The sequence below is a fragment of the Sminthopsis crassicaudata genome, chromosome 5 (genome assembly GCF_048593235.1).
Source record: "Sminthopsis crassicaudata isolate SCR6 chromosome 5, ASM4859323v1, whole genome shotgun sequence".
Lineage (NCBI taxonomy): Eukaryota > Metazoa > Chordata > Mammalia > Dasyuromorphia > Dasyuridae > Sminthopsis > Sminthopsis crassicaudata.
Genome location: NC_133621.1, coordinates 273,719,166 through 274,007,523, shown reverse-complemented (window position 1 = coordinate 274,007,523; position 288,358 = coordinate 273,719,166). Strand labels below are relative to the sequence as shown.

The following is a 288,358-nucleotide window of genomic DNA, read 5'->3' as shown; positions in this document are numbered from 1 at the left end:
CATTGTACACAGCAACATCAGTATTATACGATGATCAATTCTGATGAATGTGCCTCTTTCCAACAGAGAGATGAATGATGCCAGTTCCAATGATCTTGTAATAAAGAGAGCCAAATATACCCAGAAAGAGGGCTGTGGGAACTGAGTGGATCACAATATAGCATTCTAACTCTTTTTGTTGTTGTTTGCTTGCATTTTTTTTTTCTTACTCATTTTCTTTCTTTTTGATCTGATTTTTCTTGTTTAGTAAGAGAATTGTATAAATATGTTTATACGTAATGGATTTAACACATTTTAATATGTATAACATATATTGGATTGCTTGCCATCTAGGGAAGAGGGTGGAGGGAAGGAGGGGAAAATCTGAAACACAAGGTTATGTAAGGGTCAACATTGAAAAATTATCCGTGCAAATGTTTTGAAAATAAAAAGCTTTAAAAAAAAGGAAAGAAAGAAAGAAGGAAAGAAAGAAAGAAAGAAAGAAAGAAAGAAAGAAAGAAAGAAAGAAAGAAAGAAAGAAAGAAAGAAAGAAAGAAAGAAAGAAAGAAAGAAAGAAAGAAAGAAAGAAAGAAGGAAGGAAGGAAGGAAGGAAGGAAGGAAGGAAGGAAGGAAGGAAGGAAGGAAGGAAGGAAGGAAGGAAGGAAGGAAGGAAGGAAGAAACAAAGAAAGAAAGAAACAAAGAAAGAAAGAAAAAAGGAGAGACCTTAGCTGTATTAATTTCTAAGAGAAAAATTACCACCAGAGATACTTTTCCCATTGGTTCTTAAATCCTACCTTCCTCAGAACTTTGTCAGGTCAGTCTTGCTGTCCTTGTCCTCCTATATGAATACATCAGGGTGTTAAGTGTTGGCAAAAAGATTTTTCAGGATGTTAAGTTGGATGTAATCCATTCACTGCTTCAGGGTATGCCTAAGGAGCCAGGAGGTGACAGGGCTGTGTGGGAGCTCCAGTATGGGGCCAGGCAAGGACAGTACTTTGGTCTAATTAATGGGGGTTGGAAGGAAAGGGTGACTTGAGGTGAGAGAACATCATGCTTTTGGTACCAGAGACCCAATGTCCAGGATATGCTGGCTAAGGATCCTGGAGCAAAGGCTATAGATATTTGGGCTGCTGCAACCAACAAAGCCTTAGGAATTTTAAGCCTTCTATAAATAATGTCACTCCTAATGTAGGCAAGATTAGAATGGAAGCATTAAACTGGGAAAACCTTTTTATATTCAAGGGTTCTGATAAAGGCCTCATTTCTAAAATATATAGAGAATTGACTCAAATTTATAAGAATTCAAACTATTCTCCAATTGATAGTCAAAGGGATATGAACAGCAGTTTTGAGATGAAGAGATTGAAACTATTTGTAGTCATATGAAAAGGTGCTCTAAATTACTATTGATCAGAGAAAAGAAAATTAAGACAACTCTGAGATACCATTACATACCTGTCAGATTAGCTAAACTGACAGGAAAAGATAATGATGAATGTTGGAGGGGATGTGGACAAACTGGGACACTAATACATTGTTGGTGGAATTGTGAATGAACCCAACCATTCTGGAAAGCAATTTGGAACTATGCCCAAAGAGTTATCAAATTGTGCATAGCCTTTGACCCAGTATGTTTGTACTGGGCTTGTATGCCAAAGAGATCTTAAAGGAGGGAAAGGAACCTTTTTGTAGTGGCAAAAAACTGGAAATTGGAAACTGAGTGAATGCCCATCAGTTGAAGAATGGCCAAATAAATTATGGTATAGGAATATCATGGAATATCATTGTTCTGTAAGAAATGACCAACAGGCTGATTTCAGAGAGGCCTGGAGAAACTTACATGAATTGACACTAAATGAAATGAGCAGAATCAGGAGATCACTGTATACAACAATAACAAGATTTATACACTGATCAGTTCTGATGGACATGGCTCTCTTCAACAATGAGATGATTCATATCAGTTCAAATGATCTTGTGATGAAAAGAGCCATCTACACCCAGAGAGAGGACTGTGGGAACTGAGTGTGATTCACATCATAGCATTTTCATTCTTTTTATTGTTGTTTGCTTACATTTTATTTCCTTTCTCATTTTTTTCTGGTCTGATTTTATTTTTCTTGTGCAGCAAAACAATTGTGTAAATATGTATGCATATATTGGATTTAACATATATTTCTACCGTGTTTAACATATATTGGATTATTTGCCATCTAGGGGAAAGGGTGGGGAAAGTGGGGAGAAAATTGGAACACAAGGTTTTGTAAGAGTTAACGTTGAAAAATTATCCATGCATATGTTTTGAAAATAAAAAGCTTTAATTTAAAAAAAATAATAATGTCATTCCTACCTGGACAAGTAAAGGCTGCCTTTTTTTCTCATAGGAACCAAAATGTGACTTTGGGGAGAGGAGGCAGCAAGCAAGTCCCTTTATATTGACCTGGAATTATGGTTGATAAAGTGGAGGAGAGGGAAAGAGAAGAGGAGAGCACTGTGTCTAGAACATAGTATCCAATTTCTAACCTATCCCTTCTTCTCTTTGATGCCTCCTATCTATTTTATCAATAAAAAGGTATCTAATAGCATGGTGGATAGAGTGTTGGACTTTCAGTGAGAAAGACTTGAGTCTGAATTTTACCTCAGATACTTACTAGCTTATATGATACTGAACAAGTCACTTAACCACTGTCTGCCTCAGTTTCCTCATCTATAAAATGAAGGTAATAATAAGTCCTACTTTGTGGGATTATTATAATGGTTGACTTAGATAAGATATATAAAGTACCTTATAAATGTTATTAAGTGGATCAGTTCTGTTTCTCCCTCTGTTTAGACACTTGGTTTCATGTGGTTTTTGAGGGAAACTGGAAAAGTTCAAGCAACTTCCTGGCTTCATTCTGCCATCTTGGCTCCTCAAATTCAAACTTTTTAATGTGGGCACTTAGCTCCACCTTATCTGCTCATTTTATTTCTGCCTTTCTGTTTACTCAAACCCTTTAATGCTTTCTCCCCCTCCTCTACTGCTTGTTGATCATGCCTTGTCATATCCATGCTCTTCAATTTTCTGTTCATGCTATTCACCTATCAAGACTGCTCTTATCTTATTTTTGTTAGTCATATTTCACTTTGGTTACCATAAATAGAAACAGAGTAGGGTACTGGCATAGCCAGGCATGCTCCCATATTCTGTGCTTGTCTGTATCTCTTACTATCCCAATTTGACTCAACTTTCCAAGAAACCCACTTTAATCAACTCAAAAATTTTCTAATGGAGAGGATCTGTTTCAGAGAAATTCTACAAAGATGAGCTCTGTTGTCTCTGGTCCCTCCACTTGACCTATATCAGGATGCTGAGTGCTTGAGGCCAAAAAAGGGAGGAGAAGGAAGAAACAGTTATATTGGAATAGTCTCTTTTTAAAAGCATCTGTTTCTTAACATATATTTGTACCATGTTTAACATCTATTGGACTACTTGCCATCTAGGGGAGGGCATAGAGTAAGGGGGGGTTGGAACACAAGGTTTTGCAAGGGCTAATGTTGAAGAATTGCTCATGCACATATTTTGAAAAATAAAAAGCTTTAATAAAAAAAGAATAAAGGACAAATAGCAACAACTAGTAGAGTGTCGTATACAATACATACATAATAAAGGAATAATAACTTGTAAAAAAAAAATCTGTGTCCTTCAAATGAAAGAATATTGTTGGGAATGGGGACAGAGGGAGGAAACATTGACTTTGAAGTCAGTAGACCTGGATTAAACCATACAATTTCTTAAGTAGGCTAGTTGCAGTTCAGTCATCTTAGCCCTATCCAACTGTTCATGGCCCATTTGGGGGCTTTTTTGGCAAACACACTGGAGTGATTTTCCATTTCCTATACCAGCTCATTTTATTGATGAAGAACTAAGGCAAATGGGGTTAAATGACTTGTCCAAGGTCATATAGTTAGTAAGTGTCTGAGGCCAAATTTAAACTGGGAAAAGTGACTTTTTGACTCCAATTTACTGCATCACCTAGCTTCCCCTCCCCAAATTACAAAATTCATCTACATTCCTGCCAAGTGGCTATTTGTCCTTAAAGACATCCAGTGACAAAACACTGTCCCATCAATAGAAGCAAGTAATCTTTTCTGTATTGGGGACAAGATGAAATATTGGAAAGTTTATTCTTATGCTTAGCCAAAATCTGACTTCCTCTAACTCCCACCTATGTTTGCCCTTGAGGGCCAAGCAGAACAAATCTGATCATTTTTCCACATGATTGCTTTTCATATATCTTGAAATGGCTATAATACACCCACTTCATCTTGTTCTTTCTCCAGGCTAATCATTACCAGTTTCTTAGGATAGTTCTCATAAGCACTTCCTTCTCTTTTTGCCTTCCCAAATCTCTAGTTTCCTTCAAAACTCAGCTCAAAAGCCCCCTCCTAGAACAGGCTTTTCATGATTGCCTCTCCCATTTTTATTTATTTTTGTCTCTTTGCTACCTGAAATGACTTTGTCTATAATTTGTATTTATAAATGCAAGCTGAGGACAAGAACTTTCATCTTTGGTTTTGTGGCATGAGAGTATATTGTTTGCCCTTTGACTTTGAAGAGGATCATTGACATCACAGGGTGATGTCTTTGCTCCTTGGTGAATTAGACTTAAGTAAGGCAGACTTAAATCTTAATTGGATGTAAATAAGGAAAACTTTTTTCCAGAGTCATTAAAGTCCATAAAAGTTCTGGGCATGGCCTGGGATGCAGTGAATGACCTTGACTTCTCCAATGTTTGACCAAACTCTAAGTGCTCCATGGTACCTACTTCAGTTACTTTCATGGTCATAAAAATAACTATCTCATCTACCCATCCAACTGGGGGAAGTCTTCACATGTTTGGGGTAGATGCCCTTCTAATTCACTAATTGGGTTTGTTACTCTAAACCATTCAGTTTAGCCCATCTACCGAGACGGTTTATTAGAGTGTGGCTATTTTCCATGCAATAGCTTTTTGGAGCTACAGGTGAGAGTTGAGTCCCAGGTGTATACCAAAGGCAGATCAACAGCCTTAAAAAAGGCTCGGCAAATACTTATACCAGACATGCTAGTCTTTCCTGAATACCCACACACCCCAATATGGGAGTATAATGTACTGCCTGTATACAATAGGGGCTTAATAAATGTTTCTGGAAAGGAATTGCAAAAGACAAGGTCCCAATCTTTCCCAGAAACCTAAGAGCTGCCATCTTTTGAAAATACAACAGTTTATCAATATCCTTTGTAAAATGTGGAACAAAAAACTGCACCAGAAGTATTCTGACCAAGATAAGAGTATTTTCAGAACACGGTACCTGGCACATAGTAGGCAGTTAATAAATACCAGCTGATTGATATCACCATCCTAACCATTGTACTTCTATTAGCGTAACCTACTATTGCTTTAGTTCTTTGAGAAAGAGAAGAGCACAGCTGATTTATTTTGACCAAAGGACCAAAATTGGAAAGAACCTGAGAAGTCATTCAGCACAACCTCCTCAATTAACAGATGAGAAAACTGAGATGAAGTGGATCATATCAGTATATTCCTCCTCAGCCTCACTTTCCTAATAATATCATTATTACCTCAGTCAGTCAACAAGTATTCATTAAGTGCCTACTATGGGTGGGCTAAGTGATAGGGTGGTGCTAAGTGATAGAGACACATAGACAAAAATATTAAATCAAACCTTTTTTGCTCTCAAGGAGCTCATGGTCTAATGGGAGATGATGATAGTATCTAGATTATTTATGTAAAATGCTTTGCAAATCTTAAAACATTATATCAATATATTACCCATATTTCATGCTTTGGTGAATAGATGTCTAGTCTTAGGAGTGTTCTGTCTTTCTTGTCAGTGATTTTTATTGTAGATTATGGAGTTCATTTATTACTATTCTTTGTATCTCAGAGTTGTCTTCTATGATACCTGATTCAACAGCTTTATCTGGATGCTTTTCTCCCTCCTTTTTCCCTTTTAGTTTAAAAACATTTTAATCAGATTAGCCAGTCTCCAGACAAGTACATTTTCCCCAGGCCTTATTACATACCCCCTCTCTCTTTTTCTGGAATATAGCCAAGGAAGAAGATCTCTGCCTTATTCTCAGGGAATTGAACTCTCTCTCTCTCTGTATATGCAAACACATAAAAAAGATAACCAAAATATAAGGCCATAAAGAGTATGATTATAAAGTAATGAAACTGGTTTTACAAGTTACAAAGAAATAGGAATCTTAATGTATGTCACACATGGTCACTGCAAGATGAAGAAAACAAACAAGAGTTATAAGAGTTCAAAGGAGAGAAAAAATGTCACTGTGGGATAGAGGAAGTTTCAAAGAGGAGATGAGACTGGAGGTTACTCTTGAAAAATGAGTGAGATTTATATAAAGTATAAGAGAACGATGTATGCTCATAGTCCCTACAGGAGAGGTTGAGAAGTGGATTGCTTGAACCATTGGGTGTCTATAAACCAGTACCAATATGGTGAAAAGAGAGGAAGAGGGAAGCCACCAGCTTACTTAAGGAAGAACAAACCAGCTCAGTCAGAAATGAGTCAGGAGAAAGTTTTCATACTTATCAGCAGAGGAATAGGGGCTCTGAGTGGGAGCACTGAATTTCTAGCATGAGAGAGGTAGGAAGACTCAATCTTTAAAGCAAACAAACAAATAAAACATGGATAACACTCTAAATGTAAAAATGGGAAGTCCATCTGAGTGAACGCAATGCATAAAAAGCAAGACTGTTCCCAGAAGATTCAGGAAACTCTTTGGTTATCAATCTGGGCTAGTGTAGCAGAACACTGCAAGATCTAGCTGTAAGGATTCTGGACCCAATTGGTTGGTGGTTTGGAGAGGCAGCCAAAGAAGCCTGGAACTTTTCCTGAAAACAATGAGAATTATTTAAAGCTTTAGAATAGGAGTATTTCAGAAAAGGGTTTAGAAAATTTATCTTGGATTAAGACATATTGGAAGGGGAGTAAAATGACAGCATGGAGACTGTTTAGCAGATTACTGTAAACACAATAATCTTGGACAGCATGAGCTATAAATGATCTGAACTATGTTGGTGGCAGGGAGATAAAAAGAAATGATACACAAGAGACAGTGTTGCAACTGACAACTTGACACTACTGGGTTATGTTGGAGGAAGGAGGAAAGAGCGAAGAAGACATATGACATTATGGTTAGTTACCATCTTGAATGGCTGTCACTTAGTGACAGAAATAGGGGGAGCCAGTTAGTAAAAAGAAATCAGCAAGTTCAGTTTTTGATTCATTGGATTTTTGACAATAATAAAACTGACAAATGGAGGTTTCCAGCAGATAATCAGAGATGTACAAATGTAACAGACAGGGAGTTATAAGTTTGTAAGCCAACTGTGTAGAGGTTACATAATAACAGAGTTTGAGAACCTTAAGGGACCTCAATGGCCATCAAATTCATCCATACACAAAAAGAATCTCTTTATGTTAGAACATAACATAATTAACAAATGGCCTTCCAACTTCTGCTTGAAGACCCACACCCAAGGAGAATCCTATTGCTTCTCAGGGAAATCTATTCCACTTTTGGAATACTCTTAAGGAGTTTTTTTCTAATATCAAGCTTAAATTTTGCCATTTTCTAACTTCCTCCCATTATTTATTCCTGGTTCTGTCTTCTGGACTAAAGTGAAAAAGTCAAATCCCTCCATGACATGACAGTGCTCTAAGTACCTGAACAAAGCTGTAATGACCCCCAAGTCTTCTCCATACTAAATATTCCCAGTTTCTTTGAATGATTCTTCTATCACCTTCATCATCCTGATTGTTTTTCTGTGGAGTTTAAAGTTTGTTAGATTTATTCTGCTTTTTAGAGTTATAATTAAACACATCCTTCTTTCCAGGGCAGCCTAAGTAACTCTTCTGGCTATCAGTAAGCACACATGACCTTCTGAGAAAGCCACTGGTCATTACCTCTGATCCCTTCGACCTAGCTTTTAAAGCCTCTTCTTTACTTGGAGACAGCTTTCTGGCCTCCATTCTAAACTCAGGACAGCTGCCTGTCTGCTTATCCATTTAAAGACAAGTCTCTAGCCTCCCATTTACACTGAGCGTAGCTCTCTGACCTTCAGCATTAGACAGATCTCTTAGCCTCCTGTCCACAGTTAAGAAACATGTCTGTCCTCCTAGTTTCTTGAGGATAAATTCCTGGCTTTCTTCCCTTGCTCACACTATTATGCAGACTATTTCTGCAAACTGATTCCTTTAGCGTCCATGAATCAGTTTCTTTCAGTTTAGTAACCACTACTTTTTTCTTCTTTTTTGAATCAAGCATGCTATTCCATGGGAGTAAGGAACTCTCAAGTAAGGACATTTTCTCTATTAAAGCAGATTAGCAACTTCTCTGCAATTTAATTTTAGAGAGATTTCCAGAATACTTCAAGGTCATTGCATCTATTTTCCCAAAGTCACCCTTTTTCCATACTAGTATATCAAAATAACTCTATGGTCACCTGGTAAGTACTGAGATTTGAATTTAGCTCTCCTTGACTTCAAGGCCTGAACTTTAGCCACTATACAATACTGCCTCTAAGTAACCATAATATATTTATCATTTCAGACCTTAGATCCATGAAATGAAGGTATTTGTTGTCAATTCACCTGATGTCCCCTTTTCCCCCTACACACATACACCACAGAATTACTGGGAAGATAATAGTGACCAGATGAAAGAATAAAAAAATGAAAGATGAAAGATGAAGGGAGTAAGGAAGAAGAAAAAAGAATGAATTTTGTCCCATGAAAGAGGGATTGGATTTAACAACTGCTGAATCAGTGATGACCCCTAAGAGATAAAATTTAGGAAAGTTACTCTTGGGTTAGATAAATTAGAAGAGAAAGAAATAGAAAGATTCTAGTTAAGGAATATTTGAAATAGTCTAAACAGAAGCTGTAAAAAGTCTGAAATAAGTTGGAGGCAGTGGGAATCCTGTCTTCCCAAAGAGAACAAAAACTTTTCAGGAGTAAAGGTGAGATTTCACCTACTTCTTTGAATTTTCCACAAAAAACTTGTAGGAGATGCTTAGTAGCAGAAGCAGCAGCAGGAGGAGGAGGAGAAGAAAGAGGAAGAATAGAAGGCAGCAGGAAATGGAGAAGAGGAAAAAGAAGAGCAGGAGAACAAGGAGGAATAGGTAGCATTTATATAGCCCTTTAAGGCTTATAATGCACTTCAATTCTACGGTCTCATACAATTCTCACAACAACCATAAGAAATGAGTACTATTGTTATTTCCATTTTACAGATAAGAAACTTGAGCCTCAGAGGTTAGTAACATTCCTGATTCCAGGTCCAGCCCTGTGCTACCTAGCTGCCTTAGCACCCAAAACTTGTTGAATTGGAATGAAATGGATTGTATTGAATTAAGGAGTTTTATGGAACAAATGCTATGGAGGTGGGAAATATAAACTTACTCAACAAAAAAGACAAATAGTTATACAATTACTTGCCAAATTTAACAAACTTTATCTCCTATACCCCAAAGTTTCCTTCAAGGTCAACTGGTTAGATTTAGCTGCTTTTACATAAAGTGCAGCTATAAGAAAGGATGTATTCATTACATATGAAGATGATCCTCTTGACCCAGGTGAATACAGAACTGGTAAACCTTCACTGAGTCACTAGGATGCAGTGACTTCTTGATGACTAATGCTTTGCATTTGTGAGAAAGTTGACGTTCAGTCATAATTAATTTAATAATTAATTAATAATTCAGTCATTTAATCTGACTCTATGACTCCTTTTTTGTTTGTTTGGTTTTTGTTTCGTTTTTGTTTTGTTTTGTTTTGTTTTGTTTTGGCAAAGATACTGGTTAGTTTGCCATTTAACCAGTAAGGGAACGAAGGCAAACATGATGAATTTACTTTGCCCAAGTTCACACAGCTAGTAAGTGTTTGAAGCCAGATTTGAACTCAAGAAAATGAGTCTTTCTAACTCCAGGTCCAGCATTCTGTGCATTATGGCACCCCCTAACTTCCTTGACCTAGATTAGAGTTGTTAGATTTTGCTTTGGAAGACTAGCATATTTTTTCTCCTCTTGGTGTGAAAGTAACAGTCTTACATAAGTGGAGTCTGATAATCTGGTCTTCATTATAAAAGCTCTGAGCAACTCAGCTAACCAATATGGATGTATATAGGTGCCATAAAAGTCTTAGTGCAGTCAACTATACTAAGACTTTTGAGACATTCCACATACAGAGAAAATAACATGAAGCAATTTAATTTATTCCTCTTCTCTACTGGTTATATTTTGGTTATATATCTATTTATTTTGTACCTTTTAAATGAAGCTTAGAAAGGAATCTAGAGGTTATGGGTTCAAATTTTATTTCTGGTGTTTATTGCCTTGGACATAATTTATTTTGTTTTCTTCAATTGTATAATGTGGGAGTGGGACTAGAATACCACTGTTGATTAAACTGCTAGACCTGCTATGGGTTTCTTGCAAAATGGAAGAATCAACTACACTGTTTTCTTTGTTATTGCCTATACAAACTTCCTATTCTCCATCTCCATACTTTTACATAAAGTTGTTCACCATGCTTAAGATATATTCTCATTTGACCTTTTCACCTTGGAATCTCTAGCTTCCTTCAAATGCTATTTCCTCACCAAGTTCAATTGTCTCCTCATCCCAGAAATCACTCTGACATTTTCTCTGTATATAACTTTATTTTATTTTATTTTTTATTAAAGCTTTTTATTTTTCAAAACATATGCATGGACAATTCTTCAACATTAGCTCTTGCAAAAATCCTGTGTTCCAATTTCCCCTCCTTCCCCCATGCCCTCTTCTAGATGGCAAGTAGTTCAATATATATTAAACATAGTAGAAATATATGCTAAATCCAATATATGTATACATATTTATACAATTATCATGCTGCACAAGAAAAAAAAAGAGGAACAAAATAAAATGCAAGCAAACAACAAGAAGAGCAAAAATGCTATGTTGTGAAACACACTCAGTTGCCACAGTCCCCTCTTCTGGCTCTCTTCATCACTGAACAATTGGAACTAGTTTGAATCATCTCATTGTTGAAGAGAGTCATGGCCATCAGAAGTTATCATCATATAATCCTCTTGTTGGCGTAATATAAGTTTATTTTTTTAAAAAATTGACTTTGTATCCTTAATGTCTGGCTTATACAGTAGCTGTTTAATCAGGGCTTGTTAACTGAAGGAAGGAATAAAAGCAATATGGCTCAGCATCTGCATTACATGTGAGAATGCAAATGTGGTTCTAGAAAGAAAGTTATGTAGGACTCTTTAACCTCCACAAGCTGCACTCGTTCACAGCAAAGAGATCCTATCTAACTCTTTTTCTGTCCCTCTTTCAAGTGCAGCTAATTTTGGGGGGAGCTAGGTGTCCATGGATAGAACAGATCTGGAGTCAGGAAGACCTGAGTTTAAATCCATCCTCAGATACATACTATGTGACTCCAGGCAAGTCACTTAACCTCAATTGCCTCAACAACAAAAAAGAAAAAAGAAAAAGAAAAGAAAAGAAAGCAAGAAAAAAGTGTAGCCAGTTCCACAACAGTCAACAAATTAAATACTTAGGATCAATCAATCAATAGGCATATTAATCATTTTCTATGTTCCAGGTACTATGCTAAGCACTACAGATACAAAAAGAGGCCAAAAACAAAACAAAACAAAACAAAACAAAACACAAAAAAACAAACAAACAAAAAACAGTCCCTGTCCCAGAAGAACTTACAATCTAATAGTGGAGACAAATATGAATAAATATAGACAAAACAACCCATATACAGGATAAATAATTAGCAGAGGGGAGAGAACTGGAATTAAGAGGATTTGAGAAAAGCTTTCTATAGGAGTGGGATTTTAGTATGTTCTAGGCATGTGCTAAGCATTGGAATAAGGAAGAAAAGGAAAGTGGTCTCTGACTTCAAGGAGCTTCCATTCTAATGATAAATAATATCTAAAGACAAGATCTATATAGAACCTATATAGGTCATCTCAGAGGGGAAAGTTCCAGCATGTATTTATATAACTCCTTAAGATTTGTGGGGTGCTTTATTTATCCTCATAGTAGTTAATTAAATAACAGAGGTACCACTAGACCTATTTCACTCATGAAAAAATGAAATAGCCAATCAAGCTGATGATATTGTATACCATACCCAGTTGGCTCATCTTAATCTAACCATCATCCTGTTTTTGTTTGTTTGTTTGCACCTAAGTTAGCATTGAGTTACAGATTGAGTAAAGACAGATGAATATAATGAGTGGACAGTCTTATCACCAGAAAAAAACTCATTTTCCCCCATTTTCTATATTGAGTTAACTCCAATATGGGAAAAATGTTGGTATCTTCAATTTTGATACTGATAATAAATAACTACTACCTCTCTGCCCTATCAGCTCAATTGTTTTGTTTTCCTGATCTGCTCAACAAGAGGAAGATGATATTTGTCACAGATTTGCCAAGGGTCCACAAAGAGCAAAAATTGGTCAAGAAACAGTTATTGAGTGCCTATTTTAGACAAAACACAATATTGGACTCTGAAAAGTATGCCAAGATGTGATACAGCCCCAATCATTAGAGGAGCTTAAAATTTACTGGAGAAAGTAGTCTTGAGGGGGTGGTTAGAGGGCAAGATAAAATGTGTATGTATGTAGATCATTCATATAAAGTACCCATACCTAACTTTATGGACATTTGTATTACTGATACTCATTTTGATGGATAAAGCAATTGCTGATTTATTTATTTATACCTGGTTCATACCTAATTCTAAGAGCTAAACAGCCATTGGTAAAGAAAGTAGAAATATTTTTTAAATATTTTAACAGTATTTTATTTTCCAATTAAATATAAAGACAATTTAAACATTCATTCTTTATAAAATTTTGAGTTTCAAATTTTCTCTCTCCTTCCCTAAGATAGTAAACAATTTAATATAGATTATACATGTGTAATCATGTAAAACATATTTCCATATTAATCATGTCGTAAAAGTAGATACAGTTGTAAAATGATTAGTTTGCAAAAGGAAAAAACTAAAAAACAAAAAAGTGAAAATAGTATATTTTCACATCCATTCAAACCTCCCAAATTCAAACAATTCACAATAACTTTTACACATCAGGACTGCTACAGACCTCAACCACAGTGTCCTCTGGCTTCACCCTGCCTAGGCATAATTCAGCATCTTTTGGGTCCTAATTATCCTCCTACAAAAATTCCTTCTACTGATTTTTGTCAGAAAGGACAGGGGAGAATTTTTTATTTCATTTTGTTTTGTTGTTTGGGGCTCCCCATATTGGTGCTGAACCTAGTGCAGACACCCTATCAGCTTTAGCCTTAGTGCAGCTTAGATCTCAAGAGCTCAAGAGATCCACCTTGACAGCAGGAATTATGGTATTCTGTCTTCTTATTTTATAGCTGAGGAAAATGTAGATTAGGAACTAGAAGTGATCAGCTCAAATTCTCAAAAGTAGTATGTATCAGAGATGAATTTTGAACTCAGATCCTCTGAATGCAGGATCTTCATTCTTTCCATTATGCTACATTTCCTGAACAAAAAACTCTGGAGTATGCATGTAGAAAATTGTATATAGGAAGTTAGAGTAAGACCAGCAATGTAGGTTGTAAACAGATTATAGAGAACCTTGAATCTTACCCCTACCATGAGTTGACAATTAGGATCACTATTTATTAACAATGAAACAAACAAATGCATGAAGAATACCCTTCTCCAAATAGTATGGTTCTCTCTGTATTACAAGAAAGAATTTAATGCCTCATTTTAGGGAGTAACCCATCTAGTCTCCTGCTGCATTATTAGAGTAGTTTCATTTTTCAGGTCAATCTTTTACCCATTAAATAGCTTCAGTTGGGAAGGTAGCAGCAGCAGCAGCAGCAGCAGTGGGAGCCCATTGAAACTCGGTTATATTTGTTGCTAACTATTCTCCAAAGGCATATCTCCTATAGGAACTTGTCTTTGAAATCTTTTTTTTTTTCTTGTTTGGGAGGGGGAAAAGAATTCCTGCACATTTCAGAAATCCTGCACACAAAAAAATATACAATACTTTAAATGAAAAAAAAAGTTAAAACATGAAAGATCAAAGTTACATCATTATATAGTGGTTGACCCTGGCTGTACCCCATCCTACTGCATTATTTTTAGCTCCCTCCATAATTGACACCAAGCATCAAAACAAGTAGGCCAGCCAGAATAAAAACCTAATATTAAAGATTTTTTTTAAATGGATCATCCAATTTATGAAGTGTTTTTTTGTTGTTCAGTCTAATCCAATTCTCCATGACCCCATTTGTCATTTTCTTGGTGAAGATAATAAAGTGGTTTGACATTTTCTTCTCCAGCTCATTTTGCAGATGAGGAAACTGAGGCAAACAAAATCATGTGACTTACCCAGGGACACACAGCTTTAGTAAGTGTCTAAGGTTGGATTTGACCTTAGGAAAATGAGTTTTCCACTGATAGCTGCCCCAAATAATCTATTAAATTTTTGTAAATAAGTGCAAATTAATTTTAATTTTGATTAGACAAAAATACTCTAGATCTTGTTACCAATAGCATTTTTTTACCAATAATTTACCGTACCTTTTTATACACTGTTTGATTTTGTCAATTTATTCGTAGGCTTTTTTTTTTAGATAAAAAGAAAAGAAAGCAAATGGTAAATATGTTCTCTTTTGTGTCCCATTTTCCTGTGCCATTCTTTTCCTTTTCCCCACTGATTAAAAAAAAAACCCTTTTTATTTCTTAGGAATATGTCTAAAAATTGAAATTATTGCACTTAACTTCCAAAAGAGAAATCAAAAGCAGGGAAGCAGAGACAAAAGCTGCCAAGGACCCCAACAATAAATCAAGAGCAGATTTAGAGGCCAGAATTAAGACTCTTAAATTTAATGTGACCCTAAAAAGGACAGGACTAACAACAGTAGACTAAAAGTTGGTTAACTAGCCCAGAATCAGGACATGATACTGAAAGGCAAAGAAAGGCATATCATAATAATAATTTTTAAAAAGTTCATTTAAGAATTGAGCAATCTATAGAAACTGAAGAAAGAAAGCAACAGATGGCAATTCCAGTCATGAAAAACTTAGTAAGCATCTTTGCTGGATGTTAATATCATAAAAATGAAACAAGACACAGTTCCTGTTCTCAAGGAGCTGACAGTCAAATAAATAGGAAGAGGCAAGTTATTTGTAAATTGAAGTGCTTGAATGAATGTGGTCACATCAAGATAGATGTTACTTTTGATGACAGAGATCCAGACTCACCTATGTCTGACCATCTTATGCAATTCTAATCCACATCTTTCCATAAAGTCACCATGCCATTAGTTGTGCATCCTGGGCCCACTTCTCTCTCTCTTTTTATCTGTTTGTCTTTGTTTCTCTCTCTCTCTGTCTCTGTCTCTGTGTGTGTCTCTCTCTCTTTTTCTCTTTTCAGTCTGCTTCTAACTCTCTTTGTTTTTCCCCCCATTCTTCCTCTCTTGCTCTCTCATCTCTCTTTCTTTCTCTGTCTCTACTTCCCTTGCTCTCTGACTCTCTGTTTTGGTGTCTGTCTCTCTGTCTAACTGCATTTGTGTCTGTATCTGTCTGTCTCTCTTTTCTCTCTAATTTCTAATTTCTATAAGCTCAATTGTAATTTCTATGCAGATGACTCTCAAGCTCTTTATCTAGCCCTATCATTTCATTTACATTACCAATTGTCTATTGAAATTGCCATATGAATGTCCTTTGAGTAATGTATCTCAAATTCACCTTGCCCAAAATAGAACTTGCCAATCTTTTCGCCAAAGTCCACTTCTCCTATGAAACTCACTATTGTGAATATATCACCCTCTTTCCAGTAACTAGGGTTCACAACCTTAGTGTCATTCTCGACTTCTCACTCTCCCTTGCCCCATAGGGTAAATCAATTTTCAGACCTTATCAACATTTCTGACAACTGCTTCTTTCCCTCCATTCACACAGCTGCTACAAGCCCCATTCCCTCTTTCATGACTCTTGCCTGGACTGTTTCAAAAATCTCTTAATTTGTCTTTCTTCCTGAAGTCTTTCTTCCTTTCTGTTCCTCTCCAATCCATCTACCATATATGTTCTAAATTTAAATTCCTAAGACTTTAGTCTAACCATATTACTCCCCTATTCAAAAAATTCTAATGGCTTGTTATTATCTCCAGAATAAAAAACAAATTATTTTGTTTGGCTTTTAAAAGTCTTTATAACTTACCCCAACCTCACTTTTTAGTCTTATAACAAATTATTTTACATAGTTTACAATTCAGCCAAACTGGTCTACTTTCTGTTACTTACTCATATGATTCTCTATTTTCCATCCTCCCTCATGCCTGGAATGAAATTTTACTTAGAGTTTTTCAAAACTATGATCCCTCTTGCTAATTAGTACCTCCCTTACCAAAATTTCTTGAGTATATTTTGCATATAGTTATTTTGTTTATATTTGCATATGTGTGTATTATCTACTCCTATAAAATATAAGCTCCTTGAGGGCAGGGACTGTTTCATTTTGTTTTTCTTAGTATCTCTTGAGCCTAGAAGTTTCATAAATATTCATTGACGTATTGGTTTCTAATTCTTTATTTTTGATGTATTTTTTTCATTTAATGTATTTCTACCATTGAACTGAAATTACTTGATATTGGAGTTAGTATATGCTGATATATTTTGGAAGACCTTACCAGTGTCTTCATAGAATTTTTCTTCAACTTCATTCTCTGTAACAGATGTTGGTACTTAAGCTGCAATTATTTTCATCATGACCTTTTGCAAATGCTCATCTTAAGCACTATGAGAAGAAATGATTCAATGTCCCATGAAATAATTGATGCTTTTTGTTACCATTGGGGAGGTATAAAAGCAACTACTCTCTTTCTTTATTTGACCCCTCCAAGGAGAACCTGTGAGTTAGCCTCCCATTGAACTCCAACTTCCATCCTTCTTCTGATTTCCTTTATAGCAAAAATGATAAGATCTATATTCTTTGGTTCCTTAGGGAGTGTGTTCACTTAACAGTTATTGGTCAATGGTCTCTCATTTAGAGTACCAATAGCCAAATTAAATTATACTGTAATTCTTTGTACCCTCTGTCTCCTTTTCCAAACTCTAGTATTCTAAGTAAAAAAATAGAATGTACTTCACAGAACTGAAGGCCATTTTGTATTTTTCTTTTTTCATGAATTCCCATGTTTAATGAATTCATCCCGAAATAGACAGTCCACTCATGATGAATATCGCTGTGGAATATTAAGATTAAAGCCCTTTTAGAATAAGGAGATGGGGAAAATTGGTTCCCATTCCTCCTCAGTTATTGTAGTCACAGAAATCTTTTTTTTAAAAAAGAAACAAAGGTAACAAGATATTAAAACACATTAAGATTCTTTTATAAAATTTGAATATATGTTTCTAGTAGAATTAAAGGGAATGATTTCACTGGATGAGCAAAAATTAGACATTAGATAAATTAGGGCTTTAAACAAACTGTCCTAGACAAGTTTGGTAGTTGAAGGAGGAGCTTGCTTGCTTTGTTTTTATTGTTCACTTGTGTAGGACTCTTTGTGATCCTCCCATTGACCATTACTAGCCATGGGTTTTGTTGGGGGGAGTGGGGATTGGTAAAGTTATTGGAGTGGTTTGCCATTTTCTTTTTCAATAGATTAAGGCAAATGAAGATTAATTTACTTACTTAGCAATTACTTAATTAGCAAGTGTCTGAAGGTATATTTAAATCCAGATCTTCCTGACTGCATACCTAGAATTCTATTTACATGGCTACCTCTTCAGAGCTTTCTTTGGAGGATATTCCTGAAGGAGCCAATAGGATTTTTCGCTCTTCACTTCCATGCTCCCTAGTATATTCCAATTCTACTTGAACAATAGAAGACACTGCATCCATTGGTGAGTGCGCCCACGTGCACACACACACACACACACACACACACACACACACACACACAAACACATACATATAGTTAGAGAGAAGTAGTCATTCAAAGGAGAAAGCAGCTTTCAAGAATAGGACTTTTGGCAACCAAGAAGGAACCCTATTGTGTAAGTATCCAAGATACAGTTAGCCTTTGTAATTGAGAATTGTACAAATGAGAGAAGTAGTCCCTGGGAGTCACCTAAGCAACCTTCCCCAGAGAGATGCTTCATGCCAAGGGAGAAGAAGCATGAGAAATCTAGGAGGAAAGAAAAGATTGAAGTTTTCCAGTCTATAGTTGTTTTATTTGCATTAGTCCCCTTCATGTATGCCCCCACTATCACTGTATTCTAAATTTGCTCCCATTTTCCCCAAATGTTCTGTGTGTATTTGTGGGAGAATGTATCTCAGATTTATAGGGGAAATGTTTGTAAGAGTCTGTAGTAAGGACTCACAATGATTTTGAGCAAAGACTAAGGTAATTAAATCATATGAGAAAACTATTTTGGCACCTTTGTGAAGGATGACTTAGAGGGAGGAAGAGATTGGAGGCAAAGAAAGCAGTCAGGAGACTCTTGGGATAATCCAAGAGACAGAAACAGACAGATGCAAGGCACAAGGAACAAAGAAAGACATTAATAATTGAGGTTGTTTTCCTGGCTCCACTCAGAGTTACAGGATATTTCTGAATCTTGTGAAGGTCATCCCATGCTGAGTAGGTAATTGGGAACACCTGGCTGAGGTGAAAGGTATATAAGCAGAGGGGACCACTAACCTTTGAACTTGAAGATCCATGAAAATTAAACTGTGATTTAAAACTTTCATAAGGACTCGAGATTACTGAATTTGAGATAAAAATTGTAATGTAGTGGAATGAAATAGAAACAATTGCATATCTACTTAACTGGAACTACTAGTTTGAATTAATTGTTGCTTGTTAAATTTGGTGATTGGGAACACCAATCACATGATGTTATGTGGAGAAGTAGTATTGTATGGTGTAGAGCATGAGCTCCAGAATTAGAGAAATGATTCCTGTGTAAGATCAGACAAGTAACTTCAACTCCCAGAGCCTCAGTTTCCTTATTGTAAAATGAAGGAATTACACCAGGTAAAGTCTGGGGTCCCTTCCAGCTCCCATAGAACATGAGAGAGCCAAGAACTTTGGCTTCTAATTAGTATTGCATTGGTCCTGCTAAAACTTTACCTACAAAATTAATTCCTATTACTTATCTCATGGGCAAAAATTAATCATAGGAAACAATTTTAAATCCTTATCACTGAAGAGATAACTCAGCATATTATAATTAATTATCTACAGTAAAATAGGTAGAATACCCTAGACTTCAGGTTAATTGGGGTCATAATACATGGAAATTTGTATTTTCTAATATTCTTGTATTGTATAGAAGTGATGCATTATTATTTTTATTTTGGATAGTGGTGGAGATCATTTCCTATATGGTACTATGCACTGCAAGCATAAAAGGATCTCTGTTGTCCAGAATTTGAGCTTTAGAATATGTTAGACAGTATATACATTGCAAATTATGTATACTTGGCCAGCCCATTTATAGATAATCATCACTATCTAAACATGAACAGATCTGCTCTGCCTAAACATAGCAAACAATTAAGAGGAATTTGAATTATTCTAAAATTTGATTATTTATTTCTTATGCATCTTCTAGCTACAAGGCATTATACTTGATATTAAGTTTGCAAAGTAAACAATTTGCAAGCATTTATGAAGCATTTACTATTAGACTTGCCCTGTGCTAAATGCTAATGATAGAGAAGGCAAAAAGACAAAAAAATCTCCCTGATTTCAGGAAGCTTACAATCGAAGTATACAGTTGAAAGCAAGGGTTGTCCAGAGATAGGTTTCTTTTTTTTTTTTTGTACATCTAAAGCTGATCCAAAGATTCTTTTTTTTTTTTTTTTTTAATTTATTTTTATTTTATTTTATAATTATAACATTTTTTGACAGTACATATGCATGGGTAATTTTTTACAACATTATCCCTTGCACTTACTTCTATTCAGATTTTTTCCCTTCCTCCCCCAAACCCCTCCCCCAGATGGCAAGCAGTCTTATATATGTTAAATATATTACAGTATAATTTAGATACAATATATGTGTGTAGAACCGAATTTTTTGTTGCACAGGAAGAATTGGATTCAGAAGGTAAAAATAACAGTTTACATTCATTTCCCATTGTTCCTTTTCTGGATGTAGCTGGTTCTTTCCATCATTAATCAATTGGAATTGGATTAGCTCTTCTCTATGTTGAAGAAATCCACTTCCATCAGCATACATCCTCGTACAGTATCATTGTTGAAGTGTATAATGATCTTCTGGTTCTGCTCGTTTCACTCAGCATCAGTTGATGTAAGTCTCTCCAAGCCTCTCTATATTTCTCCTGTTGGTCATTTCTTATAGAACAATAATATTCCATAACATTCATATACCATAGTTTACCCAACCATTCTCCAATTGATGGACATCCATTCATCTTCCAGCTTCTAGCCACTATGAAAAGGGCTGCCACAAACATTTTGGCACATACAGGACCCTTTCCCTTCTCTAGTAGTTCCTTGGGGTATAAGCCCAGTAGTAGTATGGCTGGGTCAAAGGGTATGCACATTTTGATAACTTTTTGGGCATAATTCCAGATTGCTCTCCAGAATGGTTGGATTCTTTCACAACTCCACCAACAATGCATCAGTGTCCCAGTTTTCCCACAGCCCCTCCAACATTCATCGTTATTTGTTCCTGTCATCTTAGCCAATCTGACAGGTGTGTAATGATACCTCAGAGTTGTCTTAATTTGCATTTCTCTGATCAATAGTGATTTGGAACACTCTTTCATATGAGTGGAAATAGTTTTAATTTCATCATCTGAAAATTGTCTGTTCATATCCTTTGACCATTTATCAATTGGAGAATGGCTTGATTTCTTATAGATTAAAGTCAATTCTCTGTATATTTTGGAGATGAGGCCTTTATCAGAACCTTTAACTGTAAAAATGTTTTCCCAATTTGTTACTTCCCTTCTAATCTTGTTTGCATTAGTTTTGTTTGTGCAGAAACTTTTTAATTTGGTGTAATCAAAATGTTCTATTTTGTGATCAATAATGGTCTCTAGTTCTCCCTTGGACACAAACTCCTTCCTCCTCCACAAGTCTGAGAGGTAAACCATCCCATGTTCCTCCAATTTATTTATGATTTCGTTCTTTATGCCTAAATCTTGGACCCATTTTGATCTAATCTTAGTATGTGGTGTTAAATGTGGGTCCATGCCTAGTTTCTGCCATACTAATTTCCAGTTTTCCCAGCAGTTTTTGTCAAATAATGAATTCTTATCCCAAAATTTGGGATCTTTGGGTTTGTCAAAGATTAGATTGCTATTTTTATTCACTATCTTGTCCTGTGAACCTAACCTATGCCACTGATCAACTAGTCTATTTCTTAGCCAATACCAAATGGTTTTGGTGACTGTTGCTTTATAATATAGCTTTAAATCAGGTACACTTAGACCACCTTCCTCTGACTTTTTTTTCATTAGTTCCCTTGCAATTCTCGACCTTTTATTCTTCCATATGAATTTTGTTGTTATTTTTTCTAGGTCATTAAAATAGTTTCTTGGGAGTCTGATTGGTATAGCACTAAATAAATAGATTAGTTTGGGGAGTATTGTCATCTTTATTATATTCGCTCGGCCTATCCAAGAACATTGAATGTCTTTCCAATTATTTAAATCTGACTTTATTTTTGTGGCAAGTGTTTTGTAATTTTGCTCATATAATTCCTGACTCTCCTTTGGTAGATATATTCCCAAATATTTGATACTATCGACTGTTATTTTGAATGGAATTTCTCTTTGTATCTCTTGCTGTTGGATTGTGTTGGTAATGTATAAAAACCCTGAGGATTTATGTGGATTTATTTTGTATCCTACGACTTTGCTAAAATTCTGAATTATTTCTAATAGCTTTTTAGCAGAGTCTTTGGGGTTCTCTAAGTATACCATCATGTCATCTGCGAAAAGTGACAATTTGATTTCTTCATTTCCTACTCTAATTCCTTGGATCTCTTTCTCAGCTCTTATTGCCAAGGCTAGAGTTTCTAGTACTATATTGAATAGTAATGGTGATAGTGGGCAACCTTGTTTCACTCCTGATCTAACAGGGAAAGGTTCTAGTTTATCACCATTACATATGATGTTTACTGAAGGTTTTAAATATATGCTCCTTATTATTTTAAGGAATAGTCCATTTATTCCTATACTCTCAAGCGTTTTTAGTAGGAATGGATGTTGGATTTTATCAAATGCCTTTTCTGCATCTATTGAGATGATCATATGGTTTTTATTAATTTGATTATTAATATGGTCAATTATACTAATAGTTTTCCTAATATTAAACCAGCCCTGCATTCCTGGTATAAATCCCACTTGGTCATAGTGTATTATCCTGGGGATGATTTTCTGAAGTCTATTTGCTAATATCTTATTTAAGATTTTAGCATCAATATTCATTAAGGAAATTGGTCTATAGTTTTCTTTCTCAGTTTTCGATCTGCCTGGTTTAAGTATCAGTACCATGTCTGTGTCATAGAAGGAATTTGGTAGGACTCCTTCAATCCCTATTTTTTCAAATAGTTTACATAGCATTGGAGTTAGTTGTTCTTTATATGTTTGGTAGAATTCACCTGTAAATCCATCTGGTCCTGGGGACTTTTTCTTAGGAAGTTGGTTAATAGCTTGGTCTATTTCTTTTTCTGAGATGGGACTATTTAGACTACTTACTTCTTCCTCTGTTAATCTGGGCAAGCTATATTTTTGAAGGTATTCTTCCATTTCATTTAAGTTATCGAATTTATCGGCATAAAGTTGAGCAAAGTAGCTCCTAACTATTGTTCTAATTTCCTCTTCCTTAGTGGTGAGTTCACCCTTTTCATTTTCAAGACTATCAATTTGCTTTTTCTCTTTCCTTTTTTTAATCAGGTTTACTAAGGGTTTGTCTATTTTGTTGGTTTTTTCATAAAACCAACTCTTAGTTTTATTAATTAATTCAATAGTTTTTTTACTTTCAATTTTATTAATCTCACCTTTTATTTTTTGAATTTCAAGTTTTGTGTTTGTCTGGGGGTTTTTAATTTGTTCCTTTTCTAGCAATTTTAGTTGTAAACCCAATTCGTTGGCCCTCTCTTTCTCTATTTTATGCAAGTAGGCCTGTAGAGATATAAAACTTCCCCTAATTACTGCTTTGGCTGTATCCCACACATTTTGGTATGATGTCTCATTATTGTCATTTTCTTGGGTGAAGTTATTAATTATGTCTATGATTTGCTGTTTTACCCAATCATTCTTTAGTATAATATTATTTAGTTTCCAATTATTTTTTGGTCTATTTTCCCCTGGCTTTTTATTAAATGTTATTTTGATTGCATTATGGTCTGAAAAGGATGCATTTACTATTTCTGCCTTACTGCATTTGATTTTGAGGTTTTTATGCCCTAGTATATGATCAATTTTTGTATAGGTTCCATGAACTGCTGAGAAGAAAGTATATTCCTTTCTGTCTCCATTTAGCTTTCGCCAAAGATCTATCATATCAAACTTTTCTAGTATTCTATTTACCTCTTTGACTTCTTTCTTATTTATTTTGTGGTTTGATTTATCTAATTCTGATAGTGCAAGGTTGAGATCTCCCGCTATTATAGTTTTGCTATCTATTTCCTCTTGCAGCTCTCTTAATTTCTCTTTTAAGAATTTAGATGCTGCACCACTTGGTGCATACATGTTTAATATTGATACGGCTTCACTATTGATGCTTCCCTTTAGCAGGATATAATGCCCTTCCTTATCTCTTTTAATTAGATCAATTTTTGTTTTTGCTTGATCTGAGATGAGGATGGCTACTCCTGCTTTTTTGGTTTTGCCTGAAGCATAATAGATTCTGCTCCACCCTTTTACTTTTAGTTTGAATGTCTCATCCTGTTTCAGGTGTGTTTCCTGTAAACAACATATAGTAGGATTCTGACTTTTAATCCAGTCTGCTAACTGCTTCCTCTTTATGAGGCAGTTTGCCCCATTCACATTTATGGTTAGAAGGACTAATTCTATATTGCTTGCCATCCTATTAACCCCTGCTTATGCTTTTCCCCTTTCCTTCCCTTTTACCCTCCTATCTAGTATTAAACTGGTAAACACCACTTGCTTTTCACAGTCCTCCCTTTTTAGGATCCCTCCCCCACCTTAAAGATCCTCCCCTTATTTTATCCCTTTTCCTCGAAATTACTGTATTCCCTTCCCCTTAGCTTACTCCTTCCCTTTCACTTTTCAATGAAGTGGAAGAAGTTTCACCATAAATCGAATTGATACACGCTATGTTCATCTCCCTCCTTTCTTTCTCTCAGATATAATAGGTTACCTTTGCCTCTTCATGAGATGTAGTACCACCACTTTATACTTTTTTATGATATAATCTCCTTTCCACCTCTAGTTTCTAAGACAAATTGTACATATGTTCTTTACATATTTTTTTGACAGAAGTATAGTTCTCAAGATTTCTTTTTACCTTTTTTAGAAGTCTCTTGAGTTCTGTATTTGAAGATCAAACCTTTTATGTAGGTCTGGTTTTTTCATCAAAAATAGATGGAATTCATTTATTTCGTTAAATATCCATCTTCTTCCCTGGAAAATGATGCTCATTCTTTCTGGGTAAGTTATTCTTGGCTGCATACCAAGTTCCTTAGCCTTTCGGAATATCATGTTCCAGGCCCTGCGTTCTTTTAATGTGGACGCTGCTAGATCCTGTGTTATCCTTATTGTGGATCCTCCATATCTGAATTGTTTTTTTCTAGCAGCTTCCAATATCTTTTCCTTTGTCTGATGGTTCTTGAACTTGGCCACTATATTTCTTGGCGTTTTGATTTTAGGGTCCCTTTCAGTAGGTGATCGATGAATTTTCTCAATGTCTATTTTACCCTCTGTTTCCAAAACGTCTGGGCAGTTCTCTTTGATAATTTCCTCGAAAATGGTGTCCAAGCTCTTTTTTTCCTCCCATTTTTCAGGGAGTCCGATTATTCTCAAATTGTCTCTCCTGGATCTGTTTTCCAGGTCTGTTGTCTTTCTGGTAAGGTACTTGACAGTCTTTTCAATTGTCTCATTTCTCTGGTTTTGCTTGACTCCCTCTTGGTTTCTCCTTGAGTCATTCATTTCTACTTGTTCCAGTCTAATTTTCAATGATGTATTTTCTTCACTCACTTTTTTTATATCTCTTTGTAATTGTCCAATTGAGTTTTTATCTTCTATGGAATTTTTTTCCATTGTATTTTTTAGAGAGCTGATTTCTTTTTCCAGCTCTCTAATCCTGTTTTCCTTGGAGTTGTTTACCTTTTCCAGCTCACTAATCCTGTTTCTCAATGATTTGATTTCTTTATCCATTCTGTCTTTGAATGCATGGGATGACTTCTCCAGGCTCTCTTGCCAAGCTTCCCTTTCCTTTTCCCATTTCTCTTCCAGCTCTCTTGTGAGAGCCTTTTTGATTTCCTCTATGAGGTTCTTTTGTATTGAGGAGCAGCTTATATCCCTCCCAGGGGATACATCTGGGGACATTCTGTTCCTAGTCTCTTCAGCATTTGAAGTCTGCTCCCTCTCCACACAGAAGCTGTCAATGGTTAGAGCCCTTTTGAATTTTTTGTTCATTTTGTCAGAGTAGGAATCAAAGAAAACAAACTGACAAGAGAAACAATTGGTCTGTTTTGCGGGGGATAGGGCTGGATGGTATTAATGGGCTTCCTCTACAGACTGGGGGTAGGGCAGCAGAGAGCCACTAACAGAACAGCAATGACTGTACTGAGTCTGCGCTCTGAGGCTCCGAGAACACACCGAGTCAGTCCAGGTGGGGGTTGGGGGTGGCCGGGCTCTGAGAGACGCTGGCTTTCTGGGGTTTTAATCTTCACCTCCAGTGTTTACACCCTCTCCACCGCTCCTGGCTTGCTGCCAAGACGGAGCATCCACACTGGGGCAAAAGCCCTTTCACAGAAACGGCAGAGATCACACCCCTCCCCCTCTGGTCTGAGCTGTGTGAGCTGCCTGTCTTGCTCTGGCTGTCTGCCCTCAGTCTGTGCCCAGTCTGATTGACCCTCCCCCGAACAAACACAGACCTTTTCTGGCGACTTTCAAGGATGTCTTCTCTTGGTGATAATTTGTGGATTTCTTTCTGGGTCAAGCATTAAGTCAGAGGCTTGTCATGAAGTAAGTTCTGAGAGAAAACGAGGAGCTCAAGCAGCTGTCTGCCTCCATGCCGCCATCTTGGCCGGAAGTCGATCCCCAGAGATAGGTTTCAAAGGATCAATGGGCAGAGGGCAAGGGTTCAGTGATAGGTTTCAGAGGATCAGTGAAGATGGATGATATATATATTTCTATCATGGTTAAGAACCTCCTGGTCTAGAGATATTGGCATAGAATATTTAGAATAAGAAAAAAAATCTGGCAAACCCCATAGTTAAGTAGATAGAATACAACTATTAGTTCTGACTTGAAATAAGCAGAATCAGTAAATCCTTCCAGCATAGAAAATTTTGCTTCTACTGCTTTTGGGGGATTTCATCACAAGGTTCTAACTCCAAAGATCTCCTAAAAGAAACATCATTTTTTTATTTATTCCCTTTATTCTGACAGAAATTGCTTTAACTTAAAATTTACATAGGATATAAATCTCTTTTGGAAGGTGTTTATGAGGATTTCTGAAATCTTCTGGTTCAACCCTAACTTAAGCAGGTGCCCTGTCTTCTACTATCTATTCATCTCTGACAAGAAACCACACAGCTTCTATTAGGTGATAAGAACCTTGATGGTAAGATGACCCATTCTATGTGGGAACAGCTTTGCCACTATGATGTATTGTGTTTAGGGCTCACATACATATAATTTATATGCAGATGTATGCCGGTATGTGCATATACATATGTGTGTGTGTGTGTGTGTGTGTGTGTGTGTGTGTGTGTATCCTCTAACCTTAGAAAAGTCACTTAATCCTGTTTGTTTCAGTTACAGAAGGGAATGGCAAACTATTCCAATGTCTTTGCCAAGAAAATGCTAAATGAGATGACAAAGAGTTAAGGATGACTGGAAATGACCAAATTATAACATCCACATATAGCCAGTAATAATAAAACATGGATATATAGTTCATATAATAATTGATACAGGTATATGTTACTAATAATAATGAACTTATTTATATAACTGATAATCATCCTAAACATTCATAGAGAGAGAGCTAATGGTAATAACTTACATTTATATAGTGCTTTATGGTCTGCAAAGTGATTTATAAATGTTATATCTCATTTGTTCCTCAAAATAACTTATGAAATAGGTATTACTACTACTACTACTACTACTACTACTACTACTACTACTACTACTATCCCTATTTTACAGAGAAGAAATCCAAAGCCTATAGAGTTTAAGTGACACAGTTAATAAGTGTCCAGGGAAAGTATTTGAACTCTGATCTTCCTGATTCCAAGACCAGGATGCTATTTACTGCATTGCCTATCTATCTGCATGCGTTCTTACCCAGAGTGCATGAAATTGAGTGGTGGAATTAAAATATTTTAACTATATTCCAATATGATTGTTTCCTTTGCAATTTTATTTTATTCCTTTAAAAATATAATTCTAAGGAGTTCCTGTGTACTTCTTAGGATTGATCCATCATCCCACATACCTTGAGACAAATACACTTATTTTTTTTCCTAAGTTACTTAGAGACATATTTAGGCATTCACTAATATTTAACATCTAGGTTAGTATTCTATGTCTAAGAAATGTTGCTTATTTTTATTTTTAAAAAGCCCAATTTGATGTTAAATAAAGTTTTACTTTAATTTTGAATTGTAATAGATCCAAATCTGATCTAAGATTTAATAACACCCTGCCTATAATAAAGACAAGAGAATGCTACACGAATATAAATTAAAATCAGTTTACTCATTTAATTTCATGGACATCAGGATTATATACCCAAAAGAATAAAAGAGAAAGAGACCTTAAAGGTTATTTAATTATTTTAAAGGTAAGGAAAATTTCAAGAGAGGAAATGACTTGCCCAACACCACACAGACAATAAATGGCAGAGATGAAACTAGAAACTATCTTGTATACTTTTCCTTCTCCGCCTTTTCCTCTCTCTCTCTCTCTCTCTCTCTCTCTCTCTCTCTCTCTCTCTCTCTCTCTCTCTCTCTCTCTCTCTCTCTCTCTCTCCCCCCCCCTCTCTCCCTCACCCTTGCTAATCAAGATTAAATGTATTTGCCCAGGGTCACATAGCCATACTTATTCTTAAATCACTGATTTTCTCAAATGTTTGCCAGAAAATCTCCCCATAAACACCTGAACATATACATAATAAGCTAAGACTTAGAGGCCAAAAATACTGAATTCTGTTGGTTTGCTGTGGAGGAATTCAGTACAACTCTAAAATTTCGGTTCCAGCAAAGAAAAATTAAAGTGATCCTTTACAATTAAAAAAAAATTCTTCCCAAGTGACCCTTAGTAGAGTGTATATTCACAGGACCAACTCTGAGAGCACCAGTCATAAATCAAATCTAATTGTAGCCAGAAGTGGTAATTCTTTTTTATAGAGAGCTGTGATTCATCTCCTGAGTGGTTAAATAAAATGGAGGATAATATATGTCAAGAACCTTTGTACACTGGACAGTAGGCCACAGACTGGGGTTAAGATAAGGAATAAGAAATTTCTGTGAAAGAGAGGATTACCACATAAAAGAGGAGTAAATACTTCAGAAGATTTTTTTAATGTCTAAATTTTCAATTCAGAAGCCTAAGGCACACAGCTGTTTCTCTCCCATTAAGAAACTAGTGAGCAATTTCATGTCTTGTACAAAGAAAAACATTCTGAAGATATTGACAAATAAGAAAACTTTGTAATTCTACTTAAATGTTAATTTAGAAACAATTTTTCTCAATTTTTTCTCTTCAATTATGATATAAATTATTCAAATTGTAAAATGGCAAAAACAAAAATAAAGACCCAATATAATTGTTGTCTTCATTCTTATATATAAAAGAACCTCATTTACAAGTTTTAATCAAGTTTTTAAAAGAATCAACTATATGGCATATTAAGAAAAATATACATTCTATTATTATTTACTTGACTGGCAAAAATATATTCATATCCATTCTTTTCTACTGGGGATAGAGGGTAGGGGTCCTGAGCCTATGATTTTATCAGTATGAGACTTTGTTGTTTATCCCTCTTTTTTTTTTTTTTTTTTTTTTTTTTTTTTTTAAAGAGGACCAATGACCTTACTGGTGATGTAGTGACTTGAGTGTGAATAGAGTTTAAATGAGGCAGAGTTACAGAGTTGTCAGCCCCTTTTCTTAAGTCATCTAAGTCCAGTGGCAGGACAAAAATCAAGATGACTGGCCAGAGCCTTGGATTCAGTGGATGACTATAGCATCTTTGATGTCTGACCAACTACAGGCACTGTGGAATATGAGGAACTTCCTCTACTACCTTTACTAAAGGACTGCAAGAATTGATTAGTAAATGATTGTTATAAAGAGATGCCTGAGACAGTGAGAGTTAAGCCTAGGTTTTCCTGTTTCTAAGGACAGCTTTCTCCATCACTACTATTGTTCAATCATATCTGACCCATGACCTAGTTTTCTTGGCAAAGATACTGGAGTGGTTTGCTATTTCCTTCCCCAGCTCATTTTACAGAAGAAAAAACTGGTATAAACAGGATGAAGTGACTTGCCCAGGATCATAAAGTTAGTAAATGTCTATATTTGAACTCGGGTTTTCCCAATTCCAGCCCCAGTGTTCTATTCACTGAGCAGTCTAGCTATCCTAGGCAAATAGTAGGAAGGGGCAAGATGGGGAAGCATTAATAAATGAAGAATGTGGAAAAGTGAATTGGAGTATCACCTTCTATGTAAAGTTTTTCCTGATTTTTTAAAATAGGTTTTTTTAATTTAAAGATAATTTTCATTATTCACCTTTGCAAAATCTTGTGTTATTATTTTTTTTCTCTCTCTCTTCCCCTCACCCTTCTACCCAAGATAGCAAGCAATTAGATATAGATTAAACAAATGTGAAAAGATTATACTTTGATCTATATTCAGTGTCTATGGTTTTCTCCTCCTCCTCCTCCTCCTCTTCTTTCTTCCCTCTTCCTCTTCCTCTTCCTCCTCTTCTTTCTTCCCCTCTTCCTCTTCCTCCTCTTCTTCCTCCTTTTCCTCCTCCTCCTCTTCATCGTCTTCCTTTTCCTCCGATGTTAGGTTCTTAACTAAGTGCTAATGAGATAATGAGATATTAGGTTCATACTAAGTGCTAAGTCGGTACTTGACAATTTCTAGTTCTGGCCTTTCCTGGGAGTTTGACTTGTGAATTCCTGGGGAAGAGCTTGCCTGCTTGGGAGGAGCAAGTTCATTGGTTGAAGTAGTTCTTCCCAGAAGGCCTTGCATTATTCCATGCCCATTCTCTGGGAGGAGAAAGAGGGCAGCTCTGGAAGAAAAAGTCAGTCTCTGCTCTACACCAGGCTTGACGCGGCTCTCTGCAGGAAGGGAAGTCACTTCTCTGGATGAGAGTTAAGGGCAACTGTCTGGAGACAACGGTTCTTTACAGGAAGAAGAATCTGTTGGAGAGATTTGAGTTGACACAGCAGATCTCCTCCCAGGCAGTTAACCTATCTAATTTCCTTCTCCTCCTCCTCCTCCTTCTCCTCTTCCTTTTCCTTCTCCTCTTCTTCTTCCTACTCCTCCTTCAGATGGCATTTTCTATCCCAAGTGTATTAGAATTGCGTTGAATGACTGCATTGTTGAGAAGAGCCAAGTCCATCACAGTTGATGATCACATAATCTTGTTATTACTGTGTGCAGTGTTTTCTTGGTTCTGCTCACCTCACTCGACATCAGGTCTTTCTAGGCTTTTCTGAAATCATCTTGCTCATCATTTCTTAGAGAACAATAATATTCCATTAAACTCATATACCATAACTTATTCAGTCATTCCACCTGATTCTTTCAACTGCTAATGTCATTCTCCCTAAAATATTGAATGAATAAATAAGTAAATAATAGAAAATGAATGGATAAATGAATAAATGACTAGCAGATAAGTAAATGGCTAGTAAATACATGTAAAATTACATAAAATTGATGTTTTGTTTTTATTAACTTTATACTATACATATATTTTATATGTACTCACATTAAATATAAGTTCCTTGAAGACAGGAACTGTTCTATCCTTTGTACTTGTATACTCAGCACCTAACAAAGTGTCTGGCACATAGTAGGCACTTAATGATTATTTGTCTATTAAATGATTATAGATTTAGATCTAGGAAGGACTTCATAAGCCAACTTGTTTGATGTCATTTTATTGATCAGCAAAATAAAGCCCTTAGAGAGTTAAATGAATTTTCCAGAGTCATACAGTACATCAGCAGCAAAAAAATTTGAACCAATGTCCAAGACATTTTTCATTCCAATGTCCCACAAGATCTCTTACTAATTGTCCACTATACTTTCATTCATATCATTTCTATATCAACAAAACTTTGGAATTGATTGGGAGACTGGGGAGACACACTGGCATAGGACCATCCAGCATGGAAGGCCCACATCAAAAAAAGAACTATTTCTATGAGTAAACCAGAGTTTCAGTAGCTCAAAAGAAATGTGAAATGCACAAAATTAGATACATCTTCACTTCAAATGTTCAGATGGATTATTTGTGCCCAACCATTGTCTGATCAGCCACAGTCGGATACATTGTATTTTTCTTGCTCCCAACATTGTGATATTATTTTAATTCTATTCAGTTACAAAGGACAACAACCAACCATCAACCAGTATCAAAGAATTCAGAATGTTGGAACTTACTTGCACAAATACCCCTTTTGATGAGTACCATACAGATAGATCATTTTCACTCCTAATGTACTATGATATTCTTTTTAGGAAAAGATGATTAAGAATTAATTTTAAATGATACAATATTCATAAATGCACAACACATTTCATTGCTCCCTGTGGTTTTTCTGAAAGTAAATTAGTACGAAAGACTGAGTTGTAATTTCATTGTTATAGCAGTTCAGGCAATGAAAATATTTTCTTTTCCTGAAGAGTGGGTTACTACCTAATGGCAGTTGAAAAGTAGTTTTCAGTGTCTTGCTGACAATGCCTTTTGCAAATTGCTGTTTTTTTGCTCTGTTTGTTTTAGTCTTGCATCTGAGACTATTGTGATAGATTAAAGGTTTGCACAATATTAATCTTGGCAGGAGTTGTTTAATTTTGGCAAAAATACATTTATCATCATTAGAGCCCATGTCACAGTATCAAGAGAATGAGAAGTATTCAGAAGAACAAAGGGACAGATTTCTTGATTTTCTGACTTTAAAATTCCATTTGTATTTTACCTGAGGAAATAAACTATCAGGAAAAGAAAAGAAAAAAGACCAATCACATAGATAGAACAAGGGACAGCAAATGGATAGAACAAGGTACACAATGGTACTCAAAAATTTTAAAAAAGATCTAAGGAAAGACCCCACAATATCAGACAAATTTTCTATAGAGGTTTTAGGGATAATATAAGCACAAATCACACAAGAAGAAGGCACAGATGGATCACAATCCACATCGGTATAAGGGTACTCACATTGGGGGAGATCATACATGAATAGAAATAATAAGACATTAAGCAAAGTTGGGGTATTTTAATGTCAGCTGGCTTTTCATGTTCTCTACTTGCCCATTTGTTCTTTTAACATATACTTATAACTTGGTTCATCTAAGGCTATATTAGAAAAAAATATGACCTGCTCCCAATTAGTCATGTTAACACACAGGAGTCCTGCCACAGATGATCTCAAGTGATGCATGACCCCAACTATCATTACATTTGACTTTAGAGAATATTGCAGAAATAGACCTTGTAATGTTGCTAATTGCTTCCATGAAAATATCATTCTAGGCAAAATGACATTTCAGTATCCATTAGCTCAACAGAAATAATGTTATATTTCAAACCATCGATGGATCTAAGCTCTCATGTGGATACTCCCTCTACTGGTACCCATTAAAACCACCCCTTGATTTTTTCATCCTCTAATTCTTGATAGTGTCTTCTTGTATATCATAGGATCACAGATTAACTGTGGGGGAGGGGATATCTGGGGACATCAAGTCTAACCCCTACTATTTACAAATGAGGTTAACTGAAGCCTAAGAAACATATGTTGCTTGTCTAAGGTTGTAGAAATCAGAAGTGGGATTTGAACCAAGGTCATTAGATTTTAAAGCTAGAACCCCCTCTTCTATATCACAATTGGTCTAAGACCCTGGAGTCAAATGCAATATTCCAGTTGTATTTTGGTTATTCCTTGTTCTTGCTACAGGACTGGACCATCTCCTTTTCCAGTTATAAATATTTCATCTTGGACAAGTCATTTCACCTATATAGCCCACAATTTTCTTATCAATAAAATAGAGAGGTCCCTTAGAGGTCCACAGCTAAGAATCAATGAACAAGATTTTGTTTTTTGACCTGAATTTGTGATTTTATTGGTATGACAATTTGAAGATAGAAGTCATAAATAAGTTATCTGGGGTTAAAGGTAATTTTCATTATTTGTAATTTCATTAGTAAAGAAAATTTTCAGGTCAGGAAACTTCTTCTACCAGTTCAGATCAGTATTTTCTCTACAATTCATAAGTAAAAGCCACATTATCCCACAGAAATAATCTTATATTTCAATCCTTCTTTGTGGCCTAGAGCATCGAGAAGTTGTGACTTGCACAAGTACACACAGAGTATGTCAAATGAGGGTTTTGAACTCATGTCTTTATGGCTTTTAGACTGACTCTTCATTCATGCTGCCATACTTTTACTTTAACAATTCTATTGTGAAATTCTATTGGCGGGGCAACTTTATAAAGGGATTATGCTTTTGTGATTTTTGTTTTTTTGATCAGAGCAGACCTTTCTTGATGATATTTCAACTAAGCAATGAGAGAAAATGTCCCTAAAATAAAGTTGAATATTCAAATCTACAATTAAAAGGGAATCATTCTTGGAATATTTTATGGGTCCAAGATGAAGGCTGCGTGTGTGTGTGTGTGTGTGTGTGTGTGTGTGTGTGTGTGTGTGTACTACAAAGGTCAACTGTGGGAATTGCTGCTATATCACTTCCATAGAGTAATAGTAGCAGATCTAGAGGTAAGTATCATGGACCAAAGAACAAAAATAGGGTTTCTTAAGGAATGCCTATTCTATTTGTACAGGCAATTGGAATGAAATATTCTAACCTTTCACTCACATGGAATCCATAAGACACTGTAATCCAACTTTCCCTCAAGACCAAAAACATTAATTGGCAAAAGCTTAGAATGATTCTAATCCTGCTAGAATATAAAGTTCTTAAAGGTAGGATTTGTCTTGCTTTTGTACTTGTTTCCTCAGTATTTAACACAATATTGGATATATAATAAATGCTTTGTAGATGTTCATTCATTAAGAGAGGAATACATCAACATACTATGGTGGAAGGAGAATTGATTCTAGATTTAAAGGATCTAGATTCAAATTATTCTGTTCCCTGTACATTTTAATGTATAGGGTGATCCTTGTAACATGGGACTCCCACTCTGGAGTGAAATATGAATCCTAGAGGAGCCTTACTTCAAAGAGAAAAGGTCAGGCTTTTTCATACTCTTGCTCATTTTTCCTGCTGGATTCTCTCAGACAATCTCTCCTTTATACATCTTGTATCTAGGATCTACTGAAAAGTGAGTTAACAAGATATACTCTACAAGTATATATAAGATATACTATACAAGAAAGCAAATAACAGATATAGGACAGCTATTTAGTTCTCTGCCACAAAAGAACTGTTTAACACACACACACACACACACACACACACACACACACACACACACACCCCAAATGCAAATACTAACACAGAAACTCATAAACATAAACACAAACTCATTAGTACATGATGACAAATACTTCAAATATTAAACTTCAAATCTACTATTTTGAGATACAAGAACCATATCTTGTGGACCTACTGAATAGATATTTCATTTTCCCCTCTGACTTATGTTATCTGCATATCTCACCAATCCATATTTCCAAGTAAGCCAGAGGCATGGGTTAGACTTTAGGTCTTCAACTGTAGAATCATCTTGCTGTGGTGCTTATCATTTCTGAGTAATTCTGCAGTTGCAGAAATCACCTCCTACTGGCAATAAGCACTTGATTGTGGAACTCCCAAACTCTCAAGCTCACAAAGCTGCCAAAACTAGAAACAACCATCTCAGGATCATTGCTTAGTCATTTGTGCTCAGTGAACACAAAATGGAAAGCAACAAAAACCACAGAATGAAGAAATAGTCACAGACTGGAGCTCTGGTCATTCTTAGGTTCCCTTGTTCTTGCTAACATAACTGAGGAATAAAGAGAGAGAAATTCCCTGATACTTTGCTGGAATTCCAAGAGAGAAGATATCTGAATCCCAAGCAATATATTCCAAAGAGTGCTGAGTAGAGACAAAATTATTTCTCTATGGAGTGGGCTCTTCTAAGCTTGTCTTCAATCTTCAGCATGATCCTACAATCATGGGAATAGAAAGGGGGGACCATCCCAAAATGCAAGCCTTTCAGGACTGCCCCAGAATGCATATTTCTACCCAGAGAGACATTGATGACAATCCCTGCTCCCTCAGAAATGCCCTAGTCAGCAAATTGGGGTCTGTTCAATCCTATTAGACTTGCTAGCTACAAACATTGAACAAATCACCTGTCCTGTGCCTTAGTTTCTTCATTTATAAAAGGAAGGGATTGGATTAGATGATACCTCCCCCCAGATCCTTTTCATCCTAAATCAATAATATTATGAATCTAATAAACCATCATGCAGATAATTATGAATTCAAAGCTTTGTTTTCACTTACCTTTACCCCATACCCTAAGTGAATAGAGGACAGAAGGGAGAAACAGGAAACACAAACTTGTGCTTTCCTTTGCTATGTGAGGTTTTGTTCCTTTCTGTTCAGGGAAACTGAATGACCCTTTGCCCCACTCTAGCCCATATCCTCCACCAACTCAAGCCTGCAATTGCTGAAAGACTATGAATCAGGATATTTTTTCAGAAACATGATTTATCTGAAAGCCTGGGTGAAACTAAGTCCTATCAGCTGCAATAAGCTCTGACCACTACTGGGAAGAAGGGGTTAGAGGAAAAGCTAGTTTATTAAACATAATACATTTTTAAAAAAAAAACTTTTTTATTTTAATAGACTATATATATGCAACCTCTTTTTTTTAATTTTGAAATTTTTAAAAAAAATTTTAAAAAGTATCCCTTTCCCATTCTACTTACAATTTTTTTTGTGTGTTGTCTTTCCCATTTTCCATTACAATATAAGCTTCTTGACATTAGGCACTATCTTGCTTGTATTTCTATCCCTGTACTTAGCATAGTATCTTCCATGGTGATGCTTAACAGTATCTCTGACTCTGTGTACCTCTTTCTGTGTTTCTCTATTTCTTTATCTTTCTCTCTGTTTCTTTGTCTCTGTGTGTGTGTGTCTCTGACTCTCTCCTTTTCTCTCTCTCACATCTGTCTATATTTATCTGTGTGTCTGTCTTTCTATCTGTTTTTCCCTCTCCCTGTCCTTCAAATTAAAAACAAATAGAAAAATAACAAAGCAGGAAGAATTTTTATTTTTAATGCATGAATTTATTTTACTGAATTACCAAAAGAACAATTTACACAAATATACTGGAGATATTGCCTGGGAATTCATGGCTTTTGGGTGTTTTGAAATAAAGTTGGAATAAGAAAAAAAATCTTGATCTAATGCATAACTTCTCCTTAAGAAATTTTCTTCCCTTTGAATTTATTTTTGTTTTTCCATGGAAAAACTGGGCCATTCTTGTCAATCCCTATCATTTAGTCAATAAATGAACCTCAAGAAGCTTATACCTTTTCTAGAAAAAAAAATTCATAGCATAGTATTTTCACTCTTTTTGTTGTTATTCGCTTGCATTTTGTTTTCTTTCCCATTTTTCCCCTGTTTGGTCTGATTTATCTTGTGCAGCAAGATAATTGTATAAATGTTTACATATATTGGATTTAACATATATTGGATTACTTGACATCTAGGGGAGAGGATAGGGGAAAGAAGGGGAAAATTTGGAACACAAGGTTTTATGAGTGTCAATGTTGAAAAATTATCCATGAATATGTTTTGAAAATAAAAAGCTTTAATAAATAAAAGAAGCATTCTTTTTCTATTCTCACTTTTCACCCAGTCCCCCACCCATTGCTTTTTCCACTTTTTTTCCTCTTCCTTTAATTTCTTCAGCCAAATGAGCTATCCACCATCTTTGGGTATTTTTAAGAATTCTTCATAAAAAGAGACTATTTTCCTCAATGGGGGATTTCCTTTTTTCTACTAGCAGTTCTCTCTCACAGTTAAGTTTCTCTTTTTGAGTTCCAGAACTCTCTCCTCCATTGAGTTTTCTTCTCTTCTAAAGTTCTCTTTTTAGCTCTCATTTTTGCTTCCCATGTTTTACCACCTTCTTTCTTACTAATCTAACAAAAAATTCTTAATCACAAGGTTTACAGTTCTATTTTCATTATGCCCCACTCTCTTCTCCTGTTGAGGAAAGGAATAAAAGAAAGATGGAAAGATTAGCCAAGAACAAAAAAGGTGAGGATGAGAGGGAGTATTGAGGAAGGAAAAAAAGCAGTCAGGGAAAAAGGTGATAAATTCTGAAATGAAATTTCCTCATTGGCCATTGTGGAGCCAGAAAAGTACTATAGATAATCAACTTCAGAAATCTTTCTGAGAACTGGACATCTGTCACAGCTGAAGCCATTGGGCCCCATGACATTGATATATCCTTCTCCCCTCCTCTTTTAAAGCTTCGTGGCTCTAGGGAATCAGGAAGATGGAAGAGGGAAGACCTAAACTGGGATTATTTCTCATGAGGGAAGGGAGTGGTTGGTGTGGTTACACAGAAACCCCTAATCTGAAAAAAAAAATGAGCCATTTTATTAGCATCAGAGAACTCACCAAAATTAGATTGTGTCATTCAAAATTCAAAGTTGAAACAACAACAGACAAAAGAATCATAGATTTAAGAATTGGAAGGGACCTCAGAGTCTCTTAATTTATCCAGGCACAATTCAGTCCCCCTCATTTTACAGATGAGAAGTTCAAGGTTTGTAGAGATTTGGTGATTTTTCCCCCAAGATCTTAACTAGAGGGACTTTAGATATTCCAACAGCCTCAATTTACAAAATGAATAAGTTGTTATAGATGGCCTAGATTTCAGCAGGAATCTCTGAAAGACAAGAAAGATGGATGAGTGAATGAATGAAGGTGTGTTTTTAAATTTGGCAAAAATTAAAGTGACTAGAATAACCCATGGAGTTTTTTTTTCTGATGCTTTAGTTTCTAAGGTATCTTATTAAGTCAAATGGCTCAAAGATGGAACAAAAAAGCAATCAAAGCTTTAGATGAATGTTAGATTTTCAATTTTGTGTTGAGGAATCAACATTACTAAGGAAGTGTTGGTTTTATATTTCTTCATCTAAAGAGAAATCTGGAGAAATGGGGCCAAAATAAAACACAGGATGCAGAGCAGGCATTATGTCCTAGGCAGAGATCCAGAATGACACAGCTCAGTGACCAAAGGATGAGATGATTTGAGCTTCTAAAAACTTTAGTTCTGTAGTTGGTCCATCAAGTTTGATGCACATATGTTTTAAGGCAAATATTTAGAATCACATCTAACTCCATTATTCAACTACCTGTGTAGTCATAGATGAGTCAGTTTTCTCAGTTTCCTCATACTACAAAGGAAAGTGGATAAGATAGATGATCTCTAAGAATTGTTCTAGTCCTGAATTCTATGGTCTACAAGATTTAATAAAGGTAAGTTTTTTACCTCATTTTCAGGTCTTGATATCTAGTCACCTTAGGCAGAGATTCCCTCAAATGGTACAATTTTTAGCTTATAGTGTTTTAATCATGGATACAAATTCTTTTCTTCAGAGAATATGAAGTCTTAAATTTCGTGGATTTTTAGATCTGAATATATCATATACTATAAATAGAACCTCGAATAGATTTAGAACTATAAGGAATCCCAGAAGTCAATGAATCCAACCCCCTCATTTTATAGATGATAAATGAAGAGAATTCAAGTGATTTGCCCATAGTCATACCAGTAGTACATAGTAGAGCTGTGATAGGTCAATTGATAAACATTAATTAGATGACTACTGTGTAACAAGTCACTCTGCTAATCATTGGAACTACAAAAAAAAAAAAAAGGCGAAAAATAGCTCTTGCATATGCTTTAACATGTTTAACATGTATGAGACTGCCTGCCATCTAGGGGAGAGGGTGGAGGGATGGAAGGGAAAAGTTGGAATAGAAGTGCTTACAAGGGTCAGTGTTGAAAAATTACCAATGCATATGTTCAGTCAGTAAAAAGCTATTTAAAAAAGAATAGTAAATATACATTCTATCACTTCAAGCATATTTTAATAAAAATTCATTAAGTAAAAAAAAGTTAGCTCTTGCCTTCAAGCAGCTTACAGTCTAATAGATTTAATTTCTAACTCCAAACCAATTACTCTTCCCAATGTACCACACAGTGAAATTTCAGCCTAGCTATTGTTAGACAATATTAATATTCACAAGTATAAGGGAGGTGCCTGGAGGATGCAGGAGAAGGAGAGAGAAAACCAGAGAGGCAAGAACTATCAGATATTTTAAGGTTCTTCAAAAACATTTCTGTTATCAAAGTCAATCTCCTTTGCATTGTGTCCTAAGCACTTAGCATATAGTAAATGTTTAATAAATGCTTGCTGGCTTTAATCATCTTGCTTTTAGGAATCTATTGAGGATACAATGTCATTGCAATTTTCATTGCATGGCCTTTTGTTTTGATAATCAATCAGTGTAATGTATTTGAAAGGAAAGACCTGTCCTTGAATCCCACTTCTTGCCACTATAAGATTTTAGACAAGTCAATTATGGGTCTTAGTTTCCTCATTTGGATAATAAGGTTGGAGTAGATAGTCTCTGAGGGCCCTACTGGATTTAAATCCATTTGTTAAGTGCTCCCTAGAGTCTAGGCTTTGCTTTAAGCCCTGAAAATACCAAGATTAAAAACAAAACAATCTTTACCATCCTTCTAAAGGAAGAGACATTATGTATACATATGAGAAAATGCTGAATAGCTACAAAATGAATACAGGGTAATTTGGAAAATGAGGTGTGCCCTGTCAGATTGGCTAAGATGACAGGAACAAATAATGATGAATGTTGGAGGGGATGTGGAAAAACTGGGACACTAATACATTGTTGGTGGAGTTGTGAAAGAATCCAACCATTCTGGAGAGCAATTTGGAACTATGCCCAAAAAGTTATCAAACTGTACATACTCTTTGATCCAGCATTGCTGCTATTTGGCTTATATCCCAAAGAAATGCTAAAGAGGGGAAAGGGACCTGTATGTGCCAAAATGTTTGTGGCAGCTCTTTTCGTAGTGGCTAGAAACTGGAAGATGAATGGATGTCCATCAATTGGAGAATGGTTGGGTAAATTATGGTATATGAAGGTTATGGAATATTATTGTTCTATAAGAAATGACCAGATGACATGATGGTATACTTAGAGAACCCCAAAGACTCTGCTAAAAAGCTATTAGAAATAATTCAGAGTTTTAGCAAAATTGCAGGATACAAAATAAATCCATATAAATCCTCAGCATTTTTATACATTACCAACACAATCCACCAGCAAGAGATACAAAGAGAAATTCCATTCAAAATAACGGTTGATAGTATAAAATATTTGGGAATGTATCTACCAAAGGAGAGTCAGGAATTATATGAGCAAAATTACAAAACACTTGCCACAAAAATAAAGTCAGATTTAAATAATTGGAAAGACATTCAGTGCTCTTGGATAGGCCGAGCGAATATAATTAAGATGACAATACTCCCTAAACTAATCTATTTATTTAGTGCTATACCAATCAGACTCCCAAGAAACTATTTTAATGACCTAGAAAAAATAACAACAGAATTCATATGGAAGAACAAAAGGTCAAGAATTTCAAGGGAAGTAATGAAAAAAAAATTAAATGAAGGTGGTCTAGCTGTAACTGATCTAGAACTGTATTATAAAGCAACAGTCACCAAAACCATTTGGTATTGGCTAAGAAATAGACTAGTTGATCAGTGGCATAGGTTAGGTTCACAGGGCAAGATAGTGAATAAAAATAGCAATCTAGTGTTTGATCAACCAAAAGATCCCAAATCTTGGGATAAGAATTCATTATTTGACAAAAACTGCTGGAAAAACTGGAAATTAGTATGGCAGAAACTAGGCATGGACCCACATTTAACACCACATACTAAGATTAGATCAAAATGGGTCCAAGATTTAGGCATAAAGAATGAAATCATAAATAAATTGGAGGAACATGGGATGGTTTACCTCTCGGACTTGTGGAGGAGTAAGGAGTTTGTGTGTCCAAGGGAGAACTAGAGACCATTATTGATCACAAAATAGAACATTTTGATTACGCCAAATTAAAAAAGTTTCTGCACAAACAAAACTAATGCAAACAAGATTAGAAGGGAAGTAACAAATTGGGAAAACATTTTTACAGTTAAAGGTTCTGATAAAGTCCTCATCTCCAAAATATACAGAGAATTGACTTTAATTTATAAGAAATCAAGCCATTCTCCAATTGATAAATGGTCAAAGGATATGAACAGACAATTTTCAAATGATGAAATTAAAACTATTTCCACTCATATGAAAGAGTGTTCCAAATCACTATTGATCAGAGAAATGCAAATTAAGACAACTCTGAGATATCATTACACACCTGTCAGATTGGCTAAGATGACAGGAACTAATAATGATGAATGTGGAGGGGCTGTGGGAAAACTGGGACACTGATGCATTGTTGGTGGAGTTGTGAAAGAATCCAACCATTCTGGAGAGCAATCTGGAATTATGCCCAAAAAGTTATCAAAATATGCATACCCTTCGACCTAGCAGTGCTACTACTGGGCTTATATCCCAAGGAAATACTAAAGAAGGGCCAAAATGTTTGTGGCAGCCCTTTTTTGTAGTGGCTAGAAACTAGAAAATAAATGGATGTCCATCAATTGAAGAATTGTTGGGCAAATTATGGTATATGAATGTTATGGAATATTATTGTTCTGTAAGAAATGACCAACTGGAGGAATACAGAGTAGCTTGGAGAGACTTATATCAACTGATGCTGAGTGAAATGAGTAGAACTAGGGGATCATTATACACTTCAACAATGATACTATATGAGGATGTATGCTGAATGAAGTGAATATCTTCAACATAGAGAAGAGCTAATCCAATTCCAATTGATCAGTGATGGACAGAATCAGCTACATCCAGAAAAGGAACACTGGGAAATGAGTGTAAACTGTGAGCATTGTTTTTTTTTTTTTTTTTTTTTTTTTTTTTTTTGTTTGTTTGTTTGTTTGTTTTGTTTTGTTTTGTTTCTCTTCCCAGATTATTTTTGTCTTGCGAATACAATCCTTCCTTTGCAACAACAACAACAACAAAATTCGGTTCTGCACACATATATTGTACCTAGGATATACTATAAGATATTTAATATGTATGGGAATGCCTGCCATCTAGGGGAGGGGGTGGAGGGAAAGAGGGGAAAAACTCGGAACAGAAGGGAGTACAAGGGATAATGTTGTAAAAAAAATTACCTATGCATATGTACTGTCAAAGAAAATGTTATAATTATAAAATTAATAAAAAAAAAGAAATGAAATGACCAGCAGGAGGAATACAGAGAGGCTTGGAGAGACTTACATCAACTGATGCTGAGTGAAATGAATAGAACCAGAAGATCGCTATACACTTCAATGCTGTATGAAGATGTATTCTGATGGAAGTGGATATCTTCAACATAAAGAAGATCCAACCCACTTCCAGTTGATCAATGATGGACAGAAACAACTACACCCAGAGAAGGAACACTGGGAAGTGAATGTAAATTGTTAGCACTACTGTCTATCTACCCAGGTTACTTATACCTTTAAAATCTAATACTTAACGTGCAACAAGAAAATGGGATTTGCACACATATATTGTATCTAGATTATATTGTAACACATGTAAAATGTATAGGATTGCCTGCCATCGGGGGGAGGGAGTGGAGGGAGGGAGGGGATAATTTGGAAAAATGAATACAAGGGATAATGTTATAAAAAAATTACTCATGCATATATACTGTCAAAAATTATAATTATAAAATAAAAAAAGGAAAATGAGGTGTGCTAGTGGCTGGAGTTGGGGAAGATATAGAAAAGACTTCATGAAGGTTACAATTGAGCTGAGCCCTGAAGGAGCTCTTGGGGAGTTATTGGGCAAATAGCTCTGACATTGATAATGACCAGATATATCCTGTAGTGTAGATTAAAATCAGAAAATACTAAGGAATGCTCACTATAGGTTAGATGGTGGGCCACTTAAGAAGACCCCAAGCCCAATGACATCTTGAAGAAAATATTAAACCTGAGAAGATTAGCTACCTGGTGGGATGCTTTCTCCTAAGGAGCTTGATACTTGAGGCAAACATTCTCTCACTGGACATAAACCCAGAACTATGTAAAATAATAGACGGGACACTCCAAAAAAGGAGGAAAAAAAGGCAAGAAATGTTTTTCTCTTTTCCCTTTACTCAAACTTATCACCCCATTTTAGCAAAGTCAAAGAAATAAGTTTTACTTTTCTCAAAAAGGCCATTTTCATAAGAAAAACTTAATTAACCTCTATTTTCTTCTTGCAACCACACTCTTTTTTATTTTTTCTCTTGTTAACAGACGACCTAATATACTGAATGAAAAGTTCTACTTTGAAAAAGGAAATAGGACACTGTCTTATCATGTGAGTGGCAGCGGGTATTGTGCCCAACATAGAAGTGTCATCAAACTGCAAGAAGGATCTTGTGAATGATAAGCAGGTCTGTGAGTTCTGATCTTAGCCTAATGCTCTTTCCATATTAATGACAGAATTTTCCATATCACTCCTCTTTAAATGAATTTTAGACAGTGACAAGCAGAGGCTGAATTGATGACATTTTGCTGTGAACTAGAAAAAAAGAAAGAAAGAAAGAAAGAAAGAAAGAAAGAAAGAAAGAAAGAAAGAAAGAAAGAAAGAAAGAAAGAAAGAAAGAAAGAAAGAAAGAAAGAAAGAAAGAAAGAAAGAAAGAAAGAAAGAAAGAAAGAAAGAAAGAAAGAAAGAAGAAGAAAGAAGAAGGAAGGAAGGAAGGAAGGAAGGAAGGAAGGAAGGAAGGAAGGAAGGAAGGAAGGAAGGAAGGAAGGAAGGAAGGAAGGAAGGAAGGAAGGAAGGAAGGAAGGAAGGAAGGAAGGAAGGAAGGAAGGAAGGAAGGAAGGAAGGAAGGAAGGAAGGAAGGAAAGGAAGGAAGGAAGGAAGGAAGGAAGGAAGGAAGGAAGGAAGGAAGGAAGGAAGGAAGGAAGGAAGGAAGGAAGGAAGGAAGGAAGGAAGGAAGGAAGGAAGGAAGGAAGGAAGGAAGGAAGGAAGGAAGGAAGGAAGGAAAGGAAGGAAGGAAGGAAGGAAGGAAAGGAAAGAAGGAAGGAAGGAAGGAAGGAAGGAAGGAAGGAAGGAAGGAAGGAAGGAAGGAAGGAAGGAAGGAAGGAAGGAAGGAAGGAAGGAAGGAAGGAAGGAAGGAAGGAAGGAAGGAAGAAAAGAAAGAAAGAAATTTGTTACAGTGTGGATATAACCAGATGTCCCCCTGAGGTCTCTGCCAACTCCAAGAGTATGCAAAGTTTGTCACATTTACAAAACATCTGAAAAGCAGTATGATATAATGGGGAAAATACTCAACTTGTTCCAACCCAGCTCTATTATTTGTTACATATGTGACTAAGGGTAAATAAATCCCCTGACCTCTCAGCCTCAGTTTCCTTGTCTAAAAAATTTAGGGAATTAGTTTAAATGACCACCTTGGAGCCTTCTAGCCATAAATCTCATAATCTCTGAGGATGGAAAAGAAAGAAAAAGCTTACTAACAGTAATATAGTACAGATCTTCAAATGCCTTTCTTTCTTTCTTTCTCCTTCCCTCCCTCTTTCCTTCCTTTCTTCCTTCTTTTTTCTCTTTCTTTTTCTTTCTTCCTTCCTTTCCTCCTTCCTTCCCTATTTCCTATTTCCTTCCCTCCTTCATTTCTTCCTTCCTTTCTGCCTTTCTTTTTGGAAAGCCTTTTTTCTAACAAGTGATTAGTAAACCACACCTGAGTGAGAATAGGCAGCTTGTGGATGGAGGTATTTGGTGCATTCATAATGTTTGCAATTATGTAGAAAATATGGGAAAATAAGCCTGCTGTTCTCAATCTTTTGTTTTGTTTAAGCTGGGCAGTCTGAGCTTTATTAGTCATTCTTCTTCTAAAGTCATTCTAGAAGTAAAGTAATCTAGAAGTCATTTTAAACTTCTGATTTGAAAGATGAAAACTCTAAAGATAAGAGAGGAACACTTATTTGTCCAAAGCTTATTTTCTGCATCCGCTGACCCACTATTACAAGCCCATTTTACCCCCTATCTCAGCTTCTCCATCTGTAAAATGGGAAGATTGGATTAGATAACGTTCAAGTCTTTTTCAGTCCTACATATGTGGTTCTAAGAGACTATGGATCCTTTTCATTCATTCATTGTGGCTCTCATTAAAAACCTATGGTCAAGCTGTGGTACTTGCTCTTTTTATCAATCACCTAGACTTAGATTATGGGGATATTGTTACCCTAACCTCTTGATAGAGACTACTAGAAGTAGACATTATAAAAAGGTATGTAAATAACAACAATAATGATAATAGTGCAATAGTACTAATAATAAGTAATAATATAATCTTTCTTGCTATTTCTTTCTCTGTCTAAATTCACAGACACATATGTACAATACTAAGGTTTTCTGTATGTGCCAAAATATTTGTGGCAGTCCTCTTTGTAGTGGCTAGAAACTGAAAATTGAATGGATGCCCATCAATTAGAAAATGGCTGAATAAATTGTGGTATATGAATGTTACAGAATATTATTGTTCTATGAGAAATGATCAGCAGGAAGACTTCAGAAAGGCCTGGAGAGACTTACATGAACTGATGCTGAGTGAAATGAGCAGGACCAAGAGATCATTATATACTTCAACAAAAATACTATATGATGATCACTTCTGATGGATGTGACTCTCTTCAACAATAAGTTGAACCAAATCAGTTCTATTTGTTCAATAATGAATAAAACCAGCTAGAACCAGCTACACCCAGCGAAAGAACTCTGGGAATTGAGTGTGAACCACAACATAGCATTTCCAATCCCTCTCTTTTTGTCTGCTTGCAGTTTTTATTTCCAGGTTAATTTTACATTATTTCAAAGTCTGATTCTTCTTGTGCAGCAAAATAACTGTATGGATATGTATACATATATTGTATTTAGCATATACTTTAATATATTTAACATGTATTGGTCTACCTGTCATCTGGGGGAGGGGGTGGGGAAAAGAGGGGAAAAGTTGGAACAGAAGGTTTTACAAGGGTCAATGCTGAAAAATTCCCCATGCATATATCTTGTAAATAAAAAGCTATAATTTAAAAAAAAAGATACTTAAAGTTTTTTTAAATTGAGGTTTTGCCCCAAATATGTTGCATTTAAAGATCAAAATTTTACACATGGAGGAAAAGACTTATATGGGGCAGAAGGATCTGGAATCAACCTTAAATTCTACTTCAGTGAAATGCCATGGAAAAAGTAGTAGTTTGGGAGTCAATTGGAAATTAGTTCAAAGCCTACCTCTGTTATTACCTGTGATTTTAAGTAAATTATTATAACTCTAGAGCCTCTCTATTCCTTTATCTGTATGTACCTCTGCTCTAAATTCACTCTCCCAGAAGGAGGCTGGGTACATTCTTCCCTCAGGATTCCAAGAGTACCTTGAATACCAAGATGACTTTCTCAAATTATATTGGCTCAAATCCCCATTCTTGTGTGCTCTCCTATTGTTAGCCCCCAGTGATTAGTGCCCCAATTCCAATTTAACCAATTAGCATGAATTCATTCTTTTAAAGGATATTTTTTTAAGATATAGTAAGAAGCATAAACATTTCCTCTTAGCACCCAAGAACACACTCTTTCTTATACTACCTTAGACTTTGGAAAAAGTAGACTCAAAATTAAAGTGGTTTCTAGATAATATTCTTCATGCTGTTCTAAATATGGCATAGCCACAAGCTGAGACCTCTTTTCAGCTTACCACTGGACTAGATACCTCAAGTTATTCTTTATTGTTGAGCCTTCTGAATATATGGACTCTCTGTCCTCTGTTATTCACCACTCTAACTTTTCAAAGCTCACAAAATCACACCTGTTTTACATACTCCATCTTAGACAGAAACATGAAACTCACACCATACGTCAGCCTCAAATGGGACAAGCACAAGGCTTCTCTCCAGCTAGAGGTTTACAACATGTCTATCTCCTCAAATACTTCCAGGGAGGAAAAGAACAAGAAACTTACTCTGACAAGTTTTTGCCTTTTGAATGCATCCCTATCTTAGTTCCATGGCCAATCAAAAAGACTCGTCTTCATCACATGGTTATCAAATTGTCATCAGCTATAGAATATCTATACATTTTCTAAGTCCTTTTGAGGACTGAACAATCTAGACATGTTTTTTAGGTTCATAAAGACTGGATTCTTTGGGGAAGCCCCTTGTTATGCGTAAAATGAGGGGTTAGACTACAGGTTCTCTGAGGACTCTTTCAGCTCTAAATCTGATGATCCTACACCTGAGCCTCAGCACAAATGGAAATGTTTCCTAACTGTCTTTCTCTGAAGCAAGCGTAGAAAAGGCAAGAATACCTTATCTTTACCCAAGTGGGAAGAACAGGAACATTTCAGGAGTCAAGGATCTGCAAAGATGCTTTTATTTTATTTTATTAAATATCTCTTTATCCTTCAGTACATTTTGACCATCACTGAATCAATGAAAATTCTCTATTAGTGCTATGTAAAAGTGAATGGGAAGCCTTGGAAGATAATTTTATTAAAATGAATATCTGACCGTCTCACTCCCCTATTCTGTAAACTCCTCTGACTCCTTACAATCTCCTAGGATCAAAAATCTTATTTTGCAATCAAATCCCTTCATAACCTAGTCCACCCCCACATCTATCCCCCAATCTTCTTATACCTTACAATGCTCACTCCTACCCCATGATTCAGTAACTGTGGTTTCCTTGTTCTTCACACAAGACACTTTCTCTTCTTACTGTAGGCATTTTCATTTCCCATATCTAAAATGTTCTCCCCACTCATCTTTATTTACTGACTTCCCTTACTTTTTTCAAGTCCCAACTAAAATCTCACTTATTACAAAAGCCTTGTTCAGTACCTCATATCTAGAGCCTTCCCTCTGTTAATTATTTCCTATTTACCCTATATGTTGTTTCTTTGTACATGGCTATTTACATGTTCTATACCCCATTAGATTGTGAGGTCCTCTGGACCAGGAATAGTCTTTCATTGTATCCCCAAACTTTAGTATGGTGCCTGGCACATAGTAGGTGCTTCATAAATATTTATAAACTGACTGAGTGAATATTTCCTTGTTGGGAATGTTCAAGCAGCAAGTGACAGACAACAGTTCCAAGATTCAGTAGACAAGATTCTTGTTTAGGTACACATTAGGCAAAAAAAAAAAAAAAAAAAAAAAAACACAACCACAAAAAACAATCAAAACAAAAATAACAAAACTCCACAAAAAATTGAAAATACCTCCTAATTCTGTGGTTCTAAAAATGGAAATATTTTAAAACCCATATTTCCTAAATATTCTTTCCATCTTTAATTTTTGTACACATATTATCATTTTTTTTGTTTGCACTGGATTCTTAAATGTTAAATATAAATTAACATTTACAAATTGCTTCTTTCCTATTACACATGTAAAAACATCCATTCCCAATTAAACCTAAATAGGGAATAGCAAAGAAATTTATTTTATTTTTCCATTAAGGCAAATTATGTGTAATATTCCAATAGGAATTAATATTTATAAAATTCTATTTAACCCAACTAATCATAATCTATTATGAACAAAATCATTTCATTGCAAAGGGCTGATGACAAATCTCTAGAGCTATACATTCCTGAGCATTCTGTTGCATATTGATCTTCGTGGGGAGTTCTCAATAACAAGAAAATCACCACTTAATATTTTTTAAAATCTCGGTCAACTCTTTGTGAAATAAACATGTATTCAAGACACTGAGGATATATATTTGTATGTATTTGTGTGAGAGACATAAACACAGAGAGAGAAGAGACAGAGAGAAGAGGGGAGACAGTTTATTAAGCATTTAATAGGCACTGTACCAAACTGGGCATACAAATACAAGTAATCTAAACAATCTGCTCTCAAGGATCTTACATTCTAATGGAGAAAGAAAGCATTAGTTTAAAGGGGCTGATATAAAAGGATGGAAGTGGCAGATCTGAACATAGGTCCTCTGAGACCAGAGCTGCTGTTCCAGTCTAATTTTGGCTGCTATTTAAGTATCTTGATGTCCCACAGGAATGTAGTTACTAAGCTGTGGGAACCTGAATGTTTTTTAATGCTCCCATGTATACAATCAGCAGCTGGCCCATGGAGAAGCAAATCAGCATACATCAATCAATACTGTTGGATGTGTCAGTTAAGCCTAGAGATGAAAGACATCTGCAGAGATATTTTCCCCTTTTAATAAATATGCATAATCAAGGGAGGAAAAATCCCACATTGGCTATATCCAAAAATGTATGGTTTATATTTTATCCTGAGTCTATTACTTCTCTATCATGCTTCATCTTCAGTCTCCTGGAATCCCAACTGGTCATTGGATTGATAAAAATGCTTGAGATTTCAAAGTTATTTTTATTTATATTGTTGTTATTTATAAATTGTCATGGCTTATGCTTCATTCTTTATTATATCAAAGAGATCTTCCCAGTATTCTTTCTAATAGCATCATTTTCATCATTTCTAGTAGCACAATAGTATTGCACTATGTTCATATTTCTTCAGCCACTTCCCAATTCTTTTGCTATTGTTCAGTCATTTTCCAGTCCTGTCTGACTCTTTGTGATCCCATTTGGGCTGACAGAGATACAGAAGTGATGTGTCATTTCCTTCTCCAGTTCATTTCATAGATGAGGAAACTGAAGCAAACAGGATTAAGTGACTTAGTAAATATTGGAGGTCAATTTGAAGGAAGGAAGATGTGCCCATTGCTCTATGCACTGTGCCATCTAGCTGCCCTGCTCCATGGTTGGGTACTGTTTAATTTCTAGTTCTTTGCTAATACAAAAGCACTGCTATAAATATTTGTGTTTATATGGATCATTTTCCTTTTCTTTTTCTTGGGGGTATAGAACAAGAGTGTTATCATCATGTCAAAGGGTAAGAACAGTTAATGACTTTGAGGGTATTATTCCAAACTGGTTTCCATCATGATTAGACATCACTGATAGTGTCATTGAGTATGATGTTGCATGGCAGTACAGTGAAAAGAATCATGCATTTTGAGTTAGAGAATTTAGATTTCATACCCAGTTCTGCTACTTTCAAGCTCTAACTTTCTGGCTCTCTAATCCATCTGAGCTCCTGTTTCTTCATCATCCTAAATGTTTTCAAAGTTTTCTTCCAATTCTAAATGTGATGTGATTAAATATCTTGCAAACCCTTATTCAAAATTCCACATGCTAATGGTCCTAAAACCCCAGTGTGAATTAATCTAAAATAAATCCATAGATCTATACAGATCTATAAAGATTGCCCCAGGAAGAACCATGGAATCCTACATTACAGGAAATTAAGAGAACTTCCAGGAATTTTCTTGCATTCACTTCATTTTCAGTAGGTTTGGGGACAGGCAATTAGTACCAAGTGTGAATTAAATCTTAACATTGTGATTTTTGCCAACATAGTTGCTGAATATTTCAGTCACAGGAAATAACTGAATTGACAAGCAGGTTTTCTGAATCTATTCAAATTCCTTAAGGGTCAAAAATTAAGTCCAGATTCTTGAATAATAGCACTAGCAAGGATCTTAGGGACTATTTCCCACAAATCTCTCATTTACACGTGAGGATATTGAGCCACAGGGAGAATAAATGTGCTGCTTTGAGCTCTCACAGGAAATGTGATCTCAAGTCCTTTTGATGTTTTTCCCACCCAGAACTCTTATCTCCCACCTTTGTCAAGCTTTTGTGCTGATTATATGCTGTTCCTGGAATGCATTCTCTCTTAGAATCCCTAGTTTTCTTTAAAACTCATATAAGGTATTATCTTCTGTAGGGAAACCTTTCCTTATGCTCCTGAAACCACTGTTTCTTAGGAAGTACTGCTTTCCCTTCAAAATCACTTTGTGTGTATTTTTTATATTTTTATATATTTGGTATATTGGTTATTATCATTCATTCTCAAAGAGGACTAAATGATATCATAATATTAGAGTCAACTTACAGCATGCCCAAATGTGGCTGATCAGAATGCTCTGCCACAGGTCAGACACAAATAGTCTCTATGAACATTTGGGTGTCTTCTCTAATTTTGCATATTTTGCATTTCCTTTGGGCTATTTTAATTCTACTTTGCTCATAAAGCACAGGTATGCTGGGAAGTCCTGTGCCAATGACTCCCATGTTATACAATCAGTTCTAAAGTTCTTAAGAGACACCTTGTGAGTGTCCTTCTAGCACTTTTTCTGACCACCTTATAAGCACTTGCCTTGTGTGAGTTCTTCATAAAATAATCTTTTTGACAAGTATACATTTGGCAATTAAACAGTGCAGCTAACCTAACAGAGTTTTACTCTCTGCAGTCCAGTTGAAATGCTTAGACGTTTAGTTCGAAAAATGACCTCAGTCTGTAGAATCTCATCCTTCCAGGGGATCTTCAGAATCTTTCTAAGACAATTCAAATGGAAGCAATTCAGTTTTCTGTCATGGTGCTAGTATACTGTCCAGGTTTCAAAGGCATACATATTTACATGTTATCTCTATTCCTCACACAGAATATGAATAAATAAAAGAACAAATAAAAATTATTAAGCACTATGTATCAAACACTGTGCATAGTAGTATAGGTGATATGTAATCAATAATTGTGGTCAATAACATTTATTAAGCATCTTCGATGTGCCAGCATTATGCTAAATACTGATGATACAAATAAGAAAAACATTTTAAATTGTTCTTGTCCTCAAGGAGCTTACAAATTAATAGGTGAAGAAAATACAAGGAAAAGGAAAAAAGGAGAGAAGATAGGAATGGAGGTTTGTTAGAGAATATCTGGCAAGCAGATTGTGGAGTAGAGATTATACAGAACTGCTGGTAGAAAATGAAGAGCTGGCTGGAAAGTTCTTAATCTTCTGTAAAGGAAGACTTTGGGAGGAGTTCTTTGTTCCATCCTCCAGCCCTCCAATCATAAGATATGGGGAAAGGCAAAGAAGAGTACTGAGGGGGTATTGAGTATAAAAGCTGAGTTAATCTGCATGTTTCAAAGAGTGAATACTCTGAGAATGAATACACATAAAGGAAAATTTTGTTGTTGTACAGTGTTTCTATGGTGACAGACTCTTCAAATCCATTTAGGGTTTTCTTGTCAAGATACTGGAATAGCTTGCCATTTTCTTCTCTATTTTACAAAAACTGAAGGGAAAGAAATTAAGTTATTCACTCAGGGTCACAAAGCTAGTAAATACATGAGGCTTCCTGACTCCAAGGATAGCACTCTATCCTCTGTGTCATTTAGCTTCTCCAAAGAAAAAATCTGGAAGTCCTAAAGATTCAGTGTTGGGGCAAATGGCAAAGCCAGGGGTCCTTAAGGGTCCTTAAGGGAATAGGGACTGAGCAGATGATAAAAACCAGAGAACCTGAGGAGACTGGGGCCAGACTAAGTTGAGAAAGCAAATAGAAAAGGGAAAACCCAGTTGTGTCGGTGTTGGTTCCAGTCTGCCCCTCCCTGGTTGTAGGATGGATTGGGAGTGGGAGAAAGATTGGAGGGAGAGGGATAGCCAAAAAAATCCCTCAGCCCTACCTTGATAGCAGGAACTGTTTTACTTCTGTTCTTGTAGTACAATGTCTGCAATAAAATAGGTGCCTGATAATTCATTGATGATTGAATATCACAGAAATTTTTAATCCTTAACCATCACCTGGTACACTCTATAAGAGGGAGTTGGGAGGGAGGAGCTCTTTTTTTTTTTGTTTGTTTGTTTAGGAGTCCTAGTCCCAAGGAGTTGAAATGACTTCCTAAAGATTACAGTTAGCTAATGTAAGAACTTTAAATCCAACTGAGATTTCATAACTCTTGGCGATCACTCTTCCCAAGATCCAGCTAGCTTACAATGCGGTTTGGCTTGACAGCTGGAAGATTTCAAGATTTACATTAAGATTTGGTACTAGTGACCAAGAATGAGGACAGATGGTGGTGATTTACAGTGCTTAGAAACAGATGTTGGTATCCCACAAATAAACCAACATTTATTGAACAAGTCTGTGTTTAAAAAAAATAAGAATACCAATGCAATTCTGAATGAAGTGGTACATAAAAAAATTAAAATGTTTTCTTTGGTAAACATAATTAAAAGTAACCAATCAAAGCAAATAAAAATTATTGAAATAAATATTTTATAGTTCTAGCAAATAGATGACATTTCAAAATAAAGAAATGGAATATGAATAATAAAGCTGGAGAAATAGCTGAGATGTAAGGTGCTTTGGGTACATTATTTCACTGGAGCCTCCCAACAATGTGCTGCAGATGTTTTTGTCCCTATACTACAGATTAGAAAGCTGAATGCAGAGAGGTTAAGATATTTGTTAATAATCACACAGTTAGTCCATACCCTTTGACCCAGCAGTGTTGCTACAGGGTTTGTATCCCAAAGAGATCTTAAAGAAGGGAAAGAGACCTGTATGTGCAAGAATGTTTGTGGCAGCCCTGTTTGTGGTGGCCAGAAACTAAAAACTACGTGGATGCCCATCAATTGGAGATTGGCTGAATCAGTTGTGGTATATGAATATTATGGAATATTATTGTTCTATAAGAAATGACCAATAGGATGATTTCAGAAAGGCCTGGAGAGACTTACATCAATTGATGCTGAGGGAAATGAGCAGGACCAGGAGATCATTGTATACATCAACAACAATACTGTATGATGATCAATTCTGATGGACGTGGCCCTCTCCAACAATGAAATGAACCAAATCAGTTCCAATAGAGCAGTAATGAACTGAACCAGCTACACCCAGGGAAGGAACTCTGAGAGATGACTATGAATCATTACATAGAATTCCCAATCCCTCTAATTTTGTCCGCCTGCAATTTGGATTTCATTCATAGGCTAAATGTACATTATTTCAAAGTCCGATTCTTTTTATACAGCAAAACATTTGTTTGGACATGTATACATTTATTGTATTTAATTTATACTTTAACATATTTAACATGTATTGGTCAACCTGCCATCTGGGGAGGGGGAGGAGGGGAAAAATTGGAACAAAAGTTTTGGCAATTGTCAACGTTGTAAAATTACCCATGCAAATATCTGGAAAATAAAAACTATTATTATTTAAAAAATAATAATCACACAGTTAAACTCAAGGTTCACACTGTCTCTTGGGGAATTTAACTTCTCCATTGTCTATGCTATGTTAGTCTTGCCAATAGTTTTCAAAAATCATTCAGATTGCTGAAATTATGTTCAACCATTAACTTTTTCTTCAATATCATTCCTTTCTTTCTCACTGCTTCCATACAGCAAGATGAAAAATTATGTCACTGTTTCCAAATAATAATAATAAGGTAAATAATGGCAAATATTTGTGTAACATTTTGAGATTTACAAAATACTTTTTACTCATCACCTTATTTGATCATTACAGTGATTTTTTGAGATAAGTACCATTATTTTTCCACCACCACCCTTTTATTTTAGTTTGTTCTTTGTTTTGTTTTGTTTTGGTTTGGTTTTTTGTTTCTTTTTTTTTTTTTTTTTTTTTTTTTTTGCTTTGTTTTGTTTTGTTTTAAACAGATCAGGATACTGAGGATGGGAGAGATTAAGGAAGTTACTTAAACTCACATAAATAGAAAGCATAAGAGATTGAATTTAAATCTCAGTGATTCAGCTTCCAACTGAGATTTTTTTTTAATCCACCTCTTGACAATAATGTCTCAAGCTATCTGGACACTCAAATGAAAATAAAATATCTAAAGTATCCTAGAACATCAGCTCTTCCTCCAGTCAAAGTCTTCCACTGCATCCAGGACCATCTCCAGTCATCCTGATCTATATCTGGCCACTGGACCCAGATGGCTCTGGAGGAGAAAGTGAGGTTGGTAATTTTGCATAGCTCTTCATCACTTAAATTCAATTCTCTTGCATCACCTCCTTGATGTCATGGTCTTCTTCCAAAAAGAAGGACAAACAACAACCACCTCATATTTTATCACCTTATTTGGGTTGTAATCTACTTACCTAGAGCTATAAAACATTAATTTCAATTTTTTTTACTAGTATCTAAGCTAAACTAAGCATCTATGGCTTCAAACTGCAAGATTTGATGTCAATATGACATCAGAACTCTTTGCATTTTGGGACTTCTTCCCCTTGAGCCCTTCTTTCCCCCTAATTGTTAGACAGACACTTCTTTCAGAACTTCTATTTAAAAAAGGAATCCAGGTCAGTCACTTCTTCACTTCCAGCCTGGCTGTATTCCTTTTATATTCATTATGCCCTGAATTTTTAATCTCCTTTTCTTATTTTTGTATATTGTCCTCCTGATTAGATAATAAACTCCTTGAGAGCAAGAACTGTTTTTCACTTTTCTTTATATTCCCACTGTTCATGATAAAACCTGGAACAAAATATTTATTGACCAACTGACTGACCTCAGAAGCCATGAATTTGATCCATTTGCCATCCTGATGTCAGAGTTCCTTATACTCAGAGTACCTTAATCCCTATTGATTTATATGTGAAAAGCCAAGATTTGAGTTCTGACCCTGCCATGTACCCACTATATGACTTATTCTAGCTCTTTAGCTTCCCACCCAGATAACCTCAGCAACTCATGACTCTTCTGAGTCTCCATTTTCTTATCTCTAAAATGAAGAGGTTAGCCTGGGTCAATTCTAAGGACCAATTTAACTTTAAATCTATGTATGATTCTATGTATTTGAATTACATGATACAGTCAATCTGAGCCTCAATTTCTTTCTCTGCAATATGAGGATAATCATATTTTTGCTTTTTTCTCAGGATGATTGTGAGGAAAATATTCTGAAAAAATATCAAGTCCTATATAAACAGGACAATTATCAGCCTTTTGTCATCCCAGTTACACTATGGAACTCTTCATCCTGAGTCATAACTCTACCTCAAAAATTTGAAAGTGGTTCCACTGTCTCTCTGAATCTTTCTCCATTCTTTGCAAAGGTAAGAATTATGGGTATTGTGTTTACAGTCAGGTCCAGTTAATGTACTGTCTGGTTTTATTGAAGTGTTTTTTTTTCCTATCTTTCTTCTTAATTTTTGTTGTTGTTGCTATAATAGATGGTTTTTTTAGATAAGAAAAGGAGAAACACATATTCAGAAATGTAGATAAGGTAAAAAGAAAGGCAGACAAGTAGGCGATGCAGTGAATAGAGTGCTAGACTTGGAGTCGGGAAAACCTGAGTTCAAATAGAGCCTCAAAAGCTTAATAACTGTGTGATCCTGGGTAAATCACTTAAACCTGAGTTGGAAAAAGTAATGGCAAACTATTTCTTGTCAAGAAAACCCCAAAAATAGAGTTATGAAAAGTTGAGCATGACCAAAACAATAGAACAACAATGACAAAAATGAAAACAATTAATAAAATTAGGAGGAATATTCTGGTGTAGAAAAGGATTTGGGAAAGTAATACTACTGTAAACAGAACTTCACTCAGCAAACATAGTGGATGTTCTTGCTAGAGAGAAAGATGTTCAACAAATATTTGGAAGTACTTTCATATAAACATGAATGTCTATTAAGTAGTTCCTGATCCAAATGATGAGGTAATAGAAAGAAAAATTTATCAATAACTAAGTCCTTCTAGATTAAATCTATTTTCTGATGAATACTCATTTAATGAAAAAGTCATAAATGTGGAGGAGAATGAAAAATATATTTGAAAGTGTGGCTCAGAATTAAGGGGGGGAAGTAGCCAAAAGTTTTTTGTATGTTACAAAAATGTCATGCCTTCACATCACAAATATTTTCTTCAAGATGATATGTAATGTGCTGTTGTCTCCAGAAACTGCCGATCACTCTATGGGAGAAGATCTGCTGTTTCAACTGCCGCCTACTCTGATCTCATGTAGAGACTCTTTCTCAATCTCTCTCGTGCCGCCCTCTTTTATCCTCCCAGAGAATGAGCATGGGATAACGCAAGGGCTTCTGTGAAGAAATACTTCAACCAATGAACTTGCTTCTCCTAAACATGTAAGCTCCTCTCCAGGAGTTCACAGGGATAAAACTCCCCTAAAGGCAGGAACTAGAGAATTGTTAAGTACCGACTTAGCACCTAATAAGAACCTAATATCTCATTATCAATTGGAATGGTCCGGTCTATCTCCTCTGAAGGGCTCAGAATAAGTCCTTTTCAGGATAAGCAAAAGTCCTTGCCCCACGTTGGGCGCCAATATGTAATGTGTTGTTGTCTCCAGAAACTGCTGATCACTCTCTGGGAGGAGATCTGCTGTCTCAATTGCTGACAACTCTGACCTGATGTAGAGACTCTTTCTTCCTCCAACTAGCTGCCCCAGACAAAACTTTCTGGCCCAGACAAGACTCTCAATATCTCAGATTATCAGATTGTATTGATTCACACTCTTGGAGTACAATTAGATATCAGAAACTCAAACTTTTATTTTAGGCTAAAGAATTCAGGGATATCATGGACTGAAGCTTTCATAGCTGAGTGTCCTTTTTTTGTTAACTGTATGAGTGGCAGACCACTGAAAAGGTATCAGTTCTTTTAAGAACTTCAAGAGTGAGTAAGAAAGCACTCATAAATATTATACCCTACATGTTTATTTTCAGAGTGGACCTTCAAATCATATCTTTTATAATCAGGGTGCTAGAGTCTTATATTTGCAAATTGTGATAACTAAAGAAGAAGCTAGGAGAATGGCAAAAGGCTATACAGGTTATCTTTCTTTTCACTCTCCAGGACAAAACCCTTATGGCTTGAAATTTAATATTTTAAGACCAATGGACATTATGGCTTACAAATATTTTGCTTTTAGATGTTTTTGCATTAAATTTGATTTTATCCATTCCATTGGCATTTCTAATAATACTACCAGTCAAGTCATTATTGGACAGACTATATCCCCAAGATCTCTAAACAAGAGAAGGGAATTTTGGGATATGCACAAGATGTGGCAATACATATATGTGATTGCTTGCAATTTTTGAATTTTGATTTTACATTTTTAAGGTATTTTGATTTTACAATACTAAGTTATTTTGGTTTTACATTTTTAAGTTATTTTGGTTTTACATTTTTAAATTATTTTGGTTTTACATTTTAAAATTATTTCAGTTTTACATTTTTAAATTCTTTGCATTTTCCCTTAGCAATACACTTCTGGCATACACAGAAAGTGCAACTAAGTGACAGACTGACTAACTTTTGTCTGACTTTTGTTAATCTTTTTGACAAGAACTTTCTTTCCACAGTGATATGGAAAGGCCAAGATGGCATTTGGAAAGGCCCAAGTTGGGCCAGGGTTTGGGGCCCAGGGTACATTCCTTTCATTCTAGATGCAGATTCAACAGCAGAGGAGTTGATCCCCACCAGAGACATTTGTGACCTGGGGATCCAAGAGAAGGACCAGACAACAGCCAGATGTCAGCAGCCCTCCAGACGCTGATGGTAGCAATGTCCCTCCTGACCATGATACCAGAGACAGCAGACACAGCTCCAGTGCAGTAGCTGAAATGGATTTTCGTGGGTGATAATACAATATAAAGACTGTAAATGGACAATGGGTCTGCTTGCTTTTCCCATGGCTACTTGCCATATGGTGGCCTGGGGAGAGGCTTTGCCCTATGCTTTCTATTGAAGAGGACTACACTTTTAAATTAGTGGGTGAAAAACCAACACACCACCTGCCATTGTTATTGAGACAATGTTATTGGACATGACTTTGCTTATGTGCACCTTTATCAGCAAAACTAGAATTGATCTAGAATTGTGAAAAGTGAAATAGAGAATTGTGAGAAACTAGAATTGATCTAGAATTGTGATAAAGTGTAATAGAGAATTGTGAGTAACTAGAATTGTGACACCCTACCTCACTGATATTTAATTGTTAACTAGAATTATGATGTTTTACCTTGTTCACTTCCCACCTCAGTATTGACATCCTACCTCATTGGCATCCAACCTCTTTGGCTTATTATCTCCTTGAATATGACTTTAATGAATGAGTTGAACACTTGGCCACTGTTGAGTCTAGTTCTCATTGTCATACTTCTGTTTACTGATCTGATGTCTATATAAAGTGCAATTAATAATCTTCAGTCTCATTTGTCCCTCACCCTAACCCCAGCTCTTTCCCCACTACTTACATTTATCATGAGCACTGCTTTTTGAGATTATTGTGTTTCCTGAAATGACATTTTCTGTTGCCTTTAGAGACATGATAAAACTATATTTTATCTTTTTTACTATGGAATTCATATTTCCAAAAGAAAGACATCTTTATTATTGTCTTCATAAGAATTTCATCATTCAGAAGATGAAGAGACCAGCAAAGACAATTTCTATGCTGGTGCTAATTCTTACTAACAGGGAAATACTGGTTCTTAAAAACTTAGAGAAGAAGTAATTATGCTCAAATCTGGACTCAGACACTTAAGAACTGTGTGATCATGGGCAAATAATTTAACCCCAGTTTATCTCAGTTTCCTCATCTGTAAAATAAACTGGAGAAATAACTCAGCAACAACAAGAAAAATCATTCCCACCAAAAGTTTGTGGTTGAGAAAGAAAAGAAAGCTGGATGTATCTGAAATCCACCCTAGACTGGGGTAGAACAGATTTTTAAGAACTTGTAGAAGAGATAGAAAGGATCCCATTCACTAAATTCAACAAGGGAAATCAATCCACAAGGGATAGAAATATCTCAAGGATAAAATATTGTCATCTATATTTGATTGCTTGCTGTCTTGGTGAGGTAAGGGAGGAAGGAAGAAAAAAATTTGAAAAACAAAATATAGCAAAAATGAATGTTCAAAATTATTTTTATATGTATTTGAAAAATAAAATACTATTGAAAGGAGGAAAAAAAGATTGAAAAGAGTGGGAGCAGACCAAGTTATGAGGACATTAAAAAAGGATTTTAGAGGATTTAAAAAAGAATGAATACAATACTTAAGATGCAAAAAGAAACAATTTTAATAAGAGGGAAAAATTCATCTTAAGAGACTGAAATGAAAGCACAAGATACAGAATGATTAAATGCTTAAAAAGTGTATATAGCAGACAGAAGAAAGAGCAAATGACAAGAGATGCTTATCATGGCATGAACTTATAAGCATATTGTCAGAAGTGGTAAAGCACAAGAAGAGATTAAGCTAACCAAAGATATAAAGGGAAGTGAGGGTATCAGCTATGCTAGAAAGAGGGGGATCTGAAAAAGGATGAGTAGGAGGATGATAACTGACAACATAGAGAATGCAGAACTGCTTTATTCTTTTTTCTTTCTATCATGTCTACCAAGGACAATGACCTCTGCTTTGGAAATGACCTAATTAATATGACTAATGGGGATAAGATAAAGTAATAAAAGAGTAAAAGAGCACCTACTTTCTCTTGGAAAATTCAGGTCAAATGGCCCAGAAGAATTATATTTTTGAGTGCTGAAAAAATTGGTATATGTGATTAGTGAGACATTCATTGATAGTGATATCTGAAAGATGATCAAAGAGGGAAAAGATTCCAAAGGACTAGAGAAGGACAGACATTATCTCAGTTTCCAAAGAAATAAGAAACATAGGATCTGCCAACTATAGGGCAGTGGATTTGACTCTGATAGCTAAAGAATCCTTAAAAATATCATTAAAGAAATGGTTATTGAACATCAAAAAAAGAGTGATGATCCTATAAAGTCAGCATAGCTTCATCAAGAAAATGACATTGTCCTATTATTCATATTTCCTTTTTCATAGAATTCCTAAATTTATAGCTCAGGGGAATGCTAAATATAACTTAGCTAGATTCTAGCAAAGTATTTTATTAAAAAGATATACTATTACAATGAAAAGTATGAATATATACGGCCTAGATCAGAAAACCCACATAAACAAAAATTCTTTTGACAGATCTTTCATTTTAAATAGTATAAAGATACCAAGAATTAATGTTTGACAACTATTGGCTTAAATGATAGAGGAAGGTAGGTGATGCAGTACATAGATTGCTAGATCTAAAGTCAGGAAGACACTGCTTACCTTAGTTTCCTCACCTATAAAATGAGCTGGAGAAGGAAATGGCAAATCATTTTAGTATATTTCCCATGAAAACTTCAAATGAGATCATGAAGAGTCAGACAACTTAACAGCAACAAGATATAATTGATGAATTTGATATTAATTGAAAACTGGTCTCAAAGAGTAGTTATTAATGGTTCAATGTCAACTTGGGAGGAGATCTCTACTGGATTTGAGTGAGACTGTTTTATTTAACATTTTTATTAATGACTTAAAGCCATAGTTTGTATACATCTCAGATATGAAGATGACATAAAACTGGAAAGTATAGACAACATGGTAGGCAATAATCAGTATTCTTAAAGATTTTGATATATTTGAACATCGAACTAAATTTCATATGATATATTCAATATGTAGTTTTTTTGTTGTTACAGTTATTGACTTCAGTCATGTCTAACACTGTAACTTTATTTGGGATTTTCTTGGCAAAGATATTGGAGTAGTTTGTCATTTCCTTCTCCAGCTCACTTTAAATAAGGAAGCTGAATCAAAACAAGGTTAAATGACTTTCCCGGGATCACACAGCTAGTGTCTGAGGCCAGATTTGGACTCACAAAGATGATTTTTCCTGACTCCAGGTCTGGCATTCTATCAACTGCGCTATCTAGCTGTCCCATATAGTCTTGTTACAAAAAAAATTAATTTCATCAGTAAAATATGGTGGGGAGGAGGTCATGATTAGACAGCAGTTTGGAAAAAGTCTGGGGGTTTTACTTGACAGCAAAATTAACATGCATCACTATTAAGATGGAGCAATCAAAAAAACAAAAACAAAAACAAAAACAAAAAAAAAAAAAAAAGGAAATGTGAATTTGGGGCCCCTTTACAGGAAGTGTTCCTTCTAGAAATTAGGAGGTAAGAATCTAAATCACTGATAAATCATACTTGGAATATTATATTCAATTCTATTCAACGCAATTCAAGAACAAAGGAAATTGAAAAGCTAGAGAATGTTCCAAAGACAGCAAATAGTTTGGTAAAAAGTCTTGAATCTCTGTCATTATTATTGATTGAAGGAACTAGGCATGTTTGAAATGGAGAGGAGGAGACTGAGGAAAGGGGATGGGGCACATGATAATCATCTTCAAGTATTTTGAAGAGATTAAATTTTTAGCATTTGACCTAGCGCATGAATGGAGCAATGAATGCAAGTTACAAAGAACCCAATTAGGTTTGATGTCAGGGAAAAAATGGCTTCTTAACAATTAAAGATGACCCAAAGTGAAAAAGGCTGCTTCAAGAGGTGATGAATTACTACTCCTTGCCAGTCTTCAAGAATATTCAGGACCACCATTTGTTTGATATGTTATAGAAGTGAAACCTTCCTAGATTGGATTTCAGCAGATAGAGGTCCCTTCCACCTGTAGAACTGTGCTTTACCTCAACAAAGAACTTGTGAACTATCCTTCCTTGAGCTATAATTTCTTTGTAAACTGTTGTTGTTGCTGCTTTTTAGTCATGTCTCACTCTTCATGACCTCATTTGAAGTCTTCCTGGAAGATATATTGGAGTGGTTTTTCCATTTCCTTTTCCAGCTCATTTTACAGGTGAGAAAATGGAATTAAATAGTTAAATGAACTGATCAGGGTTATATAGCTAGTAAGAGAATGAGACTGGATTTGAACTTGTATTTTTCTGATTCCAGCCCTCTGTGATAGCTAGCTGCCTATTCTTTATAGTTTAAGGTTCTGTAGCTGGTTGTGTCATTGCTCATTTCTGTATCTCTATAATCTATCAGGCACTTCATAAATGTTTGCTGAATTTAGCTGAATTAATATGTCTATCACTGTATTTATCTCTGAGTAGACCAATTTGCTTTTCTCCAGTGACAATCTATTTCTCTTTCCTGTCAGCCATCTTATCAACGTACACAAGCTGGAAGAAAGAGTCTAAATTACACACACACACACACACACACACACACACACACACACACTCCTTGAATAATAACAAAAACATGTTCCCTAGTGAGTTTCTGTCAAACACACAATTTTCAAAAATTAGGACTAGCTATAAATGAACATAATAGATCATTCAGGAATTAAAAAAAAAAAGGAGGTGACCCTTGAAAAGGTAAGCAACTTTCAACCTAGAAATTAACCTCCAGTCTTCTAAGGGACATGATAAATGATGACTGAGTAAAGTCAAATGACTATGACTTTGCTCTTCTATTAACTGTTTTCAATCCCAAAATGCAACAGAAAAAGGAATTCCTCTCTAGGGCTCATGACTGTTTACTTTATCACCCACAAAGGACAGTGCAATATAGAGAATTTTTTAAAAAGCCACTAGTGTACTTTTTTTTTAAAACCTGAAGTCTGTAGACTTTTTAAAAAGACATTTAAAAAAATTTAATATTTTATTGTTCCAATTACATGTTAACATTCATTTTGTAAGTTCCAATTTTTTTCCTCCCTACCTCCCATGTCTCACCCCTCTCCAAGACATCAAGCAATCTGATGAAATTTATACATGTAAAATAATTTTTTAAAAAATTCCATATTAATACTTTTGTGAAAGAAAAATAAGAATAAAGGTGGAAAACAATAAGAAAGGGAAAAAAGGTAAATATATTATGCTTCCATCTGTATTCAGTCTCCATACTTCTCTCTCTCTATGTGTATAGCATTTTCCATCCCAAGCCTATTAGAATTGTCTTAGATCACTTATATTACTCAGAAGAGATAAGTCTGTCATAGGTGATCATCTCACAATCTTACTGTCACTATGCACAGTGTTCTCCAGGTTCTGTTCACTTCACTTAGCATCAGTTTATATAAGTCTTTTGAGGCTTAGAAAAAATATAATGACATTTTAAAAATATTTTTTTCAAAAATGCCATTTCAATTACTTCCTTTATGATTTCATGCATTTTATTTTCACTTTAAAAACATTTTTGGAGAAGTCCATAGGCTTCAATAGGTTGCCAAAAAATTTAGAATCCTTTTTCTAGAATCAAGGGGCCTGAGTTCAAAATCTGCCTTTTACATAATATTAATGAAAAGAAGCTTGAATTTTGAGTCTGACCTAGGTGTCACACCCTGACACTTTCTAGTACTGTGATCTTAAGCAAGCCCCTTTACTTTCTTGGGCCTCAGCTTCTACATCTGTAAAATGAGAGTTAGATAAAGGGCCTCTAAGATCTATTTCATCTCTAGATCTATAAGTGGCCATAAGATCTCATTTAAGAAAGTATTATTCTAAGTGATGTCAAAGGGTATCTTGTTGCTCAAAGTTCCTAAGCAACACACACACACACACAGACAGAGAGGGGGGGAGAGAGAGACAGAGAGAAGGAGAGAGAGAGAGAGAGAGAGAGAGAGAGAGAGAGAGAGAGAGAGAGAGAGAGAGAGAGAGAGAGAGAGAAGAGAGAAAGAGAGAGATAAAGAGAGAGAGAGAGAAAGAGAGAGAGAGAGAGAGAGAGAGAGAGAGAGAGAAAGAGAGAGATAAAGAGAGAGAGAGAGAAAGAGAGAGAGAGAGAGAGAGAGAGAGAGAGAGAGAGAGAGAGAGAGAGAGAGAGAGAGAGTCTTAGAACCCAAAGTTCCACAGGTTCATGTATCCATTTGCTTAAAACTTAACTCAAACAGAAAAATTATCAGTATCTTTTTTCACTACTGGATCAGGGTCAGTCAAGAGCATGTGGGGTTTTTTCTTTGACCATTTATAGCTATGAAATATTTGGTAACTTTGTATGAGAGTAATGTGCTGTCCTTCTTATATAAAGATGCTGCTGCTGACCAATGATCAACAAAATACAGATAATGCTGCTGAAAGAAATTTTGTTTCACTTGTATGAAGAAAGAAAATAGTTTGCTCTCTTGCTCTCGCTTGGTGCAGAGATCATGCAGCAAACCACTTGGTCCCCTGCTTTTCTACTACTTATTCTACCACTAATGCAGTGGGCAACTTTGAGCAAGTGCCTTGATTTCTCTGCACCTCAAGTTTCCTTATCTTAAAGAAGGAAGGAGTTAGACCAGACAATATCTTGAGTCCTTTCTACCTATAAAATTAAAAAAAATCAGTCTGAACAATGTGTGGATTTTCTGCTTATCAGAAAGTGTGTGTACCTTTGATCAACTACCCTTTTATACAGAACTTTTTAGATTCACAAATACATTTTGGTCATCACGCCCAACAAATCTCCATTTCACAGAACCTGGGAACAGAAGCTCAAAGAAACAAAAAAATCAATTTTGCAGGTTCACACACTCAGAAGTATCAGTAGGGTCACACTGTTAATGTCATAGGAGACATTTGAACTGAAGTCACCCCTGACTCTAAAATCAATTCTCTTTTGACTTAAATTCCATTGCTTACAGACATTGATTTATCTTATCTAAAAGTTCTTATCATTAAAGCCATTACTTCTCTTGAACAAATTCTGGCTGTGTGTCCTAGGACAACTTAGTTAGCCTCTCAGTGCCTGCCCAGGCAGTTCTTTAAGAATAAAAGATATTTTCTGTTATTGTTTGGTAGCACTTTTGTTTTCTTTCTCAATTTTTTTTTCTTTATTGATCCAATTTTTCTTGTGGAGCAAGATAACTTTATAAACATGTATAAATATATTGGAGTTAACATGTATTTTAACATATTTAACATGTTTTGGACTCCTGCCATCAAGGGGAAGGGGTGGGGGAAAGGAGGGAAAAATTTGAAACAGAAGGTTTTGCAAGGACCAGTGTTGAAAAATTACCCATATATATGTTTTGTAAATAAAAAGGTATAATAAAAAATTAAATTTTTTTTTAATAGAAGGTACAAAACACTTGCTGGTCTGCATTGGTAGTAGTCTCTTTATTAAAATTTCCTATACTATTTAAATCCAAATCCAATCCAATATATGAGCATATATTGTTGTTTTTGTTTGTCTCTCATTTTCAAATAGGATTAATGATATCATAGATGATGTATTGAGTTGAGTGTGAGTTGGATTTAAATGAGGCTAAGCTGAACAGTCATCAATCTCACTGTCTTACTGAGTCATCAAAAGTCCAGTAGCAAGAAAAAAAGTCAAGACACTAAGCAATGATATCTTCAATGTCTGTCCAAGCTTTAAGTGCTTCCCAGCACCTTTTCATTGGAACAAATTGTTCTTATCTGCCTATTCTGCTAGGAGAAGTCTGCACATGCCCCTAAATATGTTCCAGCTTTTTTAGAGCCACAGGAGAGAGTTGAGTGAATTAGGTGGACACCAAATATGGATGAGCAGCCCTGAAAAGGGCTTGTCAGGTTCTCACATCAGAAGTTAGCCCTCCTGAATGCTCTATACATCCCATGTGTATATGTAGTCTTGGTCTTAAGACTAGTTATGTGCTTTGGGGAAAATTATTTAACCTCTGGTATCTTCAAGCAACTCTGAAATTTAAAAAAAAGTCCAAAAAATGCCAGCCTACACTAGTAAAGTTAGTTCCCTATTCCAGTGAAATCTAAGGTCTCATAAAACATACACATAAATTTGTCCTCTCTCTTTTCAAAAGCTTCCTTTTGTGTGTTGCCTTCTCCTATTAAACTGTAAGTTTCTTGAGGGAGGGACTCTCTCTGTTACTCTGTATTTGTATATTCAGTCCTTAGCACAGTGTACATAATAAGTACACATGCATGTACATACACATTTACAAAGGTCATGAATTGTGCATAGAAAATATAGTGATCATACAATCTTTCTCATACACTAAGACAATAAAATAGATAAAACTAAATATTAAATTTAGGAAGAAAAACCATTTAAGACTTGGTTTAACCAATTATTTACATTATAGGAAAAACTCACCTATAAACTTTAAATTTACTGATCAAAAATCATCTAGGTCATTTTTTACATTATTGTTCAAGTACTTTATATGTATAAATGTTTTTGAGAACCACAAATCATAGAATATTGTTGAGAACCATCAAATCATATAATATTACCATCTTTTAAAAAATTTCTGGGATATATTTGATAATGTTATATATTTCATTCCAACATTTAATGATTAAGCTCAAATCTGATAAAGGCACGAGTCGACTCAACTTGGCCAAGTGTGTTCCCTTCTCTAAATGTTACAAAGACATGCTGTTTGCTTAGACTCCTACATTTGGACAATTGAAACAATTTTATTAAAAAGATAATAAACCTTCAGGCTGACAGAGGAAAGCAAACCAGTCCTTTTCTCCAGCTAATGCTTCTAAAGTCTAATCAGCAGAGAAACTTGGGAATGTCAGCAAGGAACTAGGGGGCAGCATAATCATTGAATATCATGTGGTGGTGAACAATTATCTCCTATGGTTGTTCATTTCCTAATCTGGAGGATCCCACTGAGCATGGCGGTACTATCCCCATCCTTGGCAGATTTGTATGAGATGTCCAAAGTCCAGTGGGGTGTCTTGACACCTCCTCCCTTCATTTCATTCATCCTATCAAAGGAATCATTTGAAGTTTTACTACTTTCCTCCTGTCCTTTCTATTTTCTCCTTAGTTAGCTAGCCCTGAAACACACTTGATCCCATAAGCCCTTTTACAACTGATCTCCAGACACTAAAGGAGATTCACAGTGCATTTTATTTCCCTTTTTTTTTTTTCAACCTGCACTGCTGGTATTTCTAAGAGTTTAAGGATTATCTTCCTAAACAATGCCAAATCTTTGATACATTAGACTTAGGAGGACTGCTTCAGAGGGCATATGAATTTCCCAAAGCCTTTATTTAGCTTCCGATAATAGTAATACTTTGTTCTAATACATATAAGCACAGTTTCAGCCAACTTCTTTTGTCCTCCCAGGTTCCTCTAGCTTAGGATATGTTTTAGAGAACCTTCTCCATAGGAAGCCTTCTCTGTAAAAAAAAAAAAAAAAAAAAAAAAAAAATCTTTTCTTTAGGTTGCCTGTCAGCAAGCACCTAGCTCTCTTTCCTATCCTGTTTCTGTTCAATGAAAACTTTCTTTATTGGCTTTCTTTCCTAGTTCATACCACAGGAAATCAGATGAAAAGTACCAGCATTCTTTGTACAGAATCACATTATTTCAAAGTTGGAAGGGAACTCAGAGGCTGCTTAGTCCAAGCCATTTTCTTGCTACATTCCTGTCAAGAGGTCAACCAATTTCCACTCAAAAACCTCTAGCTATGAGAAAATGATTACCTCTTAAGGTCACCAATTCTACTTTGGGTCATTTCTACTCATTAGTAGAATTAATTTGAAATAATGTTTTTTATGTCACTATCTTCTATGAAATGCTCTTAATTTCGCCCCTGGCACAAAACTCTGGCATAGGGGATATGGAGAGAGAGACTACTGGATTTGCAGTCATAAGAGTTGGATTCAAATTCTACCTCCAATTTTTGTTAGCTTTGTAACCTTTGTAACCTTGAACAAGTCCCATAATTTCCCTCTGCCTCAGTTACCTCATCTATAAAAATGGGGTAGTAATAGCTCCTACTTCATAGACTTGCCATGAGGATTCAATTAAATGAAATTTTATATGTATATATACTTATGTAGGAATACGTGGATATGTGTGTGTGTGAGGGGTGTAGCATTATATAAGTGCTTGCTATTATTAATTTTCTTCCAGAAACAGTCCCAGTTCCTTCAAGAGATCCTCAGTGACATTCTTTTAGTTCCCTCCTCATCCTGGTATATACTTCTTTGGATCCAATCCAGTTTTCAGTGTTCTTACTGAATTGTAGTGACCCAAATTGATTACACTGAGACAGAATAAAGATAGAAGAATGGATTTATCATGCATTATCTACTTTTATCATGGGAGGTAGAGAAAAATGAGAAAATAAAGGTAAGTGGCCTTTACCAAGGTCCTAGAACTAATGTCAGAGGAACAGTTCAGATCTAACTTTCTTCTCACTCAATGTCTAGTACTCTTTCAAATATGTCATCAGAGATAAAGGCTACAGAAACCCATCTGTCAATTAATAATCTTTTATTAAGCTCCTATTGCATGGAGGTACTATGTACTATGTACTATGAGTACTATTGTAAACATAAATGCTGGAACTCTATCTTTCCAGAAATCAGCAAGAGTCAGGATCACTAAACGTCTTTATTCTAGATCTTTACCGTCGCCTCCAACGCCAGGTCACGAGTGCAAGTGAGCGTGAGTTCCACCACCCAAGTTTCTCTTGCTCCTCCCACACACGTCACTTCCCCCTCTTTGTCCCACCAATCAAGTCAGCACAGAACAGCTGGGGAGGGTCAACCTTAAACAAGTTAATAGGGAACCGTCCAATTGGCAATTAGTCTCACGTGCTTCACCATCCAAGTGCATTGCTCAGTTCTAGCCCTTTACACATAAATGTAAAGGTGAAATAGTTCATTTCCTAAGAATTGTATAAGAATTCATGATTGTACTTTCTGCTACTAAGAGTGGCAGAAGTTGATTTGTCATTTGGGTTCAAAAGTCCTGAGTTGCAATAGGGGTAAAGCCTAATAGCCAATTTGTGATAAATATGGCACTAATTTGATAAATTTCCAGGAGTTTTTCCAGGCCATCAAGCTATGCAAGGAAGGAGTTAAACAATTCAAGGTGGACTTAGAGCAGGTCAGAACTTATATTTGGATCAATTGTAGAACTAATAAGCCTGAGTAGACTATTGTACTCCAGACTGGGTAAAAGAGGGAGACCCCCCAATTATATAATAAATAAGAAAACTTTAGAAATTAAATGATTGATATAGGGGCAATGTTTATTTCTAATGTTACCCTAAGCAAATTTAATACTGGTTCCTTTCCTCCATATAGAAAAACTATGTTCCATATTAGGAAGAGTTTCAGTTTACAGGACCAACAAGGAGCACCAGACATTTTCTGCAGGTTCACAAAACTCAAAAATGAAACAAAACAAAATAAAAACAGAAAAAAAATATGTGCCAAAAGTAGAGCAATCACAGCTTTCTCTATAATTCAAGAAAACAAGAAGTCTAACAAGGTAATAGTTTATGAAGTAAGAGAGGAGAATGGTCATCTCAAACACTCATTTAGCACCATTTCCCCTAACAGCATGCATGATCAGTCAGACTATACCACCTGACTCATGCCTTATGCTCTGGGTTCCACAAAAGCAATTTCCTTGATGCTATTGCAGTCTCTACAAACATACCCTTTACCCTTTACCCTTCTTTGTGGCAATCAGTACCATACCACAACTCCATGCAGCCACTTATGTAAGAGCTGGATGTATAGAAGGATGAAATTGTATGAAATTGCTCATCCAGAGAACTAAAAAACAAAAACAAAAACAAAACAACAACAACAACAAAAAAAAACACCAGAAGAAATTGGCCAAGATGTCAGTGTTTGGTGTTATACCAGGTCTGAAAGAAAGGAGATTGTCATCTATTGGTCATCTGTCCTATTCTACCAAAATGTCACTTGGAGTACATTGTGGTCATTGGAAAGAGAATTCTCTAACAAAGGAAGAGGCAGAGATAGTTTTAAGGTCTAATCCTATGGAGATATACCTGCCACAATAGGGGAAGGAGTCGAAAAGTGAGAAATAGGGGACTATTAGGGGAAAAGACAAAAACTACCAAAGATATCAGTTCAAAGAAAATTCAACTAAAAACTTTTAGCACCAGCAAATAAATCTACACAGAAGATATCAAAACAGAAGGGGAAATGATCACCAAAACATTTAAACAACTGCAAATGTCTCTAACTAAATACTGCAAATAAAGGAAATTGAACAAATAACTGATGAAAAAGAGATCTTTGTGGATTCCAAAGAAAGCATGGAATAACAGTAGAATGTTCACAATTGATTCAGAAAAAGGATAAGAATATTGAAAGACATAGTTCATGTCAGTTCATAATACAACAGAAATAATTAGTAGGATAGAAAAACAACTTCATTCTGGTGAGTCTTCAAAGAATTAAAAGAGAGAAAAGGAGCTAAATTCAATATGCTAAAAAAAAATGATCTGGAAAGAGCAGTGATTTAAAAGAATATATGATCTCTACATAAAATAAGAAAACAATTAAAATCAATTTAAAAATCAATTAAATAGAAAAATGAATAGAGACAACTTATGGATTACGGTCTCCCAGAAGAACATGACATTTCAAAAACTCTAAAATTCATAATGCAACCCAGAGAGAGAACTGTGGGGACTGAGTGTGGATCACAGCATAGTATTTTCACTTTTTTGTTGTAGTTTGAATGAATTTTGTTTTTTTCTCATTTATTTTTCCCTTTTAATCCGATTTTTCTAGTTCAGCATAATTATAAAAACATGTATAGAAGAATTGTACATGTTTAACACATATTGGATTACTTGCTGTCTAGGGGAAGGTTGGGAGGAAGTGATGGAGAAAAAAATTGGAACAAAAGCTTTTGATAGGGTGAATGATGAAATTAACTATGCATATGTTTTTAAAAAATAAAAAAGCTTTAATAAAAAAGTGCAAGTAGTAATACAAGACAACTGTCTAAAACTTCAACAATCAAAATGATCAATATATCTACATTAAAAAAAAAAAACCAAAGCAAAGCAAAGAAGGAAAAAAATTATGGTGCAAACTCCAAGACATAGAAATTAAATTTAACAGTTCCATATTAGGAATTAGTCCTTATCATAAAAAGTTAACCACTCAAAGTTAAAGATCATGAAAATCTTTCCCTGTTTTTAAATAAGAAAATTACTTGTAAAACTGGTGGTAGTCCTGGATCCCCTATGAGTTTATGAACTTTGCTCCCATTTTTCAACTCAAATATTTAAATGGATTTATGACCTTATTGATTTGGGAGTTCCCTCTAACAATGCAGAGTTCAATTCTTCTGTGCCTCCCTATACTATGCAAATATCATCTATGTCTTTCTAAATGTTTTCTGTAGGATACTACTCAATTTTCTTCCTTGAATTTTCTCAGCATTAAAAAGGTACCAGTGGAGAACTCCAACTATCTAACTGTCACCTTTACTCTTGCTACATGAATAGCCCTTCTCCTTTTCCTATTCAATCATGCAGCTTGCACTCAGGCATACCACTTTATGCTGGAAGTCAAAGACAGAGACCCTCAGGTCTATAATAGGTCAGCCTGGAATTATTTTGCCCAGAATAAAGCAATAATTACAATTTTACGAAATTTTTATACTATGCCAAAAGCTTGTACCCTTACCCATACAATCAATCTTATTTCCCTTTCCAGATTTTCCTTTATATTTTGTCTTTACTTATTAGAATGTAATCTCTGAGGGAAAAAAATGAAGCTTTTTTCCTTGTAATTGTGTACCTAGTGCTTAGCAGGGCTCATAATAAACACTTAACAAATGCTTTATCATTCATTCATTCATTTATACAAATCCTTAATAATATCTTCTATGCCTATTCTTCAGATTTCCTGGTTGAATAAATGCCTGATGGCTGTATCATGAGGTTTTCAGAGGCAGCAATGTTTCCCATCTTTATGCCATATAGCCACATCACTAAATTGTTAGAATTGAAAAGTAAGAACTTTGATTTTATTGGAATTTTGGAACCTACAAAAGAGATTTGTATAGACTTGTGATGGAAAGAGCTATTCACATCCAAAGAAAATTTTAGAGGCTGAATATGGAACATTTTCATCTTTTGTTGTTGTGTGCTTTTTCTTTTCTCATGTTTTTTTCCTCCTTTTGATCTGATTTTTCTTGTACAGCATGATGAATATGGAATATATGTTTAGAAGAATTGCACATGTATAACATAAAACAAATTGCTTGCTGTTGGGTGGGGAGGAGGGAGAAAAATTGGAACACAAGATTTTACAAAGGTGAATGTTGAAAACTATTTTTGCATATATTTGGGAAAATAAAATACTATTAATAAAAAAGAATTTTAAAAAAGAGAGATTTGTGTAATTCTGGGTCTGGCTCGTCCATTTATATCCTGACTGTCTCGAATATGTATAATGTTGAAAAAACTTTGTAGGATATTCAAAACAAATGAATTTTGATGTCTGGGCAAGGAATATTAGCCACATCTTTTGCATTTCCAAATTGACTGAAAATGTTAAAAATAGAAAATCCCATTGACCTTACTGCTAGTAGATTTTTAAAAAAAGAATTTAATTTGTTAGAACTTAAATTCTACCTTAAATGTTCTTTTGTAGCAAGTTATCTCCCATTTCTTCATTAAGATCATTCATGATTCCTCAAGAAGATATAAAAACAGAAATAACCTTGTTCAGTGATCCTCTGATAATAACTATCAGATGAGGCATAAAATAAGAAAATATATACTTCTAAAAGTATTCACCATTCCTATAAAGGATATTCATATGGATGGTGAGGTCCTCCAGATACTCATGTACATGGATGATATTATATTGTTTATATCAATCTATAAAACATTGCAGAGCAATGTAGTTGCTATTTTTGAACCTATTTTAAACATAAGGAAATGGAGGCTGAGAGAGGTTAATTATTTGCCCAAATTAAAAAACAAGTGTCTGAACTATGATTTTTGAATTCATGTTTTCTGATTCCAATTAGGCATTTTATTTGATACAATATCTAGATGCTCCAATAAATACAAATATAAACAAAGTGATTAAATGCAAGTTAGTTTTGGAAGGAGAGCAACAACATAGGAAATATTCATGTTTATGTAAATAACATACTAAAGATTTTTAACTCCTTCCTATACTCACTCATGCCACTATTCAATAACATGGTACCAACACAATATGTTTTAATATGAACTTCTTAGAATGATAAAAACAAGCTATATTAGGGTCATCTTAAGGAAGAGTGTTGCCTTGGAGTCAAAGCATCTGATCTTAAATCTTATTAATGATATTTATTACTGATGTGTATTCTTATCCAGACATTTTCAGTCATCTTCAATTCTTTGTGACCCCATTTGGATTTTTCTTGGCAGAGATACTGGATTGATTAACTATTCCTTCTCCAGTTCATTTTACAGATGAGGAAACTGAGGCAGACAGAACAGAGTCACACAGCTAGTCAATATCTGAGATGAGAATTGAATTTAGGAACATGAATCTTCCTGATTATAGATCTGGCAGTCTATACACTGTATCACTCGGCTGTCTTAGTCCTCAGTATATTAAATTGTAAAGTGAGAGGGTTGGACCAAATGATTTTTGAAGTTCTTTCATGTCCTAGGTGTATTTTTGAATGATGCTGTTTCATTTACAACAATCCCCCAGAGAAAGGCAACCTGTCATGGTGACAATGAACTTGAAGTCTGGTCTGAGTTCAATTTCCACTTCGGACATTTAAATGGCCCATAAACAACTTGAGTAAATTTGCTGAACTTTGGTCAACCTGAGTTGGTTAAGGAGTTACCCCATTGAGAAGTCTGTTGTGTATTAATATTAGAATGGGAAGGAAAGAATAAGAGAAAAAATCAAGACTAGAGAAAAGAAAATAGAAACTGAACTACAGATTTTCATGAAAATCCCAACAATTGACATTAGAGTTCTATGTGTTTTGTCAGGCTGTAGTAAGGAACAGACAATGGTGCTGGTGGTGACATAAGAGGGTGGAGAGGAGAGGGAAAAAGTGAGACAGAGAGAGAGAAAAAATACATACACACACAGAAAGAAAGAGAGAGAGAGAGAGAGAGAGAGAGAGAGAGAATGACTACTAAATAAATAATAACGGAATATGATTCCCACCTCTAGGAGGAGAGGTGATAGACTAGAAATATAGACCAAAACATGCATTCTTATACATGTCCACTGCTGATTGTCCCCCCCACTTTGATTATGCATGTTGTTAAAAAGAGGGCATTTCTATTTGAAGGGGAGTAGGAGGGTTGCTAGAAAATGATAATTATGGAGGGACATATAATAATTTGTTGTTACTTCAACAAATAAGAATATATTAATTAAAAATTAAAATTATATTTAATAAATATTTATAACTTTTTTCACAATAATTTTTCTACACTTATTTGCATTTTGAGATATTTATGTTTTTAGATTATTGCTTTTATGGCAAAAAATAAAAGTAAAATAAAGGTTGCTAAGGACATCAATGGTCATATTTTTATTATTACATATATTTACTGTTAAAATTTATTTTTTTTCTTTACTCAACTTTTCTATAAGCAAGGAGCCATTTGGGTATTCTCATTTTGTGGTACCCACTCCTATAATTTCTGGATATCTAGAGAGGCAATGTAGTATAATAGAAAACAAACAAACAAATAAACATTGGACTTGAAATCAGGAGACAGTTGGGTTTGAATTCTGAATATTTTTAGTCCTGTGACCTTGAATAAACTACTTCATCTATCTAGACCTCAGTTTCCTCATCTAAAAAAGTCAAATGGGAGTGGGGATGGGGTAAATGCTACTTGCATCATTTACTTTATAAGGTTCCTATAAAGAAGATCCTTTGGAAACCTTAAAAACCTTTTCCCAATTCATTAAAATATAGTGCAATTTTTATTCCTTTCAGCTAAGGTCTTTAGATGATAAATTGAAGGCTAGTTAAGCTCTTTGTAACCTTTACAGATGGGTTCACATAAAATATCCAAATTCCAAATGAAAGAGGAACAGACAACAACAAGTGAAAATGACAGTGGAAGTGCCTTTTGCCCATATTTGATAAGTGGTCTGATGACTATTGAAGGGAGAAAAAGAAATAGAAAACTTCATTCCTTAACTTTGCAAATGGCTGCAAACTTAACCAAGTTTGATGAAAGATTAGATTTAGATAATGGAAGTAATAGTTGTAAATGTCATTTGTTCTATAACCTCATCCTCCCCAAATCCAAACCCAAACTTTATACAATATGTCTCCAACACTCTCTGTTTACAATGTATTTGGATTGTTCAGGGAGGACTAGCACCTCTAGGTAAGGGTTTGTTAAGCCTTTTTCAGGGCTGCTCATTCACCTTTGATGTCCATCTTTACCCAACTCTCATGTGAATCTCTAAGAAGCTAAATCCAATAGATCTAAAAGACAAGCAGTTTTCATTGCTAGAATACTCAATAGATATCTCATCCAAATAGCATCCTTAAGAAAACACAATGCTGGCAAATGAAGCCCAGCTTACTAAAGTTGGAGTTGGATGTGCATATTCCTTGGGTGGTTGCCCTCCCCTAGATGGTAAGCAATCCAAGATATGTTATACATGTTAAAATATATGTTAAATCTAATATATATAAACATATTTATACAATTCCCTTGTTGCACAAGAAAAATCATTTCAAAAAGGAAAGAAAACTGAATAAGAAAACAAAATGCAAATTAACAACATCAAAAAGAGTGAAAAGTGTGATCCACATTCAGTTCCCACAGTCCTGTCTCTGGATATAGATGGCTCTCTTTATCACAAGATCATTGGAACTGGCATCAATCACCTCATTGTTGGAAAGAGACATATTCATCAGAATTGATCATCTTATAATATTGATGTTGCCATGTACAATGATCTTTTGGTTCTGCTCATTTCACTCAGCATCTGTTCATGTAAGTCTCTCCAAGCCTCTCTAAAATCATCTTTCTGATCACTTCTTCTATAACAATAATATTCCATAACATTCATATATCATAACTTATTCAGCCATTCTCCAAGTGATGGACATTCATTCATTTTCCAGTTTCTTGCCACTATAAAAAGGGATGCAATAAACATTTTTGCACATGTGGGTCCCTTTCCTTCCTTTATCTTTGGATATCTTTATCTTTGGGATATAAACCCAGTAGTAACACTGCTGGATCAAAGGGTATGCACACTTTGATAACTTTTTGAGCATAGTTCTAAATTGCTTTCCAGAATGGCTTGGATCCTTTCACAGTTCCACCAACAATGTATTAGTGTCCCAGTTTTCCCACATCCCCTCCAATATTCATCCTTATCTTTTCCTGTCATTGTAGCTAATCTTAGATGTGTATAGTGGTATCTATTTCAGAATTGTCTTAATTTGCTTTTCTCTAATCAATAGTAATTTAGAGCACCTTTTCATATGACTAGAAATGGCTTCAATTTTTTCATCTGAAAATTATCTGTTCATATCCTTTGATCATTTATCAGTTGGAGAATGGCTTGAATTCTTACAAATTTGGGTCAATTCTCTATATATTTTAGAAATGAAGCCTTTATCAGAACCCTTAAATGTAAAAATGTTTTCTCAACTTTTTTCTTCCCTTCTGATCTTATGTACATTAGATTTGTTTGTACAAAACACAATTATGTGTTCTAGTTTTTCTTTGGACACAAATTCCTTCCTTCTCCACAAATCTAAGAGGTAAACTATCCTATGTTCTTATAATTTGCTTATACTATCACTCTTTATGTCTAAATCATGAACCCATTTTGACCTTGTCTTGGTATGTGGTGTTAAGAGTAGGTCAATGCCTAGTTTCTTCCATTCTAGTTTTTAATTTTCCCAGCAGTTTTTGTCAAATAGTGAATTCTTATCCCAAAACCTGGGGTCTTTGGGTTTGCCAAACACTAGATTGCTATAATTATTGACTATTTTGCCCTGTGATCCTAACCTATTGCACTGATCAACTACTCTATTTCTTTTTTTTTTTTTTTTTTTCCTGAGGCTGGGGTTAAGTGACTTGCCCAGGGTCACACGTAGGAAGTGTTAAGTGTCCAAGACCAAATTTGAACTCGGGTCCTCCTGAATCCAATGCGCCACCTAGCTGCCCCTACTCTATTTCTTAGCCAGTACTAAATGGTTTTGGTGACCATTGCTTTATAATATAGTTTTGGGTGTGGCACATCTAGGCCATGAGGTCTTTTCTTGAGTTACACCACCAAGTATTCAAACTCTATTGCAAAGTGTGCAATTCTAATAGTCTGGCCATGTTATTGACTGCCAAAACTATGTTTGCCTAAAAGACTTTTTTGTGAAATTCTTCATATCCAAGTTCTTCACTTGAATAAGACAGGCACTCAAAGAAAAATCTAATCTATCTATTATGTAGAGAGATGAGAAAACCTATAAAACACTAACTTTTAGGAAATAATTTAAAGGAGAATTAATTCAGGATATGTTTTTAAGTGATCCCATAGAACAATAAGAAATCATGTTTTGGCAAATAAAGGTGAAATGATTTAGCATTCTTGATGACATTCTTCCTCTTAAAAGTTCTCTGTCTTACTTGTTTTCCTGTTTTAAGATAGTTTGACTTTATATGCCTCTTAACTTTTCTTCTGATGCATAAAAAAAATCAAATCCATTTTGGTTTCTTTTTAGTCTCCAGAGATTTTTACTTTAAGAAACCTAAAAATGATTTCTCAATCAAAAATCAATTATTCATGACTGTAACACAATAAGAAATATTTACTCTTTGGCCTTCATTCCCCTTTCCCATATTCCCCAAAAGATGGAATGCTGAGTTGGGAGAACAGGAAGTCTTTTTGGCTGATAAGTAGATTAGATTTTAGGTAAATTTGGAAAGGTAAGGTGGAGTCACATTGTGAAGGGCTTGAATTGTAAATACTTAGAGCAGATATTTGTATAAAGGCTAAAAACTGGAAAGAAAGTAAATGCATGTTAATCTGTGATGGTTCAAACACATTGTGGGGCTCAAGTATAATGAAATATTTCTTTGCTTCTCGAAATGATGATATGATGAAGATTGAAGATCATGTCACTTCTTGATTAGTTTTACTAACCTTTTTCTCTTTGTATTCTTCGTTATAAGGACTAGCTTCTTGGAAGGGAAAAACAAGAAAAAAAGCAAATAACCTACAGGTTAAATGTGGGGTAATGTCAGAGGGAAAGCACTAAAATTTAGGAGAACTGGAAAAGACTTCTTACAGATGTTGTTTTCCTTTCAGACTATAAACTCTTTGAGGGGAGAGGCTTTCTTTTGACTTTCTTTGTATCCTTGTGTTTAGTACACAGTAGGGATTTAATAAACTGTTTGTTGACTGATTTCAGGCATATGTCTCACTCTTGCCTCTGTTATCCCCTATGGACATGGTCATGTAATTTCTTCATTTTTCCAGAGGACCAGTGACATCAAGAGGGTGATGCCTTAACTTGCTAGTGAATTGGATTTAAGTGAAATACAGATCTGAAAAATCAGCCTCACTCTCAACTGCAACCTTGGCCATAGCCCAGGACGACAGTGGGTGACCTTGGCCTTTTTAAATTAAGGTTTTTCCCAGATCTCAATTTCTCTGGGCAATGCCCATTTAATGACAGTGGCATTCAATTGAGACATAAAATGGCCTATTTGCCATCACAAAAGTATCAATCTGGGTGGAGAAGATCCTTCAGGCCATGGTGGACAAAGATGGAACTCAGTCACACAAGTCAGAGCACTCCCTCTACCCCATCTCTAGATCATCTTCCAGGTTTTGGTCTATCCCCTCTCTTGCTCAACTTTCAGTTCAATGACACATTCCATGTCTCCTTTGAAACTTGTGAAATGGTATAGATAAGTTTTTTGGGATAGCTTTCTTACCCCTGTCCATCTGAGTCTATATATTGTCCAGAAACTCATATAGCCATGTACCTGGAGTCCTTCCTCTGCTCACAGAAAAGCCACTGAGAGAGAAATGAATAATAAAGTAACAGGAAGCATTGAATGTAGTTCCATTTCTTTCTTTTCTTCCCTCTACCCCTCACCTCCTGAATAACTTGATACTCAAGCTTTCTAAACTTGTGGGTTCAATAGGGTATCCCTTAGAGACACAATTTTAGCTGCAAGGGTTACAAGAACTGATGCTAAGTGAAGTGAGAAGAACCAAGAGAACATTATACATAGCAACAAAATTGTGTGATGATCAACTGCTTTGACTTGGCTCTTTTCAGCAAAGAGGTGATTCAAAGCATTTTCAATAGACTTGTGATGGGAAGTGCCATCTGTATCCTGAGAGAGAACTACAGAAGAATGAACGTGGATCGAAGCATAGTATTTTTACCTTTGTTGTTGTTTGTTTGTTTTCTTTCTCCTGACTTTTTCCCCCTTTGGATCTGATTTTTTCTTGCACAGCATGAAGAATATGGAAATATGTTTTAGAAGAATTACACGTATATTATCTTGCTTACTCTCTTGGGGAGAGAGAAAAGGGAAAGAGAGGGAGAAAAAATTGGAGCATAAGGTTTTGCAAAGATGAATGTTGAAAACTATCTGCATGTATTTGGAAAAATAAAATACTATTAAAATTGAAAAAAAAAAAGCTCTGAATGGGTCTTGGCTTAGGCTTGTCTCAGTTAAAAGCAAAGCCTGGGTCTAGCATATATGTCTCCTAGTGGTTGCTGAATCTGTGCAGCTGATAACTAGACTTGTTTCAGTGATTTTTTCTGACTTCTAGTCAAAGTTGCAATTCACCAGTCTCCCACCCACCTCTTCTGGGCCAGAAAGTCTCTTTTCTTTGAAGTACTGCTCTAAGCAAGGCTCTCTATGTGAAATCCAGTTAACTGCAGACTTTTACTTTTGTCAACTGCTTACTCTTGGGATCTCTTTGCATAATCCCCAACAAGGAAGCAACTTCTATTCTTTCATATTCAAGGAAATCTCTTTTCACCAAGCAACAGCTTTACCCTGGCCACACAGCCCAATGGGAAAAGTAGTTCTAGTTCTCTTTCAACAAGCATTTTTTTTTTCCTGGGCCCAGGTATCTTGCAAAATGTACTTAGAAGTCACAGAACTTGGATTCGGATAGGTTTCCCCCCCCCCCCCCCCCAATCTCAGTCCTCCCTATTGACAATTAGCTATAACACAAAATACTCATGAAGTATATTAGAGAATATAAAGTACCATATGAGCTCTAAAGAGGAGAAAGGTTATGATAAAATGGAAGAGCAAAAAGGACTTACTGAAGGATTTAGCATTTGAATCAGGTTTTAAACAACAGGTTAATAATAAGTTAACCAACAGGTTAAGTCAACAGGTGGGAGGTGGGGGAGGGCATTACAGCCATTTGTCTCTGGACCTTCCAGGCAGCCCTGTTTTTACCAGGAGAAGGGAATAATGGCCTTGAAGACTTGACCCCCTGTTGTCTGCAATGGTTAGGTTTCTAATTACCCCAGTGTTTCAACTTCCTCAAACGTTTCTGGGATATAAGTTTTAAAGTTTAAGGCAAGGGTTCTTAATAATATCTTTGTGTAATAGATCCTCTTTGCAGATTGGTTAAATCCATAGATCCCTTCTTAGGATAATGCTTTCAAATCAATAACAAGGAAATAAATTATATTGAAATAGTTCTCAGGATATAAAAAAAGAAAATGTTCACAGACCCTAAAAATCCAATTCAACTTTCTTAATTCAGATGAAGAAGCTCAGAAGTGTTAATTAACTTTTCCAAGTTAGTATAATTAGAGTTAGTAACTAATAGAGCTGGAATTTAAACTTTTGACCAACTCAATTCCACAACTACCTTTCCTTTCCAATGGAATTTCTGAAGGGAGAGGTTACATACATAAAGTACTATGTCTTTGAGGTAACTATGGTGCTTCCAGGGTAAGGGGCCTATCAATTTCTCCTGTCCTTACTGAGAATCCTAACTATCTAGTACATATATACACATGGAGCCAGAATGGGGCATTTTCCCCAGGGCCCCACTTTCTCATCTCTCACCAAAATTTGTCTTGTGCTGCAGAGATCTGGGCCTTGTGCACCAGATGCTAGCCTCCTTTCAAAACAGGGTTAGCAGCTTGAGTTTCTTGTGGCTACCAAAGGGAAATGCTCTGCAAATCTGAGAAGCAGTATTCTGGTAGGAAGTAAATAAGCTAGGCCCACCGATATGATATCTAACACATAGCCCAACTCTAGCCCACTAAACTAGAAAGGGTCATGTCCTTACAAATAGATGCTGTAGCCAGATCGTTAGACATGTTAGCTATGACTCTGGATCTTCTCAGCCTTTTTTTCATCTAAGAACCCATCTATCATTCAAATAGTAGAAATCAGGAGAAGCAGTCATAATACTATTTTATTTTTTCCAATTACATAAAAAGACAATTTTTAACATTTATTTTTTAATAAAGTTTGAGTTCCACATTTTCTCTCTTCTTTTTTCCCTTTCTCTTTTCCTCCCTAATACAGTAAAGCAATTTGATATAGATTACAAACATGCAATCATGCAAAACCTATCTCTTATATTAGTCATGTTGTAAAAACAAAACAAAACAGTTGCAAAAAGAAAACAAAACATGAAAAAATAAAGCAAAAACAGTATGCTTTGACCTGCATCAGGATTCCATAATTTTTTCTCATTTTTTTCAGCATGAGTCTTTTGGAATTGTCTCAGATCATTGTACTGATAAGTAGATTTATCATTCACAATCGATCATTATATGATGTTGCTGTTACTGGGTACAGTGTTCTGCTGGTTCTTCTCATTTCACTTTGCATCATGTAAATCTTTCCAGATTTTTCTGATATCCTCCTCCTCCTCATTTCTTATTGCAATTGTATTCCATCACATATCATATATCACAACTTGTCTTGCCATTTTCCTACTCATGGCATCCCTTGAATTTCCAGTTCTCTGCCACCATAAAAAGAATTGCTTTAAATATTTTTGTTCATGTAGGTCCTTTCCCTTTTTCATGATCTCTTTGGGAAATAGTCCTAGTAGTGGTATGGCTTGGTCAAAGGGGATGTAATTTGATTGCCCTTGGACATAGTTAGAGGGAGCATTTTTACTACACTAACCCCACCCCCTCCACTTATCCCCCAAGGCCTGGAAAGGAAGCAACCTGGGGAGAGATAGATCATAGGATCATAGAATTAGAGTTGGAAGAAAACTTAGAGATTATACAGCTCATCTCTCATTTTGTGGAAGAGGAAAGAAATGGAATTCCTTGCTTTAGGTGGTAGAAAAGGGTTTCAAATCCAAGTCTTATGCTTCTGAATCTAGTGATTTTTCTACTACACATCCACAATGGTGGTTAGGGTGTACATACTAGTGATTCATCCTTGCTAAATAAAAAAAGACAAAAACAAATAGGGAGTTTCCCATCTTTGAAGGTCTTCAAAAGATGAATAAACAAACACTTGTTGGAGACATGGGAGAATAAATGTGTCCTCTAAAACTGATTAGACTAAATGATGTCTAAGGTTTTCCCAATTCAAGATTCTTTGCTTCTCTGACATTGCTACTAAGTCAACCAAAATGCACAACTTGACAAATGTACTCCTTGGATCTCTTCCATTTATTCCTACTCTGGTTCAATTTGCTTTCCTGGAATCTGATTTTTGCCTGAGTCTACAATCTCTAATTGTGTTTTACCTAGATATTATTTGTTCCCTCCTGGGCAAAAACTCCATTCACATACTGCCTTTTATTACTGTTTAGTAGTTTTTTATCTCTCAGTCTACAGAGTGGATGGCCCAGCTTGAAACTTGGACTCTTCTCAAATGTGGAAAGATAAGGAATAGGAAAGGCAGCTTAGCATGATGGGATAGAGCAAAGGACTTTCATTGGGAAGACCTGCAATTGTTTATATGCTGCCTTGGTCACTTATCAGCTGTGTGACTTTGGATAAGTTTCCCTATCATTCCCAGGATAATAGTGATTGGGATTGGGATTCAAATGAGATAGTAGGCTTAAAATGAATTTCAAACTTTAAATCATGAGCTATTATTATTATTATCTAGAGAGGAAGTGTGATATAATGAATAGTCAGGAAGTCTTGTGTTCAAGTGCTTCCTCTTTCAACTCCCTAAGAATCTAAATTACAGGAGTTTTGCTGATGTGTTTTGGTGGATGGTAGGTTTCCTTATGTTTTTCTACATTGCCTAAAGTCATTAGATTAAAAAAAAAAAAAATCACTGTTGCTTCTTGAGACCTCCCATTGCTCATTGGTATATATGCTGCCAGTATACTAATTCTAAGAGGATGCATAGTATATTCAAGAAGGACTAGCACTTCTGATGTGAGGGCTACTCATTCCAACTTTGGGGTCCACTTGGCACTCAACTGTCACTCATAGCTTCAAGAATCTATAGTATTGGGGCAGCTAAGTGGTATAGTGAATAGAGCACCAGCCCTGAAGTCAGGAGGACCTGAGTTCAAATCTGGCCTCAGATACTTAACACTTCCTAGCTGTGTGACTCTGGGCAAGTCACTTAACCCCAATTACCTCAACAGGGGGAAAAAAATCTATAATATCCACACCTTGCTCAAACTGTCTCTTCAGATGGGTTGAGAGTAACCAAAGGGTCTCAATCTCTAGGGGGAGTTAGGGAGTATCTACCCCAGTAGACTTCTGCTGGTGGAATGGGTGGACGAGAAAAATTGTGTTCTAATGGCTATAAAGGCAAGTAAAGCAGATATTGTAGAGTGCTTAGAGCTTAGTTAGACATGGAAGACAACAAGGTCATCCACTGTATCTTGAGTCATCACCAGTTGTCTTGATTCTGTTCTGCCACTGGAAAAGATAATTTTAGAAAAGAGAGTGAGACTTCATTCAATTCTGCCTCACTTTTCAAGGAAATCTCTTTTCACATAAATCAAAAGATATTACCATACTCCCTTCTCAAAAAAAAAAAAAAAAGTCCTACCACTGGACTTAGATGACTCTGGAAGAGAAAGTGAATTTGACAACTTTGTGCAACTCTTCCTCACATAAACCCAAATCATACCCTAGTCAAAACATCATCCCATTATGTCACCAGTCCCTAGAAAAAGGAAGGATGAACAACAATAACCAACCAAGATAAATATAAATTTTGTATTTATCTCTTTCAAAACAAATTAAAACATTTATTTCATTTCCCAGAGCCATTAACTTTCCTCTCTGACTAGTCACTTCTGCTTGCAAGGGTTGGGACAAGACAAACAAGCACTCAAAAGTATGGAGGAGGGGAGTACCTGATGTTCTAGAGAGAGAGCACAGGGAAACTGTATAACAGTCTCATCATGAAAAGGGGAGAAGAGCTCCACAGAGTCATTCTCATTAGCTGCCTAGCTGCTTTAAGATAATTGGATCTAGATTTGCCATCATCAGGAAATCCTCAGATGCTGGTGACTTCAAGTGACTTCAGTCTTACTCAGTTTTGTAGAGAAGTTTTACTACAGGCAGGACACACGTGTTGGTATTGTGGGATCCAGGGGACTCCTCTCTTATTTTATGTGAGATATCTCATTTGACAAGGAATACTGGAGGCTTCTGGAAGAGCTGATTATTAAATTTTCAGCGTGAATATTTACACTTTAGAAATCTGCAAATGACATGAATCAAGGTATTATTTATTGTGTTGTTAATTGTTTAGACTTAGACAAAGGATGGAAAAAATGTTACCAATGCACATTAAACTTAAATCTGTATCGGAATTGCTCCTCCTTTCCCCAAAAGCTGGTTGTTAAACATTTAACAGCACTTCTTTGTTTTCAACTGACTTTCTCTATAAGTCTACCTGCCATCCTATGCTTATTCCATTTAGTATGGTTTTAAGGAAGCTAAATTTCTATGGCTTATATGGAGCACTTTGAGGTTTAAAACATAGTGCTTTGCATGCATAATTCATCCAATCTTCATAGTGGTTCTGTGTGGTACAATTATTATTCCTACTTTTAAAAAAATTAATGATTTCAGCTATGTAGAAAATTTCCTCTACTGATACATATCAATACCTGCTTTGCTATGGCCCTGAAATGAAGTGACATTCCTAGAAACACTCAGTCTGAGTGTATAAACACACACACACATACATACACATACACACACATACATACACACATATATATACACACACACACATATATTAAAGATGGGGCTCAGACATATCTTCCTGACTCAGATCTGCTGTGTATTCACACCATACTGGTTCCTTTTCTCTGTTCTTTTCAGATAAAAAGATTGACTTATCTAAGGTCACTTTAGTAAGTGACAAAAGTGGGACTTTCAAAACAGATTTTCTGTCTCCATGTCCAATGCTCTTTGCACTATATCCCTCTGTCTTTGTGTTGCTAGAAGAGTGAAGACTCTTCAGTGCCTGATTCTGTGACTGAGCTCAGATTGTCAGAGGTAATAGCTGCAGATATCCTAGTCCTAGAATGGGATAACTAAATTCTAGTTTTGAATATAACCCTGAGGCATCATTGGTTTTCCACTTTAAAGGGACAATAGCTCTTGAAAAACTTTACTTTCAAAAGTCAGCCATAACATGATATTGAGCAGATTATTTAATATTTCTAAGTCTTTGTTTTGTCATCTGTAAAATGGGTGTAATAATCATTTGTATTATTATTATGACCATATGATCCTGTTAATTACTGGAGGACAGGGGATAGGTATTATTGTTGATATCATACATAATAGCATTCATATTATACTGTATAAAGCAGGACTTCTTAAATTTTTTCCACTAGCAACCACTTTTTACTCGAGAAATTTTTGTGTGACCCAGATATGTAGGTATATAAAATGCATATAGAAATCAAACATTTACTGATAACAAATTAATAATTTTATGACCCCATATTCAATTACATGATCCCATATGGGGTCATGACCTACAGTTTAAGAAGCTGGGGTATAAAGCATGAATAGCGATTTAGTGTTGGAGTCAGAAAGATTCAAGCCTCATCTCTGATAAAAAAAAAATCTCTATGATAGTGGACAAGTCACTTAATCTCTCAATGTCTCAGACAATTCTCTAGAAAGTTGTCATTTACAGATATGTTATTGAGGGAGCATCCACACTGGTTCCCACCTATTCTAATGGAATACTATTTCTGCAGAAAAAAAATCCCAAGAGATTTTAAATCCTACAACCACTTGGCTAATATTTCCAATCCAAACCTTAATTGATAGGATCCTGTGAGATTTACAAAGTCTCTGTAGAATTGTGAACAATGTCAAGACAAACCATAGTTCCAAAGGATCAGTAGTGGTGAATCATGTTACCTAGCTCCTGCCAGAGAAGTACTGGCCTCATGATGAAGAATGAGATACACATTTTTGGATATGGCTGATGTGAGAAATTTATCTTGCTTGACTATAAATATGTTATAAGAATTTTGCTTTTGTTTTTTATTTTATTTTTTTTAATCAGGGCAAGAAGAGTAGGTAGGAAAAATGATAAATTCTTGTTAATAGGAAAAAAATTCCAATAAATTGAATATTTAAAAACCACATACATTTTACCTACTGGATTGTAAGGTCCCTGACAGTGACAGATAACATGTTTTGATTATATTTTATAATTTCCTCTATGCCTGATACAATGCTCTCCATACACTAAGTACTTAATAAATGGATGGGATTTCTTCACAACAACTTTGTGAAGCTGATGTTGCAAATGTTATTATCCTCATTTTACCAAAGGCAACCTAAAACTAAGAGATATTAAGGAAGGGGGAGAGGGAGGGGATAAGCATTTATTAAGCTCCCACTATACTTTAAGTAATTCAGAAATGTTGTCTCATTTGATTTAAGGAACTTGAACATAGTCATGCTGCTTGTGTCAAAGACAAGACTTCAGTTCTTCTTACTCCGAGATTGTTTTTCAGCAAACTGATTTCTTAGAAAGCTACTGCCCACAGCAAAGGCTTGAACCATGACTCAGCACCCAGAGAATGGGGAAGGGGAAGGTGGAATGAAAAAGAGGGCAGAAACAGCAACATTGAGGAAAGATGGACAGTTGAGAAGTTGTGAACAAGAAGAGAAACTCAGGCTAGCTGGGAGCCTTTTGCTGACTGGTAGAATGAGGGAGATGGTTTTGGGGAGGGGTATCATAGCCAGATCTTGAGGCCCCTGAAAAATGACAAGGGAAGAGAGAAGAAGGAGCCCGGAGGTCTGTCTATGTCCATAGGTCAACTTCAATGTATCTTATCATAGATATGTATGTTTTATATATAAGCATATATGTAGCATATATATATATGTGTGTGTGTGTGTGTGTGTGTGTGTGTGTGTGTTTAAGATAGATATAGATAACTGTATTTCAACATAATTGTTTTCCTAATTTTATATTACACATTTTAAAACATTATTCTGAGGAGTCCATAGGATTCACAAGACTACAACCATGTATTGGCAGGGGAAAAAAAATCTATTAAGCCAACTAGGATAGACTACACCAACCAATGAAGTCCAGAAGCTTCTGAAATCAGAGATCTGGACTCCAAAGCATGAGTGTGACAGGCTTACCAAGTTGGGCAGATAATCTGAAGATGGTGGAGATGGGAGAAGGGGAAATTCCTGGTGCAATTAGAGAGGGAAGAAACTTTCCTATCTAAAGAACAGGGGTACAAGTTAAGACTCCTGCTCAGCTAGAAAAAATAAAAATAAAAAGACTAAAGAAAATTGGAGTTTATTAAGATCAGGGAGCCTAAGTGTTGGGAAAATTGATTCCAAAAGGGTTAAAAAAAAACCTAGAGTTTTGATATACTGAAAAAGCTTACTGGTGAATGATGGAGAAACTGAAATGTTGCCTATAACTACAGGGTAATTGAATCTGGGAACAAGGTTAAAGAAGAGGCTGAGTCAGATAAGAAAGGGGGAAGTAAGAAAGAACTAGGCTTAATTTCCTGTGAGCATGCACAGAAAATGGGGAGGAAGGGATGGGACTGGCATGACCTTTGGCCTTCATGATTTTGTGACTTTCCCATTGATGGTAGTCATAAGTCTCATGTACTTTTCCCCATAGTGGACTATAGTTTGGGGGAGGAGGGGAAGAAAAATTAAATAAAACACACACACACACACACACACACACTAATTTAGTTGTCTCTAACAGAGATTTGTACTGTGGTTTACACATACACACACACACACACACACACACACACACACACACACACACACACACACTAATTTAGTTGTCTCTAACAGAGATTTGTACTGTGGTTTTCTAGAAAGAACAGTGGAAAACCCAAGCTGGATGCTGGGATTGTGGCAGAAGCAAAATCTGCTGGGGGGTCCTTGCCATGTAAATTAGGCTAGTTTTCACCTACAAGGCATTTGGGATTTGATTGGTTTAGAATAGGTCTTAAACTTTTTCCACCTGTGACCCCTTTTTGTCAGAGAAATCTTTATGTGACCCTGAATATACAGTATGTAAAATAAATAAACGAATAAGTAAATAAACAAATATATATGTATATATATATATATATTTACACACACACACACACACACATATATATATATATACAAATCAAACATTTGCTTATAATAAATCATAACTTTGCAACCCCCATATTGAGTTACATGGCTTACGCATGGTTACAATCCAAAGTTTAAGCAGCTTTGATTTAAGAGACTATGGCTTTAGCCTTTGACTGGACTTCTGAATAAGCTAGGACATAAAAAGGAGTTGGTATCCTTCACACTACATTCAGAAATATAGTGGAGAGAATGCTGGATCTGGAGTCAGGAGGACCTGAGTTCAAATCCTGCCTCAGCTCCTTTCTATCTGGGTGAGCTTGGGCAAGTCACTTCACCTCAATTGGTTCAGTTTCCTCATTTGTAAAATGAACTGGAGAAGGAAATGGCAAACTACTCCAGTCGGAAAAAAAGCCTTATAGGTTCTCACTTCCAGTCATTTTATATTATGCATAATGAAATTAAGAAACAGAGAAATGACTTACCTGAAGTCACAGAAATAAAGAAGTCGGATTAAAATCCATGTTTCCTGACTGCAAATCCAGCATTTCTTCCATTGTACCAATGGCTTTCTAATCAAGTTTTCTTTCCACTGCCCCAAACCATTTTGTAAATGCAAAGTCTTATAGAGATGTCAGTGCTTATTATTATTCACAAGAGAGAAGACTGTCAAGTTTTCATTAACTGAAGCACCACAGGAGCTAAAAGTACCCCAGTGCCAAAAAAAGCTAATGAAATATAAATCTGCATTCAGAGAACTGTAGGATTCAAGACAGGAAGATATTAGTTCCACCCTACCCAGAATTGTTTAGGCCACACATGCTGTATTGTGTTATTTGGGGAATCACACTTTGGGACAGCTATTAACTGGATCATGCCCCGATAAAGATGATTTAGATGGAAAGGGGAATTAGGAAATAATTCAAATGAAAAATAGTTGAGGAAGTTGGAAAAATGTATCCTGGAGAAGCAATGGCTTAGGGGGTGGTATATGAACATGTGTGGAGAGGGAACATTTAAGGACTGGGCAGTATATGAAAGGCTGTAGGAAAGAGAAATTAGGTTTATTCTGTGTCATCAATCAACAAGCATTCATTAAGCACTTACTATGTTCTAGGCACTGTTCTAGACATGTAATATAAAGATAAAAGCAAAATAATCTTTGCTCTCAACTACTTTATCTTATGGGGGTAGCTTGATGGTGCATTTGATAGAGGGTTGGGCTTGGAGTCAGAAAGACTAGGAGAATCAGGAAAGGTTTCTTGAAGAAGATAGTATTGTGGGGAGCTTGGGATTTGAAGAAGAAAGCAGGGAGGGCATTCCAGTTATTAGATATAGGTTGTACAAATATTCAGAGGTATGAGATTAAATACTTTGTAAGATTGTGAAGAGCTTTAAATGAAGAATCTGTGTTTTTTTCTCAAGGCAGTGGAGGGCTCCTGAAGTCTTCATAGGTGGAAGGGGGAGAGGAAGAGAGAGATGGGGGGGAGAGAAGGAGAAAGTGAGGGAGGGAGGGAAGAAAAAAGAGAGGGAGGGAGAGAGAGAGGGAAAAAAGGAGGAGGAGGAAGAGAAGAATGCCTTTGAGATTCCCTTGCTTTCTTCTTGTCTAATTTTAATAGAGAGTGAGACAAAGAGAAAGAGAGGGAAAGAGAGAGAGAAGAAAAGGAAAAGGGAGGAGAACAAGAAGGAAGAAAAGGAGGAGGAAGAGGAGGAGGAGGAGGAAGAAGAAGAGGAGAAGGAGGAAGAGGAGAAAGAAATGGAGGAGGAAGAAGAGAAGGAGGAAGAAGAGGAGAAAGAAATGGAGGAGGAAGAAGAGAAGGAGGAGGAAGAGGAGAAGGAAGAGGAAAAGGAAGAGGAAGATAGGAAGAAGAAGAAGGAGGAGGAGGAGGAGGAGGAGGAGGAGGAGGAGGAGAAGAAGAAGAAGAAGAAGAAGAAGAAGAAGAAGAAGAAGAAGAAGAAGAAGAAGAAGAAGAAGAAGAAGAAGAAGAAGAAGAAGAAGAAGAAGAAGAAGAAGAAGAAGAAGAAGAAGAAGAAGAAGAAGAGGAAGAGGAGGAGGAGGAGGAGAAGAAGGGGAGGAGGAGGAAGAAGAGGAGGAGGAAGAAGAGGAGGAGGAAGAAGAGGAGGAGGAGAAATATTAGATTGGAAGGGCTCAGAAAAATAAACACATTTTTGAATATCTTTCCATTTTCTATTGACCACAGTGATGGATTCAGACATAGCACTTTTTTTTTTTGGAGGGGGGGGAGGGAGGAGCTAACAGGAGTAACCTAGCAATGTAAACTTTAAAAGTATGGTACCCCAGGGAGTGATTGCATTAAAGTTGTGTTTATCTGGCTAAGATTATTCAAATCTAAGCAAAAATTCCTTATAATTTTGGGGAATTCCCTCTACTTTGTGATTTTTTCAATACAAACTTTAGGGAGCTGCCTGTGGCTGAGAAGTTAAATTTATATGAAGTCTCTCAGCTGCTAAGGGTCTGAGATTAGATCTCTTTGCAATCCAAGGCTTCCTGATTGCAAATTCAGTGTCCCATCCATTTTATCATCTTAATTCTCAATTAACAACATCCAGTGGTACCTCTTCCACCAATTTTTAAAATGGTTTAAGTACATATTTCTGAATGCCTCTAAAATCCATAATGTCTAATTAAAAAAAAGATTTGAAGGGAAGTAGGGAAGCAAGAGTGGGATTGGTTGGGGGAGACCAAGAGACTAGGGCAGAGAAAGAGAAAGATAGAAGGAACTAGGAGCAGAGACAGCAGCCATTGAGAGCCAGAATTAGAGAGCCAGAGAGACTGAAAGAGACCTAAAGAGGCAGAGAGAGATACCCACACATACGATGAGAGATAGAATCAGATGCACACTGGGTCACAGGAACAAAGAAACAGAAAGATAAATAGACATACACAAAGCATGAGAGAGAAAGATGTCCATTTGAATCGAACAACGAGGTTTATCTCAGTCTGCCTTCTGATCTATTTTAAAACTGCTTGACTATACCCTTTGAACTAAAAGTTAGAGTAATCATTTCATACTCTTCACTTTTTCCTGGAAGAATTCTTTTTGCAAACATTAATTTTCCTAACTGCAGAGTGGGAGGCATCCTTCCAGCTGGGGCAACAAAGGCGTAGAAAAATAATTGGATGAAGAACCCATAATAGCAGAACTGAGAATTCAATTCCTCCTTTAACCTCTTTAGGATGCCTTTGAGATTTCCTTCCTTTCTTCTTGTCTGGTCCTAGCAGGTGTTCCCTAAATTCACTCTGAGTAAACAAAAAATAAAACATTAAACATATTTTTCTAAATTGACCATGTGTGAATGTATAGAAGCAGCAGCATGTTACAATAGAATGTGAGTTAAATTGCAAATCAGAGGATCTCTTTTCAATCTCAGCTCAAGCAATCACTATCTGGGTGACCTTGGATAAGTCAGTTAGCCTGTAGAGATTTCATTTAATCCCGTGGAAAAATGAGGGTAGTGAATTCTTAAAAAACAATAACAATAACAATAACTCCCCCCCCCCTTTTTTTTTTTTTTGCGTTTAGCTAAGTGTCTGGCACTTAATAGGTACTTAATAAATGCAGTTTGGTTGAATATCAAGGATTATTTAGTCATCCAGGTGAAATTTAGGGATCCAATCTCTTAATAATGTTTTTAAATGTATAAAATAAAATACAAAGGGTAATAAAGGAAATCAATTATAATGGAAACGCTATCAATATTTTTTTTAAAGGTCAGAAAACCCAAATTTAAGAACCTCTGGACTGAGCTTCAATAGCACTTCCTCCAGGAGACCTTTCCTGATTTCCCCAAGTGAATGTTCCATGCAAGATCCTCAGATTTGCACTTTTTCTTTTTTTTTCTTTTTGAATGCCCCAAAGATTACAAAAAGAAATGTCAGGCCAATCAACTGATCATAAAGCAGTTATCAAGCGTATTACTCCCTTCAGGAAGCTAACATTCTAACGGGAATAAATAGCTACCTACGAGATACACCACAGGTAATCTTAGAGAAGTAGGCTTTAGCAGTCGGGAATGGGGGAGGGAGGAAGTGGGGGCAGGAAAGGTGCCTCTCTGAGCTGAGCTTTGAAGGAAGCCAAATCTTCGGAGGTATAAAAAGCTGACCTCCTACCTCTCTAGTCTCCTTTTATCTTTCTGACCCCTATACCTGCCTTTTTTGCCGTTCTTCTCCCAAGACTCCCATCCCCCAACTTCTCACTAGTTGTCCCCCAGCTCTAGAGCGCTCTGCCTCTTATCTCCACCTCCTGGTTTCCTCAAGTCTCAGCAAAAAGCTCACTTTCTGCAAGGAGCCTTTTCAGGTACCTCTCAATGCCCTCGAAGAAAATCTCCGGTTTAACCCGGATATATCTTGTATGTATATAGTTGTTTGCTTGTTATTTCTCCTATTGCCTCCCCGGGCTGTGAACTCGTTGTGATTCAGGGACGTTCCTCTGTATCTTTGGCTTAACGTCCAACGCCCGTTGACTGACCGATTGACAAGGGTGCTTGGGACAGAGCCATGTTCTATGCATACAAGTATATCTAAAGTAGGTGGGCGAGTTTTTTATTTTCTAATTTCAAACTCTCCGGCTAGGTCATTGTTTCCAAAGTTGAGGTGGGCTATTTTCTGCAAAACATTTCCATACACCACTTCCTCCACGTCCTTTTAAAAGCCAGATTCTAATACATAAACCATGTGGAGAAGACCTAGATCCGGGAAACAGCAATCTAGAAGAGGGACGAGTGAGAAGGACTTGGGAAGTCTTTTTAAAGAATTTAAAATTCATTTCTTAGAGTGTGAGTAACCCAGGAACTAAGTAAAGTAGCAAATGATGAGTGAAGGGCTTTTGCTAGTTTTCGGTGCAGGTATGGGAAGCTTTCACCCTCCCCAGAGAAAAGAGCACGTTCCTGAAGTGGGCGAGCTGTTTCTCGAAATCTTCTGTCCCCAAAAGGTGACAGGTAAGGTTTGGAGGCGAAACCCGGGCCGAGGTCAAGAGGCAGCAACGTGCACCCTGCTCCTTCTCGGTTCAGCAGCAGTCCCCGGGCAGCCCCGGCAGCAGCGGTAGCGACGGGTCATTTTACTGCTTCTCCCTTTCCCGCAGCTAGTTCGCCGGTAGCCTTCAGCCGGGGCTCGCCCAAAGAAGATGAGATCGGGTTACCTTCGCTGGCAAGGAGATGAGCTTGGCCTAATTTGTCCAACTTATTTCGCACTGCCTGGAGTTCTCACCGCCCTCCCTCCCCCTCTTTTTGCTCCCCCCCCCATCCCAGGGGCCTCCCCCACCCATCCACCCCCCCCTCCCACCCAGCCTCCCCTGCTCGCTGCCGCTGCGCTCGCCTCTCCAAAGCTCCCAGAGGGAAGAAGGCGTGTCCTGCCTGCCCGCCCGCCCGCCAGCCCGTCCTGCAGCTCCCGCCGCCGCTGCTGTAGGAGCAGGCGGAGTACTGCTATAAAAGCGCTGGCCCCCGCGCCGGCTCCGGCTTCATTTACTGCCTCGCGGGGCGATCGGCCGGGAGCGAGCTAGCCAGCTAGCCGGTGAAGGAGCGAGCGCCGCGGGAGGGGGCGGGCAGCGAACCTGGCCGGGGGCTGAGTGCGCAGCGCTCGGGGCTGCCCAATGCGTGCACTATCTGCTGCTGCCGCCGCCACCGCCGCTGCCCCCCGCCGCTTCTCCGCAGCCGCCGCCGCTGCCTCCGCTGCAGCTGCCGCCGCCTCCGCCGCTCCACGAGCAATATGCTGGAGCCACAGAACAGCTAAACGGAGTTTCCCCCACCGCTGCCTGGGCTGGATTGCTGCGCTGTCGTTCCTTATGAAGAAGACACAAGTAAGTAGAGGACGCGCCCGCGCCTCGCGCCCCTTTGGGCTGGGGAACCGGGCTGGAGCTGGGGCGCTCCGGGGAGCGCGGCTCCCGGAGGGGCCAAAGAGTGTGCCCCGGGGTGGGCGAGTTCTGCGCACCCCGCGACCTCCGCAGAGATCTGGAGCTCCTCCGCTCCTCCACCACCCAGGAGAAAGTGGTAAAGAGGAGAAAGAGAAAGAGGAGGAGAGGACTGGGGGCGCCTAGTTCGGGAACCCAAAGGCGAGAGTCTTAGAATGTGCCCAGTGCACTGAGAGCCGAAGCTCCGGGAGAGCTGAGATTGTGGCATTCTTTCTATTGGCATCCCCGGCGCTTCGCACTGCTCCTGGCACATAGTAGGCGCTTAATGATGAGCATTTGTTGCCCGATCAATTGATTGATCGGCGAGGCAAGTCCCTTTTGTAAGTTTGGAAAAGAACAGGGGACTGTCAGATAGCTTTTTTTTTTTTTTTTCTCTGAAAGCTTGGAGTTCCGTTCTCCGATCTTTCCGGTTTAAAAGTTAGCTTGGAAGACGTTGATTTTTCTAAGGGGAAATCTGCACTTGGATACCGGCAGATTCTGAAACGAAATCCCCGAACTCCAAGCAAACATGTGCACACACATGCATTCACACAGACACACGCCCGCAATCACACACACCTTCCTTTGCACACTCTCCCACCTATGAGCACGTCGGAAGCTTCCCAAAGCAGCCTGCCTGCAAAGCAGTATATGTAGCGCCCCAGATTCTCTTTCTCGGACTTCTGAAAAAAAGGTTGGCCTTTTGCGGCATAGGATATCTTACAGCTCTGCTGAATATCTGCAGATCCGACCCCGGGAGAAACAGCCCCCGAGGAAGCAATTGATTGCTCCTTGAGAAGTTTTGAGGAGCTAGTGAGATGTGTGTCTGTGTGATGTGTGCGGTGTCTGCCTGTGGTATGTGTGTAAGGTGTGTGTTATGTCTGTGAATGCATGTATGTGTTCTTTGTGGTATAGGTATGTCTTGTGGTATGAGTATAAATTCTGTGTGTGATGTGTGTGGTGTCTGTGGTATATGCATTTTGTGGTAAGGTATCTGATTGTAATATGTGTGCTTTTGTGATATATGTGTAAGGTGCGTGGTGTCTTATTACATGTGCATTCTTTGTGGTATATGCATGTTTTTGTGGTATGGGTATAAATTCTGTGTGTGGGATGTCTGATTGTGGTGTGTTTTTTGTGGTGTCTGTGTAAGGTGTGTGTGTGTGTGTGTATCTGTTGTGACATTGTCCAGGGAAGCCAAACATTACTTATTTTTACTAGCCCAAGAATTCCTACCCCACCTTACTACACCGGGCAGAATAGAGCGGTGGAGGGGGGTGGGAAGGAAGACGAAGCCAACGAAAGTGTTTGTTACTTAAAAGTGTAATCAGAGTTCCTGAGATTACAATATAAAATGCTATTTATTTTTGTCAGAGCTGTGATTGTATCTGTGTTAGGAAACTGCCTCCACCTATCTAGATCCGTGAGTAATTTATAGCCTTAGAGAAGGATTAAGTGATTTTGCCCATGGTCACTGAGCTAATGCCTATCAGGGCCGGGTCTTGAACCCTTGGCTTCCTGCTGCCAAGGCCCGCCCGCTACCAGCCATGCTATATATTTTGCAAATTGCGCCTTTCTGCTCTCTAACTGGAGTACTGGATTGTTTCATTTAGGTAACATTGACTCTACCCAGCGCCCTAGCAGCATGCTTGACCACATAGTTTAATTTGACACATAGTTTGTTGACCGCATATGCATATAGCATTGTTGAAGAGCTTTAATGCCTGGATTTTTTTAAAACTTGGTAGGCATTTAAAAGGGAGTCCTCTGAGCCGTTATTTTGAATGAGTCTTCTTTGTGTCTAGCCATTCTTGAGACAATTCACTTGAACTACTTTGCTGTCTTATCCTTTCTCACCCCAAAAGACTGGCTGGATGTTGCCCCAGGCTTGTTAAAAAGGAGTTTACAATTCCAGAGTTCCTGAGTGGGGATATTGGAAGCACATAGGTTTTTTTTTTTTTTTTTTTCCCCTCCCTCCTTTCAAAAAATAGTCGTTTTTAAAAAGGGAGCTGCAATAATCCGTGAAATCTACAAAAAACACTAATTCCTCCTGCTTAAATTACACTTGGTAAGAGATTTACTTTTAAACCCAACGGTTTCTTCTCAAAATCTGCTCCTTCTGGGTTTAGGGACTATACTGAGTCCATCATTAATCCAGAGGCAGTCTAGACTAGTATTCTGTACTATCTAAAGACAAAAGGATACTTCTGTGGGGAGTAGCTGAGGGACAATAGAATCATCTTGTATTGCATCTTGTTTTAAAAATGGAGACATAGGAAGCTAACTTTTACTGTTCTGTTTCCTTAAAGGTAAAGGATTAAATAGTCTACTAGGTCATTTTGGGGAGTATTATTGAAATGTAGAAAATAAGTGTCACAAAGGAGGTGAGGGTTTAATTACTATTATTATTATTATTTAGTTGTTGTTTGTGTAGTAATCTTGGTTAAATCACTGGCCCAGAGTCACCCCAGCTAGAAATGATAAGGGTCTCTGGCCAGATTTGAATTTAGCTCCTCTGGATTCCAGGACTTGTGGTCTAGCCACTGCGCCACCTAGCTGGCCCAGATGTTTTAATAATAGGCTTACTCTTAAACTAAGAAGTTCCTTCCCAGAGTGGAAGATCCTCATTCATATGAATGAACATTGCATAGATCCTGATGCTTCTGGGAAAGGTAAAATGGTTAAAATGTGCTTATTTAAACACTGTAGTTGGAAGCAGGTTGGATATCAGATCTACTGGAGGCAGTCTGCTTAATGGACACTCCCCTCCCCTCATTTTTGTTGTTCAGTCATGGTTGGGTTTTCTTGGCAGAGGTGCTGGAGTAGTTTGCCATTTCCTTCTCCAGCTCATTTTACAGATGTGGAAACTGAGGCAAATGAGGTGAAATGACTTATATGTTCAAAGCCAGATTTGAATCTGAGGAAGATGAATCTTCCTGACTTCACCACCTAGCTGGCCCTTTTTCCACACTTTATTTCCAAAACTGACCTAGCTTTAATGCTGAAGGGAGACCTTCAAAGATTACCTAGTCCCTTCCTCTTCCTCATTTTGCAGGTGAAGAAATTGAGCCCCCAGTAAGTCAAATTCAATGTTTGAAACCAGGTTCCTGACTCCAGTCACTTTATCCTTTCCTTTCCTTCCTTTCCTTCCCTTCCCTTTCCTTCCCTTTCGCTTTCCTTCCCTTCCTTTCCTTCCCTTCCCTCCTCCTTCCTTCCTTCCTTCCCTCCTTCCTTCCTTCCTTCCTTCCTTCCTTCCTTCCTTCCTTCCTTCCTTCCTTCCTTCCTTCCTTCCTTCCTTCCTTCCTTCCTTCCTTTCTTCTTCTTCCTTCCTTCCTTCCTTCTTCTTTCTTTCTTTCTTTCTTTCTTCCTTTCTTTCTTTCTTTCTTTTCTTTCTTTCTTCTTTCTTTCTTTCTTTCTTTCTTTCTTTCTTTCTTTCTTGTCTTTCTTTCTTTCTTTCTTTCTTTCTTTTCTTTCTTTCTTTCTTTCTTTCTTTCTTTCTTTCTTTCTCTTCTTTCTTCCTTCCTTCCCTTCTTCCTTCCTTCCTTCCTTCCTTCCTTCCTTCCTTCCTTCCTTCCTCCTTCCTTCCTTCCTTCCTTCCTTCCTTCCTTCCTTCCTTCCTTCCTTCCTTCCTTCCTTCCTTTCCTTCCTTCCTTCCTTCCTTCCTTCCTTCTTTTCTTTTCTTCTTTCTTTCTTTCTTTCTTTCTTTCTTTCTTTCTTTCTTTCTTTCTTTCTTTCTTTCTTTCTTTCTTTCTTTCTTTCTTTCTTTCTTTCTTTCTTTCTTTCTTTCTTTCTTTCTTTCTTTCTTTCTTTCTTTCTTTCTTTCTTTCTTTCTTTCTTTCTTTCTTTCTTCTTTCTTTCTTTCTTTCTTTCTTTCTTTCATCCCAGCACTTAGCATAGTATTTGGCCCCTGGCAGAATGCTAGTCGACTGACTTATTGATAGACATTACACCACATAATTGTATCCTCACTTTGTAGAATTAATGAGATCTCTGTAATCTCCTTTATGGGTGTAGGATTAAATGGAATAATTCCATTAGGAACTAAAAAGAGGTCAGTCTACCCTGAAAAGCTGCATGGTGTTAATGCCTCAGGATGCTGCTGGCTGGGGACATTGGAGACAGCTAAATATTTTAGAAATGTGACCTGTAGGAACAAGTTAAAAGCTTGTGGCTTCTTGGGGGAATTGAGTGGTGTGGTAAAGGGCTTGTGGCCCAATCCGAGGAGTGCCCTTGGTGAATGGATGCATTCATGGCTAGTGACTGAAGTGACCTTCAAAGTTTCCTTTTGGGATCCTCCTCGTAATAGCACATTCCTGCCACTGAGAGAGGGAACACTGTGGAAATTAGCATGAGATAAAGTGGAACATCTCCAAAGGAGAAACAGGGGGAGAGGAAGAAAAATTGTATTCCCCTTTTCCCTGGCAAACTCTCCAACCCAGAAGATTTTGTATTTTTTAAAAAAAATTAATGTTCCTCTGTAATACTGCATAAGTGGCTGACATGATTTAGTCGCAAGCTTCAGACGTTGAGGTGTGGGGCTGGTTGGTCCCACAAATACAATCTCACTTTCCTAAGGGTAATGATTCTGCCTCTAAGGTTTAAATCATTGATTTAAATCAAGTATTCTTTACTTGGGGCCTGATAGATTTCAAGGTGAATTGAGACATGGATGGAATTTTTACATTTTTATTTATTTTATTTTATTTTTACCAATTTAGCATTTTTTGGAAGTCTTTATGTGAGAAAAACTTCACCATACTGCTAAAGGTATCTATCCATGGTTCATGAAAAATGTTAAATACCCTTGATTTAAAAGGTCTTTTATTTCTGTAGTCAATGAAAAGCCTTATGGACCAATGAAATCACAAGTCCAATCTCAATCACTAAAACTTCTGATTCCTTAACATTTGTAAAGTCCTTTATATACATTAGGTGCCGGACTAGAACCTTGTTAGGTGGGTGTTTTAAGAACCTTCATATTATAGATGAGGAAACTGAGGCAGGTAGCACTGAAGTGACATCCCATAAAGGTCACAGAGTCAGAATAGCATCATACTCATTCAAGCAATTAAAATTCCTGTTCATCATCCTTTCCCCTAAGGTACTTTATAAAACAAAGAACACAATGCTTCTTTAGCTTATACTGTTATAATTTGGAACTGTCTCCTCTACTCTTTCATATACTCAGTTGTCACAATGACCTAAATTCAAATTTATTCTCAGGTACTTTTACTTAATTATAATTTACCTCAGTTTCCTCATAGATAAAAGGGGAGTAATTATAGCACCTACTTCTGAAGGTTATTGTGAAGATAACATTAGATACTTTTTTCCCAAAGTTTTTCTAGAGCTTAGATGCTACATTATTATTACATAGTTATTTATATGTTGTTTACCAATTAAAATGTAAGCTTCTTGTTTTTAATATTTCTTTGTATCTTCAGGGCTTAGCACAGTGCCTGACACATAGTAAGTACTCAATATATTAACATATGCTTATTGATTTCAATGTAATTGATTTTGTAAGACAACTTTAATATCCATATGTGTTTTGATGAATGCATTTGATGAAATTCTTATGGGAAGAATTTAGAATATTGTTAGATTTAGCACTGGATGGGGCTACTGAGAACATCTTAATTCAATCCTTTATTTTACAAGAGGAAGGTAGCCTTCCAGAGAATGGGGTTTAGTAAAGATAAGTCAGTGAGCAACAAATCCAGTTTTGGAACCCAGTAGATGAGCTCAGGGTCTCTGGTTTCCAACTTCCTTCCATATTATTTCCACAATAGGCCTGGACCTGGATCTGTGCTTTTACCACTGCGGGAGAACTCTTGGTATGGGGACTTCATCCACCAAGGCAGAGCATAACCAATATGCCTCAGGAGACAAGCCCTAAAAAGTGACTATAGGGATTAAGGCACTTGCCAAGATTGCTCAGCTGGTGTCTGGGAGGAGATAAGAGGGAGAAAGCTGGAAGCCAGAGACAGGAGGCAGGAGGCAGCAGGCAGGAGCTAGATGCAGGAGGAAAGAAGCAGCTAAGAGGAGGCTGGAGGGAGGAAGAAGGAAGAAGGAGGATAGAGGAAAGGGGCAGGAGACAGAAGGGAGGGGGAAGGGAAGAAGTAAAGAGGGAGAAAGAAGAAAGGAAAAGAATAGAGGGAGGAGTCAGGAGCCAAAAGGGAGAAGGAAGAGTTAATAGTGCTTAGGGCCTTGAGTCAGGAAGACTCATCTTCCTGAGTATAAATTTTGCCTCAGCCACTTATTAGCTGTGTCACCTCACACAAGTCATTTAACCCAGTTTGCCTTAGTTTCCTCCTCTGTAAAATGAGCTGGAGAAGGACATGACAAACCACTCTAATGTTTGCAAAAAAAACAAAAAGCAAAACACACAAAAAAACAACCAAAACATCCAAAAGAAACCAAACAATCACAAAAAACAAATGGAGCAACAAAGAATTAAACATAATGGAAAATGACTGAATAAATTATAAACTCCAGTTCCTGCCTTTTATCCAGTACATTGTACTGCCAATTTGCCATTTCCAGTTACGTGTCAAATAATTACACTATTAATAATGACACATGGGATAATTGCTTTAATATTGCTTGAAGAAATGTAAATATTTTGAGTTGTGTATTTTTTCTCTATGTTTTAAAAACATTTATTGAAATAGTTTGATTGTCTTATGATTTTAAAAACTTTGTAATATCTTCCAAAGAAAGTCTGTTCTTAGTTTTCAGATTGAGATTTTATTGACCCAGGGAAGTCCCAGGTGAGGAAACCCCATTTACTAGTGCAGGTAGGCACCTGCTCTGCAATTTATGGTCTTATGCTAGAAAGTTGTTTGGAAATATTGGGAAGTTCAGTGATTTGCACACCTTTTTTTTTTTTTTTTTTTTTTTTTTTTTTTTTAGAAATTGGACTTTTAAAACCAGGTATTTTTGATGTTGTTTGTTGTAGTTTCTCCAAAACTATACTGCCTCTGCTGCTGAAGTTGGGCACCTGTGAAATATATAAATAAATAAATAAATATATATATATATATATATATATATATATATATATATATATATATATATATATATATATATATATATATATGTAATGTGTTTATTTGCAATATATATATGTGAATATGTATGTGTGTAGTACATGGAATGCATATATATATATATATATATATATATATATATATGTATGGGGTATCCCCAAAATCTTAATGCAGTTTAAAGATTATTTAGCTCTACAGCTTTGGCTTTTAAGGCACTTTCCATACATGAATATGAACATATATGTATGCATATATACATCATGTATTATATGTAAATGCATGTATGTATAGATGTATCTAATACATATAACAAACATAATGTGTATGTGTATGTGTGTGTGTATATGTATGTATGTGTAAGTAAAGCATAGGGCGGCTAGGTGGTGCAGTAGCCTGAAATCAGAAAAAGTCATTTTCATGAGTTCAAATCCAGCCTCAGATACTTACTAGTTGTGTCACCATGGGTAAGTCACTTTACTCTGTTTACCTCAGTTTCCACATCTGTAAAATGAGCTAGAGAAAAAAATGGTAAATCACTCCAATAATTTTGCCAAGATAACCTCAAATGGGGTCATAAAGAATTGTATATGACTGAAACAATTGAATAACAAAAAGGTATATAAACACATTGCATTAGAGTTGAGTATATTATATATATATATACACATATATATGTATTGATACATATATGTGTATGTAAATATATATATATATACATATAGTGTGTGTGTGCATGTTTTATATATGTCATGAATATTTTATAGCATGTATGCAACATAAACATATTCCACTTAGTATATTCATTGTACATCATCCAACTCCCCATATATTTCATTTAAAATAATCTCATTTCACTTCTGTCTCTGTCTCTGTTTCCTTCCCTCCTTCCTTCCCCCCTTATTTCTCTCTCTTCTCCTTCTCTCTCTGCCTCTGTCTCTCTCTTCCTCCCTCACTCCCTTCTTCCTTCCCCACACATGAATCAGTCTTTCTTTCTAAATCTCTATTCATCTTATCTATTTATCTATTCTAGATTTGAAGGCACTCAGTTTTATATATGATGCTTGTAGAGTTAAGGACAGTGACAAAACTTCTGATTTAAAGGTTTGGGGAACTCCCCTAGAGGAACCCAAATCTTAGGCTGCTAGTTGATACTTTCTCTGACATTTCAAATCTTAGATCCTTATATAAAGTGTCATGTGGGATCCTTGCAACAACCCCATGAAATGGGTAATTTGGCCATTCTTATCTCCATTTTACAGATGAGGAAAAAAAGGTTCAGAGAAATTTAAGGGATTCATCCAAAGTTATAAAACTAGTTATCTACACAGGCCCCATTTTGAAGTTAGATCTTTGGAGCATCTTTTTTTTTTTTTTTTTTTTTTTTTAATGAATTGATGTGGCTTTAATTTTTTCATCTGAAAATTGTTCATATCCTTTGACCATTTATTAATTGGAGAATGGCTTGTAGTCTTATAAATAGAAATTAGATCTTTGGATTACATTTATTCTTAACTATATATCAAGCTGTTTTATTTCTCATTGGGAGAATGTTTCTGAGAGGTTTTCAGGGAGGAAAAAAAAAACAAAGCAAAACTTGTGGTTCTCAGAAATCACTTGCCCTTTATGTCAAAAGTACTTGCTGCTTGATCTTTTAGCCTTTTTTGAAACTCAATTGCTTGAGCTATAAAGTGGGCAGAATATGTTAACTACTTACAATAGGGTTCTCATAAAACTCAAATGAAGTGTGATATATAAATCACTATGTTACCTATTATCAATTATTATTACTAGAAAGATAAGAATTTTTCCTATAGATATTAAATTAGGAAAGGGCATTTTTATTCCCTGTCAAAGGATTAGAAGAACATTTAAACAAAAGATCTGAAAATATGTGAAGTCAGATCCCCTTTGCTGTCTGTAGAGTAGTCTTAAGTTGCTCAAGTAGGAAGGGAAATTTATTTTTACAAAATGAACTTAATACATTATCAAAAGAAAAACTTAGACTTTTAGTCAACAGGATACTTGGCATTGTGGTAAGCTCTGGACATACAAAGAAAGGCAAAATATCATCAATCAAAAATAAACATTGATTAAGTGCTTACCTTATACTAGGCAATTTGCTAAGTGCTAGGGATACAAAAAGGGACAAAAAACAGACAATCCCTGCCTTCCAGGAATTTACAGTCTAATGGGGGGAAAACTATATATAAAGAAATATATACAGATCAAACTATCAAATAGGAAATTATGAACAGAGGAAAGGCACTAGAATTAAGAAGTGTTATGAAGGGCTTCTTGTAGAAGGTGTGATTTTAGTGAAGACTTAAAGGAAGCCAGGGAGTTCAGAAGTTGGGTCAAATAAGGCAGAGCATTCCAAGCATGGGGGAAATAGCCATTGAGGATGCCAGGAGCATTCTTGTGGAGTATCTTGTTGCCAGAACAGCCCGGAAGTCCCTGTACTCAAGAATATTACATCCTAATGGAGGTGATAGCATCTAAAAAGCTCTGTATGTACAAGATATAAAGAAGGTAAATTGGTAATGTGGTACTGTTGAGGGTATAGGAAGAGCCTTCTCCAGAAGGTAGGATTTGAACTGGGTCTTTTTTTTTTTTTTTTTGATAGTAGCTATTTTTTTCCCCAGTTACATGTGATTACAATTTTTAATGTTGTTGTTTTTTTTTAATTTTGAGTTCCAAATTGTCTCCCTTCTTCCCCTTCCCCCTCACTGAGGAGGCAAGCAATTTGATATAGGTTATACATGTCTAGTCATGTAAAACATTTCCCTATTAGTCATGTTGTGAGAGAAAATAGACAAAACCCTCAAGAAAAATAAAGCGGAAAAAAAAAAATTGCTTCGATCTGTATTCAGACTCCATTATTTCTTTCTCTGGAGATGCATAACATTTTTTACCCTAAGTCCTTCAGAGTTGTCTTGTATCATTGTATTGTTGAGAAGAGCTAAGCCATTCATAAAATATTGTATAATATTGCTGTTACTATGTACAATATTCTCCTAGTTCTGCTCATTTCACTTTGCATCAGCTCATATTAGCTTTTACAGGTTTCTCTGAAAGCATCCTGTTGAGCTGGGTCTTGAAGGAAGCCAGGGAAGAAGGCAGAATTCAGAGATGAGGAGGGACCTTTCCAGATATGAGGATGACCAATGAAAAGGCAAAGTCAGGAAATGGAATGTCTTGATCAAGGAACAGAAGGTGGTCAGTGTTACTGGGGAATTGTGTACATGAATGGAGTAAAGTATAAGAAGACTGGAAAGCTAGGAAAGGCCAAGATGTGAAAAGCTAAAAATCTAAGTAGAATTTATATTTGGTCTTGGAAGGATCAATTATAATAAATCCCAAATAGCAGAATCAGATATAATAAGTTCCTATACAAATAGAGAGTCATTAGAGTTATTGAGAAGAAGCAGGAAAATCTGGGTTCAAGTGTGACTACTCTGACACAGAGTAGACATGTTCCTTGGGCAAGTTATGTCACATCTTAGTGACTCAAGCAATGTTAAGATTCTACAGAATAAGAACAGTGTCTCCTCACTTGGAGTTCCTCTTATTAAAAGTGTGGGCCTAGATTTCTGTCTATTGTCTTCCAGGTGCTAATGATAGATACATAATAATCTTCAGTTGTAAGAAACAAAATGTCTTACCTAGAACTCTACTGACTCACTGATGAAGGGGGAGGAAAGGTTTATTTTACATTCTTGTAAGAATGGATGCCTTAGTAAGTAGACATACCTTTGACACTCCAAAGTCAGCATTTTATTTCCTCTTTTGAGGCACAAGTCTCTCCCCTGATTCTTCATTAATTGGAGGTAACAGAAGTTACACTACTCTTTCTTTTATTCTTTCCTTTTATATTTCTTTTACTTTTCACCCCTCATTGCATAGGCAGTCTCTGCTCCCAAGGAGCTTCCTTTCTAGTAGGAGGAAAATAATGGAGAAGAGGTAGGGCAAAGAACAAAGAATTCTTTTAAAATCTCAGGCTACCACCCCTGATTACAAAAGTTAGTTCCTGTTTCCAAGGAACTTACATTCTTTTGGGGAAAAATAACCCTCCACCTTTGATTATTCTTTGTTGTCCTTGTGAGTTTCAATTTTCCAATTTAAGTTTCCTTTCTCCAATTTAATTTATATAACTGTGAAAACCAAGTAAATGCCCATCCAATTTTCACAGTTATCCCTTCTACACTGAGACTTTTCCCCATCACCATTTCAGTATATCATGGGTTATCATAAGACATTAAATGGGAATTTTTCGGGAATTTAGCAGATGTCAAAGGAAAGGCCAGAAAATGACTCAAAGTCCTTACTAAAATATTTAACCCAAATTTTACAATAAGGTACTGTAAAAACCCAGCAAAAGAGAAAGAAAAAAAATCAGAATTCTTCTCTGGTAGAGAGAGCCAAAAATTTTATGCAATTTTTTTTCAGATTGTAGGGGTGTCACACCTTTAACTCCTGAGATGTGGAAGGCATGGTTGTAATCCTAACTTTAAGAAGTTTATAGTCTAATAGAGGTTATTTGTAAAAGGTAGAAAGTGATGAGGGCAAAGGAAAAACCTAGATAAAGTAATTTAGAAATATTTGAGAAGGAACAGATAGAATCTGAAAATCACAGTCAGGATGAGGGAAAACTTTATGTCAGGGAGGGGGCACCTGAATTGATCTTTGATGCAAAAGGACATTGTCAGTCAACTAGAATTTATTAAATTTACTATATGCCAGGCATTGTGGTGTTCCAGGTATGGAGAACCATCTACCAGAAGAGACTGAAGAAAGGCGATGGGTAGTATACTCAACTAATAACCCCAAAATGGTACATAGATTTTAGTAATGCTGACTTATAATAACTTAAAACTGGTTAGACCCTTCCAAGATTTTGAAATTTCCATGCTAACAGTATACTAAATGTCATAGAAAACAAGGAAAACAACCATATGGCAAGAGGAAGGTCTGATCCAACTCAATTAAGTTGCTAAAATGTGTTTGTTTTATTGAATTGAGAGGGCTAGTTGTAATCCAACTTTTTTTCATAAAACAGTTACTTTGAAAATCTTTCCATCATCCTAAATGACTTCCCCAAGAGACTGTTTCTAAATTTCAACTTTGCACACTCCTCTTCCATGTTCTCATTCCTCTTTGCACAGACCCTTCAGAATAAATAGGATGCCATTTTCTGCCAGAGCTATTTTCTTCCTCAATTTTGGTCTTTAATTTAAGAATACCATGCTATCTAACATCTAACTTTCCCCCCTTTTCCTTCTTCCCATCCTACTCTCCAACTAACCAAAGCAAACACTGTTGCATGCAGGTCAGTGGTATTTGGTATGTGATTGAGTGTATGGATCCAGAGAACTTCATATTTTATCCAAATTCTTTCATTCATTATTTTTAATCATAATCAAGTATCTACCTGGAAGTGATGAATGAAACTATTTCCAATAGAAGAACATCCTGAAACCAGAGGAGAATATTTAGATCATTCAAACTAGAATGTTTTTGTCAATGTACAGTAGACAGAATTACCCACCCCACCCCCCGCAATGTATTCCTTGGCCCAGAAACCCTCACAGACTATGGTATCCCATGACTGGTTTCCATCTTGGGCATTTCACAACAGAGGGTCAATTCCTTTTTCATTAGCTCTTTGCGCCTACCTGTATTCTAAGGTCAGGGCTTCTTAAACTTTTTTCTACTTATCACCCCTTTTCACCCAATTATACAATCCTACGAGGTATATAAAATCTATATAAAACAGACATACAAATCAAACATTTGCTAATAATAAATAATAAAATTATTTTTTACAAAAACAATTCTTTGGTAGACGATGATTTTACTATTAAAGATGAAAGCAAATCTGCATACTAATGAGATATACGTGCTTGTTTATTTTTACATCAAAATTAAATCTTGGCAGAACATTTGATACCTTTTTGTGCTGCCAAATTTTTCGAGACCTCATTCAGTTATCGACTTATATGGTATCTCAATACAGAGTTTAAGAAGCTTTGTTCTAGGAAATAATGACAGGAGCTCTGATTTCTTTGGTGTCAGAAGGAGTATACTGGCATTCACTCAATTATAGCTGATTGTTAAATTTTTTGCATAATCAGTAATCATTTACAGTTCAGAAATTGGCATACCCTATAAATCACAAGTTGATTTACTGCTTTGTTGATTGTCTAGACTTAAGAATGTGATAGAGAAAATATTTACAATGTAGATTAAATTTAAGTGAACCCAATTTTTTTCCCATTGTTAAACATTTACTAGCACACCCCCAGATAAGGAAATATCTGGAGGCCTAGTATAGCTCTACAGTTTTTCTTCTATGGATAGTCTCATATAGTTACTTGCAGGGTTACAAAACCAGGTATAAGTCAGAAGCAGAATTTGAATCCAAGTCTTCAAGCCCACTCTTCCTATCTCACATGGATTAATCTTGGAAAAATTGAGACTTTAGAAACAACTATTAATCCAGCAACAAAGATCTTTTTTTGAGGAGACTTGGGTTTGAATCCTGGCTCTGAACTTGTATTTTAGTGTTCTTCTAAAATAAAGAGGTAGGACTTAAAGTTCCAATCCTATTTTAGAGCAGAGTTTCTCTTCTTCCTCATCCTCCTCTTCTTTCTCCTCTTCCTACTTCTCTTCCTCTTTCTTACAGCCCCTCTTTCCCCCTCCTCCTGCACCTTCTTTTATTTGTTTTCAAAAACACGCAAAGATAGTTTTCAACATTCCCCTTTGCAAAACCTTGTATTCCAAATTTTTCTCTTCCTCTCTCCTCTCTGCTCTTACCTCCCCAAAACAGCAAGCAGTCAATATAATAACATGTACATGTACATGTACAATAACAAAAAACAATTCCATATTCATCATGCTGTGCAAGAAAATCAGATCAAAGGAGGGAAAAGCACAAGAAAGAAAAAATGACATTAAAAGAAAAAAAGGTGAAAATACTATCTATATTCATTCTCTGTAGTTCTTTCTCTGGATGCAGATAGTTCTTTCCATCCCAAGTTTATTGGAATTGCTTTGAATCATCTCATTGTTGAAAAGAGCCAAGTGTATCACAGTTTATCATCACATAATCTTCCTGTTACTGTATACAGTGTTCTCTTGATTCTGCTCACTTTGATCAGCAACAGTTCTTGTAAGTCTTTCCAGACTTTTCTGAAGTCAGCCTTAGAACATTTTAAACTTCTTTTCACTCAAGAAATTTTTAGGTAACCCTGGATATATAGGAATATCAGTATACAAATCAAACATTTATTGATAAGAAATCTTAATTTTGCAACCCCCACATTCAGTTATGTGATTCCTTATGGGGTCATGACTCAAATTTAAGAATTTTTGTTCTAGAGAGAGACAGAGAAACATAAATAGAGAGATAGATACAAATGGAGAGAGGGAAACAGAGGGAAATAAAGACACATACACAGACAGGGAGAGACAGAAAGTGGAAGAGAGACACACACAGAAACAGAGAGGTAAAGAAGATACACAGAGACAGAGAAAGATGGTACGAAGGTGGGACAGACAGATAGAATCAGACAAATAGACAGAGAGAGAGAGAAAGAAAGAGAGAGACACAGAGAGAGACTGAGACACACACACACACACACACACACACACACACACACACACACACACACACACAGAAACAGAACCAGAGGAAAACAGACCCAAAGAGAGACAAAGATCCAAGAGATAGAGACAAGAAGAGAGCCATGAAAAGTTAGATAAACATCAAGGAGAAAAGATGATTCTGGTCAGTTTTTTCTTCTCTTAAATGAATGAAGTTTACTGGGTCAGCTGCTTTCCTGGTACTTAATTTTTCTTCATCTTTCATGTAATGGAAGACATTTTGTACGTTTTGCTTTGTCTCTTTACTGGACAATATGCAAATTTTCTTTCTCCCACTTTTTTCCTAGGTTCTCTAGCTGCTAATACAAGGCTGCCTCCTGAAGGATCTTTTATTCTTCCCTCCCTCTTTAAACATATTAAATCATAAGCAGCTGCCTTTAATTTTCTTGGGTTCAGTCTTCCAATATTGCTGGTTCAATTTAGTGGGCAAATTGAAGAAACATTTGGGATACTTTATAATTCATATTCTCTAGTATTATTTTACATCACAGCAGCTAGTATGACTAAAGTGGCAACATGAAGATCTAGCTTTCCACTTCACTGGACTCATTCTTGGAGGAGAACTGCATGTAGAAAAAAATAGGATGGACTTTGAAATCAAAATCTTTAACTTTGTTAATTTTTCTGGTATCTGCCCCTCCCGTCTAATTGTCTAGCCTGAGATAAGTAAGGATTGTTTTGTTTTTTATAAAGATTATTCTCAAAATATTTTGACATGTAAATCTGATAGTTGCCATAAATTCTTTTCTGGTTTTTGGTTTAAAACAAATATTGTAAGTTGTTGAATAATTGTTTTATTTGGCATCATAAAGTTTTATTGTTGATCAGTTATTTTTGGTCATGTCCAACTCTTTAGACTCCTTTTGAGATTTTCTTGCCAAAGATAGAGGAGTGTTTTGCCATTTCCTTCTCCATCTCATTTTATAGGTGAAGAAACTGAGGTAAATAGGATTAAGTGACTTGTCCAGGTTCATACAGCTAATAATGTCTGAGGTCAGATTTGAACTTAGGTTTTCTTGACTCCAGGACTAGTATTCTATCTACTGCTCTAGCTAGTTGGACTCTAACTGCATCATAAAGACCTGAGTTCAAATCCAGATGCTGTCACTCAGATGCTCTGAACTTCATTAGGTTATTTTAACTGTTGTATCTTGGTTTTCTCATTCATAACACAAATAAGGTAAGTTTAAAAATTAATTTCCAATTCATTTAAGGTCAGTTTTCACTGAACCATTATTTAGTCATATCTTTTGTTTTGATGTAGCCTGAATTCAGCCCCCCCTTCCAGACCCTCCCCCAGTCACCATTTCTAATATTTTTACAAAGAAAAAGAGGGAAAAAAAACAATTTATCAAAACTTGTCAACGCATTGAAAAATATTGTTACATACATGGACACGACTTTCGTACCCTCCACTTTTTAAAGGTGGCTTCTTCTCATCTCTTTTTAGGGGCCAAGCTTAGTAACAATTTTTTTTCTCTTTTGTCTTTTTTCTTATGGAAAAAAAAAGCATTTTAGACAATGGAAATAAAGGCTACCTTGTTGAGTCTGTTATTTTTAATTTTTTTGTATATAATCTTATCAGTTTCTTTATTCATATCTTTATCTTTGATAAAAGAAAGTTTAAACAAGCAAACTTTTAACAATTTTCTATAACATATCTTTTCAATCATTCAGGAAGAAGATATTACACAATTTTAAACTAATGTCACTAGTCATTTGAAATTATTTTCAAGTGATAAAATAAATTGGAAAGGAATTGCTTAACATCAAAACTACCACCACTATCACATTTGACTATAGAGAAAAACTATACATATTCTTTTAAAAAGTTTATTGTATTTTATTTTGTTTTTAATACACTTATGAATCACATTGGGAGAGAAAAATGAGAACTAAAGGAAAAAAAAAAACACGGAAGGAAAAAAAACCCAGAAAAAAAGAAGAACATAGCATGTGTTGATTTATATTAAATCTCCATAGTTCTTTTTCTGGATGCAGATGGTATTTTGTGTCCAAAATTATTGGGATTGCCTTGAATCACTGAACTGTCTTTCACAGTTAATCACTAACATTCTTGCTCTTCCTGTCTATATTGTATTCTTGGTTCTGCTTGTTTCCTTCATCATCAGTTCATGTAAATCTTTCCAGGCCTTTCTATAATCAGATTGTTCATCATTTTTTATAGAATAATAATATTCCTTTACCTTTATATAGACAATTTGTTCAGCCATTTCCCAGTTGATGGGCATCTATTCTTTTTCCAATTCTTTACTACCACAAAAAGAGCTTCTACAAACATTTTTTGCACATGTGGGTCCTTTTCCCTCTCTTATTATTTCCTTGGGATAAGACCTAGTGGCAACTCTGCTGGATCAAAGGGTATGCACATTTTTATAGCCCTTTAGGAGTAGTTCCAAATTGCTCTCCAGTATGATTGGATCATAATTTTTCCACATTCAATTGTGATTATTTTGTGATGGTTTTTCTTTACATTTGCATTTTTATTATCCTGTCCTATTGTTTTCCTAGTTCTGTCTTTGTCAGATCATGGAAGTCACTGAACTATTTTCATCAAAATGAAGATGGAAGGGAATTTTGATATCACAGAGCCTAATCTCTTCATTTTACAGATGAGAACATAGAGAGGGCAATAGACATAAAATCACTTGCCCAAGCTCACACTAGTAGTAAATGGCAGAACAGGATTTGAACCCAGGTCTTCTAAAGTCAATAAGCCAATCATTCAAAAAGTATTAATTATGTGCTTCCTATATGCTAAACAACTGTGTACAAATACAAAGAATGAAATAATCCCAATCAATGAGGAATACCCACTGTATAAAGAACCCTCTTTGATAAGCAGCTATTGTTTTGAAACTTACAGAACATTAAAAAAAAAAAAAACATGACAACTCTGATTATAAAAAATGATGCACAATAACTTTTGGTTAATTTCCACACAAAGCATTTGCTATGATGAGAATTTTAGGTAGTAGAGTCTGGAAACGGGTTCTCGTTCTGATTTTGCCAGTAATGTGCTCTGTAACTTTGACAAATTATTCAACCTTTCTGATTTTCTGTTTCCTTGTCTGTGAAAGGTACTAAGAATTTAAAGGTTCTATAAAATCACTGCCTTAAAGTAAAACAAATGAGAAGTGATACACAGAGAGAAATGAGGAATAGGGACTCTCTTGTATTTCATTGGACTGTTTCTATTATTGTTTTAATTAAATCAGTGGAAGGTTAAAGGACTTGGTTGGGGTCATACAGCCATTATGTGTCAGAGGCAGAACTTGAACCCAAATCTTCTTGACTACAAGCCAAATTTAGTATGCCAGGCTGCCTGATATGAAAGTTGAGAAATGAAAATAATTTAATTTCCACTGTTTCTAATCAATACATGACTAGTGGCTATAATCACACTTGAACTATTAAAATTATGACTGCATTCCCATCTGAGTTTCCTTTTCTAGGTCTTACTTTTGATCTTTGAGCTCTGTGAGAAGGAAGGGAAAAGAAAGAACTTAAGTTTAAATTGTGCTTTATAGAAAGGAAGATATGATATATAACATATAGCATAACATAATATTTGACACAAAGTGTAACAAAACATCCCATCCATTCTCATCTCATCTCATCCTATCCTATCCCTTCCATTCTCTCCCTTCCCAACACCTCATGTAACCTACTCTAAAGTAATATAATATAACATAACATTTGACACAAAACAATGTAGCAAAACATCCCATCCCTTTTTTTATCCTATCCTATCCCATCACATACTAACACCACTTGTAACCTAACCAAATATAACATTATATAACAATATTTGGCACAATAACACAACACAACATAAAAGCATCACTTCCATTCTCATCTCCTCTCGTCCCATTCTCTCATCTCATCCTATCCCATTTCAACACATAATATAAGCTAATGTAACAGTATAACATGACATCACATAATGTTGCACTAAACATGTTATGTCACTTTTTATATACATGATCTTAAGCAATTTATATACATGATCTTTAGCAACTGAATTAAATGGAGCTCAGGTTCTTTATCTTGAAGATAAGAAGGTTGTACTAGAAGACCTATAAGCTCTTTTCTGATTCAAAATCTGTGATCTCCTTTGAGCCTTAAAACAAAACTGGAGCTGGAGCAAAAATGTCTTCTTATCTTTAATTTAACAGTTAGGAAACTAAGGCAGAATGTGGGTTTTTTTTTTTTTTTTTTTTTTTCTCCTCTTCATCAGTATTCCACTGTGCCTCAGTAATTTACTGTGCTCAAAACTCACATCCAGGTTTGGTGCTCTATTAGTTATAAAAGGAGCTGCTTATATCATGTTGTGAGAACTTTCACCTGGGGAGATCACAGTGTTTATAACTTGTAGTTTCATTGGGCTGTCTAATTGTGAAAGAGGTTAAGTCAGGCATTACTGTGAGTAAGAAGAGGTTATCAAGTGAGTATGCAAATATTTCATAAATATGTTATACTATTAAAATTGTTGTTCAGTCATGTCCAACTCTTTGTGTCCCCATTTGGGAGTTTCTTGGCAAAGATATTAGAGTAGTTAGCCATTTCCTTTTCTAGATAACTTTATAGAGGAAGAATCTGAGGCAAACAAGTTTAAGTAACTTGCCCAGGATAACAAAACTAGTGTCAGAGGTCGGATTTGAACTCAGAGCTTTCTGACTCCAGGCTTAGTATTTTATCTACTAGACTAGCTGCTGTATTCTTGCAATTAGCTATTTTTAAAAGTTTTGTTTCCAATATATTACATGAAAAATGTGTTTCCTTTCACATTGAATAGGGGACATGGAAAAGTTTACTGAAAACTGGAGAGTATAATGATAAAAAAAATTGGGAAACCTTGGTTTGTATCTTGTTCTCAATGAATCTAAAAATAAGGGTCTTAGGTAGTATTTGAATAGACAAAACTTAAAACCTTTTCATATATTATTTGATTCTTTCAACAACCCTGTGAGACAGGTGCTATTAACATCTCCATTTTACATATGAAGAAACCAAGACCCTGAAATTATTAAGTGGTCATAGAACTGTTAAGTAACTGAATCAGTATTCAAACTTGTCTGGCTTGTTCCAAATTTGGCATTCCATCTATGACACCATTTAGCTGCCCATGTTTTGATGTATGTATTTGAACTTATGCTTTCCTGCCTCCAGTCCTAGTTCTCTGGTGAACACTTCCCCCAATCTTCAGATTGCTTCTGGTAATGTCCTTTCAAAGACAGACAGCCCAAAGAATCCATGTAACCAAGGGTAATGTAGTACTTAACCGTGCTCTTTGTTTCCCCATCCGCTTTTCAGTATCTGTGAGGTCTGAAATGAATAAAAGCAAATGGCATCCGAAAGCTGGCTGCAGGCAGCGTGTTAGCAATTTTGCAGTTTCTCTTAGATAAAATGATAAATAGCAAAGAGTTGGTGGATGGAAAGGAACTGGGGACCTATATCAGAACAAAGAAACGGTCCAAGCCAGTTTAGGGAAAAATTTGATTTATTGTGGTGGTACTGTTGCCCCCTTTGAAATAACTCTCTCCTGGATGACTCCCTTCCTGAGACCCCAGGAGACCCCAAACCAGCTGTAGGAGTTGGGTCAGGCCTATAACTGCTGACAGTTTTTACATATAGAAGTAGTAGACCCCATCAATCCTTTTTTCAATGTTTATAGGAAAGTAATAAAACATCCCCAAATTGTTCCCTGAGCTGAGAGTGAACAAGCTGATAAAAATGATAATATTTAGCATTCATTTCCCTAGAGAATTACCTGGATTCTTTATGGCATTTGGCCTGACCTCAGTAGTTGAAGTTGGTTAGTTCCATTCATTAGAGGATATTGCTAATGAAAGAAGCAGGGTCACAGTGTAGAGATGCTAGCTTTAGCATCAGAAGGAACATTATGTGACTATCCAAGATAGCATAAGTAATAAGCATGGAGAGGTGGTGGTGGAGATTATAGTTTTGAGAGAAAGGGATCCTAAATTTAGAGCTTGAAAAGATTTTAAAAATGAAGAAACTGAGGCTGACATTCCCAAGGTTAGAGTTAGAATTTGAATTATTGCTATTTCTCCTATGCCACATGGGAAATTTAAAGCTATTAAAGGGTATTAAAGGCCATCCTCCTTATTTTTTATTGTTCAGTTGTTTCTAGTAATGTCTGACCCTTTGTGTCTCCATTTGGGGTTTTCTTGGGAAAGATATTAGAGTGGTTTGCCATTTCCTTCTCCAGCTCATTTTATAGATGAGGAAGAAGCAAACAAGGTTAAGTGACTTACTCAGGATAACAAAGCTAGCAAGTGTCTGAGGCTGGATTTAAATTCAGGAAGTGGTGTCTTCCTGATTCCAGGCCCAGCACATAGTGTACTACTTAGCTGCTTCTAAGGCTTTTACAGATGAAGAAATTGAGGTCCAGAGAGTTTAAGTGATTTGTTCATCTTTGGGTAGTGACACAGTCAATATTCATGCAAAAGACCTTTGGCCAGCACCCTTTTCTTTATACTATGCTACCTCTGGTGATTCACAGACTGTTTTCCATAGCCCATTAATGCCACCCAGTCAGTCTTCAGGGAAACCAGCTTGGATATTCTAGATGGAAAAAAAGCATTACTAATTGTAGATCCTCATTAATCTTCCTACAGAAAGCTCAGTCAATTATTACATTTCAAGTATGAACTACAGACCCCAGAGCAAAGAGCATTCATTCTGGGCCATGTTTATCTAGCACACATTTACTGTGTCATCCTTTTAAGTTAACACTGGGATTTGAGCTAGGGTTCAGAGCCATGTAAAGTTTTATTTAGAACTTTAGGTTAAAAAAAAAATTTCCCAATCCCCAGCTTCTCTTTTTATCTTACTTGCATTTATTTTATTTATTTTGTTTGTATAAAAACTTTAACATTTTGCTCAAATCAGAATTATCTGTTTCATCTTTCTGCATCTAACAATGTTGGTCTTTCTTTTTTTGCCTTGAGCAAATCCTCTAAAATGAGAGACAATTGCAGTTTAGGAAAATTCAGGAGACTGAGTGATACTTCATAATTGAGTTGTTACTTTCCAGTTTAACAGTGTCAGGCACACTAGCATTAATCCAAGTCTTCTCTGAAAACCCAGCTAATAATAGCTGCCTGTATGTTAAGGTGACCTCAAGGTTCTACTTTGCTAAAGTTGCCTCTTGTTCAGTGGAAGGACTACTGAAATCTCCTTCCTATAACAAGTGCCTTGTGAAAACATGCAGTTTCCTTGACTCCCATGAATAGAGAAAGTGTGTTCTAGCACAAAGGGCTCCATGCTACCCTACAGGGACATGGTGGCTATATGAATGTAATGGCACTTTGCATTTGCATATTACCAGGCTCCCCTATTCCTGGGGAAGATTTTTTTTAGGTCTCTTATTTGGATTAAAAATAAATAACAACCCTGAAAACAACAACAAAAATTACAAATATAGCCCTCAACACAATTATTATTTACATTTTGTGCTGAGCTATAAAACTTCTTATAGAGTAGAATGAGCCATTTCTTATCCTCCCGTGCCTTTTTTTTTTTTTTTTTTTTTTTTTTGATAAATGAGAAACTCCATTGATGTTTTATTTTGAATCTTTGGGCTCCTTCAGAAATCTGTTTGCACCCTATGGCATACTAGATGAGTCAAATGTTGGCTTATGCCAGCATCATTCAAATCCATTCATAGGTAGGGAGTTGGCCCTCATTCTGATGGCACCTAACAGTTGCATAGAGCTGCCAATGTAGTTATCACACAGGAAAATGGCCAGGACTTTATCCTACCAGGTGGTCTCAGGATGCTTCCAGCTGCATGTGTGAGAAAGAATGAAAGGAAAGGGAAAAGAAAGCAAGGTTTAAAGGGATTTAGTTTTAGTGAAGCTCAGAGAAGAAGGAGCAGCTCTCTTGTTTTTATAACAGTTTATAATAATCTCCATGCTGTTTCCTCCTCTCCCTACTCCCCATCATCCCTTTTGGAAAGTTGGCTTGAGAATAGTGGAAAGTGCAGGAACAGAATTTTTAAATTAAAAAAAATGTTTTTAGGCTGTTGTGGATCCTTTTAGCAGTCTCAAAATACCTAGGGACCATTTCTCCAAAGATTATTTTTAAATTCATAGAATAAAATACATAAAATTACCAAGGAAACCAAGTACATTGGAATAAAGTTACCAAAATATTTTTAAAAACAAGATCACCAATTGCAAGTTAGGTCTCTGATATGGGGGGGTAGATTTCAGAAAAAAGTTAATGTCATTTTCTGCTTTTGACATTTATGAGTTATGTGTACTGAATCTCCTAATGCTCCAGTTACCTAACTCTAGAAGTCATATAACTAATAGTTGGTTTCCATCAGTAGAGGGAATTTCTGTCCCCAGAGTTCCCTAGAAGCAGTGTAGATTTGTGGATGAATGTCTGGATTTGGAATCAGGAATAATTGGGTTCAATTTCTGCCTATTAGCTCCATGTTCCCAAGCAAATAACTTCTCCAAGCCTCAATTTCCTCATCTGTAAAATGGGGATAATATTACTAATTTCCTTACAGAGAGAGCACAGAATTGTCAAGAGGACCAAACACAATTGATAAATTATATGAAATCTTTTGCATACCTTAAAACATTGCATGTGAGAGCTAATAGGTTTTTTTTAACTTTTAAAAAATACTATGCTGAAGAAATTATAGATTCTAAAAAATAAAGCAAACAAAAAACCTTGTTTAGAGAAATCATATTATCTAGGAGACCCTTTCTCTCTCTCTCTCTCTTTTTTCATCTACTTGTTCTCATGGAGAGCAAATTCCACTTTCCAGGATTGTAGAGATTAGTTAAAATTTTCTGCTTCTGAATGAACAATTAGTATCTAGGAAAAGTGGATTTTCTTTTGCTTTGAAATCTGGGTGTGCATCATTTGGAGAATGGCTGATTAAATTGTGGAATATGAATTTTATGGAATATCACTGTTCTATAAGAAACAATCGGTAGGATTATTTCAGAGAGGTCTGGAGAGACTTACATAAATTGATGCTGAATGATCAGCAGTAGAACTAGGAGATCATTATACATGGCAACAACAAGATTATAAGATGATCAATTCTGATGGATGTGGCTTTTTTCAACAGTTAAGTGATTCAGGCCAGTTCCAATAGTTTGTGATGAAAAGAGCGTCTGCATCCAGAGAGAGAGACTGTGGAGACTGAGTATGGATCACAACATAGTATTTTCACTCTTTTTGTTGCAGTTTGTTTGCATTTTGTTTTCTCATTTTCTCCTCTTTAATCTGATTTTTCTTGTGCAGCATGATAATTATGGAAATATATATAGGAGAATTATACATATTTAACATATTGGATTACTTATCATCTAGGGGAGGGGATGGAGGGAAGAAAAGAAAAAAAAATTGAAGGTAAACTTTTGCAAAGGTGAATGTTGAAAATTATGCATGTATTTTAAAAATAAAAAGCTTTAATAAGACAAAAAACAAAAAAGAAATCTGGGTGTTGTTAAGTTAAGAATGTTAAGAATGAAATGAGACTTCTTCAAATGGCCTGTTACTTTCCTATTATGATTCTACCTCCAGAAATGAAAACACTTTCCAGGACAGGGGATTTAGTGGTAAAATGTGTGGCCCATCTCAGAATACCTTGTATCATTGATTACATTTGAATATAAAGCTTTACATGTGGATAAATCATGCTCAAACTGCATCTACTAGGAACTCTTGCACCATTAATTAATTCATTCTCCTCTGTGAGGTAGGTAACAATATACAAGTATATTTTTTTAATCCCATTTCACAGATGAGGAAACTAAGATAAGGACCTCCTTTATGCCAAACCCAGCTTGTTCTCGCCAAGATTAACACCAGAAGACATTTTAGCTGGCACCGACTACAATGAATTAGTGTTGTTTATTTTATGGTGTGAAGATACACACATTCTTCTTCCAATCAGATTGCATTAAAAATAAATCTAGGCCAGACATCAAAGCAGGTGGTCAGTAGCAAAATTAGGCAGTCAAAATGTCTTGATCCTTAACTCAGAAAGTCAACTTGTTAGGAAGGAATGTTTATTTATGTTTGTATTGAGCTGTGGGAGAGAGAGGAAGGGCTGGCTTCCTCAAGGTAGAAGGGGATAGAGTATCTGGCCTTGGAGTCAGGAAGATCTACATCCAACTAGCAGTATGTATGTTAAATCATTCAGTCTCAATTCCCCAGTCAAGTAGAACTAGAAATGAGACTGACTTAGTGAAAGATCCTTTGAAAGGATCTCAGAGGCCATCTAGTCTGTCCCTCAACCCCTATTTTATAGATGAGAAAACTGAGTCCTCAGGAAATTAATGATTTACTCATAGTAGATCACATAGAAACAAGCATCAGAGAATAGGATTTGAACAAAAGCCCTTCACTAAACAAATGCTCTAAACAAGTCTGTATGGCATAATGGATAGTGTTGAATATGGTATGAAAAGATTTACATGCAAATCCTGGAATTGTTTGTATATGTTAGCTGTTTGATGATTAATCAGTTAAAATTAACTTTTCTGAGCCTTAGTTTCCTCATCTGTGAAGTAAGGATAATAATAAAACTAATATCCCATGAGATAATATTTATAAAGTGCTTGGCAAACCTAAAAGTTCTTTGTGTTTAGTATTATTAGAATGTCAAGTATTATTGTCATCATCATTATCTTCTTCTTCTCCTCCTCTTCATCCTCCTTCTCCTCTACCTCCTTCTCTTCTTCCTGCCCACTGTCACACAGCTACTCTCTGAGGCCAAATTTAAACTCCCACCCTTCTGATCTCAGGGCCTGTGTGCTATCCATTGTGCCACCTAGCTGATCCAAATATGATTATTAGAAACATTTAAAAACAGACATTGGAAACTATGTACAGAAATGAACTATGTATATGTGCAGAAATACTTTTATGGTAGACAACTTTTAGGATTGTTTCATTTGTCATTTTTTAAAAAATGAAGGGACAGCATCAGCTATCAGTAAAAGAGATGGTAGGTATTATGGTTAAAGTGGGCAGCATTTCTGAAACAAATTGGAACATGTGACTTGACAAGGGATTTAATTTTTTGCTTCTACAGATCAGTACAGCAGATAGAAAACCAGCTTTGGAGTCAGAAACATGGTTTATTAACACTGCAATCTTGGCAAGTCAATTTAACTTCATAGTACCTGGGGCAAACACGCTAGGACTATAAATTATAGATGATAACTTGACTGTGTCTATGGAGCAATTTTCTTGATTTCCTCATACCTTAAAAGTCACTGGCACAAACCAGAAATTAAAAAAAAATCATTACAAGTATAATTTCTTTTCATCGGATCATCATTGTAAAGTTGAAAGGAACTTTTGAGGTTATCTAATCTAACCCTTCCATTGACATTAACACATGAGCAAACTGATGATCAGAGAGGTTACATGAATTGATTCAAATCACAGAAGTAAAAAGCAGAGCTTAGAATTGAACTCATGTCATCTGACTATAATTGGATCAACTTTCCGATAATCTGGGAAGAGTGTTGATACATATATACCCTGGGAAGTGAGCTAATAAGTTCTTCAGTGACCCATGATTATAGCAAGGAGAATAATAAGGACAAATTGAAGCCATAGAGAATTTCCAAATCTAATTCTAATCCATAATGATATCATTATCTGATCACTTTTATAGCATTTTTAATGGTTTAAAGAATTTTTGCAAAAAAAAAAATATATATATATATATATATTCTTGTAAGTATTAAATGCCTGATTTCAGAGCTGTTACTTTATCCACTATGCTAGCTAGTTGCCTCTTCTCAGTTGGACCTTGTTTTATGTATGGGCGTTAATATCTAATCTATTCTTAGGGATCATTCTTTATCAAGATGCATGGGACATAGTATCAGCCATAGGACCCCTTTATATTCTTTAAAATTATTGAGCATCCTTTTCTAAGATCTTTTATTGATGTGGATTATATGTCATATTTAGAAATAATTAGAAATGAGACTAGAAATGAAATTGTTTTATTAGAAATGAAAATGTTATCAATGTTGTTATGAAAACTGTTTTGACCTTGTATACCTTGAAAGAGCGTGGGAAGATTCCCAGAGGTCCCAGGATCATACACACACACACACACACACACACACACACACACAGAGAGACATACAGAGAGAGAGAGAGAGAAAGAGAGAGAGAGAGAGAGAGAGAGAGAGAGAGAGAGAGAGAGAGAGAGAGAGAGAGAGCATTAGCTGTGAAACTATCAGATCCTATATGTGACACCTCTTTGAACCTCAGTTTCTCCAATTGTAAAGTGAGGAAGTAAGACTAAAATGGTATCTGAGGACCTTTCCACTTATAGGTTTTTAAAACCTTTAATCTTTCTTTACTGGTAAGAAAAGGAAACTCAGAGCAACCCAATGAATCAGCCATAATCCCACATCAGCAAGCTATAATCAATTGTATAGGTAATTGAGTTTTTTTCCTACTACTTATGTCACTGCTTTGTTAACAAATTATACTGTCTATTATGCTAAATGAAAGCATTTAACTTGGTGAAAAAATCACTTTCCCTTTGTTTTCAGTTTTTTCTCTTTCCTCTTTCTTTCTCAGAAATCAGAAAGCCAGAAGAATGATGTCTGGAGAGGACAGAGTGAAAAAAAAATGAGATTGGTTATTTACAAATTGGATGTATGATCCAGAGATTGTTAGGCATTTTTCCCTTGAGCTTTTTGTTGTGTTGAAGTTATTACAATGATATTTTACTCTTATAAGTAAGATTCCTTATATAGGGCTTCTTAAATTTTCCACTTATGAGCCCTTTTCACCTGAGAAATTTTTTACATGGCCTTGGGTATATAGATATATAAAATAGATACACAAATGAAACATTTACTGATTATAAATCATAATGTTGTGACCTCCCATGAGCCACAGTTTAAAGGTAGATAATGACATACTAAATACTGTAGGTCATTTACCTTCTAGTTCAGTGCTTTTGTTACCGTGAAAGTGTGAAACATACTGCCTTAATTCTTGATTTAAAAAAAAAAATGTAACTTGCTGCAGAAAAATTAGTCTCTTTTCCCCCTGAGACAATCAGGGGTTAAATGATTTGCCCAGGGTCACACAGTCAAGATGTGTTAAGTGTCTGAGATCAGATTTGAATTTAGATTCTCCTGACTTCAGGCACCGGACTTCCACTGCACCACCTAGCTGACTCTAATTAGTCTCTTTTAAAGACAATATTCACAATAGCTTATTTTGCATCTTATGGTGTAGTTCAGAAAAAAGAGATGTAGTTCTGGAGTCAGAACACCTGGATTCAAAAACTGCCTCTCATACATAATAACTATAATCTTAGGCAAGTTATGTCATGTTCCTGGGCTTCAGTTTGTTGTTGTTATTGTTCAGTTGTTTTCATTCATGTCTGATTCCTCACAACTTCCATTTGGGATTTTCTTGACAAAAATATTGGACTGATTTGCTATTTTCTTCTCCAGCTCATTTTATAGATGAGGAAACTTAGTTTCCTCTGTCTAAGGTTAAGTGACTTGACCAGGATCACACAGCTAGTAGGTATCTGTGATCAGATTTGAATTCAGGAAGAGTAATTTTCCAACTCTAGGTCCAGTACTCCATCCAACTCACCACTTGGGTGCCCCAGTAATACCATTACCCTCTGTATTTTATTAGATTGTCAGTATCTCTATCTTTTTTCTAATTCTCCATCATCCAAATTTTCTAAGAGCTAAATTCATTATGGGCATAATGAGGTCTTTAAAAGACTGTTTCTTTCCCACCCTTGCTATTGTTTACTGATTCACTGGTAATTAAGGAGCAATGAAAATGTCAACTGAAAGAGATTAGATTTTGGAGCCTGCACAAAGATTGAATTGTTAGTGATAATTGAAGAAGATACATGAAATAAGGAATAATAGGCCTGTATTTTAACCATGTGCTTATAATAGGTACTTTATTATATGTGACTATATTATGTGTATTTCACATGTAATGTATGATCTTTATGTGTATAGACATCATTTTTTAATACCACATTCACACTTAGATACCCAATATCTGTCAAGTTCGAGTATCAAACCAAGTGCAAAATAGGGAAATATGATCACTAATGCTGATTCCCCAGTAATATGGACAGTAGGGATCAGGACTGAAACTGAGATTGCACAAGATACCTCTCTGGTAAGAGGGAGCTTTCTACAAATGCAATTGGAGCCTCTTTTCTGCCTTATCCAGGCTCACAGCACTGGCATGGGTCAGTAGGAGGAGGCCATATCTCTGTACTGTGCCAGGCTGCTGCTGTCATGGACGAAATCCTGTGCAAATGACAAACTGATATTGGATCTCCTACTGTGAGAAAAGTCATCAGTAGCTCTTCTTTGGTAGATGGCATTGTGGTGAAACCTGGAGAAGAACAAGGCTTCCTCACTGAGGTCATATGAAAATCATCTAAGCCATCCATGGAGCAAAACAAAGTGGAGGAAAGGTGCATATTGTCCAGCTCATGGCAAGCAGTTGGATGAGTTACTCTCTCTCTCCCTTCTCTCTCTCTCTCTCTGTTTCTCTCTCTCTCTCTCTCTCTCTCTCTCTCTCTCTCTCTCTCTCTCTCTCTCTCTCTCTCCTTCCCCCCCCCTCTGTCTCTCTCTCTGTCTCTCTCTCTCTCCCTCTCTGTCTCTGTCTCTCTCTCTCTCTGTCTCTCTCTCTCTCTCTCTGTCTCTCTCTCTCTCTCTCTGTCTCTCTCTCTCTGTCTCTCTCTCCCTCTCTCTCTCTCTCTGTCTCTCTCTCTCTCTCTCTCTCTGTTTCTCTCTCTCTCTCTCTCTCTCTCTCTCTCTCTCTCTCTCTCTCTCTCTCTCCTTCCCCCCCCCTCTGTCTCTGTCTCTGCCTTTTTCTCTCTATAAATACACACACACACAGACACACATATATCTATATACTTAAAATTTGGGAGACATTTTGCAGCTAGAAAATGAGCTGACCTAGAATATAATAGAAAGAGAATAATAATATTATATTCAGAGTTAGTAAGGACGTTGGAGATAGTCTGGGTACAGAGACTTGCCTCCAGATATGCCTTATCCTTCTCTGGGCCTCAGGTAGGTTTAGACTTAGGAATCTTGTCAGCTCTGCTATTCTGTGCTTTTAAAGTCCTTGGTGATAAACAAAGACAGCTACTCTCTAAGATTTATTAGTGCTGGTTCTCTAGAGTATCTATGAAATATTATTTTCTGGAATGGTCCTATTGGAATAATAGTTCTAACCGTTTACATTCTTTCTTATTCTAACAATTTGTTAAGTCCATTTATCATACATCGTTTTCAGGATATATATGCGAGATACTCTAAAAATAGTCTTTAGAAAGGTATTTTTCTGCATATACACTCTCAATGTCCACTAGGGACTGAGTGTAAATGTTATTAGCTTTATTATTATAAGAGTCAGCCTAGTACTTACAATGTGATTGGTGATATACATTAGATAGAGGATGATGCATTCCTTCAGGGGCCTTTTGTCTGAAAGGCAAACATAGGCAAACTGGAAGGCAAACATAGACATAGATGGGAACTTGGTGTGAAGTGAAAGTTGAATCTGAAAATAAAGTTAGCCCTCTTAGAAAGGGGCCCATCTTAAGCTTTCCTTCTACCCTCCAAGTGATCCTTAATTTAGAGCTAAAAGGTAGGCCATTTGTCCTAACTCTTGATTTTTGTAAATAAAGAAACCTAGTCAAAGAGAGTAGATTTGAACAGGTTCACACAGCTAATCATTGTTAGAAGTACAATCGGATTCAGGTCTCCCTTACTCCAGGGAGGTTATTCTAACTATTGCACCACTAGCTACCAGGGCTAGCTCCACTCATCCTGATCTGTATCTTGCCAATGGACTAAGATACCTCTGAAATAGAGAATAAGTCTGCTAACCTTGCACAGCCCTTCTTCACTTAAATCCAATTTACTTACTGTCTCAGAAGACCTCAGCCAAGTTCCCCTTCTCTAAGTAGAGAACAGGTAAAAAAAAAAGCATTTTTGGATTGGTTTGGGTTAGATTCAATGGTGTGTGGGATCCCTTGAAGCTTTTATATACTGTGGGTTCCTGATTTTTGTTAATGAACTAACAAGTCTTTGTTGTTGATGAATTATGTCCAGCATTTCAGAAACATAGCTGCCCATGGGATTTCCTTGGCAAGGATACTGGAGTAGTTTGCCACTTTTGTTTCTAATGGATCCTTTTGTCACACAATCAGAGATTATAATATGACTTCCCCAGAATCATATGGCTAGGAAGTTTCTGAGACTGGATTTGCACTCAGATCTTCCTAGAATCATCTTAAGAGCTAGAAGGTAACCTCAGAGATCATTGAATTCAACCTCCTCATTTTTCAGATGAGACACAGATCAGTCAATCAATTAACACACATTTATATACATAAATGTGTGTGTGTGTGTGTGTGTGATTAACAAGCATTTATTTTCTCTCTCTTCCCTTACCCCCCCTTTTGGGGGAAAAAATCTCAAAAATCTTATAACAAATATACATCAACCAGCAAAACAAATTCCTACGTTGTCCATGTCCAAAAAATGTTTTTCATTCCTTTCAGGAATATGGTATCTTTTTTCATTATTGGGTCTCTATAATCATGGCCTGTTGATCATCATTCTTAGCTCTTTCAAGGTTGGTCATTTGGACAATATAGTTTCTTTTTATAATATAGTTTCTTTCTTTCTTTTTTTTTTTTTTCCCTCTGAGGCTGGGGTTAAGTGACTTGCCCAGAGTCACACAGCGAGGAAGTGTTAAGTGTCTGAGACCAGATTTGAACTCAGGTCCTCCTGAATTCAAGGCTGGTACTCTATCCACTATGCCACCTAGCTGCCCTCGACAATACAGTTTCAATAGGCATTTGTTAAGTGCCTAGCACAATGGGCTAGATAGATACTTATGATACAATGGGAAAAAAAGAAACATTATTTATCTTTAAAGAGTTTATATTTTATTTTTTACCATGTTTAACATATTTTGGATTACTTGCCATCTAGGGGAGAGGGTGGGAGGAAGGAGGAGGGAAATTGGAACACAAGGTTTTATAAGGGTCAGTGGTGAAAAATTATCCTTGCATATGTTTTGAAAATAAAAAGCTTCAATTAAAAAAAGAAGACTATATTTTATGAGGGTGTGTGGGGAGAGACAACATGTACATATGTGCAAAATGGATACAAAATAATTTGGGAGATGAAGTAGAATACTAGCAACTGGGGAGGTGAGGCTTCATGTAGAACATAGTGTTTGAGCTAAATCTTGAACAAGGGATTTGAAGATGTGGGAGGTGAGGAAGAAGAGCATTCCGGATGTGGAACAGCCAATGCAGAGGCATGGAGATGGGAAATGGGGTGTCTTAACTTGTGGAGATTATTAAGATCAGTCTGGCTGGATCAGTTACATCAAGGCAATAAATACAGATTGGAATCAGATCAAGAAGGTTCTTAGTGTCGGATGAGATATTTGATCTCATACCTTCTGACCCCAGAGCCAATATCTGTATCACTTTGTGGTGAGTAGGTCCGTTTGTTCCATATAACAATAATAATTGCAATGACCCATTATTGGAATATAAGGTCCTTGAAGGCAGGGTCACTCAGCAACTGGGACCTAGTAGGCACTTAATACACTTTTGCCTATTTATCCTAATGAAATTTCCATTGCTATAAAGATTAAGAGATTATGAAACATGAAATATTAAGCAGTATATGAAACAATGTCATAGATTTGAGAGAAAATGTACCCACAAGTGTTTGAAACTTTTGGTTGTATGAGGTCATTTAGTGACTGTTAGTTCCCCATTTGGACGTTTTCCCAGTGTGAATTCAGGTTTGTTTGTTTGTTTTTCTTCCCTAAGATACAAAGATTTTGTCCTGATTGTAAAACCTGAGTGTCCAGATTAAACTGGAAGCATGAATTCTGTGTCAGTTAAATAGATAGGTACCATTTAAATCAGTCCATTACTTCAGGTACACAAACATTCTGTTCTTTGACAGAACATTAAACTGATTGTAATTTTGATTGCTTACTGATTATACAAGTGCTTTGTAATACAGGGAAGACAAAGGGCACCTTTAAAAAAATCACCTTCATTTTATAATCTAAGGAAGTGTATGAGCTGCCCCTTAATTCAAAAGTGCTGGGGTTCAGATCTTAGCATTGGTACTTTGTCCATGTGTGACTTTGAGCAAGTATCATCTGAAAAATGGAAAGGTATACCTGGGGAACCTCTTATATCTCTTCCAATTTTAAATCTTCTGACCTGTTTTTAGGAGAAAATTCTGAAAGGAATTTTTCCATGGTGCCCAATTTTGTCCATTTAAAAATAATTTCAGGTTTGATTTGTTAACAACAATTCAGGCATAATAATTGATTCAGGAATAATTATTTCAGGTTTGAATTGGTATATAATTCAGGTGTAATAATTGAGTTAGATACAATATCAGATTTGATTAGGAGCAGGTAATTGAAAATTAATCAACATAATTCAAATTAGGATGAAAATAAATGAGCTTGCCTTCTTTGGAGTCCTGAAGTCCTGGTCTTAAAGTTAGAGGACTTGTGACATTATATATAAGTCCTAGAATTCTACTTTTATGTAAATTATATAATCCTGCATTTCATAGGGGAATGTCAGGAAACAGAATCCATTTGTCTCATTTTATAGATGTGGAAGCTTCTTGTCTAAATATATTTAAGTACTTTGTAAAAGTGCTAGAATCACTTTACATGAGCTTTTTTCCTCATCTATGAAATGGGTACAGCAGTTAGATGTCCTTCACCGTGTTGATAGAAGAAATACCTTCTGTAAATCTTAAAGCTTTATATGAGAGAGAGAAAGAGAGAGAGAGAGAGAGAGAGAGAGAGAGAGAGAGAGAGAGAGAGAGAGAGAGAGAGAGAGAGAGAGAGAGAAAGTATGTATATGTAGTTGAATGGGTAATTAAGGGAGAAAGAGATTGAGAAAGAAAGGCATTCTTTAAAATGCTGCTAAAATTAAAACTAAGGTCCTTATTTTTGTAACATTTTTAAGAGTAGGAATATAGGAATATTGGGGCAGCTAGGTGGCTAGTGGATAGACCACCGGCCCTCAAGTCAGGAGGACCTGAGTTCAAATCTGGTCTCAGACACTTAATACTTCTTAGCTATATGACCCTGGGCAAGTCATTTTACCCCAATTGCCTCAGCAAGAAAAAAAAAAGAGTAGGAATATTAAAATATATGACATTAAAAAGTAAGCTAGTGAAAACAGTTCTGTCAGTAGACTAGTATGCTAAATTATTTTATACTATTCTTTAAAGTTCAGTGTTGTTTATGCTTGACCACTTTTGGAGTTTTCTTGGCAAAGATACTGGATTGGTTTATCATTACCTTCTCTAGCTCATTTTGTAGATAAGGAAACTGAGGCAATAGGGATAAGTGACTTACCTAAGCTGGGTTTATGTTCTAAGATGCATCTGAAGTTGAATTTGAACTCAGGTCCTCCTGACTACAGCCTGATACTCTATCCACCATGTTATTTAGCTGCTCAAAAAATCAATACACCATTATTTTGTTGGGAAGCAGGAGAGTAGAATTTGGTCTTACTGCTAACTTACAATGTGACCTTATCCAAGTCACTTCACTTACCTCTTTGACCTTCAATTACTTTATTTGCATCGTGAGTGGTTCCAACTGGATTCTGGGCTTAGAGATTAATGCCCTTCATTTTATAGATAAGAAACTAAGGATCATAGAAATGAAAACATTTTGCTCAAAATCAACTAGGTAATGATTGACAGAGTTAAGATTCTCACTCAGTTCTTTTGGTTATACAGATAGGTTCAAATTCCAGAATTCTGTGATTTCTCTGAAACACAGAAGGTATAAAATCAGTAAAGTATATATGCATTCATGGAAAAAGCTCCTTCTTTCTTATAAGTTCTGCAGTCACCCAATAATGACACTAGGCTAGATAATGAAGAACAGGTCTTCTCAACCTATGGCCCGAGGGCCAGATGCGGATGTGGCCCTCCAGGTTATGACAAATGGGCTGGGGGCATAGACAGAGTGTGAGCTTTTGTTTTTACTACAGTCCGGGCCCTCCAATAGTCTGAGGGACAGTGAACTGGCCCCCTATTTAAAAAGTTTGAGGACCACTGATGAAGAATGTTATCCATCTTCTGACAGAGAGATGGTGGACTCAAGATGCATAATGAGGCATCCATTTTTAGACAGGGCCAATGTGGCAATTTGTTTTTCTTGATTATAGAAGTTATAAGGATTTTTATTTTTATTTGGGAGGGAGGAGAATGGTAAAGTAGGAAGGAGAGAAAATAAATTTTGTTAATTGAAAATAAAATATAATTGAGAAGTAATTTCCCTTATTCAGCATTCCAGAGCATGAATTTAAAACAAAAAATTACAAAATGGATTTAGCTCCCAAGGGCTTATGAAAATTAGCATTTAGTAAAGAGGAAGAAAAATTAAGATAATGCTTTAATTATCCTTAAAAGCAAACATCCTTGCCCCATGCCCACTTTCAAAATGAATTTGCCCATTATTCATTTGGTACTCAATCTGCCTTGTTAAATGGAAGAGCTGATGATTGAGTCTCTAGAGCTAGAAATACAAAGAGGCAAGTTGGTTTGTGTACTCCAAGAGAAGGAAAATAGATTCAGTAGGATTTATGAAAAGGGAATATTCTACATAGCTCTTGCTGAGTCATAGTGATACTTTCTTCTGTGTAACTGCTTAAAAGAGATATTTCTGAATATATAAACACAGCTAAAGCTATGATTAGTGCTTCCATTGAGGGCCTAAGAATCTGGGATATCCATTTTAGGGGAGTTCAATACATACACTTTCCTCAGAGCAATCTTTAGGCTAAATAGACAAAATATTCTAGAGGAGAAGAGGAGAAAAAGGAGGAGAAGAGAGGTAAGTCTGAATGTGCCAAAGGGAGTATAATGAAGAAAAAAAAAATGCATATTTTGGATCTTCAAGTTGGAAGGGACTTTCAAGTTGGAAGGGGCTCTACATGAAGGGGTCCAGAATCCTGGCACAGTATGAAAGATCAGAGTATTTAGAGCCAGGGTGTTGTTGAGTTGTTTCAGTCTTATCCAACTCTGCTTGATCCCCATTTAGGATATTCTTGGAAAAGTCTACTGGGGTGGTTTTCCATTTCCTTCTCTTGCTTATCTTACAGATGAGGAAACTGAGGCAAGCATACCCAGTAAGTGTCTGAGACTGCATTTGAACTCAAGAATGAGGAGCCCAACACTCTTGATTGTGCTATTCCACAAACTTAATCTTTCAACTGTTTCTGTACTTACACAAGTTTTACCAGCGATTAGAGTGCTCTCTTCTCATTCCTGTCTAGTTTTCAGAATTCTCCCTCTTTGGACTCCAATTTAGATAGACTAACAACTCTCAGAACCCTTCCCAAATCTCCCTAGTTGTTAGTACTGTTTCTCTCCTCAAATATTCCTGGATTCCTTTAACTTTTCATTTATTCCCTTTCTTTATTATCCTCCTTGATGTTCATGTTATATTCCCTGTTAATAGAATGTAAGCCTTCAGTTATCTTTCTATCATCAGCACCTAGAAAGGCTCCATAACACTCAACATATCTGTCAACAAGCAATAATTAATTTATCACTAAGTGTAAGACATTTTGTTAGGTGCTGGGATTACAAAGAAAGAAATGAAATAGTGTCTGCCTTCAGGAAGCTTTCATACTATTGAATAAATATGTATAGGAAATATATTGAAACAAGGTAGAGGAATATTTTCCAGGCATGAAGGATGATCAGTACAAAAGCTATACTCAGAGATCTTGGGCAAAATGGATTTTTATTTCTTAGACGATACATGAATGTATACATGAATTTTTACCTATGTCATATTACCCATAGGTAGTTTGGATTGGAGTGAGAGGTTCATATTTCAGATGTATCATTTTTCTACTTTTATTGCCTTGAGCAAAGGTGTGGACATCAATATGTGTGGAATTGTAATCTCTGATATTTTTTCTTAACTTAAATGTGATCAACCCAAATAAAATCTCCCCTATTCTACTAACTCTGTTGATTACAAATGAGGGCATTTGAGTCCCAGAGATGTACTTATTATAGGTAGATTGTCATAGTAGAACTGAGTGAATCTCCAGATTCCAAGTTCAGCCTTCCACTCATTAATTCCTTAAAGACCAAAAGGAAAAAAAAATGTCTTAAGACATAATGACATTGAACCTTAGAACTAGAATTTCAAATTTGGAGCAGAAGACATGGTTTTATATTCCCCCTGATGTGGATTACTTCTGTGGTGTTGGATATACCGCACCAATTCTCTGAGACTCAGTTTCCCTCACTTGTAAAATGAGGGGTTGTATAAAACTTTTATCTTCTCTCTCTAAATCATTGCAGAGGTTCTTAGCTTGGGCCTGAGAACTGTTAAAAAAGTTTTGATAACTGTAATGTAAGTAAAGATAAATGAGATGGAATTTCACCAGACAGGGTTGATGTAGGTATAAATGATGTGAGATGTAGAAGAGAAAGTGTGAATAAATATGACTATATTTGCCAATTCAGCAAACATTTATTAGGCACATGCTGAATGTATATGACAAGTATGCAGATGTATTTTAATACCATCTCTGATTAAAATTTGACCTGAAATGGAAACATAAATTAGAAATATTTTGTGATCAGAGTATCATAGAGAGAGCTCAGATCATCTATTTTGCTGATCACACAGGGGAAGTACATTGTTCAAAGTTAAGTTAGCATGGAATAGAAAATCATTTATTAAGTGATTACTATGCACTGAGAATAAGATTATTATGGGAATTCGTACAATATTTTATTCACAAAGTGGATATTCTTCTTATGCCAACTTTAAGAAACTCATAAGTCTGCATAATATATTGAATTGAAGCATAATATCTAGACCTGGAAGTAAGCTTTGAGGTCTACTGGTCCAAACCTTATCTGCAATTTTGCAGAACATGGAGGAACCAGGAAACCAAGAGAAATAAAATGACATAAAGTAACTTGTTCAGGTTTTACAGATTACTAGCGAGTTAGTATAATTGGTATTCAAAGGGAGATTTCTCACTCTAAATCTAGCATTCTTGCTATTACTGCAGTTATATACTATGAATTATATAATGTGTGAAAATATCTCCAAAGTTGGGCTGACATTATTGGTTTTATCTGTTTAGCCAAAAGCTGCACTGACACAGTAGAGAAATTTACATTTCTACAAAAGTTGCAATGACACATTAGTGAAATTCTTCATTTTCTCTGCTTTTTGAAATCATACCAAGAAGGATCCCCTTTTTCAACAATGACTTTTCCCATCTAGTGCTACTTCTTGCAAACTAAAATGAAAGTTTAGGAGTGGAGAAGATACATGGATTGTTGAACTGAACAATGAAATGCAGATGTGAGGCTCCCCTGGAATGATCTGGCACATTCACTAAGACAGCTGAAACATATCTTTTTAATTTCATCTAAGTGGATAAACTGCTAAACATTGGCTCTCTTCATTTCCTGAGGAAGTAGATCCTCAATCACCTTCATATGACAAGATGGTTCCTCTGCCATAGAAGCTTGTTTTCTTTGGATTCTTCTAAGGTAACTGCTTATGAAAACAGAGTTATGAAGTATTCTTTAGGGATTCTCCTTCATTTGATTTCATTGATTTGTTATCAACCTTACCTAAAATGATTTAGGTTAAGGACTTAGAAATGTTTTTTGGCTTTTAAAATTTTATTTCAAATAGTCCAAGTTACAGTAACTTCATTCATTCTGAGTTAGAGAGATAACATGCATTATCTCATATTGGAGGACATCAAACAATGTATTGCTTAGCATTTTTAAATGACATCACTACAAGATGATTCTACTCCCTAGGGGGAAAGATATATCCACTTAATACACATACCTTCAATTCAGTCCAACAAACATTTTACTTTTTATGTTTAAAAACCTGATATTTATAAGGAAAAACATTGAGGAAAAAGGCTTAATGAGTAGAACAGGAGTTAGTTCTTAATCTAGAAATGTACATATATATTATATATACGTACATGTACATATATATTACACTTACATTTATTAAATATGTACACATATGTATCACATACATGTTCTTTATTCTCAAAGAGAACCAATGATATCAGGAGGGAGATATCTTGACTTGTGGGTAAACTGGATTTTATATATGCCAGTAGCATATGCAAGTATGCATTGCATACATATTATACATATTCATATTATATACACATATATTATACACATTATATGTTATATATACATATTTTATATACATGTATTAAATATACACATTATATGTATTATGTACATATTGTTGTTTGTCATTCTCAAAGAAGACCAATGATATCAGGAGGGTAATGTCTTGGTTTGCAGATGACTGGATTTTATATGCCAGACATGTATTTATATATACACTATACACCCATACCTTTTGTATATGAATATATTAAATATACATATGCATCATACATGTTGTTATTTGTCACTCTTGAAGAGGACCAATGGCATCAGGAAGGTGATATCTTAACTTTCAGGCAAATTGGTTTTATATATGCATAGATGTATATTATATACACATTATACTACATATATGTATATATATATATATATATATACACATGTATTATTGTATATATCACATTGTATATATTATATACATGACACTACATTATGTTGTACACATTGTGTGTATATTATATATTTACATGTGTATGCACATATATTATATACTGCATTTTGTATGATTTTGTTTATTATTCCTATTTTATGTATTTAAAAGCACTCTAAGAAAATGTCCATTGACTTCATTAAACTTTGGAAAGACTTAATGACATCCGAACTACTTTTACATGGTGAAATTCCATTCTTTAAAAGCCAATTAAAATGCTGCTTCCTATCTGAAACTTCTTTGGTTTTCCTAGTAATGCCTTTCCTCTTCTCAGATTGCATGGCCCTATAATGAGAGCAATAGCTCTGGAATCAGAGGCCATGAGTTCAAATTCTACTCTTGCCATGTCACAATCTCTGGCCTTAGTTTCCTCATCTGTAAATTAAAAACATTAAATGAGATGGTCTCTGAGATAAAGCTTAAAGCTTAAAAAATGTTATTTTATATTATATCATATCCCCCACCAAAACTGTATATTCCACAATGGTATAGGCATTTAAAATATTGGAGTTGGGATCACGAAGACCTGTGTTTACATCTTGCCTCAGACACTTTCCACTGGGTGTAAAAGCACTTTTCTTTGTCTCAATTTCCTCATCTGTAAAATGAGAATATTTATATTACTTTCCTCACACAGTGATGTGATTGTAAAGAGCAAATGAAGTAATATATGTAAAATATCCTGTAAATCTTAAAACTTTATAAAAAGGTAGATTTTCTTATTATTTGTGAATGGTTCAGTTATATTAATAGAGAACTGAACCATACATCCATATGACATCCTTGCATAAGTGAAACTAGCAAACATGAAGAGGTTGCCACTAAAGAAAGTCTTTCATATTTTTTGGAGATAAATCAAAGAGCTTGAAGATTGTTTTTATTTGTTTTAAAAAGCAGGATGAAACACTTCAAGGGACATTTGGCTTTGCAGTGTAATGATAGGCATATGTGTAAGCTTTTTCTTAGTTCTTCCAGCTAAAAGTCAAGAACTCTTTTGCTTTTTGCTTTGTATTTTCAATTTCTGAGAAGCAACATGGCATGGTAGATAGTAAACTGGCCTTGAAATAGGAAGGCCTCCTTTGGCACAGATTGGTTTGTGACCTTAGGCAAGTCATTTACTTTTCAATTATTCATTCATTTTTCTGTCATGTTTGACTCTATGGGACCCCATTTAGGATTCTCTTGTCAAAGATACTGTAGTGGTTTGGCATTTCCTTCTCCAGTTCATTTTACAGAAAAGAAAACTGAGACAAATAGGGTTAAATGACTTGCACAGGGACGTGGGTTCAGTGTCTGAGGCCAAATTTAAACTCATGAAGATGAGTCTTCCTGATTTCAAGCTTATTGCTCTTATCCATTGCTTTATCTAGTGATGGTACCCCCAGGAAATTCTCTTAAATTATAAATTGTGGAGATGCTATTGGTAGAGGGAGTTCATTTTACCAAAGACATTACAGACCTAGTCTGACCCCCAGCACTCATCACAGTGCTTGGCCCAGAGTAAATACTTAATAAACTTTGTTGATTGATTGCTGGACATAACTACTGTTTATATTCCAACATTTGTTGCAGAAGGTGTATGAGAATGAAACCATTTGATGTTATACATCAAAATAAACAATAAAATGAACAACAAAAAGATAAAACAATAAGTGCTGTATCAATATTCATAAGCTTAGAGGAAAGGTACATTTTCAGTATATGTAAAAGAAATTGACAAGAATTATATTCAATGAAAAGGTGTAACTGGATCATGATTTTACTGGGGCATTATTCATATAGAGCATAATCACAGCTTCAGCAAAGTATTGAAGTAGCTCCTACAAAACACCTGAATAAAAAGTGTAGAGAGTTGTGAACAGAAATGAAAATGATTTTGTTATACTGGTTCAAGGATTTTGCTTCAGCTTTTAACTTTAGCCATCATTTAAACATGAAAACTCATCTCAAGGTGGTTTTTTTGTTTTGTTTTGTCTAGAAGAATTGTGATATGGACAAATTCTTTTGAAAAATATTTTGATGCCCTGAATACATTCTATTTTTACTTGAAGCCACCAATGAGTACATCTTAAATGTAATTCCTTGGTATTTTGATTGGGTAGACAAGCCTTACTCTAGCATGATAATATATATGGGAAGAGTACAGAAGTTGGAATTCTATATGGCCATCAAATCCAACTTTTATTTAACAGATGAAGAAAATGGAGGCCCAAAGAAGTTTGTGGACTTGACTCTACAAAATGGATGAATTCGGGCAAGTCATATATGCTCTATTTCCTCATCTGTAAATAATTTGGAAGTTGGACTTAGCTAATATTTAAGATTCCTTACACCTGCATGATCTATGTAAAATTTGGCTATCATAATTTATTATCTTCCCTTCTTTAAAAATATTCTCTTTCCTCTCTTCAAAAAAGTCTACATCCATGATTACTCTGGAGGACTTATGGTGAAATATAGATAAAAGCATTCTCTCTCTCTCTCTCTCTCTCTCTCTCTCTCTCTCTCTCTCTCTCTCTTTTAAACTTAACTTTTCTTGAGCATTTTTATTTTCATTAAGGTGGGAGATCTCTTCCAGCCCTAATTGATTTTTCAAGCCTTGTTATATGTTCCTCCCCTTTTAGGTACACAACTATTTATCTACACTGGCCTTTTTGCTAGTCTTCATACACAACACTCCATATCTTTCCACTGAATTTTCCCTTCTAAAATACCTAGTTTCCTTTGAGGCTCAGTTGAAGCACAATCTTCTAGAGTAGTAGGATTTTTCTGATTTTTCTATCTGCTGGTGCCTTTCCACTAACATTTTTTTAAAAATCTGTTTTGTATAACAGTACATGTTCCTATGTCTAGATTATAATCAGGTCAGCAGAAGCTATGTTTGGGAGGAGTTAAGCCACTTAGTTCGCCACTTAGTTCTGTAATCCCTGGAGTCTAGAATCCTAGGCACCTGGCCATTCTATCTTCCTCCTCTCAACCACCTTCTACTTGTCTCAGAGAACTTTAATAAAATCACCTTCCCTATTGACTTTGAAAAGTATACATAAATGGACTTTTCCCTTGTTTCACTCAGCACATTTGCTAGTTTCTGGGACCTTAACACACTTTCTTGACTTCCCCTCGTATAGATTGTGTCCCCCTATTAGACTGTAAGCTTCTTAAGATCAGGGATTGTCTTTCTTTTGTAGCTATATCTCCAGCACCTGGTGCCACATGCTAAACACATAGTACTTTATAAATGCAATTTATGATGATGAATTGAACTATAATTTTCCCCAATTTTTTAAGCCTTAGTGTTATTTTTTTATTATTTTTGGTGGTAAAATGATAATTAACACTTTGTGTTAATGTCTGAGAGGGTCCTTGAGAAAAAAGTCACATAAAAAATCATAGAGAATGAATGGCTATAAAGCAGCTTATAGGGCTATATAAAAATCTTATTGCTTAATTATTCATATATTTTATGCTTATTAAAAAATAGGCTAGGCTTTTCATGGAACTAGAATTTAATTTTGCTTTCAAATCACAACTAAATTACACAAATACATAATAGGGACATGGTTAGCCTGACCTGAAGCGACCTGAATTTAGGCCGAATTACCCTACCTGTTTCTTGGTAACTTTTGCTTTATGAAGCTAATCTGGTTGGTTTTCTTCCAAAGCACATTTAGCTGCCAGGGAACTGGCGGTTTTACTGATGGTTTGTGAAATGAAAGAGAAAATGAATGTTGGTTTTGGCAACAGGTGCTGCTTTGTCTGAGGCTGGTCTCATTCCCTTTTTTAAAATGGGGGAAATAAAATTAATAAAGTCAGCAGATAAAGTGTGTGGACTCTGGCCTACCTATTAAACACTGACATGTCTGTGACAATGACTTGGGTTTCTTGGTCTCAGTTCTGCCATGAACTGGTTTTTTGATCTTAATCTCTTTACACTTCCTGTTCTTTATCTGTGAATGGTAGAGTTGGAAGAGATGAATCTGACCTCTAAGGCCTGTCCCTGCTCCAGCATTGTATTCTCCAGGCCTTGATTAGGTTATATCAGGGAAGGAATTTGGTGTCTTCTGGGGTTTAGGAAATCTGATTTGACAAAAGTACATTTAATTTATTGGAGAGAAAATACTTATCTGATCCAGCCTACCAAACTCGTATTCTGATATCTTTTAGAAGACTTAAGAGGTTTGATTCAATCACAAGCATTAAAAATGGGGTTTTTGCTTTATTTTGTCCTAGGCCAATTAAGAATGATGAAGGTTTGGACCTTTCTCACAATCATGCTTGCAATAAAATATATAGGATTATGAAATAAACCAAGTTATTGAAATATCTTTATCTATATTACATTTGTATATATGTATGCATATATGTATATCCATATACACACTCATAGATATACACATAGGCACATAAATACATGTGCATATATTATGTAATTATATAGTTATATAACTATGTATGTGCATATATGTATGTATTATGTAATTGTAACTACAATTATTATGTATGTATATATATATACATGTATATATAATTATATAATTATATAACTCTATCTATCTATATTCATTAAGAACTGTCTTCTGAAAGGAAAATACACACCTAAGTGATTCATCTTATAGAGCACCATACCTGAAGTCAGGAAAATTCAACTAATTGAGCTCAAATCTGTCCTTGGACTCTTAATAGTTGTATGTCCTAGAGCAAATCACTTAACTCTGTTTGCCTCAGTTTCCTCATCTGTAAAATGAGTTGGAGAAGGAAATGACAAACCACTTAGTATTTTTGTCATGAAAACTTCAAATAGGGTCATGAAAAGTTAGACATAACTGAAACCACTAGAATACAATCACAGAACAATTGTATGGAGATATTGTGGGTTTTAGAAACATATGCAAAAGATTTCAAATATAAATCTGGTGATGAATTTTGCATCCATTGTCTGACTGGCTTTTGACAGATGGTGACTTTTTTTTTTCTTTTTTTACCATGACCACTCAGTTAAAGTCATTTCATAAGATTGAAAGGAGTTTTCATCAGTATTAATGTAGGGAATTTTTTGAAGTATTCTCTTCTGTATACTTTTCAGAGATTATCCTACTCTCTGATCACCCTCCATGCTGGTATGTATGGAAGGAGAAAAATATGTGGAAAGAGAAAATATGGTGTGTGTACCATGAATCCAGTACCTATCAAATAGTTTTCTTTATGGATGTTATAAATCTCCCTGTTCTGGTTTCCGGCTTTTTATTTTTTGTGAATTCATTGCTTTCTATTGGGATGACAGATTAAAAAAAAATCATCTGTATTTGTCTTAGATAGAAAGGCCAAGCAGAACTAGGATTTGTCTTTATTTGGTATGTGTACTTCTCTTCAATGCCCAAGTGTCCCCTTTTCAACTTTGGATTATGTATTCCTTTGCTTCTATCAGAGAAGAAATCAATATCAGTCATGTATACCTTAGTATAATGTAATCTTTCCTGGAATATTTTGCCTTATAGAATGTAATTTTTTATAAATTAGCTTTTATTAATGTCTTGTTTTTATATCACCTTCATTTCCAAACATATTCCTTCCCACTTCCCTCTCCAGTGAGCTATCCCTTGTAATAAACAATTAAAATTAAAAATCAAAAGCCCAGCAAAACTAACCAAAATATCAATGTTTTTGTATATGTATATTATATTACATATGTATCATTATATGTATGTTATATATTATATATATATATATATATTATCTAATAACCAAAATAACAACATATACATTTTTCTATACACATAGAAGAAGGGAATACCATTTATATAGCACCTACTATTTGCCAGACACATTAAATGTTTTTAACAAATGCTGTCAGCTCATTTGATGCTCACAACAACCTTGCAAGATTGATGCTATTGTTAGCCCCTTTTTATAATTGAGGAAATGGAGGTTGTTGGTGGTTGTGACTTATCCAGGGTCACAAAACTAAATGTCTGAGCCAAAATTTGAACTCAGATCTTCCTGACTTTAGACCTAAGACTGTATCAAGTGTATCACTGGGTCCATTTTTTAATTTATTTTTTTGATAATAAGCTCAGTCTTTAAAATTGCAATTCATTTTCTGGATTTTTTTGTGTGTTTATTGGTCTTTCCATTTATATTGTTGTGGCCATTATATTTTGATAATACCCATACAAAGAATCTTTTATTTTTGTTTTCAAAGATCTAGGACTGTTAGAACAGTGGTTTAGCCATTGTCTATGCAGTGAAAGGTTATCATGAAATTAGAGGTTATCTAGCCAAGAGAATGATCTAGAGAAAAGTTTGTAGAAAGTTAAAAAAAATAACCAAATGCAATGTGTCATGATAGGGAAAAAACAATATTCAAGAAAACAATAATCTTTAGATGTGATGTCATCTCTGTTGAAAATACTTTTTTAAAAAAGCACAAAAAGCAGAAATTATTTCAAAACCATATTTCAGAGAAAGAGAGAGACAGACAGACAGAGACAGAGACAGAAACAGAGAGTAAGTAGTAGGGACACAGATCAGGATGGAGAGGAAAAGGAGAAAAAGTGTCATATAATAAATAGCCCATTTATCTGAAGACTGATTATCTGCAACCTTAGCTCCCCAACTGCAAATCCATAAAACAAGGAGAGAGAGAGAGAGAGAGAGAGAGAGAGAGAGAGAGAGAGAGAGAGAGAGAGAGAGAGAGAGAGAGAGAGAGAGAGAGAGAGAGAGAGAGAGAGAGAGGGAGGACCACTGATCGGCCACGTTTATACAACGAATTTATAGGAAAATTTCTTGGGTCCTCATTCAGAAGTTGTTTACTCTTGCTTTTTAAACACATTTGACAAATCTGGACTATTTGGTTTTCTCATTCATTGTAGATGAATAAATTAGAAATACTAAATTAAATTAGGTGAAGGTAAGGAATAGGGATTTTCATTGTGACAGCTTTACATGGAGAAAGGAGGAGAAAAATAATTTAATTTAGAATAATGCAGAGTACAGAATCTTATAGTGATATAATGTAGAGACACACATGGTAACCATGGTTGAGAACCACTCTAATAACATTTGATTAATAATGCTGAATGTAGACCATCAAAGAGGTTAAACTACAGGATTATTCAGAACTCCCTGTGTATTCCATTAATGCTCTTTTAGAAAGTAGGCAAATACATAGAATACATTTTAGAAAGATTTCCATGAAAGCAAAATTGTTTTTTAACCAAAAACCTATTTTAAACCAAATTTAACCAACAACTGTGAGACATTTAGAAGTGGGCAAGCTTCATTTATGTTTTCAATCAACAAGCATTAGTTATTAAGCATCTACTATGTACCACAGGCTTGCTAAAGCTTGAGGATTCAGTACAAAGAATAAAAGTGTCCTTGAAATCAACTTATATCCCAGTTGGGGTGGGGAAAGTCGAGGGAGAGATAATAATAACATATATTGTAAACATATGCAGCATAAATAGAAAATGAATGAATACAGAAATACACAGTAATTAAATACAAGATAATTAGGGAGGAAGGACACTGTTGGAGAGGGGAGTAAGAAAGGTTTTATGCAGGAGAGATAATGCTTGAGCTGCCTTTCAAAGGAAAAGAAGAAATCTGAGTCAGAGGTGAGGAGGGAGGACTTTTCAGGCATGAGGGATGAAGAGATTAAGAACCCACTTATGGGGAAGAACAGCAGCTTTCCAGTGATACCAGATAAATGAGGCATTAAATACAAAATAGGGATGCAGCCATAATTCCAAATAAATTTCTGTATTTAGATTCTGCATCAAAATACTTTGCCTATATCAAATGATTTGTGGGGTTTAGTGAAAAGCTCTTTGTTAATAGCCATGAAAAAAAAATGTATATTGTAACAAATTGAAGAAGTTAGTTATATTTTTTCTAATATAGAATACGCCATGAAAATTAATTAATTTCTATTTTTAGCATGACATTTAAATTTTTACTAAATACAGCAATTATGTTCTCCACTGTAATGCCTTATCACAAAAATTTTGAAGACTGTGCTAGTGGACAGGCCTGTGCTAGTTTATCAGGTCTTGGAAGGGCCTGATAAACTGGAAAGACTTAGAGTTAAGGAGTTCAGAGATGGTAGTTAGGTGAGTAAAATGTATATAGGGCACGAGAGAGAGCTGAATTCAAATTTTGCCTTAGATACTTAATATCTATATAACTGCACAAATTCTTTAGTTGCTGTCTGCTTCAGTTTCCCCCATTTGTGTAAAATATTAATAATAATAGTACCTACTTGTTAGGGTTATTGTGAGAATCAAATGAAATAACATTTGTAAAATGCTTTGCAAATCTTAAAGCACTATATAGATGCTAGCTAAATCATCATCATCATTATCATCATCATTCTTAAATTTCTATTACTTAGAAGAGATAATCTATTTGAGTTGGGCAAACAGAATTAGTAGCAATGGATAAAAAACTGCAAAGGGGCAGAATTAAACTTCATTTAAGTGCCAACCTATTGACAATTAGCATGATCCAAGAGTAGACTGGGATGCTTTAGGAGGTAAAGTTATCCCCCTCATTGGAAACATTACAGTAACTAACCAGTAACTAAGTTACGGTTGTCTCAGAGCAAAATTGTTTTTTGAAACCTGAAGTATATTATAAAGTATATCACTAGAGGAGCAGCCTGTGGAAAAAGAGCCAAGTTAAGAATTAAGAACTGGAGTTGAATCCAATCTTTGATACATTCTGCGTCTGTGATTTTCGGCAGGTCGTTTGACTTCTCATTTTCCCAGGCAACTCTCTAAGGGATAAATTATATTTGGGTTGGTAGAAGGAACTTCCTTATTGGAAGTTTTTGTTGCTGTTATTGTTGTGGTTTAGTTGTTTCAGTCATGTCTCACTCTATGTGATCCCATTTGGAATTTTCTTGTCAAAGATATGGAATGATTTGTCATTTCCTTCTGTAGTTTTTTTTTTTTTTTTAATAGATTGAGGAAATTGAGGCAAACAGGGTGAAGTGACTTGCCCAGAGACACACAGTTGATAAGTCTGAAGCTGAATTTGAATTCAAGAAATGAAATCACTGACTGTCTAGTTTAAGTAAGCTAACACATAGATAGCCTTTGTTTTTACATACCTTCATTTCCCATCCCTCTTTTCTCCCTCTTTTCTTCCCACACAGAGTTATTGCTTATAATAAAAAATAAAAAAGAAAGAAAAAGTACTTTAACAAAACCTTTAAACAATATACCAATAATGCCCAGAATCATTCTGTGGTCCACACTCCTTGTTCTCCACCTCAGCAAAGAAGGGAGGGAGATAAATTCTCATATCTCTTTCCAGAGCCAAGCTTGAGTTTGACATTTTCTTCCTTCCTTCCTTCCTTCCTTCCTTCCTTCCTTCCTTCCTTCCTTCCTTCCTTCCTTCCTTCCTTCCTTCCTTCCTTCCTTCCTTCCTTCCTTCCTTCCTTCCTTCCTTCCTTCCTTCCTTCCTTCCTTCCTTCCTTCCTTCCTTCCTTCCTTCCTTCCTTCCTTCCTTCCTTCCTTCCTTCCTTCCTTCCTTCCTTCCTTCCTTCCTTCCTTCCTTCCTTCCTCTCCTTCCTTTTTCCATTTTCATCATTGCAGCCATTGTGTCATTTTCTGACTTCTATTTATTTCACTCTATATGAATTCCTTTCAAGCTTCCCATACCTTTCATTATCCTTCATATTCCTCATTTCTTACAGCATGGTAATATTCCATTACATCCTTATATCACTATTTATTTAGCTATTCCTCAGTCCTTGGGCATCTGCTTTGTTTATGATTCTTTGCTCCTACAAAAATTCTGGTAAGAAATTATTTTAAAACATCATACACACTCAATGTCAGACATAAAAATACCAGCATTAGGATGAAAATTAAGCATTCCATTGTAATATACTGCAGAAAGCAAGCATGTGTCCATGACTTCAGGTATTTATAAAACATGAATACAAACAGGTATCAGAGGAGGCATGTTGGGAAAGTTCTTGCCATTATTCACAGAGGCTTCTGGTAGGGATTAAGAAAACTATTTCTGAAGGTGAGAGTGAGGAGTGGGGTGGGGTGGGGGAGATAAAAATTATTTACTACTAATAAATTAATAGTTTATTACTTAACATTATACTTCATGAAGCTAAATTTACTTTGTACCTCTCATTTGCATTTATGTTGTTTTGTATTATAATTATATTTGTGTGTATTGTATAAACCTTAATCAATGGTAAATAAAAATATGGCTCCTTATTTATCAAGGATTCCAGAATCTTTGAGTCAGGAAGGATCTGTGCATATGAACATGGATCTGCTCCATAGCATTACTAGTTTTAATGGGCATCCAGCTTTTGTTTGAAACCCTAGAGATCTCTTCTTGGATAGCTCCAATTGTTAGAGAGTTTTCTCCTACAGTCTACATTTTCCCTTTTCCTGTTTCCTAATTTTGTTCTTTATTCTGCCTTCCAAGGCCAAGCAGAGCAAATCTATTCCTTCTTCCCAGGTAACAGCCTTTTGTATTGTGTCTCCCTCTCCCCCATCTTCATACATACTTGCATTGCATTTTACATATGGTAAGTGCTTAATAAGGAATAAATAGAACTTAATTCACTTAGTAATAAAAAATCTCATAGTATTCTCTAAGGTGGCCCTATCCTGATTTTCAGTAAGATTGTTGTTGAAAATGGGTTAAAGAGTAAAGAAAGGTGGATTGCTTTCAAGAACTCTGGGTCATGTAATTTGGGATAAAACTGCCCTATCAAAATAGAAGACTTTATTCTGAGAAATGTACAAATAAATTTCTCTTTCCGATCATGTTTAAATAGGTTAGATTGTGCATTTTAATTGAAAAAAAATCATCTGTAATTATGGATGATTGTGCACATTGGTAGAAAATGTTTCTCCCCAGGTATAATTATGAAATCCTTTTTAAAATGCCCAGTTTAGATTTTCATTTTCAGAAAAAAAAACATCTTTACATCTAGGAGTATCAGACTATTATTATACTCAAAGAAATCTTTTCATTAACATTCATTCTTCAAGTATCTATTAAACACTCAATATGTGTGAGGGACTTTGTTAGAAGCTGGGACTACATTTTCCTTCCTCCAATAAAACCCCCAACTAGCCTTTGCTTTCAAGGAAAATATATTCAAGTGAAGAAAGTAGCAGATGGACATATACTTTGGTCAATTCAACTTGAAGCACCTAGTATGTGTTGGCAGAATGGTGAGTTGATGCTACAGTGACAGAGGCAAATTACTGTTGTTTTATTACATTCCTGTGCCAAATTTTTGTTATCCATTTTCAATCATTGGACATACACTTTGATTTCCTTTATTTGTTTGCCCTCTGAGAGTTATATTCCACTCTGGAGAAGCAACATGTAGACTATTCAGATGTTTGAATTCAATTCAACAACCATTTAGTTAAGTGTGCACCTACAATGTGTTGGTTACAGTCCTAGGTGCTGGGAGATACAAACAGTCCCTGCTGTCAAGAAACAAAAACTTCAATTCTTTCCCAATAATATCAGTAGGAGGTTAGAGTAAAGCATAAAAGAATAGTCTCCAATGTTCTGATGTTCTTATCCAACACAATGATCATTTACTCCTTTGGAGTTTTACTGGATCTGGAGAAGTCTTTTTTTTTTTTTTTTTTTTGTTACATTTCATCTTGATGTTGTTTTTGCTTTTATTGAAGTTCTATTCCAGTTTTCCCTATCTTTGCCAAGTATTGTGCATTGAAAAGAAAAGAAAGAAAGAGTTCTTTTTGGTGCCTTTAAGGGATGAATTTTATTTATTCCCTGATTTGGAGAAGAATTCTTAAGTGATGAAACCAATGCAAGTTAGTACAGGTGTTGTCATTTCAATATACTTGCCACTGGGGAATTGCCCTAGGGAGCTTTTAACTAAGCTAACAATAATGCTATTATGGAAAGGCATATTAAGACCACGTTTCCAGTTTTAATTGAACTCAGATTATTCATTCATTCATTCATTCATTCATTGATGGGTACAGATTGGGTGCTTGAGAATTAGAAATTAAGCATTTATATCTTATAGAAGCCAATGGGTTGTTCCTTAAGAAAAGAAGTAACTTTCCTCACAAGTTCATATTAAAATATAAAATATTAAACGGCTCTAATTATTTAAGTTGGATACTGTTGGTCACTGAGTTGTTATTCTGTTTTTATTTAGACTTGGATTATCACTTGCATTTATCTTCAGCTGCTCCTATTCAATCCTCTCGTCAAAACTAAAGGGATCTGTGGGAATCCTGTGACTGATGATGTGAAAGAGATTACAACATTGGTAAGAAAAGAATACATTTTAAAAATGGGAGATATTTTTCTTAGATGAATTGAAAGGAAAGAGACAAACATGTTGGCTGGTTGGGGAAAAAAAAAATACATTAATCACTTCCTTCAAAAGTCAGTGGAGAAAAGTAAGGGCATTGTCAGGAAGTTCCAAGGGGTTTGCAGATGGAGTTGCCAACAATTGAGATGCAGGTGATTAGTTAGCCGAATTTCATCAGTTCCTCAGATTCCTGTGCTTGTTCTCTGGAGGTCACCTTTTTCTTCTCACCCATGTCCTTCAGATGCCTTGCACGGGGAAGGATGCGTTCAGATATTATTCCTCACTATTTCTTTATATGGTCCTTTATTTCACTTCACTGATGTGCTGGACTTAGTCAGAAAGTTGTTTTTCAGTCAAGTTTGACTTTTCATGACTATTTGCAATTTTCTTGTCAAAGACACTGGAATGGTTTGCCATTTCCTTCTCCAACTCATTTTATGGATGAGGAAACTGAGGCAAACATGGCTAAGTGACTTGCCCAGATTCATATAGCAAGTGTCTGAGTCTGGATTTGAATGAGGTCTTCCCTAACTCCTGGATTGGTACATCACCTAACTACCTCCAGATCTGGATTCAAAGCCCAGTTCTGACACAGGCTAGTTTTCTTATTCTTTTTGGCCCTCAATTTTCTCACCTGGAAAATGGGGATAATAATATTTCCAGCACTTAACTCAAAAGGTTGCTATGAAGTTGGTAAGGCATTAAATCAGGTCAACAAGTATTTCTGGATTTAACTTCATGCCCTATCTAAATGAAGTGGATCTACATTATGTAAATGAGTCAGAAACCAGGATGTACCTTTTCATGTGATTTTTAGCAGGGAGGATTCACCTAGGTATACTTGGGAAAAGACTCCTTCATTAATAAAATGAGACAATTTGATTATATGATGTCCAATCAAGTAAAGTTACAGGCCATTGCCAAACCCTATAGACATACAAAGAAAAAGCTGTCTTCAAGAATTACATTTTAATGGGAGAGACAAAAGTCAAGCTGGTAAGTAGAAAGATGAAATAGACAGGATAACTATATATTAGTTATTATTATTATTATTATTTGATTTCATTAATGTCATTAAGAAGTGGTGTCAAACTCAAAAAGAAATCAGAGTCAATGAACCATGCATAAAGGCAGCACAGTGGATGGAGTCCTGGGTCTGGAGTCAGAAAAACCTGAGTTTCAAATTTTGTTCCAGATACTTCTTAGCTGTGTGATCCTGGATAAGTCACTTAAACCTCCATTTCTTCTTCTGTAAAATGTGCTGGAGAAGAAATGACAAATTACTCCATTATCTTTGCCAAGAAAATTCCAAATAGAGTCATGAAGAGTCAGACTTGACTAAAAACAAAAAAGCAAAAAAACTGAACAACAATAACAACCACTCTTCTTCATCTGTCTTGTCTTTTTTTTTTTGGTCTTCTTTGCTTCTCCTGATTTCTCTCCTCCAAAATAGGCTTTTGAAATGAATGACATGAGAGAAAACCAAAATTTTGAAGATTATTATAAACTGATGAACAATGGAATGAGCAGAATCAGGAGAATAATTTATATAGAACCTACAACATTTAAAAATTTTGGAAGTTTAAAAAATTGTGATTAATACAATGACCTCATAATTGCAGAGCCCTGAAGATGAAATATGCTATTCATTCCCCAGGGTATGGGGGTAGCAAAAATATAGATTTCTGTTCATTTGAAAAATAGGAATAGAAGGTAGAACTGCATGTGCTTTCAGATGAGTTCACTGTCTTACTTAATAGCTTTACTTTGTTATAAGAGACCTCATAAAGTAGGAGTAATCTGTACATGTTTGTAATGGGAAAACAAAACTTAAAGAAAAAAAAAAAGAAATGCGTTAATGTAATACATTACAATAATTTGGATTTTGAAAAATTCACAAAAAGAAGAACTGAATTAAAATTCTAGCTCTTCTACTAAGTGTTTAACCTTGTGCAATTCCATTGAATTCTGAGCTACTTTATTTTTATCTTTCTTGTGTGTGTGTGTGTGTGTGGTTATCAAGGTTAAGTGACTTGTCTAAAGTCACATAGCTAGTAAATGTCAAATATCCCTCTACAAATCCCTAAATTTGAACTCAGGTTCTCCTGACTCCAGGACCAGTGCACTATCCTAATGTGCCATATAGCTGCCCCAGTTTTATTTAAAGTAAATTAGTTTTGATGAACTGGCCTTTTAGGAGCCTTCCAACTCAATCTGTGATTTTTAATGCATGCTAATTAAAACTAAACATCAGATCAAATCAAATTGTCTCTCTGATTTGCTAATAGGAAGAAAATAATTTCTTCTCAGCTTATTAATTGCATATTTTTCTTCCCAAAATATTATGGCATGTGCTTTTTAGATATTTTCCTCTTTTTCCAGTGCTATTTCTCTCTTAACACTTCTCTGTGTTAATTGTTCTGGTCTATCTTTTAGATTCACCACCCACTGAATAAGCACATGTGGTTAATTTGTTGTTGTTGCTATAGACATAGCATATAGTCCAATCCAATTCTTCATGACTCCATGGACAATGCCTTGCTAATAATGCCCATGTGGTTTTCTTGGCAAAGATATGAAGTGGTTTGCCATTTCATCTTTAGTAGATTGAGGCAAGCAGAGGTTACACTCAGGCCTTTCTGTCTTCAATTCTAGCTCTCTTTCCACTTTAGCCATCTTTTTACCTCTGTGCAGTTAAGTAGACTTATCCAAAGACATTTTTGGGTGCTTGTACTGTCTCCTTTTGTCCCTAGAAAATATCTCCTCAACATATCATATGAAATATTTACATTGTTGAATTGAACCAAGTCACTTTCCTGTGGAATCATGAGAAAACAATAATTCCCACAATTCATCATTCCTGAAATTATTCCTTCATTTTTAGATCCTAAAATTGTCCAGTTTTTGGCCATATCTCTTGTCATTCCATTACTCATTTCATATCATGATTTGCAAAACTTAAAATGCTCTATGAGTATGTTTTTATTTATTCATTTTTTTTGGTAGTTGAAACATAGGGCTATTTTGTAAGTCCTATCACTAACTACATGTTCAGGTCTTCTGGAAATATTCAGTTAGTTAGTGTCCTATTTTGTGGATATTTTTGAGACCTAGGTAAAAGGGGTTAGCCCCCTGACTTCCCTTCCAACATGAAATTCTGTGAATCTTTGAAATTGATATTTTGGTAAATTTCTAGAATTTAGACAAAGTTCAACATTCTAAACTGGGATTGAAAATAGATTAGGTTGAAGAGGATTATTTTTTAAGTTTTCATTTTTCATAGTTTCATTCTAGAAACACTATTGAAGAAACATTGTAGAAGGAAAGAAAAATTATAGAATCCCATTACCTTAAGTGGTGTATGATCTAGTTGGGGTGCCAAAATTAACACATATGAATAGTGTGAATAATTTGAGGTGATGCATATTTTAAAGGCTGAAATTATGACTTGATTTTGCTTCTGGCTTCTGTACAAAATCACCGTGATGGGGAGTTTCACTGGTAATCACTTGCCACATGAACTATGCAACAAAGACCCTCAAGGACAAATGATTCCACATCTTGGCAACCGGAAAGTTGCCAAGAAGTCCAGGCCTCCTGCCAAGGTGATCCTGGCATACTGTCCATTTTCCAGGGATAGCACTTACTGCTTTGGATTTTCTATCTCCTAAAGGCTCATATTCATGTTTCTGAACTTATGTCTGGAAGTTCTAACATGAAATCAGGCAACTGATCAATGAGTATTATCTTCAGGGTAGCATGTTGTAGTAGTACATCTTGTCTTTCCCTAGAGTTACTTGTCAATTGAGAAAGACATTTAATGGTGTAAAATTTTATTCTAACTTTACTGAGGGATCATAAAATCCTTGGATTGTTTAGAATGAGCTTTAGAGGTCATTTAGTCCAACCCTCTCATTGAACAAATGAAGAAACCAAGTTTCAGAGAGCTCATGTCTTCCCTAATGTTACATTCTGAATGACCAGACTGAAATTCTAACCATGTTTTTTGATTACAAACCTAATTCTTTGCCTCCTGTATCACACTGCTTTATTTATGGTGCACAAATAGAACAATCCTCCTTCCAAGCCTAATTCCTTTATTATTAGGCACACTCCTACAAAAATATGAGCATCTTATTCCTGAATAAGGGGGAAAGGGTGCTGATTCTATAGTTAGGGGAATAGGGTTCAAATTCTGCCTCTAATGTTGACTATTTGTGTGACCTTAATAAAAAGTTTGTTGTAGATGAATAATTCACCCTCTTAAAATTATATAAATCTTTCTGTTCTGAATGCAATTAACAACAACCAAAAATACTCACTTTTGCTCACAGAAACACTCTGTGGGAGTTGGGGAATGTTCCTAAAATTTACCTTCTTCCCCCATTGATCTTACACAATATTATTATTCCTTCCCTCCTTCCCTTTTGCTCCAGTAGAAATCTATTTTGTACCTCTTTTTTTCCTAATGTCATCTTAAGGTCTAATTTCTTTATATTTTCTCAATTATATGTAAGCATAATTTTTATTTTTATTTTTTTATTTTGAGTTCCAATGATTCAACCATTCTGGAGAGCACTTTGGGACTATACACAAAGGGCTAAGAAACTGTGCACACTCTTTGATTCAGTTGTGTCTCTATTGGGTCTGGATCCCAAAGAGACAACAAAAGGGGGAAAAGGACCCACATGTGCAAAAATATTTGTAGCAGACCTTTTTATAGAAGCAAGGAACTGGAAATTGAGTGGATGCCCATCTTCTAGGGAATGGCTGAATAACATGGTATATGAAAGCAATGGAATACTATTGTTCTGTAAGAAATGATAATCAGAAATGCTGATTTCAGAAAACCCTGGAAAGATTACATGAATTGATGTTGAGTGAAATGAGTAGAAACAGGAGAACATTGTAAGATTATATGATGATCAACTGGGATTGACTTGGCTCTTTTTAACCATGAGGTGATTCAAGGAAATTCCAATAGATTTGGGATGGAGAGAGCCATCTGCATCCAGAGAGAGAACTATGGAGAAAGAATGAATGTGGATCAAAACATAGTGTTTTCACCTTTTAATTGTTGTTGTTTATTCCTTTTTTCCCCTTTTGATCTAATTTTTGTTGCACAGCATGATGAATATAGAAATATGTTTATAAGAACTGTACATGTTTAACCTGAATTGAACCTTGAATTGCTTGCTGTGTAGGGGAGGGAGGAGGGGGAGAAAGGTAGAAAAGTTTGGAACATAGAAGTTTTGCAAAGATGAATGGTGAAAACTATCTTTGTATGTATTTGAGGAAATAAAATACAGTTAAACATAAATTTTGAATTCCATATTCTCTCCCTATACCCTCTCAATATGCTTGAAAAGGCAAGTAATTTCAAATAGGCTATATATGTGCAGTCATGAAAAACAAATCTATATTAGTTGGGTTGCAAAAGAAAACACAGTCCAAACAAATAAACCAAGAAAGTAAAAAGGTACCTGGAGCAAATGGAGATCATACAATCATAAATTTTGAGCCCAAAACAAACTTGAAGGTCATTGAATCCACCCCCCTCATTTTACAGTTGAAGACACTGAGTCAAATATATTGAATTCATCAGAAATGAATGATTCTTCCTAAAGATATCAATTCAGGAGAAATAGATTTTTTGCTTCTGGATTAATATTATGACACATGCCAATGATTAGTCCTTTAAAAGAGAGAATCCATTCATAATCATTGAATTGAAACCTAAAAAGAGATGTTTCTTGTTGTCATTTTTGCATAAGAAAAATTTAAAACATGTATAATCCTTTAAAACATATTTCCATATTTGTCATGTTGCACAAGAAAAATCAGATCAAAAGAGGAAAAAAAAAACACAAGAAAGAAAACAACAAAACAAAATAAAAAAGTGAAAATACCATGCTTTGATCCACATTAAGTCTTCATTGTTCTCTTTCTGCATATGGATGCCATTTCTGGAAAGTTTTGAAAATAAGTTTGAAATACCAACTTTGAAGAAGTTTCTTGCAATACTAATTCCTAACAACTATGGGCAATCTTTTCTCAACCTCCATGTTGTTCATTAGCATTATTAGCTGTTATTATTATTTCTGCTTTAAAGATGGAAGAAAACAAGGCTGAGAGAAGTTGAATAATTTGCCTGAAATAACATAGCTAGTAAGTGACTAGATCAGGATTTGAATTCAGGTCTTCCTGATTTCAGTTCTGACACTTTGCTACAAGGCTGAAAGAAAGAAGTGGTGACCATAAGAGGTAAACAGAAGTGAATAAGTAGCTGAGGACTAACTTTTATTTAATTATTTAAAGTCAGCAAAACACTTTGCATATATTATCTGAGCCTTATGATATCCCTTATGATATGAGATAGTTGCTAGGAGTATTATCCCCATTTTATGAGGATGAGGAAAAGATCCCCATTTTATGAGGCGGAGGAAAACAGAGGCACATAGAATTTTTAAAAATTCTATAATTTACTCCAGTAAATTAGTAAAACTTCTTCTTCTTCCTCTTTTTTAATTCTTGTTTTCAATATTCATTTTTGTAAGATTTTGAGTTCCAATTTTTTTCTACCTCTCTTTGTTACATCCCTCTCCCCAAAACAGCAAGTTTAAATATGTGCAATCAGTTTTCAACATATTTCATGTTGGGAAAGAAAAATCAGAACAAAAGGAAAAAAAAAACAGGAGAAAACAACAACAAAGACAAAACTAAACAAAACGAAAAAACAAAAAAGAGAAGAAAATTGAAAAAGAATGAAAAGATAAAAACATGCTTCGATCCACATTCAATCTCCATAGTTCTTTCTCTGGATGCAGATGGCATTTTTCCATCCAATGTTTATTGGAATTTTCTTGAATGACTTCTTTGTTGAGAAAAGGCAAGTCTATCACTGTTGATCATTCCATGATCTTGCTATTACTGTATCCAATGTTTTCCTAGTTCTGTTCACTTGACTTGATCAATTCATAACCAGAATTTCAATGATGTGTTTATGATCTCATAATTAAGTTAAGTTTATAGTTAAAGTTATAGCTAATTAAGTCTTAACCAGAGTTTAGAACTGAAGTCATTTGAGAAGTTATCTGGTCTGATAGATTCTATCCCCTGATAGAATATAAGCTCCTTGAGGGCACCAGGGTGTGTGTGTGTGTGTGTGTGTGTGTGTGTGTGTGTGTGTGTGTGTGTGTGTGTGTGTGTGTGTTGGTTTTCGCACAAATTAGCACAGTTTCTGGCAAGTTATAGATAACTAATATGCTGATGATGACTTTATGAGGGCCTTGAGATGCTTAAGTGACTTGTCTAATATCACATAGGGAGTAATTTACAGAATCAAGTCTTGAAGTTTGTTTACTGGTGCCTGCCAATGTCAGAAGGAGACCATGAATCCCGATTTTCTTGATTCCAGTTCTGATATTTTATTTTCTACAACAAAACCATGGGCTGAAGCAAAAATAACTCTGGATTTTAATCCTTCCTCTGTTTATGTTTTGACAGGGCTGATTCTGTGCACCATGCTATCTAGATGCCCTTATGTATAAAAATGGATTATTTAAAAAGCTGTCTGCCGATATCCATCTGACTCTGATCTCTCTGATTCTCCCTTTTAATTCAAGAACATAACTTCTATTTAAACTTTTGGGTAATTTTGAGGGCTTTGCACTGTATGCCATTGGGAATACTTAAGGATTGGAAGAACAAACTTTAAACAGAACAAAGGACATTGCTGTGCCGATAGAATGATTCTAAGGTGCATGCATGGGACGGAGAGTCTTTATGCTGAGGTGGAAATACTCTCATAGCTAATTAATTTTTCCCTCCTATTTCAGCATTTTTTCTCCTTTTCCATTGAATTGATCCCTTTAAATTTCAATCTTTGAGTTGGACTTCACTTGCATTAAGTGGCAAGCAATGCAGTGCTCTCAGTGCTTAAGTTTGTTTGCCCAGGGCTATTCTCATGTCACGGAAGCACATGATTTATGGCTTTTACAAGCTCATTTTTTGGGTTTTGTCTTGGACAGGCTGTACTGCTCCACTGTCCCCATGGTTTTCATTGGAAATCATTCTGGCATGTTTACTCAGCATAAGAGTTCATCTATTTACAGAACATTTTGCTTTGTTTCTAAAAATGTTGCAAGACTTGTTTTAAATGGCAAACCCAGACCTACCTAAAGAAAGGGTCAAATATTTTGGGTGAAGATGAATTGAGCTTTCGAAACTTTTGCCTCTATGGGACAGTTATGGTACAGCTCTTTATCCTTTCAGAGTCTTAATGGAAGCAATAATAAATTGTGCTCCTGGGAATTGTGTGAGTGACTTTCTCTGTGATTCCTCCCTACTGTTCCCTTGGTAATGAAACTTGTTGGGGTGATTTGTTTCTCCTTTGGGGCTTGTTAATTAAAAATGCCATCATTACCTTCTCTTAACACTTTGATATTTAAGAGTCTTAGGAATTTGATCATGTTTAAAAAAGAAGAAAAAAAGCATGTCTTTGTGTTAGCTCAGTGTTCTCATACCCAATTGGTAAGGAGGAAATGTGATAGAAGGTTAAGTGTCTTAAATAAGGTCAGTCAAGAAATCAGTAGTTGTGGATGGGATCATTACTGAGATATTCAGGTTTCCTACTTCTGCTATCACTACTTAGCTTGTGGCCATCAATTTTAAGGAAATATTGTCAAATTTCATCCAAATTGTGTCCTGGAACGTTTGAATAATTAAAATTTATTTTTTAAAAGATTATACTTGGTATGGAAACTCCCTCCATTGGTTAAGATTGGCAACTCATTTGGAATCCAAAGTTCATAAAGGGTCATAGATAATGCATAGAGGATAGAATGCTAGGCTGGGAATAAGGATGCCAGAGTTCAAATTCTACTGAAGACATGTATTAGTTTGGGCAAAGTCACTTAATTTCTCTGGATCTCAGTTTCTGCATCTGTAAAGTGGAGGAACCAGAATCTTGGGCCTTAAAGATAATTTCCAGCTCTAAATATATATTGCTATATACAGTACAATAGATATTTAGAACTAGAATGAACATTAGATTTCACTGACGCTTATTTCTCCTCTCCTATTTATTCATTTATTTTAAACCTTGCATTTATTGATTTTAAAGTGAAATAGGAATTAGAAAAAAGAAAAACAAATTGACATGAGAGTCCTCAAAATATAAAGCAATAAATTTACATTTTAAGAAAGCTTGTATCATAAACATTACATTTTGTGTTCAGAGCTGTTCATCTCTGCTTTTTTGCAGGCTTTCTTTTGTTCTCTGCTATGTGGTTTTTACTTTATTCTTTTTTTCCCTCTTTCTTCTCCCTCCCTCCATTTAACAGAGAATTTAGGTGATTTGCCCAAGAACACAGTGATCTAAGTAGTATGTAGAGAACCCAGGCCTGCTGATTAAATTTAGCACTTAGAATCATAAAAAATTGTTTACAGATACCGAGAAATTAACTAATAGGCCAGAGGGTAAGACCCTTGACACCAAAGTCAGTTGTCTATACCTCTTATTCTAGGACTTTTTATTGCCATTAATACTTAGCAATACAACTGTTAGAATGTCAAAATCTGATTTTTTAAAATAGTTTTTATTTACCAGATATATGCATGGGTAATTTTATAACATTGACAATTGCCAAACCCCTTGTTCCAATTTTTCCCCTCCTTTCCCTCCCCGCCAGATGGCAGATTGAGCAATACATGTTAAATATGTTAAAGTATAAATTAAATACAATATATGTATATATGTACAAACAGTTGTTTTGCTGTACAAAAAGAATCAGACTTTGAAATAGTGTACAATTAGCTTGTGAAGGAAATCCAAAATTCAGGCAGACAAAAATAGAGGGATTTCCATTTAGTGGTTCATAAGTCATCTCCCAGAGTTCTTTCGCTGGGAGTAGCTGGTTCAGTTCATTATTGCTCTATTGGAACTGATTTGATTCATCTCATTGTTGAAGATGGCCACATCCATCAGAATTGATCATCATATAGTATTGTTGTTGAAGTATACAACAATCTCCTGGTCCTGCTCATTTCACTCAGCAGCAGTTCATGTAAGTCTCTCCAGGCCTTTTAGAAATCATCCTGTTGGTCATTTCTTACAGAACAATAATATTCCATAATCATATACCACAATTTATTCAGCCATTCTCCAATTGATAGGCATCCACTTAGTTTCCAGTTTCTGGCCACTACAAAGAGGGCTGCCACAAACATTCTTGCACATCCAGATCCCTTTCTCTTCTTCAAGATCTCTTTGGTATATAAGCCCAATAGTAACACTGCTGGGTCAAAGGGTATGCACAGTTTGATAACTTTTTGAGCATAGTTCCAAATTGCTCTCCAGAATGGCTGGATGTATTCACAATTCCACCAACAATGTATCAGTTCCCTATTTTCCCATAAATCCTCCAACTCTGCGCATTATCTTTCCCTGTCTTTCTAGCCAATCTGACAGGTGTGTAGTGGTATCTCAGGGTTGTCTTAAATTTGCATTTCTCTGATTAATAATGACTTGGAGCATCTTTTCATATGGCTAGAAATAGTTTCAATTTTTTCATCTGAGAATTGTCTGTTCATGTCCTTTGACCATTTATCAATTGGAGAATGGCTTAATTTCTTATAAATTAGAGTCAATTCTCTATATGTTTTGGAAATGAGGCCTTGATCAGAACCTTTGACTGTAAAAAATGTTTTCCCAGTTTATTGTTTCCCTTCTAATCTTATCTGCATTAGTTTTGTTTGTACAAAAACTTTTCAATTTGGTATAATCAAAGTTTTCTACTTTGTGATCAATAATTATCTCTAGTTCTTCTTTGGACATAAATTCATTCCTCTTCCACAGGTCTGAGAGGTAAACTATTCTGTGTTCCTCTAGTTTATTTATAATATCATTCTTTATACCTAGGTCATGAACCCATTTGGACCTGATTTTGGTGTACGGTGTTAAGTGTGGGTCAATGCCTAGTTTCTGCCATATTAATTTCCAATTTTCCCAGCAATTTTTGTCAGACATTAAGTTCTTATCCCAAAAGCTGGGTCCTTGGGTTAGTCAAACACTAGATTATTAAAGTTATTTATTATTTTGTCCTTTGGATCTAACCCATTCCACTGATCAACTAGTCTATTTCTTAGCCAAGACCAAATGGTTTTGGTAACTGCTGGTTTATAATATAATTTTAGATCTGGTACAGCTAAGACACCTTCATTTGATTTTTTTTATTATTATTAATTCCCTTGAAATTCTTGCTCTTTTGTTTTTCCATATGAACTTTGTTGTTATTTTTTCTAGGTCATTAAAATAGTTTTTTTGGGAGTCTGGTATAGTGCTAAATAAATAGATTAATTCAGGTAGTATTGTCATCTTTATTATGTTTGCTCGCCTTATCCAAGAGCATTTAATATTTTTCCAATTGGTTAGATCAGACTTAATTTGTGTGGAAAGTGTTTTGTAGTTTTGCTCATATAGTTTCTGATTTTCCCTTGGCAGATAGATTCCTAAATATTTTTTCACTATTGGTAGTTACTTTAAATGGAATTTCTCTTTGTAACTCTAACTGTTGGATTTTGTTACTGATGTATAAAAATGCTGAGGATTTATGTGGGTTTATTTTGTATCCTGCAACTTTACTAAAGGTGTGGATTATTTCTAATAGCTTTTTATTAGAATCTTTGGGGTTCCCTAAGTATACCATCATATCATCAGCAAAGAGTGATAATTTGGTCTCCTCATTTCCTACTCTAATTCCTTTAATCTCTTTCTCCACTCTTATTGCCAAAGCTAGCATTTCTAATACAATATTGAATAGTAATGATAGTGGGCAACCTTGTTTCATTCCTGATTTTATTGGGAATGGTTCCAGTTTATCACAATTACATATGACGCTTACTGATGATTTTAAATAGATGCTACTGATTATTTTAAGGAAAACTCCATTTATCCTCTACTCTCAAGTGTTTTTAATGGGAATGGATGTTGGATTTTATCAAATGCTTTTTCTGCATCTATTGAGATGATCATATGTTTTTTGTTAATTTGGTTATTAATATAGCCAATTATACTAATAGTTTTCCTAATATTGAACCAGCCCTTCATTCCTGGTATAAATCCTACTTGATCATGATGTATTATCCTGGGGATGATTTTCTGTAGTCTTTTTGCTAATATCTTATTTAAGATAAAATCTGATTCTTTACATTAACTCTGGTATTGTTGCTTTTGGACCCTAAAGCTTTCTTGGCAAAGGTACTATATTGGTTTGATATTTTATTCTAAGCTTCTAATAAAAATAATTATTTACCTCTGCTTTGAAAAGAAGTAAATTTGGAAATGATGAAATAGTATAAATTGTGAGATATAATATTTTGGTATTTGGTAAGTACAGATTTTAATTCATTCATGAAATATTTTACTGAATTCAAGTAATGTCTTTAAAATGGAATATTCTTTTCAAATTTTTATTGTTTTAAAACAGATCAAGAAAAAATTAAAATCTATGATAAAGCTTAGTAGCTACCTACATTTTACCTTTAGAATGTTTAGAAATCTCAGACTATCTTATATTTAAGACTTTTTCTATTTGTATCTCTTGTTTCATGTGAATGACTGTAAAATAATTGAGCAAAATATTGGGGAAAAAAGAAAATAAGAAGCAAATTCCATAAATGGAACACTTCTCTAGCTCCCAAATGTTCATTTTTTCATAATCATCAGAATTTTTTTCCTACTGAGAGAAGATCCAAAGCTGGTGAGAAGGCTTTTGAAGTCACCTAGTCCAGTTCCCTCATTTCACTTCTGTGAGGGTACCCATGTGATTGTAGATTTAGATCAGAAAGAGATCCTACTATTTTCTTCTCTTGTTTCAGTCATATCTAAATATTTCTGACTATTTTCTTCTCCAGTTCATTTTATATTTGAGAAAACTGAAGCAACCAAGCTTTAATCACTTTCCCAGGATTCAATAGCTAACTAAATAAGTGTCTGAGGCCAGCTTTGAATTTCAAAGATGAATCTTTCTGATGTCAGACCCAACACTCAGAAATATGGCACCACCTAGCTACCTCAAACTGAGCTGAAATTTGAATCCAGACCTCTTTATCCCTAATTTATTCCATTGCCTTTACAAAACAGAATTAAACATATTAAATATAAGAAGAAAGTGACTTTTTTTTGCTATGATTCATTATCTCCAAACACTTAAAAAATTAATTCAACAAAACAGTTTTATTGAATTGTGATCTTTTTACAGCTAGGGTCTTTTACCTCATGTTCCTATTTAGGGATTTTATGAACATGGATGGGGAAAAAAACCACAATTTTATTTTCACTAACTTATAAATGAAATTTAGTATTTCCTTCAGTTGTTTAAATACATTCTGAGAAAAGATTGTGACATATAAAAAAGTGAAGAACTCTATCTTCAAGGTGACCTATTTAAGATGGTCCTTTTAACTATTTTTTTCTACTTCATTTTTTTCCAGAAATTCTCTTATCTAAGAAGGAACAAAATGAATGCAACTAGGAAACTTGCTCATTGTTGTCTCTCAACATATAATGATCATCTACAAAATTGCTAGATCTAAGCAATTTTACAAAATATACAGGTCCCTACTTTAAATATCTCGTTTTGTATCATGGTTACTTCTGCATCTTCCTAGATTGTGAATAATCATGAAGGCAAGGACCATATCTCCTAAAATTAATTGTTGTGCCTTCTATGTATTACAGATACTACACTATCTTTACTGTAGCTTCAATAAATAGATAACACCAATTTAATGCCTTTTATTTGAAAGAAAAACATGATGGCCACTTTTAGTCAAACATACCTTTGATTCCATACTTCTTAGTTTAATATTTAAGTATGACTTGGAAGAGTCCCTTGATGTTTCTTTGTACATTAAAAAAAAGCTATCCATTAAGACACCATAAAATAACTTTCTAGATTATTTTGAAAATTGTATTCCAATGACCTAGATGGTTCTTTGAGCGGATAGGCTTATAGATTTAGAACTGGAAGGGACCTTGAGTTCAACTATCCTTATTTTATAGCTGAAAGGCTATAAGTGACTTACCCAGCATCACACAGCAATTTACCCACCATACCAAAAGGCTGCCTCAATAATTGCCAAAAAGTTTTTTTTTTTAATGCAATAAAATATTCTGTATGATTCATAGAGGGTGAACATCCAATAAACTCTATTGGGCCTCTGGGTAAGGATGACCTACAAGGAAATAAATTCCTGGTGTCTGACATGGTACCTTTTTCTGGTGCTATCTTGTCCATTTTGATTTAGGGATTCATGCCATTCTGGGCCTTTTGGGGTAGAGATGGGAAATCCTGTTTCAAGGTCCAGTACAGCCAGACATTTAAAACTCAACTATCCTCTCTTACTTTTGTTTCTGGCCTGGTTTTCACCATTACATGTTAGTTAGCAGAATTAGAAAGAGACCCAAGAAGTTTCTTTTTTTAATGGATCTTGACAATTTCCATGACTGGTGGAACTTAAAGGCTTCAATTAAGTGAGCTTGAAGAGAGACATTGTTCTAGTTTTCCCACTTCTTTTAACTCCTGTTATCCAAACATATTTTGCTTCAGGTTATGGGAGAGAGCCAAGGGACCTTTGCTTGCCAAATATCTGGTTCTTTATGTTTTCAGCTGGGGCTGCCCTGGCACTGTGTGGAGAAGGGCAAACATGGTGTCCTTCTGTCTTTTACCATACCATTTTTCTACCTCTGTTCCTGAAAAAGCATTTTATTAGTTTATTTATTTTTTTTTAAATAACCACTTCTCCTAAGAAACCTCAAAGGAGGAACCAAAATTATTACTTTATCAAGGAATATGTTTTTTGACTGGCATGGTACTGACATAGAACCAAAACCAAAGAGTATTGGAATATTTGGCCTTTGAATGACTATTTCTGCCCCTCTAGAATGTATTTCTTTTATTATTCTCATTTTCCTAAAATGGATGGGTTGTGAAATATTTGCACCTAATTGATTACCTGCTTAACTCCAATCAACAGGATCCTTTGGGGGGGAAATCTAGGAAAAAACACAGTTTTTGTGACCTATGATTTCTGTGTCAATATTTTAAAACTACTCATCAAAGTTTAACTTATGAATTTTTGGCCTGCTTTTCTTTCTCCAAGCCCCTGATTCCTTTCTATTCTAAATATTACTTTCGGATGGATTCTCTAGTAATACAATTTAAATCATGCCATCCTTATGCCAAAAATAATCATTAATTGCCCCTTCACACACACCCAAACTTCCACAATACATATGTACATACTTTTACATACAAATCCAAATTCCCTTGCTTATCATTCTTGACCCTCTGCAGTGTGAACCTATTGTAATATACCTTTCTTATCCCCCACTACTTGCTTCACTGTGATCTTGAACAAGTCAGTTAACCTTACTCAGCTTGTTTCCTCATCTGTAAAATAGGATTTATTATATATATTATCCTTGAAAGAGTTGTGAGAATCAAATGAGATGAAAGTTTGCAAAACACTTTATGTTATTTCATTTTATATATATATATATATGTATGTATATATATATATATATATATATATATATATTCTAGCTATTATTTTTTATTAACCTTCCATAATGCCAAAATTAGACTACTTGTTAATTTCTACTTAAATATATATTTTATTTATATCTTGCCTGGCCAATTTTTACCACCTTTCAAGATCCAGTTCTGTACTGTCTTCTCTTTCCCTGGTGACATATATCTGAGAAGTTAGATTAATTATCACAAGATTATATCACCAAGTAAGTATTGATAGATAGAGTTGCTAGACTTGAACTCAGGAAGAGGGGGAGGATTGGTGGATGGAGATCAGATCCTGCCTTATGCATACTTAGCAGCTTTGTGACTCTGGACATGTCATTTAATTTCAGTGAGCCTCAGTTTCTTGTACATAAAATGTACATATACATGAATATATATATATATATATATATATATATATATATATAAACATACATGTTTTGCAAATAATGAAGGATATATTTATAAAGTACTAAACAAATGTTCTTTGTTGTCATTTGTTCTTTGTTTACCACCTAACATACTGAGAAAGTATTAACTTATGCTATGATTATACAATCTCTGACTTGATTTCTTGGGTTCTCTACTAAGTTGGCAGTGAGTCAATGGAATTAAGTTCATGTAACAGTTATACATTGAAACTAACCAGTGGGGTTTTTCAAGGACTTTCACTTAAATAATATCCTGGGGGTCCCTATGCTGGGACTTTGTTCTGGATTAAAGCATTTGAAGATTCTTTTAAAATTTCCAGTTTTAAATATCCATAAATTGGGACCAGAAAAAATCCTCCTTGTATTAAATTCTAGACTATGTGAAATAATGATCAGAACCAACGTTTGGGTCATAAAAGTTCTATACCAGGTATCTCCAATCTCTTGTTTGTCCTGTATCCCTTGGACAGTGTAGTGAAGCACACTTTTTTAAAGACATGAAAGCAAAATACTCAGAATTACAAGAAAACTGACATTTTTCGAAAACAACAATTTACAGACTCCCCATTACCAATTCTTTTTCTATAGCTTTTTTCTCTATTTTTATTACCATGCACTGTTTTAAAAACAAAACCTGCTGCCATCACCAACCCCATCAATGAAAACAAATGCATATTCATTATACTCTCCTTTTTCCCTTGTGTCTATTAAAATTTGAACCAGATGATTGGGATGCAGTGGATTTTTAGTTTTCAAATCATGGTTAAGTCGGGTCTAGATTGGCCTGGGATACCAGTAAAACAGCTTGTGTTCAGAATGCATGTCACTTCTTGTCATGTTTATTCATCTGGAATAACTTTAATTTTATGCGGCTTGTTCTTAAAGGAATATAGTGTTGCTGATCTGCTGAGTATCCAATTCCAACTTTCACACCTGCAGAGGCATCTACTGTGTCTCTGCTGCCAGTGCCTACCCCTGAGCATTGCAAATAAATCAGGGAGTTCCCTTTGTTTTTCAAAGGTGGGGATTGGGATTCTGAAGGGAAAAAAATGATTATACAAACATGGAGAGATGTTTGAAGGAGAAGGGAGAAAAGTAATTAAAAAAGAGCAAAAGAATAACATCATGGTATCTGTATTAGTTAAAAAATGAAGGGAAAAGACACATTACCATCTGACTTGATACTACCTTTTCCTTTCTGGTTCTTTATTGCCTCTAAAATTTTTGTTTTTGGCAACCTTAATGAAGCCAATGGAATCTTTATTTGAATAATGTTTTTATAGGCATAGGATAAAATACAGAGAAAATAGATTATATTGAAGCAATGATCAAAATATTTAAAAATATTTTTAGAAAAGTTCTTGTGCTAGATTAAGCTTTTTTGCTCTGAAACAAAAGATAAGCTCCATATTCTGATATTTAAAATTCATCACAGCCTATTTCAACCTATCTAGAATTTAGCAATACCTGGAATATAGGTGCTTAATAAATGCTTTTTATTTTATGGATTGATTACCTTTCTTGCTTACCTCACAGCACAATGTGTAGCACATAATAGGTGCTTACTAAATGTTTATTTATTGATTGGTTGACTACCTTTCTAGCCTCATATCTTAGCACAATGGATGGATTGATCACCTTTCTAGCTTACTTCCCAATGCTGATCACATAATAGGTGCCTATTGATTGATTGATTACCTTTCTAGCTTATTTCATATGGCTTCCCTTCATGCACTCTATGTTATAACCAAGTTGGGCTATCAATCATATTCAGATCTCAACATTTCCATCTTTCATCTCAGTGCATTTGTGTACTGTCTCCTGTAAATGGGATGCACGTTTTCCGTATATGTGCCTCTTAGCATCCTTACTTTCTTTTGAAGGAGATTTTTTTCACGTTCCATCCCCTTGGAAGCCTTTCTTGTTTCATAGAATAAGAAATTGAAGGGGACTTCACAAGCTAATATATTTAATTCCCTAATTTTTTTTTGGATGAGAAAACCAAAATCCAAAAGGTTTGGAACTTTCCCAATATCACTCCAGTATTCCCACTACAAATCTATGATTCTTTCCATTGCCATGCTATGATAGCCCTATCCCAATTTGTTAATATTCTTTTTGTGCTCACATTTTCATGTTATATCTTGTTCAGTCTTCTTGTTGTTCAGTGATTTCAATTTTGTCCAACTCTTTGATTTTATTTATTTATTTATTCATTTTTTTTTTTTACAAAAATTTTATGCATAGGTAATTTTTCAGCATTGACAATTGCAAAACCTTTTGTTCCAACTTTTCCCCTCCTTCCCCCCACCCCTTCCCCCAGATGGCAGGGTGACCAATACATGTTAAATATGCCAAAGTATAAGTTAAATACAATATATGTATACATGTCTAAACAGTTATTTTGCTGTACTAAAAGAATCGGACTTTGAAACAGTGTACAATTAGCCTGTGAAGGAAATCCAAAATGCAGACGGACAAAAATAGAGGGATTGGGAAGTCTATGTAGTGGTTCATAGTCATCTCCAGGAGTTCTTTTGCTGGGTGTAGCTGGTTCAGTTCATTACTGCTCTATTGGAACTGATTTGGTTCATCTCATTGTTGAAAATGGCCACATCCATCAGAATTAATCATCATATAGTATTGTTGTGCAAGTATACAGCGATCCCCTGGTCATGTTCATTTCACTCAGCATCAGTTCATGTAAATCTCTCCAGACCTCTCTGAAATCATCCTGTTGGTCATTTCTTACAGAACAATAATATTCCATAACCTTCATATGTTACAATTTATTCAGCCATTCTCCAATTGATGAGCATCCACTCAGTTTCCAGTTTGTGGCCACTACAAAGAGGGCTGCCACAAACATTCTTGCACATACAGGTCCCTTTCCCTTACTTAAAATCTCTTTGAGATATAAGCTTAGTAGTAGCACTGCTGGATCAAAGGGTATGCACAGTTTGATAACTCTTTGAGCACAATTCCAAATTGCTCTCCAGAATGGTGTCCAACTCTTTGTGACCTCATTTGGGGGTTTCTTGGAGTGGTTTATGATTTCCTTTTCTAGCTCACTTTACAAATGAGGAAACTGAGACAAATAGAGTTAAGTGATGTGACCAAGGTCATACAGATAAGAGTATTTGAGGCTGGATTTACCTAGCACATGTATACACTTACACACACACATATGTGGAAAATTATATCAGTGTAATCAGTTTACCTCAGCATTTTATTCATTTAAAATCATGATTCTGAGGAGTGCACAGGCTTCCAAGGGGGCTCGTGATTTAAAAAATATTAAGAGCTGCTACTGTAGTAGAACATAAGCTTTTTGAGGGGAGAGTCTTTTTTTTTTATGTCCCCAGCACTTGGCACATGATAGACATTCAATGCATGATAGTTTAATTGAATTCAGTAAGGGTAATTTCCTTTTTTTCCCCTTCCATGTACTCATAATTGGAAAAAAAACAAAATATTCTTAATTTCCTTTCAGTTCTAACTTTGATAAATGTTATTCTTGGGAAAGTAGACTCACTGTCTTTTCTCTGGGGGATTAGTTTCTTGATGATAAAGAAGAAGCCATTGTACAGGATTGTAGGTACATACAGGTAGGTCACATAACTGGCTAAAATGAAGTCAAGGTGAAAGAAGTCAAGAGAGGACAAAGTCATAGTTTGGGAAGAATGCTGCTGTGGGACTCTGAGGAGAACCATATTAAAATTCTGTTTTTGACACTTAAGTCTTGTGTGTCCTTTGGCAGAAATTGTTTTTCTAACAATTTTTTTTACTGTTTTATTTTACTATGTTTTATTTTTACATCACCTAAAATGTCTTTTATCTCCCTTTCCCCCTTCTAGAGTCATGTACCAATATAAAAAAAAAAAGAAAAAAAATGAAACTATTCATTGTAAAAATCTGACATTACATGCACTTTTTCACAACTCTTGGACCCTCAGTCTCTGCAAAAGGGTAGAGGAAGATACTTTCTAATATTTCTTAATTAATCTTATTAAAGCCCAAAGCACCAAAAACTACTTTTTGAATTTTTTCCCCTCCAAGCCTCAATTTCCTCTGTAAAAATGAGGGTATTGGACTAAATCCCCTTCATTGTTCATCTATTATTCAATTCTCATCTATCTTATGTATGATGAAATTGAGGCTCAAGTTATTTGCCTGTAGTCTTACAAATGATAAATGTCAGAGGCAGAATTCACACCCTGATGTTCCCTGTAGATATCCAATTCCAACCTTTAAGGTATTAGGCCAGTCTCCTAGTGTTCACTGTCCTTTGTGGTACCTCCTTCACCCAGGTGTAATGAAGTACATTCCTAAATGTTGAAATGGATGGGTTCTAGACTTGGAAACGCCTTAATCCAGATGTAATGAAGAACACTCCTAAATGTTATAAGAGATGGGCTCTAATCAATAAATGATCAAAGGATATAAACAATTTTCAGATGATGAAATTAAAGCCATCTATAGTCATATTAAAAAAAGCTCTAAATCATTATTGATTAGAGAAATGCAAATTAAAACAATTCAGAGGTACCACCTCACACTTCTCTGATTGGCTAAGATGACAGGAAAAGATAATGAAATGTTGGAGGAATTGTGGGGAAATTGGGATGCTAAAGCATTGTTGGTGAAGTTGTGAAATGATCCAACCATTCTGCAGAGCAATCTAGAACTATGCCCAAAGGGCTGTAAAACTGCATATGCCCTTTGGAAATCATTAAGGAGGGAAAAGACCCATATGTGCAAAAATGTTGTAGCAGCTCTTTTTGTGGTAGCAAGGAATTGGAAAATAAGTAGATATTCATTAATTGGAGAATAGTTGAATAAGTTGTGGCATATGAAGGTAATGGAATATTATTGCTCTATAAAAAAGTGATGAACAAGCTGATTTTAGAAAGGCCTGGAAAGATTTACATGAATTGATGCTGAGCAAAACAAGCAGAACCAGATATATCTATTTCTACATAGTAACAGCAAGAATATGTGATGATCAATTATGAAAGACTTGTTTTTTCTCAGTGCTTCAGTGATTCAAAGCAATCCCAATAGACTTTGGATAGAAAATGTCATCTGCATCCAGAAAGAGAACTAAGGAAACTGAATGTAAACTAACATATACTATATTAACTTCTTTTTTCCATTTTTTAAATCTCTCCCATGGTTTTTCCCTTTTTGTCTGATTTTTTCTCTCCCAGCTTGATTCATAAAACAATATTTTGCTAAAAATAATAAAAAAAAAAAGAAAAAAGATAAGGAGTGGGTTCTACACCTGGAACCTCCCTCACTGAGACATAATGAAGAACACTCCTAAATTTTCAGAGAGAGAGAGAGAGAGAGAGAGAGAGAGAGAGAGAGAGAGAGAGAGAGAGAGAGAAGGGTACGAGGTGGGAAGGGAAGGGGGAGAAGGAGAGGGAGAAGAAGAAAGGAAAGAAGGGAAAGAGGGAGAGGGAAAATAATAAAAAAAGGAAGGAAATAATGGCAAAGGCAAGTAGACTAGTCCAAGGCCTAATAGGGCAAAGCCATTTGTTTTACTAACCTGGCATCAGATCAAATGAGCTAATATGAAACTGCCAAAGTTTTCAATGTTCTCAGCTTGAACGGATACTTCATCTCATTTTTATTCTCTCTCTTTCCTCCTCAACCCTCCCTCCCCCAATCCCCTTTCTTTAGGAAAGGTTTTAATGCCCAAAGCTCTTGCAATAAGTTTGTCAGAAAGAGTATGTTGTTGGCAAGCAACAAAAGCTTGGTGGTTTTTTTTAAATCATTTTTTAAAAAACAAACCAGAAATGTCATGGTGCTGGGGAATGGCTGCAGGATTTGGAATTAAGTAATCTGGGTTTGCATACTGTCTACCACTACTACTAGTACCACCTTAGGAATGTCCCCTACCCACTCTGGGATTGAATTAGGAAATGATGGATTTTTACTAAATGGTCCCCAATATGTTATATGTTATCCCACATATTCTCTCTCTCTCTCTCTCTCTCTCTCTCTCTCTCTCTCTCTCTCTCTCTCTCTCTCTCTCTCTCCCTCTTTCTCAACTCTTTTTGTTTCTTTGTTCCTCTCTCTCATCCTTCCTTCCTTCCTTCCTTCCTTCCTTCCTTCCTTCCTTCCTTCCTTCCTTCCTTCCTTCCTTCCTTCCTTTTCCCCTCCCTTCCTCTCTTCCTCTTTTACCTTTTTTCTCCTTCCCTCTTTCTTCCCTCCCTCCTTGTCTTCTTCTCCCTTCTTTCCTCTCTTCCTTCTTCTTTCTTATTTTCTTAATCTCTTTTTTCCTTTCTCTTACCCCTCCCTTCCTTTCTTCCTTCCTTTTAAAAAAATTTTTTGTTATTTACATGCCATTTGGTCCCTGTTATGCCACGTGTCCCAATTGAAGCTCCCTTTTCACTTAACAGACGGTGGGGAGAGAGTTAAGCAAAATCAACCAACACAGTGGATGGGTCTGACAGCTGATATAACATTCCACATCTGTTGCCCCCCTCTCTACCAAGTAGAATAGGAAAAAAAAAAAAGGTTTGTCTTGTCTCTCTATGGCCAAGATTGATCATTATGTTTAATAAGAGTTCACTTACCTTTCATTATTTGTCTTTATATTATTGTTGTCATTATATCTTTTAATGGCAGCTGGATGGTGGAATGGATAGAATATTGTACTTGAAGTCATGAAGACTTGAATTTATATCCTGTCTCAGACAACTTATTAGCTAGGTAACCTTGGGCAAGTCATTTAACTTCTGTCTGCCTCAGTTTCCTCATTTGTAAAATGTGGATAATAATAGCATCTACCTACTACAGTTGATGTAAGGATCAAATGAAAGAATATTTATTTCTAAAGCATTTTGCCCACATTAAAGCATTCCAAAAATGTTAGTCATTATCATTATAGTGTCCTTTGGTTCTTTTTTCTTCCCTGCATCGGTTCATTCAAGTCAGATTTTTTTCTTTTCTGACTTAGGCTAAATAAATACAGAAATTAGGAAAGAAAATAATTCATTTTTATTCATCTAGCAGCTGGGAATTTTCTATAACACCATGCATTTGGGATGTGTGGTATGAATGTGGATCTTCTTAATCTAGCAAGTTGAGGTCTGGAGAGGTAATTATCAGTTTGACTAATATCAGAATGCTTGATACAACCCAAACCAGTTCAAAGCATCTAAGGCAGACACAATTAACCAATGGGTCAGGTATTTATTAAGCACCTGCTATGTGCCAGGCAAAGAGAAGTATGGCACAACAGACAACAAACATGACTATGAGACTTTGGGTAAGATATCTAACCAGCGTTTATTAAACTTTTTTCACTCATTACCTCTTTTCACCTGAAACATTTTTACATGACCTCAGTATATAGATATATAAAATAGGAATGCAAATTAAACATTTACTGTTAACAAATCATATTTCTTGACATTCAGTTATGCCCATATGAGGTTATGACCCACAGTTTAAGAAGCTTTGATCTAACCAATATACCTAATAACAAACCAATGATATTTTTAAAACAACAGATTTATCTTTATTTTATTCAAACCTCTATACATTTTGGGTTGGAAGGGAAGAAAAAAAGAAAATTTACATGAGAACTATATTTAAAAGGAATAGTGAGATGAACATAGTAGATTTGCAGTTTCATGTGTGATCATCTTGTTTATTGTGTTATTTTACTGTGTTATGGAAATGCTTTCCCTAAATTGCTCTAAATTATTTTCCCTAATTTAAATTTTCCCTAAATTAAAAATAAAATAAATTTACAAATATTAATTTAATTTTAAAAATAAGTTGAGCAGTCAAGAAGTCCTGGGTTCAAATCTTTTACCTGAAATATAGTGTGTGGGTGAATTTTGGCAAGTCAATGCTCTGAAACATTCTTTTGAAACTATATATAAGTAGCAGAGCAGTACCTCCCAAACCAGGAAAGACACAGATCTTATGGAAAATGATTTAAGAAAATTTTATTTTAATGTTCCAGTGGAGGAACAGAGTAGAAAATGAGATGCTGATGAATGTCCACTTTTCTTTTTACTGGAACTTAAGTATCCAGCCCTCCAAATGGATGATGACATTTAAATTCATTTCTTTCCTACTATCTTCATACTTAATTCTATTGAATGAAGCTTAAATTATTGGGGTGATTAAGTTCTCTCTCCCTGGGGCAGCTAGGTGGTGCAGTAGATAGAGTACCAGCCTTGAATTCAGGAGGACCTGAGTTCAAATCTGGTCTCAGACACTTAACACTTCCTGGCTGTGTGACCCTGGGCAAGTCACTTAACCCCAGCCTCGGGGGGGGGGGCAGTTCTTTCTCCATTTTTTTTTTTTTTTGCTCTCTTCCCCTGCCCCTTTTCCTCCCCCACCACTTTGTATTTCCCTGGCTCAACAATATCTTGTCTTTATTGTGTAGGTACAATGTTTCTCCTGGTAAACTTCTCTTAAGGGTAGGGCTTCTTCCCTTTTGCCTTTGTATTCCCAGTGCCTAATACAAATAAATAGTGAGTTCTCTGAAGTGGTCATGTGTATTCAAACTGGCACTATTTGAAGTTATTATTGTATAAAACATGGCCACTGGTTTCAGCCCAATGGAAATATGCAGTGCACATTCAAATAATGGGACTACTTCAGGGATTCAAATGCTTGTTGGTTGATTGATTGAATATCATATCCCATCCGGAGGAAAATACCACAAATCAATAGTAATATTTTTTCAGTGTTGGGTTTCTCTTGACATTGTTCAAGTTGAGATGACTAAATAAAGAGTATGATTTTTCTTATGGTATTTTTTTTTTTGTCTGTTTGCAGGTGGCAAATCTTCCGAATGACTATATGATAAATCTTAAGTATGTCCCTGGGATGGAACTCTTGGTATGTATTCATTACATATTATCTTCAAGCAGCCACTAGAAATGAAGAGTCTAGTCATTTCCTGCTGTAAAAGTCTCTAAGATTGAGAGTTTTGCTAATTTTTAGAAATTTAATGGAACAGATTTTGCAAATTTATTTCTCCTTTCCTTCATTCATTGGCATTTATTTATTATTATATTTATTTGTCCATTCATTCATTTAGCTAGTGTCTTTTCCTAAACTTCCTTTATTTAACAGTGTTTAGGTATTATGACAATGAATAGAGAGCTGCTTTCAAGACCCAGGAAGACCAAGTGCTGGCTCTGCCATTGGCTCTGTGACACTGGGCAAGTTACATAAACTCTAAGTGCTAGTGAATTAAAGGCTAGGGCTTCTTAAACTTTTTTTCACTCATGATCTCTTTTTACCTAAGAAATTTGTAAATGGCCCTGGGTATGTAGGTTATATAAAACAAGTATACAAATCAAACATTGAATGATCATAAATCATAAAGAAATTTATTTTTAACCAATTCTTTGGCATAATTTACCTTTTATCTTTTATTAAAAATGTAAGTAAATTTATATACTAATGAGATGAATGTGCTTTTATTTTTTTAATTTTTTTTGCTTTTATTTTTACATAAATAATTAAATCTTGGTGTTTTTTTATCTTTTTATCTATTATCTATTTTATCCTTATCTATTTGTTATCTTTTACTGTTGCCCAATTTTCCATAACCTCCATGTTCAGTTATATGACCTCATGAGATTGAGACACATAGCTTAAGAAGGCTTGCTCTAGGTAACTCTGAGTTGCCAAAAAAGCTTTGTTACTATAATTATAAATGGGAATAAGCATTTGTTAAGCATCCATTATGTGTTAGTATAATGGGAGATCAGGTTTGATTAGGCAAGAATTATCTGGATTGGACTGGTTTCTCAAAGGAAAAGGCTTTATTGTCACATATAAGATGGAATCAAGCAGTATCAGGGGACTAGTTGGTCTAAGGGGATAGTCCAAGATGGGTATTTTATAGGAAAGATGGTGCGGTGAAGGGAGAGAAGAGGTGATGTTTACTCTATGCTTAATAATTTGATCTTCTCCAGGGAGATGTTTACTTCTTAACCATTGGCCGAATTTTGAGAAAAACAAGGAATAGAAACATGTAGCAGATTCCAAGCTTTCTGATATCCTGTCTTCTAGGACCCAAGCTCCTTGTACTTGGGTTTGTGGTTAACCATGTCCTGTTTACTACAACCCAAGCCCCCTGCACCTGTCCTGGTGGGCAACAATAACTTGCTTTTCTTCACCTGCTCCTAATTATAAACAGATGCTTTTCTGGAGCCCCCTTCATTAGGAGAGCTCCATTCCAAATGTTCATATGAACTATTTGTGCATGACCTGTGATAGAGCCTTCGAAGATTGTAGTAGTCTGATCAGTCACAATTGGACACACTGTACCTTGCCACTTTGAGAATAAAAGACAATGACCAACAAATTAGGGGTTAAAAATTGTGAAACTAAACACTTTTTATAATATTATTTTACTTGATCTTACAACCATCAAACCCCAAGATGTAGGTATTTCTATGTTTATCATTTTACAGTTAAGGAAATTGAGGCAGACTGAAATTAAGTGATTTGTCCAGGGCCAGATATGAACTCAGGACTTCCTGATTCTGTCCACTGTACTCTAATTCACTCTATAAACTCCCTAAATGAAATCACAAGTCTGTTCTCTGTCCTTATCCTATATGTACTCTCATATCATGAATACAACAGAATTATTTTACACAGGAATGAATTACCTTCCATTCCCTTCCCAAAGCAAATTCAGGTGGGGAGGAGGGAAGAGATATAATTTATGAGTTTAAAATTCTAGAAAATTTTTTCACGTCTTTCAAGTGCAAAATTTTTATAAAACTTGATTCCCAATGTGGTTTTCAGAAACTATCTGTCTTTGAAATGTGATTAGCATTACTGCATATGTTTTCATTTTTTAAGGCATTCTCATAAGCAGATGGTTATGCTTTCCAGTTTGTTTAGTGTCCTATTTAATTACTGAAACAAAGAAATATTTCTACACCCCCCACCTTCCCTCAGCAAACACACATGCTATAGTTAGTCTTATTCATGGATTGGTCATTTCCCTTTAGTAAACACTTAATTCATTCAACAAGCACTTATTGAACATGTTTTATAGCCCATTCCTTGGTTCATATGGAATTATTTTCCACTTATGTTCACCCCCAACCTCTTCTTATCTATCTTAGTGTTTAATAAATGCTTGTTAGTAATGAATGACAATTTTGAACTTTATTATCTTGATTTGAACTTTATCTTTGAATGACTTAATTAAAACTTGTGCCACTTGCTGAATACCCTCTTCACCCCTCAAAAAAAAAACAAAAAAAAAAAAACATGCTTGCAAGGCAGTCATTTCCAGATAATCTCAAGTATCAAATCTCCGGGAAAAGAACTGTTTATTTTTTCCATGATGGACAGTTTTTGAATGTTCTTTGTAATGGTTCTGAGGACTCTGATGGCAGAGGCCATAGAGGTCTCTTTTGCTACTTGGAATTGATCTTGTTCCTTTCCCAGCCTTGTATCTTTGCAATTATTACTGTCTGTGATTGCATAATTTAGGAATTTTCCTTTTAACCCCAGTTAGATAATGAACCTTTCCTCTGTCATAACTGGGGAAGGGTTTATGATTATCCATAATTAATTATACAGTTCTTATGCATTGGTTATGTAATTTTTAATCCCCATTGGACTATTTTTTGATTGGCATAGAATTTGTGCTGAATCATGTTACTTGAAACATTATTAAAATATTTCATACCTGCAGTCACCACTTGGTTATCTAACTTATGGCTGAATTGGTTTTTCTCACCCTTCCCTCCTCCCTTCCCATCTTCCACCCTCTTTTCCTCCCTCCCTCCCTCTTTCCTCCCCTCTTTCTTTCCTTCTTTCCCTCCTTTCCTTCCTTCCTCTATTCCCCTCTTCCTTCTTCCCTCTCTCCTCTCCATTTTTTTTTTCTTTTGATCATTTCCAAGTTGGTAAATGTTGTAGTGAAATTTGTCCTCTTATGGATCCAAGATTTGGGGAATCCTAGAACTCCAAGTTTGACTGTGTAACTAATGTAGCCCATGTTCCTATTTTGTGTCTGTTACCTAAAAACAATACAGTTAATCTATTAGTGGAGAGTGTATTGATTTGTCCCATGGTTAATTCTGTAACCTGAGAAGTGTCATCTAGGCTGAAATGAACCATTACTTTAAATTCTTTTGAGAGTTTTAAGTAACTTAAGGAACTATTTAGGATCCTGGATAAGTAATATAGATCCAGCAGCCTGGAAGTGGTAATTGAACTCATGTGTGCTGATCATACTTCCTTTGACCGTGGCTGTGGTTGGTGGTAACCAACCACCAGAATGGTAATTAGTGGGATGCCAGTGTAACAGCAGAGAACAAACCATTCCATATGACTGTAAGCTGGAACAAAGGTGTAGGTGATTCTTTCCTTTGTTTCAGAATGTTAGCATTTGTCATGCTCCTGCGATTTTCTATAGCTTCTCTATCAAAAGCTACTCAGGGATACAGTTCTCTCAAGGTACAAGTGTTCATCTGGAAAGACAATTGAATTAGAAGTTATTTTGTGATTTTGGGGACATCCCCTCCTTTATAACCCTTAATCTCAGTTTATTCATATATAAAATGGGGAAGGGAGGGCTCAAAATAGGCTTTTAAGGAAAAGCCTGAATCCTAACAATCCAATTTTTGGGAGGACAACCTTAGAAACTCTGCTTGCAAATTATGTGTCAGAATACTACTCCCAAATAGCAGGGTGTAAGCATCCTGTTAATATAAAACATCTGTGTTTAAATCTAACTGTAATTACCAGTCCTATTTAAATGCTTATGAACCATAATACTGCCAGAAAGCTAATGGTTTCCTTTAACTTTTTCAAGGGTTTCTTTTCTTTTTTTCTTTTTATAGTCAGCTTCTTATAAGAACATAAGGAAGAAAATGTGAATTGATGGCCAGTACTCTGAACAGTAGGCACTTGAGAGATGATTATTTGGTCATAGTGATAGTTATTTGTGTGACATACATCTGGATTTCTTCCACTAGTTGTCATATCATTTCAAAGTCTTGAGGGCTCTCAGAAGTTGATTCTCCCTTATTTGAGCACTCAAAGATTCCTTATTAGTTTAATTGAACCAAACACTAAGGGAATTTGGAGAAATAGAAGTAAAAGAAAGTTGGATCAAAAATGACATAGGAAATACTTTTATTTGTAAAGTTAGTGATCCTCTGTTCACATATTCACAGCCTCACTAAAACAAATCACTTCATTATTTGGGGCCTCCTTTTTTTTTTCTTTTGGGAAAATGGGGAGAAAGGAATTAGATGACTTCTAAGCTAAATCTAGAAACAATTAGATGGGTCAGTGGTTAGAATACTTTATCTGCAATCAGGAAGACCTGAGTCCAAATGTGACCTCAAATACTTAGTAGCTGTATGACCCTGGGCAAATCATTTATCCTGTATTTGGCTAGATAACAGCTAGCTTTCTTAGTGGATAGAGTGCTGAATCTGTAGTCATAAAGATTTGAGTTCAAACTCAGCCTTAGACAACCGGTCATTTAACTTCTGTTTGTGTAATCCACTGAATGAAGAAATGACAAATCACTCCAGTTTCTTTGACAAAAAAAATCTCATGGGCAACATTGGAGTGCTACTAATCATGGGGTCACAGAGATACAGATAAACAACAAAAACAAGCTCTAAATCCATGACCTATGACCTGGTACCTCAATTCTTGGCTACTGAAATTTTGTTAGCTTTCATTCCTGTTGCTAATCCCCCTTACCTCAAATCTTCTTAAAACACCATTTTCAATATGTAGTTATCTAGTTGGGAATCTGTATTGGTTCTCCATCATCTAGAGAATAGAAATCCAAAATCAGTCTAGCATTCGGTGCTCTCAACAATCCGATCCCATCCAAATTCTCATCTCCTACCCTTGGCCATCCCAAACCCTCCACTCCATAGTAGTGTCTTCACTATTGTTCAAATATGCTTTCCTTGATCCCAGTTCTAATTATTCTGGCTTGGAATATCTTCTTGTCTAGATCCTCACATAGATTCCTTGAATTAATTTCTATAACTACAGATTCAGGAATTATCTCTTGCTCATAAACTTAAACCCCATTTCTACTAGGAAGCTCAGAGATGCTTTGAACTTGATAGTTGCTTAATAAATGCTTGTGTGATGATCTAAGACAATTCTGAAGAACTTATGATGAAAAATGTTTTCCATCTCCAAACAACTGATAGAGTGAATGCAGGTCAAATCATACCTTTTTATTTATTTTTCTTGTGTTTTTGTTTGTTTTCTTTCACAATATCACTTATTTGGAAATATGCCTTGCATGACCACGCATGTATAACCTATACCAAATTGATTGATTTCTCAATGAGGGAAAGAAGTAAAGGCAGGAGAAAGAATTTGTAACTCAAAAATGGAAATGTTAAGGAAAAAATGTTACGTGTAATGGGGGGGGTAAAATTAATAAAAAAAATGTGTAACTAGGTTGGACTACTTACTAGGTTGTAGTGAGGAAAAGTACTTTGGAAACCTCAAAGTCCCATAACAATGTAGATTACTGTTGTGACTTTATGTGTTGTTGCTGATTACTCATTTCAGTCATGTTCCATTTGGGATTTTCTTGGTAAAGATACTGCAGTATTTTCCTTTTGTTTGTCTAGGTTATTTTACAGATGAGGAAACTGAGGCACACAGGGTTAAGTGACTTGCTGTGTGTGCAAACAGGATTAAGTGTGACTTGGGTCACACAGTAAGTGTCTGAGACTGGATTTGAATTTATGAAGATGAATCTTCCTAACTCCAGGCACTTTCTTCATTTTGCCACTTGTACTTTAATTCTTTTGTTTCTTCCATAATACCTAGGATGATACCACGGACAGTATAAATGGTTACTCATAATGATTATTGGCTAACACTGGCCTCTTTGTCCTTACAAGTAAAGACATTCCCATATTAAAGATTAATGCAGTGAAGTTCTTGAGTATTAACAGCTTGCTTAGTCATATAGATCTTCATCTATTTCAACTCATAGTTTCTGGTTCCAAGTCCATTGTTCTTTCCACTGAGTAATAATTGGAGATTGTGTCATATCTATCTTCATCTCCTCCATGCTAGCATAGTTTCTTGAACAATGGAGACAGTTAATAATTTTCTTTTGAACTGAGAGAAAGGCCAGCATTGTAGTATAGAAAAAATGCTGGGGCTGAAACTCAATGTTGCCATTTACTTCCCATAGGATATTGGACAAGCCACTGGATTCCTCTGGGCCTCATGAGGTTAGTTCAAGACAAGAGGGTTTCCTCACCATGTCTTGCCATGTAAGGTTCAGATCTAATCCTCCAAACTTATTGTTTGAAGGTCAGCACATTTTGTAATCTGTTCCTGGATCACAGACATATTCTTTAGTTCATTACAGCTTAAATTTGAACAACTCTAATATTAGTTTCCATTTTATTTTATTTTCAATTTTTAATATCTCCATTAGGGAAAGAAAACTCTGATAGGTTGATAACATGCAGTAAAAAGAGAAGTGGAGTTGGCTTCCTGAGACTCTAAGTCCTGGTTTGGTTGATTATTCCCTGTGTGACTTTGGGGAAAGTCTTTTACCCTGTCTGGGCCTCAGTTTCTTAAACTGTTAAATGAGGTCGTTAGGCTAAATATTCTCTGGGGTCCTTTTCACCTCTATATGTGTGATACTATTCTTGGTAGAAATATTGTACATTCTACCGTCATGACCCAAAAATATTATTTAGAGAGAAGATGAAAATAAATCCTTACATAACCTAGGTATCCCAAAGGAAATTATATCTTCCGAATGGAGGTACTAACTCAGAGAATGCTAAGTTTTTCAGAATGCTTTTATGTGAATAATTTGTATTATGATATAGAGGGAAATGGAGAGAGAAGACTATGTATCCAAAATATTCATCAGTGGTTGGCTTAATGAGCAAGCAGTTAATAATCAAATGAACTCAATGTTATTTGTGGAAATTGTAAGGACTGTAGCCAAAGAGTAAGAGGGGACCTCAGAAGACACTGAATCCAAAATCTCCATCTTACAATTGGTGATGTGAGATCCAAGGGAGGTGAATGTCCTGCCTAATATGATAGAGGATATACAAATCCGAATAAAAGGAGAAAACTGAACTCAGGTTCTTTGACTGTGAAGTCAGTGTTTATTTAGGTGGTGGGATGGCCATTTATCTAGATTTATACAGTAGATAAATCCTTGGTCTTAGAGTCAAGAAGACCTGAGTTTAAATATAGCCTTAGACACTTACTAGCTATGTCATCCTGGATAAGCTGTTTAACTCTGTTTACCTCAGTTTTCTCATCTGTAAGATGAACTAAAGAAGGAAATTGCAAATCACTCCAATGTCTTTGCCAAGAAAACCCCAAATGGGGTCACAAAGAGTCAGTCTTGACTGAAACAATTGAACAATATACTGATTCTATCATTAGCTAGTTTTTGATGCTATACTTTCTTTCTTTCTTTCCTTTTCTCGAGACAATTGGAATTAAGTGATTTGCCCAGAGCCATAGAGCTAGGAAGTGTTAAATGGCTGAGATCAAATTTGAATTCAGGTCCTTCTAACTTCAGGGCTGGTGCTGTACCCACTGTGCCATCTAGCTGCTCTGATGCTATACTTTCTTAGTGCCCTTACTCTATCTGAACAAGCATAGGTTAGTGGAAATGGGACTGGTTCTATTATCTGAATGCCTTCTCAATGAAGGATTGGGATTTGTATATCTACTGCTTTCATAGGGTAAGATAGACATATAGGCAAACCATTAGGAAATAAATGTCTCTCGTCTTTCCATGTCATCTAATTTGGCTATTTTCACATTGATAATGAATGACTAGGAAAAAACACTGAGTATAAGGAAGCTGGGGCACTGGATTTGTCTATTTTACTCAGTTGTGACCTTGAGCCAGTCATAGGGTCTGAGCTTTTTAAACTCTAAAACAGCAGTATTCAGTTTTTATTTAAGTTCCCTTTACACTCTTAAATCATTGAAGACCCTAAAGAACCTTTTTTTAATGTGGACTATATCAAAATTTACCATATTAGAAAGTAAACTGTTGTATTTTAAAAATTCATTTAAGAATAACTAATCCATCACAGGTTAACATAAACAACACATTTCTATGAAAAATAACTTTTCTAAAGCCAAAAAATAGTGAAAAGAGTGACATTGCCCTACATATTTTTGAAGTCTCTTTAATATCTGCCTTATTAGAAGACAGTTGGATTCTCATCTGCTTCTACATTCAATCTGTTGTGATATATTGACTTGGTTGAATTAAATGAAAAAATAATCTGCTCTCCCCCAGATAGAGAGTTAGAAGGGGGCAGGGAAGAATCATTTTTAAAGGAAATAACAATTTAACATTATTATAAAGAAGTATTGGGGCAGCTAGGTAGCACAATGGATAGAGCATTGGCCCTAAAGTCAGGAGGACCTGAGTTTAGATGCCATATCAGGCACTTGACACTAGCTATGTGATTTTAGGCAAGTCACTTAAATTCAAAAAAAAAAAAAAAAAAAGCAGCAATTTGGTGATGAAGTAGAGAGAGTGCATGGTCTAAAATCGGAAAGACCCATCTTTGTGAGCTTCGATCCAGTCTTAGATGTTTATTAGTTATGTGATCCTGGAAAATTTACTTAACCAGTTTGCCTCAGTTTCCTCATATGTAAAATGAGTCAGAGTATCTTTGTCAGAAAAAAAAAAAATCCTAAATGGGATCACAGAATCAGACAAGACTGAAAAAAAAATTATCATGAAAGTACTTTCGATCTTGGAAATCTGAAAAGATCTCAGGGATATCCAAAAGTCTTTGGACTCTTCTTTTTCCTCTGTAAAGAATCTTTTTAGATTCTAGGATAGTACAATCTTATAGTTCTTGGCTCCTTCCAGTATTTAAGCACTAGGGATAAATTATAAATGCAAGATAAGAGTATAGAGTGTGTGACATGCCCTGAGCATTCCCATTCCTTCTGCCGGCAAATCAGATGCTTAGTATGTATAAAACAAAAATAAAAACAAGCAGAAGACAAACCTGTCAAACAAAGCACTCAGCTTTAATAGTTAGATTCAGTAGATTAGAAGCTTTGAGTCATACTTGAAAAATCTTCACCATTGCCAAAGACCACACAGTGAATGAGCTAGGGCTCCTGGTCTTTTGGTACTTGAACTATATAATCAAGCAAGTTAGACTAATGAACTGCCTATTTATCTTCACTAGCAGTGTTTGTTATGAAGAATGCACTTTGAGTTGTCCAAGGAGATCAGTTGTCTAAGTCCTACTCACTAGTGGCCTTCCACAAAGGCCTTTTCCACCGTTGTGAAAAGATAACTGGACCCAGCTTTAAGTTCTAGCAATGTTAATGGAAATGAGACTGAGCAGATCCTTTCTGTTATGTGGAGGTCATCTTAGTGAAAGATCAGGATTCATGTCCCATGTTCCATGGGATATGAGAGTCACACAGTTGGGCCACAGTGAAATAAAATATCTCTCATCTGTCCATCCTGTCTAATTTGGCTATTTTTGTATTTTATATTGCACTGTATTTTGTAGTTTTGTAATGAGCAGGGGGACAGGGGAGGGAAGGGGAGAAGGGAATTGATCTCTAAAAGTTTGTTGACTGACCTTGGGCAATAATATCTCTTTAGCATTGCTATGTTTCTCTTCTGGATCTCTAATTTTACAGGTATGCACATTCCTTCTTATGCTGCAGGATAATAAGCTCTTTATGTTGCTATGATATTAATACTTCATTATCCAGTGGCCACCCTTAAGAAAGGAGGTGAGCTCTGAAATGAACTAATCTGGCCCCTAGATAGCCTGCCAACAAAACTGTACAGATAGGAGATATTCCACTTGTCTTGGTTGATATCATTTCATTCATTCTCTGATAGTACTTCCTTCCCTCTCTAACTTCAATCTCTTCCTTTCTATAGGTTTTTTATTCTGATCCTTGAAACTTGCCCAGGTATTATCTTAAAGAAAGCAAAATAAAACACAATACAATTCTCCCATGACCCTGCTGCCAGCTCAAGCTATTGTTATCACTAGCAAACTCTGTGAAGTGAGGATGTTACTGCTTGCATTTGACACCACCCATTCATTACTTAACGTCCCCTGAAATCTGGCTGTAGTCCTCCCTCTTGTAAGAAATGCTTCTTGGAATTTACTGATTTATTTTAAAGAACAGTTCTCTCTCCTCTTTCTTCCTCCTCTTCCTTTTACTTTTCTTCCCCTTCTTCCTCTTCTTTTATCAGGATTAAGTGATTTGCCCAGGGTCACGTAGATAGTAAATGTCTGAGACTGAAATTGAATTTAGATCCAAATGGGATATTTCTGTTCAATTCCCCTTTCCCTTTCTTATTCCTATTTATTAGCACTTTCTAGGATGCAAAATTACAATTTGGTTCCTTGTTTTGTATCTACTTTGCTGTATGCATGTTATTAATCCTTTCTTCCCCAATAAAAGGTCTTCTCCTTGAGGTCAGAGTCTAGTTTATGCTTTGTATTTGTATCCTCAGCACTTACAACAATGCCTTGAACTTAATAAATGTTTGTAAAATTATTTTTTAGGGGGAGAGGTAGGATTGAATTGAACTCTCTCTAAGGCCATCAATTCACTCCAGTTAACAAATTAGAGCCTTAATCTTTGTATTCTTGGTTCACATTCTCCTTGACTTTTCTACTCCATTTGGCACTATTGATTTGTTGTACATCCTTCATTCTGGAAGAAGATCAATGACATCATGAAGGTGATGTCTTGACTTGCAAGTGATTTGGATTAAGGAAGACGGAATTCTGCAAAGTCATCAGCTGCACCCTCTCCTCCAGTCATCTGGGTCCAGTGGTGAAATGTAGATCAGGATAACAAGAGATGGCCCCAAATTCAGTGGGACACCTTGACATTTTAAAATTAAAGATTTTCCCTGTTATGCCACAGTCTCCTTGATTTTCCCTGAACTACTTTTACCTTATTGTCCTGGTTGAGTTTCCCTGAATTGTTCTATCTCAGTTTCCTTAACAGTTCTGCCTCAATACCCTTAAGTTGTAAAACCCTTCTGATTCATTAAGACTGAGGACTGACCATTTGCTCTAAGTTTATAAAATTGTCAATGGGAGATGAGGGGCAGATCAGACTTCCTGACTTCTAGATCCTTCTGCCTTCAAATAATTTATGACACTACCCCTCTAAAATATTCCAAGAGATAAGACTATCCCGGATACTTCAATTGATATCTTTTCTTCTGTTTATTCAAACATCCTGACTCTGGCTTTCAGTAAGACTTTATTGCTTCTCCCCATCCTGACAGAACCGAAAGGTTCTGTAAAATCTTTTCCCGCTCTTTTTTTTTCTTTGTTTGAAAGGCATAAAAGGGTTTGGCATTCTCCCATTCGTCACTGAATACTTTGAAACGAGAGTCCTGTCCAGTCAATTAAACTCTCCAATTAATAAAATATTAAAAACTCTCTAATCTTTATCTTGCCTCAGTTTCTCCGGCATTACATCCCAAGACTGCTTGTCTGAGGCAACACTCATTCAGTGTTTAGGAGTAGGTAAGGATGGAGGGGGGAAAGATTGCCTTGTTTGCCTTCAGAAAAGAATCAATTTTGCTATTGATCAACCCATCGTTGAAATACTACATTTTCCTAGCTTTCTTGACATAGCTCTTTCCTGGTTCTCCAGCTGATCCTTTTCAACCTCCATTGTGATTCATATAGGCATTCTTCATTGCCCTTTTTCAGATCATTAAGACAGCAAACTTTAGTCACTCTTGACTCTTATTTCTCCACAATTTTGTTTCCCCATAGCCAATAAAGTGCCAATTTCTACTGATTCTGCTTTATTGGCTCATAGTTCTAAATGTAGAAATTGAATTGAAAGTTTTCTTTTCTAACTCCATTTTTTTAAATTAAAGATTTTTGTTTTTAAAATATATGCATGGATAATTTTCACCATTCACCTCTACAAAATCCTGTTGTAATTTTTCCCTCCCTTTCTCCCAACCTTCCCCCAATTGGCAAGTGATCCAATATATGTTAAACATGTTCAATTCATTTATACATATTTCCTCAAATATCATGCTGCACAAGAAAATTAAATCAAAAAGGAAAAAAATGAGAAAGAAAACAAAATTCAAGCAAACAGCAACAAAAAGAGTGAAAATATTATGTTGTGGTACACATTTGGTTCCCACTGTTGTTCTATCTCTGAGTGCAGATGGCTTTCTTCATCACAAAACCATTGGAAATGAGAGTCAGGTCTATCAGAATTGATCATCATATAATCTTGCTGTTGCCATGTATAATGATCTCCTGTTTCTGCTCCTTTCACTTAGCATCAGCTCATGTAGGTCTCTCTGAAATCATCCTGTTGATCATTTCTTATAGAGCAATAATATTCCATAACATTCATATCTCATAACGTGTTCAGCATTTTTCATCTGATGGGTGTTTACTCAGTTTCCAGGTTTTTTGTCACTACAAAAAGGGCTGCCATAAACATTTATGATCTCTTTAGAATCCAGTAGAAACACTGCTGGATTGAAGGGCATGTCCAGTTTGATAGCCCTTTGGGCATAGTTACAGGTTGCTCTCCAGAATAGTTGAATCAGTTCACAACTCCATCAGCAATATATTAGTGTCCCAGTTTTCCCATATCCCCTCCAACATTTGTCATTATCTTTTCTTGTCATTTTAGCCAATCTGAGAGATGTGTAGTGGTACCTCAGTAACTCCTTTATTCTACTGAAGAAACTGTGAGACCCTAGGAATTCAGGGGGCTTGTCCAAAGTCACATCAGTAGTAAATATCAGAATCAAAATCCAGCTACTCTGACTTAGTTCTTTCTATTTTAACACATCTTTACCCTTCCTTACATGTCAGGGACTACCACCTGAGATCTATACTTCTTATCTAAACTCTCATTACTACATATATAAAATTCATATGGGCATACCCAGGTGTAAGCTTAGTGATGTGATACACTATAGTTGAAGAGTTTAATTATATCAATTAAGTCATATGTATCCCACACCACTGCATTGTTGAATTAGTAGGTCTAATTGTTCTGGAAAGCAATCTAGAATTTTGAGAATAGAGGGAATAAATGTTCCATTCATTTTCAACCAGAGATTCTACTGTTAGAGCCTAAGACCCAAGGAAATCAATGTGTTGTTTTTTTGTTTTTTTTTTAAAGGGGGGGTGGCTCATCTACACCAAAATATTTAAAGCACAACTTTTTAATAGCAAAGACCTAGAAACAAAATAAGTGGTCACTAACTTGGGAATAGCTGAACAAAATGAAATATGTGAATTATTACTATTCAGTAAAAGAAATACTGTATAAATGAACACAGAGAAATATGGAAAAACTTACAAGAACTGTTATAAAGTGAAGTAAGCAGAACTAGGAAAATAACACACAAAATTTTGCAACAATGTATAATATACATAGAAAGTGAAACAATAAACTAACCTGAATGGAGAAATGAGGAGCACAGCCTTATTTTCAAAATGCTCCTGATTGGTGATAGAGAAATACAGAATAAAGACAACTCTGACATTCTAACTCAAACTTACTGGATTGGTGATTATAACAAATATTAGAGCTACTACATTAAAGAACTTTTGAATTAGAAATAGGCCCAGTCTTTCTGGAAAGCAATTTGAAATTATGTCCAAAAAGTCACCAATTATGTATATATACATGCTGGTTAGAGATGACACTACTAAGAATTATATATGTCCCCTCCATCCCCCCAAAAAAAAAAGAATAAAAAAGAATCTATATTTACAGAAACATTTATAACTGCTCTTTTTAAAAGTGTCAAAGACCTGGAAACAAGAGAGGACCCATTCATTGGAAAATGACTAAACAAATTATGTTCTATGTGTATAAGGGAATATTATTGTGCCATAAGAAATGATAAAGAGGATAACCAGAAAAAAACTGGGAAGATTTGTACAAACTGATGCATAGAAAAATGATTAAAACTAGGAGAACAATTTGTGCAATGATAACAATATTGTAAAAACAGATAACTTTGAAAGATTTAAGAGTTCTAACTAATAGAGTAATCAACTATGATTCCGGAAGACAAATGAAATATCCACCTCCTGACAGACAAGTGTTAGATTCAATATACGTAATGAGCTGTACATTTTTGGATATAACCAATATGAGAATTATTTTGCCTGATTTTATATATTTGTTTAAAAGATTTTATTGTCCTTATTAGTTCAATGAGATGGGGGTGGGGAGAGAGAAAAAATAAACACTTCTTAATTAAAAAAAATTAAAGTACAATAACATTTATTAAAATCACAATGACCTCTTCAAGGAAGAGATCTGAAATAATCTCCCTCTGATTCTTTTCAGAATTAGAGAACAATGAGTATGGAATTCTGCTTATAACACCAGATTTCCTTCCACTTACTCCCTCACCCTCACCTCTTATTTTCCAGGTTTTGAATTAGATAGCTACTCTCTAAATCAACCTTTTCCATCCCAAAATGATGCTTTGTGATTTGGTTCATCTGATTTGGAAAAAAAGGGACCAGTTTAAATTTCTTTAGAAAATGATCTCTTTGAAATGAATATAAGGTGAAGCAAGTGAGGCTAGTCCTCGTGACATTTTAAAAGCACATGGTTCATTTCAGCTGATATATCAGATTCCCTACTGCTCAGGTTTTAGAACACCACCTCCTGTATTTTAGGTGGCCCATTCTAACCTTCTGTTGCAGTGTGGTGTCTATTTTTAAATTGCTTTTTTCACAATCTTTGAAAGCTCCCTCCTATTTTAGTTGGCCAGCTTACATAGCTAGTTTTTGGAAATGACTATTTCCCCAAATATGTTTAAACTAATTTTTTTAGCAATAAAAGTTCATATTTAGTTTAATCTTGATTTATTAAGGGCCTATCACATTAGTCACTTTAAAAGGAAATATCCTGAATATTTTTAATCAAACCTGGCACCATGGATGTTGGTGACATTTCATTAAACATGAAGACTTTGTATCACTGTATATCATAGTTATTAAATTTTCTCCTCCTCCCTCCAAGTACTTTTGCCTATATAGAGAGGAGGGTCGCAATAGATTTACCAAGTAGCAGCCAATACTTTCCATAGGACTGAAAGATGACAGTGGCCAGCTAGGACAGCCTCATTCCTTTCACCAAGTAGGAAATCAAAATCTAGTGACATGCCCAAGATCACAAGAGTTAGGAATTCTCAAGAGTCAGAATTTAAATCCTTGTCTTCCTTCCATTGCCCCTACCTAGACCAAGAAAAGATTTAAAGAAAGTGGAAACAGATTTCTCTTTTCATAAAAACAGCCAGATCTTAAAGAGCCTTAGACAAATTTCTTAAATTGGGGACAATTGATACAGCACAAACCTCAACTTCAGTCTACTCCTGGAATCATCTGTGTGACCCTAGTCAGTTGGTGAATTTTTTTTTTGTTTGTTTTTTTAGTTGTACAAGAGATAACATTATTTACCATTCACATTATTCTAAGGAGCTAATGTTTCTAAAACTGTTTAAGTCCAGTCTCTAGAAGAGAAAGAAAAAAAAAATGTAGAAAACAATAGCAAATGCATACTTTTTGATGCATAAAGGAAAATTAAATTACATTAATGGAACTCATGGAAAGGTTATTGAACCATTAATAGAAGACTTGTGTTCAAATACTTCCTGTATTACTGATGAAAGCTGGAAATTAAATCAGTGACAACCAGAGAGTATTGTAGAAAATGGAATACACTTCCCTCTTCCAAGAAATGGCCAGGTTTCTAAGAGCCTTGAGCAAATAAATATATTGTTGTCTGTGTGACTTTCAATTACTTACTATCTTTAGTTCAGAGAGATCATCTGTCTATCAGGGTGTTGGACAAGAAGACTCCTAAGGGTCCTTCCAAATCCAAGGATTTTAGGATCATTTAACACCCCACAGTTTTGGATCCTTGAGATTAGTAAATTCTTTTTCTTCTCTATAGCAAATAGCTAGTTCACTTGGGTTTGGGCCATTTGCAAATCATTGACTTCTGTTAATTAAAAAGAAGGTAGTTTAGTGCTTAGTATACTAGTTGAAACTGGTTTTTCTGTCTTCCAGGCATACAGGACAAATCTGGCTTTCTGTTAATAGGGTTTGTCTATTCTGTTGTTTTATCTGCTACAAATTCTAGAACTTAAATGCCAATGTGTTAACTGACTAAAATACATGGGTGGGTGGATTAAGCATTGGCTTTAGATCATAATCTTCCCAGAAAGTTATGGCAGTCACAAGAGCACATGAGATTGCATTCCTTCAGGAAACTCTTGGTGTTTTATTTATTGCTTCACCTTTCTGAAGTGCAAAAAGTATAATTAGCTAATGTAAAAATAATAAAGATAGCATGGCCTTGTGAATAGAGTAATGAACTAGGAGATAGTGAGACCTGAGTTCAGATTCTGACATTGGGAAGCTACATTCTATTTCTCTCACCTCAGTTTTCTCATCTGTAGAATAAATATAATAATACTTCTATTACCTCCCTCATGTGACTGTTGTGCAACCCCAAATAAAGTAATGTATGTAAAGTTCTTTGACAATCTTAAAATCAACCAACAAGCTTTTAAAATTTGTTTACTTTGTGCTAGGAATTATGATAAATACTGAGGATATAAACAAAAGGTTGTTTTGTATCCTTTTCTTCAGTAACTTATGGTCATTCATTATTAATTATTAAATAATAATATCATAATGTAATATAATTATATTAAGCACATTATATGTGATGATTTATGATTATAATATATAATATTAACATTATCATCAGTAATAATAATTCTATTCATTTGAAAATATCAAGAGAGAGAATATAAGAGATAGTTGTTGCTTAATCATGTTTGTTTAATTTGTTTAATCATGTGTAACTTTTTCTGAATCTGTGGACCATATTTGAGCAGTTGGAGTGGCCAGTTCCTTCTCTCTAGTGGATTGAGGAAAACAAAGGTTAAATGCCCTGACTTGGGTTACACAATGCCAAACTAGGCATGGGGGCTACAGGAAGGAAAGAGGGGGTTGTCAAATTTGTTGCATTCCAGGACTCCTGAATCTTCCTCCTCTACTACAGGGAGGCCAGATTTATACTCAGGTCTGTGTAACTCCAGGCTCAGTGCTCTAACTACTGAACCACCTGCTTTGGGGAGGGAGCCAGTCAGCCTAAGTTAGGAAAATCTGAGTTCAGGTTCTGCTGCTGACACACACTAGTTATAACAATTTGGATAAATCACAACTCCTTATTGGCTCAGGTAATAAACAAAAAATTATAAGTTAGTGAATGGTCATCTCTTGCCACTGAACTGGAAGAGAGAGTGAAACTGGTGACTTTACACGGTTCTGTCTCACCCAAATCCAATTCACTTGCATGTCAAGACACCATCCTCCTAATATCATGGACCCTCTTCCAAAACAATGGACAAAAAACAACAACTGACCAACAAGAAGTTAGCAATAGTGCATCTGTGGAAATACCTTCCACACTGGGAGTTCCTCACGCTATTGAAAGTACAAGTCCAAACAAATTACAAGTAAACATTTGAATGAGATTAGAAAATATGGTCTTTATAGTTTAACTCATCAGGGTGAGTTTGTGTGTGTATGGGATGGGGAACCAATTCCTTACATGAGAAAGTGAGAAATGATCATTGCACAGCCCCAAAAGGATCTAAGACTTCTAAGTAGTAAGATGTAAATATTCACTTTTGTGTCCATTGTAAAGTAAACAGAAATGCCTTTATGAAGGTGTCCATCTTTGCTTTTCATAAAAAATTATGAGCTCTGCTTGGAGGTAGGAGAATGCTAGGGTGGGAGGGGGTAGAATATATATAGAGAAAAACCTTTCGTTTATCTCTGAGGCCACAGAAAAGAAAGTACCCTGTTTCAACAAGGAAATTTTGTTGTACCCATAAGCCACAAAATCCACCAGAAACATAGGAAGGAATGTGAGTGAGGAAGGAAAGATAATGATAGGGTTTCAAGAGCATAATGAGATAAACCAGCCCTATGTTGTAAACCTTACCCTATTGTAGTGGTAGAGACTACTTTGTGAAAGCATTTTGTGAACGTTCCAATCACACTGTTAAGGGGTGTGGGTGGCTAAGAGGTGCAGTGGATAAAGCACTTAGTACCTTAGTACCAATTCAGACTCAGATACTTACTAGCTGCATGATCCTGGGCAAGTCACTTAACTGCCCCCTCTGCTTTAGTTTCTTCATTTGTTAAGTGGATTAAGTAAGAGCATCTATGTCTCAAGGTTATTGTGAGGATAAAAAAAATGACTGTAAAACACTTTATAAATGGTAGCTATTACTATTATGGGGTATTATCTTGAAAGACCAATATCCAGTTTCTATCATGGGTGTATTTTAGGTGGATCTCTTAATCTCTTAATCTCTCTAGGCGTCCTCATTTGTAGAACAAGGTGTTGAATTAAATTAATGGTATCTGAGGTCCTTAAATTCCTTGGCTTGTTCTAGGAGGAAAATAAAAACTGACCTTTTGAAGGATGGTTTGGTCCCCCTTCCCCTCCCCCACCATCACCCATCTACCTAGGCTGCATTTATCCAGATACTATTACTAGCCCATCCAAAATCAAATGATTGCTAGCCTAATTTCAAAAAAAAGGGGAAGTTATTTCCTTTTGTCATAAGCTCCTTGAATATCCTTATTTATAAAAATAAATAAATATTGTCTTGGAGAAGTTGAGCTTGAAGAATTGAAAAGCTAGAAATAGTTTCCATTTGGAGTTCGTCTTATCCCCACTTATCTGAAGTCTCAGCCAACAGGCTTAATGGTTTTGAATGATCATAAACGTTTCCCAGAATTTGGGCTCACTAATCTGCCAGTGGGCCAGTTTCCCAGTTGGCTGCAATTTATTAATTAAAGCTGCTTTTAAATAAGTAGGGAACAACCCACCCACACATTCAGTTTCAGTCCAACCTGCCTTTGAGGGTCTACTATGTGCATGTCTTGAGACCATGCAAAGACAAAAACAAACACTTTCCCTGTCTTCAAGGAGCTTACTTTCTACTGAGGGGTGATGTACTGCATAAACTGTTGTGGAAGAGTACATTTAAAAAAAGCTTTCCTGATAAAGACTTGGAAAGACCCACTGATTTCCTGTTCTTCTCCTATCCTCTCTCTCCCTTCTTTTTTTTTTTCCTCCCCTTCTTTCCTTGCCCTTTTCCTCCTTTTCCTCTCTCTTTTCCTTTCCCCTTCTTTCCCTTCTTTTCCCCTCCTCTCCTCCATTCTTTTCTTTTCCTCTTTCAAAATTATTCTCCTTGCAAAAAGTGGCCTATTTTCAATGATAATCATAATTTGTTAAGAGTGACAAGATTGAATATTCTTTATTTTCTTAAATCTCTGAAAATAATATTTTTTAGTAATTGATTAGCTACTTAACTTGTAATTAATTATCAAGCAGATGGTTTTTAAAAAGTTACTTTCAAATTAAAAGATATGAATTACAATGACTAAATAATGGGTCTCTTAGGAGAGGTGAGAGAAGGAGGAAAAAGAAGAAAATAAAAAATTCACAGCAGAGAATAGAACACCTACAAGGAAGCAAAGATGGACAATTCTGAACACAATGTACTATTTATTATATAAGCTTTCTTGAAATGGAATTTTATTTTATATTTTGAATCCTCTCTTATGTTTTGTTGTGTACACGTAATTTCTTCTTCTTTTTTTCTATTTAACTTTTAAATAAATTAACTTTAAAAAATGTAATGGGTCACGACAGTCAATAAATGCCTTTTCAGGAGGAGTCATGTTTCTCTGTATAGATTCATCATCTACAAAGCAAAAATAAGCCAAAGTGAGCTGTCTCTAATTTCAGCTCAGAGGGAAGTTTTCTATATGGGTCCATTCTGCTTTATTACTTAAGGGATAGTATCAAATCTTAATTTCAGATTCATTTTTGAATATTTTAGTTCTGTTTCTGTGTAATTGTTGAGGATCAATATGAAAGCCATTTTGGGAGAAGTATACATTGAAGAAAAGGAGTAACATATTAGAAAGCTTGAAAGTTATGTTGGGACCAGACTCTTAAAGACTTTAAATACTTTACAGAGAAATTTATATTTAATACAAGAAGTAATAGGATCACAACCGAAACATGACTGGCATGTCATGCATGGCTGTCCTGGAAAGTCTTACATGAATTGATGCTGAGTGAAATAAGTAGAACCAAAAGAACATTGTACACAGCAGCAATAAGTTTATGTGAGGATCAACTGTGATGGACATGGCTCTTTTTTGGGGGGTGTTAAGTGACTTGCCCAAGGTCACACAGCTAGGAAATGTTAAGTGTCTGACATTAGATTTGAACTCAAGTCTTCCTGACTTGAGGGTTGGTGCTCTATCCACTGTACTACCTAGCTACCCCGGATCTTTTCAACAATGAAATGATTCAAGGCAATTACAATAGATTTGTAATGGAAAGAGTTCTCTACGTCTAGAAAGAAAATGAATGAAATTGAATCAAAGCATGGCATTTTCACCTTTTTTGTTTGCTTGTTTTTTTTTTATTTGTTTGTTTTGTTCTTGTGTCTTTTTTCCCCTTTTTGATCTGATTTTTCTTGCACAGCATGATAAACATAGTAATATATTTAGAAGAATTGCATTTTTAATCTATATAGGTTGCTTGCTATCTTGGGGAGAGGGGGAAGAAAAATTGGAAGCACTATGTTTTGCAAAGGTGAATGTTGGAAACTATCTTTGCATGTATTTGGAAAAATAAAAAGTTATTTAAAAATAAATTTTTAAAAATTAAAAAAAATTTAGGGGCTGTCATGGCTTGGGAAATGTTCACCAAGGACAGATAAGGGAGTTCAGGAAAGGGATAGAAAGAAACTGTCACAGTCATCTCTCAAGTGTTGCAGGTACCTGTTACGGAAGAAATTAAGTTGAATGGTAAGATGATGTCTTGTTTTGACTTGATGATTTAGAGTTCCAAAAGGGAAAGAATTTTCCAGAGATTAAGAAGCCAAAATTTAGTGAGTCAAAGAAATAACTCTTAGTGAGGCTTTTTAATTTTTAAATCATGCATGCCTCAGTCTGCATGATGCCTGGAATGCTCCATTTCCTTCATTTGACTCAGTATCCCCTCAAGTCTTGGGCCCATATACCTTCTGCTTCTTTATAGAGAACTTTGGGATTGTTTATCCTGATCCTCCTCCAACACCTCAAAGCTGTTTTGTCTTCCACATTTTTCTCTTTTTTCCCTCATATCTCAAGTGTTGAGATGGTACTCATTGCCAAAGCTAACCCCTTCCTCCTCACATTTTCCATCCCTTGACCTTTCTCCATCAACTATCCTTCTTTTGCACATATTTAATCTTTATTTTTGTCCTGGTTCATTCTCCTTCTTAGAAGAGTTGAAACTTAACCCTGAACCTGCCACTTATTGCCCAAGTGACCATGGGTCACTCATCTGCAAAAATAAGAGTTGAACTTGATGTGAATCTCTGAACCTGCTGTCTTTCCTATCATCTCCTAGAATGAATATCAATCCTTTTGATAAAGCTTAAGGTCATCATAGATTTAAAAGATTTCCATTGAGTGGGACCCTACTGCCTACTCCAGAAGCACATTTGGACAAGATCATAGATTTAGAGTTCAGAAGAGATATTAAAATTCACTTCATTTTTCAGATGAAAATACTAAAGCATAGAGAGGTTAAATGATGTCACATAGTATCACAAGTAGGGTTTGAACTTGGGTCTTTCTGACTGTACTTCCAACTCTCTATCTTCTCTTCAATATGACCTTTTGAAATTTAAAAGCCTTTATGATCTAAAGTCAGTTAGGTAGTTCAGTGGGTAGAGTGCTAAACCTGCATTTTCATGAGTTCAAATCCAGCCTCAGACACTTACTAGTTAGATGATCTTGGACAAGTCACTTCACCCTGTTTGCCTCAATTTCCTCATATATAAAATGATTTGGAAGAGGAAATAGCAAACCATTCTAGTATCTTTGCCAAGAAAACTCCAAATAGGGTTATGAAGGATTGGACATAACTGAAAAATGATCTGCTCCAACATATTATATCCTCCTCTTCCTCATATACCTTCTGTTCCAGTTCAATAAGACTAGGATCTTTTCCCCCAATTGCTGTCTTGTATCTTGTTCCTTTCAAGGATCCATGGAGGCCTTCTCTTACTCCAACAAGCTCCTCATTAAATATTTCTCTTCTTTCAAGGTCCAATTTTCTCCAAGGTAACCCATTCCTCACCATCTCCATCTCCCACCAAAGGTTTCTTTGGTTCTCTTAGAGATCTATGTCTAGATCTCTCTGTTCCCTGTATCACAGCCTATCCTGGTTTGCACTTATTTGTACATATGCTCCATTAAGCTCTTTGCTCCATGGAGGCAGTGACTGTATCTTTTAGTAGTCTTTCTCTCCCCAGTGGTTATTACTTCTTTGCATAGAATAAGTGCTTAATAAATGTTTGCTTAATTCAAGGAAATTAAATTGATCAGACTTGAATTAATCCACTTTTTTCCATTTCCCAGGAATATTTATCAGTTTAGAATTATTTAAACTTACAGCTATGGGTAATACAATATTAATTTTATATGACTTCAAGGTCCCTTTCAAATTATTTCTCTCTCTCACTCCAACCAATAGTCATCTTTCTCTATCCTAACCACTATCAGTATGTGGTCAGTGCTAAAGTATATTTTTATACGTGATCTAATTTTATATTTATAAAAATATTTATAAAATTAGATCACTTCTGCTAATTGCTTTACACATTACCTAAATTTTCTGGGTCTCTTATTTCTCATCTAAAATTAAGAGGTTAGACTAGAAGAATTAGATTTATATGTTCCTCTCTCCAGTACTTACTATAGTGATCTACTCATAGTACATACATATTCAAATATTAGTCTTTTCTACCATAACAAGATTATTAACTGTTTGGGGTCAGTAATGATGTCATTTACTTACTTTTTCTGAGAATACTTCTAATACACAAATTTAATGAATAGTTGATGAATTCAGTTGCATGTTATTTTGCTATAAAGATATAAGGGGATAGCTATATTTAAATACATTTTAGTTTTATTTATTAATTTTTTTATTTTTTAGTTTGTTTCCCTTTTTGAACAAACTTTCCCATAAATTTTTAATATTTACTTTTTAAAAATTTTAGAGTTTCAAATTCTCTCTCCTTTCATTCTTTCCACATCTTTCTTCTTTGAGATGATAAGCAATCTTATATTAGTTCTATATGTGCAATCATGCAAAACATATTTCCATTTTAGTCATCTTGTGAAAGAAAACAGACCTCCTCTAAAATAATCCCCCCAAAGAAGAGAAAAATAATATGCTTTTTCTGCATTCAGACTTCATCAGTCTTTTCTCTGGAACTGGATAGCACTTTTCATTGTGAATCCTTAAGGTTTATCTTGGATCATTGTATTGCTAAGAATAATTAAATTATTGACAGTTGATCATTGTACAATATTGCTGTTATAGAATACACTGTTCTCCTGGTTCTGCTTACTTTACTTTACATCAATTCAAGTAAATTGTACCAGTTTTTTATTAATTCATTCTGCTCATCATTTCTTATAGTATGAGAGTATTCCATTATAATCATATACTACAACTGGTTCAGCCACTCCCCAATTGAGAGACATCTCTCTTTGTTTCTAATGCTTTGGTAGCACAAAAAAGAGCAGCTTTAATTTTTTTTTTTTTTTTTTTTTTTTTTAACAAATAGATCTTTGCCTTAAAAAAAATCTCTTTGGAACACAGAATTAATGGTGGTATTGCTAGATCAAAGAGGGTATTGCCCAGTTTTGTAATCCTTTGGCCATAGTTCCAAATTATTTTCCAGAGTGGTTGGATCAGTCCATAACTTCATCAGCAGTGTAGTAATGTCCCAATTTTCCCATATCCCCTCCAACAATTACACTTTTCCTTTTCTGTCATATCAGCCAATCTGATAGACGTGGAGTGGTACTTTAGAATTGTTTTATTTTACATTTCTCTGTTTATAATGATTTAGAGCATTTTTTCCTATGACTATATAGCTATATAGCTTTGATAGTTTTGATTTACTCATATGAAAACTGCCTGTCCAATATCTTTGAAGGCCAGGTTATTGTTTTAGCACTTGATTGATCACTGTTTTTTTGAACTTGAACTGTGACTTCATTGATTTTGGAAGCTCAAGATAACGAAGTTTTCTCTACCATTGCAAGTAGTGACCTTCTCTGCAATATGCAGTATTACAGAGAGGTATCTGTACTGGGGTTATATGACTTGCCCAGGGTCAATCAGTCAATGTGTCTTAGAAGCAGACTCAAATCTTACTGATGCTGAGATGTATGCCATACCCTGCTGACTCTCATGTCTTCTTACAGCTTGAAACAGGATATAGATTAATTAAAAGATTGATCAATTATATAGAGGGACTGATTTAGTCTGGCAAGGGACTTCCTGAGTACTCCCCATCTGATGAGTAAAAGTCTGGGACTCTGAAACATTTATCTAATCATGTTTTATCTACTTTTCTTTGCAGCCTAATCACTGTTGGTTACATCTGATGGTGCCTGAATTGGCCACCAGCCTGAATAACCTTTTATACAAATTTTCCAAAATTTCCAGTAGTCTGAGTAATTATTCAATCATTGATAAACTCATAAAAATCATTGATGACCTGATGGGATGCTTAGAAGAGAAAAATAAGGTAATGTATCACACACCCCCAAATGGGGGAAATATAGATTTTTTTTTGTTGTTGTTGTTCTGTAAAATGGACTAGGATAGGAGAAGGGGTTGAAAGTATGGAGGATTTATATATGTCTGTGGCTTCATGCTTATGCATATGTTCTAACAGAATGTTGTAAGATGTGATAAATGCTAATAAGTTGAATTATTTTGGAATTATAAACTTTAACATAATCCTTCCTCAGAGGTCTTTTTCTGCATTAACAAAAATATAGGAATAGCATGGGAAGAGGAGAGAGTAGTATAAAATTATAGAGAGGATAATTCTTTAAAGTTTATTTCTCTTAATTTGGAAACAGAATTACCTCACACTGTGAAGTAAAAATTGTTTGACCCATGCTGTTGTTTTGGGAATTCACTTGAGGAAGGCTTTCAAATTAGTCAGCTATTTTAAATTGTTTGGATGGAAAACTTTCTATATTGAAGACTTAGCTCTGATATTTTTCCATAATATAATTGTTTAATTTTGGAGTAATATCTTTTCTTGCTTCTTGGAGACATAAAAATGGACTGGCCATTTTTGTGTCCATCTGGCTCATTTGACAAGTGAGATATCACAAGTCCATGCCTATTTTGGAGGCATACTGTTGTAGTATGGTAGAATAAACTTACTATATGACCAAGGACAAGGCGCTTAGTTTTTTTAGAGTCAAAGTTTCCTCATCTGTGAAAGTGATTGCATTATATAACCTATAAGGTCCCTTACAGTTTTGAAACTATGATCCTATGATTCTGGAAGCTTTCTATTGGCATGAAGCCTGAAGATCCAGGCCTAGGCAGTCTGTATTCTGAAAGACTTTACAAAGTTAGACTTACCACTTCATTTCCTGTTATTTGTCTTATTTCTGCCCCATGATTTTATTCCTCCTCTTATCTCATATCCCACCAGATAGTCCAACTAAAATAGGCTTTCATCATTTCCATCTGTCCAGAGTTTTGAGGATTTTCTAATCTAAACAGGGGAAGGTAACTTACAAATACATTAAAAAAATGACAAAAAAAGTTATTTCAAAGGCTTTAGGAATCAGGAAAGGGCTTCATGGAAAAGGTATAGATTGAATTGATCCTTGAAAAGAAATTAGGAGTCTTTATAGCAAAAGTAGTCTCATTGCTTTTAAGGATCATTTCTTTGTTGACAACCATGCTCTGAAGGCCTCCAAAGATTTACTTGGAGCAAACTGTAGAGGTAAAACAATCAGAGGACAGTCAGCAATTAAAGGCCAAAATAAACAGGCTTGGGCCCCAAATCAGGCCTTCTCTTTTAAATTGCTTCTCTTGAGGCAACTTTGAAAAAGTGGCAGTTTTAGCATCCTAGGGCTCATCCCACTTTAATCTTTGAAGATAAGCAAACCCACCAATGTCCTTGACCTACATTGAGCAAAAATAGCATTTTGAGTAATGTCAAGTAATATTGCTTTTTTCTTCTAGAATTTCAGAAAACAAAATAACAACATTTATAAAGAAGGCTCGTTCATTCCCGAAACATTTTTTAGCTTCTTTAATAAATCCATCAATGCCTTCAAGGAACTTGAAGAAATACCTGAGCGTAGCAACTGTGTCCTGCCTTCAACAATAAGGCCTGAGAAAGGTAAGAAGGAAAGTCGGAAAAAAAGGCTTTCTGACAGCAGCTTCTCAATCCCCAGAGATATGTATCTCTGTAAACATACCTACACATGGCCAGTGCATACATACATGGTTAGATCAGCCATTCTTGACAGCAGATTATTTTAAAATGGTAGCTATATTGGTTTCTAAGCCAACTTAATAAAATGAAAGACTTGCACACATATTTAAAAGCCACTTGTTTCTCCACCCCATCTTAGCTTAGAATTTACCTTTAAATTGTAAATATCTTGCTTTTGTCACCTTTTTCAATACCCATCTTTATATTGCTTCTGAGATAAGGAAGCTTTTATTCTATCCACCCAGGCTGTTCGATGGGTACAGAGACTCAGTGTCAAAACAAAAACAAAAACAAAAACAAAAACACCTCCAAACATTATATATATATATATATATATACACACACACACACACACACACATATATATACACATATATATATATGTGTGTGTGTTTAAAATATATATATATGTTACATATATATTTTAATATATAATATACACACATATGCCCACCCCATATATCTGCACTAATGCATACATATACACAGACACATACACATGCATGCACAGATACCTATTCAATCTGCACACACACAAAAATATATCATTCACATATACATACAAATATACACATCCTTTCACATCTCTACATATACATATATACAATGTAAATATGCACATTTACAAATACATGCATATTTGTGTATATATTTATAAAATTACACTGTACATAATATTTTAATATATAAAATAAGTTGATAATATATTTTTAATATATAAAATCTATAATAATTTTGAAAATCTTTACTGATGGGTAAATTATCTGTGCTGATTCTAATAATGATTATGGTGGTTTTTTTCATGTAGTAGACCAGTGTAATCAGATAATAAAAAGTTCTAAATCTGTAGACTCTAGAGCCTTAGTTTCCTTCTCCATAAAATGAGGTGTTGGGCTCAATGGCTTTTAGAGTCCCTTGAAGCTCCAAATCTGTGATCCAAAGGCACCAGACCAGCACAATACTACCTAATTTGTCGTCTAGAGTTTCGCCTTTAAGGAGCACTGAAATACACGTGAGTCGCTATGCAACACTGACGCATTGTTGCTTTCTATTTAGATTTCAGGGTCAATGTCACAAAACCATTTTTGTTACCCCCCGTTGCAGCCAGCTCCCTTAGGAATGACAGCAGTAGCAGTAATAGTAAGTATGAATATCTGATCTGATGCATGCATGGCTCCAATTAGCCTCCATAGGAGTTTGCATGAGCTTTAAATGAGATTGTCCCACAATTGGGAAAACTCACTAATAGGGTTACTGTCCTTTGGGTTGATGCCCCTCAGCATGTGAATAATCATTCCTGGCCTTTCAAAATGCACTTGCCCTTTAGAGTAATTTGGATTGTGAAACTGCCAGTGATTTTCTAGTTAGAGAATCTTAGTAACATCTTAAAGAACACAATTCCTTTTAGAGAAGATGCCATTTGTTTACATGTTGTTTTCTATGTTTCATCCTGTTTTCGTGTGAATGAGGAAATTCTATAATGTGAGACTATGTCAACCTAGTTGGTGGTTATTTGTACTTATTAATGTAGAACTTGAGAACTTTGCCTTCTTACCAATTACCCACATGAAGAAAAATATGCTGCTTTGTCTGAAATTTCTGGCATCTCAAAAAATCAGAATTTATGTACTTTTTTGTAAAACTTTAAAAAAAAAGACATCTTACGGACTGACTTTAACTTCAACTCATCAATTCAATTCAGTAAAATTTTGCTAAACTTTGGGTTCTGTGCTGTGGGTAGAAACAAAGGCAAAAGTAAAATAATCCCTTCCTTCATAAAGCCTACTTTTTCAGATACTCACCAGCTCTGTGATGCTGACAAATCACTTAACCATTGTCTGCCTTGGTTTCCTCAAGTATAAAGTGGGGATTATAATAATAGCATCTATCTTTCAGGATTGTTGTGAAGATTAATGAGATGATATTTGTGAAGTGGTTAGCACAATGTAGATGCTTAATAAATCCTTATTTCCTTCCTCCTTCTCCTTCCTTCCTTCTTTTCTTTTTTCTTCCTTCCCTCACTTCATTCCTTTCTTTCTTTTCTTCCCTCTTTCCCTTTCTTCCCCTCTTTCCCCCTTTCCCTCCCTCCCTCCCTCCGTCTCTCCTTCCATCCCTCTTCTATCCCTTTCTTCCTCCCTCCCTCCTTCCCTCCCTCCCTCCCTCCCTTCCTTCCTCCCTTCCTTTCTCCCGTTCCTTCCTTCCTTCCTATGTTATTCTAGTTGAGTAACACAATAACACAGACAGGTTATTATTATTACCCCCCCCCCATTTTATGGGAGTGCCTTTGGTCATAGTACTGCTATCCAGGCAAAGATCACATGTGGTCCATTTGCAAGATCATTGCTTTTTTTTCTGGGCTTTGAGGGCTACACAAAGAATTCCCTTTTCCACTTTTTTGGCTGTGGCAAGCTGCTTATTGAAACCCAAACTCAAGCTTTACTGCTAAACAGCTGTCTGAGCTCTGCCAAAGTGAAATTGGATGCTGATCAAGAAATTTGCAAATCATCCAAATTAAATCGTTTTCTTGAAGTGAAAGTCATTTCCTTCCCTCTCAGTCAAGAGCCATAGGCATCCTTTAACATCAGTTTTAATTATTTGGGAATGATTTATTCCTCCTGAGGGCAGAGTGTCAAGATGCCAAGATCTCTACTTTCTCATTTCTGTGAAAACTTTTTAGAAATGTGCTGAGATGTATCTGTGGGATACCATGTGGAAACCATGGGAAAAGATCTTTTTGTCACAGGTCACAGGCTTGACTAAAAGGAAACTCAGGAGTACAATCGTGGAGTGACATGGACAAGAACACTCCTTTGTACTCTGAGATGATATATATTTATTGGCAAATAGGAGGCAGTCCATATTATTCCAAAGTTTCCTTGGCATTTAAATCTCTCTAATCCTTCACCTTAATAATGGGAAAAGTTGCTTACTGGATAAAGTGTTGGACCTGGAGTCTGTAATATTTAAGTGCAAATCCAACTGAATATTTATAAACAGGATGAAACTGGGCAAGCCTGTCTCAGGTTCTTCACCTATAAAATGTATACTAATAAAGCCTATCTTCGATGGTTGTCTTGAGGATAAAATGAGCTAATATTTATCTTGAAATGCTATTTAAATTCTGTCATAGACAGTTAAGTGGTATGCTAGACTTTGTGTAAGGGAGTTCAAATCCTGCCTCAGACATTTATTTATTATCTATGTGACTTTGAGCATATTCTTAACCTCTACTTGCCTTGGTTTCCTTCTCTGTAAAATGGGTATAATAATAATAAACTGTGTTGTTGTGAGAATCAACTAGAATAACATATCAAGTGCTACATAAACATCATCTATTTTTATTACTATTTTTCTACTCATTAGCAATTGGGAATTGATGTCAAACAGACCACCAGGTCACCAGGATTCTCATGAGCAGCAGGCATTCCTACACCATGGATATACAAGTTTCTCCAACAATACTGAGTTTCTACTAAAAATATACCATGGAAGAATCTAATAGGCTTCAAGGCAGATCCAAACCCAACTAAATAGTCAATAAATAGTGGTTGAAATCTTGCCTCTGCTTCTCACCAATGTAGTTAAGTTCCAGTCTCTTATCTGGTATCAGTTTCCCCATCTGGGGATGGGGGTATCATCATACCCATGATTTGATGGATTCAGAATAGATAGGTTCTAAAGTGCCTTCTGCCTCCAACTTCTAAGACTGTGATTAAAAATGAACCACCTGTATAATGAATCCCAAGTTCAATAATGGTTTGTATGCCCCACGTTTGTGTGGGTAAAGAAAAAATTATCTTTAAAACTTTAAACATAATTAAATTAGAATAGTTTAAGGAAATTAGTAATTACCTCCATCATGGTGGAATGATCTCCAACATGTCTGTAACATGGCATTTTTTTTATATTACAGGGAAGTCATCAGTTCCTTTTAAAGACTCAAGTGTGCATTGGGTAGCCATTGTGTTGCCATCATTCTTTTCTCTTGTAATTGGCTTTGTTCTGGGAGTCTTATACTGGAAGGTAAGGAAACCCCCCCCCCCAATTTACGGTTTATGTTCATCTCAATAAAGGCTTAACCAATCAGCCACTATTTTGTGCAAAATAGAATCTACTAAGTAAACTAGTGGCTTCTTACTTGCATTCTTTATGTGACATATATTTAAATTCAAGTGAGTTTCTCTTTTGCCACTTGCCATATTTATAAAGGTTCTCTCCTGGTATATGCTTAGAAGATGAAGGATATTTCTAATATGTCTGAATTGAATTTTCAAAAAGTATTTACTTTAAAATAATATTTCAAAGTTAAATAGAAATTTTTATATGCTGTTTATATTCATTGATGTCTCTCCATCCCTTACTATATCTTGGTATATTACAAGTTGCTCTTTGTCAGTTTTCAAAACACCTTTTAATTTGAATCCTAATCATATTTTTAAATATGTTGATGCAGCCTCCTTGTTTCTAAAAATACTGAATCAATAATGTAGTGTTTTTCCTTAATTTTAAATTAAAATCTTAAAAAATATATTATTACATGATAGAAAAAGAATCATTGGAATTAAAAATATGGAAGATATATGCCACTTACTTCTTTAACTTTCCAGCCTTTAAAACTACTTCTGTATGATTGTGTTATTGTTTTTTTTCTCAGAAATAAGTCTAAAAATACTGAATCAATAAAATAAAACAGTATTTTCTTTATTAATAACTCTTTAAGAAATGCTATTACATGATGAAAAAAGAGTATCATTGGCATTAAGAGCATCAAAGATACATGCCATTTACTTCTATAACTTTCCAGCCTTTAAAACTATTTCTGTTTGATTGTATTTTATTGTTCTTTTCTCAGAAAAAACAAATGAGTCTTAAAATGGAAGGTGACAACAGAGAGATTAATGAAGAGGATAATGAGATTAGGTAATTTATTTTACCAAATGTACATATTATTGCTATTTTGCAAATACTTTGACTGTGTGTGTTCATGTCCTCTTCCTTATTCACATTGTCTCATGTAGTTTCACTTACCATCTTTCTGAATTCACATTTACAACTTGACCTCTCACTTAGTCATAGGTTGCTGGCTTCCTGGCCTTTGAAACTTATCAGCTATTGGAGTGTATCAGCTTCCTTTCTACAGTTCAAATATAATCTCAGAACGTCAGAAGAGTTATATTTGACTCTTTTGTTTCTCTTTTGTATGTCCAAGTTTTTCACTGCTGCTTTTGCTTTTCCTTGACTTGAATCACCACCCTAGTACATAATAATCATTGTCATAAACCAACATTACTGTCCTTTATGCCATCTTCATAATAATCTAATTCAATCTCACTTTGAGCATGCCATTTTCCTATTCAGGAACTTAAAAATGGCTTCATATTTCTAATAATAATAATGAATAATTATTATGTGATACTTTAATATAATAATATATTAATAGGTAATTTTAGTAGAAAACACTATAACTTCGTTATATAATTAGTAATGTGTACTATCATTAATATTGGATACTATAATATAATTTTCTACTATGGTATCATAAATGCTATAATTATATAGTATTATAGTTTTTATTAATAATATGAATATATATATACATACTTCATTATGTAGTGAATTTTATATAATTAATAAGATAAAGATATTTTATTAATTCTCATGAATTATATTTCTATATTATTACATTATATTGTATAATACATTCCTCAGTGTGTTGCAAGAAAAAGAGAGTTTCAAGAAGTATATAAAATACACTTTTATACAATGACAAGTTTTTTACAAGAAGGAAATCTTAACAAGAACCCTCCCATTGGCCTATCATCATCATTATAATGCAGCTTGGTATAGTGAATAGAGCACTGCACTATATATAACTTTCAGTATCCACTTCAGTATATATTTTTTGGCTACCTACTTTGTGCACATCACTGAGATAGGCACTAGAGGCACAAAGAAAAAAAAAAAATACCTTGCCTCAAGGAGTTTACAACCTATCATTTCCTTTAAGACAGATGAAAGTTCTTAACCTCAGAGATTGTGATGTATTTCAAATGTGTGTATGTATATCTCTTTTAGTATAATGAATTTCCTTTGAAATCCTGTATACTTTGTCATACACACTTAAAAACATTATTCTAAGCTTTGTAAGACTGCCAAAAAGATTCATCACACCAAGAAGATTAAGAATTCCTGTTCCAAGACCTTAATCAGAATTTGCCCCAGGATGCCTTTTTCAGCTAACCCTGTGCAAATATAATCATCCTTTTTCTTCATTCCATTTTTTTAATAATTGAAATTTTTATTTTTATATATGTGAGGCAGAATGGCACTCTTCATGAATGGGGAATTAGTGGAAGGCTAGCCTCTCTACTATGCTCCATGTGTTGTCTGGTTAAGTCATTTAGTACCTAAGAATATATAATTTGTAGAATATGTGCCAATCTGCCTTAATGAAAAAAGTTTCCCTACCTGGGAGTTGCCTATGTTAATAATGGCTTCTTAAATGTACACACACACACACACACACACACACACACACACACACAGAGCCTTTCCAGGTGTCCTTTAGGACAGGGATTGCATATTGTCTCTTTTGCCTACCCACAGTGACTAGATTACTCTGCAGCTCATTATAGGTGATCAGTAAATATTAACAGAGTGGCAAACTGGGATTTTGACTCAGAGCAAACTGTAGCTTGCTGTATTTTGCAATCTTTTGTGCTTAAACCCACAATAAACAATACTTCCACAATGATCAGTTCATGGTGTTCTCCAGAATCTGCAGCCAAAAGCAAATAAGGATTTTCTATTGTTTTTTTTTTTTTTTTATCCCCAGTATGTTGCAAGAAAAAGAGAGAGAGTTTCAAGAAGTGTAACTGTTGCTTGTATCAACACTGTTACTTTTGCACAACGGTAAGTTTTTCATGACAAGATGGAAGGCTTAACAAAAAGTATCTACCCTCCCATTGGCTAATGTTAGGATCAGGATTTTAAAAGGTCCTTGATTTAATTAAATACAATTTTTAAAACTCAAGCTGTTTCCTGTTGGAGTCATGCATGTCTAATTTGTTCCTTGTGAGCTTGGAGTCACAAATATTAGGCAAATATAGTCCTGATTAGTGGCTAGTTTTTATATAAGTAATATTGCTACATCTTCTCTAAGACATCTCTAAATATCTCTAAAGACAGAGCATTAAGATTTAAGGGACTAGGAATTAGTTAAGAGCTCTAAGCAGGAGAATAATAAATTTATAGGTAGGTAGTTGATTCTCATGTAGATGCTACAGTGCTCAAAAGATCCCTTCCCAGGTAGTATGTGTTCCCTGATAAAAGCAAGTGTGCTTAATTATAATGTAGAATATTTTGAATACAAAATGATGGAAGATCCAAAATCCAATCCTATTCAATAGACCTCATTTAGGTACCCACTACACCAAAGCAACGGGAATTGCTACAAAGTTCTAGCTTGTGTAGTGCTTTGGAAAGAACCCTGAGCTTGTAGCACAGGATGGGAGTTTGGATCTCTGACTCTGTTACAAAGTAGCTCCAGCACCATGGCCAAGTCATTTCACCCTTCAAAAGCTTAAAATGGTTGGACTCAATGACCTCTAAACTTCCTTTTTAGTTCTTGATCTATGACTCTATGTACATAGATAAGTAAATACAAAATAATTTCAGGAGGGAGAAAGATTAGGAAAGACCTTGTGTAGGAGGTGGCTGCAGAGCTGGATTTTGAAGGAAATGAGAGGTTATATATAAGAGGTGGAGGTGAGGAGGGAGTAGCATTCCACGCATGGAGGTCTGCTTGTGCAAAGACACAAAAATGGCAGAAAGCCTAGGAGGCCACTTTAGTTGGAACTGAGTAGTGTGTGAGACAGGTTGAGGGAACACTGAGGTCAAGGAATAGAGAGAAATTGGATTGATTTAACTCTTAGACTATTTATTTCCCCATCCATTTTCTCGGATCATCCTCCCAGGCCCCAAGACCGCCATGGGAGGAAGACACAGTGCTACAGACTTGGCCAGTGACCAATTCTGTCTCTTTTTTACTTCATACCTATTTGTCTGTCCTCCCCTTCCCCCCTCCCCCATCTCCTGTTGATTTCTGAACAATCACCATAATATACACAATAAATTCTAAATTCTTGCCATAATTGTCCCATTCTCTTCTTATAACTTTTCTCTCTTACAGAAAAATAATCAAACCTCTTCAGCATTTGTTTTGCTGTAATCTTTTAGACACCCTCTAGACTAAGGGGAAAAGATATGTTTCTCCTCTAAACTTAAATCTTCCATTTGTATTTTGGGTCTTGTTCTTGCCTGTCTTCTCCAGAACGTTGTTTGTAAATAAACCTTCCTCCTTTGACTTATGGAATAGAATATAGAAAGGTATGTTCTGAATTTTGTAACTTATGATGTTGGGGAGTTGCCTAAAGCACTGAAAGTTTAGTCCAGGGTCACACAGTTTATGACAGAGAGAAGAATTTGAACGCAGTAATTGCTGTCTTCAGGGATAGCTTTCCATGAATTGTTCTATAGCTCCTTCATATTCATATACATAGCAGGCACTTAATAGTGGAGTAGAATCTTTTCCATGACCTTATTTTCACCTACTTCTAGACATGCTTAAGTATTCTTATCTTATAAAAGAAAATCAATCACCAAGCATTTAAGCATATGACAGTAACCAGGAGAGACACTGGGGACATTCTTAACTCCTGAGGAACTTATATTCTAATAGCAATAGCAATAAAAAACAATTAAAACAATTTTTTCTTGATCTCCTAGGGCATTTGAATTTACATTCAATCTTCTTCCTTTTGCTATCAAAGTCTGTCCACTTAAGGTTAAAGAATGTTCTATTCTCCAAGATTTCTTTCCATTCTCTCTAATTCCAAATTTTTTATTCTCCCTAAAATATCCACTTCTTCCTCAACTATTTCTCTTACATATTTAGCCTACTACTAATAATAAATACATTTATATAGCACTTCCAGGTTTGCAAAGCATTTTACAAATTTTAACTCATTTTAACTTTACAACAAAATTTTAAGTTAAGAATTATTATTCTTATTTTTAAACTGAGGCAAATGATTTGCTTTAGGGTAACAACTAGTAAATATGTGAGAAAGGATTCGAAATTAGGACTTTGTGAATTTCTGACTGTGTAAAGCAATCAATTAGGAAATTGCTGGACTATTTTTTAAGCAAGTTTAACAACTTGAGAATCAAAATAAAGCAAGCCCAAATCCCCTACTGCCATGGGGAAACTAGAACCATATTCATTCAAAGAGTCAGACCCACAGAAACCAGTGACACCTTTTTGTGAAATCCTTAGCTCAGCCTAGATTGGGAATAGATTAAAAATTAAGGAATCAGGGAGAGATAGTAGGATCTTAAGATTGGGTAGTTTGTTACCAAATAGTAAACATTTTAACCTATTTACTTACCAAAATATAAAACCTTTTAAAAGTCTGTAAATGAAGTAATGTATAAAGAGCTTTGTAAACATTAAGGAGTTATATATGTCAGCTTTTATTACTATTACTAACATCATAGCTTTTCTTAGTTGTGAAAACTAAGAAAATTTGAGAGCACATTAGTTCAGAGCCTACCTGAATGACCAAAGGTCAAAGAAGTATACTGTTCTATTAAGCCTGATTACAGAGAGGAGGGAAGGAATAAACACTTAGAATTAGAATTAGGGTTACCATGCTAGTAGTCAAGGGTGTACTGGTAAAAGCTTACCAACTAGCTCTCTAAAAAAACGCTTTTTTAACGCTTTTAAAGTTTAGTTGCATCACCAATATCTTTACCCCCTCCCATTAATTTCTTAACTCTATATGTTCAGTCAACCAAATAAATCAAACTATGATTTGTGCTTGCTATGTGCAAAGTACCATACTAAGTGCTTTTTCCATATTTTATCTCATTTGATCCTCACAATAAACCAGAATGTCCCACAGGTAGCAGAAGTGGGATTTTAACCCACATTCTCTGATTCAAATTACAAGATTCTTACTGTAGAATGACTTAAGAGTTTTACAAACACATGGTGAGTAGTAGAAAAGGAAATACAAATACATTGAATCAGAGCTGAAAAATGTCAAACATGAAGCCAAAGTTCTATAGTTCATAACCACTCTGAAGAAGTGTGATTTCAACCATAAATATAAATATATAAAAAAGCATGCTGCCTCATGACAAAATCTACCATGGTGCAGGACTTGGGGAGAATCTTTTTTATTTTTTTATTAATTTTATAATTATAAATTTTTTTGACAGTATATATGCATGAGTAATTTTTTTAATAGCATTATCCCTTGTATTCATTTTTCCAAATTTTCCCCTCTCTCCCTCTACTCCCTCCCCTAGATGACAGGCAATCCCATACATTTTATATGTGTTATAGTATAACCTAGATACAATATATGTGTGTAAATCCAGTTTTCTTGCTGCACGTTAAGTATTGGATTCCGAAGGTACAAGTAACCTGGGTAGATAGACAGTAGTGCTAACAGTTTACATTCAATTCACTTGGGGAGAATCTTAATCAGAATCTTTATCTGATTTTCTCTCTCCCCTGCCTCCCCACAAATATTGGATCAGTCACTGCTGCAATAGGCTCAGGAATGGTTCAGTAGATCTTTTTGCCTCAAACAGCTCTTTTCTTAGGTGTTTCTGGGGACTGAAGAAATGAAACCTACATTTTTCTAGCAGAGATTTTGCTGAGAGGTACCAATCTTAGACTCATCCTTCCCTCATCTTGGACCAAGATATAGATAGTGCAATAAAAGAAGTGTTGAATTTTTAGTCAAGACCTAATTCTGATTAAATGTCATTGTTGGAAGTAGCTTAGGTGGTACAATGCCTAGTGTGCCAGGCCCGTAGTCAGGAAAATCTTAGTTCAAATTTGGTTTCAGACACTAATTAGTTGTGTGACCCTGGGTAAATTTTCTTTAATTTCCTCATCTATAAAATGAGCTGAGGAAAAGGAAATGGCCAATTACTCTACTATTTTTCCAAGAAAACCCCAAAAAAGGGGCATAAAGAATTGAATGTGACTAAAATGACTAAACAACAACATTGTCAAATAGGTAGTACATGTTGAAGGCAATATTCGATTCATCCCGTGACTTCTTAGCTATCTTGTCCTCCTCACTCTTTTGTATATCTTAGAATTTTTTAAATCTTAAAATTCCAAGGCACTGTAGTACCTTGCACAAAATAAGGATATGAATATTTATTGAATTGATTTAGAGGGAGAAATATTGTCTAGATCAGGTTAAGTAATCCCTCTAAGCTTTGGCATCTTCTGAGTAATAGCTAAGGAAATTGATTTGATGATCTTCTGGCATTCTTTCTTAAGAGATATTTTATTCTTCTTACCTTGTACACACATTTTTACTGCCTCACTTTTCCCCCTCTCCCTTTCTTTTATGTCTATGTCTAATCTGCATAAGACTTTTGGTGATACCCTCAGATATTTCTTAGCTTAGCTCTTCTTAAAGAAATGAGAGCCAGAGTGATTGCTGACCCTTGTAAAATAACTTTGACAAAGATTTTTCTGACTACTTCTGAATCAAGAATGAAAAGAATGGAGAAAACAGAAATACTACAACGTTTCTCTCTTTCCTCCTTCTCCTCTAGGCGGGTAACAGTTTTATGTTTGCTTCATAAATGAAGCAGCTTTAAGCAAATTCATATTCTGTCTGGAGTGACAGACTCAGTCTCTGTCTGTACTTGCAACCCATGACTCCATAATGATGATTCAGAAATGGGGACAAAGTGTCTTACTGTGAAACCAGCGCTGAATTAATCATCTGCAAAGAAGAATATGCATGGAGCAAAACTCTATTTTAAGAATTTGGGGATTTGCCGTCTCATTTAGAACTGGTAACTCATGTCGGGAAAGGAACCTGCATTCCCTGGATTCCATGCACCATCCGCATGCCTCCAGCAACTGTAGTTTACCAAACATCTATATGTTCTAATCCTTCAATTGCCATCTGCATCCCACAGCTTAACCTGGTCTGTAGAAATGGCCTCGAGCTTGAATTGTGGAGATAAAAAAATGAAAGAGAAGCTTTAAAAAGCAGAGTTTTAAAGACACTATTATGGGAAGAGGGGAAATCTGAGAGATGCAGAAGGTAGCATGCCAGCCTTTAGTCTTACAGAACCTAGGTTCATGTTTTGGACCACATGACATGGAAACCAGTCTTTTTCTCTGCCCAATGAATATCATATTTATCCATCTCAAAAAAAAAGCCTACCGGATAATCTGACATGGTTGGCTGTCCATGCTCTCCATGCAGGGGAAGTTAATATTGAATTAGGACTGGTGATACTATCACAACACGGAGAAGCTCTGAAAAAGTGATCATATGAAGAAGCTTTCAGCACTGAATATCAGAAGGGGCCAACCTGAAGAAGACATTTGGTGCCCCTGGTGATATCCGCCCTTTTTTGATAACCACTATGGTGTGTATAGTTATGTTTCCAAAATATATTAGAGCATTTTATATACATATATTCTAGAAACCTTACACAAAGAGAGGCTTAGGAGAAACTGCTGAATGTATGGAGATCCCACTTAAAACTGCAGCTATGGGAGGAACATGGATGTGGCTTAGAATATTCATTATCTAACACAGCCCTAAACATTGATTTCAAAACCTTGGCCTTTGCAAAAGAGCAAGGAATCTAGAAACTTTAGCTAACGTAGTCTTTGTCATGTTCAAAATATCCATTTATTGAAGATTTGGCACTATTCATTAAGGGTATAATTGAGAGGGTTTTTTGTTTTGTTTTGTTTTGCTTTAAAGCTTTATTTAGTTTTGCATGTTGGCTTGCTGTAGAAAACACATGACTGCCTAGGACATATTTTGGAGAAATTTGGCAAATGTTGCTAAGAAGGGCAAAGGATAGTGATTTTGTCAGCACCGGGGATTCTTAGAACAAAATCTGCACCTTTACATAGAAGTTAATAATTGCCCTAGCATCACACAGCCAGCAAGTGTCAGGGATGTAATTTGAACTCAGGATTTCCTGACTCCAAGTCTAGTACCAAATCAACCATCCAATCTCCCTATACCAGAGCCCTTCATAATATGGATCCTTAGTTATTTTAAGCTAGGATTTTAAGTGTCTTGAAAAGACTTTCTAATGATATGTTCCATCTTCTAAAAGGCAGACAGTTAATTAAAGCCAATGAACAATTAATTCTTAGTTTTTTTTTCCCCTCTTAGATGTGTGTGTGTGTGTGTGTGTGTGTGTGTGTGTGTGTGTGTGTGTGTGTGTGTAAGAGAGAGAGAAAGAAAGAGAGAAAGAGAGAGAATGATTTAATGTGCCACAAAGCTATAAATGGAGCCAAAAGTGTATCCTTCCAAGCTGATGATTGGAACAACAGTATAATGATCCCCATAGACTGGCCACTGACAAAGTGGCCTCTTGACCCAGAAAAGACATGAAACAGTCATTGTTTTCCTTCCTTTGTATCAAAATGTCAGAAAGTCTCTATGGTGGTTGGAATCTTCAGTTTGGGCAATACTGTATGGACTGCCCAATTCTCCAAGCTTTAGAAGACAGTTAGATACATTTAACAGTAAAACAATGTTGAGTATAATTGTTTGATGCTAGTTAGTTGGGCACAGGCCTGTCTGTAGAGCAAATGCATAGCTTCACTATTATAGTCCAGAATTGACGAAATAGAGAGCACACAGCATTATTGGAATTAGCTGACATCTATCTCTGGGAAAGCACCTTGCGATTTCCTATTACATTCCTATCCCATCATTACATTGTCTTTTGAAGTAGCTTCAGAAGGTCTGAAGATCTTTGTGTATGACCCTTAAAGCTTTGCACCTTATTTTGAGAAACCTAGATTGGTAAAGAAATCAGCCCCATGACTAAATGGTTCTTGAATAGTGAAATCCAAATGATCCAGAATGAATACTGAAGTACACTTTTTTTTTTTAAATACACTGCCAATCTCAAATATCAGAAACTTCTGTTCATTTGGTTATTGAACTAGTCAGTAGTCATGCCATACTATAAGGTAAAATGTCATTTTAAAAAGTTTCCTTTAGGTAAGATTTAGATTGTTTCTAGTAAATCAAAGTGTTTTGGAAGATCTTGTGATGCATTTATTTTATCAACAAGATTCAATCTAATTTTAAACCTTCAGTGGAAAAAAAATTCATTTCTCATTCACAGCTGTCCCTATACCATTTCCCTAAAGGTGTGTCATCCACATTTCTTCTTACTGGAACATTTAGTCCTTCCACATTTCTTTGTCTTTAGCACAGAACAAGAAAAGAAAAATAGAGATGACAATTTCATGTATAGTATTTAGTACTGGAGCTTATATAAAATGCTGACTTTCCAGAATCATTTTTGTTTTTGTTTAGAATGTAAGAAGGGCCCATTAATCAAAGCAAGATTCACCTTTACCTAAGGTAAATTGGATAACTATTTGCACAAGTGATGGCTTTTCAACTCTTCTTGAATGAACAATTTGGATCACCTTCTACAAATGCATCATGATATTCAAGTGCACTTCAGATCTTGCAGTCAGGAAGAGTTGCTTTAATGTATGTTTTAACATTTGGAAACCCACCAAATTATGCATTTCAATATCTTTATGTTATTAAAAAAGCTAAGAGCCTAAAATGTAGGATGTACATAAAATCCAAAATGCCAGAAGATATTTTAAAATCAATTTGGGACAGACTAATCCGTAAATTACTTTTCTGGCCATTTGTTATTATTGTTTTTTCAAATGGGAAAATGAGAGAATTTTTTTAAGTCAACTCATCCTTCATATAATTTCAGAATGTGCCACCTTGAAACTTCCCTTAGAATCAGTCAATTAATCAATAAACACTCTTTAAGCATCTATGCGCCAGGTACCATGGAAGGTGTGAGGAGGAGAAGAAGATGAGTTTTTTAGCTTGAGTGCTCTAAGGAACATTATTATAATATTGAATTACATATTCATTAGAATTGGTAATACTTTGTTCTAGGAGACAAATAAGAGTATTTAAATTTCACAATGAGGGCTTTTTACAAGCAAATATACCTGTAAAAAGTCCATTTCTGAGATCCTGAAATATTTACTAAGCAAAAATGCATATCTATCTATATAATTATGTAGATATTTGTGTATTTCTATCACCACATACATACATACACACTATGGTTGCTTTCTCTTTACATTATTATTATTATTATTATTTAAGCACAGGAGCTGTTGAATGGAAGATCTAACAACACAGTGCCATTTTCAGTTATTTAACTCATGAGCTGCAAGATTCACAATATCTCCCCAATCAGAAAATCCTAGTCTCCTACACTATCAAGTGCTAGTGTAGGATTGCACACAATATCCACATGCCATGATTTTTGCAATGAGTGTGCTTGAAAAAAAGGACCCCGAATCCTTTTCGATGGATGCACAGGTATATTGTTGGTTCTGTTTTAGATTGGAGTTCTAATGTAAATGTATGTCAACACTACTCTGCATAGTTTGTTATGACTGAAGGTTAATTAAATCAAAGAAGTTTGTAAAATGTGATGTGTATGTGTATATACCGTATGTGTACTTTTTAAAATAGGTTTATGTCCTGACTCTTTTTTTTTATACTGGTTTGAATTTGAAATTACATTATATATACATATACTTTATTGTTCTAAATAAAGAATTTTATGCACTATTGTGAGATGGTCTTGTCATTAATGATTTTACAATTCTTCATATAATCATAGAATTACAGACCCTAAGATATAAAGGACAGCAAAGGTTACCTATGCCTGAATAATATTTCCTACCCTAATACTAACTAATCTAGACACAGCTTGAAGATTACCTCCTAAAGAAGCCCATTCTATATTTACACTGTTCTAATCATTAGGATTTCTCCCCCTTCCATCAAAACTAGATTTAATTTTATACATATATATATATATATTTTTTTTTGTGTGTGTGTGTGTGTGTGTGTATACGCACACACATTATCATCATCATCATCATCATCATCATCATCATCATCATCATCATCATCCCCCATCCTGGGTATCCTTTTCTGAATGCTGATGTGGTATCCAGAACTGAACACAATATTTTTCATTGATAATAATATTTTATTTTTCCAAATACATGCAAAGATAGTTTTCAACATTCACCTTTGCAAAACCTTGTTCCAAAATTTTTTCCCTCTCTTCTTCTCTTCTTCCCAAGAAAGCAAGCAATAGGTTAAGCATGGGCAGTTATTATAAACATATTTCCATATTTCACATGCAGCACATACACAAAAAAATCTGATCAAAAGGGAGAAAGAAAAGCAAACAAACAACAAAAAAGGTGAAAATGCTATGATTTGATCCACATCATTCTCTAAATGTGGATGGCACTTTCTATCTCACATCTATTGCAATTGCCTTGAATTGCCTCATTGTTGATAATAGCCAAGTTCGTTTCAGTTGATCATTCCATAATCTCATTGTTACTGTATATGATATTGTCTTGAGTCTATCCACATTACAGCCTCACCAAAACTGCATTCTAAATGTGATCTCATTAAGACAGTATTATCTATGCAGTAATACTCTGCTTTGGGTGTGAAAAGGCCTAAGGCAGGTCTCTATTTTGAATAGTTGTGTAAGATTGGACAAGTTAAATGGGTCTAAAGTAATTGTTATAGCTACTTCATGGAACTGATATGAGGAAAATTCTATATAAATATGAATTGTCATTATAAAATGATAAGAACCATCTGAATTGGCAAAAAAATATACAATTATAAGATTTGATTCAATTTTGTTTAATTTATTGAAACATAGATATGTGTGAAAAATTAGGGGATGCATGCCTTGAGAAGATCAACTTATTGACTCTTGATTCTAAGCTGCTAATAAAATGATGGAATATTGGGTCCCAAATAAAAGCCCAGAAAGAAAGCATGGTTTAGTAGGTGGAAAGGTCTTCTTAAAGATAGGATGGTGAGCTGGATTCTAGTCCCAGCTCTTAAATTTACTGACTGTGACCTTGAGAAGAGGGAGAAGACTAAGCATTTATAGAGCACTCTATTATGTATCTGGCTCTGCATGGCTGGACCTAGAAGGCTCTGGAAGAGAAAGTGAAGTTAGTGACTTTGTATAACTCTGTTTTATTTGAATCCAATTCACTTGCATGTCATGGCATCAACTATCTGGTGTCATAGTAATTTTCAAGAGTACGTGTGAGTAAAATGTTTGTGGCAGCCCTTTTTGTAGTGGCAAGAAACTGGAAACTGAGTGGATGCCCATGGCTGAATAAATTATGGTATATGAATGTTATGGAATATTATTTTTCTGTAAGAAACAATAAGCAGGGTGATTTAAGAAAGGCCTGGAGAGACTTACATGAACTGATGCTGAGTGAAATGAGCAGAACTAGGAGATCATTATAAACTTCAACAACAATACTATATGAGGATGTGTTCTGATGAACATGGCTCTCTTCAACAATGAGATGATTCACTAGTTCCAATGATCTTGTGATAAAGAGAATTATTTGCACCCAGAGAGAGGACTATGGGAACTGAATGTGGATCACAATATAGTATTTTCATTTTTTGTTGTTATTTGCTTGCATTTTGTTTTCTTTCTCAGTTCCTTTTTGATCTGATTTTTCTTGTGCAGCATGATATTTGTGGAAATATGTATAGAAGAATTGCACATGTTTAACATATTGGATTACTTGCCATCTAGGGAAAGGAGTAAGAAAAAAGGAGGAAAAAACGTTTAGAATACAATATTTTATAAGAGTGAAAATTATCCATGTATATATTTTGAAAATAAAAAGCTTTAATTTAAAAAAAAAAAAAGTAGGTGCTAATGTTATCTTCATTTTTCATTTGGGAAAAGTGAAGGCTAATGGTTAATCAGTTCTCCCAGGGTCACCCAACTAGTAAGTACCTGGGGTCATGTTTGAATTTAGGTTTTCCTAGCTCTAGACCTAATAGCTTCCTCAACTTTAGGTAAGTAATTTAATTCATCAGCATGCTAAGGCAACTTTCTTAGCCTATAAATTGCAGAGAAAATGCCAGCCTCCACTGAATGAAATTTCTCATCTGGGAGTTCTCTCTCTCTTTCAGTTTAATCACATGTCTAGTTTCTGTACTTATCCATTCTTTTTTAATACATCATACATCAGTCACAGGTTGTGTTGTCTGACTTCATGACCCTATATAGAGTCTTATTGGCAAAGACACTGGAGTGGTCTGCCATTTCCTTCTCCAGTGGGTCAAGTTTTATCAGAATTCTCTGGGGTGACCTGTACATTTTGGGTAACGCTGCATGGTATTACTCATCGTTTCACTGAACTACTGAAGTTTTCCCACCATGATAAGGCAGAGGATCATTAACATTATATCTCCTTGAGTTTAAAACTCACATGATCCATTGGAAGTTAAATGCCCCCTTTCCTACCTCTTGTAAAATGGGAGGCTTGGCCTAGACAGATGGTTGCAAAGGTCTTCAATTATTTCGGTCAAACAGAATCTGTACTATATTTTTCCTAGAACTAGGGATTTTGCAACCTGTATTCCTTTTCCCAAAATACTGGTTCTGGGTTTATTTTTCTTGCCTTTGTTCACAATCATATCTTTCCCAATTTTTCACATGTCCCTCTCAAAATCTTTTTATATTAAAATCCAGTCCCTGAGTGGTTAGCTGAAGCATGAAATTTAAACATTTCCCACACCCTCACTTCCTTTTGGGTTTATAGTCAAGCATATTCTTCCATACAATGGACCAGAACCAACCATTCCAAAATGTTGAATACTTAAGTATGGTCAATGATCTGCAGTGTCTAGTATATAATGAGATATTTTAAAAATTAAATTTTTGTATGTATGATTTTTTTCTAAATTTCTTCCTATATCCATCTTCCTTCATCTTCCCAACGAGTCAGGATGTATAACAAAGGATGTATATCTTTAAAGGAGGGGTGTGAAGAGAACAAACTAAATGTTTATATTTTTGTGTTAATTAACTTATTGCCTGCTGTATTCCAGGCACTGTGTCAAGTGTTTTTACAATCTCATTTGATCCTCAATTTACCCTGAGAGGTAAGTGCCATTATGATCTTCATTTTACAGTTAAGGAAACTGAGGTAGACAGGTTAAGTGACTGGCCCAGGGGCACAGAGCTAGTGAGTAAGTGTGGCTGAATTTGAATTCTTGACTCCAGGCTCTACACTCTATACATTGTTTCACTTAGCTACCTGTAAGAGAAAAAAATAAAGGAAGAGAGAAAAAAGTAAAACTTATTTTTAAAAGATCTGTGTATAAATTCCCTTCACAAAGATGGCCTAATCAACTTTCTGTGAGTTTTGTTTGGGGAGGCAATTGAGGTCACATGACTTGCTGAGAGTCACACAGGTAAGTGTAAAGTGTCTGAAGTGACCTGTCCTCCTGATTTCAGAGCTGGTGTTCTATCTACTGTGCCATCTAGCTACCCCTTCTATTTATTTTTTAAATTGGACTCATGATTTCATTGCTATAGAGAACTCTCCCTGCCAATCTGGGATATGTGCTGATTAAAGTTTACTAACCAGCTCTAGAGGGGGGAAAGCCTGACACTTAAATTTAATCTGATTTACTAATGTATTCTCTATCTGTTTTGTAAATCTACACAATCAACAACAACATCAAAATTAAACCCTGATTTTTTCATTTGCTGATTTTTCTCATGCTGAAAAATTAGCAATCAACTCAAACTGATTTGGGCCAATTCCAGCTTGTCCTTAATATAAATGTGGGTCTGCAATTTAGTTCCCTGGTACACTGATAAAAATTATTTTAAAGGTGAGAATACTATTTTGGGATCCACATTTAGCCTTCATAGTCCTCTTTCTGGATGCTGATGACTCTCTCCATCATAAGTCTATTAGAATTGACCTGAATCACTTCCTTGTTGAAAAGAGCCATGTCCACAACAGTTGAACATCATGAAATCTTCATATTGCTATGTACAGTGTTCTCTTGGTTCTACTCATTTCACTTAGCATTAGTTCATGTAGGTCTCTGCAAGCTTTTCTGAAATCATCCTGCTTATTTCTTATAGAACAATGATATTCTATAATATTCATATAGCATAACTTATTCAGCCATTCCCCAGTTGATGGGCATCCACTTAGTTTCCAGTTCCTTGCCACTACAAAAAGGGCTGCTGCAAACATTTTTGCACATGTGGGTCCTTTTCTCTTTTTTATTATCTCTTTGGGATACAGACTCATTATTAGCAGAGTTCGATAGCCTTTTGGGCATAGTTCTAAATTGCTTTACAAAATGATTAGATCAATTCACAACTCCACCAATAATATCTTTTTCCACATCCTCTCCAATGTTTGTAATTATCTTTTCTGTCATTTTAGCCAATCTGAGAGGTTACACAGATAAATTAAGCTACTTTTTCAGAGCCAGACAGGATGTGTCAAAGGTGGGTGTGGAATTCAGGTTTTACCAACTCTATAAACTACAGAACATTACTTCTCCACCAAATTGTTCTAAGTAGTAAATGAAATAATGTAGGAGAAAACATTTGCAAAAAAAAAAAATGTACTCCTCTGACTTATCTCATGAAGAATTATGTGTCTGTGATAGAATGATACTAAGCATTCAGTTAGAATGATACTCCAATGGACTAAGTTGACAGCATACAGTGGCTCTCCCCTCTCTCTCCTCTATACACATTTATACCTCTTTCTGATTCAGAGATTTGGATTCTGGTTCTAGAAATGAAGAGTTCTTTTGTACATGTCTGCTTATCTGAATATCTTTCAAATACTGGGTTGTGGGTTGAAAGGAAGGCAGTTTTTAAGCCAGTCAATTGACCAAAGGTTGGCAGCACCTATGGCAATTGTCTTTAATTTAATCACAGTGTTAGAGGTATTATGATATAGTGAATATAGCATGTCTGACTTGGAGCCAGATAGAATTGGCTTCAAATACTCTTGTAGTTATTTAATAATTCTTAGGTAGGCAAATCCCTTAACATCTATTTCTTCATGTACAAAAAGAAGAAATGACACTTATCTTTTAGGAATATTGTAAAGATCACTAGAGATAATGTCAGTCAGTCAGCAAGCATTTATTAAACATTTTGTATGAACCAACCACTTTACTAAGGGCTAGTGATTAAAGAAAGTTAAAAATGTCCTTGCCCTTAAGAACATTCTAATGGAGAAGATAGTATACAAACAATGATCTACTTAATCTTATTAGTTATATGAATCTGGGCAAGTCACTTAACCCTGTTTGCCTCAGTTTGTTCATCTGTAAAATTAGCTGGAGAAGGAAATGCAAACTACTTCTTTCTTGGAATAAAGTGCCTAGTTGAGCATCATGGAGAGAGCATTGAACCTGAAGTCAGCAAGACTTGTCTTCCTAAGTTCAAATCTGGCCACAGACATCTTCCTAGCTGTGTGATCCTAAGCAAGTTACTTGACTTTTTTTGCCTCAGTTTCCTCATCGCTAAAATGAGTTGGAGAAGGAAATGGCAAATCACTCCAGTGTCTTTGCCAAGAAAACTCAGAATGAGGTCATAAAGATTTGAACACAGTTGCTACAACAAGATATATGTAATATTAATGATAGTTAATCTCAGAAGGTACTCTTATTGAAAAATTTGGGAGAGTGAGGGAAGCAGAGACAGAAAGACCTCTTACAGAAAGTGGGTCCTAGCCAAGAGAACCAGGTCGACCCCATGCTTAGAATGTTTTATCCAACACAAAGACACAGAGTAAGGAGGTGGAGAGTTCTCTGCAATGTATAGTAAGATGATCAATATCTTTATCACAGAGAACATAGAAGAGAAGGTTTGAAAGGTAGAGTGGAGCGAGGTTGTGAATGGTTTTAATGATATCTGTGGGGTAGTTTGCCAACCTTAATATCCTATATAATTGTCAGCTATTAATAGAGCTGGATGTAGCCTTAAGAAATCTGATTCCAAACTTGCATTTTACAGGTGAACAAAAGCAATATCCTAAAAGGTTCAGTGATTTGTCTTGCCCAAAAAACTATAAGAGATAAATTATTGGTGTTATAGAACTTATGGGATCTAGTTAAAGGAACAGTTAGAAATTAAAATGAATGATTGCAAAATGACCCTTCTCTGGAATTATGCTAAAAAAATCCTTAAGACTTATGTCCTTTGACCTACCCAGTCATCATTCTGGGCACATATCCCAAAGACATCAAAGGTAAGCTTCTCCATATTCTGAATATTCTCTCTCAGAATATCTATAGAGTGCCTTTTGTGTAAGGAAAAAAGCTGGAAACAAGGCAGATGGCCATATATTGGTGGAATGACTGAACAAACTGGAATACATCCCTATAATCAAATACTATTGTACCATGAGAAGCAATAAGTATATGTAATTTGGAGAAATGCGGGAAGACTTATGTGAATTGACAAACAGCCTTGTAAGCAGCGTCAGGAGAACAAGTACTCTAGTGTTATAAATGAAAATAATACTAAAAGGTTGGGCAGACTTGGAATAATTGAAGTAATGAATCATTATATAGAGAATTGATGATGAAGCACAGTTTGTTGCATATGTTATCAGACATGATTATTTTTATGATTAATTTATGACAAAGGAGATTTCAATGGAAGGAGAAAGGGGAAAAAAAGATGTAAGTGCCTATCAAATTCTGTGTTAAGTATTTTACAAAAATTTACTAATTTAATCCCCACAATAACTCTGTAAGGCCGTCATTATTATGTGTACTTTTTTTTTAAAACTTGTGAAAATTGAAACGGACTAATATTATTTGCAGTCACACAGCTGATAAGGGTCTGAAGCTGGATATGAACTCAGATCCATTGTACTGTACATTTTACCACTTATCTGTTCTTAAGTGTAGAGAAGATGGTGTAGAAAAGACAAAAGGTATTCATAAAGCTTTTTTGATGACCACTTGTGTAAACTCCTCCTTAATCTAGCAAGAAGAGTAGCATGGAGAGTGTAAGCCAAGAGAATGGGAAAATTCTCTGATATTGATGGTGAAATATGTTTTTCTCTTTTCAGCAGAAAGCTGGTAGATAATAGATGCAGAATGAATCATAGATAAAGATGGCTTATGTTTGAATTGTTTTATTTAAATGTGCTTATTTGTTACAAAGAACAGTTCTTTTGAAGGGGAGGAGGGAGTTATTGGAAATGATATATTTTTTTTAAAGATAACATAATTAGAACATTTAAAAAGAATAAAGAAGCAAGTTCTCTGATATATACTTGAATCCTTCATATCATGAAATGGTCTGTCTCTTGGGGTTATACTTGTTGGCTGACTGATTATTGTCAAGTCATAGAAGTCCATTTGGGAGTGGAAAAGGTGTGGAAACACTGATTTATTTAAGAAAGACTCTGCAGCCTAAGTGTTAGGAGATACTACTGGGAATTGACCTCAACAACAAAGATAAAACAAACATCTGTAAAACTCTAAGACAAATTAATGAGAAAATGTGATTTTATTGCCAGCAAGCCTTGCTTCTTTCTATGGGATCCTAAATGTATGTGTATCAAATGAATTTTTGTAAATTCATTTTGGTAAAAACAGTGGGAAGTACCTGAATGACCGAGCCAGGATGGAACAAGAGAACACAATATTTACATTGTCAGCAGACATGCCCCAGCAGAGGGCTTTGGTGGAGGTTCCAGGCACAAAGTTAGGACCCTAAAAAGCCCCTGGACAGGTTTTAAATGCAATTTAATTTTTTTTAAATATTTGAATCAGCTACTCTGTTTTCAAAGTATGTACCTGCCAATAAAGAATACTTGAATATAAGTGGCTTAACAGGTATTAAAACAGACTCAGCCCCAAGGATTTTTTGTATTGTGGTAGGAAGCGTCTTGTCAGAAAGGCATGTCAGACTTTTCAAAATCAGATGAATGTTGTAATTAAGAAAAAAACTGTGGAAAAATTCCATGATTCTTAGTTCTATTGATTCAGTATGGTTTTAAGTAATTAATATAACCATTTGTATGCTGAGAAATATTTAATAACCAGCTTTCAGGAATGGAGGGAGAGGTATTCAGGACAAATTTTTTTATAGCTTTTTATTGACAGAATATATGCATGGGTAATTTTTCAACATTGACCCTTGTAATCACTTCTGTTAGGACAAACTTTTAAGTTTAATTTGCATTATTAATATTTTCTCCATCACTTTCTTAAGTCTAAACAATCAACAAAACATTAAATCAAGCTTCAGTTGTCAGTATTTGAGGCATTAATTTCTGAGGCATTAATGCTCACACTGAACATTTATCATTTGTATCTCAAGAGATATTTTGAGGTGATTCTAGAACCCCCTTAAATGTGACCTTCATGGGAAATCATACGGTGATACAAAGCCATACTTTGCAACTATTATCTCAAGCCCAGTGTCACAGGTGCCTAAAAGTATCTGGCACAGTATTTTGTATTTTTGAGAGGTGAAAAAATGTAGTATAGGCTTGAACCTGTGATTTTCATCTATGAAAGGACCTTTTTCCACAGATGCAGAACTCATTCACAGCATATAGCATCACAGATAGAAAATAATAGGGACCTTTGGAATCATCTAGTACAACACATTCATTTTGTCTTAGAGGAAAATAAAACCCAGAGATAAGTGATTCACTCACAGTCTTATAGATGATAAGTGGTAAAGGCATTATTTGAATTCTGTGCTTTGACTTCAGCGCTTCCTCAGACACTATAAGATTAAGTGAAATCACTTAAGAATTCTATGTCTTATTGATGCATAATGTCTGGTGGAGTTGTGAACGAATCCAACCATTCTGGAGAACAATCTAGAATAATGACTAGCAGGATGAATACAAAGAGGCTTGGAGAGACTTACATAAACTGATGCTAAGTGAAATGAGCAGAACCAGAAGATCATTGTACACTTCAACAGCGATACTGTATGAGGATGTATTCTGATGGAAGTGGATATCTCAGACAAAGAGAAGATCTAATTCAGTTCCAATTGATCAATGATGGACAGAATCAGCTACACCCAGAGAAGGAACACTGGGAAATGAATGTAAACTGTTTGCACTTTTGTTTTTCTTCCCAGGTTCTTTTTACCTTCTAAATCCAAATTCTCCCTGTGCAACAAGAGAACTGTTCGGTTCTGCACACATATATTGTATCTAAGGTATACTATAAGATAATTAACTCCTTGCCATCTAGGGGAAGGAGTGGAGGGAAAAAAAGGAAAAGTTAGAATAGGAGCGAATACAAGGGATAATGTTGTAAAATAAATGTTGTATTACCCAGGCATATGTTCGTCAATAAAAAGTTATAATAAAATTAATTTAAAAAAAGAATGCTATGTCTTCCCAAACTTTTCTACTTTCAAAGTCAATTATTTCTCCTTTGCATCCTATTACTTCATCACTCATAAATCCATTGGACCTACTAACCTGGAGTGCCCTACAGAGCAGAGAGTCAGTAACCTCATGAAATGAAGAATCCACTATTTTCTCATTCAATCCACTTTGCACATTGTTCTACAGCACCACTTTTATTCTGGCAGTAGTTTGCTAAGAATTTATAAAAGTTCTCCATCACCCACTTCATAAAGTCCCACATACTTTGTCTTAGCCCTCATGTTCTCCATATTTTGTCTTTTATTCCTATCTTATGCTTTCTATGCACACACATTTCTTTTTGTACTCTACAACATGTATTCTTTGCTTTGGCTGAACCAGTTTTGTTATTGATTCACAAACTGATGCCATTACATCTCTACATCTTTGTTCATGCTGACCTTCTCTTCTGGTCTCTTCTTTTCATTCTCTCTGAAATATAACTTTTTGCTTGAAGGCCTTCCTCTTCCAGGAAGATTACCTGAGTAAATATGGACAGCTTCCTTCTTTCCCTTCCCTCCCTCCCTCCTTCTCTTCTTCCTTCCTTCCTTCCTTCCTCCCTTCCTTTCTCCCTTCCTTCCTTCTTCTCCAGAATACAATTGAGGATAAGTCACTTGCCCAGGGTCACACAGCTAATCCTGACTCCATGTCCAATGCTCTATAAATTGTTCCTTTCTTTTCTCTCCTTTTCCTCCTCCTCCCCCTCATCCTCCTCTTCTTCCTTTTTCTCCTCTTCCTGCTCTTCCTCCTCCCCCTCCTTTTCTTCTTATTATTCCTTTCCCTCTTCCTCCTCCTCCTATTCTTTCTTCTTTGGAGGCAATCGTATTTAAGTGACTTGCCTAGGTGATTTGTCATCCTAACTTCACATTTTTTTTAAAGATATGTGCCTTTTATTTTCATATTTAAACACTTCAACAATTAGCTTTAGTCATGCTTTCAATCACTGAAACTCAATAGAAGTCTTCAAGATTTGCTGTGGCCAAAATAATTTCATTATCATATATTCTGACCTGGTGATGAGCCCTTCCAAGTTGAACTAGGCTGGTCCTCAAATGTACATTTCCAGGCATGAACTACTCCAGGTTATTCCAAATTATGAAGGCTTGCCAGAACAACCTTTGTTGTCCTAACACCACTGATTTTAGCCCTTAAATTCACTCCAACTTATTTTAATCCCCCTTTTTATTCCCCAAATAATATCTTGCCTCTCCAACTCACTTCTAAGCTCTCTGATTACAGGAATGTCTTGAACTTTGTTCCCCTCAGTTGAGTTAAATTGGATACTGGATACTGTGCCAGAAACTGTTAAACACCTTGATAGTGGGCTTGAGATGGAGTTGCAAAGTATGGCTTTATATCAGAATATGGTTTCCCATGAAGGTCATATTAAGGGAGTGCTGGAAGCTCCTCAAAATAACTCTTTAAATACAAAAGACAAATCTTCAGTGTTCCCCTCAGCTTTAGTCCTCCCCAAATTAATAGCCAAAGTAATCTTAAGGAAAAACACTTGAAATCACACACACACACACACAAATACACATAAATGAATTGGTGTACAACTTTAAAAAACCTAGAAAACTAACCAATTAAAAATCCCAATTAAACACAAAAATATGCTAAGAAATTAATGAAATTCAAAGGAAAAAAGACCTAAAAATGCAATGAATCAACAAATAAAATCAAATTAAAACAACAAAACAGAGAAACCATTAGCTAGTATGATTTTTAAATGTGAAGAAAACCAAATTTCCAATATCAAAAATGGGAATTTGCAAGTGAAGAAGAAATCAAGAAAATTATTTTAAAACGGTTTGCTCATTTTTATACTAAGAAAACTGAAAAGTTAAATAAAATTGATGAATACTGACAATAATGTGATCAGAGAGAAGGGGTCAGAAGTAAAAATTTTGTCAAGGTAGAAATGACAAGATTTGACAACTAATTGGATATATGGGGTGATACAGAGCTAATATAATGCTGAGGTTATGACCCTGTGTGACAGGAAGTGTCTTAAGAAGAAATAAGGAAATTTGAAAGAGGGAAGAAGAGGAAAAGATAAGCTCACTTTTGAAAATGTTTGAGTTTAAAATATTTCCAGAATATCATTCTCAAATATTCAATAGATGATTAGAGATATGGGATTAAAGTCCAGATGACAATTTGGGCAATAGTAGGCAATTCTGGAATTCACCTGCATAGGGATTATACTTAAATCCAAGGGAGCCAATGAGAGAGAGGCAGACAGAGACAGAGATAGACATCAGAGGAAGAGAGACAGAAAGAATGGAGAAAAACAAGGAGGAAAAGGAGGAAGAGAAGAAGGTGCATAGGGCAGAACCCTGGGGAATATGAAGCTTGTTTTAAAACAGTTTTTTTTTGAAAGATATAAGAATGAGCATCAAGACAATGACTTGACTCTAGATTTCAGAAAAGCCATGATTACCAACTGCCCATGGAATGGTAAATTCGAAGTGGTAAATTCAAGAAATATCTTCAAACATGACCAATATATGTATTTCTTTTAATTGATTAAGGCTATTGTTTACTGTTTTTTTAAACTAGAAGGGGGTATTTGTTGGAAAAGGTGAACTGGTGATAATGCTACCAGAAAAATAAAATAACTGAAAAAAAAGAGAAGAAGCAAAGGAAATTCAGAAGGAAACATGAACAAACAGGATAGCTTTGAAAGTAGCATGTTGAATTTATTGTTTATATTTTTGAAAGCAAGCTTCATGAAATAGAGATTTGTGTTTTTCCATAAAATTATACTTTGTTCTTTTGTCTGTTAAAATGTTCTTTTTATGGAGCTTCAATTCAGAATAAAAAAAATTAAATTAAAAAAAATCATGTATATACCTATCTGTTAACAAATTGTATTCTTTTGATAGATGTTAATTCCTTATGTGCAGAGAGTGTTTTAAATCTTGAGCTTAAATCTTAAATAGTCCACTAAGGATATCCTGACAGTAGAGTGTAAGATCTTTGATGTACGACCTGTCTCTATTTCCCCATTGCCTTGAGGAGAGCTGATATAATTGGACGAGCAACATGGTGATGATATCATAAATGAGGATCTTATACTACTACTACTACTGATAACTACCATTTACATAGCATTTTAAGGTTTTCAATTTTGTTGTTATTGTTGTTAGTCATTTTCAGTCTTGTCTGACTCTTTGTGACCCCATTTGGGGATTTTCTTGGCAAAAATACCACAGTGGTTTGCCTCTTTCTTCTCCAGTTCATTTTATAGATGAGGAAACTGAAGTAAACAGGATCCTACAGCTAATGTCTAAGACCAGATTTGAACTCAGGAAGATGAGTCTTCCTGACTTCAAGTTTGACACTCTCTCCACTGCACCCTCAGCAGCCTCAAGGTTTGCAAATACTTTACAACTACAATTCTATTTTTTTTTCTCAGCAACCCTGTGAGGTAGATGCTGTGATTATCCTGATTTTACAGATGAGGCAACTGAGGCAGGGATTAATTTATTTGCCCAGGGTCACACAGTTTATTAAATATTTGAGCCAGATTTAAACTCAGTTTTTCAAGCTCCAGATTCAGGGTTTTATCTATTTTGCCTCTTAGCTGGCTGTAATTAGCTGGGAACTGGTGTGACACATCAATGAAGAAAAGAAATCATATAGTCATAGACAGTTCTAGAAAGGGCCTTAGAGGTCATTCTATTCAACCCCAAAGGAACTAAGACTGGACAACATTAAATGATTTGTGAGTGCCTGAGGCAGGATTTTAATTCAGGTCTTCTTGCCTCTGAAACCATTCTTCTACCTAGTCAAAAAAAAAATTACTTTCTCTATGATATTTCTGAGTAGACTATGCTTGCAAATGAGTTAGATATTGTATAAGAAGGAGAGGGATTTTCCAATTTTGCATATAGAAGCTCAGGAATATGGAGTGAATCAAATAATTTTAAAGTTGAAACTGGGAGAATGACATTGTCCTACTTGAGATTCTGCAATCTTTATGAAATTGTCCCCCTTCCCCTTCTGTTAAAAATACCTTCAGGAACCACTAGAAAAGAGAAATGATTAAAGAACTCAGCTGTACCATAAGACAAAACAAAAATTTATAAAATAATGACATTATGAGGCTGTGACAAACCAAAGTTCCAGAGGACTCACAGCATAGTATTTTCCCCACCTCTTGATAGAGAGATGATGAACTTAAAATTAAAAATAAAACATATTTTTGGACACAGGCACAAATATTTTATTTTGTCTGACTATATTTGTTACAAGGATTTTGATTTTCTTTATTATTGAGGTAGAGGCGGGAAAAAGAAAATAAATACTTCAAATTGGAAACAAAATAAGATTTTTAAAGACAAAAAAAGAATAACCCTCAACATATGGAAAGGAGTCAGGATGGATGGAATTAAAAGTCACATCTAGTTTAATTGTTTCCCATGATTTCACTACATGGTCCAAAAGCGCTCACAATCTATCTTGATTCCCTCCTGTTACAACCCCACAAGAAAGGGACTAAAAATACAGTTGAGATGTTTTACAGACATTTGTGATGCATAGACTTCAGGCCAGTGACAATACAGGGACAATTTTCTTTCCTCTTGGCAACATCACAAGTTTTCTTGAACTAATGGAAAAATATTCCTTGGAGACTGCAAAGCCCTTTCCTATTTGTAACTTGTACCTCTGTGAACAAAAGCACAATGGTTCAACTGGCCCAATTAAAGCAGAGGTCAATAGGAACTGAGAAGCAGCAAGTGTTGCTTCTGTCAAATTAAAATGACCGGATCCCAAGCCCCGATTTTATTTCATTTTTTGAACCTCAAGTTCGGGGCACCCCTCCTGATAATCAGTTGTTCTGTGATTCAGTCATGTGCAAGACTAACTGAATTTATTTGTGTTCATTGTGTGGTTCCCAAAGTTTTCATTGAAATTTCTGAATCATTCAAAGTGCTGAAAAAGAAAAAGAAAATCATAATGCCGTCAACTTAGTCAGGTAGGGGCATTTCGAACTCCTATAGAAGAGGAACAAAGCTGGGATGTTTCCTGTGCCAATTAGCACTTTCAGCTGAGGGAGAAGGAAGTATGTCTAAAGATGCCTGAATGAGAACCCAGCAAGTTCAATGCTTGAATGAGAACAGCCCAGCAAGCCCTCTTGGACTGCTGCCATTTCTGTAGAGACCATAGTAGAGGGTTCCCAGGAAGGTCATCCAACTCTAGTGAACTAGAAGGATTATTTGTTTGAGGTGGGGGGGGGCTGAGGAGGAGGGAAGAGATGTGAGGGTTTTTGCCTTTATCACATATCCAAGAGACATTGTTTGCCAAAGTCTGGCTTCAGAGGGCTTTTAAATATTTTCTAGCTAAATTTATGAATACTGCTATTCAAGGATTGGGACAGATGACCAAGAAGAGAGTTACCTATGATTATCTGCACAATTTAATGGAGCTGCAGATTTGTATTTGCTAGTGTCTCTCTCTCTCTCTCTCTCTCTCTCTCTCTCTCTCTCTCACACACACACACACACACACACACACACACACACACACACACACACACATCCCTAAACTGATAATTTAGTTGAGATGCAGGATACAAGTTCATTTCCTTACAGACTATGTGTCTAAATATTTTTCTGATGTGATAAGAAGACTTTGTGGGTTTGCCAAATCTCAGCTTTTTAGATAGCAATTTATTTGCTTTCCAGTTTTATCCTTGTAACACAAAGATTCTTGCTTGGGGTCCATAGACCTTCAAGTCAGTTAATAGACTTCAGAATATTATGTGTGGTTTTTTTTTTTTTAAATCAAAGACTATGTGAATATAACTGCTTTAGAACCTTTGTTATTTTATGTCTTTTGTTTTAGATATATAAAAACATTTATCATAGGTTTCACTGGACTGATAAAGGGATCCAGGACACACACACACATAAAGTTAAGAATTCCTCTTTTAGCAAATGTAAATTTCTTGAGTGTAGGAACTATCCCATTTGTTATCTATGTATGGAACCTAAGACAATACCAGAACATCATAGCCATTTAATAAGTGCTAGTTAAATTGGGTTGAGCCAGATCAGATCAGATTGGACTGAACTAAACTTTTTGTTAATTTTAAGCAAACACTGTATCTTAGGGTGATAACCATATTACTGGGTAATAAAATGCCATATATGATTTTGTCAGGATCCCATAAATTTACTTTTCTTGCACTTCATTAATTTCAAGATTGATATCAGAAATAATTTCTTCCAAAACTGTCCTCTCTTTTTTGGTTGATGAAAAGGTAATTTACATTCTTCTTACCTCTTGCCTTTTCAACATAGCACTGATCATCCGTAACCACCCCTTCCATTATCTCCAATTAATGACATTTTGCCTTAGCATCTCAGGCTGCACAACAGTCTTGTTTTAGACATCACCTCTTGTTGAGAGCAGAGACTCTAAATCTTTCTCTCTTTCTTTCTTATATTTTGTTTATCCCCTTACAATTTTCTTTGCTTATTTCTCTTTAACTATTAGACATACTACACAGCTATATATTGATATCATATAGTATGTATATATGTGAATTTGTGTGTCTGTATGTGTTTGTGTGTAGTTATCCTCATCCTATTAGGTGACATTTATTTATTTCCTTGGCCTAGGTAAGATTAGATCTGGCCATGGATCATGCCAGATGTGAAAATCATGGAAAAGATTTTCTTAAATTGTTGAGAAAATAGATTTCAGAGACTACAAATACCCCTTTAATTTGCAACTTGCATCATGCAGAATGAAGATGTGATAGTTCAATCTGCCCAATTAGGATAGAGAAATTGAATGGCTGCCATATGTCTTAAAAAAAATCAGATGTAGCAACTTTCTCCAAAGTGATTTTGCAAAACATTTAGCATTTCCTATATTCAGTGAATTCCTGTGATTGAATTATTTGCAAATAAGCACACTTCAGAGATTTATTATAACAGAACAATTTCATTGCCATATTTTATAGTATAGCGAAACTTTTCAGCTGGTTAAGTACCAAAAACATCTGGCAGATGAAATAAATATGTACCCAGAATAACGTTCAGTTAGTCAATATCAGTGCAATGTAGAACTAAATTATAGAGAACCAAGTTGGGCAGAGATTCAACATTTGCTAGATATCTCAAGCCACTGCTGAAGACAAAATGCAAGTATTTTATGACTTTTGATAGTGTTGTGTGACTATCACTTTCTGGTTAATCTCTTAATATCTCAGGTAAATCACCAAGATTTTTAAAGTTATGTGTAAGATGTCAGGCTGTCTCAGTGAAGAAAGTTTCCATAAAACCAAAGGTTGCCCATACTTAGGAAATCACAAGTCCATCACAGATTTTATATTCCTCTTATTCCTCCTTATTTCTCTCCACTCCACCAAAATGTAGGTGTAAAATATTTCCTCCTTTACTCCTAACTTTCAACATGTGCACATACTAGTGCAAAAGGAGACATTGGACTTATGTTTCCATCATTCAATAAAATGGAAAGGATTTAGAGTTGAGGACTTTGGATTTTAAATACTGCTCTCTTATTATCTGAATAATTCAAAAGACAAAATGTGATGATTTTCATCTGGGAACCCAGCTCAGACATTAGAATGAGGATTGGGCTAAGGATCTTTGGAATCTCTAAGGACTATAGCTGTTTTTAATGTGTTATCATTTTTCATCAATTTTCTATTATTAGTTTGTTTTGCCTTAAAATTTTTTTGAAAGTTTATCATTTGGATTATGAAATTACATTAGAAAGGGTCTTTGAAAGATGTTAAGATGAAACCTCAAGTACTTAAGTTGTTTAAATATTTACAATAATTTCATTGATTTTTTTCTCAACAAATACTTAAGTTGTTCAGTCAACAAGCATTTATTAAGTACTAACTATGTGTCAAATAAATGACAAAGCACTGGGAATATAGACACAAACAAAAACATTACAATCCCTATCCTCAAGGAGATTATCTTCTAATAAAGGAAGATGCACAAAAAAGAGCCCAACAATTAGGAGCAGAGGAGAAAGTAGCCACACAGTCTGGTGAGTCAGGATGGGAATTGGGAAAAGGAATGAAAATAGCTTGCAACTGTCTTGATCCCTTCCTCAAAATGGAAATTCTAGTAGGAACTCACCAGTGGGAGAAAGAGGTCAGAGCATTCTCAAAGACCTTCTAGTACTGTTATTTTTAAATGTGCATTTAAGAATCTTAGCAAATATTTCCAATATACAATTTTTTGAGGCATGTAAAGCACATATTCTATGAATTTTGAACATTTCATTAGCTTCAAATTTCAATTCTATGAATTTCAATGTAATTGCAACCAAACTCTTTATTCCAGGTGGCAACACAGTAAATACTTCTAGGATTTAAGCACCTACTATGTGCAAGTGTATTAGGTGCTCAGGATATAATGATAGATAGATTCAGTACAAACTTTTTTTTTTTTTTACTTTCAAGGAACTTTACTGTTTGTTAAATATTTCTTTATTTTTCCAAATACATGCAAAGATAGTTTTCAGCATTTACCTTTGCAAAACCTTGTGTTCCAAAATTTTCACCTTCTTTCCCTCCTCAAGACAGACAGATATAGGTTAAACATGGGCAATTATTCTAAAGATATTTTTATATTTGTCATACTGTGCAAGAAAAATCACATCAAAAGGGGAAAAATGAGAAAAAAAGCAAACAACAAAAAGGATAAAAATACTATGCTTTGATATATACTCAGTCTTCTCCATAGTTTTCTCTCTAGGTACAGATAGCTTTTTTCATCAGAAGTGTATTGCAATTGCCTTGAATCATCTCATTGTTGAAAAGAACCAAGTTCATCATAGTTAATCACTACATAATCTTCTTGTCACTGTGTACAACCTTATCTTGGTTTTACTCACTATACTTAGTATCAGTTCCTGTAAATCTTTCCAGGCTTTTCTAAAATCACCCTGTTCATCATTTCTTATAAAACAATAACATCCCATTACATTTATGTACTATAACTTATTCAGCCATTCCTCAACTGATGAATATCTATTCAATTTCCAATTCCTTGCCATTACAAAAAGAGCTCCTACAAACATTTTTGCAACTGTGAATTCCATTATGTTTCCCTTGATTGAGTTCTTCAGGAAAAAGCTGGATGACTGGTTTTCAGTTTGGTTGTAGAATATATACTTGGTTAAACATGAAGAGATATTCTCTGGAATCAGTATTGATTGTTGAGGTATTCAATTTGACTTCTTTTTAGTAATTCTTTTATTTGGTTGGTTGTTCTTCATTCTTAAAGAAGACCAAAATGGCATTACAATGTTAGAGTGAACTTACAGTGTGTCCAATTGTGTCTGATCAGACCAATATGAACTTAGAATACTTGCCATAGGTCAGACACAAATATTCTATTTGAACATTTGGTATGGATTCTTTAAGTTTGTACATCTCATGTTTCTTCTGAGCAATTTTAATTCTGTTTTGTTGCAAGAGCACAGCTTATCTTCTCTAATAAGGTGATGCCATGCTAAATGGTCCTGTGCCATGTCATATAATCAATTATAAAGTTCTTAGGAGAGGCCTTGAAAGTGTCCTTATATCACTTTTTTTTTTTTTTTTTTTGACCAGCATGGGAACACGGGTCCTATGTAAGTTCTCCATAAAATAATCTTTTTTGGCAAGCATACATTTTGCATTCAAACAATGTGGCCAACCCAATGGAATTGTATTCTCTGCAGAAGAATTTGAATGCCTCACAGTTTAGTTTGAGAAGGAACTTAAATGTCTGGTATCTTATCCTGCCAGATGATCTTCAGAATTTTCCATTCAAATGGAAGCAATTCAGTTTCCTGGCATACTGTCCTTGTTTCACAGGCATATAACAATGAGGTTGGCACAAATGTTCTGTAGATCTTCAGTTTTGTGGTCAGTTTAATACCTCTGCTCTCCTACACTTTCCTTTGGAATCTCTTAAACATTGAGGTAGCTTTGGCAATATGTATTTCTAACTTCATTATCAGTGTGGGACATCACTGGAAAGTATGCTGCTAAATATGCTGTAAATGAACTTATCTATTCAAAATTTCTCCATTTGCTGCAATTTATAGTTTCACATTTAAATGATATAGTGCTGGCTGATGGAGTACCTGTGTTTTCCTGGTAATAATAGACCAAAATTAGCACAATAAGTAGGGAACTGACCAATACTTTGTTGCATTTAAGTTTCAGAGGCTACATTTTTTGTTTTGCAGATAATTGTTCTATTTAAATTATTTTTTTTTCGGTCTTCCGGCCAAGATGGCAGCATGGAGGCAGACAGTTGCTTGAGCTCCGTGTTTTCTCTCAGAACGTACTTCATGACAAGCCTCGGAGTTAATGCTTGACCAGAAAAGAAACCCACAAATAATCACCAACAGACCATATCCTTGAAATTAGCCAAGAGAAGGTCTGTGTTTGCTTGGGGGATGTTCGAACAGACTGGGTGCAGATTGAGGGCAGGCAAGCCAGAGTGAGGCAGGCAGCTCACACAGCTCAGACCAGAGGGGTGAGGGGTACAATCTCTGCCGTTTCTGCAAAAAGACTTTTACCCCAGTGTGCATATTCCATTTTGGCAGCAAGCCAGGAGCAGTGGAGAGGGTGTAAACACAGAGGTGAAGAATAAAACCCCGGAAAGCTAGCATCTCTCAGAACCCGGCCACCCCCAACCCCCACCTAGACTAACTCAGCACGTTCTCAGAGCCTCAGAGTGCAGATGCAGTCATCGATGTCCTGTTAGTGGCTCTCTGCTGCCCTCCCCCCCAGTCTGTAGAGGAAGCCCATTAACACCATCCAGCCCCATCCCCCCAAAAACAGACCTAGAGTTTCTCTTGTCAATTTGTTTTCTTTGATTCCCGCTCTGATAAAATGAACAAAAAATTCAAAAGGGCTCTAACCATTGACAGCTTCTGTATGGAGAGAGCACAGACTTCAAATACTGAGGAGACTAAAAACAGACTGTCCCCAGAGGAATCCCCTAAGGGGAATATGATCTGCTCCTCAATACAAAAGAATCTCATATAGGAAATCAAAACGGCTCTCACAAGAGAGCTAGAAGAGAAATGGGAAAAGGAAAGGGAAGCTTGGCAAGAGAGCCTGGAGAAGTCATCCCATGCATTCAAAGACAGAGTGGATAAAGAAATCAAATCATTGAGAAACAAGATTAGTGAGCTGGAAAAGGTAAACAACTCCAAGGAAAACAGGATTAGTGAGCTGGAAAAGGTAAACAACTCTAAGGAAAACAGGAATAGTGAGCTGGAAAAATAAAACAACTCTCTAAAAAATAAAATGGAAAAAATGGAAAAAAATTCCATAGAAGAAAAAAACTCACTTAAAAACACAATTGGACAATTACAAAAAGATATAAAAAAGTGAGTGAAGAAAGTACATCATTGAAAATTAGACTGGAACAAGTAGAAATGAATGAATCAAGGAGAAACCAAGAAGTAGTCAAGCAAAACCAGAAAAATGAAAGAATTGAAAAGAATGTCAAGTACCTTATTAGAAAGACAACAGACTTGGAAAACAGATCCAGGAGAGACAATTTGAGAATAATTAGACTCCCTGAAAAATGTAAGGAAAAAAAGAGCTTGGACACTATTTTCAAAGAAATTATCAAAGAGAACTGTCCAGACGTTTTGGAAACAGAGGGTAAAATAGACATTGAAAAAATGCATCGATCACCTACTAAAAGGGACCCTAAAATCAAAACGCCGAGAAATATAGTGGCCAAGTTCAAGAACCATCAGACAAAGGAAAAAATACTGGAAGCTGCTAGAAAAAATCAATTCAGATATGGAGGAACCACAATAAGGATAACCCAAGATCTAGCAGCATCCACATTAAAAGAATGAAGGGACTGGAACATGATATTCCAAAAGGCTAAGGAACTTGGTATGCAACCAAGAATAACTTACCCAGCAAAAATGAGCATCATTTTCCAGGGAAGAAGATGGACATTTAATGAAATAAATGAATTCCATCTATTTTTTTTTAATTTTAATTTTATTTTATAATTATAACATTTTTTTGACAGTACATATGCATGGGTATTTTTTTACAACATTATCCCTTGCACTTACTTCTATTCAGATTTTTTCCCTTCCTCCCCCAACTCCCTCCCCCAGATGGCAAGCAGTCTTATATATGTTAAATATATTACAGTATAGTCTAGATACAATATATGTGTGTAGAACCGAATTTTTTGTTGCACAGGAAGAATTGGATTCAGAAGGTAAAAATAACAGTTTACATTCATTTCCCAGTGTTCCTTTTCTTGATGTAGCTGGTTCTGTCCATCATTAATCAATTGGAATTGGATTAGCTCTTCTCTATGTTGAAGAAATCCACTTCCATCAGCATACATCCTCATACAGTATCATTGTTGAAGTGTATAATGATCTTCTGGTTCTGCTCGTTTCACTCAGCATCAGTTGATGTAAGTCTCTCCAAGCCTCTCTGTATTTCTCCTGTTGTTCATTTCTTATAGAACAATAAAATTCCATAACATTCATATACCATAGTTTACCCAACCATTCTCCAATTGATGGACATCGATTCATCTTCCAGCTTCTAGCCACTATGAAAAGGGCTGCCACAAACATTTTGGCACATACAGGTCCCTTTCCCTTCTTTAGTAGTTCCTTGGGATATAAGCCCAGTAGTAGTATGGCTGGATCAAAGGGTATGCACATTTTGATAACTTTTGGGGCATAATTCCAGATTGCTCTCCAGAATGGTTGGATTCTTTTACAACTCCACCAACAATGCATCAGTGTCCCAGTTTTCCCACAGCCCCTCCAACATTCATCGTTATTTGTTCCTGTCATCTTAGCCAATCTGACAGGTGTGTAATGATACCTCAGAGTTGTCTTAATTTGCATTTCTCTGATCAATAGTGATTTGGAACACTCTTTCATATAGTGGAAATAGTTTTAATTTCATCATCTGAAAATTGTCTGTTCATATCCTTTGACCATTTATCAATTGGAGAATGGCTTGATTTCTTATAAATTAAAGTCAATTCTCTGTATATTTTGGAGATGAGGCCTTTATCAGAACCTTTAACTGTAAAAATTTTTTCCCAATTTGTTACTTCCCTTCTAATCTTGCTTGCATTAGTTTTGTTTGTGCAGAAACTTTTTAATTTTGTGTAATCAAAATGTTCTATTTTGTGATCAATAAAGGTCTCTAGTTCTTCCTTGGACACAAACTCCTTCCTCCTCCACAAGTCTGAGAGGTAAACCATCCCATGTTCCTCCAATTTATTTATGATTTCGTTCTTTATGCCTAAATCTTGGACCCATTTTGATCTAATCTTAGTATGTGGTGTTAAATGTGTGTCCATGCCTAGTTTCTGCCATACTAATTTCCAGTTTTCCCAGCAGTTTTTGTCAAATAATGAATTCTTATCCCAAAATTTGGGATCTTTGTGTTTGTCAAAGATTAGATTGCTATTTTTATTCACTATCTTGCCCTGTGAACCTAACCTATGCCACTGATCAACTAGTCTATTTCTTAGCCAATACCAAATGGTTTTGGTGACTGTTGCTTTATAATATAGCTTTAAATCAGGTACACTTAGACCACCTTCCTCTGGCTTTTTTTTTCATTAGTTCCCTTGCAATTCTCGACCTTTTATTCTTCCATATGAATTTTGTTGTTATTTTTTCTAGGTCATTAAAATAGTTTCTTGGGAGTCTGATTGGTATAGCACTAACTAAATAGATTAGTTTGGGGAGTATTGTCATCTTTATTATATTCGCTCGGCCTATCCAAGAACACTGAATGTCTTTCCAATTATTTAAATCTGACTTTATTTTTGTGGCAAGTGTTTTGTAATTTTGCTCATATAATTCCTGACTCTCCTTTGGTAGATATATTCCCAAATATTTTATACTATCGACTGTTATTTTGAATGGAATTTCTCTTTGTATCTCTTGCTGTTGGATTGTGTTGGTAATGTATAAAAATCCTGAGGATTTATGTGGATTTATTTTGTATCCTGCGACTTTGCTAAAATTCTGAATTATTTCTAATAGCTTTTTAGCAGAGTCTTTGGGGTTCTCTAAGTATACCATCACGTCATCTGCGAAAAGTGACAATTTGATTTCTTCATTTCCTACTCTAATTCCTTGAATCTCTTTCTCGGCTCTTATTGCCAAGGCTAGAGTTTCTAGTACTATATTGAATAGTAATGGTGATAGTGGGCAACCTTGTTTCACTCCTGATCTTACAGGGAAAGGTTCTAGTTTATCACCATTACATATGATGTTTACTGAGGGTTTTAAATATATGCTCCTTATTATTTTAAGGAATAGTCCATTTATTCCTATACTCTCAAGCGTTTTTAGTAGGAATGGATGTTGGATTTTATCAAATGCTTTTTCTGCATCTATTGAGATGATCATATGGTTTTTATTAATTTGATTATTAATATGGTCAATTATACTAATAGTTTTCCTAATATTAAACCAGCCCTGCATTTCTGGTATAAATCCCACTTGGTCATAGTGTATTATCCTGGGGATGATTTTCTGAAGTCTATTTGCTAATATCTTATTTAAGATTTTAGCATCAATATTCATTAAGGAAATTGGTCTATAGTTTTCTTTCTCAGTTTTCGATCTACCTGGTTTAGGTATCAGTACCATGTCTGTATCATAGAAGGAATTTGGTAGGACTCCTTCAATCGCTATTTCTTCAAATAGTTTACATAGCATTGGAATTAGTTGTTCTTTAAATGTTTGGTAGAATTCACATGTACATCCATCTGTCCTGGGGATTTTTTTTTTAGGGAGTTGGTTAATAGCTTGTTCTATTTCTTTTTCTGAGATGGGACTATTTAGACTACTTACTTCTTCCTCTGTTAATCTGGGCAAGCTATATTTTTTAAGGTATTCTTCCATTTCATTTAAGTTATCGAATTTATCGGCATAAAGTTGAGCAAAGTAGCTCCTAACTATTGTTCTAATTTCCTCTTCATTAGTGGTGAGTTTTCCCTTTTCATTTTCAAGACTAACAATTTGCTTTTTCTCTTTCCTTTTTTTAATCAGGTTTACTAAGGGTTTGTCTATTTTGTTGGTTTTTTCATAGAACGAACTCTTAGTTTTATTAATTAATTCAATAGTTTTTTTACTTTCAATTTTATTAATCTCACCTTTTATTTTTTGAATTTCAAGTTTTGTGTTTGTCTGGGGGTTTTTAATTTGTTCCTTTTCTAGCAATTTTAGTTGTAAGCCCAATTCGTTGGCCCTCTCTTTCTCTATTTTATGCAAGTAGGCCTGTGGAGATATAAAACTTCCCCTTATTACTGCTTTGGCTGTATCCCACACATTTTGGGATAATGTCTCATTATTGTCATTTTCTTGGGTGAAGTTATTAATTATGTCTATGATTTGCTGTTTTACCCAATCATTCTTTAGTATAAGATTATTTAGTTTCCAATTATTTTTTGGTCTATTTTCCCCTGGCTTTTTATTAAATGTAATTTTGATTGCATTGTGGTCTGAAAAGGATGCATTTACTATTTCTGCCTTACTCCATTTGATTTTCAGGTTTTTATGCCCTAGTATATGATCAATTTTTGTATAGGTTCCATGAACTGCTGAGAAGAAAGTATATTCCTTTCTGTCTCCATTTAGCTTTCGCCAAAGATCTATCATATCAAACTTTTCTAGTATTCTATTTACCTCTTTGACTTCTTTCTTATTTATTTTGTGGTTTGATTTATCTAATTCTGAGAGTGCAAGGTTGAGATCTCCCACTATTATAGTTTTGCTATCTATTTCCTCTTGTAGCTCTCTTAATTTCTCTTTTAAGAATTTAGATGCTGCACCACTTGGTGCATATATGTTTAATATTGATACTGCTTCATTATTGATGCTGCCCGTTAGCAGGATATAATGCCCTTCCTTATCTCTTTTAATTAGATCAATTTTTGTTTTTGCTTGATCTGAGATGAGGATGGCTACTCCTGCTTTTTTGGTTTTGCCTGAAGCATAATAGATTCTGCTCCGCCCTTTTACTTTTAGTTTGAATGTCTCACCCTGTTTCAGGTGTGTTTCCTGTAAACAACATATAGTAGGATTCTGACTTTTAATCCAGTCTGCTAACTGCTTCCTCTTTATGAGGCAGTTTGCCCCATTCACATTTATGGTTAGAAGGACTAATTCTATATTGCTTGCTATCCTATTAACCCCTGCTTATGCTTTTCCCCTTTCCTTCCCTTTTACCCCCCTACCCAGTATTAAACTGGTGAACACCACTTGCTTTTCACAGCCCTCCCTTTTTAGGATCCCTCCCCCACCTTAAAGATCCTCCCCTTATTTTACCCCTTTTCCTCGAAATTACTGTATTCCCTTCCCCTTAGCTTACTCCTTCCCTTTCACTTTTCAATGAAGTGGAAGAAGTTTCACCATAAATCGAATATGTCTATTGATACACGCTATGTTCATCTCCCTCCTTTCTTTCTCTCAGATATAATAGGTTACCTTTGCCTCTTCATGGGATGTAGCACCACCACTTTACACTTTTTTATGATATAATCTCCTTTCCACCTCTAGTTTCTAAGACAAATTGTACATATGTTCTTTACATATTTTTTTGACAGAAGTATAGTTCTCAAGATTTCTTTTTACCTTTTTAGAAATCTCTTGAGTTCTGTATTTGAAGATCAAACCTTTTATGTAGGTCTGGTTTTTTCATCAAAAATAGATGGAATTCATTTATTTCGTTAAATGTCCACCTTCTTCCCTGGAAAACAATGCTCATTCTTGCTGGGTAAGTTATTCTTGGCTGCATACCAAGTTCCTTAGCCTTTCAGAATATCATGTTCCAGGCCCTGCGTTCTTTTAATGTGGACGCTGCTAGATCCTGGGTTATCCTTATTGTGGATCCTCCATATCTGAATTGCTTTTTTCTAGCAGCTTCCAATATCTTTTCCTTTGTCTGATGGTTCTTGAACTTGGCCACTATATTTCTTGGCGTTTTGATTTTAGGGTCTCTTTCAGTAGGTGATCGATGAATTTTTTCAATGTCTATTTTACCCTCTGTTTCCAGAACGTCTGGGCAGTTCTCTTTGATAATTTCCTCGAAAATGGTGTCCAAGCTCTTTTTTTCCTCCCATTTTTCAGGGAGTCCGATTATTCTCAAATTGTCTCTCCTGGATCTGTTTTCCAGGTCTGTTGTCGTTCTAATAAGGTACTTTTCAATTGTTTCATTTCTCTGGTTTTGCTTGATTACCTCTTGGTTTCTCCTTGAGTCATTCATTTCTACTTGTTCCAGTCTAATTTTCAATGATGTATTTTCTTCACTCACTTTTTTTATATCTCTTTGTAATTGTCCAATTGAGTTTTTATCTTCTATGGAATTTTTTTCCATTTTATCCATTTTATTTTTTAGAGAGTTGATTTCTTTTTCCAGCTCACTCATCCTGTTTTCTTTGGAGTTCTTTACCTTTTCCAGCTCACTAATCCTGTTTTCCTTGGAGTTGTTTACCTTTTCCAGCTCACTAATCTTGTTTCTCAATGATTTGATTTCTTTATCCACTCTGTCTTTGAATGCATGGGATGACTTCTCCAGGCTCTCTTGCCAAGCTTCCCTTTCCTTTTCCCATTTCACTTCCAGCTCTCTTGTGAGAGCCTTTTTGATTTCCTATATGAGATTCTTTTGTATTGAGGAGCAGCTTATATCCCTCCCGGGGGATACTTCTGGGGACAGTCTGTTCCTAGTCTCCTCAGCATTCGAAGTCTGCTCCCTCTCCACACAGAAGCTGTCAATGATTAGAGCCCTTTTGAATTTTTTGTTCATTTTGTCAGAGTAGGAATCAAAGAAAACAAACTGACAAGAGAAACAATTGGTCTGTTTTGCGGGGGATGGGGCTGGATGGTATTCATGGGCTTCCTCTACAGACTGGGGGTAGGGCAGCAGAGAGACACTAACAGAACAGCAATGACTGTACTGAGTCTGCGCTCTGAGGCTCCGAGAACGCACCAAGTCAGTCCAGGTGGGGATTAGGGGTGGCCGGGCTCTGAGAGACGCTGGCTTTCTGGGGTTTTAATCTTCACCTCCGGTGTTTACACCCTCTCTGCTGCTCCTGGCTTGCTGCCAAGACAGAGCATCAACACTGGGGCAAAAGCCTTTTCACAGAAACGGAAGAGATCACACCCCTCCCCCTCCAGTCTGAGCTGTGTGAGCTGCCTGTCTTGCTCTAGCTGCCTGCCCTCAGTCTGCGCCCAGTCTGATTGACCCTCCCCCAAGCAAACACAGACCTTTTCTGGCGACTTTCAAGGATGTCTTCTCTTGGTGATTATTTGTGAATTTCTTTCTGGGTCAAGCATTAAGTCAGAGGCTTGTCATGAAGTAAGTTCTGAGAGAAAACAAGGAGCTCAAGCAGCTGTCTGCCTCCACACCGCCATCTTGGCCGGAAGTCTCAATTCCATCTATTCTTGATGAAAAAAAAATAGACCTACATAAAATGTTTGATCTTCAAATACAGAACTCAAGAGATTTCTAAAAAGGTAAAAAGAAATCTTGAGAACTATACTTCTGCCATAAAAATATGTAAAGAACATATGTATAATTTGTCCTAGAAACTAGAGGTGGAAAGGAGATTATATCATAAAAAAGTATAAAGTGGTGGTATTACATCTCATGAAGAGGCAAAGGTAACCGATTAAATCTGAGAGAAAGAAAGGAGGGAGATGAACGTAGTGTGTATCAATAGACATATTCGATTTATGGTGAAACTTCTTCCACTGCATTGAAAATTGAGAGGGAAGGAGTTAGCTGAGGGGAAGGGAATACAGAAATTGTGAGGAAAAGGGGTAAAATAAGGGGAGGAACTTTGAGGTGGGGAAGGGATACTAAAAAAGGAGGGTTGTGAAAGGCAAGTAGTGTTCACAAGTTTAATACTGGGTAGGGGGGTAAGAGGGAAGGAAAGGAGAAAAACATAAGCAGGGGTTAACAGGATGGCAAGCAATATAGAATTAGTCATTTTAACCATAAATGTGAATGGGGTAAACTGCCTCATAAAGAGGAAGCAGTTAGCAGACTGGATTAAAAGTCAGAATCCTACTATATGCTGTTTACAGGAAACACACCTGAAACAGGGTGATACATTCAAACTAAAAGTAAAAGGGTGGAGCAGAATCTATTATGCTTCAGGCAAAACCAAAAAAGCAGGGGTAGCCATCCTCATCTCAGATCAAGCAAAAACAAAAATTGATCTAATTAAAAGAGATAAGGAAGGGCATTATATCCTGCTAAAAGGTAGCATCAATAATGAAACAGTATCAATATTAAACATATACTCACCAAGTAGTGCAGCACCTAAATTCTTAAAAGAGAAATTAAGAGAGCTGCAAGAAGAAATAGATAGCAAAACTATAATAGTGGGAGATCTCAACCTTGCACTCTCAGAATTAGATAAATCAAACCACAAAATAAATAAGAAAGAAGTCAAAGAGGTAAATAAAATACTAGAAAAGTTTGATATGATAAATCATTGACGAAAGCTAAATGGAGACAGAAAGGAGTATACTTTCTTCTCAGCAGTTCATGGAACCTATACAAAAATTGATCATATACTAGAACATAAAAACCTGAAAATCAAATGGAGTAAGGCAGAAATAGTAAATGCATCCTTTTCAGACCACAATGCAATCAAAATTACATTTAATAAAAAGCCAGGGGAAAATAGACCAAAAAATAATTGGAAACTAAATAATCTTATACTAAAGAATGATTGGGTAAAACAGCAAATCATAGACATAATTAATAACTTCACCCAAGAAAATGACAATAATGAGACATTATCCCAAAATGTGTGGAATACGGCCAAAGCAGTAATAAGGGGAACTTTTATATCTCTACAGGCCTACTTGCATAAAATAGAGAAAGAGAGTACCAACGAAATGGGCTTACAACTAAAACTGCTAGAAAAGGAACAAATTAAAACCCCCCAGATAAACACAAAACTTGAAATTCAAAAAATAAAAGGTGAGATTAATAAAATTGAAAATATTGAATTAATTAATAAAACTAAGAGTTGGTTCTATGAAAAAACCAACAAAATAGACAAACCCTTAGTAAACCTGATTAAAAAAAGGAAAGAGAAAAAGCAAATTGTTAGTCTTGAAAATGAAAAGGGAAAACTCACCACTAATGAAGAGGAAATTAGAACAATAGTTAGGAGCTACTTTGCTCAACTTTATGCCAATAAATTCAATAACTTAATATGAAATAGAAGAATACCTTCAAAAATATAGCTTGCCCAGATTAACAGAGGAAGAAGTCTAAATAGTCCCATCTCAGAAAAAGAAATAGAACAAGCTATTAACCAACTCCCTAAGAAAAAAATCCCCAGGACAGATGGTTGTACATGTGAATTCTACCAAACATTTAAAGAACAACTAACTCCAATGCTATATAAACTATTTGAAAAAATAGAGATTGAAGGAGTCCTACCATATTCCTTTTATGACACAGACATGGTACTGATACCTAAACCAGGTAGATCGAAAACTGAGAAAGAAAACTATACACCAATCTCCTTAATGAATATTGATGCTAAAATCTTAAATAAGATATTAGCAAAAAGACTTCAGAAAATCATCCCCAGGATAATACACTATGATCAAGTAGGATTTATACCAGGAATGCAGGGCTGGTTTCATATTAGGAAAACTATTAGTATAATTGACCATATTAATAATCAAATTAATAAAAACCATATGATCATCTCAATAGATGCAGAAAAAGCATTTGATAAAATCCAACATCCATTCCTACTAAAAACGCTTGAGAGTATAGGAATAAATGGACTATTCCTTAAAATAATAAGGAGCATATATTTAAAACCATCAGTAAATATCATATGTAATGGTGATAAACTAGAACCTTTCCCTGTAAGATCAGGAGTGAAACAAGGTTGCCCACTATCACCATTACTATTCAATATAGTACTAGAAACGCTAGCCTTGGCAATAAGAGCTGAGAAAGAGATTCAAGGAATTAGAGTAGGAAATGAGGAAATCAAACTATCACTCTTTGCAGATGACATGATGGTATACTTAGAGAACCCCAAAGACTCTGTTAAAAAGCTATTAGAAATAATTCAGAACTTTAGCAAAGTTTCAGGATACAAAATAAATCCACATAAATCCTCAGCATTTTTATACATTACCAACACAATCCAAGAGCAAGAGACACAAAGAGAAATTCCATTTAAAATAACTGTCGATAGTATAAAATATTTGGGAATATATCTACCAAAGGAAAATCAGGAACTATATGAGCAAAATTACAAAACACTTGCCACAAAAATAAAGTCAGATTTAAATAATTGGAAAGACATTCAGTGCTCTTGGGTAGGCCGAGCAAATATAATTAAGATGACAATACTCCCTAAACTAATCTATTTATTTAGTGCTATACCAATCAGACTCCCAAGAAACTATTTTAATGACCTAGAAAAAATAACAACAGAATTCATATGGAAGAACAAAAGGTCAAGAATTTCAAGGGAAGTAATGAAAAAAAAAAATTAAATGAAGGTGGTCTAGCTGTACTTGATCTAGAAAGATCTTATAAAGCAACAGTCACCAAAACCGTTTGGTATTGGCTAAGAAATAGACTAGTTGTTCAGTGGAATAGGTTAGGTTCACAGGGCAAGATAGTGAATAAAAATAGCAATCAAGTGTTTGAAAAACCCAAAGATACCCACATTTGGGATAAGAATTCATTATTTATCAAAAACTGCTGGGAAAACTGGAAATTAGTATGGCAGAAACTAGACATGGACCCACATTTAACACTACATACTAAGATAAGATCAAAATGGGTCCAAGATTTAGGCATAAAGAATGAAATCATAAATAAATTGGAAGAACATGGGATGGTTTACCTCTCGAACTTGTGGAGGAGGAAGGTGTTTGTGTCCAAGGGAGAACTAGAGACCATTATTGATCACAAAACAGAAAATTTTGATTACACCAAATTAAAAAGTTTCTGCACAAACAAAACTAATGCAAACAAGATTAGAAGGGAAGTAACAAATGGGGAAAACATTTTTACAGTTAAAGGTTCTGATAAAGGCCTCATCTCCAAAATATACAGAGAATTGACTCTAATTTATAAGAAATCAAGCCATTCTCCAATTGATAAATGGTCAAAGGATATGAACAGACAATTTTCAGATGATGAAATTAAAACTATTTCCACTATATGAAAGAGTGTTCCAAATCACTATTGATCAGAGAAATGCAAATTAAGACAACTCTGAGATATCATTACACACCTGTCAGATTGGCTAAAATGACAGGAACAAATAACAATGAATGTTGGAGGGGCTGTGGGAAAACTGGGACACTGATGCATTGTTGGTGGAGTTGTAAAAGAATCCAACCATTCTGGAGAGCAATCTGGAATTATGCCCAAAAAGTTATCAAGCTATTCATACCCTTTGACCCAGCAGTGCTACTACTGGGCTTATATCCCAAGGAAATACTAAAAAAGGGAAAGGGACCTGTATGTGCCAAAATGTTTTTGGCAGCCCTTTTCATAGTGGCTAGAAACTGGAAAATGAATGGATGTCCATCAATTGGAGAATGGTTGGATAAATTATGGTATATGAATGTTATGGAATATTATTGTTCTGTAAAAAATGACCAACAGGAGGAATACAGAGAGGCTTGGAGAGACTTACATCAACTGATGCTGAGTGAAATGAGGAGAACTAGGGGATCATTATACACTTCAACAATGATACTATATGAGGATGTATTCTGATGGAAGTGGATATCTTCAACATAGAGAAGAGCTAATCCAATTCCAATTGATCAATGATGGACAGAATCAGCTACATCAAGAAAAGGAATACTGGGAAATGAGTGTAAACTGTGAGCATTTTGTTTTGTTTTGTTTTGTTTTGTTTTGTTTCTCTTCCCAAATTATTTTTACCTTCCAAACACAATCCTTCCTTTGCAATAACAACAACAACAAAATTCGGTTCTATACAAAAATATATATATATATATATATATATATATATATATATATATATATATATATTGTACCTAGGATATACTATGAGATATTTAATATGTATGGGAGTGCCTGCCATCTGGGGGGGGGGGTGGAGGGAAGGAGGGGAAAAACTTCGAACAGGAGGGAGTACAAGGGATAATGTTGTAAAAAAATTACCTATGCATATGTGCTGTCAAAGAAAATATTATAATTATAAAAATTAATAAAAAAGAAAAAATATTTTTTCTTTTTTAAATAGTATTTTATTTTTCCAAATATATGCAAAGATGTTTTTCAATATACACCTTTTCTAATTATTATATCTTTTTTTATTGACAGAACCTTGCATGGGTAATTTTTCAACACTGACTCTTGCAAACACTTTTGTTTTTCCTTTCCTTCCCTTCATCCTCTCCCCTAGATGGCAGGCAGTCTCATACATGTTAAACATGTTAAAGCATATCTTAAATACAATATATGTGTATAATTTAGATTGTTCTCTTGCTGCACAAGAAAAATCAGATTTAGAAAGGTTAAAACAACCAGGGAAGAAAAACAAAAATACAAGCAAACAACAACAAAAAGAATGTAAATGCTAGGTTGTGGTCCCCACTCATTTCCCAGTTTTCTTTCACTGCATGTAGCTGGTTCTGTTCCTCAATGATCAATTGGAACTGAATTGGATCCTCTCCTTGCTGAAGATAGCCACTTCCACCAGAATTGATCCTCATATACTATTGTTGTTGAAGTGTATAATTATCTCGGGGTTCTGCTCATTTCACTTAGCATCAGTTCGTGTAAGTCTCTCCAAACCTCTCTATATTTATCCTGCTGGTCATTTCTTACAGAACAATAATATTCCATAACATTCATATACCACAATTTACTCAGCTTTTCTTTGATATGCATTCTTTCAATTTCCAGTTTCTAGCCACTACAAAAAAGGGCTTGCTCAAACATTTTTGCATATACAGGTCCTTTCCCCTTCTTTAATATCTCTTTGGGATATAAGCCCAGTAATAACACTTCTGAATCAAAGAGTATGCACAGTTTGATAACTTTTTGAGTTTAGTTCCAAATGGCTCTCCAGAATGGTTGGATCCATTCACAACTTCACCAACAATGCATGTGTCCCAGTTTTCCCACATCCCCTCCAACATTTGTCATTATCTTTTTCTATACTCTTAGTTAATCTGATAGGTGTATAGTGGTATGGAAGAGTTGTCTTAATTTGCATTTCTCCAATCTATAATGATTTGGAACACCTTTTCATATGAAAATAAATAGTTTCAGTTTCATCATCAGAAAACTGTCTGTTCATATCCTTTCACCATTTATCAGTTGGAGAATGGCTTGATTTCTTGTAAATTAGAGTCAATTCTCTATATATTTTGGAAATGAGGCCTATATCAGAACCTTCAACTGTAAAACTGTTTTCCCAGTTTATTGCTTCCCTTCTAATCTTGTCTACATTAGTTTTGTTTGTACAAAAGCTTTTTAACTTAATAGAATTGAAATTTTCTATTTTGTGATTAATACTGATTTTTAGTTCTTCTCTGGTCACAAATTCCTTCCTCCTCCACAGGTCTGATTGGTAAACAATCCTATGGTCTTCTCATTTATTTATAATCTCATTCTTTATGCCTAGATCATGAACCCATTTTGACCTTCTCTTGGTGTATGTTGTTAAGTATAGGTCCATGCCTAGTTTCTGTCATTTCCAATTTTCCCAGCAGTTTTTGTCAAATAATGAATTCTTATCCCAAAAGTTGGGGTCTTTCAGTTTGTCAAACACTAGATTGCTATAGTTATTGACTATTTTGTCCTGTGAACCTAACCTATTCCACTAATCAACTAGTCTATTTCTTAGCCAATACCAAATGGTTTTGGTGACTGGTGCTTTATAATATAGTTTTAGATCAGGTACAACTAGGCTACCTTCATTTGATTTTTTTCATTACTTCCCTTGAGATTTTTGACTTTTGTTCTTCCATATGCATTTTGTTGTTATTTTTTCTAGGCTATTAAAATAGTTTCTTGGGATTCTGATTGATATTGCACTAAATAAATAGATTAGTTTAGGTAGTATTATCCTCTTTATTATGTTTGCTTGGCCTATCCAAGAGCATTTAATATTTTTTTCAATTGTTTAGATCTGACTTTATTTGTGTGGAAAGTATTTTGTAGTTTTGCTCATATATTTCCTGACTTTCCCTTGGCAGATAGATTCCTAAATATTTTATACTATTGGTAGTTACTTTAAATGGAATTTCTCTTTGTATCTCTTGCTGTTGGATTTTGTTAGTGATGTATAAAAATGCTGAGGATTTATGTGGATTTATTTTATATCCTGAAACTTTGCTAAACTTCTGAATTATTTCTAATAGCTTTTTTAGTAGAATTTCTGGGGTGCTCCAAGTATATCATCTTATCATCTGCCAAGAGTGATAATTTGGTTTCCTCATTCCCTACTCTAATTCCTTTAATGTTTTTTTCATCTTTTATTGCCAAAGCTAGCATTTCTAATACACTATTGAATAGTAATGGTGATAGTGGGCAACTTTGTTTCACACCTGATTTTATTGGGAATGTTCCAGTTTATCACCATTACATATGATGCTTGCTGATGGTTTTAAATAGATGCTACTGATTATTTTAAGGAAAAGTAAATTTATTCTTATACTCTTTAGTGCTTTTAATAGGAATGGGTTTTGGATTTTATCAAATGCTTTTTTCTGCCTCTATTGAGATGATCATATGGTTTTGGTTAATTTAGTCAATTATGTTAATAGTTTTCCTAATATTCAACCAACCCTGCATTCCTGGTATAAATTCAACTTGGTCATGGTATAGTATCAAAGAGAGATGATTTTCTGTAATCTTTTTTGCTAGTATTTTATTTAAGATTTTTGCATCAATGTTCATTAAGGAGATTTCTATAATTTTCTTTCTCTGTTTTCATCCTACCTGGTTTAGATATCAATACCATATCTGTGTCATAGAAGGAATTTGGTAGGACTCCTTCATTTCCTATTTTTTCAAATAATTTATATAGCATTGGAATTAATTGTTCTTTAAATATTTGGTAGAATTCACATCTGGTACTGGGGATTTTTTCTTAGAGAGTTGATTAATAGCTTGTTCTATGTCTTTTTCTAAAATGTGACTGCTTAATCAATTTACTTCTTCCTCTGTTAATCTGGGCAAGCTATATTTTTGAAGTTATTTATCCATTACATTTAAGTTGTCAAATTCATTAGCATAAAGTTGTGCATGTTAACTTCTAATTATTGCTCTAATTTCCTCTTCATTATTGGCAAGTTCTCCCTTTTCATTTTTGAGACTAACAATCTGATTTTCCTCTTTCCCTTTTCTAATCAAATTTACCAAGGCTTTATCTATTTTGTTGGTTTATCATAGAACCAACTCTTAGTTTTATTTTTTTAATTCAATAATTTTTTACTTTCAATTTTATTAATCTCTCCTTTTATTTTTAGAATTTCAAGTTTAGTGTTTGATTGAGTGTTTTTTAATTTGCTCTTTTTATAGCTTTTTTAGTTGCAATCCTAATTCCTAAATTTTCTCTTTCTCTATTTTATTCTAGTAAACCTCTAGAGATATAAAATTGACCCTTAATACTATTTTGGCTGCATTCCACACATTTTGGTATGAGGTCTCATTATTGTCATTCTCTTGGGTGAAATTATTGTGTCTATGATTTGGTGTTTCACCCAATCATTCTTTAGGATGAGATTGTTTAATTTCCAATTACTTTTTGGTCTATTTTCCCCTGGCTTTTTATTGAATGTAATTTTTATTGCATCATTATCTGAAAAGGATGCATTTACTACTTCTGCCTTTCTGCATTTCAGTTTGAAGTCTTTATGTCCTAATATAGAGTCAATTTTTTGTACAGATTCTGTGCACTGCTGAAAAAAAAAAGTGTACTCCTTTCTGTCTTTATTTAGTTTTCTCCAAAGATCTATCATACCTAACTTTTCTAGTGTTCTAGAAAACCTCTTTAACTTATTTCTTATTTATTTTGTGGTCTGACTTATCTAGTTCTGAGAGCACAAGATTGAGATCTCCCACTATTATAGTTTTGCTGTCTATTTCTTCTTGAAGCTCTCTTAACTTCTCCTTTAAGAATTTAGATGCTATACCACTTGATGCATATATGTTTAATATTGATATTGCTTCATTATCTATGCTCCCCTTTAGCAAGATATAGTTTCCTTCCTTATCTATTTTAATTAAATTAATTTTTGCTTTTGCTTGATCTGAGATCAGGATGGCTATCCCTGATTTTTTTTTACTTCACCTGAAGCATAGTAGATTCTGCTGCAGCCTCTTACCTTTACTCTGTATCTATAGCCCTGCTTCAAGTGTGTTTCCTATAAACAACACATTGTAGGATTCTGACTTTTAAACTAGTTTGCTATCCAACTCCACTTTATGGGGAGTTTACCCCATTCACATTTATGGTTAAAATTGCTGATTCTGTATTTCCTACCATCTTGTTAACCTCAGATTATGCTTTTCTCTTTTCTTTCCCTCTTACTCCTCTCCCTAGTATTAAACTTTTGAGCACCACTTACCTCACAAAGCCCTCCCTCTTTAGGATCCTTCCCCTTCCTTAAAGTCCCTCCCCTTTTCTTAAACCTTTCCCTTACAATTTCTCTATTCCCTTCTATTTAGCCTACTCTCTCCCTTTTTTGCTTTTTCCCTCCAACTTTTCAATGAGGTCGAAGAAATTTCTTTGTAAATAAAATATGTCTAATGTTTTCTCTTTGAGCCAATTCTGATGAGAGCAAGATTCACACTATGTTCATCCATCTCCCTTCTTTCCCTCAGATATAATAGGTTTTCTTTGCCTCTTTGTGACTTGTAGTACCTCTCCACTTTTCCTTTTTTCTGGTTCAATTTCCTTTCCATCTCTAGATTCTTTTTTATATTATAGCAGTAAAACCAAATTATAAATGTACTCTTTGTGTACACTCATAACAGAAATATAGTTTCCAAGATTTCTTTTTACCTTTTTATGTTTCTCTTGAGTTCTATAATTGGCAGTCAAACTTTTTGTTTAGTTCTGGTTTTTTCATCAGAAATAGAAGGAATTCACCTATTTCATGGAATGTCCATTTTCTTCCCTGGAAGAAAATGCTCATTTTGGCTAGGTATCATTCTTGGTTGCATAACAAGTTCCTTAGCCTTTTGGAATATCAGATTCTAGGGCCTTCAATTCTCTAATATGGATTCTGCTTGATCCTGAGTAATCCTTATTGTGGCTCCTCTGTATTTGAATTTTTTCCCGGATGCTTGTATTATTTTTTCCTTTATCTGATAGTTCTGGAATTTAGCCACAATATTTCTTGGAGTTTTGATTTTTGGATCTTTTTCATTAGGTGATCGATGAATTCTTTCAATGTCTATTTTACCTTCTGTTTCTATAACATCTGGGCAGGTCTCTTTGATGATTTCCTGAAAAATAGTATCTAAGGGTCTTTTTTCATCATGATTTTCAGGAAGTCCAATAAATCTTAGATTATCTCTCCTAGATCTATTTTCCAGACCTGTTGTTTTCCCAAGTACGTATTTAACATTTTTTTCTATTTTTTAATTATTTTGATTTGGCTCAACTGATTCTTGATGTCTCCTTGAGTTATTAATTTCTATTTGTTCAATTCTGATTTTTAATGAATTATTTTCTTCATTTAATTTTTTCAAATTTCTTTTTGCAATTTTCCAATTTGTAATGTTCTGTTCTCTAAATTGTAATCCTTCTCTTTGTGGGCAGGTTTCTTGGGGAGCTTCTGGAGGCAGCCTTAGTTTCAGTTCAGTTCAATAGTCCCAAATGCAGCCAGGAGTTAAAGTCCAACTCCTTTATTGTCTCTTCAAAAATCTTATCTTCTACACTAGGGGCTAGGCTAGTTTTCTGGAGGCCTTCCTCTCTCCTTGGTTCCCAAGAGCTCTTTTCCAAATGTCTCCAGCCAGCATGAACATGGAAGTGGGAATGAATCTTGACTCTGAATCTCCTTTTAGAGAGTGGGCTTGTGGGTGGACTTGTGAATCTCCCAGAAGTCAATTCTAGTTGTGAATCTCCTGGAAGTCCCCTGAAGTTCTCTCCCAAAGTTCTGAGACCTTTTCACTTATATGTCCCACACTGAGTATACACCAATCATTATATCATGAGGAAATCATTATTTGTTGTAGGATTAAATCAATGCTGAATCAGATTTAACCATTGTCTCCTCAATTCCACTCAGTAATTTGTTTCAAGTTCTGGCCCATAACATCTCCTTGTAGGGTCAGATCAATCATACTGAACCATCGTAAATTACATAATTATTGTCTCTATTCATTCCAGTGATTTAGCACCTTGTAAGAATCCTAACACCAATTGAGTTTTTAAATGAGTTGTTTTGTTCTATGAAATTTTTTCCCATTTCTCCATTTTTATTTTTTAGGGAGCTATTTTCTTTTTCCATTTCACTAACTCTATTTTTCAGGAAGTTGATTTCTTTATCCACTCTATTTCTATTTAAATTATTGTAGTTATGTTGTATCTTATTCCTGTACTTCTGCTTTTTTCCCCACTTTTTATTAGCTCACATAAATATTCCTACATTTCCATCAATTGCTCAGTTTTGTCATTATTTACTGCATAATAGTTCATTATATTCATATGCCATAATTTGGTCAGCCATTTCTCATCAGTAGTTACTCATTTTGTTTCCAGAGTGATGCTTTAAACATTTTGATCTACATTAGACTTTTCTTTGACCTTATTAAGATGTCTGGCAGTATAATCAGTGGATCAAAGATTAGGAAGAGCTTCTTTTCCAAAATAAATTTCTGGAATGGTTGTACTGATTCTTAGTTCCACCAGTCAAAAATCAATGTACTTTTTGTCCCATAGCCCTTATAACATTTAAATTTTTTTAACAACTTTGCATACTGTTAGTGTGTGGGCTAGAACCTCAGAGTTACTTTGTATTTTTCTGTTAGTGATCTAGAGAATACTTCCATAAAACTGATAATAGTTTGCAAATCTTCTTTGGAAAATGGCTTTGTTCATAGTCTTTGACCACTAATATACTGGCTCTTGATGGTGCTGTAGATGATTAATGATGCTATACATGTCTAGAATATTGGTAATTCTTGAGATGTCTGAGTCACTCAAAAATCTCTGTCTTAACATATCCATTGGACTCTTTGCTGTCTTACTAGATGTTGTCATTATTGTGTCAAGTTCTTAGAGCTTCTGAATCAAGTCTCAGATCATCAGATATTTACAAAATGAAGCTATATTCAGAGAAACTATTAAGGAAGAATACTATATTATTTTTAAGTTATGGAATAAAACAAATATTTTAATATAACATAACTAATATGTTATATGTAATATAATAAAATAACAATGCAAAACAATATAAAATAATTAAATAAAATAAACATAGTATAAAAAAGATGATTGCACATGAAATTGTAAATCTATTGTGCACAATTTGGTATTCCTTTTAAATATATAATAAAGTTACCATATAACTTTTTCCCTATCCCTCATATTAAAAATGGTTACACATTAGACACAAATATGTAGGTATATGTAAAATCATTCTATACATACTTCTGTTTATTAATTCTTTCTCAGGATGAAGTTAGCATCTTCCTTCATATGTCCTTTATATTTATAATAGTCCTCTTTGTGATGTCAAAAACCTGGAAATTGAGGGAATGATCATCAATTAGGGAATGACTGAACAAGGCATGGTATATGATAATGATGGAATGTTAATGTGCTACAGGAAATGATAAATTCAATCTTAGGAAAACATAGATATGAAATGAAATAATTAAGAGCAAAATGAGCAGAATCAAAAGAACACTGTAAACTATAACAGCAGCATTGTTTTAAGAACAATCTTGAGTGGATTTACATTTTTTGGAAAGGTATGGAGACCAGAGGAGGAGGATCTCACTGGTCAGGCAATTGGATGCCATTCCAAGTGAGGCTCAGTTATGGGAGAATGGGGGAGAAGAGAAAGGAATAAGCATTGCATAGTATCAGGTACTGTGCTAAGAGTTTTGTTTGTGTTTGATTTTACAAATATTATTTAATTTTATCCTCTCAATAATCCTGGGAGTTAGATGCTATTATCATCATTTGAAAAAAGAAGAAAGCAAAGCTGAATGAGTGTAAGTGATTTGCCTGTGATCACATGGCTGATAAGTGTCTGAGGCAGTAATTGAACTCAGGTCTTCTGGACTTCAAGTCCCAGTTCTGTACTCACTGAACAGTTAGGTGGAGAACTAGATCTGAAGTCAGGATGACCTGTTTTCAAATCTAGCTTCTGACAATTACCAGCTGTGTGATCTTGGCAAAGTTACTTAATCTTTGCCTGCCTCAGTTTCCTCATCTGTAAGTAGGAAATGGAAAACCGTATCTTTGTCAAGAAAATCACAAATTGGAGTCATAAAGAATGGGATAGGACTTAAATGATTGAGCAACAACAGCAATATGCGATATATGCTCCTGGTTATAGAGGCAAAAAATAATCCCCTGTCTTCAAAGAGATCATAGTTTTGAAACAAACATTACAAACAACATATGTGATTATCAGGAACTACTTAACGGAGCTTGAAAGCCTTTCCCAGGTTTTTTGTTAGGAACTTAAAGGAAGCTAAGAAAGTCAATAGGTGGGATTCAAAAGGAGGAGTATGGAAGACATGGAGGATAGCTCTAGAAATGCTTGGGGCCAAGAGATGGAGTGTTTTGTTCATGAAGCAGCCAGGAAGCCAGTATTCTGCATTGAAGAGTACACATTGGGGAGGAAGGTATATAAAAGACTGGAAAAGTTGGTGACAGAGTACTTTAGATCATGAAAGGCTTTGAACGCCAAACAAGATTTGATTTTTGATCCAGGAGGTGATAGGGAGCCTGGAGTTTACTGTATAAGGGGGTGACATGGTTGAACCAGTGCTATGGGAAAATGTCCAGAATTATTGCACTTCTGCCTTTAACTATACTACCTCTATGTTAAATGATTCACCTAGGATACACTGGTAGTAAGTAGCAAGGTTAGAATTTGGATCCAGGTTCCCTGTCTCAGAATCCTGTGTAGTGAGGCTCAGTTTACTATTATGACTAGAGCTTACAGCCTGTATAAATCAGAATGAAAAAGGCCCACACTGTACATGCCACAAAGTCACAGGGTCAGATGAAGACTTGGCAGTTTAGTCTCAAAAGCACAGCCAAAACTCTTTTTGTGGTGGCAAGAAACTGGAAACTGAGTGGGTACCCTTCAGTTAGAGAATGGCTGAATAAGTTGTGGTATATGAATGTTATGGAATATTATTGTTCTATAAGAAACAATCAACAAGATGATTTTAGAGAGGCCTGGAAAGACTTATATGAACTGATGCTAAGTGAAATGAGCAGAACTAGAAGATCATTGTACATGGCAACAACAAGATTATATGATGATTAATTCTAATGGGTCTTTTCAACAATGAGATGATTGAGGCCACTTCAAACAACCTAGTGAGGAAGAGAGCCATCTACAAGCAGACAGAGGACAGAGGGAACTGAGTATGGATCACAACATAGCATTTTTACCCTTTTTGTTGGTGTTTGCTTACATTTTGTTTTCTTTCTCATTTTTCCTTTTTGATCTGATTTTTCTTGTGTAGCAAGATAATGTATATATATATAGTGGATTTAACATTTTTTTTTACCATGTTTAACATATTTTGGATTTCTTGCCATCTAGGGGAAGGGATAGGGGAAGAGAGGAAAATTTAGAATACAAGGTTTTGCAAGGGTCAATATTGAAAAATTACCCATGCATATGTTTTGAAAGTAAAAAGCTTTAATAATAATAAACAAAAAAGTACAGCGAAGAATTGATGGGAATAGATATTTGGGAACATGAAGACATAGGCAGCTCTAGCATTTGAATGTAAGATGAGAAGGAGCATGTGGGATATGAGGACTATTGACATATCTAAGCAAAGGGTTAGGAGGAGAAAAAAATGACAATTTTATTATATATTTAAAAGAAATAATACACTTGCAACTTTGTGTGCAATAATTTTCTTTATTACACTGTTATAGAGCTGCTTGCTTTATTCCATAAATTTTTTAAAAAGTTACAAAAAGGAAATAATGATAGTGGCTTCAGAAGAATTGGATTCAAATCCTGTCTCTGACATTTGTTACCTGTGTGATTAAACTTCCCTGGGCTTCAATTTCCTCATCTCTACAATTAAGGAGTTAGATTAATTGGCTTCTGAGGTTTCTTTCAATTCTACATCTCTGATGCTACCATCCTAAGATGTGCGGTATTTTTCTGGGCCATAATGAGGCAGAGTCAAATGTCAGGCAATCAGTGAAAGTCCCAATGGACAAGTATTAGCATCAGAGAACTGAAAGCATGTGTCAGGAAGATAGCCAATTGGAAACTCAAGTACAAGGGCAGAACTCCAACACTGAAAGCCAGTAGAGTCTACTGGGAGATTGGGAGATCACTGGAGGTTACTACTTGAATAGCAAGAATATCAACATATAACAATATAGATTTCAAACAAGAACAAACTTTATAGACTATGTAATAATAATAACAATAGTAACAGAAAACATTTCACTTTAAGTTTTTCAAAGCACTTTTATTTACTATCTCATTTGATCTTTACAATTACTCTGTGAGGCAGATTCTATGATATAACCAATATTCTTTTTTGATAAAAAGAGAACTGAGATAGGCAGAAATTAGTAGACTTGTCCAGGGTCACCAAGCTAATATGTTTCTAAGGCTGGATGTGAACTCAAATTTTCCTAATTCCAGGTCTAGCATTCTATACATTTTTTAACTTAGGTACTGCTTCTTTTACAGATGAAGAAAATGAGTCCCAGAGAGAACAAATGGATGAACCAAAGTTAGACAGGTAGTAGAGATGATTAGGAATTATATGGTACAATAACCCTAGAGTATGGGTGATCTGAGTTCAAATCTCACTTTAGACACTTACTAACTTGTGACCCTAGGCAAATCACTTAATCCCTCTGCTTCAGTTTCCTCAATGATAAAATGAAGGTAATAATAGCACCTATCTCACAAGGTTATCAAATGAGTTTTCCAATACAATGAAAAGAGAAAAAGTTTTGGAATGGAAATTGGGTTTATATGGAGTTCAAATCCCAGCCATGGTACTTATAATCCATGTGACTTTGGGCAATTGAATTATTTGGGCCTCAGTTTTCTCATCTGTAAAATGAGGGGGTTGGAACAGGTAGCTTCTGAGGTTCCTTCTAGATCTAAATCTATGATATCATAATACCCAGCCTAGGTAAAGAATTGGTCTGAGATTTTGGAGACAATTTAGTATTAAGTAAAGGAGTAAAGGGGGGGGGGGTGGGATAATACCATTATCTTTAAATATTTGAAAAACTATTACAGGGAAAATGAATTAAAATTGTTCTCCTTGGCTCATATGGGCAAGAGCTAGGTCTTTATTTCTCTTTCTGTTCCAAATCTGGTAGTATGTTCTCATAAAATTAGTTTGGAGTTATATTGTTTATATTTTGTAACTACTTATATAATAGGCATGATGGGCTACAACTCTAGTAATCAGTTCTAGGGACATATGTATTCTTATACCAGGTTGGTTGTGAAGAAAGGGAACGGAGAGGATCTGTGCCAAACAAAACTGCTCACTAAGCCAGGAGAAACTACCCACACAATAAGCACAAAAAAAGAACTCATCTCCTTTTATGGAACATGTCACTTTAGACTTATAGAGCCTTTTCCTTAAAGTTGTAGCTAGCAAGAAGGGGAAAGGAAATTTGTTTCCCTTCCTTCCAATGCCAGCAATGGCAACTGCATACATATGGCAATAAGAAAACATATTTGCCTTGATAAGTTTGATGCTGGACCTTAAGTTCTTGGTACCCTCTTCTGCTTTGTGTTTCTATCCCTGAAGTAAAGGTGACTAAAGATCAATCCTGAGGTATCTATTTCCAGCCTTGGCACTTACCTCATAAACGCAAAGTTTTAGGACCATCTAGGTCTTAGTTCTAGTTGTCTATGAGAAGGTTACCTAAAAACAATAGCTTGAGATCCATGACGATCAGTCATAAATAGCTGTTCTATATCTGATATATATATATATATATATGTGTGTGTGTGAATTGAGTAACTGTTTTTAAAGGGATATTATTTAATCCTTTAGGAAAGACCTTAAACAAAAGACAAATCTAAAATTTTTTTAATAGAATTTCTCTAGGGTTTTTTTCTTTAGTTGGAGCATAATAAGTCAGAGAATGTGAAATCTCTTAACTTTGGAATCAGACTTCCCCAAAACATGAACTTTGTCTACATAAATGCAGAGCTTTACATGAATTGGGTTCCCTTCAAGCCCCTTCAGGCCACAATTGACTATGATAAGTTTATATGGTTTCCCTTATAGAATGTAAATTTATTGAATTCAGTGACTTTCACTTATGTCTACATGCAATCAGCACCTAGAACAGTGCCTGCTATATTTATAGGCATTAGATAAATGCTTATTGATTGACTGAATATGGGTAGAGATTGAAGATTTAGATTTTGTGTGAGGGAAATCTTACCAAAAGCTATTCAAAGTCCAGTGGGCTTATTGAGAAACTCCTTTTAACAGTAAAGGCTTTTGTCTTGCAACACATTTTCTTAGAGAGTTATCTGGCATTCTGAGAAATTGTAATTTTTCCAGTCACACAGTCAGTTCTGAGATCAGGCTTAACATACTTTCATTTATATTAGAGATATTCATCTTGCACTTAGTTTATGTCTAATGCTTGTTAGATTAGTGAAAATTGTAATGTTCTTGAATAGTGAGGATCTGGTCATCTGCTCAATTATAATCCTTCTCTGAGAGGAGATCTGTAAAATCTTTTCCTCTGTGCGCAGGTTTCTTTGGAGCTCTGAATCTCCTCCAACTCTTGTCCTTCCTCTGCTTTCAGCCTGCCTGGCGTCAAACCTCTATCCCAGCCAGAGTCGATTCTCTCAGACCCAATGCTGCCCTTCTTTTATCCTCCCAAAGAATAGGCATGTGAGAATACTTCCACCAATGAACTTGCTCCTCTTAGAATTCCTAAGGTGTAAACTCCCTTAAAGGCCTGAACCAAAGGTCTGAACCAGAGAGCTGTCAAGTCAACCTGAGTTCTCACCTTGTAATTGTCCAGACAACCTGAGTTCTCACCTCATCACTGTCCAGACACCCTGAGTTCTCACCTGGTGATCCTAACATCTCCCCCTTTCTTTTGATTTAGAACATAGGGTGGTCATGATCTTGGAACATAAATCCATCAATATGGGAGGCATTACACATAATTACATAGATTACATAAACACATAGTAACATAGTAACATAACACATGCTAGAAGTATGTAACAAATAACATGATCAAATAATCATAAATTGAGAATTTATAAATGTCCATAAGTCCACTGTCCATTAGTCTCATCTTGTGTTAGGAAATCCAATGATTCCTGCTGGTTTTAAAGTTCTTTAACAGTCTTTTTATTAGCCATGCTCTTTCAGTGTTAGATGTTTCTTAGATCTTTGTTTTGAGGTTTTTCTCTTGTTCTGTCTCTCTCCAGGTGCTTGTTGCCACCTATCTGTTTCCTTCTTCATCTTTTTTCCTTCTGTCTGTTAAAATACAAGGAAACCCTCTCTCCCAGGCAGTTAACTTATCTAATTTCCTTCTATTTACCACTTTTTAAATCTCTTCTCATCATCTGGCAATTACATTGGAGTTGTTTGCACTGGACACAGCCCTGTTGGTTTAAAAGGCCTGTATTCTCCCCAAGTGTAATCCATTTTTACAATCTGATTGCCTTTTGGCTGACTTATCAGATAATCCCTTTCTGCCATGTGATTGCATTTCTGCTGGTTGATCAAATCAGAATTCTGACCTTCTAAAGGCTCTTTGGGTATAACATCAGCTGCCACCATGCCCCAAGTCTTTTTTGCCTGGGGCCCTGGACCTGGGCCCCTCATCCCATTTCCCTGAATTAGTCTACACTCTGATGCCCAATGGAGTCCTCTGTCTCTTATCCTGTCTTCTCACTCTATCTCCATATTTACACTGAGCTCTTAGATGTCCAATTTTTCCACATTGGAAACATCGACGAGTTTCTCTAAAAGTCCCTTGCCAGGAGGGACCCTGTCTTTCCATGTTCATCATAGTCTGGGTGTAAAAAGCATTTCTTCCCACTGTAGCACATCGTCTTATGATCTCCTCTAAAGGAGCATCTTTGTCTAATCCCCATATATTTTTTTTGCAAATCTCATTGGCATTTTCCTTAGCTAGATGTCTGGTCATTATTTCTGTAGCTGCATTTTCTCCAATAGTTCTTTTGACAGCAGTTTTCAGACGTCCCACAAAATCCACAAAAGATTCATTGAGACCTTGCTCTATTTTAGTGAAAGCCTCTCCCCAATCTTTCTGTCCAGGGAGGACACCCCAAGCTTTTATTGCAGCCTTAGCAATTTGCTCATATATTGTCATGGTATAATTAATCTGTTCTGAATTCTCTCCATACCGACCTTCACCAGCTAAGTGCTCAAAAGGGAATTTTGTGTTAACTCCTATTTCCAAATTGCATCTGACTTGGATTTTACATAATTCATGAAACTCTGCAAGCCATAACAAATTTTGTCCAATTTCTAGACACGTCCTTGCTATGGATTTCCAATCATTTGGGTTTAGGACTTCATAAGACAAACTATCTAGTAACATTTAAACATAAGCTGATGTAGCCCCATAAAGGGTACAACCTTTTTTCAAATCTTTAATTTTATTCAAATCTAAAGGTGCATATCTTCTCCTTTTTTGACCTACAGAGTCAATATCTTCAATCACAGGATATACATGTATAAAATCACTTATATCCTGTCCTTCTCTCTTAGCTTTAAACAATGCTTTTTCTAATCTTGTAATAGGCTTAGCCTGCTTCACAGGCAATTCTGTTTGTGTTTCTGCCTCTTCCTCTCCTCCTTCTTCCTCCACCTCTGAAGGTGGAGTTGATGTGGACCCGTCAATAATCTGCTCTCTAGGAGGGGTTGAAGCTTCTTCAAGAGAATCAGATTCATCACAACTTAATTCCTCATTTAAATCCCTTTGTTCTTGGGCAAGATCTTGATCTTTCCTTTTTTCCTCACACTTCCTCCTCTGTTCATTTGTAAAACTTTTCTTTCTCCTACAACTTGCTCAATAGTTTAAGGCTAATTAAACTATGTTGTAGATATAAAATACCTCTGCAGAAATTGAATGAGGCTCATTTTTTGCATGAAATTCTTTCATTTCAAATCCCACTAGCTTCCAGTTATCTACATGTATTTTTTCTTCCTCTAAGAACCAAGGGGACGTGCGTCTTAATGCAGCCAAGAGTTTAGCAATCTGTATTCAGGTTACAAGTAAACTCTGCTCCTCAATTATCTTAATTATACTCTCTATAGTACCACTCCTGAATGGGGCTGGAGCTGAGGCTGCCTCTGGGGCTGGGGCTGAGTTGGCTGAGGTCAAGGGATTGCCTTTAGCTAACATCTGCCCCATTTTAGCTATAAGAGATTGCTGGTTTAGCCCTTAACAAGTTAAGTTCCTTATTTGTCTATTAGAACACTCACTTAATCTTTAACAAAGTTTTCTTGTTACTCACAGTTATTTCTGTGTCAAAAAGTCTTTTCCACTGGAATCAGGATCATGTCTGTCCCTGTTCGGGCACCAAATTGCGATGGTCCAGTCTAGCTCCTCTGAAGGGCTCAGAATAAGTCCTTAAAAGCAAAGGTCTGGACTAGCTCCTCTGAAGGACTCAGAATAAGTCCTTGTCAGGATAAGCATAAGTCCTTGCCTCACGTTGTGGACGCTAATATGTAAAGTTCTTGAATTGTAAGGGTCTGGTCGTCTGATCAATTATAATCCTTCTCTGGGAGGAGATCTGTAAAATCTTTTCCTCTGTGCGCAGGTTTCTTTGGAGCTCTGAATCTCCTCCAACTCTTGTCCTTCCTCTGCTTTCAGCCTGCCTGGCATCAAACCTCTATCCCAGCCAGAGTCGATTCTCTCAGACCCAATGCTGCCCTTCTTTTATCCTCCCAGAGAATAGGCATGTGAGAATACTTCCACCAATGAACTTGCTCCTCTTAGAATTCCTAAGGTGTAAACTCCCTTAAAGGTCTGAACCAAAGGTCTGAGCCAGAGAGCTGTCAAGTCAACCTGAGTTCTCACCTTGTAATTGTCCAGACAACCTGAATTCTCACCTTGTCACTCTCCAGACAACCTGAGTTCTCACCTGGTAATCCTAACAGAAAATGTTTTATGCTTCCTCCTAGTCTATGATCTCCTTGAGATTAGTTTTTTTTATTTTAGCTTTACCTGATTTTTGTACAAACAATGCACCCATTGTCTCATATATAGTAGACACTTAATATTTGTCTGATTTGTCTGAATTTGAAGATACTCAATTAAATTTTTTTTAAAATTTAAATACGCTATCTAACTGGTCAAGTCAACAGCATTCATCAATCACTTTCTAGATGCTAAGTAGATATCATTCTAAATTCTAAAAATAGAAAAACAAATAAAAAAGAGCCTTTTCCCTCAAAGAACTTGCATTCCAAAAGGGGAAAATAGGAGAGAAAAACACTGTCCTTCACTAGAAATCTTCCAATGGAGATGGCCAATTGTCAAGAACATCATGAAAGGAGTATGGAGTTTTGGTTGGGATGTAGACTTGCTTAAAGGACATGACCTCTGGTGCCCCTTAAAGTTATAAGATTAAGCTAGATTTCTGCTAAGCCTATTAGTAAACATGAAGTAGTGATAGTAACTAGGCTATTTTATCTACCTTAGATTTATGGATTTTATTAATAGAGGCCATCTAGTCTTCTTCCCTTATTTTATAGTCGAGGATATTGGGGCTCATAGAAATACCCAATAGTGTGGAGGTGGTTGTGTCATAGTCAGAATTTGAACTCAGTTTCTCTTAATCCAATAGCCCTCCTTTGACTGAACCAATTGAACAATGCAAAAGATATATTGAAGCACTTACTTGTTCAGAGTACTAGACTGGGTGTTTGGGGAGATATAAGGTTTAGGAAAGACAAGTTCCCTACCTTCATGGAGCTTCTACTCTTCATCAGAGGCTGGAGGAAAGCAGGGAAGCATGATGGCTGATGTCTTGGGATTTCAAGTTGTCTGGTGGAAGAGAAAAAAAGAGAGGGAATGGCTTCTTTTTTTTTTTCTCATTATTTTCTCTAGTAGGAAAAAAATGTACTGATAACTACAGTATATGCATTGCTAACTATAATACATGGAATGTGCAGTAGGGAGATCCTCCCAAAAATACTTTGTGCGATCAGAAAAATAAAATTGTTATTAGGTGGAACACAGAAAGTTTCATGGAGGAAATGGCATCTGAGGTGGCTTTTAAAGATAGGATAGTTGGTGATGTACTAAGAGGGGAGGGAAGAATGTTCCATTCCATTCCATTCCAAGAAAGAATAAATGAGCGTGGGGCAGCTAGGTGGCACAGTAGTTAGAGCACCAGCCCTGAATTCAGGAGGACCTGAGTTCAAATCTGGTCTCAGACAGTTAACACTTCCTAGCTGTGTGACCCTGGGCAAGTCACTTAACCCCACTGTCTCAGCAAAAATAAATAAATAAATAATGAAATAAATAAGTGAATGATGAGGGAGGATAGAAGGAACCCTTGGTCTAAAAGATACTCCATTTCCCATTTCCTCTCTCCTCATGTCTTTCCACTGACGATTGTTGCACATATATGAAAGGTTCTTCACCTCTCCTTCTGTGTTTCCCTGGTTTCCTTTAAGACTCAGCTAAACTCCTACCATCTGCAGGAGACTTCTTGTAGACTCTTATGTGCTCCTATGAATTTACATCTATCCTAAATGTATCTTATCCTAAATGTATCTTATATGAGCCTGTAAGAGGGCCTGCCAACCCCTCCTCCCCCAGCCTTGGACATTGCACAGGGCACTACTGAGGTAATCTGAGAGTAGCCTTGTAAGGGTGAACAAGATGGCACTGCGAGGAAGGGGGTCCCACTTTAAGGAGCAATATGGCAGTTCCCAGGAAAGGCATGTCAGACCCTAGAGGGGAGGACTTTGAATATTCTTATTAGGAAAGGAATGCACACATCATATCCATGTATAGCTTCCTTTAGAGAATCATGTATCTATTATAGGCTAGGATGTGATTACATATGAAGTAGTAACTAGAAACAAGCATCAATATGATAAAAGCTAAAAGCTAAAAGATAAAAAAGATACAAAAGATGATTGTAACAAATGGAGTCTCGCACCATCCTGGCTCTTACTCCTCATTGCTCACAGTTTTTGCCTTTTCAGGTGGACAGGCAGTGCTGGTCACATAAGGCCTATTCCACTCAGGAGTTAGGGCCGTGACCCCTAACAGTCAACATATATTTCCCTCATTAGACTGAAGGTTCTTTGAGGGAAGGAACAAGCTTTTGTCTTTTTCTATATTCCTCCTATTCTGTAGCATATCACTTGGTACATAATATGTATGTAATCAATACTTATTAACTGATTGATTTACTTAATGCAGAGAACCTGGATTTAATTCTCATCACTGATGCTAATGACTAATGCTAATGAATTTGCACAAGTCACTTAACTTCTCCAGGCCTCAGTTTCCTTGTCAGAAAAATGAAGGTTTGCACTAAATGGTTCTTAAGGGTCTGTTCTGATTTAGATCAATGACTTTGGTAGAGTCATTTACTTTTCCTGGGCCTGTTTCCCTATCTATAAAATTATAGGGTTGGATAAAATATCTCTAAAGTCTCTTCCATTTCTAGTCCTGTTATGTCCTATACTAACAAAATTACACAGATAGACAAGAGTAAATTCGTGAATTGCACAACAAACAAAAAAGTCAAATTCTACAAAACTCAGTAGTAACTGTTTTGATCACTCTGGCATTGTCTTGCTTCTTCAGTTTTGTAATAATCATTACATTTCCAAAGAGTGTTATTATATTACATGTTTATTCCTGAGTGCACAGTTTTGGCATTGTGTAGAATGATGATCTTTAAAAATGTCAAACATTGAAAACAGATGTTATAAAGATTATTCTTACTGAAACTTAACTTCTTGTTTTTCAGTCATTTTAATTGTGTCCAATTCTTTGTGACCTTATTTGGTTTATCATTTCCTTATTAAGCCCATTTTACAGATGAGAAAATTGAAAAAAAGCAGAGTTGAGTGACTTGCCAAGAGTCACACAGCTAGTAAACGTCTGAAGCCAGATCTGAGCTCAGAAAGATGAGTCTTCCTAACTCCAGGCCCAACACTCTGTGGATATAATAATTCTGCAGTGGATCTGTGATTCTATTGATATTATTGCTTCTTCTCTTAATACAGGTCCTTAGTGATAAATATTAAAGAAAAAGAGTTTTGCAATAGTTCAAAGTTCAGAATCACTTTTTAAAAAACCATTTCCATATTAATCATGTTGTGAAAGAAAAATCCAAACAAAAGGGAAAAACCACAAGAAAGAAAAAACGAAAAAGAAATTTTTAAAAAATGCATTCAGTCTCCATAGTTCTTTCTCTGAATGTGGATAGCATTTTCCATCATGATTCTTTTGGAATTGTCTTGGACAACTTTTAAATGAAGAAATTAAAGCCATTTCTAGTAATACAAAAAATTCATCTAAATCACTATTGATTAGATAAATGCGAATTAAGAGAACTCTAAGGTACCATTTCACATCATCAGATTGATTAAAATGACAGGAAATGATAAATGTTGGAGGACATATAGGAAAACGGAGACACTGCTACATTGTTGGTGGAGTTGTGAAATGATTTGATTATTCTGGAGAGCAATTTAAAACTATGCCCAACAGGTTATCAAACTGTGCATACCCTTTGATCCACCAGCATCTCTACTGGGTCTGTATTCCAAAGAACTTACAAGAAAGAGGAAAGGACCCACATGTGCAAAAATGTTTGTAGCAACTCTTTTTGTAGTGGCAAGGAAGCAGAAGCTGAGTGGATGCTCACCAGTTAGGGAATATATGAATAAGTTGTGATATATGAATGTAATGGAATATCACTGTACTAAAAGAAATGAGGAACAGGCTGATTTCAGAAAAACTTAGTTTTATATGAATTGATGCTTAGTGAACTGAGCAGAATGAAGAGAACATTGTATATAGTAACAACAAGATTATGTAATGATCAGCTGTGATGAACTTGGCTCTTTTCAACAATGAGGTGATTCAAGGCAATTTCGACAGAGTGATGGAAAGTGTCATCTGCCTCCAGAGAAAGAACTATGAAGACTGAATGTGGATCAAAGTATAGCATTTTATCTTTTTATTGTTGTTGTTTGTTTGCTTATTTTTTTTCTTTCTCATGTTTTTTCTCTTTTGATCTGATTTTTCTTGAGCAGCATGCTGAATATGGAAATGTGTTTAGAAGAATTGTCCATGTTTAAACTATATTGACTTGCTTGCTGTCTGGAAGAGGAGGAGAAGGAAGGGAGACAGAGGAAAATTTTGTTTTTCAGAGGTAAATGTCTTTGCATGTATTTGCAAAAATAAACAACTAGTTTAAAAAAAAAAAAGAATTGTCTTGGATTATTGTATTGCTGAGAAGAACCAAGTACATCATAGTTGATCTTCACGCAATATTGTTGCTATTCTGCATAATGTTCTCCTGACTCACCTTACTCAGCATCATTTCATATAAGTCTTTCCAGGTTTTTCTGAAATCTGCCTGTTCATGATTTCTTCTAGAACAATACTATTCCATTTCATTCTATATCACAACTTTCTTAGTGATTCCCCAATTGTTGGGCATCCCCTCAATTTCCAATTCTTTGTGTGTGGGACAGTTAGGTGCAAGACTCCCCTTCCCAATCCAATTAACTAATCAGAGACATCATCAGGTACAAAGACCCAGAAGCTCCCTACTCCCACCATGTGCTCTGGAACCTAACCAGCTTCTGGCTTGTCCAGGGTTTAAAAGGCAAAGGACTTGAGCCTTCTCATTGGATAGACTAAAAGGACATAACCATCCTTGACCAACAATCACCAATGCTGGCTGCCTCCCACAGGTCACATCACTTCCTACAACTTCCTATATCTCAGATTCAAAGTTCATTCCTCCAGAGAATAAATGGCCTCCCCCAAGGTCCAAAGTTCTGGGAACAGGGATCATGTGATGATACTGAGAAATACTTCATCCAATCAGTCCCATTCATTTGTCACCACAAAAAGAGATACTATAAATATTTTTGTACTTATGGGTCCTTTCCCTTTTTTTATCATCTCTTTGGGATACAGACTTAGTAATAGCTGTTCTCCAGAATGGTTGTATCAGTTCACAATTCCACCACAGTATAGCTTGAGAACATTATTCATTTTCTCAAATGAAATCTATTATAATCTGTTCCTCCTGTTCAAATCTAGTCCTTTTCATATTACTTTTCCAAGGTACATATATTGAAGGTTCAGGTCATTGAGCTTCCTATTTAATTGCATGTCATAATATGAGTAAGTAATGTTTTTTCATCCACTATGTTTTTCCTGTGTATATGGCTTGGCAATCTCTCTTGAGTGATGGTGGATCTCATTGAGGAGGCCAAAGAGTTTTCCACTGATTTTTTTGGGTGTCTGTACTATTTGAATGTCATCCACAAATAAGAGTTCCTCTGAACCCTTATGTCAATAAGATAATTTTTTTTAATGCAGAAAATATTTATTTTACATTCTTGCAAAAATAGGTGCCTAATTGAGTAGATACACCTTTAAAACTCCAAAAGCAGCATTTTATTTCCTCTCCTGAGGCACAAGTCCCTCCCCTAATTCCACATTAATTAGACCTTGTAGAAATTACAAGTCATGAATATCCACCCCTCTTTACATAATCAGTTCCTGCTCTCAAGGAGTTTACATTCTAGAAGAGGGAACAAAAGACTAAGGACAAAGAACAAAAGATTCTTTTCAAATCTCAGACCACCACTCCTTATTACAAAAGTCAGTCCTTGCCCCCAAGAAGTGTACATTCTTTTGAGAGAAGATAACCTCTACCCTTGATTATTCCTTGTGGAATTTCAGTTTTCTAATTTCAGTTTTCTTCTTCAATTTAATTTTCATAACTGTGGAAAATAAATGTCCATCCATTTCTCACAATTCCCCCCCTCCTTTTTTCTTTTTAATAATTTGGTTTCCAAACTCCTCAAATTTGGCTAATATTTTTTACTTCCTACTTCATCAAAGTCTATTATCCTCTCTTTACATGGGATGGATAATTAATCCCTGAATTCTCTGCTAATTCTTCTGATAGTGTTGTTCTAGAAGTGAAACTATTTCCAGTTATAATACATGTTCTTCCTCTTCCTGCCAATAACCTTTCTAGAGTCATTCTATTTTCTCATGCTGTTCTGCTAGTGACATCTAACTATTCAGTTATTCCATTCACTGCCTCTATGATATAATTTATCCAATTATATTTACTCACCAAAGTAGGAATGACCCAAATCTGGAACTAAATTTCTAGCCTTGAATTCATCAAGTTCTGTTCTTATCAAAAAGATAATTGTAATAATAACACTGATGACAGTAATACTAATGTCACTTTTAATGGAATACTTCACAATTTATCAAACCCTTTCCCCACTATAGAAAGGACATATAAATACCACTAGTCCCATCTGTAGATGCTCAGAGAAACAAAAGAACTTGCCAACTCTTATACACAAAACCACCCTGTGTTAACTTCAGAGTTCCATATAGTAACAAAATTCCCAGTCCTTTATCCCACTTAATAACATGTTCTTTTTATACACAAATGAAGGAGGTTCCTTTAAAATATAGTTTAGACTAGATAGTTGCAGAGATCCATTCCAATTTTCCAAATACACCATTATGACTTACACATATTTTGTACAATTTTGCTAATTCAGATTGACATCTACTCATTTGTCTGGATCCCTGAATTTTAGTATCTAAATTTTTTTCTCTTTTGCATTTGATTGACATACCAAATGTATTCTAAATATTGTAATAGTGCAGATCCCTGCCTGTCCCCACTAATTGAAATATAATTGAGCTCTTGAACTCATTTTCTACCAACATCCCTGAAGACATAATTCAGATCTTTTGGCAAAATTCCACTAGACTGATAATATTGCGAAGAAGCCATTCATCCTGGACTGATGCACATTGTTTGTATATTTTGAAATAGCACAAAATAAATCTCTTTAGCCAGAGACTTTTCTGATAGCCAAAACTACGAAAAAATAAAATCCAAAATAAGATTTTAGAAAATGTCCAATCCTTGTATATTCTCTTTTAAATACAATTCAAATGAATTCAAATACTTGTCAAGCATCCACTATATGTGCAAGAAACTATGCTCAGCAGTGGGACTGCAATAAAACAAAAGATAAAAGAGTTCCTACTTTCAGGAAACATACTTTCTACTAGAAAATATCCCATCTAAACAAATGAATAAAAACAAAAAAAAAATTGTGTTTTGAGCACACTAATAACTAGAGGTATTCAACTCAAATGAATTTATTTCCTTTCACTTTTATTTATTTATTTGCTGGCTTGTTTATGTATTTGTGTATTTGTTTTTACTTATTAGTGGTATAAAGTGCACTTGAACTGGCCTCTAACCTAATAGCTAGACCCAAACAGAGAAGATTAAGGACAGAAGAGTCAGGGATAAAACAAGTTTAATTAATTTTAGAGTGACAATTTTGATGCTTGCAATCAGAATTTGTGAGAGATAGAGCTTATCTTGCTGAAGGAAAAGCAGAGTTTTATATATATATATATATATATATATATATATATATATATATGTCACAAGTGGACTGCTTCATGATATAATCATTCTCAGGTCATGATTAGCATTTCTCAGGGCAGGTTTGTAGGTAGACAATACAGATATTCCTGAGTTCTGTGCCCACAGTCTCCAAGTTAATTGTCTCACAGATACAAACAGAACTAGAGTTAGCATGGCAGAAACAGGAGCGTGGTACCTGGTTCAATTGACAAACACAAGAATTCGAGAATTGTTACCATAGATAGAGGTGTGATGGATGGCTCTTAGGTCCCAGGGAAATGGGGGAAACTAAATCCATCAGTGAACACCTGGTGCTGGTCAAAACAATGCACTTTATGAAAGGGTGAGATCATCCAGAGTATAAAGGATTGTTGATTCCAAACTCTTGGTGCAACTTATTTGCTGGGCTTTAGCTCTGAGAAACAATATATCTCCTGTCTTGACTTTGGGTTTCCATATCTTGAAAGTCTGGAAGCCAAAGGTCTTTTACTGACTGGCAAGGAAATTTTGATCTACTCTGTTTTTAACCTGTGCCAATTAATTCTTTTTTTTTTTTTTTTTAACCTCATATGAGTTTGTTGTCATTGTTGTTGTTGTTGTTGTCATTGTTTTTTAGCAAAATATTGGAGTGGGTTATCATTTCCTTCTCCAGCTCATTTTGTAGATGAGGAAACTAAAACAAATGGGATGAAGTGACTTGCCAAAGATTACACAGCTGGTACATTTCTGAGTCTAGATTTGAACTCACAAAGATATCTTCCTCATTCTAGGCCCAGCACTCTATCCTAGCTGTCTTCAGCATTCCAGTAGTAAGGATAAAAGTATATCCTATCATAATTAATTCAAATAAATTAACCGACTGATTATATGCAAGGTACTATGCTAAATATCAAGGAAACAACATAATAATACAATATATGGAGAAAATAATCTTAAAATGCCTGCTTTTATGGAGCTTATATTCATGAGAAAAATATGCATTTATAACTAAATACAAAATATACACAGAGTAAATATAAAATGATGGTAGGAATGACTAGTAGCTAAGAACCAAGAAAGATTTTTTTTTTTTTGTAGGAAGTAACACTTGGTCTCAGTTTCAAAGGAGGCTCAGGTTTCTAAAAGGGCAGTAGTAGGTGGCACAGTTGATAGAACCTTAGACTGGAGTCAAGAAGCCCTGAGTTCAAATCTCGACTGGAATGTTTAATAACCTATGATCCTGAGAAAGTCACTTAACCCTGCTTTGCTTCCTTCAGTTTCCTCATCTGCAAAATGAGCTGGAGAGAGAAATAGCAAACCAATCCATTATCATTGCCAAGAAAACCCCAAATAGGGTGATGAAGAGTCAGACATGAGTGAAAAATGACTGAACAACTAAAGGGTTTCTAAAAGGTAGTGGGTTTTTCCCAAATATACAGGATAGCCTGAGTAAAAAAAAAAAAAAAAAAAAAAAAAAAAAAAATGCATTGATGGGAACAGGAATGATATGTAATAAGCCTGGAAAAGTACTAGAGTTAGATCATTAAGTGTTTGAATACCAAACAGAAGCTTGTAGTTTTTCCCAAAGGCAATTGGGAGCTACAGAAACTTTTTTAGGTAGGGGAGTGACATGTTTAGACTTGTCTTTTAGGAATATTAATTTGGTAGCTGTGTGGAAGTTGGATTGGAAAGGGGAGAGGCTGGATACAGGGAACTAATTAGGAGGCAATTGCAATAGTCTAGGGGAGAAGTGATAAGGATCAGGAGTAGGGTACTTTTAGTGTGAGTGGAGTAAAGGGAAAAGATTCAAGAGTGTCATAAAAGTAAAATTGAGATTTGGCAACTGGTCAAATGGGGAAGGTTGAGCGAGAGAGAAAAGAGCAAGAAAAACTGAAACTGTGAACCTGAGTGACTGAAAAGATGGTGGTCCATTCCCCAAAACAGAGAAACTAACAAGAGGAATAGACAATGGTGGCAAAGGCCACAAAAGTCAAGAAGGATGAGGATTCAAAAAAAGGCTGATGAATATGATCTTTTGAGATTATTAATAAGTATAGAAAGTAATTTTAGTTAGGTTGAGTTGGAAACCAAATTACAAGGGTTTGAGTACAGAAAATGGTGGCACTTGAAGACAGTTTTTCTGAGTTTGACTACAAAAAGGAAGAGGGATGTTTTTTAAAGGATTGGGGAAATTTGGGCTTACTTGCAAACTTCAAGGAAGAAAGGAATAGAAAGAGAGGAAGAAATGAAAGAAAAAGAAAAAAAAAAGAAAAGAAGGTAGTAGATGAGAAAGGTCACAGGAGAAATATAAGGCTGCTGTTTGATAAGTCTTTAGTGGTGATAAAACAATAGACCAATGGATGAGGAAGTGAAAGTTTGAAACAGAATTAGTTAATTGAAGGATCAATTTTAGAAAGGGAAGATAATGAAACCAGCCACAAGGTACTGAGATCATACAAGATATCCACAGGTAACTTGATGGTGGCTAATTTTTTTTTTTTTTTTCTGCTGAGGCAATTTAGGGTTAAATGACTTGCTCAGGGTCACAGAACTAGTGTTGGCTAGTTCTTAAAGAGTCCCTGGTACATACAAAGAAATGCAAAAAAAAAAAAAAAAAAAAGATTCTAGAGAGAAAGAATCTTGATAACTGAGGAGTAAGGAGAGAAATCGGGAAGGTCCTCATGTAGGAAGTATTAAACTGGAATGTGCTTTGAAGGAAAGGATGATATATGGTGATGAGGAAGAGTGGGGGCAGTAGAACATGAAGGATAGCTTATACAATTATGGAACCAGGCTACAAAGATCAGTGGAGTCATATTGTGGAAAGTTTTAAATGGTGGGTTCAAAATGAATTTTGTTCTTGAGGCAATAGGGAACCATGGAAGCTCATTTAAGTAGATGATATTTATAAAAGCTTCCTGGAGGAAGTGGTGCTTAAAGTAAACCCTAAGGGGAAATAAGGCAGAGATGAAGAAGGAGTTCATTTTACATATGTTTGCCTGTGTTAAGGCATGAGCATGGGAGATGTTAGTTGTCTGGAAGATACATATGTGCAGGAGAACAATAGTAACAAATATAGCTAACAATTATGTAGCATTTATTATGTGCCAGGCATATAATTATCTTATTTAATTCTTATAACAATGTGGGGAGATAGATTCTATTATTATCCCCCTTTTACAGATGAAGAAATTGAGGCAAAGAGGGTTAAATTTCTTGCCTAGGGTCATACAGCTAGTAAGTGTCTGAGGCCAACTTCTTGCTTGCAGGTATAGTGATGTATCCCCTACACCACCTAACTGCCCATGTAATCTAAGAAATGTGAAATAAATTTAGAAAAGCATATTGAAATCAGATGTTGGTGGGCTTTAAATATCAGGCTAAATAGATTGGATTTTATACTAAGAGTTTGGCTGCAAAAAAGGAAGCAAAATATATGAGGATAGAATAAATGGATGGTAGAGTTACAAGAAAGATTTTTGAACAAGGGTGTAATAAGATAAGTGGCACAGTAGACAGAGTGGTGGACCTAGTGTTAGGAAAACTCAATTTCATGACTTCAAATCTGTGCTCAATTATTAACTTTATGATACCATACAAATCACTTAATCCTGTTTGCTTCAGTTCTTCATCTTGTAAAATGAGCTGGAGAAGGAAGTGGCAAACTACTCCAATTTCTTTGCCAAGAAGATCTCAAATGGGATATAAAGAATTGGACATGACTAAAAAATGAGTGAATAACCACTACAATTCAGTCAAATTTATTCCTTTGGGAGATTATTCTGGCAACTATGTACTGTATACACTGAAGAGGGGAGAGGACATAGAGAACATCATTTGAAAGTTATTGCAAAACTCCCAATGAGAGGTGATGCAGATCTGAATAATCATGATAGATTAGAAAGGCCAAAAACATTAGAGATTGTGGAGGTCAACTTGACAATTGATGGGATATGGAAGGATGAGAGATCAAGATCAAGAATGACTCAAAATTTATATGAATTTGGGTGGCTAGAAGGATGATGATGCCCTCAGGAGAAATACAGAAGTTTAGAAGAGGAAAAATTTTTTGGAGGAAAATAAATTTTCTTTACTATGTGCTGAATTTTCGATACTGCTGTGACATGAAGATAGAAAAGCCCATTAGATGTGAGAATGGATTTCAGAATAGAGATTTGATGGAAGTAGAAGAAGCATTCATTGATTGGGACATGGATACATTGTAATATATGAATATAATGAATTCATTATTGTGTTCTAGGAAATCCCAAATATTGGAATTTCTGAGAATCTTGGGAAGATTTATATAAACTAATGCAAAATGAAGAAAATGACACAAAGTATATAATCCACATTGAAATCCAGTGTTGGAAAGGAAAACACTGAAAAACATTTGAATTCAAATCGATTTCAAATTCTTGCTAATATATTTCCCTCCTCCCAATAGAGACATGATGGACTGTAGGATGGGGGTAGAAGTTTGGTCTAAATTTTTCATCCACAGGATTGATGTTATATTGTCTTTCACTTACCTACCTGTTTTTCTTTGTAACAACAAAAGTTCCAGAAGTGGGAAAATTATTAGGAAGTCACACTGATGTAAAAAAAAAAAAGGGAATATCAATAAATCATTTTTTGTAAGCACTATCATAATTTCAATCTCTAAAAAGAATTTCCCATATTTATAATACTTGCCCTCAACTCCTACAATGGCCCTTAGAATGTTGGAAGATGACAGTATTCTGAAAGCAAATTTTGCTATTGCCATGAAAATGTCTTTGTAAATTGAAAAAAACTCAAGAAAGACTTTAGTTCAAGTCTTTCTTTTAAGACATCCTAAGTTATGTGATTCTGGGCAAGTAATTTGACTTCCCTATATTCCAAAAAACTTTCAAAGAAAAAAAAATTCCCCAACAGTTGCTCATCTGCACTGGTAGAGAGACTCTCTTTGCTGTGGGGTCATTACATCAATAAAATAACAGGTGTGCTCCACATTAATTTATTGGATTGTGGTTACTTCCAAAGTTTTCTCTTCTGAATCTTGATTTTCAAGGACAGCACATTACAAAATGAACTTTTATTTGGAAATATAAGGCAACATATAAATAAATGTCAACAGACCACATTTGGAAGATATTCTGATATAAAATGTGGCTCTATGATCCATGAAGTAGAAAGTAGACATGATGAGTCTGATTATATTCTTGACTTTACCAATCAGATAGACTCTGTTGCCTGAAACAAAGAATTGGGTTGGGGTAGGGGTTGAGTTAGGGTAGGATTTATTAAATAGTTTAAATAATAACTATTATTTATAATAACTAAATAATTAATTATTAAATAAGTGCTTTACAAATAGTCTGTCATTTGAAAATTTTTCGTAAAAATGCTGCTCAATTATATAAGTCTATGCAAAGTCATGGAGGGCAATAGAATGTCATCTTTGAAGAGGCAACTAGGTTTCTCAGGGTTAGATCTCTGGATTTGGAATCAGGAAAACCTGAGTTCAAATTCAGCTTCAGACAACTACCAGCTATGTGACACTGGTTGTCATTTAATGCTGTTTGGCTCAGTTTCCTCATCTGTAAAATGAGAAGAAATGACAAACCACTTCTGTATTTTTATCAAGAAAAACTAAAAGAGTCATAAAGAATTAGATATAATGGAAAACAATTTAACAGCTATGAAGCCAACCAACAAACATGAAGAACAACAACAGCAAGAAAAGCAATTTAGATTGTCCAAAGAGGGCCTAAAGTGAGCAGTATACAATGCTTCAATGGAAAGTACTTAAAGAGATTGTCCTTCAGTAGAAAGTTTTTAAGGGATGAGATCAGGATGTTAGTGTTAGCCAAGGGCCCAGCAACACTTGTTGCCTGGTTGTTTTAATTGGAGCTAAAAGTTATCAAAGAAGCATCTTTGTATATATGGTACTCTTTGTTGTCATTCATTCATTTGTGATTCTTCAGACTCCATTTGGGTCTGAACTCCAGATCCAGAAAACTCTATTCTTGGCAAAAACACTAGAGTGGTTTGCCATTTGCTTCTATAGCTCATTTTTACAAGTGAGGAAATTAAGGCAAATAGGATAAAGTGACTGGCTCAGGGGCACAGTAGGTGTCTGGGCCAGATTTAAACTCAGGAAGATAAGTCTTCCTGTTTCCAAACCCGTTGTTCTAAGTTGATTGTGCTTAACCAAAGCCTTGAGAGATAATTTTTATTCATCATTTTGTGAGTCTCTTTTAAAGCATGTTAACACCGTTTGTTCATCGACTACTGGATTTCTGAAATATATTGAGAGATATTAGAAATGATGGTTCCTAGATCTGGCTGCTAACATATAGCTTTTATTACATGCCACATAATGTTCAGTCATTTTAGTAATGTCTGACTCTTCCTGATCTCTATTGTTTTTTGTTTGTTTGTTGTTTGTTGTTTGTTTTTGTTTTTGTTTTTTTGTTTGTTTGTTTGTTTGTTTGTTTTGGAAAAGTGACTGGATGGTTTGGCATTTCCTACTCAAACTTGTTTTACAGATGAGGAAACTAAGGATAACAGGATTGAGTGACTTGCCCAGAGTCACACAGCTAGTAAGTATAAGGCTAAATTTGAAGTTAGGAAATTGAATCTTCCTAAATCTAAGCCCAGCACTCTATCCACTGTGTCAGGTAGCTGCCCTAGTATGTTATATAAGGACCTTTAATCAGGTATGGTTTTAACCAAATGGCCACAGAGGCCACTGTGATTCTGCTGTAATGGAAATAACTTATCTAGTGCTTTGACTATATCATTTCATTTGAGTTCTACCATAGCTCTCTGACAGGAAATAATAATAATATGATATTGTTCATTGTACAAATGAGGAAATTTAGGCTCAGAGAGGCTGATTAATCATACAAACTAATATATGTTGGAGATAGAATTTGAACCAGTTTTTCTTTTTTTTTTCTTTTTAACTTTATTATGTTTGTGTGTGTGTATGCATTATATGTATGTGTGTTTATTTTATAATACTTTATTTTCCCAAATACATGCAAACATAGTTTTCTAAATCTTGTGTTCCAAATTTTACTCCCTTTCCCCCCCCCGCCCTCATCCTTCCCAAAACAGCAAGTAGTCCAATATAGGTTAGACATATTCAATTCATCTAAATATATTTCCATATTCATTATGCTGTGCAAAAAAAAAAAATCAGATCAAAATTGAAAAAAAAATAAGAGAAAAAAAACAAGCAAACAAACAAACAAACAACAAGGTTAAAATACTATGCTTTAATACATACCCAGTCTCCATAGTTCTTTCTCTGGATATAAAATGGCATTTATTATCAAAGTCTATTGGAATTGTTTTGAATCACCTCATTGTTGAAAAGAGCCATGTTTATCACAGCTGATCATCTCATGATCTTGTTGTTGCTAGGCACAATGTTCTCTTGGTTCTGCTCACTTCACTTAACTTTAGTTCATGTGAGTCTTTCCAGGTTTTTCTGAAATCATCCTGCTGATCATTTCTTATAGAACAGTAATATTCCACAACATTCATTTACCATAACTTATTCAGTCATTCTCCAACTGATGAGCATCCACTCAGATTCCAGTTCCTTGCCTCTAAAAAAAGGGCTGGCAAAAAACCTTTTTTTTTTTTTGTGAATGTGTGTCCCTTTCCCTTCCTTAAGATCTCTTTGGGATATAGGCCCAGTAGAGACACTACTGGATCAAAGGGTATACATAGCCCTTTGAACCAGTTCAGCATATGAACTAGTTTTTCTTGAGAGTAATAATAATTATATTATTTAATAACTATAATATAGTATGTAATAAGATATATATAATAATAATAATTATGACAACAGTAGCATTTATACCATGCCTAGCATATACCAGGCATATGCTAAACACATCATAAAGCTTAGACTAACAAAAATTTCATGGTGTATCTCCCTTGCTCAGATTATATTTAATGGTTCCTTATTATCATGAGGATAAAGATGGCAGAGTCAAGAGCATTGTTTGCAAGGAGGCAGTGCTTTATAAATATCATCTCATTTAATCCCCTCAACAACTCTGGGAGATAAATGCTACTATTATTACCTTCATTTTACAGCTGAGGAAACAGGCAGACAAAGTAAAGTACTTAGTAAGTGTCTGAGGAGTAAGCTTTCTATAGTGGAGAGGGAGGAAATTCCCTGGCTTTAGATTCAAAAGCCCTGGATTCTGTTCCTTCCTACCTGTGTGACCTTGGACACTTCTGAGTCTCAGTTACTTCATCTACAAAATGAATAATTTGGACTCAATTGCATCTTAGTCCCCTTCTAGTTCTAAAGCTGCAATCTTGAGATCCCAAGTTCCCACTATACTCATTATGCCATGGTGCCTGTAAGAAATTCTGGCTTTAGAATTGGAAAATCAGAATCTGAGTCCTTGCTCTTTCATTTACTTGGCAAGTCATTTTAACTCTCCAGGTCTCAGGAATATGTAATAGTATGTGTTATTGTGAATATGTGTATGGGCAAATATGAGTAACAACACTAGGATTTGTTACATATTATGTTTCAAAAGGCTTGATATATAATTCCTGGGTAGTCTAATCATTTTATTAATAACGTAAAAATTTAATTAAAAAGTGGTCTTTAGTCTGTCTCTCTCTCTTAGACTAAAGATAATCATGGCAGTGGGCTTATGTGGCCTTTTGGAAGAAAAGTGTTCATGAAGATAATACTTCACTAATCTTCACTAATTGGCTAACAATTAATGAAAAAAATAATATTACAATGGGACTGGACCTGAACTTTGATTATGTCATTTACTTCTAAGTTAGCCCCAGCTTTGGACAGTGCATTCAAAGAATCTATTCTCACCTAAATCTGAGCAGAACAAAATGGTTGTCCCAGGTAGGTGGAGGTCTGAATGGGGGGATTAGATAAACCTTTAGAGACGAAGGTCTTGAAATAAGGATAAAAGACAAAGGGGGAAATCTCTCAAAACATTAGTTATTAATAATCATTTTTCTTACATATGTGAATAATAATAGTTGGATTTGTTATCTCACATAACATTTATCAGGATCAGAAGAGAAAATATGTGACATTCACTGAAAATTCTAAAGCTCCATAAAAATGTCAGTCATAAGTCAGTTGTACTTCTTCCAGAGTTCCTGCTCAGATTGCTCCAAACCATTTCAATCTGTCCTTTCTCTGAACTCCCGTAGGACATATTTTCATTCATTTTCCCCCTTATCAGCCACTGGCTGGGGTTTAGCCATTTCACTCATCTACTGTCAGACACTATGGCTTTTTTAAGAGTCCCTGAAAAGAAATGCTCTCATCAGTCATTTCTCTATTCCTGGCAGAAATGCTTATTTGTCCTTGGTGAGTTGGCAAGAAGCTGTGTCCAAGGCTGTTTTCTAGTGAAGTCAGCAAATTGTCCCCTGATTCTGCTATTTTAACAATACCCAGGAAAGGTCAGGGAAAGAACTTGTCAAGTCAACCAACAAGGCAAGAAGATCATTTGTAAGAGTCACTAACATGCATACTCCTGTAAGAACATGACATTTGAGTAGTATAGAGTTTTGGAGAATGGGAGCCAAGACCAGCCTATAGGGAGTGGTCACACTGTCTGTGTGACAGAGGGAATGAGATAGGATTTGGAATCCAAGGATTCGGATTCAAACCCTAACCACCAATGCTACTAACTGCCTAGAGCTTCAGTATTTTAAAGATATAGGTTTGGTCTGAATGACCTCTAAGTTTCCTTCCATCTCTGAATCTGTGACTATATCATTACATTTGGTTCTGGCCCTAAGGTGGTCAGAAAAAGTTATGCAAGAACACTCTCAAGGTCTCTCTTAAGAACATCACCTCATCTTCCTGGCCTCAGTCTATTCATCTATAAAATAAAAGTTTTAGCTTTGATGACCATTTTGTCTTTGACCCATTCCAATTCTCAATCTATGAACCTCTGAGTTCTCAGCTTTCAAACATTGAACCTAATATAGCCACATAGAATGATTTACAAAGTATTTTTCCTTTGAATTCAAAATACATTAAGTAATTTTCCAACTGATATAATTAACAAATTAACTTAAATAAATTAATAATATAAACAAAATCAATATAATTGTAAAGGGAAATTGTAAAGGGAAAAATGATCAATCTAAAGGCAAATCAACTCCAACAGCTTCAGAATACTAATTGCTGACTGAGTTAGTTCAGTCATGGTCATTTTTTAATAAATAATAGGATGGGCATAATTGTTTCCTTGTAATAAGCTTAAATGAAGTTGCCAAGATCCAAATTAATAAAAATTAATGTGAAGATGCACCAGAGTATAAACACAATCATGGATCTATGAGCTCGTCCACTTACCTTAAAGGCATATGATCATGGCATCTGGAGCAAGAAGGTCCGTAAGAGGCTGGAAATCCAATCTCCTCATTTTATAGAAGTCCTCAGCACAGTGAAAAGATTTGCCTTAGGCCATATGAGTAGTTTGGGCAGCTAAGTGACAAATCATCTGGAGACAGGAAGTCTCATCTCATTTTCCTGAATTCATATTTGGCTTCAGACTCTGAGCAAATCACTTTACCTTGTTTGCCTCAGTTTCCTCATCTGTAAAATGAGCTGGAAAAGGAAAATGCAAACTATTATAATATTTTTGTCTAGAAAAAAATTTTACCTAAATGGATAACAAAAGGTCAGACTCGATTGAAACAACATGACAATATATAAGTAGTTAAATATCAGAGATGGGATTTGAACCCAAGTCCTCCCCCTTAGAACCTCTCCATTATTGTGCACTTATAGTGACTTTAGAGGTCATGTAATCCAAATCATTCATTTTACAAATGAGAAGACTGAAGAGGAGAAGTCCCCTTCTTGGTCCCCCTTGCCTCCCTCCTTCATACTCCCTCCCGCCACCATATTGAATCCTTTGCTTTTTTTTCAAAATATCCCTGTCATCCCTGATTCCTCCCATTATCATTTTCCCTTGAAATCACTTCATATTATTTTGTGTTTATTTTGCATTTATTTAGCTGTGTTATCTGCGTATACGGGTAACCCCCAATAGAATATAAGATTTTAGAGGACAAAGGCTGTTTTGGTAACCCCAAACCCTAACATGATGTTTTGAACATAGTGAGGGATTATTCAATATTTTTCACATGAAATATAATTGATTTCCCCATGATTATGTGGAGAGGAAGAAGAGTAGGCCCTTAAACAATGCCCTCTGATTCCAGATCCAGTATTCCTGCAGGGACATCACAATTAGGAAAAGCAGCATGGATGCTGGTTTTTGGAAAGGAGGTGGGAACACGAAATCAGAAGTATTTACAGTGGGCTAATAATCTGAGATGGAGTGAAGGTCATCATGCAACTTGTGGGGTAAAAGGAACCAACCACAAATACTGAAATATCCTGAAAATTTAGAGATTTAAACTTATTGAAACCAAAAGAATCCTCACAATTAGCGCTCAATAAGAGTAAAATGAATGGTTTCAGCCAGGCTTTCCCTCACTAATTTCAGTAAGAGACTAGATGATCCCCTGTTGGATGAGTGTTGGCTAAGGGACTCATGATTAGGCAGAGATTGGACTAATTGGCTTCTGAGGTCATTTCTAGTTTTAAATCTGTGATTCATGCATATCATTGCTTAAGACTACTACCTGTGTATTCTTTTGGTGAAAAGAGGTGGAAAGAGACACTCCATACAAAAAAATATATATATGCACATATTTGAGGCCTGAATTATTCTTTTTTTCAGTAGGGAAAGTGACTTACAAATGTAGAAGATAGCACAAGAAGAGCAAATAGGGATTGCCTTTGAAGCAAGAAGCCTTTGGCTTATATATAGATAACCTTGGTTGTCACAGGGATTATAATCACTACCATAAGTAAATAAAATTATTTCTTTCAAAAACATATTAGAAGTAATCTGTTATCACCTTATATTCTTAAGGGGAGGGAGCACAATGAGGCAGGTTTCTATGATGTTGACATTTACAAGAATATGAATTTGTCTTATTTTTTAACCTCTCCCATCTGTTGTTTATATCTTACAATATTTTTTTAGTGGTCAGTAAGAATCTAAATTAGCATTAGGAGCTTTAGAACTCTTTACATAATAAGCTACAGCTGCTATTTGTTATTCCTTTTTATCCTGCATTCTGTGGGAAAGCATTTCAAAGTGTGGTTGCTAATATTTCAGGAAGCTCAGGTTTTGGGAGGAGGAAATGCATTTATTTCTAGATTTTACTGGGAGCTAGTTATTTCATGGGTCATATTATAGAGATTATCTCAAATAGCTTCTTTGGAAGAAGTTGTTGATAGAAATGGGAGAACCAGATCCATAAAGGCTTCAATTATGTAAATGTAGAATACTAAAATGAAAGGAAATATTGAATAGTTGCTATGATCAATCCTTATCATAAACAAGAGATAAGGAAAATTTTCCCTTTGTTTTCTCCAGTCACAGGTTCAGGCCCTCATCAACTTTCATCTAGACGACTATGATCTCCTCATCTTCACTATCTTTGCCTCAATTCTCTCACCTTTCTAGGTTAAACTTGCACACATCTGCTAAAACATGTGGGATAGACATAGTATCAAAAAATCATCAGAGAATGTTATGGAATATTATTGTTCTATAAGAAATGATAGGTGGATGATTTTAGAGAGACCTGCAGAGACTTGCATGAAATAATGCTAAGTGAAATGAACAGAAGCAGAAGATCATTGTACAAGACAACATCAATATTATATGAAGATCAATTCTGATGAATGTGACTCTTTCTAACAATGAGATGATTGATATCAGTTCCAATGATCTTGTGATGAAGACAGCCATCTACATCCAGAGAAAGGACTGTGGGAATTGAATGCGGATCACAACATAACATTCTCACTCTTTTTGTTGTTGTTCACTTGCATTTTGTTTTCTTACTCATTTACTTTCCTTTTTGATCTGATTTTTCTTGTGCAGCAAGAGAATTGTATAAATATATTTACACATATTGGATTTAACATATATTTTAACATGTATAACATATATTGGATTGCTTGCCATCTAGGGGAGGGGGTGAGGGGATGAAGGGAAAATCTGAAACACAAGGTTATTCAAGGATCAATGTTGAGAAATTATCTGTGCATATGTTTTGAAAATAAAAAGCTTTAAAAAGAAAAAAAAAGTAAAAAAAAATCATTAGAGAAGCACCCTTTTTATTTATTGTACTCTTTGTTATTCATTTGTTTCAGTTGTGCCCAACTCTTTGTGACCTTATTTAGGGTTTTCTTGCAAATATACTGGAGTGGCTTGTCATTTCCTTCTCCAGTGCCTTTTAAAGAGGAGAAGACTGAGGCAAACAGGGCTAAGTAACCAGCTCAGAGTAACCCAGTTAGTAAATGTCTGAGGCTAGATTGAACTCATGAAGATGAATCTTCCTGATTTCAAGATCAGTGCTCTATCCCCTGAATCACCTAGCTGTCCTAGATACTCAATACTTGTTTATTAATTGATTGATTTCAGTAGCAAGAAAGGGAATGTATTATTTTTTAAATGCATCAATAAAATAGATTCATTAAAAAGAAAAGGTTGGTCAAGTCATCATAACATCCTAGACCTAAAAGGGATGTTGATTAATTGATCAACTACTCTGATTTCATCTAAGTTCATGATAAGATAAATAATAACACAAGGAAAATCAATATGTGGTTGTTTTTTAGGTTTGTTTATAAATTCTTCTTCTCTAAAAAAATATATACTTACCAAGCTCCACCATATTAATATTTTACCTCAAGAGTCAATACGGTTTTCCTTATGTCTAGTCAAATTTACAGATTTAATTGAAAGTAATTTCCTCTTGTTTAGTTTTCATTTAACACAGCAATTAGGTCAAAAACTCCTTCATAAACATTTGGAATCATGTTAGCGTTCCAGTTTCTTCTGTTTAGGCTAATTCCTTTGATTTTCCTTCCCAAGATTTATTTTGGATTCATTTAAATATTTGTAATCATTATTTTGATCTTCCAGAAATTTTCTACTTGTTAAGAAGTCTGGTGACCCAGCTTTAACCTGGACTTCCTAACAAAAGACTGAATGATTCCTTGATTATCAGAAATATATCTAGAAATTAATTTTTATTACATTTCATACTTATTCCTATTAATTCTCAATAACATTAGCTGAATGAATGAAAAGTGTGTATTTAGTACTTAATTGGTAATGTAGTGGCTCAGTGGATAAGAGCTCTTATATGAAATCAAATAGACTTAAAATAAAATTGAGTCCCACACGTTTCCTCCCTGTGTAACCCGGGGCAAGTCACTTAATCTTTCCACCTCAGTTTTCTCAATTGTAAAGTGGCAATTAAATCCTTACAAGGTTTGTTGTGAGATTCAAATAAGATGATATTTGTAAAGTATTGAGCATAGTGCCTAGCATATACTAAGCACTTAAATGCTTATTCTCATATTCTAAGCATTGTGCTAAATGCTAGGGATACAGATACAAAAGCAAAAGCAGGTGAAGCTAGATGAATCAGTAAGTAGAGCACCAGCCCTGGAGTCAGGAGGCCTGAGTTCAAATCTAGCCTCAGAAAATACTATATGACCCTGGAAAAGTCACTTTACCCTGGTTGCTGGGATGGGGGAGGAAGGAAGGAAGAAGAAGATGGATGTAAGGGGAGGAAGCAAAAGCAGTCCTGGTCTTCAATGAGCTTACATTCTAACAGATGGAAATAATATATTAAGAAGTGTTGATCAAGGATAAATGAAGTCATAAGAATAATAAGTGGTATCATAAGGGAATCAATTGATATATTCTTTCCAAAAGTTATTGGTTTATTTATTTAAATTTAAATTGCTTATCATGTTGGAGGATAAAAATCAGAACAAGGAAAAACCATGGGAGAGAAAAAAAAACCAGAAACAAAAAATAAGGGAACATAGCATGTGTTGATTTACATTCAATTTCCATAGTTCTTTTTCTAGATGCAAATAAAATTTTCTATCCAAAGTTTATTGGGTTTGCCTTGGATCATTGAACCACCAAGAAGAACCAAATCTTTCATAGTTGATCATCACACATTCTTGCTGTTACTGTGTACAATGTATTGCTGGTTCTGCTTGTTTCTCTCGGCATTAGTTCATGTAAATCTTTCCAGGTCTACAAAAGTTATTGTAATATTGATTTGATTCTTTCTCTAGACAGTTTGGTAAATTAAAATCTTTCTAGCACTTGAAGAAAATAAATAGTTCACCAGCCCAGTCTTTGAAGACTTAGAATTACCCTAACTTAGTAGGGTCTCTTGAAAGTTTCCTATTCCTAAGTTTACTATTCCTAAGCCTGAGTTTTCTTATCTTGTAAAATGATCCCTCTTTCTGGATATCAAGATTTTCCACTTGGTAAGACTTACAGTGACATAAATTCCATTGAATGGTTTTTGGAACCCAAGGCCACCATCATGAGATGCTGGAATAAAGTCAACTACCTACGGAGAGACAGGAACAAAAACCACACAGGATGAAAAGATGTGTTGTTCAATTATTTCAATTGTATCCAATTCATCATAATCCTATTTGGGTTTTTCTTGGCAAAGATATTGGAGTGTTTCACCACTTCCTTCTACCAGCTTATTTTACAGATGAGGAAACTGAGGCAAATAGGGTTAAATGATGTTGCCAGGGTCACATAGCTAGTGTCTGAGGACAGATTTGAACTCAGGAAAATGAATTTTCCTGACCCCAGGCTCAGTGTTCTGTTCACTATAGCACCCCCTTGCTGAAGACATGCAAGACATAGAAGGATTATCGTCTGAATTGCTGAAGGTAAAAACTTGGGGAGGCAGTGCAGTTTTGTAAGAGAAGAACTGGACTGGATAGACAGAAAGTTCTGAATTTGAATTCAACACCTGAGACTGAGCTGTGTGACTATGGGCAGATTCTGTTATTTAAATTTCCTTAGCTATAGAATGGAGATACTTTGAAAGGGCAGGATATCTGAAAATAATTCTCCCTAAAGACACATTTTTCTGTGTCACAGACCCCCATGGGCAATGTTTGGTGAAATCTATGGATGTTTTCTTTGACCAATGCTTTTATAACATAAAATAGCTCATCAAAGGAAATCAATGATATTTAAACCTAGTTATCAAAATGGTTTTCTCCCAAAGTTCATAAATTCTTTCTCAGAATAATATTTTTAAACACATAAAATAGCTTGAGAAAAGATTTACCAGTTTTCATAATGTTATTATTAAAGTTCTGAACTGGTAAGTCAGGAATACTTGAATTCAAATCAGTCTATCAAAGAAAGATTAAAAAGAAAAAAAAAAAGACAAGTCCATGCTGTTAGATCATTTATGGACTAATGGGAGAAACAACATGCAAACAACTATACAAACAAGATTATATTCAGGAAAAAAATGGGTATAGTGTCAGAGTAAAGCTCAAGAAGACTTGGCTAGTCATACCTTTCAAGATACTAAACATTCCATAGAATATTAGTAGTGGAAGGAAACCTAGGTATCACTAAGTTCAATGCCCTCATTATACAAAGATGGCAAATGAGGACCAGAGAAGTTTAATACCACAGTGTTACACAAGTAATATATGGCATGGGTGAGATTCAAACCCATTTCTTTAACTTCAAATGTGGTGAATTTCCAACTATACCTGTGAGAAAAATGCTTGTTTCTCTCAAATATTAACAATTATTAAAATTGGAGAGTCCCAAGTTTTTTTCACCTCTGTCTTATTTCCATGTCTAATCTCCCAAGGGCAGGACTGATGGAAGACAGGATTATCATTCTGGATATTACTATTCTATCCAACTATATCTAATCTAAGGTTAACCTATGGCCCACTGTCTTCTGCTCAGACTTGGATGAGAAATACAGAATCTTTGTTCAAGTTGCCCAAGGCTGGGGCTAACTTAGAAATAAATGACATAATCAAAATTCATTAGAATAGGTCCAATTCCTCATTGTAATATTCATTCTCATTACTTATTAACCAATCAGAATTAATTACCACTCTCTGGAATACCCACTTTTCTGAAGCCTTGCAAACCTTGAATACACAGGCATTCCCCAGTGCTACTGATCTGTTTTA

The 288,358-nt window shown here is 35.4% G+C and overlaps 1 protein-coding gene across 2 annotated transcripts; it reads left to right on the top strand.

The window, feature by feature from the left end:
* The first annotated feature begins 95,187 nt into the window (after positions 1 to 95,187).
* Positions 95,188 to 214,646, top strand: KITLG (KIT ligand). Of its 2 annotated transcripts, XM_074271100.1 has the most exons (10): positions 95,188 to 95,526; positions 147,292 to 147,405; positions 172,271 to 172,333; positions 197,043 to 197,210; positions 198,680 to 198,839; positions 199,992 to 200,075; positions 202,849 to 202,958; positions 203,788 to 203,855; positions 205,771 to 205,847; positions 210,585 to 214,646. In XM_074271100.1, the coding sequence occupies exons 1-9, from the start codon at positions 95,320 to 95,322 to the stop codon at positions 205,808 to 205,810; spliced, it is 1,014 nt and encodes a 337-aa protein (XP_074127201.1). In that variant the 5' UTR covers positions 95,188 to 95,319; the 3' UTR covers positions 205,811 to 205,847; positions 210,585 to 214,646. The 2 variants fall into 2 exon arrangements, with proteins under 2 accessions (XP_074127201.1, XP_074127202.1); XM_074271101.1 differs by lacking the exon at positions 199,992 to 200,075.
* Positions 214,647 to 288,358: the final 73,712 nt, after the last annotated feature.

Excerpts from the sequence above, each read along its gene's own strand:
- KITLG (XM_074271100.1), top strand. The coding sequence starts at position 95,320 with ATGCGTGCACTATCTGCTGCTGCCGCCGCCACCGCCGCTGCCCCCCGC. Across the intron at positions 95,527-147,291 it reads TCCTTATGAAGAAGACACAA|ACTTGGATTATCACTTGCAT; the intron begins GTAAGTAGAGGA and ends GTTTTTATTTAG. Across the intron at positions 198,840-199,991 it reads AACAATAAGGCCTGAGAAAG|ATTTCAGGGTCAATGTCACA; the intron begins GTAAGAAGGAAA and ends CTTTCTATTTAG.